The following is a 278,025-nucleotide window of genomic DNA, read 5'->3' on the forward strand; positions in this document are numbered from 1 at the left end:
CCAGAATTACTCAGCATCCGTGTACTTTGGGAAGATTATTGGCCCTTGTTTTTTGTCAGGATAGTGGCTGAAAGAGTTGCAAGATGAAGTGGCTTATTAATTAATTGGAAGTAGGGATTAAATTCAGAATTAGGAGAATTTAGGAGCTTCACAATAAGGAGGAAGCTTAACTATCAAAAGAGTGCAGTTATGAAACAGACCTTCGAACAAAATAGGATTTTTATACGTTTTTGTAGAACAGACTGTGTGACAGCATAGGAGTGATTTTGTTTGGTTTTGGATTGGGAAATGAGCCTTTCTGTATGTTTCAGTATGGGATCCTCAAATGGCTCTGAGGAGGAGCAAGGACTCGTTCTGAGTTGGGAAGATAACAAAAAGAGAGTGAAATACAATCCAAGAAGGACAAGTGATGCACAATGCAATTGCTCATCACTCGCTGACCGATGCTCAGCTAGTCCCTTATCAGGGATCTGCCCCTCCTGGCCAACTCCCCCCAGTTTATATACTGGACATGATGTCACATGGTATGGAATACCCCTTTGGCCAGTTTGGGTCAGCTGTCCTGGCTGTGTCCCCTCCCAGCTTCTTGTGCTCCTCCAGCCTTCTTGCTGGCTGGGCATGAGAAGCTGAAAAATCCTTGATTTAGTATAAACACAACTCAGCAACAACTGAAAACATCAGTGTGTTATCAACATTCTTCTCATACTGAACCCAAAACACAGCACTATACCAGCTACTAGAAAGAAAATTAACTCTATGCCAGCCCGAACTGGGACACTTACTTATAGTTTATTTTCCAACATTCCAGCAGCTAGGAAGGATTGCTTTTATTTCTGCTTCTTTTTTGATCCGTGGTGAGGTTTCTAGGGTTCTGTTCATTCCACTACCTTCCAGCCACTGTCTCTCTGGAGCATTAGGGATTTGTCATGTCTGAAACCTGGGTGGTGGATACCTTGTGTTGGTCCTCAGTAGTGTTGGGACATTCTGTTACCAGCCTAAGTTGGATACATGTTGAAAAAGAAAAAAAAACTTTTTTTTTTTTTTTCCTTAAATGTAGTCCTTAACTTCCACATGTGTAAGCAGTAAGTGGTAATATTCAGAAGACCTGGCTGAGCCTCAGAGATCTTCTTGCAGTGGCATGTGCTCAGGATACTTTGAGTTGCATCAAGATTCATGGTTCCTAGTGTTTATCTTCTGACAGTGATTGGGCTGAGAATTTAGTTATGGATGCAAGAGTTGGTTGTTTTTATTGTTTAAAAGCCCCTCAGTTGTTAAGGAGGCTTTAGTTCCTGTTTTACTGTACTGTCGCATTTTAATGTTTCAGTTAAAACTATAGCTGCAGGAGGATATTAATGAACTAATTCCCTCTTTGGAATAAAGAGGAATCTGATGAGAACAAGGAGAGGAATCTGATGAGAACAAGGAGGGATATGAGATCTTCTTGTACGTGAGAATTTGAGATAAACTCCACCCACGTTTTGTCTTACATTGTTATTAGGAAGATGCAAAAGGTGTAGGAGCTAGTGTTGAGGGTTTCTAGTCCTGTCCTAAATTGTGCAGTTAGACTGATTAAACAAAGTATTAGCTCTCTTTTGGGGAGGTTGCTAGTGCCGTGTCCATTACAGTTGCTGTACCTTACAGGATGCTGTGGGGGACAGAGGTGGTTGCGTTTGTTCCCCATGCTCATGGAAGTGTTTGGCTGTGGGTGTGGTCGTGATGTTAGCTAGGCCAAATAATACTGAAGAAATGAGGTGCTGGGAAATAGCAGAGTTACTGTGCCAGTGAACAGTCTCAGATTTAGAGCTGGAGCATGCGGCTGAGTGAGGAGTAAAACTCTAGTGACTTCTGGTCATTTTTTTGCAAGCTTTTGGAACTAGTTATGATGGTATGGCAGAGTGCCATGATTATGGATGGGTAGTTTGCTAGGAATTTAGTGGTTGTGGTTTAACTGTAGCCAGCAGCTAAGCACCATGCAGCTGCTCTATCACTCCCCACCTCAGCTAGACAGGGGAGAGAAAATATAACAAAAGGCTTGTCGTTCGAGATAAGAACAGGGAGAGATCACTCAGCCAATTACTGTCCTGGGCAAAACAGACTCGACTTCGGGAAAATTAACTTAATTTATTGCCAATCAAACCAGAGTAGGGTAATGACAAATAAAACCAAATCTTAAAACACCTTCCCTCCACCCTTCCCTTCTTCCTGGGCACAGCTTCACTCCCAGATTCTCCACCTACCCCCACAGCAGCGCTGGGGAATAGGGGTTATGGTCAGTTCATCACATGTTGTCTCTGCTGCTCCTTCCTCTTCAGGGGCGGGACTCTTCACACTTCCCCTGCTCCAGTGTGGGGTCCCTCCCACAGGAGACAGTTCTCCATGAACTGCTCCAATGTGGGTCTTTTCCCATGGGCTGCAGTTCTTCACGAACTGCTCCAGAGTGGGTCCCTTCCACGGGTTGCAGTCCTTCAGGCACAGATTGCTCCAGCATGGGTCCCTTGTGGGGTCACAAGTCCTGCCAGAAAACCTGCTTCAACATGGGCTCCTTCTCCCCATGGGTCTGCAGGTCCTGCCTGGAGCCTGCTCCAGCACGGGCTTCCCATGGGTCACAGCCACCTTCGGGCACCCACCTGCTCTGGTGCGGGGTCTTCCATGGGCTGCAGGTGGAGATCTGCTCCAGTGTGTCCTGCTTCCAGGGCTGCAGGGGGACAGCTTGCTGTCTCACCATGGGCCACAGGGACATCACCTCCTCCGGCATGCTTCCTCCTTCACTGACCTTGGGGGTCTGCAGAGTTGTTTCTCTTACGTGTTCTCGCTCCTCTCTCTGGCTGCAGTTTCTGTGCCCCAGCAACTTTTTTCCACTTAAATATGTTATCCCAGAGATGCTACCACTGTCACTGATGGGCTTGGCCTTGGCCAGTGGCAGGTGTGTCTTGGAGCTGGCTGGCCTTGGCTCTGTCAGATATAGGGGAAGCTTCTAGCAGCTTCTCACAGAAGCCACCCCTGTAACCCCCCAGCTACCAAAACCTTGCCACGCAAACCCAATACAGTTGTGTGTGACTGTATAGACTGTGACTCTATTCTTCAGGCCATCGGTGGTTTTGCAGTGAAGGTTAGGCATATTCCATTGTATCTGGGCATAAATGAATGGGAGAAAGGTGGGTAATTTAAAGAATCCCTTTTCAATTTTGCATGCAGAAAAAGGGTGATGGTTAAAGAGAGGGAGCTGTTGGAGAGAAGCAGAAATTGATTCCAGCATTTAAATGGTTTGCTTGTTTTCTCTATTGATAACCACCAAAGTTGGGATTGAGGTTGTTGCTAACCAGGCAATTTCTATAGCTGAAAATGCTCTACTTGGGGAAAAGGGAAGGAAAAAAAAAAAGGAAAGGAACCAGGTAGCTATAAATGTTTTGGTTTTGTGCTGGGAGCTCCCTTAGTATGTGGTTTTGGTGGGCTAACAGTACCAAGGGATGATGTGAGCAGGGTAGGGCTCAGGGGGCTGTTGGAATATGATTAGCTCTTAAATAGTGGTCTCATAAGAAGAGGTCATAGAATCATAGCATGGTTTGGGTTGGAAGGGACTTTAAAGATCATCTAGTTCCAACCGCCCCCCCCCCCCCCCCCCCCCCAGGAAGGGACACCTTCCACTAGACCGGGTTGCTCAAAGCCCCATCCAGCCTGGCCTTGGAACACTTCCAGGGATGGGGCAGCCACAACTTCTCTGGGCAACCTGGTCCTGTATCTCACCATCCTCACAGGAAAGAACATCTTCCTAATAGCTAATCTAAATCTACTCTCTTTCAGTTTAAAACTGTTAACCCTTGTCCTAGCACTACACTCCCTGATAAAGGGTCCCCATTTTTCCTGTAGGCCCCATTTAGGTACTGGAAGGCTGCTATAATATCTCTCTGGAGCCTTCTATTCTCAGGCTGAACAACCAATCACCACAAGCTAACAGGGCAAAGGTGGCATGTTAGGAGTGAGCAGGAGAGTTAATTGGGCTTGGTAGAACTATGGGGGTTGGAGTTGGTGGTGTTGGGAAGTTTAAGTTATGTAAATGGCAGAAGCTGTGTGGTCATGGTGAGCCTGCTGTGTGGGCTGGATCTTTGCTGGCTCTGCCACCTGAGACTGCAAATCTGTGTACAGCTATCAGTGGATGAAAGGGGTTCAGCTTCAGGTGTTAGCCTGTGTGCTCTGTCATGGTGGAGGTGAAACCAGGTTAGTTTGATGGAAAAATGTAATGCAGTACTGCTGTGAACGAATGCTGAATAGAAGCTGAGGCGTAGTAGAACTACTACTACAAATTTGGTTTTAATTTATGTGGTCTTGATGGTAAAGCCTGTGAAAAGGGAGAAAGCGGTATGTGAATTGTCTCATAACAGTAAAGAGAAGACCTGTGGCTAGGATCTCTTGCCAGTGGGCTATAAGGTAGTGTGGGTATCTTTATATATATATATATATATATATCTATATCTATCTGTGCGTGTATCCTTCTGAACACTCTGTGTCTGTGTCCATGGTTTGTTGAGTCTACAAATAGAGGCATATTTATGCAGAGGTGTGAATCTTTATTGGCTAGGTTATAGTCCTTTCTAGAGGTTTAATTTTGCCTCTTATCAGCTTTATAATGAAATTCATACTGAGTTGCACAAGTCATATATTGAAACTGTGCTGAAGGTTTCTTATTTAGATAAGGAGAGGTATTTGAATGTAGTATTTAGATTTCAATCTTACTAGTGTTGCCTTAGCTTAAAGCATTTGACTTACACTGAAAAACTGTTCTGTTGGTTTTAACAGAAATGGTAAGATTTTTTTAAACTCTTGTTTAAAGCTGAGGGCGTCACACATTTTCTGTTATGATGCCAAATACAGTTTTTATTTCCTGTGCTTGGTTAATAAATGTTTTTTAGCTGAAGAAAAAAAAATATTTAAGATTTGATAAGTTGGGCTAGGAATAGTCTCAAAGGGTCTGATTTATAGACATTTTTCAGGTGTCAGATGAACACTTTAGCTAAGCCACATTTTGATATTTTAGATGTACTTTGAAGTACCTTGTTACAGTTTCTCTTGTCAGTATTTGTATGTGGTATGTACTTAATGAAAAGGATGGCTTGGCAGTCTATGTACACCCCATGGCCAGCATAAGTTAAGACTGTTATATTTTACTGCTAAATGTCTTCTGGGAGAAGTTTCATAATTTTTTTTGTTGGTTCATCAAGACAGGATGGGAGAAATGGGTTACTTTTTGTGTCTCCTGCACCTTGAGTATTCCCTCAAAACTGTGTCTTGGGCTGTTGCATGTGTCATGGAAGGCGACGTAACTGACTAGACTAGCTGGTGGGAATGCCTGATGCTTGCTTTAAGAAGTTGATATTAAATAAAATAGCATACTGTCAGCTAGGAATAATGTGGAAGCTCTTCCCTCACCACATATAACAGCCACAAGGTCCTTTTGGTTGCCCCCCATTTTCCTCATTCACACAAAGTGGGAAGCGTTGGCTGTTTCCATATACCTTCTGAATGTTTGGAGCAGCCTGAGGATAACTGCCTGGAGGACAGCAATGAACATACAGCTGTACTGTTTTAATATCAGGTATTAATCTTTAATTCCACATCACAGCAGTCGAGTGAATGGGTAAGGGAAAGAAACCCAAAACAAACGGCAGATATTTACATCTAAAATTCACACCACTTATTTGTTGGTTCTGGAAACATGCTATCACAATATATACAATGAAGTACCTTTAGGACACTTGTACAAATTATTTTTTTCCTTTTAAATTTGATTTCCATTATAGATAAGATAGCTGTTTTCATTTTATTTTAAACATGAATACACAAAAGAGAAGTGGTTAGAGGTTTTTGCCTTTTTTAAATAAGCACAGAATGCCAGAGGTTAAAAACACATTTACAGGGCAGAATACCAGTCAGACATCACAATCTATACATTTTTTGCTCAATTTCCTGTACAAATACACAGCATTCAAATGGGGATATTTACAAAGAAGCATGATCAGAGGAAATTTTAAATATCACATAATTTGTTTCCCAAAGGCTCTTGCTCTCTGCAGCCTCCCCAGTTTTGGCTGATTCTCCCACAGAAGGGATATGCAATATCCCTTACCTAAAAAAGGGTAAGTAAGCTAAAAACCAAACAGAGAAAAAGACAGAAAAGAATCTTAGTCTTGCACACAGTAATAAACCCAACCCAACCATTGGAAAAAAATTGTAGGATTCAGAGAAATTGTTTTAATTGCTTTTCTTCTACTACTGTAGTTCCTTCTCAATTTTGTTTCAGATGGGGCCAGCAGGTACACTGACGATGGAGAGATTTGTAGCAGAATTCCACCAATTTTCTCAGGAATGCACATGCTATTTTGTTACACAAAGAAAACCCAGTGAAGGCAAGTACATACTAAGTTTGAATTCGAGTCAAGTATAGAATGACAAGGTCCTGTTCAAAACATCCTGTTGCTGTGGTTTATACAAGGAATCTTCAAATCCTGCTGGGCAAGTGCAACAACTGCTGTTGCTTCCACCTACTCCAGGACTGAACTTGATGTTGGAGTTATACTTAGCTATAAGACACCTCACCCTACAGAAAAGTATTAGTTCCGAGAAGTATTAGTTCCAACATTCACAAAATCTTAGTCTTAATAATAGTCTTTCAATCTTCTGCCCCCTTTAAGGCAAGCACTGGAAAGGGAGACAGAATATTTGGTAGATATCAGAACAGTAACAGAAATTTAACTCCAGAGAGGCTTAAATTTGGTAAATACAGCAATTTATTCTGTCCTTCTCTGTGTGGACCTGCTGTGAACTAGGTATTTGTATAGATCATCTGATTGATATTCAAACCCTTACAAATACATAGTAATGTCAGACTTCCCAAATGGGCTCACTGCTGTTGTACAATGTCTCTAATCAGAGCAGGATGATACATTTTGAAAGACTGATTAGAGTTCCAGTGGGCAGGTTTTCCAGCTGACTGGGAGTCCCATGTTAGTTGCATTCTTGGTTTTCCAAAGTTTTATTTGCAAGACCTGCTGTCTTTTTGCAATAAGGAAGCTCAGTAAGTCCTTCATTTACTACTTTTAATCTTCCTGCCAAAAAAAACCCCCAAGAACGGGGCAGGGGAGATGGAATTGACTACTTAGTTCTCTTAAAAAACTCACTTGAAGAGTCTTAGTGAGATTAGAGAATAGCATATGTGAAAATATTTCATTCATTTCTAAGGAATTACCTTGACTTACCTTTACCGAAAACGTAATTTTGAGTTGAGTTTTCATACGTGTGTTCTGTACCAGAGATCTGGCTTGGTTCATTAACGTTTAGGACTGTCCTAGCATTGGAAGACTCTCCTTCCCGCTAAAGATGAAACATCCACTATAGGCCAGGTTTTATTATCATTGTCTTAAGTGTGAAGGATATAATGATTACAAGCAGCCTGCATTAGTAACAAAATAGAGGAAGCAAGAGAGACTTTGTTCCAGCCAAACAGGCCATTTAAGAAACAAATCTGTAACTCAGTGGTTTTGCATGGGCTAGAGCTTGAGAAAGAAAATAAACAAATCCTCTTAAAATCCCCTTCATGTGACTGCTGAGCCCAGACCATCTTTAGGAGAGTTCAGAAGCAACGTACTCTGCCCAGTCACTGTATTTAGAGGTAGTGCTAAAGGTGACCTGTAAAAGACTTAAAATATCCTTTTTTTGCTTCTTTATGCTGTTAGTAGCATGAAAAACTGAGTGATTAGGGCAAGAATTCAATATGAAAGTTGAGTGCTATTCCTGTTTCTGACACTAATTTATTTGGTGGAGGTAAGTCTTATTTGAATGTGCTTCAGATTTTTCAGTGGTAAGAAAGAGGGTGGTCTGTTACCATCCTCTGGAGTGTGCTTTGCAATCTGCAGGTGGAAAAGGTTATAAGGAAGGCTAAAATGTGTGTGGGGCATGGTAGGAGGAAGGAACATTGCTTGTTCATCTAAAAACATTAAATACTTAATACTCTTTTGATTGAAAGTTTCTTGAAAAATATGAAAATAGGAATAGAAGATTTCTTACTGTTCTTTTCAAAGAACAGATCTTGGCTCTGCTACCCACAGACTTTTCTCCTGGTTTGTCATGTACTGAACTAAGCAAATACTGATTAAAAGGCTTATGTTCATAGACTTGTACTGTCTTCACCTGTGCATAGTTCTGTTTCTTGGTTTTGGGTTGGTTCTTTAGCCCTTTCCGGAGCCTCTCAATAAAAAAAGGTGTGTGTGGGAGGAAAGGCTGTATTGCTGCTTGAGGAGAAAAGAAAAAAAATAAATAAATCAACCTTCCAGAAGAGAGAGAAGAAGCTCTTAAAGCTTCTTTATAGATTCTAAAGAAGCAAAAGAGGAAACCAATATTTCTTCTTTACAGGTTGCCTTTAAGATCCCTGACTCTAGGGTGTATACTATATACTGGGCGTTTCTTGAGTCTTGTTTTTTTTCTGTCTGCTGTGAGAAATGGAGATTCTTTCTGCACACCAGCTGTAGTGAGTTTTTGGGAGGGACTGAGGACATTATGTTAACAGGGAATGAATCTCAGCTCCTGGGTGATGGAAGTTGGTGAGGATTGTGATGTTCAGCCCTGAGGCAAGGATTGTTGAATATGATGCATTTGAGCCACCTTTTCTTTACTGGCTGGGTCATTAACCAGCTGTGGCATGAGAAACTCAATTTGGTTGTTTTTGTTTTATTTTTTAAACTGGAATAGAAATGCTGGTGTCAACAGCCTGCCCAAAGCTGGGCATGGGAAAGGCCTACAATTAGGTTGTAGCTCCAGTGGCTACTAAACCCCTTTCATTCTGTAGCGCAGATGAATAGCATATGACTCCAATGAGAAAGCAGGTTGGTTTAGCCAGGGAAAGCAAAATTTAAGAAATCAAACAGTACATAAAAAACAGAGGAGGCAGAGTTTGTTGGAAATGATATCTTGGAAATCAGTGCATCAGCACTGGTTAGATTGCCTCAGCACCTATGAACCAATGCAGGGAGATCACTGCACAGATATGTACAATCCTGCTCTCAAAAGAGCCAATTTCTTCTTAGAATTGCCATCTTTCCACTGCCTGCAGCTCATGCACCTTCAAGCCTGACAGTTCATAGAATCCCTGATTTCAGCAATGAGCTTTCACTTCTGTACAGCAAAGAAATATGTCCCTAGTGCAACTGCTTCTACTCATGTGCGTCTCAGAACTGGGAGGAAAGCAGTTTCAAAATGAACTTGCCACATTCCCCCCTTTCCCTCCCCCCTGCTTAAAATTGTATTTTTCAGCTTCTGCAAGTCTCTATGGCTTGTGTGCCATACGATGTGGTTAAGAAACTGCAGAAGGAACAAACTGTCCACTGCACAGAAAGTTAAAAAACGTAACGGAAAGGTGTAAAAAGAAATTAAAAAGGAAAGCAGCAACATCCCATGCTGGCCCAGTTGCTTTTGTGGGCTCCAGACATAAACTTGCGGCAGTAGAAAATCGGTTTGCTGTTCTCCGAGTCCTTTATCTCTCCTTTGTAGAAGGAATGACTATGTGAGCTGCTTGCCAGGAGTTGTCCCTACTGCTCACTGATGCCATGCTCCCATGCTACCCTGGCCTGCTCTTCCTTTCCACCACTCACTGGTTGGGACACTTTACGATGCAATGGGCGGTGTTTGTCATCATCTTCAATTATCATTCCCTCCTCATTCTCCATGTTTGGCAGCCGGGAGTGGTAAGGTTTGGGGGGTAGAGCAGGAGGGTCCATGGTGTCCTGAGGAATGACTCCAGATGGAGCAGAGTGGCTTCGGCATGGCTGGGATTTGAGCGACTCTAGGACATCAGGCTCAGAGAGACTGTACCTGACAGGGAGGTAGGGTGTCTCCAGATCTTCATCAGTGTTCCAGGCCTGGCTGGGGACAGAATCCATGGTGTCTGTACGAGGAGGTGGTTCAGAAGAATGTCCAAAATTGCTCTCGCTCAAGGAAGAGACACCACTGCTGGCACTGCCGGATAAAGTGGAGTTACTTCCATCTAGACCAGACTGCGGACTGGTGGGTGATGCAGGGATAGGATGAAGAGGGGACTGTTTGGAGAAAAACAAAACCAAGTTAAAATTGACAACAGAGGCAACGCTGCATCTTATGTGTTGTTCCGCATCTCAACTTTTGACAGTCACGTTAACAATGGTGCAGTTCCATTTGTGTTCAAAATGTCAGTGATTATTTGTTTATATGTGCACTTCACTGAGTACCTCTTGTGGGCAGACAAGTGCACTTAATATCAGAGCTGTTAAAGAAACAGTAGTTGAGGTGATAATCAGGGTGCCTGAAATCACAGCATATCATGCAAAGAAGGAAAATGGAAGGGCCTACAACATGCGGAAATTATTTCTATAGAATTCGACTCTGGAATAGGCTATGAGCTTTCAGTGGATTTTCTCACGTGTAAGTTACTAGCATGTTAAAAATAGTGTTTCCGTATTCAAAAGCTGCTTGGTGGGAGTGGAGGAAGGGGATTCCTTCAGGAGCTTATTATTTTCCTTCTACATGCCTCTGCTCTCCTGCCACTTCCTTTTTACCTTGCGCAATGTTCGTGCAGGCAGTGCCGGAGGAGCATCACTGAGCTGGTGATGGAAGGCATCAAAGTGCAGTGAGTAGTGTCCTGGAATGAGACAAGGATCAGAAACACAGATTTGTGCTGCCTCACTGCAGCAAAAGAGCTGGGATTTTAGACTCTAATGCCAGGTAGCAGCTCCAAATGCTGATAACTCCACTCCAACTTAGGGCTTCCTTTCTGATAGATACTGTGGAGTGCATCTGTCACACACACAAAATGCTAACGAGAAGTGCAGTGATAGATTTCCACCCACCCTGTTGTCAAGGATCTCATGGCAAGGCAACAGGCTCATAAACAATGAACATTTGAAGTTTCATTTAATAGCTTTGTAACCTTAAATTACTGCTGAAGGTGGTCATTGGCAAGAAGCCAGGCCAAGCTTCAACACTCACACACCTAATTCTAGTCCCAAAATAGATGCAAGTCCATATTACTATAAGGACTGCAAAAAATTTGAAGATTTAAGAAAAAAAATAAATTGGAAATCTTTGTCCAGTGCTAACCTAGCAGACCAGGAAAGACTTTGGGGTTTTGTTTCTGATTGTTTTTATAGGGGGGGAAAAAAAGGCTAAGGTCAGCTTTCAGGTGGTCTAGATTTATCTGTGCATGACTGCAGGCATTATGCAGCAAGCCTACTGGGCATTTCCTTACCATGGGGCAGGCTTCGGGGAGGCACTGGTGGGGCCAAGATGCTCCCAACGTGGGCAGACAGGAATGGAAGGGCCTCTCTGGTTCCGCTGTCTAGGCTCCAGCTACTGGGCGCTGCTGGCACAGCTGAAGGATTGAAACAGATTTAACTTGGGTAACATAACGGGGAGTTTGTGGGGCCAGAAGGACTGGCTTTCCGGTGTGCTCTTTAGCAGTAAAGAGACAGATTATAGGGACTTGGTGGATGGTAGGATCGAAGGCATACAAAGACATTGTCTAGTCTACAATGTGTTAAGTTTATAGGCTGCTTTGTTACAGAAGTGAGAGTTAGTTAGGTGATCGTAGTGTTAGTTTGCCCATTTCCCCTCCATGACTCCCTTAGCTCGTTTCTAGCAGATTTGAAGAGCAGCAGAACTCTGCTAGTGTTTTTTTTTCTTTTCTGCAAACCAGTGAGGAAGTAAAAATGAAATCTCACTGATGGAACAGCAGCTAGATCTCAGTTGTGAGCTGTTCTGCTTGGCAGTAAATGATGACAGAGCAGAAGGGAATGCGTGGCAGAACCCTCATGAAACACATGAAAGCCTGTTGCTGCACTACAGTGGCTAAGTGAAGACTGAATAAAGGGTATGAAGGAAATCACACCTAAATCTGTTACAAAAGAAATCATGATTTTAAAGCTCCAATTACTAGATTACAGAGTTGATCAAGAATTTTGAGCACAAAATATTTAAAGACAGCAGTTTGGACTCCTTGTATTACAAAATCACCTGAAGAGATCAAGTCTTTGTTAATCAGGAAGCATAGAGAGAGGAAGGCTTTCCTCATACAGAAGATACTGAGTATGACCTTCATGAATTTGTTTTTTCATAGAACTGAAAGCTTCTTCTTTCTAACATGAACATTTTTCAAGATCTTGAGAATTCGGTCATTATTAAACATTATTTAAAATGCACCTTCCTTTCTTCCAAACACACTGTAAGACTTGATTTATTCTGAGAAGATAGACATGCAATAATTGTATGTTTCTTTAAAAACAAATAAGCAATTTCTTCAGATTAGCAAAGAAAAGAAAAAAAAGGAAAACAAAGTAATTCAATGAGCCTACCAAAGAAAACTGAGATACAAACACCTGGTTCCATCTTCAGTTTGGAAAATGGAAGCCTGGAGAAATGAACATGGAGTTTGACATCTGAAGAGGATTTCTCCTTAATTAAAATGCCAGCAGCCACTTTTGGTGCATTACTTTTCTAAAATGACTTTGAAAGGTTTCTTTGGTTTTTTGGTTTTTTTTTCCTCCTTAGTTCATGAGTTAGCATGAACACAGGCTACTCAAGACCTAAATTCCCTAAAGTAAAAAAGATCACAAAGTAACAGCCTCTTAAGACAGAACAAAATTTACAAAAATATAGAAGTAAATGTTTTTAAAGAGAGACTGAGTAAGGCATACAAAGAAGACAAAGTATCTTGACAGAGAAAACAGGTTCAAACTAAGGGCTACATCTCTCAACACAAGTAATGTGGCTTCAGATGAATTTTCTGAGCACCCCTATACATGTGCCAGAGTGCTCTAATTTGCACTACTGCAATTGGTGTCAAAAGGCTAAAACAGAGGGACAAGATGCATAATGATGCCAGCCTCACTAGTCCTTCCTGCAATATACCAGCATCAACTGAAAAAGGACATAACAAAACCTGATTTGCTTGGCCTGTAAAATGATTGTTGTGCTTGTGGTTTTTTTTTGTTTTTTTTTTTTTAAAACACTAAGATGCAGTAGAAGAATGTGAAGAAGAGAATATGGTACCCCAGGGCATAATCTATTTATACTTCCTCAGTGTTCCCTCATTCATGGCCTTTTACCTATTTAGGAGCACTGGAAATCATCCTAAGGTCAGAGGATTTTGGAGACTCTAAAACACTTCAGGGAGGAACCTAACCAGGGAGCTCCTGGTGCTCTGTCCTAGCACGTCTCTCTCTCCATAACAGTGTTCAGTGGCTTGGTGGCCAAGTTTAATTAGCAGGAAAGCTGCATTTGAAACGTTCTGCTCTGGGCAACTGACGTCACCCTGCTGTCAATGAGAATTACTGAGCAGAGCTTCTGACACAGCAAGGAAGGGGGTGGGTAAATTCATGGGGCATGACTGTTAACAAAAACCAAGGCAGATGGCATCCTGACTTAAATTAAAAGAATGATGAGGGTTCAAGGGCTGCAAAAAATGCCTGTAACTGCATTTATGCTAGCAACCTGGCTGAAGAACTGGGATTTCCATCACACCATCCCCTAAAAACAATTGTTGCACATCATCTGTGTCTTTATGGCTTCTTTGGGACTCTGGAAGGGATTCTGTCTTTGATTCCTTCTCTTCGCACTGTATACTATACTCTTGCATAATATCACCTACAAACACAAATTAGAGCACTGTTCCTAGACAGGTAATAAATATTTATCTACCTTCCTTTTCCAGATCTTCCTCCTTTCCAGTATAAAGATCTCACTACCTCTGTCTTATGTTCAGTTCAAACTAACACAGCTAAGATGGATGTCTTGATCCCTCACCCCCTAGCCTTAACTTTCTGTTGTCATCATTCGTTACTGTCATCATTCTGCCATTTGTTCAGAACTGTACATTGGCTTTTGGTTTCAATCTGGACTGCTCTGTAAGGCTGGCACATTGTTAAAATAGTGGATTCTGATTTATTAGAAATTCTAAAATAAAATCTGGATTTTTTCAAAAAGATACAATTTATTTCGGGCACAGTTACTGAAACAAAAATACTAATAAAAGTCTAATGGAATGCATTATGTAGGTCAGACTAGAGAGTTGCGATGGTCTTTCCTGGCCGTAAAAATCTTTTAAGATACCATTTTTCCCAGCCATACACGTGATTGTTGCTTGTTTAGGCAGCCTCCTTGTCTCAGATTTTGATTCATGAATTTTGCCCTCTTCTGCTTTTTCAGAATGCTGCCTTTCAGATAATTTTTTGAGCCCATCGCTTTGTCCATGGCACCCCTTTCACAAATTCCTCCTTTTCTTTACACCAAACTCTTTCTCTTCTTTCACGTTCTTTTTTTCTGCAGGGGCTCTGCCTATTTTTTTCAAAGCAATGTGTTAAAAAAGCATACATTCCTAATGATAAACTTAAATAAATATAAAACTACCTCAGAGAGGGATTACGAGAAATGTTAATATTTTGAGCAACAAATGCGTATTAAAAAAAGCAGTATATCTCATTATTTAAAAATATGGTCGAAAGCTTGCACTCTTCTTTCATGTAACTTCTCATTTGCTGCTTTGGATGTTCTTCTTGGTAAAGGCTGCAGGATTTGTTTCAATAACAAAATGCTAAACTCGGAAAGCTTTCTGAAATAAAGAGGTTTGTGCAACTCCACCCTTCTGTGAATGATCCCAAATGACTATAGGTTGGCAGAAAGCCCAGTTAATTAAACTGTTAATTAAAAAAAATGTAAGAGAATGCACTCTGCCAGGAAATAGAAGCCCATTCGTTACTTGCTGTAGCATGACCAGAGTAATAATATTTTAGAAAGCATGCATGCTAACAAGGAAAAAGAGTACCTTTCTCAGCTACAGACAAGTTGGGATCACTGCAAGGTTTGCAAGGCCCAATCATTTGCTGGATCAAGGCGCGCTGGAAATTTGGAGGCTAAGGGAGAAGAAAGTTAGCAAAGTAAAGTTAAAAAAAAATAATACAGACCAGCTGGTGCAGAACCTTAGGGCTTTCTATTCACTTTTTTTTAAGCAAAGAAAGTTTTTTAACTAAAAAAATTAATGGGAACCTTAGGCTGCATCTACATTAGCAAGTACTGCAGTGCAATACTAGTGGATCTCTAGAGTGTAACAGTGCTGAGGACCTACAATTCATGCCGCTTGTGTTCTCTGGAGGAGTTATTTCAAACTAGCTTTAGCCTGGTCTTTTGCCCATTATTAGCTCGACTGCATCATGTGCCCTTCTGGAGTTTACCTTTTGCTTTGGTTTCATTTGAAAGAAGTGAGTTTGCATGCTCTGAGACAGTTACCTTATGTGAACTGATGTGCGATAAGTGGGCATGATCCGGAGATTCCCTTCAAAAGGATGCCAGGGCCAGATTAAAATGCTTACATGTAGGCACACCCTGAATTTTTCAATTTGTCCAGAGAAAGTGGTAGATATGGGCACAGATTTGTTTAGAGACCCTGTATCAGTATATTATTACTTCAGCCTCTCGTGGTTTTTGATTCCTCTGGAAATCACCATAAAGCTATTTAGAATCAACTTTGAGGCTAGAATGCAGGATAGCTATGGTTCTAGAAAAATGAATAAATAAAATGGTATGACTACTTGCAGTAGACCAGGGCTCACACGATAAAGTTGGGAAGTAAGAGTCCATTTTCACAGGGCATATCTGCAATTTTAACAGTCATTACAATTTGTATCACTTGACTATCAAAGTGGGTTGCTCTCGGGTGCGATTAATATGAAAAGTTCTGTGTTGCCTCTGAAAATGATCCTAAGTAAGTTGCTGTGCTTTCCAAAAATAAAAAGTGAAGCTTTAAGGTGGTCAAAAATAGTAAAAATAAAGTTACCATTTCAGGTGGTTGAACTGACATAAACGAAATTAGATCTGCTACCTGTCCATTTTCCATGATAGCTGTGGGATACATGGCACTGCTAGGTCGGTCCCGATGGGTTGGCAGCAACATCATCATCTCCCGAGAGTGGCGGTACTTATCTGGTAGAGAGGGAGAGCCTGTAAACAAGTGAGAATAATCACGTACACATGACAAACAACAGCCATGTCTCCGCATGCCCAGTGATCTAGTCCTCCTTTGCAATTTGTTCAGATGGATGATCTTACAGGACTCAAGAAAACATGGTGCTGAGCCCACTAAGCAGCTAACTGTTGGTGGGGTGCATAGCACGAGGATGAAATAAGAACTGGCTTGTTATATACAATTAAGGACATAACTATATAAGGTGTATAAGATGTATGCATCCCTAGTTGTATGTTGCAAAGTGCTTCCTCTTCAAACAAAAAAAAAAGTGGGCATCTGTGTGGAATTGGCTGCGGCTGTGCTGTATGGTGCCTAACACTCCCTTGCCCCATAAAGTATTGTAAAGTTATAGAAATGCCATAAAATTGTGCATTTTAGGACTGAATGTGGAAGAAAGGGATAAAAGCTTAAGATACACCATTCAGTTAAAGCAGGAAGCTATGGGAAGCTACTTCATTCCTCAGTTCTGGTAGAGATAGTCTGAGGTGTTGCCATTTAGTTGGTGATATCTTGGTTAGCTTCATCTTTGTTAAAGCAAACCAAAACCCAATAATAAACAGAATTTTCTATAAATGTGGGTGGCACTTTGCTTATAATCCCGCTGGACAATGTATGATTACTACTGAGTGTGTTGGTATACTGAGCCATTTTATGACAACAGAAAATTTACCAATGCTTAGAGTTATATAGTAGGAATATGCTTCACTTAACTATTAGTTATCTGTATAGTTGTCATTTCAGATATTGGGGTATTTCATGTACACAGCTTCCTGGTGCATGGAATTATTTGGGACTCATGTCCTTCAAGATGAGTGCCACATAACAATATGCCTTCTGATATGCAACAGCTGACAATGGATTTGCCAGAAGAATGATTCTCATTAATGACTTCCTAAAGTCTGATACTACTGATATACGCATCCCTTGGGATGCACAATATTAGGCAGGAATTGATGTTCTGAAGCTGCTGGAGTGAGCTTTAATTTGCACTGATTATTTCATTGCGTCACAAACACGCACTTAACAGATGGCAGCACACAGCGCATTACAGAGCCATGCCGGCTTTTGGGGAATACATGCCCCCTTTTGCAGACTTTCCACAACCACACACATTACCTGAACAGCACTCCAACATAAGAGCAAAGGCACTGGTGCTGGTTAATGCAGCTTTTACCCCAGCAAAAGCAAACATGCAGTTTTTGGGACTGATATTCAGCACACAGTGGAAGGAACAATGTGTCCAGCAGAATGCAGGAGGATAAGGTCCTACAATTGCAACAATTCCATCGGTGTGGCAGATCCCAGATTAATCTACACCCCAAACCCGACATGAACAGCCGCAGAGTATCTGCATTCTAGTTCCGAACTCATTTTCTCCCCAGACATAAAACAGAAACATAATTAGACAACATTATTTGCTCTTATATACAACATCAGATTGGAAAACACAGTGTTAACGCTTTATGCTGAGTCTCTTTTACTCACACATCACAGATAGTCCTGTTTCTGCATGACAAATGTAAAGATGCTGAACTTTTAGGCGTGCCTAGAACTGCATCACAGCACAACCTAGACTGTAAACTTTTCCCTTTTATTTATCTTGTCATCCTTGTTCTTTTATATCCAAGATGCAAACCACCTCTGTGTGCCATCAGTTTATATGGGATTATAGTTTCCACAGACCTTGCACTGCATGACCTGAAAAATCCCACATGCGCTAGATATGGTGGCAGAGTCTAGTTTACAGAACAGTTATTCTGTTTGGTACCCTAAATTTGTAAATAACTATGGCTATAAAGATTGTAACAGATTATGCCAACTGTCCAGTCTGCAAACAAAATTAAGTACTGATACTTCTGAGTTGTGGGCCACTAGAGGAGTGGCTATAACTGCAGATTTTATTAATAATCAGACCTGCTTCTTTGGACAGATAGAGAGCACAATCACCATGGCTCCTTTCAGGGACTGGCAAGGTGAAAAAGAGCTTTAAAAAGCTTCCAGAGCAGCCAGTGGCCCTAAAAAATGCTGCAGCATGTATCAGGGCTTATTCCTTTTAGCTTGTAGCTTGGTACACTTCATGTGTGAAGCACTGTGTGTACTATTAATGAGAAAGGAAAACCTACGCTGAAGCCAGAGGTAGTTTTTCTTTTTTAATTATGAGAATGTTAATCCACTTGTCATAAGTACTAATTTTAAGGAATGAAACTGAAAATTAATGTAGTTAAATTCCAAACAATGAATCTTCTCTCCTGATTCATGATTTTCATTACTGTTATGAAAACAGTTTGCTCCTGAACCAAATCATAACTTTTTTTGCTTTAAGAAGGAAGTTTTTAATGTAAGTATATAGGTTCTTGCGAAGTGCTGAATAAGACACCAGGACTCATTTTCTACACCTTAAAAAGGGGGCTGTGTTGAGGAAGCAGTAGGGATGCCTTAAGAGGTAAGTCATCAAGTGTCAAGTGGGAGTTACTTTTAGAGTGCATGGAGTCCCAACCATATTTTATATGAAATCACTGAAAAAAACCTAAGCCGCTCCTAGCTCTTTCCAGGCCTTTTTGTGTTACAGTTTCTGTGTAACGAACATCAGCGTACATAATCTTTTAACTCAAGTAAGGTTAGAGCAGTGCCTCATGAGTCACCTCAAATGAAGCCAAAACAAACTCTGAATTTCTTACTGATCCTCCATACAACAACAGTGTTGCTTTCTTGATAGGGAAGAAGCTACACAAGGGTCAAGCCAGGTGAAAACTGAAAGATGCATGCTTGTTAACCTGAAAAATAGAGTAACCAGTAATGTCTTTATCGCTAGCACAGAGTTAGAAAATTCTTACTGTATTCTGATTACAATTCTATTTAAGGCTTTTGCTCTAACTTGTGTATATTATAACTAGTGTTAGGTTTGCTGCTTTAATGTGCTGTTCAGTGATAGAATCAAAAGATTAATTTACTGTCTTTTTTACTGACTATCCTTTAAAATTTTTTTGGGATTAAAGGCGTTATTGTTTTCTTTGGACAGGCCAAATAATTTGCTTGTGTTGCTGTTTTAAACATCAATGAAAGGGTAATTTTTTGGAAGTGGAGAACTGCAAGCATGATTTAAAATTCCTGCTGGATTCTTAATACAAATGGCCATGGCTTCCTTTGGTCACTAATGGAACTAATCTATGTTATAAAGATACCTGCCTCTTCAGAACAGTGCTAGTAGCTGAGCTCCAGAAAGGACTCTGCAGTTAAACAGAGAAGGTAGTATAAGTAACTGGATAATGGGATAGTAGTTTTTCACCTCTACATTAATGTTTGAATCCATAAGAGAAGCATTTAAACATCTGACAAAAACCTAGAAATCCTAGATAACCACACTCAGGTTAAAGCCACAGGTGACAAAGATGCTAGGTTGATAAATTTAGGTGGCATGTACGAAATGAATTGTTGGCCTTCATATACTTCCCATCTGAAAAGTGGTTAACTGCAGCATCGTGACTATCGTAGCTTTGTTGGCAGTCTCAGCAGAAAGGCCAAGGATTGGATGGGTCATGGTGACTGAACTATCCTCTCACCTCTAGAGGTGGTCCCTCCAGGACAGAGATGAGGCACATTGGTGGGGGCAGCGTGGGGAAGCTTGCATGGCTGCCGCCCATGCTGTATCTGTTCTGTGGATAAATAGAGGGCTTCAGCCTCCAGTGTTGTCAATCCAGCACCTTTCACCAGCACTAAATTAAAAAGAATATAAATAAATACCAAAAAAAAAAAGAAAAAAAAAAGGATAGAGGTGCATTGGCAGAGCTGCACATGTAATGTTTGTGAAGTACCTTGCTCCAGCCAGTGATACTGGTCTCTCATTTTCACAAGCATCAAATTCACCCAATTAAAAAACAAAACAAAAAGAAAAATCACCAAAGAGAAAAACAAAGCTGTATTACCACAGAGGAACTTAAATGTAAGGGGTTTTCTCATTATAAACAACTCCATTCCAGACAGTGGTGTTGTAATAACCAGAACTGTGACTTGCACACTGTGAAACACAGAGAGCATCTGGGACTTTACTAGAAGTGAAATCCCATAATCAGCGGGTAATGTCTGAATGTTGTGCTCACCTAACTTAAAAGTGAACAAAACTAGCAGAGAAGAAATGTTGTATTATAGGCTGTCAAAATGTGTTACTGAGAGTGAAGAATGCAATATATATAGAGAGAGAAGTATTTTTCAAAATCATTACTTCTCTTATTGTTTCCTCATTTGTGGTCATTTACACTGTCTAGTTCTCATCTCTGGGAGGTGCTGTTGGCTCATCCATCAGCACTATATCCTTTGTGGCATTCATCACTTTGGTTTCTAAGCAACAGCAAAGAATACAGTAAAGAAGGAAGTTGGTGATGCTGTGAAGTCATCGAGCTCAGAAAGACTGTCACAGCCTGTCACTGCGAGCACTGGACTTTTAAAGTGGAAAATAGCCTGAAAGACTATGAGCACCAAAACCCCCTCAGATCCCCCAAAAGATTCAGACCTCACATGCCAGCTGAGGCACATCCATTTAAGGATGTCTTCCTGACATGACAGCCCTGTATTTAGTTCCATCTTCCCTTTCCCATTATGCTAGTTTCATCTGGTTACTTTACTATTTGAATTGTCATTATCTTCCTTCCAGCCCTTGGTGTAATAAGTGAAGCTATTTGCCTTTATTTGAAGACATCCTCTTCTCACCTTCCTACTCCATCTGATCCTTCCCGTAAATCACTTTGATGCATCTGTGTCTTAACAACAGCCAGTCAATTAAGATTTTAGTGCAAGATTGAGCAAAAAAAACCCCAAGCTGGCCCAAGACAAAGGGCCCTTCTCTGTATTCTCTGTCCATAAGGAGACATAGACTTCCTCTGTATGGGAAAACAGGCTAAGAATTAAATTATCAGCTTCTATCTCTGACTATATCCTGGACACCTCCTTCAGATGCCTGTGAAAAGCAGTGTAGAAATTTGTGAACCTGCAATGGAGAATCCAAAATGAGAGGGAAAAAACCAACTTTAATAAAGTCACCAAAGTCAGGAGATTGCATGGAGCGGTTTTGCTTCAGCTCTGAGGCTTGGGAAGAAAATGATTAGCAGTATCAAGACCAGCTACTGTAACAGCAAAGGCAATATAAGTACCCTTAGAGTCTGTTTTTACATTTTTCCTTTCTTCAAGAATTTCCCATCAGGGAAGCCCTTCTTTAGCTCCAGGACTTAAAATTCATACCTTTCAACTTTCATTGTATACATCTGCTTTTGTATACATACATTTCTGCTAAATTGCCTCAAGTTCTTTTTTGTGCCATAATTTCAATAAATGTCTAAAATTATTTTTTTGCCTTTGTCTTCATGATCTCTCTCTTAAGTACTGTACCAAAGACTATTCTTGTCTCCCTCTAGATTGCCTGCCACAATTTTGTGGCAGAACAATGGAAATCATTATGAAATTCAACTGCCTGAAACCAAGCATGTGTTAGAGATACATTCCAAATACTGCTGGAAAAAATGATTAAATCCATTTCTGGAGAATGAAAAACATTTTTTAATAAATAATTTTTGAAGAGGCATTTATAGCTCCAAAAGAGAAACAGTGGTATATTTCAGTGTAGGTGGTCTTTCACCAATAAGTCAACAGGGTTGCCAGTTTAGGGGATGCCTGCAGGTCCAGTTAACCCTTCATTTGGGCCCATCCATTCTTACCTCGAGCACTGGAAGGGGCAGAGTTAATCATCTGGGATGGTGCCGAGTGAGTAGAGCTCAGGCTTGAGGTGGAAGGGCTAGCCTGGGACGAGGATAAAACAGAGACGTTGGTGACTGAGCCTTGGTACCTGGAGTTAGGGTAAACAAGCTGCAGGAGGCAGAGAAATCATCAAGAGAGAACTGAGCGGATCAGTGCATTAGATATTTACCTGTCTCAGATCACCCAGTGTAGCCTCTGTCTAGGAAACAGCTTCAGTGCAGGCCACTATTAATGTCCACTCAGGACTGTGGGAGTGATTTCACCCTCCCACAAACCAAGAGCCACACTAACTGCATATGTTGAACAGGTCAGATAAGTAACGTGCCAACTAAAATCTCACTTTCTGAAAGCAACAGTATGTTGCTTTCAGAAACAGTATGATCTTGGACCACAGTGTCAACCTTCACTGTACAAATACAGAAGATTCTTCCCAAAGTAAACTTAGCTGAATTACTCTGTCATCTTTCTTGAACGATGTTAGATTCTACCTATTCGGTTCTTTGAGAAAAATACCACAGGACAGATCCAAGCACGTACATAGGTACGTAAAGTGTACTCCTCCTAAGCATAACCCTCCAGAACACGTTCAGTGCTGTTTCTAACAACTGCTCCTGGCTGTGCTAGAGCTGTACCTGCATGTGGTACATATCCTCAGCAGTCTCCCCCACAGAACTGTCTGTTAGGATAACCAGGTTTCCTGTTTCACTGGAGGTGTGGGACGACAGAGAGGATGATGAGTGTCGGACTGAACCAAGCAAGTTCAGTGGGCTGGAAAAAAAAACCAGAGACAGAACAGGGGCATCATTATTTTTTGAACCTGTGTTTTAATTTGTGAAGCCTGATTTTTGCCACACTACTAAGTACCTACAGTTACCTACTGCTTTAGGTCACCTCTAGATGTCAAACACTTTTGAAAAATCAGGCCAAATAAGCTTAAACAAATCCATAACTGTGAGTAAATATGAAAGAAGTGACAATAAGGTTACATGTAAGACGACTTAGTATGTAGGATGTAGAATTTCAGAATCCAAAGCCGGGTTAACATCACATCATGACACTGGGTGCCTATTTGTTTTGTTTATAACAGAACATTCTGAACCCATTCTCATTTTTAACGCTGAAGTATGGTGAGTGGGAGCAGCTTAAAAAAAAACATTCCAAAGGAAGCCAAGCATGAGACACGCAGGTCAAAATAGGTTTTTCCTTATTGCATCTGTTGGGCCTCAGCCTTACAGTTCAAGGCAACTTTGTAGCTGACAGTAAATTGATACAGCCCAGCTGGTGTGCAGGCTGCATGCTGATCTCACTCATAAAATTAATTTTTTCTTTGTCACTCTGAATCACATACACAAATAGATATTTTGTACACTATAGAATCTCCCTAGTTTGCCCTAAGAACTAAAAAAGGCTTTACAAAGTGAGGAATTTTGAGCAAAAGATGTTATCACCCAGACACCAATTGTCAACTGCGAAGCCACTGAAGTAGTATAAGAGCTACTCAGTTTTAACAGTAAAGAGAATGTCACCATCCTGGATTCACATACTCAAGACCAAGCTTCCACAGCTTTTCATGCCGGGCTTTAAAAACAGCTGAGCTATGTAGACCCACCAAGAGAAATAAACACAGAAGAACAGTTAAAATTTCTTAACTTCAGTGACATTTCTGTCACTGTTTTTCATACTGGCATGGATATGTACATTTTCAATAAGCAATTCTGGCTGGATACAAAAACACTGTTTAGCCCTGAAAACCACAATTTTTATCCTCAATCATGACCTCAGTTTTTATAGATGGGTATTCAGTTTGAATAAGCATCCACATTTTCAGATGTTACTGTGAAGGCTCAGCCATGTTTTGGTATTCTGATCAAAACACCTTGGCAGCCTTTCTTATATCTGGGATCTGATTTGATCAGAATTATAAAAAACAATGATGTGAACATTTTTTTTTTGATCCTTAAAAATGGGTACATATTGAGTTGGGTTCTACAACAAGCAATAAGACTTTCCTTTTATGGTAGATAAGGACCCATTTATTTGCTGTTTGCGTAAGAGAAGTAGGAGAAGTTGGAACCTCCAAAGTCAGACTGAATACGGAGATGAGTGGCAGATGTGTGTTTCTGCCTCTACAGCAAGTAAAGTGATGGAGTAACACCTGGAGGTGTTCAGCATTTGCTGCAAATTGGATTTCTCAACTTTTTGATTCCAATCCTCAAACTTTAATAATTAGCACTGAATGAAGACGAAAGGCTCTCTGCCAGAACTCATCCTGCTCCTCTTGCAGTACTGTTAACCACTTCTTAGATCCTTGAATCTTAATGCAACAGTGTGCAGACATCCTAGATATTTCAGTAGAAAAAAATAGGGTACCTGTGTCGATGCATCAGCTTTATGCTCTCTGGGCTCATAGGTCCATGTGAAACCAGAACATTGCTGCGTGGTGTACTAGTGCCAGAACAGGCTGGACTCAGCTTATCCAAACCAGGTAACTCCTGCAAAGGCAACATACTTTAGCTAAGATGGTCACAGAAAATTACAAGCTTTCTTCTCAGGAAAATCCTGATCTGATTCAATGTTCTCTACAGTTATCCTCAGTTATCCTGCATTTCTACAAGATAAAGAGCTTCAGTGCTTTACAACCCCATTCCCTGCTCATTTCCAATGACATTTTCTAGCCACTATTTCAGGAATTTGGGAGGAAAATAGAGGCATAGTGTGGCCCAAATTACAGCCACCTACATTTTTCAAAAAAGAAATGTAGACTCAAAAATACAGATCTTGTCCAAACTTTCAAGAAAGGTAGTGAACTCAAACTGGCAACTGCACCTGTATGGATCTCATCTGCTTTAAAAAAGGAAGGCCATATTTTAAAATTCTGGTGCTGTTACTTCTGGCCATCCTTGCATAGTGTTCACTCCTAAATATGGAGGAAAAAGCCTTCAAGTTAGAAGTGCTAACACACATATTTCAAATAATTCTTTTACATTATAGAAAGATATCCTTTAGTTTGGTTGTGGTAATGTTCAAGATGGTGTCTAGGTATCCATAAAGACTTCACTATACCAGGAATAGAATGCACTGCAAATTTCTGAGACCCACCTGGCAAAGATGTCTCAAGTATAATTGTCTCAGAATACCAATGTACAGCAGTGCACATATAGAAGGAAAGACATCATTCCTAGAGGATGATATTTGTACCTCTGGTATATAACGGGTGGTGTGAACCATGCTCTGGAGGCAGTTCTGTTGACTGTGTAGGAACTATAGACCCATAATAGTGCGTGTCCTCATCACCAGAGTTGGATGCCTAATGTAACTAACAGGAATTTCTGTCACTGTTTATATAAAAACACTTCTGGAGGACCTAATCCACGTCATGCTACTTCCAATTATGGCAGTTCTTTCGAAGAGCTCAATACCTAACAATTTCTGTTCATCTTTCTTCCTCTGTTTTACATAATTTTCTGCTAAGACAGTAACTGAAAATTAAGTTTTACAATTGTTTTGCGATACAACAAAGAACATACAAATATTAATTCTGGTTTAAATTGAAGGCTAAGTTAACATATTTACTAGGACTTCCTTCTTGCACAAAAATCAAGAATTCTTTTGGTAATTTGGCAATCCAGTAGATTCAATCAATGTTGTATCAGCCCAGATCTTTTGTGAACCTTACTGCAACTGATAGAAGTTTAATCATAACTCTAAATAATTCAAAATGGAAAAATGACTGTCAGCTTACATGGTACAGACTGGATCGCATCATCTGGAACTGGTCTATCAGTTTCTTATGCAGGGGACGCATTTCCGGGTGTACAAATTTCTCATGGACTGCCAGACCCACTCCTAAGACATGTACCTGTTAAAAAGAAAACATAACATCACAAACCTAACTAAAATCATGTCTAAGAGATAGAATAGAAGCCTGTCCTGCAGTTCTGTCAGTGTGCAAGAAAGTACTGTAAAATATGCCACAGTTCATTTACAAGGCTGCTGATAATTAAACAAGCCTAGGAGACCTGGCAAATTCATAGTACTTTAACAAGTACTTTTAAGTGTGAGACAAGTACATTTATGTCACGTTGGATTACTTTTGTTAAGAGATAACTGTAAAAAATTACCAGATTGATTCTTTTCTCCAGAGTAAACAGCATTACGTCCTCACACAGATAATGCGTTTTGACAAAATTCCTTCCACCCAGTGTCAAAGAAGGGGTCAAAGTTGCCAACAGACATTACTAGAAGGAGTTTCTGATAATGCAGCCAAACAGTGGCAGTGTGCATGCATAGTCACTCTTTCTTTGCTCATTATTTATTTTTAAAGGTCACTTTTTCAAATGTCAAACATATAGTATTAGTGATTGAATGAGATTATATAAACTCTCAGATGAAAGAAAATAGTAATGATAGTAGGCTTAAGATGTATATAATTCCCTACACGATCCAAAGTCTGTACAAACAATGACTAATTAATCTTCAAACATTCTCTTGAGGATTGAAGGGAGATAACCACTATCTTTATTTTACAGATGGGAAATCTGAAATGCAGTTAAGTGATTTGTTGAAGAAATAGGCCTAGTAGCTCTACTCAGACTTGGACACATTGTTTAATGGAGTATATCTTGCCAAACTTTCAGTTAAGAGGGATGTGATTTGCTGATTTCACTCCCATCAAAGCATCCAGCTAGCTTTATCTATCAAGATGTTTCATGGAAAAATAAAACTGCAGATAATATAAACAGGCATTAAGTTTTCCTATGTAGCTCTGCCAGTTTCGTCTCAAGCCTGACCTGTCCTGTCTCTGATTATCTTGAAGTTTTCTGGGAAGACGTAATTCAAAATGTCAAAAATGAATGGCAGACTTGAAATGTGGCAAGATGTCTACTGGATAATAAACAGACAACAAAATTAATCTACTTTCAGCTGAGTTTCACCTCATGTCCCATAAGGTGAATGGCCTGTTCATAAACTCATTGGCTGTCTCCCCCCTGTTTTTTGGTTAAAGGTACTTTAGGTCTTCTGTACCAAAATTCTTTGCTTCTGAATGGATCAACTGGACCTGATATGTTTAGACTGACTGCTGATGAATCCAGACACTGTAGCAATGTCCTTTTGCATCTGAAAAAAGTACCTGTTCCTGCATGAGTTCCTTGAGCTGTGTGATCTTCTCTGCATCTCCAGGGTGCTTTGTGATATAATCTTTATCAAAAAAGGCCTGTAGGAAAAGAAAAAAAAAAAAAGCCTTCTGCTTACTAGAAGATATTTCATTGTAACTTGGTGTCAAAGGATGAGAGGAAAAGGTCCAAAAATCTTTGGAAAACTAAATATATTAAGCTAAAGGCAGCAGCTCAATTTTATTACATTTAGCACTCTAGGATCCAGGTAAAGCTACAATACAGTTTTAGTAACCTATGATTCTGTTGAATCATGAATCTGACCAAGTTTCCCCATATGATAGCGATGAGCAATACCACTAAGCCTTGTATCATCCAGTTATTTGAAATTTATATAGTTTCATCCATGTAAGTGCTTAAAGTTAATTGAGTAAATTGATAACTAATGTAAAGCATGAAGAGCATTCTCTTCACAGCTCTGTAGGGAAGATGCGTCCCACACCCCTAGACTGCTGATGCCATTCTTCAGTATTTCAACCTGGACTTACCTTTTGCAATGTGGAGTTTAAGTAACAGCTTGCCAAAGATTATGACAGATAACATACCGCCTATAAGATGATTTTAGGGTTACAATGAGTCTGAAATTAGGCTAGCAAAGATAATGGTTGAGTAGCATGAATTAGTGCCTTTCCCTGATTACAGGCCCAGTCAGTCTCAATTACCATGAGTCCCACTGCCTCTATTACAAAATGGATTTATAATGTAAGCAGTATAAAAAAAATCCGTTTCACTCTTTTACCTGCCAATTGAGCATTTCCAGGTAAGCCAAGTTTCATTCTTGAGAAACCCCACTGTCAACTGTACCTACTTCAATGCGATATCCCAACTCCAGCTTTCGATCCTCCTGTTGACATGTGGCTAGGCAAGCACTGATGCAGCATAACCAAGTAGGGGTTTTAACCTCACATCTAGATAACGCGCATGAAAATTTCTTATCTTATTAAGTCATACTCTCTTTGAAATAGAAATGGATATAAAATTGAAAAAAGGTGATACTAAATTCAAAAGCAGAGCCTGTCTTACCTCCTGGTATCGTGCAATTCCCCCATTAACAGCTGCATCAATCACTCCATTCAGACACATGCTGAGAAGATTAATGTTACCATGCATTTGTTTATGCTGGTACTGGCTTATCAGTGTTCTCAGCTCCTGGTTTTTGTTCTCAACCACTTGAATGGCATTTTCCAAAGGACTTACTTCAACCTCAAAGGCAATAAAATATACTTTAATTCCATGGACACTTCACTGAGATTTATTATCTTCCTTGTAAGGAAATGATACTCTAGGATTGTTCAGTGATCTCTCTCAGTTTTTACTGCTTTGTAGAAAATTAGCTACATTAACAAACTTTACTGTTGGCAACGTTGTACTTCAGGTCACTGAGTTGCGATAACTTCTTTCTGTATACTGAAGACATGGCAACAATGCAATTATTCCATCTTTTTGGCACTGTCTCCATTATACTGTCATGTTCCCTCACATAATTCCCCTGGTTACATTCAGCAATTATTTAGACTCAGTGGTGGAAAAAGGACATACTTAATCATTGGTAAACTTCACCATTTTACACTGCAAGATTTAAGTTGCCTATTCTATGTCCTCAGTAACTCATGATTTCAAACCCCAGTTACAAGAACTATGAATGTTACCAGTTCTCTTCTCTCCACTTCAAACCAACGAGAGATCCCAGGTAAACTGTGAGTCAGGGTCAGAGTGGTACGTTCAATCCACAAGCTCTGCAAAGAGTAATTGAGGATGTGAGGTACGCAGTGAATCACAGTCACATCATCTGTACTCTTACTACAGGTGCTAAGGGGCTGAAGTTCAGAAAAGAATACATTAACGTCCCAAGCATTAACTAACTTTGCAGAATGTCATGCTGAAAGTCACTTGAACAACAAAACCAGAATTCAGTATGCTCTAAAGCAGCACATTCGACATTTCTATTAATTCTTAAAGGTTGACCACCAGTTCTGTCATGGGAACCAAGACGACATTGTGGACGTACATGGCAGTAAGAAAAAAACTGCAGCCAAACAAAAAACCCCATCCTTGCTTCAAAATGCATTTCTCCTGGCACTAAAATAACTCATCTTTAACTGGACAATGCTTTAATTAGGTCAGGTAACTATTGCACTCAGTAGCTACTTGTTATTTGAGTTACTATAGTATCTTTGGCCATCAAATCAGGATTACTTGAAAGGCTGTATCAGCATAAAATACCAAGGCAGTATTCACCTTGAAGAGCTTAACACTTAAACATGGCTTATTCACTACTTCTACCTTAAATTCATTCTCCTTGTCCTTTGGGCCTTTGTGGAAGGGCCTGTCGTAGCGGAATTTCCGGATGTTGTTGACTCGGTAAAAGCTCTTTATGCGATCAGGGACACGGTCCATTTGTAGCACATCTATATTGTCTGGGATGGGAGTCACTGCATAGATCTGTAAATCTGTAAATTATGTAGTCAAAGAAAGCCACAGGACATCAAACAGGAAAGTTGTCTCTGCTGTGGGAAGAAACAGGATGGTGAATTCAGAAAGTCACGCTTCTCTCTGTTTTCTAACATTCTTTTGCAAGTGAAACAACAGAACGCTAGACTAGCACTACTAGGAGAGTCTACAGAGTTACATTACCTCACAACCAGATTAACCAAAGAGCAAGATACCTGAGTATACCGAGACTATGTACTAAGACATCCAAAATACCTACAGCAGGCAAAATATCCAGTTCCTATTAATTACAGCTAGGTGCCTCATTTGCACAGGAACTTTCGTAGATCTTGATTATTTAGGTACCTAAATATCTAGCATTTCCGTTTGAAAAATCTCACCGTAGCTACTTCAGCTTTGTCTACAAACCAAAGTTATCCTAATTTCATCAATTTACAGTCCAGTTTAGTTACACTAGTTTAACCTCAGTGTTACAGACAAGATCTCTGCAAGCATAAACAAACCGACCAAAATACAGATACAAACAATTTCACTTGCTGCCTATATCCTTACAGTTAAAGTCCTGTGCGATATCCTTGCTGTTATCACACAAGCCAAACAGCGATGTTCTCATGACCAAAATCTCCAAAAGTCTCTACAGACCCATTAAACGTTACGTGGTTCAGTCCTTAAATGTATATAGCATTGTATTGGCTGCATCAAATCACAGTACAGATTACCAGTGAGAAAAATGAGATTCAAAGCCTTAGGTATAAAAGGGTTCAGCAGTTTAAAAGAAAGGGAGACTGCAAAAAACCACACCCAACAACAAAAAACCACCCCAAAAACCTGATGCAAAAAATAAACACAATGGAAAAAACCACTTTGGAATTAATATCAGTTCCTAACAAAATATTCTCCAAGACAAGGTATTGGGAATACTAATGACACCAAATGTGCACCATAGCAACGCTGTTGGTAAAGGTGACCAAGCACAGCTATTTCCCTTACACATCAAATATGACCTGCATTACTCCCTGAATAAAAAGCGACAGTTTTCTCCAACACCACATAGCACAATGAACCAATGAATGTCTAGTGTAGACAGGTGTACAGTTTTGTCCATATCCAGCTCTACCCAAGACACTTAGGAACTGAGGTATCCAAGTTGATGACCTTTTCAATACCTTCCTCCTCTGTGCTTTACCACAGTTCCTCTAATCATAGTTTGCCCATTCACTGAAGGATACATTGGGCATCACACTGCAATATAGAGTCATCTGGGTGGTTTGGATGCTGCATTGCAATGGCTTGTGGGAACTCACTTAGCATCCTCTGCTGGAAGGCTTCCAGCCTCTCATAGTCATGGCCTCGACATACATATTCTTTGTTCTGCAAGAAGGACAAGCATAAATTAGTCTTCTTAAAAGTAAGTTAACTTCCGGCTTTTATCTTACTTTAAATTTTACTGCTTCAGAACCAAATATAAATGACAATGTCAATATGCTAATGTGAGAGGAAAATGTGCATTTAACACAGCTGATATATTTTATTCCTTCCTTTTTCTTTACAGTGTATTTCATCAAGAATTGATGAATAAGTAGACTATTCCACTGATCTCTCAACAGAAAGATGCCTCTGATCCATACACATGTAGCGCTCAGTCCTACTGTCTTGTCTTATTTACTTTTCAGACAACTGAAAAGGGACTATTTTTTAATTGGACTATAGTGAAACATATCAACAAAAACTTAAGACTATGTCACCAGCTCAGCTGTTCTACAGTGGGAAGGCTGCTGTCAGATACAATTTATACCAGATGGATAAAAGTCCTGAGGATTTCATAGAACAGAAGGAGATATATGTTTATCAATTTATCAGTTATCCTTAGAGACAAGTTGTAACAAAGTGTTCACACAAATCATTGTTTAATCATTGCTGTATTGTCATAGCCATACAGTCCACCTCTTATCATGTTGAACAGTACATCCTCAGGAACTCCCCTGTCTATAGTGGAGTAATATGGAAAAGCCTTACCAAGAATTCTCAGTGGCCATTTAGCAAATTCCCTTTTAGCCCTAAAAGCACTTTCCTCTTGATGAACAAATTTTTTTTGCAACTAGTAATGGAAAGCTTGCATTTAGATATGCCTCTTGGAGCATTAAACCACTTGTGCAGAGTTCTTAGGTGCTTTTTGAGCCATCTCAAACTTTGAATAGTGAGATACAGGATTTCTGAAGTCCTCAGTGTCATAAAGACTGTATTCCAGTGTCTTAACCCTATTACCACAAAACACAATTTTGATTGGTGTTAATGTCTCCTGATGCAAGACCAATCAAAGCAGGCAAATTCTGTAATTCTGGTGGTTTTAATTCCCGTACACTTAACAATAACTAGAAGTACAGGGAGATTTTTCACCTTCATAGAACAAAGAATCCCAGCAAACAAGAACAGTCCCCCCCCTTCTATTTCTTGCATTTAGAAGCTGCAGTATATGCAATAATGTTTTGTTAATTGCACTGGAAAAGGGTTCTGGCTGAGCAGTTCTTGATCTTGTAGCAAAATCGAAGAGAAAGAAGCAAAACCCAATCATAAAACACAGCCATGGAGTGCAGTTATCTTTGGCTTTGCATTTCAACTTTATGGAACAGATCTCATGTTCCAGCTGTGACATATGTCACTTTGTATGCATCAGTCACAGCAACCAATGAACTGGGAGAAAAATTGCATGATGAATCTTGACAGTTCAGTCTGTAATGCCCAAACTTTGCAGCTATTATTAAATTTGGAGTGAGTCCATGTTTGAAGGTGAATCTCTTCGTGACACTTCTGCATTCTCTATTTTAGCCTTTGATCGCAGCAATCCACAAAACTGTAAGCCCATAAAGAAAGTTATTGTGATTCTAAAAATAATGCCCTGAAAACACCTCAAAGCTAAATTTATTAGACTTTTCAGACAGATGCCAACACAAGATCTCAGAATGTGGGTTGCCAGGCCTTACTTGAACTTCTCGTAGGTGGAAGACATGGACAGTTTTAATTTACTTATGCAGGAAGGCTAGAAATAGATGCAGCATTCATAGAAACATGAACAATGACTTCTAGACAAAGGGTCTTCAAAATCAAAGATTGTAGAAAGAAGTGGTTATTTTCTGTCTTAAGCTATACAGCAATAGACAAAACTGAGAAAAGGCTGTAGAGTTATTTGATCACTTTAAATCCCTCTCATATCCATTTGAAAATTTTAAATCCATGTAAATCTTTTTCTTCTCTAGAATAGCTGCTTCCAATCTCTTTACTGTGTGATCCATGCTGATGTGATTGCTAATGGGCTTAGTCTGTGCTTCGCAATATGTATGCTGTATGGATCATTAGAGAGAGAAAGGAGGAGGATGACTTTTAATGAGATTGCTACATCAGTAATCTGCTATCAGAAGTACTGCTACCAAATATAATTGCAGAATTAATAAGGATTATAATTATGTACGCTCATGTTTGCTTTTAATGTCTCCAGCCAAGTATCCACATTGTTACACCGTTTTGCAAAAAGAGTAAGTGCTGTGCACTGAAAACTCGTGCAGTGTTAAACACACAGGCCATGCAGGATCCAAGATGAAACTGTAGGATTCATAATATAATAAAATAAGCTAGATTCACTGATACTACTTCAAATGTAGGAATGCTTATGTGTCATAATGACTTCGTTGTCATTCATTTTCTGAAACATCTGTTGTTAGATATAAAAAAAGAAATTGGCAGTTTTCTCTGGAGATCTTCATGAAAGGGTAGCTACTGCTTCATGCTGCAACAGTTGTCATTTCCTCAGATTCCTCTGCAGGTGTGTTCTGCACACTGACTGAGGCTGTTACATTATGGCACTGTTCAACTTCACCTTTAAATAACATGAAGCCACCCTTTATCCACTGGTATTTTCACCTTGATTAATTCCAACTTGCCTTTACTTCCCCTGCTTCTGTTTCCATTAAAAGACTGTAATTAAACACCAATGTTTAAATCTTAGTTAAAGAAAAAATATTTAGTAATCAGAGGGAAACTTAAGAGTGCAATTTTTGAAATGGTACACAATTTGGCTTTTTATAGCTTCTTACTGTATAACTCAAGAGTGGTGCCATCTCTTGTCAAACCATTTCTTTAAAGAGAACACAGAACATGCACCTCCAGTTCTTGAAAGCATGTTTTAAGTTAGTTTGTCCTGTCAAACTAGATGGCATATACCATCAATTTTCAGACACCTCTTAGAGCAGTTGTCAGATTATATTCCTTCCTTGCACTGAACTAGCAACAAGACATTGTATGAACAAATATCTGGTTTAGGTTTGGTTCCTCATTAGGAAAATAAGATCAATTCACTTTTTAAATGGGTTGCAGACCCAGCTGATCCTGTATACACCAGCAGACAACAAGCTCAAAGTGAGGACGTGTCCAGAGAAGCTGCTAGGCTTTTTGTTGAAGAGAGGAAATTTTCACTTGTAGATAGCATAAGAGAGTCATCAGTCTGGTATTAGAATCATTCTGTCATGTGAGACTTTTTAAAGTGTGATAATTTGAGATGATGAAAATTAGTTGAGTAATGACCGAAACATTGCTGCAATACAGCATTTTGCTTAATATAGCGGCAATTTGTGATGCATCTGCAGATTGTCAAAAATACACATCGGCATGAGTCAAATTTCTGATATCTGGTCTTAAGAAAATTACCAATGGACCACATCCTTCAGTTCAGCCAGAAAGCTGTTTCTACTTGTGCTGGAGTAAAAAAATAAGCTGAATGGCAGACATCATATCTCCATGACAAAAATACAAAGCCTTAACTGCTACTCTGAGTCTGGTCACTTTGTCATATTTTGTACAAGTCTGGCTTACCCGCAGGAAAAATGGGAATTTCCGACCATAAAAACCAACTCTGAAAAACTCAGGTTCTAAGCGCTGCTGTTCCATGATGTTATCGTAATAGGTAGCTTCCATTTTCTATGGAGGAAAAAGATAGCTGCTATCAGACCCTTAAAGCTGCACTTAAAACATCAGAATCTCAAGACACATTAAAATAGCACATTATTCTTTTGCCCCCACAATTTTTTATGAAAAGACTGAAATTATTTTAAAGATAAAAATTATTAATTAAACAGTCTACATGGTGGAACAGACTGTAGTATCATCATATTAATTTTGCATTTTTGGAGATGACATATGAACATTTTTCTGTTGTAACTCATTTTAAATTAAACAGGTCTTGCACGTAATTTTCTTTGCATTGCAGAATTAATGGCAAAGCTGAGATGAAGATCTATGTTGCCTGGCTCACAGTGTCCTATTCTCTCCTATAGCTCAAATCTGTATCACTGTCTGGAAAATTGTATCAATTCAATTGGTTTTGCCTTAATTGAGGGGTATGAAAAAGGATGAAACAAAATTCATCTACAGCTCTGTGCACCAGTAGCTTTGACATGGAAGAAAAAAGGTTTGGAAAAAGTAAAAGGACTTCTCTCTAGGTCCAATTACTAGTATTGTGGCACTGTGCTAGCATTTATATCAAGAATGGGATTTCAAGACCCCTTGCCAAACTGAATCTCAGTTGAAAGGCTCACAGGAATTTCACTATAGCAAAAAGATAGCTTTTTAAAGAGAAGAATCAGTTTGACATCATTGCTGCCACTGCAGGGAACCCTAACAGCAGCTTTGACTTAGAATATTGCATCAAGGTTTTGTTCTCGGTTCCCACACGTATTAACTCCTTTTCTAAAATGGAGAAGGTCCCCAGAATTATTGCAGGAAGAATTAAGGAATGCGTTGAATGATGTGAATAACATAGACAAAAACTCTTTTGGAGTGGGGAGAAATTCAAGTCAGTTCAGATCAACACAGAGTTGGGAAACTTGAACAGAAAACAGATTGCACACAGGTGAGCAAAAGGATGACGTGAATTGGTTATACTGATCAGCTGAGATGCTCTTCACCTGGCTAGCTAATTAAATCCAAATAATAAAGAGGCAGCAAGAACAGCTAATTTACTGATGTTTCAGGAAAGAAAGTCTTGATGCATGAGACTTGACTACGTCTTTAATAAGTTTGTTTGCTCATCAATCATGATCACTTTACTGATACAGTATTTCCTGTATACCACGATAAATTTTCACACTGATCTATTTTAGATGTCTACAATAAACAAGTGCACAACCAAGATGGTCACCAGTACTCTCTCTAGGGCCACTTGGAAGAAAAGAAGTTCTGAAAAAGTGCAGTTCACGAGACCTAGTTAGACAGCTACCTTCAGATGAGAATAAATTTGAATTTTTAAGGGAATTTAAACCACTGTGTATAAGAATACATCAACATAGCGTAAATCTTAAATTTGGGTATATGCATGCTACCCCAGGGGACAAAAGCAGATGAACTATTTTCACATTTAAAAAGCTTTTAAGTAACAGCCAGAATTTTTACTTTTTCTGATTAAAGCACAATGCTGCAAATGTGCCGTGATTTCATAATGTTTTTGGTTTTAATGGAGGACCAGATTATTGTAAATTGATTAGAAAGCCAGAAATGTTTGCCTTCTCCATTCTTTCTCTCCTGTTCCTCTTATGTCAACTGAGGCACAAGCTGTCCTTGATATTTTTGGAATAAAAATGAAATATCAATATATCATTTCTTTAAAAAGAAAAAAAAAGATATTTAATGCAAAAACATATATATAAATATGTGATTGCAATAGCAAGCCCAGCTCCTGTGTGTGTGCTGTCTCTATATACTCATGGGAATTTACTGCTAGCAGACTTAGGAATCGCTTCAGTGGACCTATGAAGTCATCGAAAGGAGTTAATGGCAAAGGAGTCACTGTAAATGCATGGAGCTGTACAGGGAATATGATGATTTTTTTAAATTCAGAATGTTCTGACAGGAGACCAAAATTCCCTGGGGAATGACATGAGAATCTGCAAGGACAGGAGCTGCTGCTACTTACCCGAATCCAGCTGAGGCTCTGATAATCATAGAGACTTTCATACTGTATGGCCAGTTCTCTGCACAGTGGGATTCCAAACTCCCAGCTCTGTGAAACCAAAGCAAATCACACTCACAGCAAACAGAATGTTAATGTCAACTCAGCTGAGAGGAATATGGAAATTCAATTTTGGGAATTCGTTTGGTATGAAATGCCAGGGATTAGATGTGAAAATCCAATGTATTGAAACAGTTTCCATTAAATATCAGATTAATTCCTTCTTCAAGATGGTAACAGAGGCATATGTTCCATTGAAATTAGACACACATACTGCTCATTACTGACAGTTCACTCATGAGACTGGTAACTTATTTAGAGAAAGATAATACAAATAACAATTTTTCTTCTTGTTAGACACCCCTTCAGCCCACCCCCAACATCTCCTTTGCTTTCTGCCCTAAAACTCGTGGAGTAAAGAGTTAGGGAATAGCTCCCAGCAAAGTGCTCTCCTTCCCAGTGCTGCTACTTCCTGCTGAAAGCATGAAACTGTCAAGCAATGGGAAACACTCAAATGCAGAGACAAAGCATCTTCAGAACTGACCTGCATTATTGCACTGAGTGAATATCCATATTCAGCACTGAAAACAAAACTCATTTCTTCAACTTACAGTCTGCATACAATAAATCTTTTCTAGTACACCATACTCATCACCCTCAGAGGTAAGGAAGAAAGAGACTGAATTTGGGCAAACCCACATTGAGAGAAAGACTCCCATTACCTCACTTAGTTTTTTAGAGTGCTCATTTTACACCCTTGAACTGAAATCTCCTTTCCCATCATCTTTTACCTGCATAGATTGGAAGCCTTTTGGGGGAACAACTGTTTCTTACCACACTTATGTAAAGGATCTAGAACACCAAGGTCTCAGTTGAACCTTTATTGGATTAACTCTTATGCATTACCGGTTATTGGTAACAGTAATTAAGAGTAATTATGTAAAATACTAACACTTAATATGGAAGGAGTTTTTCTGGTTACATGTACCTTCACTTAAAAAAAGTGAATCTCTACACTGATTTAGTGTGCTTCCCTTTATGCACACACATTTGTAGTGTCTGTTCTCTCACCCTTAATATCAGCAAAGCTTTTTTTATCTGAATAGCAAAACCAGTAAGTGTAAGAACTTTTTTATTAAAAGAAGGGATAGTTGTAAGAACTAAGAAGGCAAAAATAATGATCGTACATCTCTTTAGCTTCAGTTAATTACAAATAATTATATGAGAAATTGCTAAATAAAAGATTCTTTCAGAATCAATTTGGATATTCTGATAGTATTAGTAGTTTGGGATGATGGGAAGCCTGAGATTTATTTAGATAAATACAATACATACAACAGGAAATGAACTGAAAGACCATTTACTTGACTACTCAGAATTTTACTCAGGTTTTTGTAGTCTCGAATTAACAGGATTTTTGCTGTGGATTGTCAAAAGTCCATGACATACAAACTGACACACTGAATTGGGATCAACAACATTAGCAAGGTGAGTGTTTGTATTTGCAAACACAAATACCATTGCGCTTTTAAATAAGTTTCGGCATTCTTTACAGAGATATTATACATAGATTTTCAGTCCTTAGTTGATCTATATTTACTTGAAAGGATGGAAAAGTCTCTTCTAAAACGTCTGGCCAGAAATAAATGGTTTTTGTCACACAGAGTGTGAGCAGAGTCTCACTTCCAGATGGGATGCTGTGGCTAAAGCCTACGTAAGTCTCTAATCTGTCTTCCGGATAGAAGCAGAAAGCTAGCTGTCTTTCTTCCCTTGAGGTGATCCTAAAGATGTAACCTTTTCATGCTCCTTTTCTGATGTGAATTAAATTAACAACATGTAACCACATCTTATTTCTCTTTATACCAGCTCTTCTACGTGTACCCTGATACTATTCCTGTCATCTTAACTCAGGCTTTCTCTTTGTTTCATTTAGACTTCCACACAGAGAAATTCCGCTGTGCTAGCTGAATATTCTGTAGATATGAGATGAGATAAAGAAGCAAAGAAACACAATATATAGGTCTTCTTAGAGAGAAAAGAGCCTGCAGATATTTGAAAGGAAAAGAGAATGAATGGATATCTGAGTCACTGGGATCGTCAGTTTTAAAAACAGTGATGTTAATTGGAACCATCTTCATACTGTAGAAATTTAATATTGAATTCTGTGTGCTATGCAAGTGTCACTTTCCTCTAAAGCATCATTCTTCCCCCCTTTAAATAATTTCCTAATGTCTCCACTGTTAATTTCCCTCATTATTGCTTTCTGTTTTGCTGACGTCTGATCTGTTTGCATGTTCTGTATTATGTCCTTCACTTGAAAAGCACATTCATATGACATTTAATGCAGCTTTCTCCTACGGCACCAGCAACTCTCTGTTGAGTGCTACTGACTGCACACAAGCAGGCACAGATACAGACAATCAAAGTTTATGAACAGCAACCTTTATTTACTCACATCCCAGTGCGCAGATCTCTTTTGCAAATATGATTCACATGAGGGTGCAGAAGAGAAATTAGTTCAAATGTTGGGTATAGAGCACATGATCTAAAAATAAACTGCTTTGGAAATACAGCTTTGGGTGTCTCACAGCACATGGCTGGCACCAAGGAGAATACACACTGTGAGTATGAGATGCTGTGATGGGAGCTAGTCAGAGTTTTTAGTTAATAAAATCTAGCAGTGAACTGGACAAAAAAGGGTTGTGTAGTTTTCAAGCTATTGCTGTCCAGAAGCATGATCAATCAGGTTCAAACTGTTCCTTTCACAGTCATCTTCAACTAGAAAACCTTGAGTTTTAACAGACAAAATCGTAACCTTGAGTTAAAAAAAAAATAATCTTCATTTAAAATTATGCACATGCTGCCGACTGAGCCATAAACCAATTCAAAGCATAGCAGAAATCAGTAGGAAGGAGCACACGACCAGAGTGAAGGCTAAAAGGGCTTTGGAACACCTTGTTTCTTCCCAACACAGGGTTGCTACTGACAATATTGAGAATGGGAGTTACTCAATTCTGCACCCCACTGCAGTGCTCTAGGCCTGCCGTAAGCCATGCCACCACTCCTTGTCCTCCACTGGCACGCCCTTTATGTCAAACTCACAAGACAGTCTTGTGGCCATAGTTTTCCCCCACTCCTGTGCTAAGAAAATTTTTCCATTAACAAATGCAGAATTTTTACACCATCTTCATGCTGCTTTGACCCCCTTACTTAGTGGAAGATGCCAGGAGCAGCATGAGAAACTTAAACTCTACAAGTGCAACTGAAGGACACAGAACAACAAATTCCACTCTTCAGGACCTGAGAAGGGACCATCTTAGGGTAGTGCAGAAAGAACCTATCAGACACAAGTTGAGGGAAGCAAGTTTCTTCCATTCCCTGAGCTGTTCCCTGTTACACAGCAACAGAAAGAGTGCTGAAAAGCAGCAGGAGGATTTGGCTTCTCAGCATCTTTCACTTCCACAGTTTGAGTGACATACACACTGCTTAAGTGGATTATTTAGTCATTCAGCTACCATTTATAATAAAGGAGGATTAAAATACAAAGTCAAGTAACTCCAAAAAACATCCAGTGGGGAAAAAAACCTCAAGAGGTTAACAGTCTATAATATGTTAGGAGTTTTATAGGAAAATTATATCCGTCAAGTTTTTACTCCCCTTCAGTGCATATATGGATTGCCTGGTCTTGTCAAAAATACAGGTTCACTTGTTTTACATAGTCTGTATATCATCTTTTTCTAGTCAGACAGTATGGTACTACAATATTTGCACAAGTCAGTAATTATTTTTTTTAAAGTGCAGTCTGAAAAACTGAAAATTTCTGAAACTAAAAAAGAGAACCATATTCATTATTATTACACAAGAACAATTCTGGCCAAAAAGAAAAAAATTCTCCTTAATTAATCACTTCCTCATAAATAGGCCATTTCTTCCTACACACAGGAATCTGACTTCCTTTTGCTGGTTCTGTAGAGAATGTCTTTGCCATGTGCAACTTTCAGTTATCAGGGCTAGGAAAGGATTATCAGGAAGGGCAACCCCATATGAACCAAATCACATTTGTATTTAATGCCACTGTCATTACCATCACAGGCAAAACCAACCCCGAGGCGCACATACAGACGTTATCTTCCAATAATATAAGCTGTAGGAGTTTTTCTAGAGAAGGGAAAAAATTGAAAATATTCTGATATATGATATCACTTTTAAGGTTCACCTCTGAAATGTTCCCAAAACACCATGTCACAAGGGACTATAACACCTATGTCTGCAGTAATTAAAAAAAAAAAATTATTCTAGGAAAAACATACTGAATACGTGAAATTGGAATGTATTGATTTTCTTCTTGGGCAATGGATGGGACTGCACTTTAATTGAAAGCCACTTTAAAATAACAGTGACACTGGAAAGACTTAAACCTTTTTTAATAAAGGGACTCCTACAGTCTATTGCCTGCCATTTACTTCTATAGGTTAGAAACAAAACAAGCCCTAAAGTGAGTCATAACACAGCAATTTGCATAGACAACTACAAAATGCAATCCCACCCCCCAAAAGCTAAGGAGCTGGCATTCATAGAGCTTTTTGCCATATCAGGTGATCCAAAGTTTGGTTTAAAGGTATAAAAATGGTTTGGTGTTTCTCCTGTTGGCCTACCTAAACTAGTTCCAAATGTTATGCATAATGAAATACCCATACCCATTTTCTCATCTGTTTTTTCATCCAGAAAGCCAAGAAGCAATCTCTCAAGTAATAAAACCTTTTGATACAAATTTACTTCCAGACTACTGAACTGAGATGATAGGCCTGCAAGCCCTAAGTAAGTCAGGAAAAGGGAAGGAAGCTGCTGGAAGAGAGAAGAAGTTGGCATACCTTCCCTTTGTTGAAGTAATGGATAATCTTACGGCACAGACCTTCCTTACGTTGCCACTCTGACTGAGATGGATAATGCAGGAACTCTCTCAGAGGTCTGTCCTCCCACTGAAGCAACTCACAGTACAAAAGCAAAGTAAATGCAGCCTCTGTTGGAAATGCAATTATTGAACACTGAATCAATGACAACAAATAAATACAGCCATTAGGTTGAAAGGTCACTAGACCCGCTTCTTAGAGTCTGGAATTTCTGATTTACAATTTGAGAAAAAATTCTGAACTCTCATTAAATCGTTAACTTATTAAATTACTTAAAATAGCAGGACAAAGCTGACTTTTAGGTACAAATCTGTCAAGTTTCTTTTTACTAACTACTTGATTTAAATGCACAGTCAGATATTCAGATATATCACTACATGCAGGGCCTGTAGCTGTAAACAGAGCTTGGACAACAGAGAATTAGAGTCTATACACTTTCTAAGAGCCCCCTAAATTCTACAATGCAAGGAAATATGGCAAATGACAATATAACAGTGGTTTTGTGATTTTTTAATCTTCCTCTAATTTTGATTCCATTGTTGTGATTTTTTTGATCAATGTTCCTTGTACAACACTTTAATGTAAAATTCAGGGTGTAACGGAATAGTTGTATGGTTGTGTGGGCATAGATATATATTATTTTACTTGAGGAAATGAGCTGGACCTCAGCTTCTTATCTTCCCAACTGCCCTAACTGATTTATACCATTTTCTTCCAAAAGAATGAATCAGATGTTACGAGCATAACGTTGGGCGAGTCAAACACTTTCACCAGGATTTCTAGCAGACCCCATATGATGTCTTACTAACCTGTGTAGTTCTCAGCCTGTAAGTGCATGTCACACAGCTTGTGGATATAGCGGATGTACATCTCTTCCTTGTTAATTTCAGATTTATAGAAATTCTGTTAAAGAAAAAAAGAGAGTTGTTACCCTTATTAAGACTTCCTTCATTTAAGACAATCAGCAGCATCTGTGTATGTATAAAGGTATTGAAAAGAGAATACATTATTAGTGCAAAACAAAAGTAATAATTATTTTCATATTCGTACTGATTTAACCCACTGATTTTATCATGCCATGATTTTTTTTCATAATGAAGGTAGGGAAAAGCTGAAAGAAAAGGCAAGGGAGGTTGTAGAACACACTGTCACAGGGATACGCAGAACTCAGCTGGAAAAGGCCCTGAAGAACCTGACCTATTTGGCCCTTCTCTAAGCACAAAGTTGGACCAGAGACCTCCATAGGATCCTCACAATCCCTGTCATTCTGTTCTATCACCCCAGTGCTCAGATTCTGAAGCTGCACTTGCCTGACACAGATTTCTATCCCAACCTTTCCTGTCCCAGTTTCAACAGCGTTGCACAGTATCACAAAGAGATAAAGGAAAGATCTTTACCATAAGGTTAACAGTGCAGCCGATTTTCTTGTTTTCTGTTTCATCTCCTTTCATACAGTCCCTAAGAAAGCAGAGCAATGTTAAAACATACATCTGCAAAAAAAGTCCTTTTAAAATGAATTTGAACCTATCTTATCCTCCAGAGTCTCCTTGGATCACAAACAACAGTTAATCGCACACTCTATTTTATAAAGTTCCTCTAAGAAAAATTTCTGTATTATGGCTTAAATGATGAGAGAACTGAGTGTCCTCTGACATGTCTGCATCTGAGAACCTGAAATGACTGCTACTTCATTTCTTACAAGGATCTGAACAAAATCACGATAGGCACTAAAAATCATCTGAACGAACGAGCTAGTATAAAAGTGAAAAACTATTGTTTATTTAAATGTTTAGTGGTTTCCTAGTCAAAAGATTAGCTTTCACAAATTCAGTTATCCAATGTAGTGTTGGCATGCTGAAAGGTGGAACCTGAGTAATTTAGACTAGATTACTAACTTTTTCATAGATACATTATATCACAGAATTTATCTTTAGTTTCTGGAATATTTTAGAAATTATTTCCATTCAAGCAGTACAAAAAGTTAAAGCTTCAGAAATCACTAATCTTGACTCGAGAGTATCGCATTCATTTGTGAAGAAGAGACAAAATTTTTAAAGCAGTGACACAGCAAAATGTCTTGAGAACTACTGTGTCAACTAACTGGCAGCTGGACTGCAAGAGATGCCTGTGTATTTCCAAATTTCAATGCGGTTCCCTGCTCTGGGAATGAAAAAACCTGCTATGTATTAAAAATCAATTAAAAACTGGTATCTGTTCCACAGTTAGGCACGAAAATGTATATCTGTGTATCAACATTGCATTGATAGCAAATTTCATTTAAAAAAAAAAAAAAGGCTCCCTTGCTGGACTTGCATAGTAGTTGTACAGCAGCTGTTGTCAGGAAACAAACAGGAGATTGGATCAAACTGGTAAGGATAACAAAAAGAGCAAACTAAAAAGCACAGAAAAGGATTTGGGATTGCAGAATACCCAGCCTAGTCACAGGTTTTCACCTATAATGAGCAGCAGCTATAATGAGCAGCAGCAGAAGAAAAAATTATTTGAACTCTTGTCAGTAGGCTAAAGACAGAAATATTTGGGGCAGTTCTATATAGTTTCAAATTGTCTATTGTTCCATAAAAACAACTCTGAGTGTGTGTGTAAATGCATGTGTGTGTATGTATCTATGAAGTTAAAATATTTTCTTGTAACTGAATCAAAGCTCAGCTGCATTGACACAATAGTCTTGCAACCTTCAGTCTAAAACTAAACAAAGGATGCCTAATTTATAGTTAAGTCTTGCACATGACTCATCAGCTGACATGTCAGACTTTCCTCAGATGAAAAGTTTTCCAACCCTGTGTATCTAGATGAGACATTCAGCACATCTCGATTCAGCGAGGCATTTGAGATCATTCTTGCATTTAGCATCTCTTTTGCCAAATTAGGTGACATCATTTCAATGATAGAAGGAATTAAGCATTTAGCAACCTCAGTAAACCTTAGTACAAAACGACGAATTAAAAAATTTCTTTATCTGTGCTATTATCAGGAATGAGAATTAGGGCTCTAGACATGAGGACTTAGGATTTTTGCTCAGAGCCCAGCAGCAATGAGTTAGGCTTGCTTACACAACACTTGCCATCAGAGAAGCATGCAGCTTGATAAACAATAATAACATTCCCTGTAGAAAAGAAACTTAGTACTACCTCTTTACAAAATTCTTATACTTGGAATATATTACTGTTGTTGCCAGATACCTGTAGTCAAGCAGACGCTCCATGAGACGAGTAACTGATGTAACAAAAGAGATTCCAGTCTCCCGCCATGTTTCCTGCTCAATCTTCTCCAGCAAACTGTTTGGAGGTAGAAAGACAGCAGATGAGGCTTCCGGGGAAATGGTATACTGCATGCAGACAGCTGTGGACAACTTGGTTTCTTCCTCATAAACAAATTGATAGAATTACTATCTTACCTGGGATAAGGCCCAAAGAGCTGGGTTCTACTCCAGGCAGCATGAAGCAGAGACAAGGAAATTACAGAATTGACAGGAGAAGGAAAAATATCTTCACATTGCCATTTAAAACACATGAAAAAGAGCAATGCTCATGGCAACAGTTGATTCCCACATTATTACCTGTAGCTTAAATACTGCCAGCAGCAGTAAGAAGTTGGAGGGGAGTCTAAACCTACTGCAAATACCTCTTCTTTGCCCATCCTTACATAAATTTTCATCCCTAATCAGCAACCAACCAACCAACCTTGAGTCACAATTTAAGCTGTAAATACATAAAGTCAATCTGTTCCTGCTCAGCAAACTAGACAATAGAGCAAGCATCTCACTGAGACAATTGTGAAGGATGAGAGAAGGGTAGAGTGAGAACACCAAAATTTAAAAAGTGAAAAAAGAAAGCAAATTGACATGGTGGTTTCCTGAAACTGGATCTCTGGTCAAAGAACTTGTCACTTCTATACTGTCAAGAGGAAAGAAATTCTGTTGGGTGTCATACATGTCCTGAGAAGAGGCAAGCTCTTCTGTACTGGAATGATTTCTAGCTGAGGGAGCCAATTCATATTTCAGCATATAGTTGAGACAGTATAATTCAGGATCAACTGTTCATTTCACACAGCATTTATTGACTTTGTGGAAATGTTTCCTCAAAGTTCATGTTGTTCTCAGAAAAGTCAGTAGCAAATACAAACTAAAAGGTTACTGGACTTCCAGGATGTGTTTCTTGGTAATACATGCAGTCACTATCATCTAAAAATAAGTAACAACCTACATACAGTCCCCGAATTCTTAACATTTTGGCTAACAAATGTCTTCAACTGGAGCAAAGGAAATGCACAATATTCCTCTTGCCAGGTTGTCCTGGTTTTGATGGGGTTAGAGGGAATTTTCTTTCTAGTAGCTGCTAGAGTGCTGGGGTTTGGGTTCAGAATGAGAAGAATGTTGATAACACACTGATGTTTTCAGTTGTTGCTAAGCAGTGTTTATACTAAATCAAGGATTTTTCAGCTTCTCATGCCCAGCCAGCAAGAAGGCTGGAGGGGCACAAGAAGATGGGAGGGGACACAGCCAGGGCAGCTGACCCGAACTGGCCAAAGGGGTATTCCATACCACGTGATGTCATGCCCAGTATATGAACTGGGGAGAGCTGGCCAGGAGGGGTTAGTCACTGCTTGGGAACTAACTCGGCATCAGTCAGCAAGTGATGAGCAACTGCATTGTGCATCGCTTGTCTTTCTTGGGTTATATTTCACGCCCTTTGTTATCTTCCTTTTCATTACAATTATTATTATTTATTTATTTTAATTTTTATTTCAATTATTAAACTGTTCTTATCTCAACCCACAAGTTTTACTTGTTTTTGATTCTCCACCCCATCCCACTGAGGCAGGGCAAGGAGTGAGCAGCTGCGTGGTGCTTAGTTGCTGGCTGGGGTTAAACCACAACACAGGTGAATTTTAAAAAAAAAAAAAAAAAAAGAAAAAAAAGATATTTTCTTTCCTTTATTTCTGAAACAGACTTATGTTGTTAACATGCCAGACTCCCCAAGGCTGAATATACACAAATAAAAAATACATTTACATGCTTCCTAAGGATAAGCATACAAGATGGGCAGGCTTACCTATCTTGACAATGAATGAATGCGCCATTGTAAATTCAGAAATACAAGTATTGGTTCTAGCAAAACAAAGGTTTATGCCTCAAACTGCCAGCATGCTATTGGGTGTCACATAAAATTGTCCTGAATATATGGCTAAAGTTCTGCTAATGATCCCTATGGCTAACTGGAATATTAAAAGATTTAGGGTTAAGTGCTCTGGACTTTTAGAGTTCAAAATAAATCCTTTTGGAATAAACTAGGATCACTGGAAATGAAATCTGAAGAGAGATCGGTAATCAAAGATAATTAAGCGGAAAGTCAGATGGAAGAAGTCTTTTAAGTTTATCCTTACGAGTATGGGTTTTTGTTTTGAAAGGGAGTGGAAATACAGTGTCACGATGGACTCTGGATGAAGCAACTTGCAACTGTTGAGCCAACCAAAACACAGCCTTCAAAAATTGGAAGAAGCAAAGGAAAACGCTGAGGAAAATCTCTTTTGCTCTAACAAGGCCTGACTTGCTAGATAGTACACCGTTTCTCTAAACAATCCTAAGGCCATGCTTTCACTTACTGCTATGTAAAAAGAAAGGCACTGGCTCCTCTCGCAAATCAATTTTCGATAGCAGGAGGATAACTACTTACCTGTGCAGCCTTGTATTAGATGTCACAGAAAGAAAACAAAGAAGAATTTAGTTTTTTATATTCTTTTCAGAATTAGAGTGACATATTTCTGTTTCACTGAGCCATGTCATGAAAACCTGCCAGAAAGCCCTTTACTGCTTTCTCTGAAGATCAGCACTGCAGCAGCGGCTGCACAGATCACTGCTTTGACTCTTTCAATGACCCTGCACAACACAGAGCGAGCAGAAACTGGCATAGCTTACAGCAAGCTGAAGAGTTCCCTGTAGTTCTCATCACCTTTTCCTTCGGATACCAGGCTGTCCAGCTTATCAATCAACTCAGCTTCCACCTGGATGAAGAAGGGACTGGTTACAAATTAGCTGTTCATGTAGAAGAAAGAGTTCCAAATGCTACGAAGACTGGAAGAATATTTTGTTTCTCATGCTACCCACTTCTATGTGCAAGTGATTTATTTCCCTGTGACTCAATTAAATAGACACACTTTTCTCATTTTTCAGTGAAATAGGAAGACTAAAACTAAATTATCCTTTTGCTTATCGGGGTCTAAATGAACATCCTAGGGGAGGTACCACTGCTTCTTCACAGGAATTTCTGAAGTTTATTCTCTTATCAATTAAATCTCTCACACCTTTCTGTGAACCAGTGTATCAGATAAACTATATCCTGTACTGTAACAGAATATCCACACAGAGAAACTAATTCATGGTGTGAATTAATAGTCTGCTGTAATGGTTCTACTGGAAATTGATTTCTCATCATCCAGGCATCATTACATTGGAAGATTATTTGTTCATTAAACCCAGTTTTGTCAAGCCTTTCTATTATTATATGACGCGTTTTCTTTTTACACTTACATATAAAGGGCCACAACAGTATCATTATGTTTTTCTTCCCTTACAAAGGTTTTGAATATGTATTCATTTCCACCCTAGTCTAATATATCCTATTATCAAGTTTGGTATCAGCTGTTGCCATAAAATTGATTCAAGTACAGAAATCAATGTATCTAACATTAAATAAAAAAATTTCATGTAGTCTTGGAAATCTTGTAGAAAACATACTTTCAGTACTAATGAAGACAGAGGTTCCTAAATATTGAAACTGTTTGTAGAAATATAGCCTGTTTTTATTTGAAGACAAGCATAGTGTGAGTTTCTCTGTGTTTTTCAGCTGCCAAATTGCCAAGGAAGTAAAGATGAGAAGGAAAAGCAAATCACCCAGTGGCACACTAATGGAGCTGGTGCTCTTGTTGCTGAAATCATTAAAGGCGGGCCTGATTTAGCCCATCAATCAGACTGCATTGTTATCCAGTATCACTGCAAAAATAACCTTGTTAAACATGAGCTACTGAAGAAAATAAAAAAAGGGCTTGAAAATGTATTTCCAGGATTTTTATATTTTCTGACAACCAATTCAGTATTCAAAAAGAGAAGCTCTAAATAAAAAACCCCTACCTTCTCTTTGCTTGTCATCTACAATGACTTGACAGAAACCAGTATTGCATCTGTCCAGCTATCTAGCATTGTACTGGACAAAAAATAACTTCCTGGTTCCAGCAGCTAATGTCAATAAGGTTTAATACATCTTGTGCTATTTAACTATTTATTTCAGTCTCACTAATACAGATGATTATTCTGTCTTTAATATTAAAAAGTTACAACATATGCTTCATAAAACAGTGTGGAAATTTGCTCCACAGGTAATTCAAGAAATATTCTTGGAGATCTAGTTTAGAATACATTGGTGAGTATAAAAATTAAATGAAGATTATGAAGAGTTCATCCTGATACAGCAAGTTTAAACAGGTCCAGAAACTTGAAGATGACTGTAGGTACTTATAACCGGAAATGCCAGAAACAGGGACGGTTCTACTGTTACACTAAAGCAAGCAAAAAGAGGACCATGATCAAATGCTACTGTAATAATAATAGTAGTAAATAATAATAATACTAGTGATAATCAAGGGAGCTGAAGAAGAAAACATAAACTCCTGGTAATACTTTTCTGCACAGCCTTTAATAGGTCAGGTTATGGAAAAGGTCTGTTATTCTCCTGAAACAACTAATGACATCTTGCATTTTAATGAGTGCGTGAATAATAAATAATCACATGAATTATGATAATTTAAATAAAAGGATTTACTCCTTCAGAGCATTTATCTGCAGATACTTGCCCCCAGTATTATCCCAAACACAATGACAATGAAGCACTGTAATCTGAGGAGCCAGTCCAAATCAATCCTTCATTATTAATACTTTGCACTTCAGAGATCTGTTTTGCAGTGGAAAATTTAAGCAATTCTCTGACCGTGAGTGGGCAACAAAGTGATGAAGACTCCTTTCCTTGTTTTGCAATCCGAGCTCACAGCAGGTGGAAACTATAGAACTGTTGTTGGGCATAACCATTCCAGGAGAGCTACCAGAATTTCTCAAAAAATAAACAGTCACAAAGTCTGTTTCAAAGCATGGTATAATTATTTAATTATACAATGCCACTTTCTAGATGGAAATTGAAGACAGAGAAGCAAAGACCACTGTTTTCACAAACACGGGCTAAATCTTTACACCTCCATTTCTGGTTCTCAGTCTGACCCATTTAATGGTTGACTAATAATCTAAGTGAAACCGATGAGAGCAGTGAGAGCCCAGCACTTATAAAATTCTTTTCTCTTCCTCATCTCCGATGTGATGAACACATCGCTCCTCTTCTCTATGTTCATGCGAAGTGTAGCTTGCTGTGAAGTGAACTGTTTAAATAATCTTGGGAGTCTTGTAATAGTTTTGTGAATTATGCTTCAAATTTTCTATTTTTATCTATTTACATGACAACGGCATCTTCACAATCAGAAATGGATCAACAGATACAAACTCCTTGCTTCCAGCTGGACATTGTAAATAGACAGAGCAAGAAAAAGACTACTGCAAATGCTTGGGAAGTGACTTCACCTGTTTGAAGTTGCCATTCTTTCTCTGTTCCCAGTCCATCATGTCATGGAAGATGGGGATCATGATATTCCGGACTTCTGGTTGTGGAACAAGTGTAACACCAAGAAAGGGGCCAATCATTCCCGGAATAAAGTGAATCTTATGCTCACCTGTACAACACAAAGCAACTGTAATTAAATAAAAGCCTTCATTATCTGTCACTGAGAAAACAGGGAACCCCTGCAGTAATGACATATACAGAGTAGTGGCATGAGCATTAGAAAAGCAAACACATTCTTTTCATGAAAGGACTGGAGAAACAGTATTTGCTTTACACCATTCCTTGCAAAGTCTCTAAAAGCATTTTTAATTTCACTGTGAAAGCCTCCAGCAAATACTGTCAGTGCATTTTACTTGCAAAGGAATTCAAACTGTCAAAAATAACCAAACTAAAACATACTAACTAGGGGCAAAAGAGGCCACAGACACCTCTAATTGATGAAGACAAAGATTTTGAAAGGGCTGGTGAGAACAATGGTATTTAATAGAACATATATAGATTTCAAAGAACTACAGAGCTCTTCATCCTCAGTGCTATGGAAGTCTCAATTTCATAACTGACCTTGACTTAGGACCAAATTGCATTGCTTCCCAGCAACGCAAACCCAAGGCATTTTGCTAACAATCTCTTCTGTGGCATGCTAACTGTGCAGTCACAGAGAATAAATCAAAATAGCCATATTTGGAACAACATTCAGTGATAAATATCTGTATCTACAGATCTAAAACGGGCTTCTCGCTTCTCATTTCAATTTGTCTAGCATAATTTTCTGGTTATTTCATCTCTGTTACATTGGAGAGCCTTCTATTCTTCACACACATGCTTAGAAACTGATCAAGCGTGGCTGTATCATCTTAGTTGTGCAAGATGGGTCAGGCTTATTCAGTATTTTATAACAGGGCATTTTTTCACTTCTATGGTCATCTTCCTGACTGTTCTCTGAACTCTGTCCAATTTGTCTTTTTTTTGGGGTTTGGTTTTTTTTTTTGAGCTGTAGAAAGAAGGACCGGGCAAACTATTCTAGAATCAAGCTGCACTTATGAAAAAACTGTGGCAGTAATATTGTCCCTCTTTTCTTACTCAAGATTCTTATATATTTTGTCAAAGATTATGGTATCTTTTTTACTCATGGCATTTTACAGGTAGCTCCCATTCAGCTGATTATCAGCATAATACATTTGTCTCTGTTCTCTTGAATAGCACTCCTAGATATATTCCTACAAATAAAATGTTCATATTTGGCTTTTTGAATATATTGCTTGCAGCCACATTATCAAGTTATCCAATCTGATTTGTATCATTCCTTTGCTCTCTTAATGATTTACCTGTTCTCAGAACCTTGTAGTATTTGTGATCTCTATCAGCAAACATTTTTTTTAATTTTCCTTTAGAATACTATACACTTCCTTTGTCCTCAAACATTTCCATAGGTATTCATCACAAATCTCAGATGGAGACAGGATACTGGCCTAGCTGGACTTGCTCTTGTGCAGTACAGATGTTATTTGGCTCTTATTAACAAAATCCTGAATTACCTAAACCGAAGACTGCTGCAGCACACTTCTAAAAGCGCAAGTCCTAGATGAAAGATCTCTATTTACCTTTTGAGACCTGTGTAAAAATATGTATTTTTCCCCATTTTGTAACATGCTTTATTTCTTAAAATATATAGGAAAAGATAAAATTAATTGCAAAATTTGAAATTTTATCACAAATGTTGCATTATTGTGGACAGGGCCTTTATGGGTTTTAGTTTGGGTTTTCCATTTTGTTTTTTTAGGGGGGAGGGTTGTTTTTTTTAAAGTAGTAACGTAAAATTTTTTATGCATACTAGATACCTGAAGACACCAAAAAAGCAGCTTTACTGTATGCCACTTCTGGGCTTCATTATCAAATGCACATAGCTATGGTTTAGCGGTGGACTTGGCAGTGTTAGGTTTACTGTTGGACTCGATGACCTTAAGTGTCTTTTCCAACCTAAATGATTCTATGATTCTAAAATTTTGAGTCATGACACCTTTGGCTTTTAAATCATCTAGAAAATTATGAAGTTGGTTACAGCTGTGAAAATTTTTACTTTACAGGCACGGATCAGACAGAAGTCAGAGAGTAACAGTATATCTCTATATGAACCTGACTGCAGCAGAGTTGAAGGAATTAGAGAAAGCTGATTTTATATTTGCAAATACATTAAAAACTGTCACTGATGTGTCAAAATAACCAAAATCTTCTGCTGTCCCATTTAAGAAGAAAATGTTCTAATTCATAGGAGTGTATTATTTCAAATCAAAAAATATGATGAGACAGTGCAGAAGAGAGTTTTTGGTGGGAGAAGAGAAGTGCCTCCTGGTTTTACAACTCTTAAGAGTCACTAAGTATTCTATGATGCTACAAAAAGTTAAAAAAAAAAAATTCCAACAGAAATCCGGGTTTACTTTGGCTTTGGTTGTTAGGATAGAGAAGGAAGAGACATACCCAGGTTCTGCCACATGCTGAAGAGCTCGTATGCCATCATCACTCTCATATCGCCATATCTGAAAGAGATGAGATAGACAACTGCCTAATGAGCAAATGCTGGCAAGGCAGTGATGTTAAAAAAAAAATAAATCAAATTTACATTTAAGTCAACATGCGAATATTAAACAACTCAACTAATCACTGAATACTGTATTAGGAGATCTACTTATTTATTTCCCAAGCATTTACACATCCCAAGTTCCATAATAAATCACAGGGACTTGTGGTAAAAAAGAAGTCTCATTTTTGAGGTGGCAGAAAAGGCTGGGAACCCAACAAAACATGTTCTTACTTATCCAGAATCTTCTTCCTCTTTGCTGGTGTGGCATTTTCTAGTTGGAGACTTGGCTGGTTTATAAACAAAACTGCCAGGCTGAAGTAAGAGTTCCACACCTGTGACACAGGAAGGAAGTTTTATAACATTACAGTCCAGGGACTAAGTTTTAAGCAAGTGTAGGAAGACATATGGTCCTTTATATATGTAGACTCAGACTGTTCCTTTTTGTAATCAAGATGTAACTTAATCAATGTGTATCTTAACTATTGAGATACTAAACTCTTAAGGATACCAATGGATTATTTAAAACCTGGTAGGAACTAAAATTAAAAACCCCAAGAAGTTAATTCCACTGGGCTTTCCTCTTAGCACCAGAGTTCAAAAATGAATAAACTGGGTGACTTCAGTGAAGTTTTAAGTTATTTTTTCTGTAGGCTGAACAGATATACCCCTCAAAAATCCCCAGAGATTACACTGTATCACGAATGAGATCCCTAGAATTTGGTCTGTTTTCCCAAAGAAATGAGGCTTTTGCCATCATTGCTGTGTGTATGTGTGCTTAGGTACCTAAGGCAGCCTTCCCTTAGTAGCATGAACTTGTTGCCCATTTTCAACTCCATCAGACAGAGGGAAAACACCCTCTAAGATACTGTGTTCCTCCAGGTTTTAAGTCAACAGCCAGAAAGAGAGACCTCTGGGAGAGGAAGATCATTAATGCCCCCACTTCAGGAAAAGCATTGCCTGAGCTCACATTTTATTAACCACGAATCTGTAAGACAGCATGCTTCATTAGCTCCATTGCTTATGAAGATACTCATTTCCTTTATGAGGGCCTCAATTTTCTTGGTTTGATCTCACAGTGTCTGTCCTACTTCCCCTCAATTCCACAGCAGATTCAAATTCCTGTCTTTTATCAGTTAGGTCATCTTCCTCACAGATACTCAAATAAATGCTGCAAATATAATCAGCTAATGTAGAGAACAGCTTTTGTTCCTTTGTTACTGCTAGTTTAAAAAGATGTCATAACATTTTCTGAGCATCAGTTCTTACTTTAAAATCAAAGTCCGTTTCCGTGAAATTCTTATGCAGTGCAGAAGACAGGTACTGAACTGTTGTAACTATGATACTGCAGTCAAAAACAAAAAAAGAAAAGAAAAAAAGAACATTTGAATCTGGAGTATAACATATTACAGTGTTTGGTGGTGCTGATTTTACTATACGGACAGAAATGGGTATTTTTCATGTAGTCACTGCTAGATTTGCATAGAAGTCACCTAATCTATGTTTTAGTAAACAATTTGTACTAAGTGATATAAGATTAAGAATTTTCATCATTATTGTAACTTTTGGAATTTACATAGGAGCATTTAAAATGCTGTCTATTTTGCATAGCTAGGCCATATTACCTCCAGTGAAATGAAAGAATACACCCATCTTCCTCCTATTTTAAGCAGAAAGATTATTTTTTTTTTTTTCCACAGAAGAGCAACTCAAAAAGTTTGAGCTATTTTCATTCTTGGCTATACAATGGTCCTTTATCTGGCTCACACTTCAACTCAATTTGTGAGTGTTTTGCCAATTCTGAATTCCCTGGTATCTTTTTGTAGATGGCTAAATACACCTTAGCAAAAGGCAATCAAGCCATATGATAAATTCAGGAATTAATAAATAGCATGTTGTTAAGGCAACAATAGAATCAAAAAACCAGCACATTTCTGATTCACGTGCAAGCAATACTTCCAGTAACATTGCTAAATATACCTATCAGTCTAAAGGTTTATGGCAAAATTATGCCAAAAGGGAACTAGGTAGCCTACAGCATCTGAGGTAACTAGTCTTTCATGTAGATTTTTCTTTTCTTATAGAACTTCATTTAATCTTTGTGCTCGAAATACTGAAATCCACTTCTTTCACTTTTCATTAGCATGGTGAATTCACAGAGCGTACAGCTCAGCTGAGCCTTCAGCCTTTAGGAAAACTTGTAACGGGAACCCCTCCAGTGTCAGTTACTCAGTGGTAATTCTACAGCTAGTTTATCTAAAGAAACTAGTAAATAATTCCAGCCACCCTGTGTTCATCACACTATTGCCATTCTGAACAGCATAGTACTTAACCCATCAGAAGCAAGAAAATTAGATAAAAAAGCATTAGAATGGTAGATGACAACTTAATTGAGAAATAACTCTGTATGTAACGCACTTGGTGCCATCGCTAGGGTCTGCTCCTCCTTTTCTAAAATAACCGAGTCCTCCTCCTAGGTAGGTTAAGGAGTGATGTTTATGGGAAGAGACAGATGTTTAATGTAGTAATTTACTGAGAAAGGGAGCTGAGAGGCCTGCTGGTTAATACCGCTTGGTGTGGCTAGCTGTTCTTGCCATGTGTTATGATAGCTGCTGTGCCACTTTTACCCTCAATGTAGCTACTTCAACTTTGGGTTTAAACTTTTAACTCTTTTGATACCTGTGCATACTGGTAGAATTTAAGAAACAGAACAAATACAGAAGTCCCAGTTTGGTCCAGAGTGTTAAAATAACTGCAGAATGAGGATGAGCACTCCAGAATTCCTGTCTCGATCAGTCTGATGAAACACACTGCATGACAGGTTTTAACTGCCCAGCTGAGGAGAAAAAATTCCGATAAGGAATGTCAACAGTTTATACCTGTTTCTCTACTTACTTGCTGGTGAGCAACCTCATCACCATCCAGTCTCGAGGAAAGACACTCATTTTCATCAGGTTCCGAAATACACAGAAAATCTTCAGGAGGAACTCCTATCACATAGGGAAAAAAATTTACAAAATCACCAGCAGCTGCAGATTAATCTGTTTTCTTGATTATAAGAAAGACAATCAAGCTAAGCGTGCTCCACTTGAGCTTTGTGTTACTAGGCTGTTCACCTGAAAACACGGAAACAATGTATATTGGGATAAGGCTCTATTCATTTTGTATGCATCTAATATGTACTAAGCAAGTTGCAGCTGTCTTTTAAATCTTAACTTCTACCGTGAAAGGAAAAACTTCCCTATGTGCATAACTGTGTATGACTTCTCATATTATCATCCACAGTTCCAGTGTCGATTTGCAGCTCTTTTCAAATATACTGGAATCATAATAATTTATTTATGCACTCCTTTAATTAATATATATGTCCAAATTTCTTTGCACTTATGTCACAAATTTGACAAAAAACCCACACACCCAAGCCCAATAAAACTCCTACATGTGCTTTTTAAAATAGTAACAGAAAATCCCATTTCTGACAGCATGCAGCAGAAAAGATCTCTTTAAACACATTCTGCTGAATATTTGCCTTCCAAAAAAATCCCCAAACCTGAAGACATTTCTGGTTTTTGACTACCTGCACCTCTATGTCTATAAAGCAGAACAGTGAGGCTAGAACATGCCAAATTGTTGGCCTTGCAAACCATGATTTTGCTGTTTTGTTTTTCTTCTACACAAAATCAAGATAGCACAGAAAGTGGCAGTGCAAGGTTTCTTCAGAACTGTCCTACCATTATGCCTTAAGTGGGGAGAGGATGGAAGGAGATTCATATCTTGGTGTAACTACTTGTAAATACTCTTGGAGCTAAGAGTAAGCATCAGAAGCTCCTTGACTTTTGGCCTCATTTTGGCCCAGATGTAACAGTGGTGAGTGAGCATAATGCCTTTCCATCCAAGTAGTAGTATTGGAAATATTATTACAGCAAGATTTGAAGGAAAAAAAAAAAAAAGTAATGTATTTTATTAGATCAACTGATAGTTGGAAAAAAGTTGGGTATAAAATCTTCAGCCTCTGTAACACTCGTGGAACATATCCTTAGATTATCAGAGATACAACAGTGTTTGTTCTTATGGGTGTAAAGACAAATTTCAGTTCAACAACAAACCTTTTCACTGCTCTGACCTAAGAACTATAGTTTAGATAGCTTTTTAAAATATCTATTAAAAGTTAATAGGAATTAATTTACCAAATCATTTTCCTATGAGCAATTTGGAAGTTACCTGAAAAGTAGGTAGTAATCTCAGATAACTATCAACCTGAGACACATCGAACCCTAAAGCCTAAAGGTAAGAATTATATCATCCCAAATTGATCTCCCTGATATGCCTCTCTAAATGCACATGAAATATTTAGAAGCTGAAAGCCTATTCAGAGAGGACGTCTCACTGTTTCTCCATGTCATTTGTAAGGCAACATAAGTTCCTGCCACATTACATTCTTCTTATTGTCTGTATTTATTGAGTGCCATGCTAATCAAAAGCATTTTATATAAAATCTTGTCTTTACTTATGAAATTATTCTGCCTTTTAAACAGACTGTTATCAGAGATACTCCTTTTTCCTGTGGAAGTTGAGATTAAAAGTTAGTTTCTGCTGTTTTGAGATGTGCCATTTCAAAATGTCAGTGGCAAAAAAGCCACCAGGGGTCTGTAGCCCTCACGAACCCCTTCTGTTCAAGGAGAGCCATAATTTAAGTTAATGTGCACAAATTTGGGAAGCATGCAGCAAGCGGAGTAGTAAGGTTTCTGCTTTCCCAAAAAAGATTTCGTCTGCTAGAGACATTTGTATCCCTGAAAAGGCTTGAAATTCTCTTTTGGCATAAAATCAACACCGTTTGTAAGTAAGCTCTAGTGCATATTGAACTTCTAGTAAAATGATGTAGAACAACTGACTTTACTTTTGCAGGATTAAAAAACCCCATTCCTCTATGTTCCATCTATATGGTGCAATAGTGATATCCTTTCATGTCTAATAACATCTGCCTTGGGAATTTATCTGCTGTTACGAAGATAATTCAGTGCCCTGTGGTCTTAAATGTTTTTGTAGCACAACACCTATTATTGTTAAAGTAAAAGGAAGGTCTGTGAATGGGTGCCAGAGTGCCAGTGAATGGGAATGATTAGCAGAGCAAGGAATGCTGGAGGGATTTCCCCCTGCTCTCCCATTCCGAGTGAATCGCCCTACAAACATGATGTTCTGTTGTACCTTTAGCTCATCCTTGCTTTGGAAGTTGTCCAGTAAGTGCTGGAAATGAGTGTCTGACATCTGACGAAGCAAAGATAAAAGGCAGGAGACATATTCTCCCTGTTGACCAAATGAGAAACTATTTAATTCAGACAATCTGAAATCTCATAAATATAAAACTCAACCTGGGGTAGGGTATAAAGGGAGGGGTCTGAAATGGCCCCAATGCCTATGAGAGGAAAGCTGACATGCACAGAGATTAAAAATACTGCACATTAACAGTTTTTGAATTACTGTTAATACATAGGAATACACCTCTTAGAGGCTCCTCCACGGATGCCAGTTTTAAGGGTCTTTTAACCAATGTTGTAGTGTAAACAAAAATAATTTGAAATTATTAATACAGACATTAATGAATTGCCCTCCAAGCATGCAGTTTTTGACAATCACCTTTTTCAGTTACTTAATGTACTATGTCTGTCAAAGGTGTGACTGCAGCTCATGCAGACATACCAGGAATTATTTAAACTAATTGGCTCATATACTCAAAATAGTATAGCGATGACAGCATTAGATCAGTATGGGCTACAAAAGGTGTCTGGAATCCTGTAAATGTTTGGCTTATTAGTGTTCACCAAGTTATGTGCTGTCATAGCTACAGTACTAACAGTATTCCAGTAAGATATTCTGAATATAGTTTGGGTAAGCCTACATGAGCTACAATTACATTTCTGGCCTGCAAAGCAGATGCACCCTAACCAGTTACCACAGTATCCCAAAGTGTTTTCCAAAGATGAGCTCCCCCATTTTACATATCTGAAAGCAAAGCACAGAGAAGTTAAGCAATCTGTCCAAGATAACAAGCAAGGCAGTGCCAAGAATGTTAAGGACTATGTCTTTGGACTGCCAGTCCCTCGCACAACACTGTTTTTTTCTGTGACAATGAGCAATTAATTTGGGAAACATACAAAATACTTTCTAAGTGGTATGTAATAAGGTTCACACATATCACTGTGCTGTGAAATAGAAATTCAAAATGCAAGGGGATTTTATACTTGGGACTGTCCATTCCATTTTAATTCTTTTTCTAATTGGCCCAAGCATGTACCCAGAAGCTTTGGCATACATTCTTCCAATAAACTTTACAGGGCTGAACTTCATCAGGAAAAAAAGGTGTGCTCTAATGTGTGAGGTGGTGTGTGATAAATAGTGGTAAGTCAAATGGTAGGAATAAAAGGAAATTAAGGTGTTACTGGACATTTGCAAGCTAGCACCTTTCTTGTTTTGTATCAAAGAACATGTCTGAAATCTACTAAATTTTCTTGTTCTTTAATTAGGATTCTACCATTTGTTACTCTGTCTGAGCTAACATGGGAAAATACAACCTTTCTCTTCTGTAAGAAGTGTACTTTAGTGTACATCTGCCCCCAACAATACCTCTGAGGTTTCAACTATTTGATAAAAAAGGAAGTCTAAAAAAAGAGATGTTCTGAACAACAGCTTAACATCATACATTGTGCAAAAGCTGCATTAGAGACTCTGGCAAGCAGAAATAGACTAAAATAGGCTAGAACAGAAAAGGGCAACAAATCCAGGAAAGAAGCAGCTGAACAGCAAAATTTTACTCTTTTTCTCCTCTTCCATCCCATGTCAAAGAAAAAATTTATTCCCCTGGGTCTACGCTGTCAGTCTGGACAAAGTGGTGGCTTTTCCCTCTTCTCCCACCAAGCTCAACAGCTCACTTGCCTTCGGATCTGTTAACTTCTTTTTCAAAAGTATGTTGTCTTTCCTTTGCATGAAATAATCAGTGAACCTGGACAGGAGCTCTCCAGGGTATTAAGCAAAGAGACTTGTCCACTGAGCATTATGGTATTCTCAGTCTTAGGAATCACAGCCTGATACTCATACAGCCCTTGATGATACCTTTTTAGGGGTGAAGCCTTAGGCAGCTACCCAGCTAGCATATGCCTCAAGTTCTAAACAATAACTCTCATTCACAGCTGCAAAGACAAACGAGAAAATAACCTGGAAATCCACAAAAGGTTCGTGAGCTCCACTGCTTCCTGCAGACGTCACTACTGCACACAGGAAGGAATGGATTTGTGGCTTATTAAGGGAAAGAGACAAAGCCCTGGGCATTCATGCAGCAGAGATGATAATGAGGTGCCGGTGGTGGTGAGGGACTGAACCAAAGGTTAGAGAAGCAGGAAATAGAAACTGATTGTTAGTTACTAACAGTGATTTCTGCTGTGCACTGCGGGCAACGCTGCCCTCTTACCGCCTCCTGAGATTGCGATTTACTCATGATTGTAAGCAGAGTTTGTAAAAGCACATCCAGGAGGCTCTCCACCATCATCTCAACCTCCTCCACGACATCTCCCTCCTACAGTAAGTGGTGAGCAAACAGACAGTTAGAATTGGAGAGAATAGAATTGGCAAAGACAATTCTGCAGAGTCAGCCATACCACAAACTCATTTTGATAGAGAGCTCCATAACAGGTTCAAAGAAATACAATCAAATTCCTCATTGGTACCAGATACTGTTGTGATGCCAGTGTGTGTGTGTTACCTCGTCAGTCTCTGTTGGAAACATTCAGGGTCACAGCCATAAAGGTAAATCTATAATCAAAGGTCTGCATACACTCTAGAACACAATGGGATTAAGTTATGTTCAGGAACTTTTATTCTATGGCAGTATTATTTTACCTTATTACCATGATACATTTCATCTCATTCCTTTCACACAAAACCATAACTTGTAATTGGAAATGCACGTTGGTATGAATTATATTTAGCACCATGAGCTTCCTCCTTTAGAGTCAGGTGGGGAAACTTCACCACTCTCTGTTTGTGAGCATTGCTTTAAATGATCAAGTTACCATGTGAGATCAGAGTATTATGATGATCAAAGCTGGGTGTTTGAACTCAGCAGCAATTTCCAGAAGTGTGATTTCACTGATTGGATAATTTTAGAGTATTCTCTTAAGACGAATCACAAAGTGCTAGTTACTGTCTCTTGCAGAACTACAAGTCCTAGAGCTGTGTAGAGCTTTTAAACTCCACTGACACCTAAGTTCTGGGCTTGGATGAAGAAAATTAAACACTGTCAAACCTGCATATGCTTTTTCCCCTCCTAACAGCAAGAACACTATGTTATCAGAATGCTCTGAGTCACACACACAAAAGCAGACCCTCAATTCAGATGTTCTCCTGCTGACAGAAAGTTAGCAGAATTTCGTTTTTAAAAGGATCTTTGAAAAACCCATATTAACCTATAAAAATCCCTCAGTCTTCATTTTACTACATCAGTGGTGCAATAAAAGAAAAAGTTAAAAAAAAAATAATCAAGCAGCAGATTACCAAAGAGCTGGTCTTGATTATGGAGAAGATACTACTGAGGATCCCAGAGCAGATAAGCAGCTCCTTCTGCTGTCGTAGGTGAAGGTGAATGTGGTGAAGAACTACAGGCAGCAGGATGCGCCGGGACTCTGAGAGAAGGAAAATCAGATCACAGTTCTTCCAAAAGAAAATTAAATTTCAACCATCCCAGCTAGCAGCTTTTTGGTATCCAAACTAGCCTACTGATATACAGCATGTCTGATTAATTGGTGCAATTTCTATTGTACAGATTGTAGTACACTATGCTTCTAAGAACTGTATCTAATGAATGAATAGTGCATCTAGCTTCAAAAGTTCAGAAATGCAGTATACATGATGTTCTCAATAGTGATTCAGCTTCGAAACAACAGTTGTGAACTGATACTTCCTAATGTTGATTTTCTTCTGTGCAAACCATTCCTCACTTCATGTTGCTTTCCAGCTCTATTGTCACAGCTAATAGAGCTTCTCCAATGTATGCCTCTTGGAAACTGGCTAATTCTCCTCCTTTAGGTGGCTTACAAACCTTAATCTTATTAAAGAAGGGAAAGCAGGTAGCAACTACAGAAAACAGCAGGCAAAACAGGAAAAAAATTAATAAAAGACAGAGGAAAAAAGTGGCAAGATGTCAGCAAATGGACTGATAGGTGAGACAGAAGGAAAACAAGTCATCATTATCTGGGAGGCAAGAAAAAGAGAAATTATCTTCCTTTAATTACAAGACCTAAAGAGTCGGTAGAGTGGGCAGGCAAAAGATAACTTTGGAAACTAGATTCATCTTCCCAGGGGCAGATGGGACATGGGAGGGAGTGCTGACCTGGGAGTATCGGGTCGTGCTTGCACGGGAAGGAATAGGAGAGGGGGTCTATCATTATGTTGGGTGGAAAACGCAGCATCTATGCAGTCATAGCTGCCTTGCAATGCTGAAGCTTTCTTTCTGGTTTTTGATGCTGTAGTGAGATGTCATGGTGCTATGCAGTAGGCAGAAGCATCATCAGTTGCCAGTGTCATTGTAAAGAAGAAATGAAGGTTAATGGGAAGGACTAAAGCCCTGGACCCTGTGGGCAAAGTTACACCTGGCTTTACTGAGAAGACAGAAGGGGAGGTTTTTGCCTATGAACTGCCTGTTCCACAGCCACCTTTGGACTAATCTGCTCATTCTCTACGTGCTCTCATATTTTTTGAGATGAATTTCAAATTTAAGAAAAAGAAGTGTATAAACAATTACAATAGATGGTTTAAACATAATTCTGTGTTATCATTCTCGCCTTGCACTGAGTAGAATAATTTGAGTGCACTAACTTGAGATCCTCACTACAGGGAAGAGAAGTCCAATGGTGCTTTTTATCTCTACTATTACCTTCATAACTTCTTTCATTCAGACCTTTATGTATGAAATAAACTCACAATCTTCAACCCTTCTTCATTCAATTGAAGAATTACTTAAAGAATACTTAAAGACTTACTTTAAAGAATACTTAAAGATTTACTTGTATGTTAGGCTAAAGAAATATTGAAGTTATAATGTAAAGATTAAACATACTTTAAAAGAATGTGGTGGATTTCTCACATAACTTTATCTCCCTGTTGCTCTTTCTCAGACAATAAGCTTGCTGGAAAGGAGGTTATCTTCCTATCCATGACAACAATAGAAGAGTAATACAAAGTATCATGTGAGATTTGGCGGTTTTAATAATTTACTTCATTTGTTAACGTACATATTTTTATAACTACAATTTATCCATGATGGATTTATAAACATTTTCTACCATAGGGAAACTTAAAAGCACCCGCAGTGAATATATGTAACAACGATGCCACCAAGATAAATAATTACTGAGATTATTGGCATTCAGCAATGAACTGTTTGCAACAAAGCAACTGCAAAGTAAGTGTAACGTGTTCCTACTCCCAGCAGCAAGACTCAGCCTCAGATACCTGTGTCTTACCTGAGAAAGAGAACAGGCGGCTGTCAACGGTGCGCGCAATAGACTGTAGCTTAACAACATCCATTGACTGCCCAATGTGTACTGTACTGGGCATGCTGCCCAGAGTACCCCTCACGAACTCTGCTACTTCCTGCACAGTGAACATCTGCAACAGCTCATCAAAGATAGCGGGGAAGGAGTTCAGCAAAGCAGCCTGAAAAAAGTAAATGAAGAAGCTGAGTATTTTGAATTCTGTAACTGCAGCTAAATGCAGTGAAATAGAAACAACAATAAAACTGAATTAAGGGTCTGCATAAAGCTACTAAATAGTGCACTATGGCTCGTGTCAACGTTCTGCAATATCTAAAGTTCATAGTGAACAAATCACAAATCACACATAGTATATAAAAATCAAGCACTGCTGCAATGCTAAGTCTTACGATAAGCTGAGCACATACATGCTGTAAAGCTTCAAAAGGCTGTATTTTAGGACACAGCTTTTAAAACAGAAAAAAATTGAGGTACCTGAAGAACAGAAAACAGCCCATTTTTGTTGATTTACTTTTTTCAATAAATATAAAACTTGCTTCTGATTAGAGAGTGCCGTACCAATTTTTTGTACTTAGCAACTATCTAAGACAGTTAAAAATCTTCAGAAAATATTCTGAAGAATGTGTTGACAGACCCTTAACCATAGTAGCACTGTCAAGTGACATTATGGTATTTGTGCAACAGGGGTGGGGTGCAATTTCATGTGAAAGAGGCATCACATCATGCAAGTAAGTGTGCATGTGATTCTTGCAGTAATGGATATTTCCAGTAAGCTGCAGCTATCCTTGAAGGTGATTCTTAAAGTGCAGAAACAACATCAGCACAACAACAAAACCATCAAACTCTTCATCTCTTGTTTCACAGTCTTTCAATTAATTTCTTCATACCAGTAGAAAATTCCATGCATCGCCCTGTCCTCAAGTTCCACAGTCTTGGTGTCATACCTAACAACTGCCACACACCTCTACAGTTTTAAAATTCTTCTCTTTCTTCCTCTACATCCTAGCCAAGGTCCACATCTGTTTCCTCACTGTAACTACTTAAAACCCTAGATGGTTGCTTTCTTGACGTGCTGCACAGTCTGGTTTTGATTCAGCTGCCTTACTCCCCCCGCCAGGGCACACAGTGCCCTTCTTGCTGTTCCCACCTCCCTTGTCTGAAGCTCTCCACACAAACCGCACTGATTTCAAGCAGAAGTTCAGAACTACCAAACTTCATTGCAGATTTCTGTTCAGCTTCACCCTGCCAGAGTCTCACCACCTATTGGTATTTTCTTCTAATCTGCAAGTTCTCCTTTCCTCACAAATTTTTTTTGTTTTCTCATTGCATAAACATTTCCGTACCTCTCCCATGCTGGCTCTAACACTCGGCATGCCTCTCCAAATCCCATGTAATACACAGCTTCCTTCTTTGCCAAGTCCTTCCTCAAAGTATCTTTTCCTTCAAACAACAGTGATATCTATTCAATAGTCTTTGAGCAAAGCCTAAGTTATTTTTACAACTAACACTGTAGAGCCCATTAAATTATTCTGAATATAAATTTACCTCTTTCTTCTTCGTGCTTGTTATCTCTCTCAACATCTTGTCTTGTTACAATCAATTCAGATTACACAAAAACCCACATAGCCTCCTGGGTGTTGTCACCTATTTGTTGCTACATACATACAACGTACTAACAAAGTAAACAAATAGGAATCATTTAAATAGCTCATGGTATTCTTGAAAAGCTGTAACAGCCACAAATCCAGTCACCATCTTTATCTTTGGCATAATACAAGTGAAATTACAATATTGGCCCAACAAATCCTTACAGTTTTCCTAAACTTATTTCAATTACTATAAAGCAGAAGGATTTCTGTGGTGATTTAGGATATCCAGTAGCAATCTAAGGATCCTCATGGGAACTCTTCAGGAAGCTCTGGAGCCATCTTTAGGAACAGCTACGTTATTTCATCAGTTCCTTGGAGGGCCCTTTTTTGTACAACACCCTAAAATATGCTGGAACATTACTCATGTCAAACTAATTGCCTGGAGGGAAGAACATAATCAGTTTTAATCTCATTGCTGGAAAGAACTATATTGAGATCTCTCTAATATCCTGGATAAGAGGACAAGTGTGAAGAAAATTATGTTTGCTACAGCTTCAAGGATTTCTGTAGATATTTAACAGTTGTCCAGATTTCCAGAACTAGTACCTAATCTCCTTGGCTCTCCTTAACAATTTGACATATATAATCTTGCATACACCCTCAGTACTGTCTTTTCAGTGTGTGGATGCCATAAGCTGTTCCATTAATTACTGAAAGATTGCACATTTCCTAGTTTTAAAGTACCAGCCACTTAAATTCCAGTTTATACACAGGAAAAGAGGGTTTGGGGTAGGGAAAAGGAATTAATTGAGAACATCCATGATGAAATACTGGTGTAGTTCTGGGGATCATTACTTACAGAATTAAATGACGGCCTTGAAGTACCACCACATTTTTGTGGGGCACATGTCCCAGCTCCGCTCGCCTGCCCTCCAGGCTGAGAGGCCTATGGGGCAATTGGGATCAAGGGGCAACATAGTGGCAAGGGGGAAACAAAAAGTAAACTTTTCAAAGATTAAACAAGGACAGGCTTTACAAATTACAAACGTCCAAAGTAAGAAATACCATAGTGAGAGAAAGGGGGGGGGGGGGGGGGGGGGGGTAGAGAGACAAAGAGAAAAAGGGAAAATAACCCCGTCCTCAAATCTTGTCTCCCTCTGCATTTGTGATCAACACAACTGAAAAACAAACGAAGAACCCTAGACAGCCTGCATTCATAAGATGTTGTTTCCACTCACGGTCACTTTGCCTGCAAAATTTTGTGCACTGATTTCTCATGTTCTGGCTCATCTTACTATACCCTCTAATGGGTGATTAAAAAAAGATTAGAGCAGCTGTTCTCAAAATCTTTCAGAGCAGCTTCTTAAGAAAGAGCTCACACTGCTGGCAGCTTCCCTAACCAGTGGAGTCACTCCATTTTGTTGCAACGTTCACAGCAACTGCTTCTTTGGAAGCAACTACAGTAGATGTTCAAAACATCTGTAAATGGTAAATTAGTGATTATAAATCACCTTCATATTACCAGGAAGTTCTAGGTGGTCCATTTTGACGTGCTGTGAGCTGAGGCACACACAATACATTTGACATTAGTATTTAAAACTTTTAAATACAGAAGTCTGTAATTTAGTACAGTGGTCTTTAAAACATAAAACAAAACTTAGCAGCATGCTTACTCACTTTGAGTAGTATCTTAAGCCCACATGAATTCTCCGTGCAGCCATCTGGGCCATATTCAAAATAATGTATCAAATGTGAGTGTGGGTATCACGGTATGCTTGCGGTCAGGCTGTGTATGATTCTGACCACAATTTTAGAGCATGCTGGAATTAAGTTTATCTGACTGCAAGTACATCAACTGAGCAACATCACAGTAGAGAAGTTATGACCCTAAGTATTGACTTGAGCTACCACAATTAAAGATTTAAAATTTCTTTTTAAGACATATGAGAGACTTGAAAATGCAGTTTACTTTTGCAAAGAGCAAAAATTGTATTCTTATGTGACAAGTCACTTTCCCCTTGAGAGTCCACAGCTCAGCTCCCCTGTATCTGTGAAGTGCTGCAAAGCTACTAATAACATTAATTGGCTATGTTGTTTTCCAGTATCATCAGCTTGTTAGAGGGTGAAAACTCTACTAACCTGCTCTTAATTGTCATGTGCCCATATATACTACCTGTGCAGAAAATAGCTGCCTTTTGGTTTGCCAGTTAAAGTGTAGAAAATAGCAAACCTGTGTGAAGATGAGAGTCTCAGAGCTCCTGCTGTCCAAGCTGAGCACAAATCTGATGGACTGGAAAAGCTCCTGGATGCTGGAGCGGAACTGTTCCTCCTCCATTCCACAAGTAGCTCTGGAGTAAAGGATCCGAGATTGGACAATGAACTTGAAAAGATATTCCAAGGCCTTAAGGAGCAGGAGAGGAAGGAGATTAAGACAGAGAAAAAGAGAGAAAGAAAAATAAAGGAGCTTTAAGGAGAACCAGGAAAGATTCTAAGTGCATAACAACTAAATTCTTCAGCTTTAGAAAGAGAAAGAAAAACAGGTTTTGTAAGTTAGGTAATTCAGTTAAGGAAGAGTTACTCATAGGCAAGTACCCATTCTCAATTTATAATCTTTGTTACTAGCATGTCTCACTAACAAAAAAAGTACGCATTTAAATCAAATAGACAAATCTGAGTTACATAATTTGAGGAAAATCTTGGTGAAGATAAGAAACCTCTAGTCTTCTCATGACTTGGCACCGTGACTGTGTCTGAAGAAACTATTCTCCTGTTTTCATTCAAAATTTATCTTTAATTGCTTGAGTTAGCTAAGCCAGATTAAGATAAGTGGACTGTCAGTGGGACAGAAGAAGGGTTACCTGGAAAAAGGAGAAACTTTTCAATATGAACAAACCAGCAAGGTTCACCTTTATTTCTGGCAGCTACATGTACAAAGAGAGATAAATGCAGATGCAGAAACAGAAGACAAGAGCAGCATATGAAGCCCCCTGGCAGCCCCTAACAGTAGCAAGCAGCGGTACTGTAGTGAGTATCTTTTTACTTCGAGCTGTGATAAGTTAAAGTGTCTTTCTTGTATCATCACACATGAAATCTGGAGAGCACCCAGCAGAGGGAGAATAACCTGCCCAGAAGATGGCATTTAACACCGTTATACAATGTGTAGTAGATGCTGCAGTCCTGAAGGACTGGCAAATTGGATCTTTTTGTAGTGGAATGATAATTTGCTCTATGACATGGATTAAGTCTGAATTTTCAACCTAAACGCCTTTAAAATTTTGTAAATGGCATTATTCAGAACTCCATTTCTTTGGCAGCAGTGTCAATGAAGAAAAATACATTGTTCTATGCAGCCTTTAACAAGCTTACCAATCTGTCAAAGATTCTCACAGACACTAATATAGCAATGTAACATCCCACATAGCAACAAGGGCTTTTTGATCATTTGGTGTACACAACTGTCAACACTGAAATGTACTAAATATCGTTGACTTTCAGACTTCACTTCTTCCCTTAATGCTTAACATGATACACCATTAAAGCAGGATTAAGGGAAGACGTGATGCGTAGTTTGATGATATCCTCAAAATTCAGCACAGGAAACAAACAGGCTGGAGCTTCAGTAATCATAGTCTATACAGAAACATTAGTAATATTCCACTGTATTTGCTGGAAAGTATTCTTGTCTTGCTTCGCCGTTTGCAAACTGAAAGTTAATTCAAATATAAATTTTGGTCTCATCAGATATTCTTGCATCCATAAGATACCCCTCATTGAACCACCACACTATATGCACGAATATGCAATGTTATGTTGTAAGCTTTAGAATGCTACAGCTTTAAGGATAGAGAATGGGAATGTGAAATTCCTCATAAAGCTATCACAGATTTCAATAAGCCACTGATAGTTACAGCCTTTTTTTTTCCAGGAATGCTGGCAACTTGTTAATTTGGCAGTACATTATTTATACTTCTGTACTAAAACACCTCCCAGTGAACCTTCCTTACACCAGAGAACTTCATCAGGAAAGAACACTTTATTTCTGGATAGTTTCCAGACAAAGGGCAATTGGTTCACTACAGTCAGCTCTTTAAGGTTAGCATCTCTGCTGCCAACACCAAATACAGCAAGTCAGGTGCTCCTACAAGCTGTTTTATAGGTTTGGTATAGACAACCATAATTCAAACCTGAAAGCTCGTAACTTTAATGGGAAGATTATGTTTTGCAATGAATCAGAGGATTTATGTATGAAATTCTGTAATTCTCTGTTGAAAGTGAAATGGCAGGCTTTCAGAGACACTTCACATCCTTAGCAGACAACCTAAACTGTTGCCTAGAATGAACCCACAAAGGCAGTTAACGGAAGAGTTCAGAGTGCTTGCAGACACATGGCTGAGATGGTAAAAACACAAACCAAGTCTTGTTAGCACAAATCAGCACTTGGACTAACTTTGACTCTTACTACTTACAAAATCATAGATATGATGCATATATGTGCCTAAAGACATAGAAGTGCACTGAAATAAAATTCAAGCCTACTATTATGTTTGGCATGATATAGAAAATCAGTATCAAATTACAGGAATTTTCTTAAAAATGTAGTCTCTATTCATGTTCACACCGTAGGTGAGCACACACCACTCACCTGTGACCAGCAACCTAAAGACTCATGGTACATCACACGCAAAACTTAAATGGACAAAAAGCATCATAACCTTATTTCCTCACAATCAAACAATCCCTAAATTCTACCAGTGGTACTCCAGGAGAGGTGAGAAAAGGGAGCAAGAAATGTGCACATAGGTAACACATCTCAAAGAACTTCCACTTACTAATGAGTAACCTTCCTTTCTTCTCTGAGTGACTGTCCATATGCGCGTTCACTCTGTGAATACAGGAATAGCACATCTCAACTTGCACAGATTACCTGGTGGTTGGTTGCAATGTCCCAGGAGAATTAAAACCAGGAAGACCACTATGACAAAAGCAGCATCAGTTAGAAGCTTCTGTGGTAACACATGTAAAAAAGTGGATACATTTCTGTGGTTATTCTGCACGTCTAATGAATAAAGATATTCTTCAGAGACACTAGTGTCATTTGAGCCTTCAGGGATTATGCTCAGACAACATCTGATGGTTTTACTGTAGCACATTCATAAATCCCGTGGACAGTTGGGGACAGTACGGCTGCACATCTGCTCAGACTCATCTGCTGTAGAGATGAAGAGCCTGTTCAATTTAAACAAAAGGCAAACCATACCTGACGTTCAGGGTATGAACAGATGAATCAACCTTGTATAGAGCTGCTTTAAGGAGAAGCACAGATTAATTTCCTAACTCAAGAAACCCGATGATTACCTTAGGGAGGAATCTGGAGTATGTAGAATGGGTAACCTTATCATAAGCACAGTGTAAAGAGGATTAGCTCCAAAGCTCTGAATCTCTTTCACTGTCCTAACCAAAGCAAAAAAAAAAGCCATTTTCAGTAGTCTCTGAGTATCCACTTCACCACTCAAGAGCAGCTAGCAAACTTCTTCCTGCTACCGTCAATGTGTTTTTTCCAGAGAACAGCATACTTGCTTCAAGTACAAGAAGCATCTACTATGCAGTTTTAAGAAAAAAAGTGCAAACGTTCTAAGTGAAGGTACAATTTGAATCTTGTGAGAGCAGATGAAAAGACCTACGGCAAAGTTCAAGGCATCAGCAATAAAAGAAGGAGCAAGACCCACAAACAGGCTGACGAGGGCAGAACAATCATAATTACATCAGCAGTTTTCTGGTATTCTTAGAAAAAGTGAGACTGTAGAAAATGTAAATCGCCAAATAAGGTAATGATTTCTGAATGAGGTAATCAATAAGTCCAGAGACAGACTGGTCTCAAAAGCAACAGACTGACATTTCTTTTTTAAATTCAGGGTGAGGGCAACAATTTGGAGGAGTCCCCAGTCTCAAAAGGCAGGCTGAGGATGTAATTCCAAATCTGTCTCATTCACTAGCTCCCTGGCTGGCATGGCTCAGAAAGTATGTTCACGGTTTTGAAGAAACCGTGCTGCCCCATAGTAATAGTATGCAGTACCTCAAAGTCTCTAAAAAAAGTCTGATGCATGTTCTGTGTGCTTCAGCTCCAGAACACTGATATGAAGATGTGGCTTCCTGAGGAAGAAAAGGTCTTGCTTTTTCAGTGGGTTACTCAATGCAGGCAAAACCCACCTGTGGTTCTACTACTGGAAGATAACTGAAGCTGAAAGGGCATCTCCTAGAGACACTGCGTAAGTTTTGCCATGACTAGTAGGGAAAGTAAAACTGTCTGTGGAGCCACGCTACAGCATTCTCCAGGGAGGCACAGGCAGCCATATCTGGATGCAACTTATGTGGAGCTTGTTATAGGGCATAATAAAGGAACATGATGCCATGTGTTCTAGCACAGGTAGAGACATCCTTTCAGTTATAGTTCGTCCCGGTTTCATAGAAGTTTGTTGAGAACTGAAAGCAGACTTGAGGGAGGTAAGTGATTTTAGAAATAGTCTAGATCACCACTTGCTAATGCCAAGGTGGAAAATCAGAATCCTACGAGACATCTGCATATCCATGAAAGTACACAGGCAGTCAAAGGCCAAAAAAGAGTGCAGAGATACTTCAACACCTGCTTTAGGGTACTATGTTTAACAGCTAATTCAGGGAAAAAGGGACAGAGAGCTACCCTGTTTTCTCAGTTGAAGAACTATTAATGCAAGGAATGTAGTGAAGACATCCAAGAATACAGAAATTCCCAAGAGTAGAATATAGTACTAGTAATGACGCGTTACCAGTGATAATAGTTTTGGTACAAACTTGCTCCAAATGCCTGATATAAAATCTGGAAACAAAGAAGGAAATCAATCACTCTCCTGTAATGGAAGAAGATAAAGACCTTAATTTGGGCCTCCAAGATACACCTGCAAAGGCAACTGTCTGAATAAGATGTGACAGCAGTGTCAGTCATAGAGGATGCACTGTTTCTGCAGAAACTCTGGTGGTAACTGTAATTCCTGTGCTTGGAAAGGCTTGGGCTGTCAGGTCTTCGAATTGACCTCACTCATGGAGGGAACAGCTGCTTTCTAGGCCAACACTTGAGATTCCCAGCAGGCAAAGAGCTGCACTGGAATCCTTGAAAGAACGTACCTTATTCACAAACAGTATGTCGAATAACCAAGCTTCTGAAAGAAATTTCAGCATTCATATTTTTAATATTTCTGAAGAGGACTACTATGAGGTTCAAAAAATGCAGATCACATAGGGACAATATTATACATCTCTGTTTGTTGCACTGCATATAGCACTAATGAGTGGTTTGAGAGGGAAGAAAACCTTCTAGAAGTCATTCCAGCTGGAGATCTTCCTCTCATCTCATGATATTAATAGGTTCCTTTGTAATTAAAAAAAAAGGAAGGATAAGGATTGGAAAAAAGAATGACAAGTTCATAACTTCTTGAGAGACATCTTTGCCCCATTTTTACCATTCTCTATGAATCTCTGGTTGAAAAGTATTACAAAGAAGTTTTAAGTATGTAAATGTCTACAAAAGACAAAGTAAACACTGCTATAATGCCCTTGTAAGTATCAGGATGTGATTCTAACAGGAGATCCTGAAAGCTACTTGACAGTGGTGATGCCAGACCATTCAAATGGAACAAGGATTCTCAAAAAATAAAAATTACTTCCTCAAAAATACTGACTGAATTAGACTAAAGGATGCAAAAGAAAGAACAAAAATATCACAAGAAAAAAAAAGCCATAATAAATTCTGAAACATATGCCAAGCCACAAGCATAAATACATTTACAAGGAGCAACCTTTAACTTTCCCAAATGGTTGCCAGAAATAAAAGAGTAGTGTATGTACGTGTGTGTGCTTCACCTGTGAGATGCTTCACCCGTTTGTACTGCCGTGAAAAAGAAAGGGAAAGTGCTAATCTCTGCCATTGCTACGAGTTCTGAAAGTGCCCAGACTCAAACGTTTGGACATAAGCCTACTCAGAGTAAGAAGGTACAGACAGACATTCACTCAAAGAAAAATATCTTCCTGCCAATTTTGGAATCTTGTATTTATGTACTTGACACACTATCTTTCTGTTTTATAGCTACACATAGTAAAACTAATACTTTATTTATTCTCTGATTTCTCTGTAACAGCATCAAAAAGATTCCCTTTTTTTCACACACCATTAGAAATCTGCACCTTCCTGTGAGATCGTACTCTCATCACAGAACTCTGATTCAGATCCTGGGCAATGATAGTTGTTAGAATTTCCATCCAGTTAAAGGCTCATTTATCTGCTGCTTAAAATACTCCAGAACTTCAACCAGTAAAATAATGAAACATATCACAGCCAGAAACGAAAAGCAGATCTTTGATCCACAGCACCTGTGCCTAATACATTTAGAATAACTGCTGCTTGAAGTGCAAGGTGTAGACCACATATATAAACGGCCAGTGCATATACTCCACGTAAGTCCCACTTAAGCTCTCCATAGTGCTTCAAAAGGACTTAAGGAGACATAATTCTTCCTTTTTTTCTGCACAAGCGTGAATCTCCCCCTAAAATTAAAATTTTGGCAAAATATTTTAAAAAAATTAAATAATTCTGGTTAAACAAGTAAGAAGTCAGTGCCAGACTACCCTTCATTTTATTTACGGCCTCCCTGGCCCTTTTGTAGTCACAGATGGAACAGACACAGCAACACTTCCATTGACTACATACTCTCATCGCTTCCTGGATGTGGTCTTGGCGTACAAGCTCAGCTGAACGGTCCATGTACCACTTCAAACACCGGATCAGTTCTCTGAATATAACAAACAGTGAAAAGAAAAGGAACCTTCAGCACTATTTTAAAATTAGTCAGGCAACAAACATTTAGGGTTTAGGGAGAAATCTATAAAATAGTCTCATTTAACTTCATTTCAGTGGTCAGTTAGCTGTCCTAGCTACTGAATTTACATAATATATACATTTATTTTAAGTTTCAAAACCAGAAAATAATTTCTTCTCTGTAATTGACTTAGACCATAAGGAACACTAAGAGAATATCAAAAAGATGTTATTAAAAAGATAACTTTGATAAAGGCATACAATATAGTTCTAAGACCAAAACATACTCCTTTTTTTTTTTTAATAATAAGAAATTCCAGACCTAAGTTCTAAGTGAGAAGTTTTTAGAAACTAAGATTGCAAAAAAATACATGCATCCATTTTCCTAAGTACACTATACCATTTGGACTAACTTAGAGAGTTGTATTAAAAACATGTTTTATTTCAGACATCAGACTACCAAAAATCATTTGTTTTGTCTGAAAGAGGTGATAATTAACACAAAGTAGACACTTTTTACCCTCTGAACATGACTATGCTTTCTAGTGTTGTACAGTATCTAGGGCTTTTTACCTGCCATTGACAGAATATTTTTAATATTTTAATTACACTAAAATGTGAATGGCTTAAAACAATCAAAATCAATTTTAAGCTGTTTTTAATAGTTTATTGTGGCCAAAGACAGAATATGCCAAGTATACAGAAGAAATGGTCTAAAAGAAAGGAAGAACAACACCCTGAATGATAACTGTTACTGCTTTCAAAAATCTGTCTTACTCTCTGATGAAAAATTCAAAAAGGAGTACTAGAAAATAAGGCAGAATCTTCAAAGTGACAGTGAAAATTAAGTTTCTGATCTCCTGAAATTATACATTTACTGTAAATCAAATAGAACATCTTCTTATGTGAATACCTGTCTACTTTGGAAGAGGAAATAACAATTAGGTCTCTAAGCTTTCACACAAGCCTTATATCCCAACATCCTTAAGACAAGAAATGTATATGCTCTTGGTAGCTCATTAGTACAGACTGATAATGAGTTGCTGAGTGACAGTGTCTCTTCAGTTAATAAAAAAAGAAAGTAAGATTTGCCAGTTCAGAAAGGCAAGATAAATTCCAAAGTCTGCTCACTCTTAGCCACAGGTGACATTCAGCAGCTTTTCTCTGTAACTGTGCTGGAAAACTTTCATGGGAGTAGTTCTACTTTTGAAAACCACTGCTAACATGAAGGTTATGATTCTGATGGTGACATCATTCAAAAGCTTGCTAATACCGTCTCTTGAAGTGATGGCTAAACAAAACCTACTTGTAAGCCAGCGCTCCTGCAAAGTGCTTCTGAATGTAAGTGTCCATCACAGGTCGAAAATGAAAATACTTGCTATCACGCAGCAGATTTATGATGAATACCTGTGGGAGATGAAAAAGTGAACCCATACTAAAGGAAATTGCATGTTGTTGCTAGGTTTCTATCAACAAGTTACACAAGCTAGGGAACAATGAAATACATGAGTTTCTTTAAACAGTCAGTAGTTCTGGTATTAGATGTTATTGTTTGCTTCTCCCATGTGATAGCAAATATTGCTGTCCTCCGATCTGTTGAGGCTATCCTGCCCTCCTCATCCAAGATTATTACAGAAAACATTAAGGCTGGATCCAGCTGAATATTTCATATTTCATGTAAGTAAAATACTAGCAACATGATCACAAGAAACTTAAAACTCACTGACCATGAGATAAAGTAACAATTCAGAAGCTTACCAAAGACTGAAAGACCAACAGACCATACTTTTCTGTGTTGTCATCCAAAACTACAAACAATGTGTCGAGAATATCTTGTAGGAACTAAAATGACATGAATAAACAAAGAATTTCAAATTCAACTGTATTCAAAAGAAGGTTATTTTCCCCCCCTGCTTTAATTATTTCATACATGTTGATATCTTTGTGAAACACTTGCCAAGGACAAACCACTTCAGATTCATCCATATGATGCGACAGATTTTCATTTGTTTTTACTAAGAAGAATTTTTCTCTTTACAAGGAATATTTCTAAACAAAAATGACAGAAAAACAAAAAATAAGAACATGTACTGCATGCCGGATTTGTAAATATAACAGTGCTCCTTTCACTGTAAGCTAAAAGTGCTGCCTAACAACAGTGGCAAACCAACTTACTTTCATTCCCATATCATTAGAGTGTATCAGTGTTTGTCATCAAATTTAAGACTTGGAAGCACATTAACTGGTGCTCCAAATTATGCTTAATATTGAAAATTTTTGTTATATGACAGTAAGTAAAGCTTTTATAACAAGCATTAATTGGGTCATATTGCCAATTTTCTTTCATCCATAACACTGCAGCTTACAGAATGCTGACAATTCAGTGATTTTCTTTCCTGAAAGCACAGTCCTCAGAAAGGATGACTATGAAGAAGAATGCTCAAGATCAAGTCAACTGCACATTCTCTCATAATTTTTTAGTCTATTCTACTTAAATTTCTAATGTGGAAATCAAGAAATAAAATAAAACAATTTATGAAGTCTCTGAAAGGATAAAATTTCTTTTTTTTTCCTGAGTTATTGCATTCTGGTTTTCATATCCCAATACCAAATGGCAGCTGATTTAGGGAGGGAATCAATTACTTCTCCCTTTGGAATAATTTAATCCATATCTTTTTATGCTTTTCTCCATACGAAAAAAGATACTTTTACTGCCCTACAAACAAAGCATACAAAACGTGACACTCTTGAAGAATTCCAGTATAAATGGGGTATTGTCCTCTTCTGTTACTGTTAGAAAGTTATCATGAAGATTAACATTCAAGATATGGCAACATTCAAATGAGTTACAGTGAAATGGCTTTAATCATAAACTACTAATTAAGTGATGGGATTTCTCTTTGGTTGCTTGCGATTACAAATTACCTCCTTTTACTTCTAGATTTATAGAAATAAATTCTAGGGAGAGTTCTCAGCACACCTAGAATTATCAGAGGAATGCACTTTTCTTTTGCAGAGACCACAAGTATACAAATGCATTTTGAAGTTCCTTTGAGCTAAGAAAGTTCAGGTCACACACCAGATTGGCATGTAGAGCAACAGTGGTTACAAAACATGATGAAAATATCAGATAGGAGATAGATTACTGATAGGTGAGACACACTAGAGAGCAACTGGTGCTCTAGGCAACAGCTCCACTTGACAGTGCTGGGACAGGAAAACAGGTTTGCTGGATTGTTCTTTGGCCATTGAGCAACCCTTCACTTTCAAGGTTTCACATTTCTTTCTCCTCTACGCAGACATTTGGAACATATTTGCAAAACAGAAATACAGATCAACTCTACTAGCTGTTGAAGAAGGCCAAGTTTTGTGAGTCAGCTCTGTTTTCTTCACTCTAGAAATGACCAACTACACTTATGCAATTTCAGAGAACGTGCTTTAGAAAATACCACTGGAATGGGTAAGTCTGCACAAAACTCCACTACCAGTGGCTGGGTCTGCATCAGCAAGCAGTGCGGCTCAACAGGAGTGGGCCTGCAGAGTGGAACAACTGGTGCTGAGGACCTGATGCTCCCAGCAGATGTGGGTGAGGGAATTTTACTAAGGATTAGCTCTATTTTGATCACAAGGACTAACCATCCATTAATTTTAGGAGTGTGTCTTCCTGTTCAGTTTCACGTCAAAATAAAATCCCAATTCATACGCTCTGAGAAAAGTCCAGTAAGAGGGGACACTCAGAAGTGCACTGCAGGTCTGAATTCACTTGCTATCACAGATCTATCCAAAGACTGTTATTTCATGTAGTACCTTAACAATTTCCTCGCCACTGACATGTCTCAGTCTTCCTAGAATGTCCATCACACGATCTGGGTAAGCTTTCCATTTCAGCAGGGCAAGCAAATCCACTGCAGAACAGTGAGAGAAAGAGCTAGAATCCATACGCAGAGGGAAGAAGGGCAACCCCAGACCCACCAGAGATTCACTACATGTTACACTTCTGCTCTTGTTGCAGTTCACACTTCTTGGAAAAAAAAAATAATAAGGGAAAACAAGAAGGAAAACACGGAGTAAGTCCAATGCTACTAACGAAGAAATGAATGGAGGAATGGTAAAGTACTTTAAAAAGAGTAAAGACTGCATTTTTCCCTACATGACTTGACACTGCACTGTGGACAATCCACTTTTGTCTTTCCATACTTCAGGGACACTGCTGTAACAAAATTTTTATTTACTTAGTAGCCCTGTAAAAGCTGATCGAAGCAAACTTTGGGTTGTGTAGGACTGCTAAGACTGAACTTTTTGTTCTTCAATCATTTAATGAAAATTAACTTTGCTTTAACATATTGCCCTTCTCTTGCACTTACAGTAACGTCTGTAATTTCTTTGCTACCTGTCAATATTCTTATTTCCTCAAAAAACCACTTTCTGCTCGTTTCAATAGTGTTAGTAAAAAAAAAAAGCATACATGTAATGAAATTATAACAAGGAGTATTTTAGTAAAATAAACAGAGTACAAGCATGCCCATCTTATCTCTCTTTTTCATAATCTCTGTTGCATTGGGCAATTTTGAAGGATCAGCTACTTACCATTCTGGGTCAGTTTGGTAGAAGAAAGCTGTGTGGAGACCGAAAAGGTCTCTTTGGTGCTGCGCTGGAAAATGAGGCTGGACGGGATGTTGGGGCAGCCATTGTAGTCCTCTTTGCAGCAAGGCAGCCCCAGGTACAGTGCATGATTGTTAAATGTGCTGTTCTCATCACACTGCAGGTACAGGACAAGAAATGGAATTGTACCTAGTCTTCTCTCGTTCCACATACTAACACCATGACAGCAATTGCCTAACGGTACTTTTATTGATCTTTTAGGTGCACAAAAACACTTCTAAGAAAAAGCTGTGCTTACCACCTTTGGGGCTGGTACATACACAAAACAGACCCAGGTCTAGAAAGTGTGGTCTCCTAACCACTGACCCTTTAGAACTTATCACAATCTTCCATCTGTACAACTTAGTACTGCTGTCTAAAAATCATCCTGAAGAAATAAACCCAGATACATCAACAGGAAGACGACCCTCCACCCCCCCCTCCCCCCCAGAAAAAAACCCCTTGCTTCAGGGTTGCCAAGCTGTAGCGTTGTAACACGATGCATTTGAAGTACAGCGTAATTTCATAATAGAAAGGTATAGAGTAATGACATAGGCTGGTAAAATTGCTGAGTGCTCATAAACACTAGCATGATTGAATTCAAAATGGATAAGATTAACAACGACAAATCATCATTATCTGAAGGAAAAAGGTAGGCTGTACCTACAATGGAAGGCTGTATCCACACCTAGTCATGTGATTTTGAATTTATAAAATTTTGAAACTACTATTAATCTGTTCCTCACATACTTCTGGGGGGGGGGGGGGGGGGGGAAGATAATGTAATGACGATTAATTATTTAAACTGAAGTAGAGACAAATAGGGGAAAAGTCTGCAGAGAAGAATTGGTACCTTATAAACATAAAGCTCATGGATATCATCCGACAAGGTAGTGCCATCATCTCTCATCAACGGAGTGAATGCAAAACCAAAGAGCTTCTTTTCTCCCTTGTCTTTTGCTGTAGCAAGAGATAGAAATAAGGAATCATATTTGTACATATTCTTCTGGCCATATATACCACAAGGTTATTCACTAACTTCTCTGCATGCCTAACAAAAAGCATGCAGGTTACATAACATTTAATATACTATATCTAATTCTAGGCAAATGACCAACAAGCCTCAAAACATACACAAACATACTGAACATAGTAAAATATAAAATACACATGCTGTAAAGAAAACATTCTACAGGAAAACAGAGCAAAAGAACAGCAGGGGAGAACATCTACCAAATGTTTTGCCCTGCACTGATTGTTCACAATGTTTTTAATGTGCTGTTTAATAAATGTAGCAACCAGCTAACTAGCAGTGCACCTTCACTGTATTTTAGGTCAGCACCCCTTTCTTGCTTTCCACCCAGTAACAGCCTCATCCAAATATCAATTGACAATGGAAAGACCTCAGCTGTTTTAGATTCCTCTGGGTTATATTTTGCACTCACTGGAGCAATGCCTGAACTCAAAACGGAGGTGAGACCCACGGAACCGGTCTATAGGGATGGGCAGCTTGATGATTTCCCCCCATCGAGGGCTGTTATTGTGGTAAAGGACAAACGAGTGGTATGCACTCCTGCTTGGCTCTCCTGAGCCCAGGCTGATGCAATCCTGCAACAAAAGAAAACAATTTAAGATTAAAAGACATCACATCACTACAGATGAGTCATTTTATTACATGGTGATAACCTTTATATAATTCATATCTTTCAGTAGACATAAAGGAAGAGTCAGAAGCAGAAACTCAGACACAATGAAATCTGAAATTTTTGAAGAGATCTTTAAACTGTGTTTTGGGTCAAAGGATGAGCTAGGAAACCTATGATACTGGATGAATTCTGGTATCTTAAGTAATTATTTAAGTTACGTTATTATTTAAGCTAAGTTTTCTATCAAGCAGAGAATAGATACAATAAACACATAAGCCCAAATATATAAAGATGACTAAAAAAAAAGGACCTAATAGGGCCATCACTTGTAATATTAGACTTTTCTGAAAAATATCATTTAATCACGTTTTTGCTTCAGCACCGCAGTTCAGAAGTGATATCTGAACTTTTCAAGCTCTTAAAAACATTGGTCTTTTGAAACTACAACCATCCAGCCTCACCCAGTATCCCAGAAAATTCTAATTGAGTTACTTCATTAATGCTAAGCAAAGAATTTCTGTTGAATAGTCATCACCTAAAAATATAACAGGATCTAAGTTTCTCTTTTAGATATAAAAAGCTCCGAGATCTTGACCAATCTATGTATTCTCAAAATACAGATTAAGAAAAACATAAACCAATATTATTTAGGAAATACAGAAATCCTTAGTCAGAACACGAGCGAAGGAAGTTAGGAGAAATACTGAAGTCCTGAAAAAAGGACAGTAAAAGGTCCTTTGTAATGAAGACACAGAACAGGAAGCACTTTTTTTAATATAAGCACTAAGCCATGTTCTAGACCTAGCACTTACAAAGTGATCCAAAAGATATGACATCTTACAAAACCATGCAGAACAAACACAGCTTAGAGATTCTTCACTTTTAGCAGCTCTAAGGATAATGAATCCAGGAAGAAACAGAAGTTAAGCAGACCCAGAACAACACACGCAATGTAAATTCTGATGCAAAAACACCCTACATAGAATAGTATCATGACAAGAACAACTACCGGTCATTACCCCAAGGCATCTCTAAATTCTTTCCCAAGAAAATACCAATAATTTTAATTTGATTTTTTCATCTGTAATCAAGGGACTATCAAGTCAAGTATATCCCACTAACCAGACCCGATCAGTTTGGCCTGTGGTAACGTTCTTCTGGCTTCGAGAAAGTTAAGAGTTTGTGAAGGAGCCCAAAAAGAAAGACAAGTTCTCTGGAATTTTGGGATTCAATGCAAGAACAGCCTCCCTGGACAGCGATCCGTTGCAAAGGCTGTAATCCATACACTCACATACACTCACAACTCAGTCCTCTCAAGTAAGTCTTAGTAACCATAGGGTATGTGCCACAATCCTGGCATAAAGGTGATTTTTTTAATACAGCAACAAGAATTAACTGTTGCGGTTACTAACATGTTGGAATGAGCGTAATAGTGGCAGTACTAAGAAACAAAATGCCTGCAATATCCCAGTTGTATTTTTTTGATAAGAGTAACTTGTTGGGCTTCAACACAGCAATTCCAAAACCTCATTCCTCATTAGGTTCTTAGGAGAAAGTAAAATAGTACTGGTATTTCTTCTGTAAGGTAGCGTAAAAATTCAAATTTTCACATGAGCTTTTTTCTGTTGCCTCAAAAAATCACCTGCCTTGGCAGGCAAATGGTCAGTCTTGGAATGCTCTTTCATGCTACCCACTTTAAATAAATGAATAGGTGAAGAGTCTTTTCTTCTGGTTTTTAACTTAGTTTCCATAAATTTATACTACAATCTATACTCTGAGGAGGGAGGATTGTTTAATCTTTAATTCTGAATTGTGATCTGCAAAATATAAACACGAAACTAGTCTCCTTACACCTCGTTACCACGAGACCCAAATACGCAGGTGAATTAGAGGGCAGAAGCAAGCAAGGGAAGCTAAACTAGAAAAAGTATCAGGTAATTATCTTATCATTTAAGGTATGCTTTGCAATTAGTAAGATATTCCTGCTACTGGAGCATAAAGAAGAATAAGTGAGGCATGTGTTAAGGTTTATTTTTCAGACTATATTGAAAGAGACCAACAATTGAGCAAGACCATTTTGAAAAGGAAATACTCATTTTCATTTTGAACAGCACTGTATTCTGGGAATAATTTCACTGCTTTCAGTAAGACTATTTCTGGACCAATATATACTCAACAGCAATAAGAATTTGAAACAGAATATTCTCATTAACGCTGCGTACTGTTCTGCTAAAGTCTTCATAAAGGCATATAATTCAGATTTGGATTGTGCTGCTGGTCAGAAAAAAATTAGAGATTTTATTCTAATATTAGATGAAAATTTTGTGGCAATTTCCCCCACTGTACTGCGTAAGGTAGCACTCGCCTCTCATTTGGCAGTCTTTGCTTTGGAAAGGCCATAGGCCAGGAACAGTAAAGGATATTTCAACCAAGAACAGTAGTACTTTGGGGTCAATGATCGAACTTTCAGTGTTCTGTCCATACTACCGTGAGCTTGGAGTTTTTTATTTGCTTCTCTACTGTATTGCCTACTGAAGGTTACTAAATTAGTGTCATCATTGACAAATGAAATAGAAGAAAGAAAATAGCTACACTTGACTGTGAGAGCAACCTCGGGTCATGCAAGCGATCATCCAGGGGACAGGGAACCCAGGCAAAGCAATTCCCTTCATCAGTACTGCACCAAAGCCTATCCAACACACACTGTATTCTTAACATTTTATTAAAAAGTTATTAGACTCCTCTTGCTGCAGTCTTCAGTATTTTCTTATAGGTTATGCTGAATGACTGAAATGAAAGCCCTGATCTAGCAGTCTCTTTACAGCTGCTTGATCCAGGAACGACATTACATTCTGTCCTTGGGTGAAACCAGCTCCCTCCTAACAGAAAATGGCAGGTCATCACACACTGCTCTAGGTGTCCATACCAAAGACTACCTAAACCAGATGGCTGCAGTGAAAAGTAAACCATCTAGGGTTTAAAAATAAATTCTTAACGTAAAAGGTAAACCAGCACCCATTTATAGTGGCATACAAAACTAACCCAGACTAACAGACCTGCGTTACCTTTTAGATAAATGGATACCTAGACTTCCCAAAACCCGTTGCACAGGTAGGATGGTTAGAACTGATGGAGCTCTTCGTTCTCAGGGCTTTTCACCTGAAGCATGGGAAGATTTTGAGCACAAACTTTGCCTGTATTTTACAAAAAAATCTGCGTCCTGAAAGTTGAGACAAACTGGAAATCTACAGTGTAAGGAGCTGAATCCTTCTAATTTTCAGGGCATTTCTACAGACTTAGAGCAGCCATATACAATTAATAGCAGATACAGTGGATCTTAGGCACCATTAGATGTCATGAACCAAAGATCTCCTTAACGTAAACAAAGTATCTTTGTTGCTTTGCAACAATACAGAGGAGCAATAGCATAAAAACTGGTATAAAGATTTTCTTTTAAATTTGTGGCTTAAATTTAAAAACTACAAAAGATCCTTTCCATGTAAAGTCTCTCCTTCATGACAAATATTCACCTGAATTTTTTTTCTAATTGGATTGACCACCTGTTACTATTCTTCTTTTGTATCATGTCTGTTCCATCCCATGTAAAGACCTGAAGTACTGTTTCAGTAGTAAAAACAGGCAAGGCTAAGAAAAAGATAACTTCCTATCTGTGAATGACCGTTGCAACCAAAACCACAGAAGTTAAGACTGATAACGTCTAGAAATTATATGGCTTTTATACTTAATCATTAGCCACTTACAGCATAATTTGCTACTATTATGTACGTTAAAAATGCTGATATTGCAGTTGGGAGGGTAAAGACCTATATTGGTCTTTGGCAGACTGCTGCGAAATAAAGCGATGATTAAAAATTTGTGACTCAATTTGAAAGGTATACCTAATGCAATTAAACAGAAAAGGATTGTGATCTTCCTGCAACAGCTATGAGCACAATCCAGTTCCTTACAAGAGATATACTTTACTGTTAATGAAATCACAAGCAATTGTAGTAATAAAGGAAAAGTTCTCCTTTCAATTGAAAAAACAGACTGTGGCAATGAGTTTGGTATGCAAGCACTTTGGTGTTTAGACTCTTCTACGATAGTGGCTACAAAGGCCATTTTACTGCAGCGGAGGTAAAAAAAAGGTAGGGGGAAGTTATGATTAATACATTTTAATGCAGCTATTTCTCCATTTCTGATAGATGTTTATGTCAAAATACTTTCCATTTACTTCTCTATCCTCACACCTTCCCACCCCACACAAAGCTGACTTATCTACTTTCTTCTCTTCAATAATACTAAAAGCAGGAATAGAGGAAAAAAGAAAAAGATTAAACATCACTACCCACAGCTGGAAGGGAGCCATCCCAGGGTGAAAGCCAGGATCTTGGAAATAAGGCTACTCAAATTTATTTTTCAAAACTACATTCAGTACCATAACTCCAGCAACTCTGGTTTGAAAGTCTTTCTTACACTCACATTTCATCATGCTATATGACATGCATTATTTAATTTTAGATATTTGTCACATACTCTTCAGTTCTTTCTGACTACAGTTACTCTAAATTTTCTTTTTACTACAGCCACTGACATCACATTTTGAAATTACATAAGCTTTTCAGTTTATGAATATTTTCTCCAAGTCCCCTATTCCCATATAGAGGAAGTCCTCCAAATTCATTCAAATTTATAACTGACCACTTCTTCATTGTAATATACAGTTTAAAAACTTATGGGAAAAAAAAAAAGTAAGAGCTAGTTTAGCACTTCCCTTGCATCAGAGGCAAACAAAAGGAGAGAACATGTCTATGGAGCAAGCAGATGGTCCCTGAAGCTCAGAGGAAATAAGCACTTACCTTCAAGATTTCTCCATCCGCATAAAGCACATACATGGTCACTTCAATGTTCTTCTGCACGCTTTTCCCACCTCTTTCAAAGTCTCCCTTTTCTAATGTCAGGTATAAGTCATTGCGTATATCACCTACAGTGAAAGAGTGGAGTCACATGCTTAAATTCAGCGTGGAAGACTCAGTGCCTGTGTGCAACATATTTTGATTCTGCAAATCATTTTCTGTGTTCTGCAAGACTATGGCTGATGCCCAAATCATTCCAAGCAGCAAGTTAATTGTTAATAAAGATGAACATTTTAATATCAGTGCATAAAATCAGACTGTTGTTAGTAATGCCTTTATTAAATGTGAACTCAGAATCAATACTTGCTTTTATTGTGTAAGCGGGGAAGGGGAAAAAAACCTCCTACTACTTTGTCTAGTTAGCCGATTTGGAAGTATCAAGCTAAGCCTGACAAAACATCATTAACATCAGACTTCCTACGTCCAATATATTCTAAGAAAAATAAGTATTTTTGTGATGATCAGCAGAAAATTACATTCAGTTAGCTCTTCAAGTATTTTCTCTATTGAGAAAAATTTTCTTTTAATTTTCTTTTAATCATAACAACAAAATAAAAGCAGCCCTGGAAACCTGGTTGTAATTCAGTTCAGATGGATTAAGAATGAATTATAAATCTTTTTTATGCTAGACTTCTGGCTAGCCTCTGGTATCCATATGCATGGATATAAGAAAGCGGGCAGTATGGATACTTGCCAATTTCTCACCACCTCATTTTCAAGAGCTTTCAGAGCAAGTGACTATATTCAGAAATAGAAATGCTTGCATGTATCTTAGGGTCGTCTTATCCTGAATTTCACAGATTCTAGCTCACTATTTTTTTATTTTTTTTTTTAGACTGTGATTTGGGAAACTCTTGCTTTCAAAACTAATGCAGTCAATTCTAAAGCATGCACCAAAATGATAGCAGGTAGCACCTATTTTTCTGTAAGATTTAGTTACCATCACCATTTCATGATTGTTCACACTTACCACTTCTTTTTATTTACTTGCCAGGAAGGCAAACATACTAAAGGGCAATATATAAAAATACAAAAAATTAAAATAAAAAATTAAACCCTTTCAAGGCAAGTACTTTGTTAAGCAGCCTCAAGAGACTAAATAATGAAGTAATGGAATGGTTATCCAGCAAAGCAGAGACTCCTTGAATGTCTGATTTCTTCCACTTGGAGAAGCTGATGCAGTTAAATCTGTTTATTAATCAGAAGCACAATGAAATAGGCAGCATTTGCTTTCAGGCAGTGAGGGATATCCTTTTGTGTCTGTCAAAGAAGCACTTCAAATTCTTGAAGTCTATAACCCCACAGAATTTGTTCCTTAATCTACTGTAGGGACAAACAATAGAAGCTTTCAGTCCTGTCTTTACTTTCATTTTTATTTCTAGAGATAAGTACCACTTTTTAAGCATGGAAAATACAGCTCTGTAGCTGACATTCAGTGCTTTCTGTTAGGAACGCTCTATGAATGGGAATCTGCATGCAAAATGTCCTCCTTTTTCCATCAACCTCACTCTCACTGTGGATTCACACAGAGCTGACTGCTTGAAACACCTCACACTTAGAAGTCTGAAAATGCTGTGGTTCATTAATGGGAAAAAGATGACAGCAAGAGACTGGTGAAAGACCTCAAATATTTGATCTGCTTTTTCTCATCAAAGAATAGTCATCAAATGCAACACTCCACAGTCCACAACAACAGAGAAAATTACCTGTGCATTTCTCTTACTGTTCAAAATCAACCTAAGCTACCTATATGTTGACTATAGGAATATCATGGAAATACAAAACTCTTCACTAAAGAATTTAAGTAGGGACTTTTGCTTTGAAAATTTTCCTGCTTAACACACTCCCATCCTTTTTTCTTCAGAGTTTGCACAATTAAGAAAAAAGTTTCAATTTGTATGCTGTAATTCTTAATAGAAATTAATTCTACTCACTGTAATTAGCATTTTGGAGCTTCCTATTTATGACCTCTTTTCTGGAAGACAGTCTGGCTACACAAAGTCCAATGTCAGATTGCAAATCATTTTCCAGCCTAAATTAAAGGCATCATTTGGTTATATATAGCATCTTATCTTCCATTAGGCTTAACAGGAGGGATATTACTGCACTAATTAAAAAAAATGCCTTTGGGGTGGGGTGTAGAGAAATCTAAAAAGCAGTGGATTTGCATCAAAATGAAGAAAAAAGAAGGGAAAAATTATTTTATTGGAGTATAATGGTGCACCTTCTTTCATAAAAATATTGTCTATTGAATCTTAAAAAAATAGAAAAGGTCATTACATATAGTAAAAATAGTAAAGTAAACGTATCTAGCAAAGACAAAAAAGCATTAAACTGTTAGGTACGGAACCCATCAGTTTCCTCAAAATCTGGAGTTAAAACTACAAACTCAAACACTTCTGTTTATTTCAGTGAAAATAACGTGACTACAAAGAAGAATCTCCTTTCCCCAACATACTAGTTAACAACATTGCTTGCTGAGTCCTCATAAGCCATTTTTTTTCTCCAGTTGCTACTTTTTTTGAGGGGTTTGAGCTCAGATGCACTGATGGGCTGCACAGAAACTAGAGCAAATGCTTGAACACAGGGCAGTTTATTAAAAATTTTGAGTATGCAAATTGCAAGGCTAGAGAAAACATTCTGCACAACACCATGCAAGTGCACGAACAGATAGCGCAGTGCAGCTTGCATGTGACTAAACAAAAAGCGTGATCAGTATGATCAAGAAGTGATCCTTGTCAGCTCCAACACAGAATGGCAGCTGCATATCAGGTCAAAAATCTTGGCAGAAAGAGATTTTCCCATATTTAATTCCATTGGAAAAAGATAAAGAACTTGTCTAACAAACCAGACAATTCATGCCCTCTGTGCGCAAACTACTGTACAAACAGTGCTGGCTCTGACGTGACAGTAACTCTTGCATTTTGAGAGCAAAACAGTGTGGTACACCACCTTGGATCCCTTAGGCATCACATCTTCACATATAGAGCAGAGCAGATTATAAAACTGGGTTAGCTGTGGCCTCCTATCATTAGTAGAGGAATAAAAAAGTGCTAGAAGGCTAGTGGGCCAAAAGTATTTATAGACTAAAACCTGCGGATGACATTTTAAGCTGAGGTCTGTTTGCATTAGATGGCTGTCAAGGATGAACTGAAAACCTAATGAGTTTTCAGAATGGCATTTCTTTTAAAGCCCATCTCTCCACAACTGTTTTCAATTTAAAGCCAAATGTAAACTGCTTTTTAGCATAAAATACATGCAGTTCTAACATACGCAATTGCTAATTCTTTATGAAATGTTTTGAAATATAGTATTTTTCACAATGATGAAAAAAGAATTGTTTTCCGATGTGTAATGCAGCTCTTCCTTTGCCCTCCCTTCAACTTTATGGGGGTTTGGTTTTGTTTGTTTGTTTTAACCTATTTACAAAGCCTTATGCCAAATGTACAATTGTTTAAATTATAAATCATAAATTATAGCTTTGGGGGGTCCGCTTATATTGAAATGAAATCCTTTCTCCTATCATCTGAAACTATTTTCATAGTAAAGGGGAAAAAGAGGAATAGTGGAAAAGGCTACGTGAGCCATTTATTGATTTTTGTGTTTACAATATAAAGAAATGTACTGGAAGATTTCCAAATAAATATTTATCATTTTCAAGACTTAGTAACATTAAGAAGTCCAATGGACAATAATTGTCTGGTATCTATTAGAGTAAGTAGGAGATTTATCCTGGTAAGATTTGTAGGTTTTCCACTAGAAGACTAACCAGTTACTTGAACTGGAATGTAGCAACAGTTTACAGAAACCATCTGCATTTAATCTAAGACTTTTTTTTAAGGGATCCTAAAAGATTGTGTACACTGAGGACAGGAATGGTCCCTGTTTTATACAGGTGAATACTGCGTCAAAAAAAGTTATATAATTCACAGAAGTTCCTACAGCAGAAAGAGGCAAACAAATCTCTGACATCTTGATTCTAGCAAATTTGTTTTCTAAGAGTTCAATGTTCTGTGACTTTGTGAACCTGTAAAGGACACGTAATATATCCCTGTAAGTTGGGGGAAAGTGGCAACTCACAACATTCAGAACGTGCAGGTCTAGTTTCAAGTAACTTAGTAAAATAACTGTATTTATCCAGAGAATCTTCATTGGATTTTTTTAAACTGAAAGTTTAGTCTCTTACAATTTAAGCAGCCAAGGATATAAAAAACAATCCAGCTATAAAAATTAGTATTTCTGTCTATATTTCTTAAACTGTTGAGATGGTCCTATTTACTTAGGGTATATACTGTCTACTTGACTCTCTAACATCACTGGGTTTAGCATCTTTTTCAAAATACTGGCATTTTACAGAAGAGTGCCGATAATCTCCGGAGCATGAATAGGCAAGAAGGACACTCAAGAGTATCTTCCACAATGGCTTATGAAGAAAAAAAGAAAACCATATATTTATGTCCTATATATAAATGAACATCCCCACAACTAGAGTAAATGAGCATCAGCCCACTGACTTAAATGAAGTTATAGCAGTTTAAACCACTAAGGGTTTGACTCTGAGACTCAGTCCAGCAAGTAAGATCTTTGAAACTAACTATAAAATGTAGAATACTTATATTCATGGATAGTGTTATAATGTGCTTTGGCGATATTTGCTCTAGCTCTTTACTCTTCCTTCTGGCCAAGAGTATGATATGAAAGCAGACATTCCCTTGATGGACAGCTCTCCTCTGCCGTAGCTTGGAGGCCACTGCACAAAGAGCAGGGTGCCAGTCATTGGATTCTGATCTCAGACAGCATACTCCACCCTCACTTTAAGTTGCAACTTTCTCCAAATGAAACACACGCAACTACTTCTGAAGTACAGTAATTTCAACACAGACGAGGTGAAGAGTACGATGGCCACAATCAGCTTTGTGATCATCACGTTGTTTTTACAAAGCAAACGGACTAAAGGAAAAGACTGACAAAGTGCACTGTATGGGAAGGGTCTCAAACGCTCGCTGCCCACCTTCCTGCCTGGCCATTATGGACTTGTTCTCAATCACGTCTCAAAAGATTAAGAGTGCCAGGCCTCACGCTGCATGATCTTCCCTTGCTTTAACAGTGAAATCACCTTTGACACCGTGTAAAACTCAGCGGGATTGCCCCCTGTACTGCTACTTGCCTGTTAGAATTAAGAAGCCTTGTATGGTCAGACAGTCTCTGGGAATCACATTAGATCCATTTCAGCAGCTTAATTCCCTGCCCCTTCGCCAGTCAGTCGCTAATTTTTTTAAGGCCTATATTATTGAAATAGTTGTAGTACGCAATTATTAACATTATTGCGAGTAATATTACAGCAGCAAGGGGAAACAGAGCTTTTATCTACTGCCTGTATGGCAAATTAAATTATCTTTTTTTTTTTTTTTCTATAAAGAGATTAGTATGCAAGTTTAACTCTGTGTATTCCTCTAGCTTTCAGTGAGAAGAATGCTCAATTGTTTCAAGGAAAACGAACAAACAATACTTACTAGATTACTTGCTATCCATTGTTCCGACTTCTATGAATAGAAAAGAATTTATACAATGCTCTTTTTAAATTCAATGATTTCCCTGAAACAGTTTCCTTTCAGTAGTAGGAAGTTGATTTTTAATATATTTTTTCCTGATCTCCTCCAACTTCCCATTTCCACAAGTTTATTTATCACAAAAATATTTTTTATTCTCCTTGTAAATGCTTTTTGGGGATAAGTATTACACAATTATGTCTTTTAGTCTTGTTGACTCTCTCACCATGAACATTCTGAGAATAGCTGATGGATTTTGTCATGTCCGTTTCTTAATGTATTTTTGCCATGACTTTGTGCTCCCTGACAGAACAGATGCTGAGATGTTTCTCACCTTTACTACTGACTGATCTGTCTTAACTACTAAATTTGTCTGAAATACCGTGGTATGAAGAGAGACTGATAAGACAAAGTCTATGCCTCTCTGTTACCCAAGTTTCCCTATGATGTCATGATTTGCCATCTTTACCTATCCCCAACATTCCATGAAAGATATGAAAATGGGAAAAAGCAAGCAATAAGCAGACATTACACAGAAAAGCAGAAACTTACACCCAACTATCTTCATCTCTGCATCAGAAAGAAAGAGGAGAGAATAAAGGGAAAGGAAAGGGAGAGAAGCCAGGAAATTAAGACAAGGAGAGAGAAAAAAGAGAAAGAAACATCACTCACAAGTAGAAGATGAAGCATGCACTTTTCATCAGAGGATCAAAGTAAAAGACAGAATACTTATCAGCACATGGGGAAGGGAAGGGATGTCCTTTGGGGAACTGACAAACGCCATGCCTATGCAATAGATTTCTGATCAGCAAGTTCTGTATACAAATAAAGTTGCAATCCAAAAGGCAAGCAGCACATGCCTCATTGCTTTTATCTCTGGGGAAAGGTAAAATTGTCAAGATCAGATGGACGGTCCTGAAACCAGTAGCAATTTAGAAAAGAAAAAGTTTAGAAAAGAAAAAAAAAAACCACCCACAAATGAACAAAAACCCACCACACCTCTTCATGAGGCTGGTTTGACTGAATCCCTTCTGATTTGGACAAAAAAGATAATTAAAGTCTTTATAATGCTCTTCTCGGACCACAACACAGCAGGAAACAAAGAACATTTTACCTTTAGAAATGAAGACAGGCATGGTTATTTTGTAGGATATTAATCTTGTTCTGCATAACCATGCAAGATATAAGAACATAAAGACCGGCTGCACTTTCTTTCTTAATGATGACCAGCTACCACTTATGTTGCTCCTATGTGAGTGAGGGAAAAAGAGGGCTTGGCACAGGAGCTAATGCTACTGTTTAGAAAACAAAATGGGATAGGAAAACTGCGTGATAAGACACAGCTAAAGAACTTTAATGGTTAAGGTGTTTACATGTGAAACGTTTTCCTATTAAAAGAGAAAATGAAAATGTTAAAACCTATGACCAAGAGGATTCATTTGAAATGCTAGAGCTATTTACATTTTTAAAAACAGATTTCTTGGTTCAGCAGAATGATCACTGCATATTTTAACAATACTAGGTGACATAGCCTTTATTAATTTATTCACAAAAAAATTGTTAAATCACACTGCTTTGAAAAATCTGCATCCACTTGCAAAATACAAGTCATGAACTTTCTGTGCTCTTCTCTGAAAGAAGAAACCCTGTCTTTAATGAGAAGGAAACAGTTCTGAAGCAAAGCAAGGAAAAGGTAGTTTGACAAAGACAATTAAAGCAGCAGACATGGTTGAGAACTGCTAACGTGCATGACAGGGTTGGATTTTTGTTTGGTTGTGGATTTTTTTGTTTGATTTTTTTGGTTGTTTTTTCCCCCAAAAAAACGCTGAAATATTTTCTAACTTTACACAACACTAGTAAAGCTAAGAAAAAAAGGTTGATTCTGGCTGTAACAACATAAGCACAAAATAAATTGATAGGCACTCCTTGGTCATGTAGCTTGGCTAATGCACCTAGAAGCTCACTTATGCTACCCAAACATTCTATCCTGGACATCAAGTAAACTCAACCCCCAGTTTGATCTACTGTTTTAAAAGCAAACAACAGGCAAATATCTGCTGTCACTTCAATAATGCCAAACATATTTTTATTTTAAAAAAATCTGATAGGTAATTAGAATGAACACTGTTCACTGCATCAGTGAAGTTACATTATATTTTAATCTCCTAATTTTTCCAGAGATGTCATTATCCTGGAGAATCCCCAGGATGATAACATGGTTTTTTTTGTTTAGAGCACCACTCATGGCTACCTCTCTCTTCACATCCCGTCTCTACTCTGGCAACATCCTAATTTATCATTACAGTGAAAGTCTATTCACACTTCCCTGGCTGCCTTTCTTTTCTTACCTGGTGTTTAAAGACATTTACAAACTGCTTTCTCCACAAATGTAAGCCTTTTTTTCCCAAATACAAATGCCTAAAGCTTTGCATCTAAACTCTATATATGCAGACCTCTTGTAACCCCCTTTGAATCAAGGAGTTCTGGGTGTCCAACACCTCTGGAGAGGCAGTAAGCATTTAATAGCAGAATGGTGGTCCTTTCACACGTGTGTTTGTATCAATCAGTATCTTGAGCAGATCTCTCTCTCTCTCTGAGCCCAATTCCAAACAGATTATCATCTTAAAATCCCTGCATTTTCTCCAACAAGAATTGTGGTTCTCATAAACATGATATTAGCATGCAACTGTGGTCTTTCGAAGACCACCACCTGAAAAACTGATGGGCTGACCAGGGCTGGGAAGATCACTACTGTACCTGTAGAGTGAGCCCTACAATGGGAGCATCACGAACATACGCTGTGGAATCTGGTTTTAATTTACCTAAATGTCCAAGGTCTTTAGGCTGAATATCACAAAGATCATAACAATATACTTAAGATTTGGTGGACATCTTTTTGCACTGAGGCAGTATTTTCACTAGAGTTCTTAATTAGAAAGTTTGTTAATTTGAATTAGCTGCAATGAATAGAGAATTTTTAAAAGTGTAGGGTAGGAGCACTTTCTGCATGAAAACTGCTAACCTGCTTGTTCAAGCCCTGGAGAAAAGCATTGCCCAAAACAGCAGAGGTACAGGGAAGCCAGCCCACTATGCCAGCTTGCAGAAAGAGGCTAGGGCCCAGAAAATGAAAAAACAATTAAAGGGAACACTGAGGCCATAAAGCTTTTCCTTAAGCTTGCTAAATTCAGTGGTCTGAAGCACCTGAGGGACAGCTCTATACATAGAAATGGAGGATAAAGCAATTCTTGCAGGAGAATCAATTAATTTAGACAGGTATGTAAATGTTATTTTTGATGTTGACTTTTCTAGGTGTGATCTAGCTGTTCTAGCTGACACATCCAGCTGTGATCTCAATTACTGCAGATCACCTTGCAGCAGCTGTCTCTGCATATCAATGTGCAATATTTAACCTTTTCTCTATTTGATTGCTTTGGGTTAGGACTGGAACTGCTATAAGGTCACTAAAAACTAAAATTTGTAACTGGCTTTATAGCCCCCATCTTCTGCTGCTCTATTACTACTATTTTAAATTTTGTTACTAAATGAAACACATGCTGTTCTAAATCCTTTAAGTTTCTAGAAATTCTTCCCACCCACTCCCTATTTTTATTGTGCTTTCTGAAGAGCCTCCACAATGAAGCTACAACAACTACTTTTGATACTGATGTGTTGCTGCAGACTTTCAAGTAATAAAATCTGATACTTTCCCCATTATGCTTTCATAAAATTTCCCATGTCTGCAAAGTCATCCTTGGTCTTGGTTATAATGCATAGCAATGAGGTAGTATTTCAAATGCTATACATGCAATATAATTAGTAAGCCCATTTCTTACTACACTGTAAAAATCAAAGACACTATAATGTCAGGTTTTATATCTATTGATTGCATGACTGGCTAGATTCCGGTTTCCTCCTAAATGAACTCTTGGCTATGCTGGGGCTGCCTCAACTTGTGCCAAAACAAGAAGCATCTCAAGCTGCTGCTCCAGAAGTAAGGAGCAAAGGAAGTACAGCAATGCTTCAGCCACACACCAGTTGCACGGACTAGGTACTCTGTAAGGCCAGCTGGAAAATCAGACCAGATTTGCAGCCTCATGCATTGTCAACCATTACAAGAGGATCATACTAACTGCAAGAATTGAGGTGGCAAAGTGGAAACTCTTTTTCTGGGCTTTGGATTATTGGGAAGAAGAACCTTTATGCATTTGAAAAGAAACATCTCTATGCTTAGCATACATGAGAGATATCTAATTGGTGGGGGAGGCGGGGGAAATATCAAAGCAATCTTTCCAGACCACCTTCTGTACATGTGAATTTAACACCTGCTACTATAATATTCATTGATTAAAATGTTTTAGCATGCCTCCCTGAATCTGGAACTGGCATTTACTGATAAATAAGGCAACTCGTCTATTATTCATCTTCTTCAAGTAAGGCACCCATCCCTGTGGCGCTTGTCTAGGAGAGTATGAGAAAAAAATGACCAATATTTTAAGATTAGAGTTATGTTTACCTGGCATTATAACATCAGGAAAACCCAGCTTCCTGGTAACAGAAACGCCTCTGTTAAAGATCATGGGGTTTTCTCGTCGAATCTGCTCCATGTCACCACGAAGAAGCTGAAGAGATATTATAAGTCCTAGGAAAAAAACCAAAGATGCTCATTTTTTCAAACCTAAGAATTACATGTCTGTATATACAAGGGATGTAGGTAAAATAATGCTCTCCTCCACAGTCAAATTAATACAAATATATAAGTAGAGTTCTTTTCTCCCTTGGAGTAATTTAAAATTGAAATGGAAGAAACAAAACTGCTTTAAGGTATCAGTTAAGAGTGTAACATCACATTAAAATACAATTTTTTAAAATCAAAATACTTAATTCCACAGAGATGTCACAAGTTACAGTGAAGTATTTGGCATTATTTCTATTCCTCACATACAGCAGGTTACAGTGCATGTATGAGCAATGCCACCTCTGTCTGAACTACCAGATCACACAATGCCGTAGAACATCTCTAAAGTGCCTTTAATCCCACCTAATACCACAAAAAAATAATAATCTCAAAGTGTATCTGTTCCACTTGTTTCTTTAACTACTTCATACAGGAATGTTGCTTTTAACGAAATTCCCTTCAACGCCTCAACATGTTTCAAGAGTACCAACTGGTCAAACTGACTTCAGCAATGAGCTCTTCCAGTGCGACCCTTTGGTCAGTCTATCAACAGAATAGCTTGACTAGGAATAATTACACTGTTAATCTCAGTCCAACTGCTTTCTCTAGTTACTTTTAATTTATATCGCACTACACCCTAAAATGAGGATAATGTATTGGGGTAAAGTTACAAAGTCAAGCATTACGATACCAGAAAATGCTAGGATTAAGCTCAACCGTGCAAGCTCAGTCTCATCTGCTGAGCATACATTACCAGCTTCACATAGCCACGTGAATTACGTTCACACAGTAATTTTTCACAATCTTTACCTCATTCAATGAACGATAGTTAGTCAATAGTTCTTTCTATCCTTTCTGTTCACTCTTTGGAAAAACACATACAAACCCAAACATTGCCTTGTATACATACTCTTGCCCAAGCCATTTAAAGTTCTGCTATTTCCTAAGCTTAATATATAGGCTTTGCAAATAATATTTAGTCCCCATTTTGTTAAACAAGTTACTAGGGGAATGAAACCAGTTATATCATGTACCTCCCACCCACTTTCTGCTCTCTTGCCTTGAAATAATTTTCAAGCCTGTTGTTTGGCTTCAGCCAAATCTGGCAACTAAGTAGATACCCAGATAACATGAATACTGGGAGGAGGGATGGAAAAAGAGCATAAAACCTTAAAATGAAGGAAAAGGGAGGCCAACCAGCCAGCTGGACAATCAGCATGTATGTCCTCAAAAGCTGCCAAAACATGGACTTGCAACTGTCCAGCTAAGTAGGCAGAAGAGCGCTGCAAAGCACTGCAGGGAGAACAGCGGCTTTATAACCATGGAAAAAATTCAAACCCTTTCAATACCATGTGTGAGTGTGTATCTGGGTGTACGTGTGTTACAGAAGCTTTAACAGAACACAGGAGACAAATTCATTAGAAATCAGTCTTGACTGTTTTTGCCACTTAAGAGAAAAACTTGTTCATTTTTGTCCTGGTCTCAGCTGGGATAGAGTTAATTGTCTAGCTAATAGCTGGTACAGTGCTGTGTTCTGAGTTCAGTAGGAGAAGAATGTTGATAACACTGATGTTTTCAGTTGTTGCTCAGTAGTGTTTATACTAAATCAAGGTTTTTTTCAGCTTCTCATGCCCAGCCAGCGAGAAAGCTGGAGGGGCACAAGACGTTGGCACAGGACACAGCCAGGGCACCTGACCCGAAGTGGCCAACAGGGTATTCCATACCATGGGACGTCATGCCCAGTATATAAACTGGGGGGAGTGGGGGCGGGGCATCGCCACCCAGGAACTAACTGGGTGTCATTTGGCAAGTGGTGAGCAATTGCACTGCGCATCATTTGTACATTCCAATCCTTTTATCATTACTGCTGTCACTTTATTAGTGTTATCGTTATTAGTTTCTTCTTTTTATATTCTATTAAACCGTTCTTATCTCAACTCAGGAGTTTTACTTCTTTTCCTGATTTTCTCCCCCATCCCACTGGGTGAGGGGGGGGAGTGAGTAAGCAGCTGCGTGGTGCTTAGCTGCTGGCTGGGGTTAAACCACAACAATTTTATATGCTCTTTTGCTATTAAAACCAAACAAATGAAAATAAATTTAAAAAATTCCAGCATAAGGGACTGGAGCAATTTTGTAAGTTCAGACCTTCCCACACCCAACCCCCCCAGTACTTAACAAATAGCACCAGAATTAATCTATTATCTATAAAAATCAATCACTAGAGGTAATAGAGCATGTAATTTTCCAGCATGGTATTACATATATTACTTGCGATACCCTCCCACATATTCTACCCCAAAAAACATCTGCCTAGCTTCTTGCTCTCCCCAAGTGGTTTTGTAAATCTGCTCTCCAGTCCTCTTTTCTGCCCAGCCTATCGTTCCAGTTTTTTTTCTATTCCTTGCAGCAGACCTGAAGGACTAATTTTACACAAGGCTTGGGAAGGTGGGAAGAGAAAGAACCAGAGAGCTTTTCTACATAGAAAAATAACACATGTAATTTGAGCATTTTCTCACTGTAAGAGCAGGTTCTGAGAGGCCCAAATTCTATTACTGGTGTTTATCTCCTGTCAGGCTGCAATACTGCCCTTCCCAGCAGGACAATACCTCTGCCAAGTTTCAATCTCTATTCCAGAGATGCACTAGGTCTTAATGAAATGTTTGAAATAATTATTTTGAAAAGCCAAAGGCAAGGGTAAAAAGCTATCTATTTTCCTTTCTTTCTGCTCTTCAAAAAGGCTCATGCTTGGGGAAAAAAAAAGTTTCAGGCAGACACCTGGCATTGGAAATAAACGCAAACAGTCCAAGTTTTCAAAGCTATAAACAATTCAGGAAAATGCTTTAATGATAAGTGGTGGATGACCTTAACCATAACAGGAGAACAGCTGGGAAGGAGACCAGCTTTGCATATAATAAAATTGCATATCTGAAAACTGTTTTATTTGCTTATTGTTGTGCTTAATATCTTCCACGAGAGTGTGAACTGCATATTCCACTACAATATCTCAATATGCAAACAAGTGAAATTAAGACAATATCAGTATGCGGACATCAGTATGCCAATGAATCAGGCACTCCGTAATGAATGCAGAACTACCTGTAACAAAGCAGAACTGTATTGTATCGGCTGGTTCATTTAGAATAGAAGAGTTATGATATCTCTGAATTAGCAAACTACAGAAATCATTAAATGAGGTAACAAGATAGCACAAGATTTAGTTTCCATCTTTATCTGTCATTAGCTAGGAAAATAAAAATGGATTTGAAAGGTGGCAAAAACTCTGCCAAGACAGTTATTCTCCTCAACTATGTAATGAAACATCTAGTACTGACACTATCACGGAGAGTTTTCTTGATAATCAATTTGTACATACAAACGCACTGCTTATTTTCTGGATAGTCAGAATTTTCTGAACAGTTAAATAGACAAATATGTTAGAAAATTTAACCTCTGGCTTTGCTTCTGTCGACAAGGATGCATGGCATCCTTAGGAGAGCAAGCCTTAGATATGTGTTGTACCTGGAATTTTCAAGGGAATACAGGATGAAAAGGAAGCCAGTTTAACACAGGGCAATTCTGATGACTAAAATTTAAATTCTTCATTCCCTGTGCAGCCAAGTCTGGTCACAGTAACGTAAGTCCGTGTCACAACAAAAACTTTTAAAGGAGTTCTGCCAATGCCGATTGCCGCTTATGTTTTACCCTGCCATAGGCTAGCAGTTTGCACAAGCATAGACACACTCAGTAACTGTCACAGCCAATACATGAAGACTCACAGACTAAGTTGATACTGTGGCAGGCCACTAGCTCTCTCCACTGCTGACCTCTCTTGATATAAAATAACACTACAGACATAACAATGAATGAAATTTAGCCTGCTGGATTAATATTACTGTCAGCCATATCTTAGAAGGAAAGATAGCAGGTGGTGAGTTTTTTTAAATTCCTGCTTAAGTTTGCAGATGCAATACAGATTTTGACCTGTAAACTGAACGTGAATGAGTTTTAGCTAAATTTTTAAATCACTCCAAGTAGAGAAATTCAGCTATGCATAATCTCACATCTCACTGAATTTCTCTGCTATAAATAATCAGCAGTTTCCCAAGGGAAATATTCAGCTGTTATTATGACAAAAATGTACAAGTAGATATTTACCATAGTTTGAGCTGGGTGCTGTGTATTTAGTGCTGGACTTGCGAATAATATTTTCATGGATCTGGCACCATTCATTTTCGTTGTTACACCTAAAATAAAAGAACACTAATTCAAGTTAAAAGCTTTCTGCTGAACCATCTTAGGTCAGAGGAATCAACTTTGCTGCAGAGATAACATGAAAGGTTGTGGGGTTTTGATGAATGAGAGAAATCCCACATAACTCTTGTTTTTAGAAGTGAAAGAAAACAAAACATTCCCTAATAGTTATCTCCTTTTTATGGACACTTTGGAGCCTGTGGTGACTTTTCTGTCATAAAAGCCATTGTTTCACTCTTCACATTATGGCAGAAGGAAGCAAGCTCTGGACATCATATTTGAATTCTGTGCACACAGAAAATTAATTTTAAGCTGAAGTTAACTCTTGCCATATATTACCTTTTTGGGTTTAATAATAAAAAAATTAAAATCAAGAAATAGAAGTGAAATTTGAAAGACTAAATAACCCCCTGATTATTTTAGTATCTCAGGCATTTACAAGACTTCTGCTTACCTACATATTTTACAGAATGCCTTGAAACATGATGCAACTGCCCCCCAAACTGTAGGACAAAAATATATAACACAAAACATGTTTTTGTATGTGTATCACCTTCTGGAGGAGCATTTCACAACTGTTTATTCATCTGTACGTAGTATTAATAAGCATTTGTAAATACCGTTATACTTAATTTTCAGTTATGTTACCATCTGTAAATCTTCAATAATTTTCTAGGATAGAAATTACAATATAATTATTTGTCAACAGATCTCTCATATTTCCACTCAGTATTTTTTCACCAGGAAAAATTCAGTTGTTGATATCAGTTCCAATAACGCACAACAATTTGGTGTGTGGATTATGACCTTGTTCAAACAAGATTCAGGCAGGATAGCTGGCTGCACTGCCCTTGATCAAACAATCAGATTCAAACTTGCTGGATGTACCTCTTACCAAGAGCACCACTTAATGGCAGCACCTATAAGCAAAATTGTTCTAAATATTTCCTACTAACTCTCTCTTTCCTGTTAGGTTTTGCAGTTAAAGGCTCATCTTAAACACACAGGAGAAGAGGAACAACAGCAGGTGGGGGAACGATGGCTGCTGCAGGAAGATGTTCAGCACATTGCGAAACCCAGCAAGATGAGTCAGCCCTCTGGATCGCTTTAAAGACTGAAATGGGTTGCTGCTTTCGGTGATACAGGACTTATTATGGGATGTTGGGGAAGAGCATTGTGGGATTGTTCAAGACTTAATATGAACCGTAGGGAAATAGAGCGATAATAGTATAAAATGGCCCGTTCACACCTAAATAGGTTGCTGCCAGTATCCTTGTCTGGCCATGCCCTCTGCCTGAACTGAATGTCTAAAACCAGGGACCGGAGGGATTTGTCATGTGTATATGTATGCATGGATGTTTTACACTGACAAGTTTTTACCCTGATAAACCAGACAGGAAAATAGGATGAGACCTTTGGCGCTGTACGTTTTCATATGAGCGTGTACTTTCTGCCTGTGTCGATCTGCGTGGCCAGCTATAAGCACGTGTATTGTGTGTATGTACACGTGTGGGATATGGGCTCAGCCTTCTGCCTGCCTGGACCCAGGGGCATGGAGCTCTGGCAGCCTCACCTCTGTCGGGCTACTGGATTCAGCAGCTCCTAACATCTCCCATCACCATTCCAATGCCCTTAGCAATTTTGGAGACTTTAGACGAATCATGTGACATTGCATGCACTTATATGAGAGTTTCCTTCTGTTTGTTTTTCTATGGGTAACTTCCAATTCTCTCTTCCATTCTTAACCTTTGTCAGCATTGTTTCATCAAATTGGAATGTATTACCTTCAAAATACAAGTTAACAAGAATTACAAAGACAACAAGAAGAAATGAATATAACAAAGGAATGGGTTACGCTCTCTACCACAGCATGATGCTGTGCCATCGCAATAAAGTCAGACTGTGCAACTGTGTAGTGGAAAGTCAAAACCAGTATCTTTTACTGCTCTATTCCATGCCTTACATATATATACTTTGAAGTGGAGCAACGTTAAAAAAAAAAAAAAATCCTCTGTAAATCACTATCTATAGCTCTATAGATATTCTCATTACTCTGATGGCAAGATTCCGGAGAGAGAAATTAGGGACTCCGAAGCATTTGGAAATTACATTGTGATAGAGATGGCTGAGAGCAGCAGCAGGAGATGTTTCAGTTTCCTTTCCAGTCATGGAGGAATACAGATTTCTTTTAATGATAACCCATAAAGAAATCATCAGGTGAGCAGAGAGCCAGCACAGCAGGAAACAGAAGAAGAGCACACCTGGATGCTGGCTCCTGTCTGGATCTTGGGCCCCTGAGTCAGAAGTGCCACACTTCTGTTTAGAGTCCAAAGCCAAAAATGCAAGAATTGGCAGTGCCGATTAGAAAGTAATCAAGGAAACAAGCCCCACGTTCGGAGTCCATAGGCTACTGTCCCATTATATGAGAGAGACAGACATTAGATTGGGGCAGGGGAGAAAGCCAAAGAATTGAAGTGTCCCTCTTTATTAAGCTAATATATGAAAGATGAGCCACATAATCTTCTCTCTCATGAGCTGTGTTTTTAATGAAAGTGACTTCAGCTGTTTTGTTTAGCACTGGATTCAGTGTCACCAGCACCTTTAGAGGTCTCCTGGGTCTATCTATACAATCAGGCCCTCAGCAGATATAGGCAGATATTCAGTTTCATTAAGTTTCCCTGTTTCTAGACAGTAAATAATGCCTAAGCTCTTTCATAGAGTTTAGGTATTAACTTATATTCAAAGACAACAAACCTCAGGTATTAGGACAATGTCAGGGACCAAAATGTAGGTTTTGCAACTGCTGAAGCATTTTTCTAGCCATTTTGGAAAAGAAAAAAATCCCTATGGGTATATATTTTAATACTTACTGAGCTAATTATTATATCATATTTTATATGTAACTGTCTACTTCAGGTCTTTTTTCATCCTGCAACTTTTATTCAACCCAAAGTCTTAGTCCCACAAAAAATAATCCACGCTGTACGTTTAGTGAATTTCCCAAAACTTTTCACAACGCAAAGACAGCCTTTCTCCAGTGATAAGATCTGTTCAAAACTACGTTCTGTAAATTACTGTTTACACAACATACCAATATTTAAGTAGTACTTGTTTATATGTTTCTACTGTCAGTTGGCAAAAGACATTACTTGGCAGTTGTTAGTCTGGACCTAGAATACTGTGCTCAGCTTGGGGACCTCCAATACAATACAAACCAGACAGTTGGAGAGAGTCCTGTGGATGGGCAGGTAGCTGGAGCACATACTGTAGGAGAAGAGGCTGAGGGACCCGGGCTTTGTCAGCCTGGAGAAGACAAGGCAAGAGGGGGAACATTAACAGCAGCTTTCCAAGACCTACAAGTAGTTATTAAGACAAAAGAGCCAGCCAGATTCTTCAGTGGTGCATAGTGAGATGATGTAAAGCACCAGGCATAAACACAAACAAGAAAGGTTCAGACTGGATACCAGAAAAAGCTCTTCCATGAGGACAGTCAAGTATGATTGGAACAGGTTGTCCAGAGAGGCTGTGCAATCTCCATCCTTGGAGGTTATCGGGACACGACTGGATAAAGCCCTGAGCAGCCTGGTCTTATGGCTGGCCTTGGTCTGAGAAGGAGCCTGGACTACAGAGGTCCCCATCAACCTGAATTAGGATTCTTTTTTATCTTAACATCAAAGTCGCACAACTTTATTTGCACTAGCATATGTAAAGCTGTATAACCAACCTGCTAAACTCACTAAGCTTGAACGGAATCATACCAGGAAAGAAGTGCCATCAGCGCTATAGCTTGTTACCACATAAGGAAGAAACACACTATAAATGTTATGAAGTACTTCACACTAGTGTAAGCACAGCTGAAATGACAACTTTACTAGTATAATAATCTGATTGAAAAACAAAAATGGAACCTTTACCACAAACAGTGCTATTGGTTAAAAAAGAAAAAAGAAAAAGAAGAAAAGAAAACACAGTATGTTGATCGAGTCTAATTGCCTTTTAAATTCAATTCTGCTTTATTTAAATCACAACTGCAAGATTTAAAGATTCCCCATGAAGTCAGCAATTTTTAACTTAGCAGCGATAGTGAATCTTATTTGTCCTGAAGTGCAACTGAATTAAACAATTAAATTACCAGTACCTAATGTCAGCAAAATCATGGTAAGGTATGAACAAGCTACTGTGAAGACAGTAGGGATTTTTCTGTCTGCTGAATTATGTAACTGAAGAATAGTACAGCAAAAGGAATTAAGGCTATCTAGAACAGGTAGTAGATGGTAATTTTCTACAGCTTCAGTATTACAAACCCATATACTGCCAGGAATAATAAGATAACCCACAAAGCCTGTTATGGCACACTGTGCTGGTTTTGGCTGGGATAGAGTTAATTTTCTTCACAGTAGCTAGTATGGGGCTATGTTTTGAATTTGTGCTGGAAACAGTGTTGGTAATACAGGGATGTTTTCGTCATTGCTGAGCAGTGCTCACCCAGAGCCAAGGTCTTTTCTGCTTCTCACCCCACCCCACCAGCGAGGAGGCTGGGGGGCACAAGAAGTTGGGAGGGGACACAGCTGGGACAGCTGACCCCAATGGACCAAAAGGATATTCCAGACCATATGACATGATGCTTAGCATTTAAAGCTGGGGGAAGAAGGAAGGGGGGGACATTCAGCGTGGTTCCGTTTGTCTTCCCAAGTAATCATTACACATGATGGAGCCCTGCTTTCCTGGAGATGGCTGAACACCTGCCTGCCGATGGGAAGTGGTGAATTAATTCCTTGTTTTGCTTTGTCTGTGTGTATGGCTTTTGCTTTACCTCTTAAACTGTCTTTATCTCAACCCATGAGATTTTTCACCTTTACTCTTCCAATTCTCTCCCCCATCCCACTGCAGGGGGGGTAGCGAGTGAGTGCCTGTGTGGGGCTGAGTTGCCGGCTGCAGTTAAACCAAGACACACACTTACTGGCACCCCCTGCAAATGTTGATTATTATAAAAGCAAAAGGAACATAGACAACTTGGAATAAATTAAACACCAAGTACAGACAGTAAAAAAGAAAAAATGGAGAAAAAACATTAAGAGTTACTTCCTCCCAGTGTGCTATCCAAAAGTATTCATTTCATTAAAACGTTAAATCTCTCTCAAGATTATCTGGTACAGTTAGATTGGGATTATCCCACTTGAAATTTTAGCTCCACCTATCTCAACATTCCTCCTTTCACTGTAGTGGGTTAGGTATCAGACATCTCAGCTGATTAAGAACATATGGACATAAAAAAACAAAAGCTTCACACACTGGCAATAGGAGATACTACTTGGGCAGGGTATGTGAGCAGCCAGGCTCCCGTACCCTGCCCTGAGGTTGTTGGATTAGGGATGTTACGAGTGTACATTCCTGTCTGTTCCCATTCCTCTGTTTATGGACCTGGTGTTCATAAACTTGTCTAATCCCCTTTGGACCTGCTAATCTCGCCTGTCTTCACAACATCCAGAAGATCATCACCTGCTTTCTGAAGAAGTACTGTCTTCCATCTTTTTTCATGTCATCTCCTACCAATTTCATTGAGTATCCCTAATTCTTGCACTGTTGTATTCTGTGAACAACAGTTTACCCTCCACCATGACTTTGTAAGTCTTGGTCATGTCCCTTCCCACCACTTTTCTCCTCTTCAAGCTGAAGCTCCTCATGTCCTCAATCTCTCTCCTAAAGAAACGACTCTATGCTGTTAAACATTTTAGTTGCTCTATGCCATCATACCTTCTGTAATTACTACACCCTTTGGGGGAGATCAGATATCCACACAGTAACTCAAGATAGGTCAGCACTGAAGTGACCTGCCAGAACTTAAAGAGTATGGCAAATTGAGTACATTTGCATTCCCCAAAACAACCTCTCAAAACTAAAACACAACAGAGCTAAGACATTAATGGGCAGTACAAAACGCCTTTCAGTAATTGTGGTGTTCTGTGCTAGCTCAGAACTTTAACCAATACTCAGGTTATTTGTCAGGAAAAAGTAACAATTGACTTCATATTGTTTACTTCTCTTCTCTTGCCAAGACATTAAAAGTCATTTATCCTACTGCAAATAATATTCTTCTTAAAGTAGAGAGATAACCTGTAGGACAAATTCTATACCATCCTCCATCCTCACAGCTGAGACTACAGAAAATTTCTAACCTCTGATAATTTTTCAGTTGCTGTACCAGCCTCTGGAGTGCAAGTTAAAATAGATTTCAGCCTCCAATGACTTATGCCTGCAAATTAACCTGGAACAAAGTTACCCCAAAATCAATGGACTGTAAAGATAGCTTAAAGCTAGTTTTGTACCAACTATGAATGAAGGCTGCACTTTACATTTCCTGAACACAAAGAAGAAGAATACTCTCCCAAGTTTCAAATGCTGGCCTGAAAACACTTCCTTGTAATGCATTTTATTGCGTTAACATTTTACTTGTCTAAATACCAAATATATTACAAAATATATTTCTCCTTTAAATAAGAATTTTCTCCTGAGCCATCCATCACCTTTTCAGGTTGGCTGGTTCTACAGTAAATTTACCATTTGGAATGTTTGCCATACTACATCAGACCCTGATGTCAAACAGATGGGGACAGAAATGCAATGTACGCTCTTGTCCAGCTGGGCAAATAGCAACAACTGAGTATCAAAAGGGAAAGGCATTCAGGCAATACACCACATTAATAGGAAGGACTTTAAAGAGCTAGTGCTGGAGAAGGAGAAAAATAAAGGAGTGAGAGAAAATAGGACTAAAAATAAAACTGAAAAAGAGAATATGAAAGAGAAATACCAGAGGTTTTTAGGGTAGTGGGAAGACTGACACAAAGAGTAACATTCAATGCACAAAAAATTCCATTAAAGACAAAAATTCATATAAAAATATGAGAACAAGTAATCACAGAAAATAAAGGATCAAGAATTTAGTTTCCATCTCACTTTTTGACAATATACATGTAAAATATTTTAAAAGAATTATAAAAGTAAACCTTCATGCTTTTTCATAATAAGCTTATAACTAGAGCTGTGGTATTATATCCTCTTAGCAAGATTATAACATGACTGCTGGATTAACAAACAGGAAAATCTGGATTGTAAGAAAGAAGTATTTTTCAGACATAAATCTTTTATAATAATAAGGCAAGCTGAGAAAGACTGGTGAAGTAAATTGATTTCCCCCCCTCCCCCCCCAAGCATTCTTCTCTTGTGGATTCAGCAAAAATCTCCATTGAAACACCATATATTTGTTTCAGCCTTTGTTAGGTTTTCAGTCTCTCAAATTTTTTCCAGCCTCTCCCTGTGAAAAGGCTTTTCTGGCTGTTGCTGACTGCCTCATTTGTGGCAGCTGTAAGCTTTAGCCAGATATCATACAAAAAGAGTGCTTTTTACTGCTCCTTTAAAAATACAAATACACCTCCCTCCTTATTTCACCTTTATGATGTTTTTGGGTTGGCCCGAGGCATTTTAACAGTAATCAAAATGAGAGCAGCAGGTAAGAAAATCAGTTCAGCGTTGTTTAAGCATTCATACACAATTTTAAACTTACAAAGGACAAAACCCCATCATCTCAATTTTACTCTACAAAGCAAGAAAGGGTAGGTTAGCTAAAAGAATGTGCAAAGAGAACATGCAAGCAGATAAACCTGTGAAAACTTTCTGTCATGGAAGACCAACAGCTATTAAAGCTGCAAAAGGGATAAGATGATGCCCTTTACATATATCCATTTTCCCTTCTGAAGATTTTTGTTGGAGGTTTACAGAGAACACTCCAAACAGCAGTAACATAAAAGAATAATGTACAAGACTTATAACAACTCAAGTGAATGATAATAGTGTAAAAAATTACAAGCACCTGATTATGCAGTTGAATTCTGTTATGGGTTCTACTTCTTCCCTGGGAAAGCTACAATGGCTATGCGTGGATGTTGAAAACATAGGGTGTGGGGAAGCAGGCGTGAAGAACAGCTGCTAGAAACCTACTTAAACATTTAGGCAGATACAGCTGGTACTTTGGGTGGCAAGAAGGGAATCCATATTAACAAAACACTTCAGATTAAGAGGAAGAAAAGGGCTCTATCTTGTGATTTTTTTGATAATAGCACTAGGACTTTGGATTGCTCTCACTGGCTGCATGACTTCAAGTTGTCACTGACAAATGGAGAAATCCAGTATTCTACAAGTTTTTTCTCTCCTATTCTTCCGTGAATAAGAAGCTAAAGATGCATTAAAAGGGCATCAAAACAGAACTCTGAAATTCAGAATGCTCCATTACTGTAAACATTCAAAATGTTGCGGTTGCAATATATTAACGCCATATCTACAAGGCCAATATTAACATAACTACATAACCAAAACCACTGGTCTGAGATAAGCTGAAACTGAATGGTGACAAAATGCCAAGATTATCCAGATTCTATTGACATAGCGAAGAAAGAGGACCATTTTCTTCCCTATAACTTGACATTTCTGCTACAGTTTTCGTAACTGTTGGCAAAAGAAGAATGGAAGAGCTGACTCTGACTTTTCTTTGGACTTACAGATTTCTAATGTATGAAGAGATGTCCAAGAATCTTTCAGTGAACAGTGAAAGCCATTTTTTCATTTATAGTTTCCCTTGAATGTCAGATTTTCTGCTGCTAAATGCACTTCTCAAAGCATAACAAAGTTCTGTAATCCCCCCAAATTATCTTATTACTTGGAATAGCGGCCACAGACCGCAAAGTAACGTCAGCTGTATCTCAGCCCATCTGCAAAGCAGATCTTGCCAGTATTTATCCTCAGTGACAAGAGATTTAAATATTCCCTGCAGTCTCCAGACAGTTTGTCTGTGGCCTCTTTATTCGACTGTGAGACCACATTTCATAAGAATTTCTTAGTTCAAAGTTCAAAATCACAAATAACTGAAGATAGATTCTTGCTCAAAAAATGTTGACTTGTTTTGAATTTTTCAGTCACACACTGTTGACTCCTGTTTTTTTCTGCTTCTTTTGTGGTCACCATGACTGGTAAGGAAAAGGAGATGGGGCATCAATAACTATTCCCTTCATCAGATGGAATACAGTATATTTCTTTGGTTTGAGCTTAGCAGGTTTTAAGTAAATCATATCAATAAAAGTGCAGCTTTGCATGTCACAGATTTTGGGCAATATTCAATAATTTCTGAAGCATTTCACATACCTGAAAAACATCTGTGATAATATTCACTAGTTTCTATGAGCTTCTGGAAGAATAAAGGAGCAAAAACCTGTGCCAACAGCACTAGTTTACCTTGTGAGGAGGATAAAGCAGCAAATGCAGTTTATGACACCTTGATTTTCAATATCTCTTTAGTATCTCATCACCCAACATATACAAAGTATTTTTCCTAATTCTCTTCCTTCTAGAGTTACTCACGTGTAAACTTTGAGAACAAAATCCTTCTCTTCTTTTATTTCAGAGATTGACTGAAGTACATCCATGATGCTCAATACTGCACAGCCATAGGGGCGGCGATAGTGTAAATGAGGGGGGCCTTTTTTTGAATCATTTAGCAACATGCGACCTAAAATTAAGAGAAATTTAAAACATTAGAGATTCACATGCAGCCATTCTGTCAATTCTGTCCTATTATCCCTCTGAGTATGCATACCTACAGTAAGTTTCAACCACAGCTTGCAGACTTTCCTATACTTCTGTATTGCGTCTGGCTGAGATGGAGTTCGTTTTCCCTACAGTGGCCGTCATAGTGCTGTGCTCTGTATTGGTAGCTAGAAAAGTGTTGGTAACACACCAGCTTTGGCTACTGCTGAGCAGCGCTGGTGCAGCATCGAGGCTGTCTCTCCAACATTCCCCCTGCCACTCACCAGTAGGCTGGGGGTGGGCAAGATCTTGGGAGGGGACATAGCCAGGAGAGCTGACCCAAACTGACCAAAGGGGCTTTCCATACCAGATGGTGTCTGCTCAGCAATAAAAGCTAAGAGAAAGGAGGAGGAGAGGGGGCATTTGTTATTACAACATTTGTCTTCTGGAGCAACCGCTATGCGTTCTGAAGGCCTACTTCCCGGGAAGTGGCCAGACATTGCCTGCTGATGGGAATTAGAGAATAAATCTTTTGTTTTCCTTTGCTTCCACACGCAGCCTCTGCTTTTGCTTTACTAAACTGCCTTTATCTTGACCCATGAGGTTGTTTCCATCTTGTTTTCTCCCTCACCCTGTCCTGCTGAGGAGGGGAGTGATCGAGCAGCTTGGTGAGCACATGGCGTCCAGCCAGGGTCAACCCACCACAACTTCTCACTCTTTTTTCTTCTTACACTGTTTCAAATCCAGAGGTCTATTTGAACCCACCTGACCCACTGGGCTACTCTGATTAAGGCATATTCACCTCATTTAACTAACAGAATGCCCAAGGGCAAAGTGAACAGCATCATGTCTGGCCATCTTTGATTTGCAGCTCCACTACGTGTATTTGCACCCAGCTGGGCTGACTACAAATCATCTGTTGAATGAGCCGAGAATACGGCTTGTACTTGCCTCTCTGCATCCACACAGACATTCACCGTGGTCCTTCCATTGTAGTCCAATATTTACACAAATTTTCACTTTATACAATTGTTTTAAGAGAATGTATTTTATGTTGTGTCATTTATTATGTTTGTCTTGGAGCCCATAAAGGAGAATTCTGAGGTACAAAGCTGCTCAATGATTAAGTTCCTATTGTTCAAGCAGTTTTTTAATAGCGTAAAAAACGCCCAAACCAGAAAAATCACTATGATAATCTAAGCCAACTTGTAACATTACACATAATAATTTGTCCAGCATTTCTTGCATCAAGGTTAAAAATCTGAGTTTGAACTACAGCATCTCTTTCTATAAGCTTCATTTGTCACCTCAAGCAACATAGAGTAATTCTAACTTTTAGACACTTTATGACACAGTGAAGTCAGATAATGAAAAACTGATCCTTGTAACACATTTGTGAGTTAGATGGCATATTGTCATTCACAGGACAACACAACACAGCTATGGTTTCACTAAGCTGTTTAGACCTTCTGTACTTCAGAAAAGGTACGTGTGGCTGGTAATGGATGCTAGTAGTGAACGGGCTGGAAACAGGGTTAAATACCCTTTCACTGTAAACACTCCCTAGCCATTTTTTAATTAACTGAAAACCTGAAAAACACAAAAGACAGTGCACTACTCAGTTGTTTAGAATAATACAACTGAAGAGACTGTTATTCCTACTATATGTTGTTAACTTTTTTGGCCTAAATATTTGAAATAAGTTATACTTAACATAGGTAAAATATTCACTTGCTAAATTCTCAGTGAAAGTACACACATTCATAATTTAGAAGCATTTAACTCCCTGTTACTAACTAATTATATCCTTTTTAACTGGAACTTTTTTCTAACCAACACCTTCCATCTAAAAGAGATTCCAGCTATTTAATGCACGTACCAGAATTCACATAGTGTATTGGTTTTGTGTGGCAAGGTTTTGGTAGCTGGGGGGGGGGGGGGGGGGGGGGGGTAGGGGGTTATAGGGGTGGCTTCTGTAAGAAGCTGCTGGAAGCTTCCCCTGTGTTCGAGAGAGAGCGAGCCCATACCAGTCGGCTCTAAGACGGACCCGCCGCTGGCCAATGCCAAGCCAATCAGTGATAGTGTAACGCCTCTGTCATAACGTTTTTAAGAAGGAAAAAAAAGTTGGGACAGGGAGAAACAGCCGCCGGAGAGAGGAGTGAGAACATGTAAGAGAAACAAGCCTGTGGACACCAAGGTCAGTGAAGAAGGAGGGGGAGGAGATGCTCCAGGCGCCGGAGCGAAGATTCCCCTGCAGCCCGTGGGGAAGACCCTGGTGAGGCAGGCTGTCCCCCTGCAGCCCAGGGAGGTCCATGGGGGAGCAGATCTCCACCTGCAGCCCGGGGAGGTCCACAGTGGAGCAGATCTCCACCTGCAGCCCGTGGAGGACCCCACGCCGGAGCAGGTGGGTTCCCGAAGGAGGCTATGACCCCGTGGGAAGCCCGCGCTGGAGCAGGTTCCTGGCAGGACCTGCAGATCTGTGGAGAGAGGAGCCCACGGAGCAGGTTTTCTGGCAGGATTTGTGACCCTGTGGGGGACCCACGCTGGAGCAGTGTGCTCCTGAAGGACTGCACACCGTGGAAAGGACCCATGCTGGAGCAGTTCGTGAAGAACTGCAGCCCGTGGGAATGGCCCACGTTGGAGGAGTTCGTGGAGGACTGTCTCCCGTGGGAGGGACCTCACGCTAGAGCAGGGGAAGAGCGTGATGAGCCCTCGCCCTGAGGAGGTGAAGCGGCAGAAAATAACGTGTGATGACCATAAACCCCATCCCTGTCCCCCTGTGCCGCTGGGGGGGCTTGGTGGTGAAATCCGGGAGTGAAGTTGTGCCCGGGAAGAAGGGAGGGGTGGAGGGAAGGTGCTCTGAGATTTCGTTTTATTTCTCATTACCTTGCTCTGGTTGATCGGTAGTAAATTGAGTTAATTTTCCCAAATTGAGTCTGTTTTGCCCGTGACGGTAATTAGTGAATGATCTCTCCTGTCCTTATCTCAACCCGCAAGCTTTTTTGTTATAATTTTCTCTCTCCCCTGTTCAGCTGAGGATGGGGGAGTGATAGAACGGCTTTGGTGGGCACCTGGCATTCAGCCAGGGTCAACCCATCACAGATAGTCACTTCACTTAAACACACCGCTGGACTAAAAAATTCATCTAGCTCTCCATGAACTACTTTGAACACTGCGCTATACTGTATAAGATACATTCTAGATTCAACTTCGATCATAAACACTTTCCATTCTCACTACTGCAAATCTAAAAAAGACTAAATGAAGCCTACCCTGGCCTACAAGGAGTCAGGGAAACCCACTCTATAAAAGGTGACTAGTCAACTGAATTAGCGTGGAAGGGCCTTCTCCCTTGGGTAGGGTCAGGTCTAGGCACTACGCATCCAGATCTCTCCCTTGGATAGCTCTATGCGAGCAGCCCAGAGAACCTGGAAAGAAGCAAGTGTGTGCTGCTAAATGTTGGGCTGCAAGCTTGATAGGCGGCCAGCAGGCAGGTACTGCTGTTGATGCTCCTTTTTGGTGTCAGCAGGTAGAACAAACACCTGACTGGTCTGACAGCTTCCCTGCTCTTATGCTTTATAGGCATCTCCCTAAACTTAAGTGTGGCTTCCGGGAAGCACTGCAGACTCCTACAGCAGAAAACAAATCTTTACATATATTTGTTTAACAGTCTCTGATTTACTAGATGTGAATGGCCAGGTATACCTATGTCCTGCCCTGTAAACTAGCTATATATCATCAGTAAAAAGATTTGAAATTTTAGAACATTAAACAAAAAGCCTTTTTAGTTCCTCCCTCCTACCCTAAATGTGGTGTTTAATCAAGTTTTCAGGCTGAGAAAAAAAATAATTTAAAAAAAAAAATCACTGTTAAACAGTCATCAGTAACCTTATAATACTTAGCTACCTATGGTCTGAATATTAATCTCAGCAGATAACAATGGTCTATGACTGAGTTTTCTAACAGGTTAAATCATGATGTAAGTTAGTTAAAACATATATTTAAAAATACTGTAAAAACATTGTTAATTATATATATTTTAAGCATTAAATCATACTGTACCTATTCGAATTACATGGGCAACTATGTACAAATCTCTCTTCATGTCCTTGCTGCTGAGATCCTAAAAGATTGGAAAAAATATAGACATTAAAAAAAGAACACACTGCACTTCCAAAATTAAGTGCCTAGAAAACTCCCACGAACAAGGACCACTCAGTATTACTCTCCATACATTTACCTCCTCCACCTTTCGATAAGAGAAAGTATTATTATTTCTAATTTACAGACAAGAAAAATAAAGTATAGAAGGATTATATTTGGTTGGAATGTTCTTTAAAATGAAATTAAAGATTCTGACTCCACTGACTAGTGGTGCTGTATCAAAATTCTGGCAAACGTTTAAAATGTTCATTTAATCTTAATTCAAACATATTATTTGACTGTATTAAATTTACATAGTAAATTTAAACCCCTGAGTTCCTTAACTGCAACCTATTCTGGCTTCCTTCACCCCAGCCCCTGACTGCAGGACCCAGACCTGTCCCTAACCCCGTTCTTTTGCTTCTGTTTTCCTTTTTTGGTTTCTGACTTCTCATTGTGTAGTCTTAGTCTCAAATGATGGCTTTAGAAAAAAACCATGCAGCATGACTGTCAGAATTTAGATAAAATTTCAAGTGCGTTTTGAACTAATCTCCGTTTTATGGGTGGATAGGTGCAGTTCCTCAAAACAAGAAAAAGTCTGAAAAGGAAAAAAAGAAGAAGACTGAGAAACATGGTTTATTTTAATGTTTTTAAATGTGCAGCGTTAACCCCGTTTCATATGATATATGTTGATTACATTATGAAAGCAGCAAGGCAGTGTCTCAACCATGCATAGAACCTACAGGTGCTACCTGTATGAGTTGATGGGAGCCAAGGGCAGCTAGTTCATAGCTGACCTTCTTAAAAGTCCAAAAGCAGGGTAGGCTGCATGCAGACTGCTGACTGGAAATGCTCTCTACCCCATTCTAACTGCTGAAACATGCCAAGGCGTTATTTGCGGATCATGGTAGCTGGAAAGAGCCACATTTGGCTAAAAACATTCTAATGGTTTAGTGACACAGATGGTCAATCTCATATTTAGTACATTCCAAACAGTGATACGGTATTGGAAAAACTAAGAAATAAACTCAGTTTTAAGATGAGGTAATCGCTTAGCAAAACACAGGACCTTAAGATCTCCCAAAAGTTATTGTTATGGCAAGCAACTACATACATGGATGAAAACTCTGAAATTCCATGTCACCGAACAGCAGGTCAAAACTTTTAAAAACGAGCTTGAAGAAAAGCCAAAAAATGGGAAAGGGAGAACCTACAGAAGCATAAAAGGAAAGCTGAAGCTAATGAAGACAAAAAAGTATTCTTGACCCTAACAAAACTTTAATAATAAAGAAAATAAATTAAGAAAATATGCATAGACTGCTTTTCAATATTCATTGCTGCAGGATTTTGCATTCACATGTTAGAAGCTGTCTTAATTGCAATTTCTTTGGCATGTTGTATTTTTTTTTCTGATAACATTATAAACAAAGCAAATTCTAAGATGTGTGTCCCCCCCCCTTTTTTTTAACTTAGAGGAAAGATCTAAGAAACATTTCCTCCTAAAAATATTAGCATTGTTCAACAAGTTCTCCCTTATGTTACTAACCTCCAAGACAAGATTTTAAACAGGTAATATGTACTGTGAGAACATTCATTTGTGTTTTAGACTCTGATGCAAAAAGGCTCCTTGTGCTCTACAGCAACAGCTGTTGCCTCTCTTTCTCCACTCTGCGAAGTGCTACCATCTTATTGTTATGCACTGATTTATGCCATACGGCCTCAAAATTCTCCCCAAACGTAAAGGGCATCGCTCCAGCCATTTCTCAGGAGAAGAGCAACTGCAAATGCCACATGATTCATGTATTGTTCGTACGAACGTGGGAGAACGAGTGAAGTGTGTATGTAGGTGAAAAGAGAAACATCCAAAAAGAAAGTTTTAAGCTCAGTTACTCTTGTTCACTTCACTCCGCCCCTTACATTGAAGCACTTGACACCACCTCACGTCATTCTAAAACTATTTTTTGTTTGTTTGTTTGCACAAAATGTTTTCAACATAAGGCTTTTTAAAAACAGCTCTAGGGCTCTATATATGACTTCACAAGCAATTTGAGATGATAGCTATGTGTTCATGTTTCTTCACTAGTTTTTCTTCTTTTTCAATTGAATAAAGAAATCCAACCCAGCAGTAACAGTCACTTCTAGAATGTACAGTTCTATGGGTAGAACACTGGTGGGTTTGTCTATGCACAAACGTACCTTGGCCTTCTAATACTACATTTTTTTTGAAAATACGATGCAAAAATTAACTGGAAAAATATCAGATAAAATCTTGTATTTTTCTTTTTTTTTAAAAACACAACTAAGTGATATTAAAAACACTGTGAAAGGAAATAATGCAATTTTTATATAAAGGGGAGAGAAAATTTTAAACTGTGGACATCTAAGTTCTGTCATTCCTAGTCTGAAACAATTTAGTGAATTAAAAATTGTATTTTGCTGGAAGCTAAAACATGAACTTTAAGTCATACAGCAAATTTCTTTCCCGTGTGACTTCAGAAACCAAATCTCAACACCTGAGATTATGATGACAATGTGCATAAACACGGAGCTTCAGATTATAGTGACATATAGCACAATAAAATCTGTGCACAGTGACTGAGAACTAGGCATAAAGGGAATTTATTCTAAGGAGAAGTTTCAGTCCCTTTCAAACAGCGTTATATTGCTAAATTACAGCAGGCAAGCAATAAATTCATGGCTGTATCCTCTTACGCCATTTAAAAGGAGCACTGTATTTCCCTAGGCAGCATAGGCAGAGAGTTGCAAGTACGCTGTTTGGTATGCTTACCAGCTAGCAGATCACGTCTCTCTGAAGCCAAAGAATTAAGCTATATAAATCTTCCTTAGTGTTTTCTCTTCAAGTCTTATTTTGCTGCTGCATAAATAAGGGAACATACTTTCTAGGCTTTCTTCATCACCTAACATACCAGTGTAGCATATGGTAGGCTTTATCTTGCATCTCTTGGAGAAATTGAAGTTCCATGATAAGAAGGGATTTGACATAGTTTTAATCTCAGTAGTGCCTGACAATACATTTCAAAAGCAAAAAAACTTGGAGGTAGTACTTAATAGTCTAGAGAGTAATAGATTTTTGAAAATATCCATGATTTGATTGGGGAATTTTATTATACTATCAGATTACCAGTTCTAATTAACAGCAATTTAGAGAACTGATTTTCAAAGGGCAGCTGTCAAAATATCAGAAAATGGTAGGGCATGCACATATTGCTGGGTTCACACTTTAGTAGTTTTTCAATTTCACAAAAATATACTGTGTCACAGTCAAAAGACAAAAAATGTGGGCCCAGATGGCCTTGTATTTCATTTTGCACAGCAGAGGCTTTTTACAAGGCGAGAAATTCTTACTATGACATGGACCAAACAATCAAAAACCCCAACCCCTGCGAGGAAGTCTTTAGAGAATTTCTTTGCAGAAAATCCATGCACATGACTTTGGACCCAGAAGAGGACAAACCACTTTTATTATTTGCTTGCATGCAATATAAAGAAATCAATTTCCAGAAAGGTGTTCTTAGCACTGCATCCACAGGGGGTTTATTTCACACATCCTTCTGAGCTTCTTTTAAACAATAAACAAAACAATTTCATGATAATTCTAATTGCATGGCTTCTTAGAAAATCACCCCTAATTTTTTTTCCTCCATATTGGTTATGGAAAAGAGTTACACTATAATAATGGTTAGGTCTTTCCAATGCTGGTTTCAATAAAGGTTTAACTGTATGTTGAAAAAAACAAACACCAACACCACCACCCTCAAAACAGTGGAATCAAGGATTCCTGACTGCCAGTAATTAGCTATTTAAACAGCTTTAACAAATTCAGTTGCCGATCTCATAGGCCACAGAGAGTAAGATATCTAACAAAAATAGCAAGCTTACACTGTGTAATTACGTTTGAATTCAGACACAGGAATGTTTCTAAAGCGCGCATAGGCTGAGGTGTGCTTGAGTGAGCATTAATCTTCAGAGGAAGCAATTTCTCACCTTTGCTATGATATGACAGCAGATCTAAATAGAAAACCTACATAATTTTGATATCTTACACAAGGAGACAGCTGAACCCCTAGAAGCAACAGAGATAGCAGGAAGTGACAGGGATACCTTGAATTATCTAAGATATGGGGGCTTCTCGCCTCTGGGAAAGGTTAGAGTTTTAGAAAGATACTGCAGGGTGGTGGGGAGGGTGAGGAAATAAAGTCAAGACTATCACAAACTTGGGAACAAACCTGAAAATCATAGAACTATCTTATTTTGGAAGCATTTCAAAATTAAGAAATTATGATAAGATAGAACCATTGCAGATAAAATGGTTATTCAAAAAGCTATTATTTGTTGCCCCTTTGCTACATACTTTGGGGAGTTCTTTGAATATATTGATGAAAAATATTGTATCAGAACTGTGTAATTTTTTTTGCACAGATAATTTTCCCAATTATCATAATTCATGTTACACAGAGTATACATTCTTCCAGAGAGAGTGACAGACAACAAGTCTAAGCACCTTGGAGAGCTGATACTGCAGCAGCTTTGGTATTTTTGTATAGTTAAATAGAAAGGTAACTTGGGAGCGATCTCTGGTCAGAAGGATAGGTGCTATAGAGTGGCACACATCTGCAATACTCAGGGCTGGCCTCTTTTAGACTAGGCTGGCCCCATTCATAATATGCAGCAGGTCTCTTCAGGAACTGTTATGTCCCTGGCCATAGCATATCATTATTCTTTTTGTATTTTTGAAACCGTGTAAAGACTGGTTTGCAGGTCACCAGAGCAAAACTGTTTCACACTGTTTGTAACACAGTGTGAAACAGGACAGTTGTTACATGACCCTAAGCAGTGCGGCATCAGTGTAGATGGGGAAGTTTGATGGTGAAAATCTTTTTAAGAATGATGAACCTCAGAGGCCAGAAAGTGCCAAACCTGATATGAACTAGTCTGTGCTGCCTTTGGGGAATAATCCTTAGAGCAATTCTTAATCCTACGCTCAACCTTTTTGCATGATCCAAATGCCAGTGCTGAAGTTTGCTCCCTGGCCACCTTTATCTTGGAAGAGAAAGATCTTGGGTTTGAGTTACTAACAGTGGAGGCATCAGTGCCAATAGCAATACTAAGACACTGTTACCTCTGCTGACACTTAATCAGCTGGTAGCACTTTGCTGATGGTCTCAAAAGCAGAACTGCTACTGATGTCAGCATCAATGTCAGTGCTATTTTTGGATTGACCTGCATCTCTTATAGCCAGATGGAGGCAGAACTGAGCATCCTTACCTCTGGGTTTATAAGCTCTGTTCCTTAAGAGGAGAAATTCAGCTATCTTCTTAGAGGATAAAAGGGAAAGGCTGGCAACCATGCCTATTTCAGTGTCCAGCCCTGCTTGACCTTAGAGGATTTCACTGCCAGAACTAAAGCTTATACCAAAGCTGTCCACCATCTTTTTTCTTCTCTGGAGGTAAAAATACTTCTGCCAAAGAGATTCTAGCATGTGCACTAGCTAAAGGTGTGTCACGATGGAAAGTGTTTATCACACTTGGGATCCGAAATTCCTTACAGTTATTCTGTGATGAGCTGTTAAGTTTCAGTGTCTCTAGATTTCCATATTCTTTCTGCGAAGTGACAGATAAAATCATGGTCTGACACATGATTCTGAAGCAATTTTTAACAGAACTTAAGACCAGTGCAGAATGAATATTAAAACCTGAGTGTTTTGAGACTAGTATTTTGGCATAACCAAAACCATAAAACAAGAAGGCCGTTAGGTGGGAGGTGAGTCTGAAGAATTAAAAAGAAGTAACTCTTAGCTGGCTATTTCACTCCCAACTGAGGTATCATGTGGTAGGAGCCACAGATGGATATTACTTATCCTGTCTTTCTGGCACAGATGGTTTAAGACTGCTGGTACAGTTGGTCATATCTGCTTTGCGTCAGGACAGCGTAGCTATTTGCACAGACCTACTGTAGCAACATAGGAAGTCACAGTGTTTCCTTTATTACAGCTCACCCTCTGTAGCTCCACTGGGCTGCTGCTTCTGCAGCACATCCCGGTCTCTCTGTTCCGTCACACACACCATGCTGCCGACCTGGGAGGCTACTGCTGCACCACCTACTTGGGGATGCTACACGGACTCTGGAATGGGCCATGACAAAAGTCTGTTTGGAGAATTTTCTGTTCTTCTGTGTCCGCGTGTCGTTGTATTTGTTTTTCTAACTTTGATTCTGAAAAAAAGTGCCTTGCTTTATATTCAGGCCAATGCAGCTTTTTCCTGTGCCCTGTTACCTAAGAGCATAGTACATGCAATGAAAATACTCAAAATTTCAAACTATAAGCAGGAACAAGTGCACTTAGAAGGAGTACTTCAGAATATTTACTTAGCCATAAAAACAGTTTAGAAGTACATCCATTTTCTTATGTTAACATTTAGTTATAACCATAACAAAACTTAGAAACAGCTTCCATTCTACTCAATATATTGGAAAGGAAGAATTGGGGGTTTTTTTTCCCCTCAGGGTGACTACATCTACCATCATACTATGTAAAGGAAGAAGAAAGGGAACAAACACGTACTGTGAAAAGCGCACACATTCGATCTATCTTCTCTGGATTCCTGGGGCCTCCGTTCTTGTTTAACCTCACCATAAACCTCTCACTAAAAAGCAAACAATATTAGAAAAAATAAACAAGAGTTTCATGTACACACTTCAACATAAAAATACAGGTAGGTATTTTTGGTTTGTTTTTTTTTTAAAGATGCACTAGGTATTAGAATTTTTTTAATTTGCCAAAGCATATGAAGCAGTATTCACTGATCTAGATAAAATTACATGGAACAGGATAGAAGACTTAATAGCAAGTACTCTGCATGCGAAAACATCATGTCGATGCATATTCATGATGCAATAACATTAAAATAATGTGAATATATGAAGCACAGGATTTGAACACATTACAAGTACTTCAGGCAAAGGCTAAGGCACGCTTGCTGAAGCGTATACTGCCTTTGGTAAAACTCAGTTCATTAAAATTGACTCAAAACTAAAAGTAACAAGAATACAAATTAAGCAAGCTCCTTCGACGTATGCTATTTATAGAAGAAATTTACTAATTCAAACACATTAAGATTAAATTGATAGAACTTCTTATCAATCAAATTAAACAGTCCTTTTACCAGCAAAACCAGTGTGTATAGCCAGGCTGCAAAATAAATAATCCTTACTATGGATGGTAAACCATGGACATTGATATTATTTCTTAAGACAGACAGAGAATTTATGTATACAAATAAATTAGCCGAGTAAGAGTAATTTATTCACTAGATGTGCAACAACACACTAAGTATCGACCAGAATTTTCTTCCTACAGATTCACAGAAATAAAGCAAGAGCACACCATTAAATCTGCTAGTTACATTTCCATTATATCACAGATCCGTTCAATTTTATCCAGTATGACTGTATCAACTTCGGTAACCTTTATTTGACTAAAACACATTTTCCAGCATATTATCCACTGTTGGCCTGAAAAAAATGAAAACGTAGACTACACACTACTTCCTTTGCCAGCTTGCTCCAAAAGGCTATTCAACCCTAGCGTTAAAAGGCATGGGTTAACATCAGCTTGGGAATGTCTGGTTTCAGTGTTTAGGCACTGCTTTTTGTTACACTTTGTTCTGTACATTAAAGAGCCCTTTAGAAAAGCTGATTTCTTACAAGGTAGTGATATCAGTCATTAATTGTATTATGTAATCAAATATATCTCCAAACAAGAAAGGAATTTAATGCTGTTAAGAAATTCAAGAAAAAGTGCTGGAATTGTTTTATAGAACTTATCCATAGTGCAATTTTTCAACACCATTTCATGAACAGTTCTAAAAATGTAAGTTTGTAACAGTCCAGTACTGGTACCACCTACACCATAAATACAAACACACACGTAAGTGTATTTCACCCATATGAAATCAAGGCCATAATAATCCTAACTGTAATTTATCAAACATCATATATTAGCCTTTTTACCACAGCATTATGCTCTGAGTTCGTTTGAAGCAACCTGTCCATTATAAATACTGATATATTTTCAGAATGGCTACTGTGTTCAGAATGGTCCCTAATTCTGTAAGCATGACTCATACAACTTGTTACACACCTTTGCATGTTTATTTGCCTAAGTTTATCTTGCTAAGCAATCCAGATCATGCTCTCTGGCTGTTTCACTCTCCCTGTTACTCACTATTATTCCAATCTCCACGTATCCCACAACCTCATTCAGTAATAATTGTAATTAATTTGCAGCAGATGCTTATAAGCTCAGAGATAGCTAACATGCCCCAAAGAAACCCACAAGAAACAGATATTTGATGATTCTTTACCTAGAACTACTTTCCGAGATGTCAATTAGTAAGTTAAGAATGTTTTAGCAAACGCTTTAATGGCATGGTATAATCTAATCTTTTAGTAAGAATTTTATGATGTATTAAGTGGAGTGCAGCACAATATTACAACTTCAGCACATTACAGGAACAGTTACATTACAATATTACATCTTCATATTTACCTCTATCTACCTAACAGAGAAATAAAAAAAAAGTCAGAATTTTCAAAATAAGACCTATTTTCAATAAAAACACATTAATTACATTCTTAACCTTTATCATTAACTCAGTCTAGTGCCCATTACTTTGCTGGTAACTAATTAAGGTTGTGAAAACACAGAGTAGCAAGCAATTCAAGCAGGATGGCCAAAGTGGTTGCTTCTGCCAGCTGTTTGCCTCAGTCCTGCGCTGCTCCTGCGAAAGGGCCACACAAACAAGACCTCCAGCACTACCTGAGCAATTACACTGTAGAACTCTAAATACTAACACAAACTGAAATAGATGTTATTTTAGCGGCAGTTACAGTTGTTGGCATTCAGCTGTCCCTACTCAATGAATTTCCGAAGAGGAGCAGGCAGGACAGTTACAGTGATGCCCCCAGGTAAGCCCTGGTTAATACAGGGAATAAACCAGAAGATAAATTTTATACCATCAATTTCCAAACAGGACTCATGCTTTATATCATTAAAAATATGTAGTAATTTAAAGAGACATCAACTCATAGTCATGTTCTTTCCAAGCCGCAGCAATAAAAGTCAATATTTCCAATACCTTCAAAAACACTGCTTAGGGAGACTTTAATCTTAATAAATCCATTTAATTTTAACCCTTGAATCAGTTTAACTGTAAAATCTTTCATTTTGAAAGATTAGGAGGTAACATACATTTCACTTCAGTTACAAGTACAATTTGTAAAGCATGTCTCCTTCCACAGAGAAGTAAAATTCCTTAAAAAAAAAACAAATAAGAAACTGTCATGAACTACAGAGCTACAAAAGTTACTTGCATAAAATAGACATTGGTCCTCTTTAAAACTGAACTTGAATACAATGATAATTAAATGATTGTAATTTATTTGTTAAATGTAAATTTGCCAACACCCTCTATTAGTACACTGAAAAATACTTACTATGGCTTATGCCTATTAACCCTGTCCCATTTTTAAGGGTAAGAGCATAAAATGGATCAATACTACACAAACAAGATCTCTGGCAAACTATTCTTTCACTTCTGCTGCTGGGAATGGAATCCGCCCACTAAAAAGGGGTGCAACAGATGAACACAAAGCTAATACACGCAGCCTAGGATCAGGAGCAACCAAGACAACAAGCAGCCTGCCAGTTGAAGATTAGGAGCAATATAAATCACATCTGCAGAGGAAAAAGTATTCACTGGTGAAGATGCCCATCCGAAATCAAAGCGTAAATCAAAGCTGGCTCAGTCCTATTTGATTCCAAAAATCCCTGGAAGTTATTGTACCCTATATAACAAACACCTGGAATACCTTCACTTCCATTGCAGTGCAGTGGTCAGATCAAGGCTGGTTCTCTTAATTCAGAGGATGACTGATGTTCTGAAGGGAAAACAAACCACTAGCAGAGCACCAAGCTCTTCTGCGAGATGAAGAATGATTTACAGAAAGAGAAAAGAGAAATTTGAAAATGTACTTCTGACTATTTTCAAATTCTGGGATAAAAATACAGAAAATATATACTACTATCCAATATTATAGAAGCAGAAGGTGCTGGTCCACAGATAAACTGAGTTGAGGGCAAAAATAAGGCAAATCATAACAACAGCCCTCCATATGAAAGGTCCATCTTACCCTACTCTCCTGCCTCCAACAATGTCCAGTAGTGGATAATTAGGGAAAAAATAGAAGAATAAAGAAAGCATACGGTAATACCCTGCTGATATCTACTATCAGCTTACACCAAAGTGAAGCTCGAGAATAGCAGCAGTAGTTTTTAGTTTAATAGTCCTGGATATACTGAACCCAGGGAAGTATTCAGGCTGCCAAGCTTAAAAAATTCTGACTAGTCATTTACAGACTTTATAGAGAATGAGCTTTATCGTAATTTATAATATATGCATGTACAATACAAATGCATACTATAAGATAACTTAAGAATCTAAGAATTAAAATTCATTAAATTGAAATTCTTCAAGAAATAATGTTATAACTGCTCTTTTACCTCCACTGATCTCAAAAATAACATTACATATTATATTTTAAATCTCCAGTAAGTTTTATATATTTGAACTCAACACAGGTTTTCTTTGAAAAATTATTTCAGCACTAATGAGCATTTCATTTTCGTAACTGAAGTTGAATACAATACTGTATGCCACAGAATCCTGTGCAGGCTGTCCCTTTGACAATGGCAGAGAAGGGACTGTCAAGTCTTTGAGCTGTCTATTTATACTTGATTCATTACCAAAAGTTGTATTGCTTAGTCTGCCTTCAAAACATCCAAAGAGAGATATTCCGGAGGCTCATTTGATAGTCTCTTGCAAGGTTTTACTCCGTTAACAAGTGGTAATCTTTTAAAATTTGCAATTCACCCTTTTTCTTGTTACAGCCACAGAGAAAATCTGGTTCCTGTCCCCATATTCCAGCGCTTTTCAAGAAATGAAGCAGACCACCGTCTTTTTCACCCGCCTATTCATCAACTGTTCCCTTATTTCCGCGCTACCTCCGTAACAACCTTTCAATTCCTTCCTTTAATTCCCAACCCTCCCTTGAGTCCTCTTGAGCTTGTGTCACTAACTAATTAAGGGGATTTGGAGGCTACTGCAGCATTTGGAAACTGTGGAACATGAAGAGACATTCTGTCAAAGGAGAGATCCACCGACAGGACAAGGAGAATGAAAAGACAGCAGTGCTAATAGGCGATCTTAAAAGACTAAAGCCACCTTGAGTTCTTCCACCCTTCCTTGCAGGTCATTTCTCCTAAACTTACAGTTTTGTTTCTCATCTCCAGAATTTCCCTAATCTTTGGTATTACTGTTCACGAACAGTTTATAGAAACGAGTCTAAATATTCCCTAAGATCTTACTAGTGCTGATAATGTTACCATATCCTGGAATGGGACTTGAACCTTTTTACACCGTTGACCCATATTATGAAGTAGTGAGTCAGATGCTCCCCATTTTACAACTGTGAATTTATTTCTATGTCAAAGGAAACCAGGAAGAATAACCCCATTTTCAGTGATCTGAAGATCCACTGCCTTCAGCTATCATTATAGCTCCTTTTTTTAGACAAAGACATTTAGGGTCAAGAAACTTCATGGGAATTCAGTCAATTTCTTATTTTGGGAGCTACTTCTTCTAAAAGAGTTCAACCTTCACTGTGTCTATTCCTCAAGCTTATCTTCTGCACAAAGACAAAAGCACGCATAGAATCTAGACAGCATTAAAGTCCAGTTTAGTAAGATCAAAATATCAAATCTGAGTAAATTTCATATGGACATAATTGCTCATGTTTTTATGCATTAAGCATTATTCTTATTACAACTGAATATACTCTAATTGCTTAAGAAAACAGACACATGCTACTCTGTTTAAAAAAAACCTCAAATAAATCATAGGGAAAATTTAAAACCCCAGTAGTTGTAATTGCCACATGAGTGGCAGAAATAAAGTATGGGGAGATACTGAGTATTTGGCGCAATCTGACTGCTTGATCAAACTACTGTCAAAAAACCAAACCAAAACAAAAATTCATTTTCAGCTATTCTGAAAATACACTGAAACCAGTTCTCTCTTGCATAAAATAAGAGATAAGTGCACCAAAACAGAGAAAAAAATTAACATTTTACCTTGTTGAGTTCAAACCTAAGATGTGCCACACCAGTAACAGTATCTTAAACAAAAGCTTATTTATTCCTTTTGCTCCTACATGCTATAAGCAATCTTCAATTTCTCTAACTGCAACACCTCCTCCTGCGCTAACTCACATCACAGTGAAACCACCTCTTGTGCAGCCATAAGTCAGGTTTTACAATCACTCGCATCATTAGTAATTGCTAAAGCTACTCAAATATAAGAAACATTGCTCTGATAAGAAAAGTCAAACAGCTTCTTGTTCTTTTACTTGAAAGGAACAAAAATGAAAGAAGCATAGTGTCTCAACTTCTTGGCTTCCTTTAACTGTCTGAAAAGCAGGACCATACTGAACTGGCATCTCTTTCTGCAAAAAGGAAGGAAGCAATCAATGGCTTGGGACATCACATTTTCAGCATGAAGGAAGGGGAAATCGGGAACAAAATTTACTGTTGCGTGAGCAAGAGTGGCATTATGCCTGTGGGGAGTTTTTGTTGTTGAGGTTGTTTGTGGGGCTTTTTTTGCATAACACGCAAAGATGACAACAAAAGGCCTGGCAAAGAGCTTGGAATGGATTAGTGAGCTCCCTCATCTTAACTCATTGGTGGGTTTAATTAGTGTGGAGTTGTGAGGCAAAAATCCTGACTGTATATCAATTTATGGATGTAGGTACAGCATTAATAGACACATAACACCAAAGCAACGGTAGTCTGTAGAGAGACTGCAGACCAATTTTCTGTCTGAATTTGAAACCGGTGATAAAGAACACAAGAGTTTTTTAAAAAATTCTTTACCAATATATAGGAGATTGGTTTTCTGAAGCAGAGACAGTGACACATCAGGGTGTCAATCCCCTTAAGAAGAAACTTCACATCTTGTACCTTTCCCTTGCCTTAAATAATGGTCTGGTAGCCATTCCTCCAAGAAACAAATGCCTCCTTCACCTTCTCCATTCCACTATGCCACTAAAAGGGAAAAGGTACAAATCTGTTCCCTCATTTTTGTTATTTTCCTCAGTGCTTCTTATTTCCAGAGAAAACTGGGCGAACACTGAAAACCCCCAACATTTTTACAAACACCTCAGTCTTTTCTCAGAAGCTATGTTTAACTGCGGTTTCAGAATCTAGCACTCAACCTTCCCCTTCTAAGAATAAAGGTTATTTTAAAAATATATATTGATCCCATGACATATGTACCAGTCCATAGTGAAAAGGGTCATGTGGTAGCAGAGAAGGTCATATAATAACTTATGTTTTAGTCCTTGATCTTTTTTCAGTTTCTCCCTACATTTCTTTCTCACTCTTCTAGTATCATGTAAATCCCTACCTGCATACAAAATAAAAATTCAGGAACAAAAAATCTGAAAATACTGTCACAGCAGCTAGCAGGAATAAGCTACATACAAAGACATGCCTAACCAGCACCATTCACCTCCTTTCATCATACTGTCCTACCATTTAAGCAACAGTGATAAGCATGATATTAATTAATTTCTCACAAAAAGCCCAAAACAAACTCTTCTAGTCTCTTAATGAATGCTAATATGCCTGACAATAATTGTAGAATAAAAACTGAGTTGGCATATGAATGTCATAGGCTTTTTAAGATGTTACTGTAAAACATACAGGTTTTGTCCCAGATAAATCTCAAGAATGAACGCTATGCACTGCAAGCCCAGGTCAACCAGGGTAGACCTCAGGATGAGCTGGTCACTCTCTATGGCAACAGAAACCTTGCCAACACTAGCCTTCAAAATATTGCAGTCTTGCTGTGCATGCCACGTTTTGGGCAGTTTACTTCATCAATGCCACGAAATACTGCTTTCTTTCTACCACTGTGTGTCCAAACTCTTCAAAGACAATATGTTGACCAAGAAATTATGATAGGAATGACTTGTGTATGACCAACATATTTTCTTAAAGCTGCAAAAAAAGGGGCTTGTTTCAAAACATTCGTAAGTTAGCAGAGAAACACCATGAAAGAGATTCCTGGGGTTGGGGGGGGGGGGGGGGGGGGCAGATGGGACGGGGGGAGAGGAGGAGAGAATCGAACGACAGTTTCTAAACCTTACAGTTTCCACAAGCTACTATTTTTCAGGAAAGCAATTAATTCTCTCCAATTGCCTGTGTGGTAGCAGAGGAAAAAACCCTGGCTGTACCACCCTGGCTTTTTATTTGTGCTGCATCCTGCAATATAGGTAACGGTTACAATATGAGGCCTCTTATATACGCTTGAACAACTTTATGTAAGATTAGGGAAAACACAGAATTTTATTTTCATTCCATTTGCCAAATTCATCAAAATCTATCCCGTGTTTGTCAACTGCAAAAACATTACTATGCTCAATGATCAAAATTGGTCACTACGGGACAGCACCGTATCCTGATGCTTTTGAGAACACCCTGTAGAAACTTTCTAAAAAGGAAACAAGTTTCACATCAGGACTTCCGAACTTTTGTTTCAACCAGACGGTCTCATATTTGTGAAGAAAGCATGCATGTACATCAATTTCAGTCATTTCCCACTATCATAAATACTGGGTTGATTCCTCTCTTGAAAGATGATTTAAGCAATAAAAGAAAAGGTTTCTAATGAAGTACAACTGTTCATGACACCTATGTAAGTATGTGAAGAAATGGAAAAGTAAAGTTATGATCAAACAGTAAATAATTTTGGCTCCTCCTAAGAGCTGAAGTCCCTTGTAAATACTACTTTGTGGAAAGATCACAAATACTTTTAGCAAAGCTTCCTTTTCGTTAAAATATTTCAGGATGCATCTATATATTGCCATTGTACTTTAAAAGGCAGAACTCCTGAGATGATTAAGCAATTTGTTTGCAGTCCATTTAGGAGTATCCTCTGTAAAAAGCTTTTCAAGTTTATTTTCTGTTAATCATGTTGACCTTTTAGAGTTGCTAATTTTTGTTCATTCTCTTAGAAAAAAACCTAAGCTGTCGTAAGACTGATCTAGTAATAAAATCTCCCAGCGCTCCGCAGAAAGAGTCTTCAGTTCTCAGCTGAAGTGTGAGAGTAAGTCAAAGCATATGTACAGAATGATACCGTGTCTGTGAAGAACTGAATTGCCATTTATAATGTAAATGAACAACATATACTAGATCCCATGGCACAGCAGTATTTGAGCAATCCATCATCAATAGTGATCACTCCCAAACCCCTGAGACAGAAAGATCACCTCTGCTGAACCTTCAGTTTGCATATTGTTTGAACAATGATTCATGCACTATTTAAAGTCTTCCTTTTCAGGCAAGTGCTCATGGTACATGTTTGGTTTCTTTCTCCCTTTCTTTTTCTTTTTTTTTTTTTTTTTTAAGGCAGCGAGGGAGGCGGAGAGGGCAGGCAGGGGTCTTTCATGAGCTGTCTTCTCCAGCAGATCTGCAATAACCCCAGTTTCAAAAAACAAGTGAAGAAAAGTACACTGCTTTGGTTTATGGAGTGTATTTTATAAAGACATCTTAGAGAAAAGAACACCAAATCTGTGAGGGAAATTAATCTGGCTCTGAGAAAATGACTCTAAGCAACACAGTTTGCTTCCCAGCAAATTCAGGCTTAATTCTCATGAATTATTAAGTTACCACATTGGCTAGAAGCCCCATGGGAGGATTACAGAGCTTACAGTAAGACTGTTACTGCAAACACTGGGTTTCCATAGAAACAGAAAATAGTGAAAATAACTACCTGTCATTTCTCTCTACCACATTCAAGGAAAAACCACCACAATGTTAAAAACGTTATTAAAGCTTGCAGGAGAAATGTAGCTAAACATCAATTACATTCTCCTTGGGTTCTCATGAGTCTGCCACACTTGAACTTTTGACACTGTCATTAGTATTTTTTTGTTATTTACATCATGAAAGGTACATATTTGTGTTCCTGAAAGGAATCCTCTCCATTAGCTAGAAAAAGTTTCTATTTCCAAAAAAAGAGACTTTAGTCATACAGTGTGATTCCTTAGTCCCTGCCACTGATTGTGACTTTAACTAATGAAAAGAAAGCCAGACCAACCCTGCCACGTGGTACATGTGAAATGCTTTGACCGTAACTGTAGGGAAGACGTCTAATTTTGGATTCCACATATTTTATAGAGTAAGTATTTTATCACCATCTCTAACCCAGGAGAAGCAAATGGTTATGAGGTCTAACACAGCAGTTGTCTCATTTAATTCTTGCTCTACAAACCACACATATCCCTGTTACTTGGCTTTGCACATGACAATTTCAGACACAGAACTGGGTTTTGACAGTGAATTTTGCAACAGAAAGAGCTCAGGTATGAAGAGTGGTATTCATTACACTGAGCCTTCCTGCAGACAGAAAATTACTTGTAGTGGCTTTCTGTGAGCTATGTAGTTCACCTAAACATTTTAACATGTATTTGCACCCTGCCAGTCGAGACAGCAAAATCTCTTCTAGCTATATGTGTTCATGATACCTTTTTGTTCTTTCTGAGCAGGAAAAGGGAAGAAGTAGTTCGAATACCTGCAACTAATTGATTTCTTCCTGTTAACAACTAAGAAAATCAAAATATCCCTGTAGAAAAATCTGTATACCTGCCTATTAATATGTCGTATCTCTTCCCCAACCTGAAAAAAATTTGGTGGGAAGGAGGGTGGTGGTGGTGAGAAATTTAAGATTGATTTTTGTAAAAGCTCCTGTTTCATAATAGCTTTGTATTTGTAATTTTATTGGGAAGAATTAACATCTATAACACCACCACTTACCTCTCTACAGCAACTTTCATATAAAAATCCAGATAGTAATAGTTTCTTTAAAATAGATAATATTAACAGGAAATAAGTAAGAAACCAAGCAAATGCAGATTTGGGAGAGAGATCTAGGGAATGAAAGTCAGCTGAAGCAACTGGTAGAGAAATTGAAGAGGCATTACTCCTCCTATGTCCTTTTTTAAAAATAGACACACACATGCAAATCCCATATAAAATACTCTGTAGAGTATATCTGTCTCCATTGATGATCAAACTTGTATTTTCTAAAAGTTATATATTTTATCAGAAAGGCTCTTTGTCCCCTGCCATACGTGTGCAATAGACTTCAGAGACCCACATATTTTCCATGTTAATTTTGAGTGACCAAAACCAGGGGCCATTGCTGTGGATAGCAATATTCCTTAATGTTTGCTTACGGGCTGATGTTTTTAAGGAAGTTCATCTTGACCAGGATCAAGAACTGATATCCTCCTTGTTACTATTGTTATGGATTTATCTATTGCCCAAAAGTCAGAAAATGCTTCCCTTGAAATACTAAGAACACATTAAACTTAAGTATAGGAGGAACTGATGGAGAATTAGCTATCCCAACAAATCAGATTGCTAGAAAAGAGGTAAACATTAGAAAGATGGATTTTTTTTCATGACTAAGCAGAAAAACCTCATTAGTTGGTAAACCTAATCCCTAAGAAAATTCTCTGAATATTAAAGAAATAATTCTGAATGATACAAAGTTATTTTTTCCCAGTAGACAAATCATTATGCTGACAGTGAATGAGATAACTTTTCTATTTTAAAATAACTCTGAGAAAGCTGCTATTAAAAACATAACAAATGGAAAGTTTAGCATGTAATTGCACAATAAAAGTAAAATATAATTTTCTTCTTCCTAACATAGCAGCTGGCAATACTGGAACATGATAATATTTTAAAGCAATTAACAGGGGTGAAGACACATATATTGTCATAGCGCTCCCAGAGCTATTACCTAAAGAGAGAAGCAATGTAGAAAAAGGGATCTTAAGGTCAGTTCTGCACTCTGGGAGAGAACGCAGCCAGACTTTTTTTGCCATAGCTTTTAATGTGAATCTTTCCATATTAACTAACTTCATTTCTTTTCTGCTATTCAACTTCAACCATATGCATCTACCAGTGATAACTGTCTTCCCTTCTTCTGACCTTATTAATGCCTATCTTCCTGTTTATTCTTTACCTGTCCATACCTCTCCAACCCCTCTACCATTCTCTACCCAAGCAGCATCTGATTTCTAGAATGCATACAGTCTCTCCAACTCTGGCTTGGAGAACGTAGAGCTGTTCTGCACAGGTGTTCTGCCATTAAGCACGCTGATCCTGCATATCAGAGCTTTGAGGGGACTCAAACCCCTACTCAGATAGAACTTGTGGAATATTTGCTATCGCTTTTCCAGAAGTTTGCTTAGGGTTTAAAATGAAAGTTTCAGATGATGATAATTGTCTATATTAGGAAGTGTTACAAGAAAATTATTCAGGACATGTGTAAACATGATGTAATTTTAGCTACACTGTTCTTGCTAACATTATTGAGCTGCTGATATACATTCCTACTGACAGTTTAAAAGTCAAGAAAATATAACTAAATGATGATGAGAACCATGGAACTAACTGTCATCAATAAATACACAAAGAGATGAAGGATTCCTGTCAAATTTGTCAAGGTTACCTCCACCAACTTGGCATACAGATTAGTATTCTGACATCCGAATTCGGAATACTGTGTCAGAGAAAACTCCTACTATAGAAAAAGTGAAAATCAACTCCCCTACAAATTCATCATTTCTAAATTCAGTGTTTCAAAGTGGTGGATTTTATTCTACTCTATCTAGATGCTGTCACAAACGTCTTATTTTTACTGCCCCCTCCCCCCTCCCAAAGGCAGTATCATGACCTCTATCAATTCAATAACACTTAGAAGTAGTAATAGAAGTTTAGAGATACTACTGTACAAGTGAATAGTAGCTTGAGAAAACTCTTCGTTTTTAACACACTCACACACTGGTCAAACCAAAAAGAGTCTGATCATGCAGTGGAAATCAACCTGTTCATGAGGCCAAGGAGACAATACATTTAAAATAATGATCATGTTGTTCTCTAATATTTTTACACCTTTAATATCTTAAACTTTTATATATTTGTCTGCTAATTTTTATCAGGTAAAATAATTTGGTTGGAAAGTATCTCAAGATCATGAGATGAGTTACAAATGGGAAATCGCCATCTACATTACTTCTGTAGCTACCCAACCACAAGTGTAGAACAGTATTAACAACAAAACATTGCCACTTAAAATTTTTTGATTCAGCCTTGAAAAAAGGGACAGGTGATTTTATGTTCAATGACTTCAGAATAGCTAAATCCAACTATCATGATATAAATTAACAGCATTTTTTTAGTCCATATTTCCAAATCATATTTCTCTCCTGAGAGCTGCTTTGTCAATGGCGCTAAATTCTTAAAACCGAAGATGTGAGACAGACTGTACTACTCACATTCTCTCCAACATTCACCCACAAGTTCAGTACATTCTCATGAAAACCATCTTTCCGTATCACCTATTAGCAACAGCATTAAGGGCAAGGTTGTGTTTTCTCTCATTCTGCCTATTGCTTTTCAGTTGTAACAGAAATAGATGTTTCAAAATTACCAAATTCCTAGCACTGTACTGAAAATTGGCAGCTGGGTAGAAGATATGCTTCTACATTTCTACTATTTTAAAAATCACTATGGGTCTCTGTTTTCTCACATTTTTGCATGTGTTTTACCTAGCCATCTGCTGAGAAAGAATGGATTACAATTCTATCCTTCAGTGAGAAGGAAAAGAATATGAAAAGGCATCTCAACAAAACATGAGATGCTTTGTAAAGGCCTAGCTGTTAACCTTGTTAATACGTCCACATACTCAGGTAAGTTTCAAAGAAGCAAGAGAAAAGAATGAGGCAATGAAGCTGCTTCATGAAATTCAGATGATTTTTTCTAAAGGAATAAGGACTTTCTCTGTAATGCACCTAACCAGTAAATGCTGATTTGCCTTAGAAAAGCTACAAGCAGTTATAAATTAACCACTGAGGGAAAAGTCTTGCTTCAGAGCAGACACGTGCTCCTCCACCCTGTGTCTTACTGTCCTAGACAAAGAGGAACAGTGTGAAATTTGGAATTCTAAGTGGAATCTTTGGGGGGGAAATATTCTGCCAACATATATTTTCCTAATTGCAATCTCTACTCAAGATCAGCTTCCATCATGATGCTGCTATCAACTACCAGCTGATATAACACAGTAGAAAAGACTTATATCTAACAGATTAATTTTAAGAGCAGATGGGATCATTATAATAATTCAATCTTGTCTACTATGTAACACGGACCACAGACCATTTATTTTAATATATACCTTTGGGATTATTTGTTTTAAGGAGGGAGAGGGCGAGGCAGATGTTTGGCTTATAAAAAATACATATTTTGTTACTCTTTTTTTTTATTCTGTACTTCTGATTGTTTTTTGTATGAGCATTTGCTGTCTCTTTCTTTACATTAGCGTGCAAATGATTTATGCTTATGATGGATATCAGGATATCAACCTATAGTATAAAAGAATGAAGTATACTCTGGTAGTATGCAGTATTTCAATACAAAATTTTGGACAGGCATCTTACGTTACAGCAAACATCTCTTGGTAGCAAATCATACCCTGCCCCCATATCTGAAAGTCTGAGCACACTATCTCCAGTCATGTCTACATTTATCACTTAAGTAATAAGAAAAAAAGTATCATGATAACATGGTATGTGCTCATTGTGTAAGGTTACAGTTAAACAGCATAATGTCATTTACATAAAGCCCAAAGGCACAATTTATTATAGAGTAAAAAAACAAAGGTGTGAAAAGCTGACCAGTCCAAGTTAATAACCACCCAAATTATTACTACACTCTTACTGTGCCTTTCCTGCATTCCTCTCTCATTGCAGTGCTTCATGCTCCCACAGATTGGTTCTCGTGAATGATATTAATTCCATTACTCTTTTTTTCTTTCTCTTCCCCCTTAAAAAATGAGTATTTTATTGTCCAAATCAGATTATTTTAAATGGTAATCAGAGGATGAAATTCTACCAATTCCATCTGGATGTTGCTCTCATACTGACAACAAAGAGAAAGAACAAAGATCTGAAGAGAAAAAAATAAATTTAACTTAACAATAAATTATTGAAGGATGGAGGCCTGCAAAAGGAAATGAAAGAAACAGTTTGAGAGAAACAACATAAAAAAATGTTGAAAGGTGAAAAGCTTAGATAACTATTTGATTAGGTCCTGGAGAAACAGAATTAAAAAAAAAAAGATATGAAAAAACTCAGTGGGTAGAATATTGTGCTCTGTACTAGTACACTCAGAGAGGCACTATGGAAATGAGAGCCCTCCAGAAAAAGTGCAGGAATTTGCATACATAAGAACTAGTCATAGCTTTCAAGGTCAGTAACTATGGAGCATCTTTCCTCTCACTTCATTGTACTGTATGAGAAATGGGTCATTAGTATATATGTCCTGTAAACCTGATTGTCATCTATGATCCCCAGAAATTTTCCATGCAATAAGAGTCTTAAGAGTCCAGCTGGGAAGTACTTAAGCAGAAGGAATATGTGGTTCTGCATTTGCAGGTGCATTTATTTCTCTGCTTAACTCTTTCCTCGACCTCTAACTGACAGCATTCATAAATTACCTTAAAGCTGCCTAGACGCTACAAAACTGTCGAAGAAATCATATTGAACCACAGAGAACACAAGATCTATGTGATGCATCTATGTGTACCCTCACATGAGGAATAGACAGTAGTCCTTACCAACACTGAACAACCACCTTTTTTTCCCCCCCAGTTTTATATCCTTTCATCCTTTTTCTTATCTTCCTGTTATTTGGACAGGCCCCATATAAGATATGTCAATTACACGATTTAAAAAAACAAACAAACAAACAAAACAAAAACCAGGATGAAACCAACTATTATTTGATAAGCTTCATTCCAATTGCATTTCAGTAGAAGACACACCCATCTCGTTTTCCCTTCTCTATAGCATTGAAAATAATCAAAGGCATAGTGAGCAGCTAGAAAATAATTAAATGGATTAGTGAAAATTGGTGCCTTTTGTAATGTTATTTGATCCTTCTTATTTAATGGAGTATCACACTTACTAGAACAAACTCAGTTTTGTTGGAGAGTGATACAGATAGGCTTCCAGTTCAGCCATAGACATCTGAATCCAAACTCTTAATCTTCAGAAGAATTCTCGTATACCAAGTCAGATGACAATAGGGGCTTTGAAGACTTCTTGATGATTATTTCTGATTGATTCAGAGCATCCTACGGATTCATAACAGGAAAAAAAAAAACGTGCAGGAAAAACTGACAAACCTATACTTGACTTTTTATGTGACAAAATATGGAGTTGGATATAATGCAAATTCCCTAGTGACCTTCTGAGTACAGACTTACTCACCACTACCATACTGCGTATGCCATAAAACTTTCCTCTGCCAGTGGAAGACATTTCTTTTCCTCCCAATTCTTCTGTTTGCATAGCTTCTCTGGTTGAACGCTCTATTTCCCCTGCATACCCTACTAACAAAGTGCTGAGGAACCAGACAGCTACTAAATATGCTCCAGTACTCTAAGTTTTAAATATCTGCCACACTTCTGGGTGAGACAAGTTTGGATTCTGATCACTAACAACCATTTTTACCTAGAAAGTATTTACAGATAAAATAAGATGCTTACTTAAAAACCATCTGCAGTACTGAGAAAAGTGACAATAATATGGATCCACAGAATGCACCATGAAGATCATACTAAGTATCCGCCATGGCTTTGTCAGCATCTCAGTTGGCTTCCACTTTCCTTGGGTAAACTGGAATATTAATTTCTAATAGGAACATCTTTGGTTAGGATAGTTGCTGCCTCTTCTTTCTTCTTCTCTGCTATCTCCCCAAGGGAAAACCACAGAATTTAAAAGTAACTTTTTTTTTTTTTTTTTTTTTTTTTTGGCTAACTTTCAGCTTAAGTAAGCTTTCTCACATGTTTCCTGAGGCACTACAAGATAACATGGGGAAGAGTGTATTACTGTACTTCCAATCCTTCACAGTTCCTCAAGTAACATTTCCAGAGTACATTTTCATTAACTTTAAACTTTTCTAGCTTTAGGTTGCATGTCTATAATATAGGCTTTTTAGACACACTGTACATTTAATATTTCTCAGAATATAATCGTATCAATCTCTTAACAATACGTGTTGGGAGTATCACACAGAGAAACACTACAATAGCACAGAGTGGAAGAGAAAGCAGTTCCTACTGAGTTTAAGATGAGTCACATCTACCTATCCATAATTTGTTCTCTGGGATCACTTCTGGGTAACCTTGTTACACATAAATTGAAGAAAAAGAATGCAATATTCTGAAAAATTCCTAAGGAATTCCTCTGTTTCTTTGTTTCCAAAACCAAAATAAAGATAATACTATGAAGACATTGCAAAAATAGTTACTTTTTTTTTTTTACTTAGAATGGAATAATAAATGTTAATAATTAAAAGAGAGTCATATAAGCAGGAAGGAGAAAATACAATGTGCAGTATGTGCTCACTGAAGAGGATGTAATCTTGTAAGTGAAAAGCTGATTATAAGGCAGATGGCACAAGAACAGCGAACTAGGAGCAACTAAACTTTTGAGTATTGCACAATGTAAACCAAAGAATGTACTTCCAATGTTTGTCTTTGTGCCTGTATTACAAAAACCCAACATCGACACAAAATCTTAAGAGTTTCATTACCATGTCATTATAAATGCACTTAGCTGCCAACCTCCACTGTAAATTTATACCTAAAAATATGTACAGCCACCTGTTGCTACTACTACAATTGTTTAAGCTGAAAATATTCATTACTTAAAACAGCCACTGTACTTGGTTACCTTTTCCTCATGCCACATCATACACTGCCCTGCTGTGTATTTGGGCTGTGTTTTCCTCAGTCTTCCATTTGCTGCCAATGTACCTACAGAAACTACGTGTGCATGTGTATCTTTCTCTCCCTCTCTACATTCAACTCCAGCTGAGCTTTTTGCTTTTCGAATTCTGTCTCTGCATGCCCAGCCAATCTCTTATTTCTCCAAGGTAGCCAATCTGATGCATCTGCTTGACTGTCTGCATGTCAGAATGGACCATCCTTGTACTCCATAGAATGCAATACCAAGATAACATGACAACAAGAAAAGACGCTATGAAGAAAGAAACAAATAAAAAAACCCCAGGTAGTGGTGCATTCTGACAGAATAGACCAGCTGAAAGATAGAAAGGCCTTCTCATAATACTATGTATTAAAGAGAGGACATCAGCAGCAAACATATGCCTTCTCCAGACACCGTAGAGAAAATCTGGTCTCACAACAAAAAGGTCTTGAGTATATTCTGTATGAGAAATGAACACATGGACTTCCTCTGTCAAAGCTATCAAGAACACCATGGATACTTACCACATCTTCCAAAATCTCCAGTCGTGAGGTGATCGTTATTGTAACGGGCATGGCACAGACACAGTAAGTAGATAGATGGAGGAGTTACAAGCAGAAATCTGCATGACGCTATTTTCCATGCATAATTATTGACTAGGCCCCAGTTTTTCAACTTCAATCCCATCAGAATTTCTTTTTTGTTCTATTCACTCTCCATAATTATGGATATTTCTAGACGACAAGAAACTTTTAAATCCCCGTGAAGTAAAATAGAATAACTGGTAAAATAGTGCTAGAAACATCTATTCTGGTTTTAAGATGCAGGCAGAATACAAAACCTTTACATGTGTAAACATAAACTTTCTAGAAAAAAAAAAATCATGCTGAAATTTATTTATCCTTTTTCATACTTTGTGAATTCTTCAAGCTTATTTTCAGAAAAAAAATATATCATGCCTTTGAAAGTGTAATTTTTGAAGTTATGCATAATTTTATGCATTATTAGTAAAAAGAGCTATTGCAAAGGTAGCTAAACCTCACTGCTTTACTGAATTCAGTTTATTTCTGCCCATCAAAATAATGCTGCAAAAATGTTTAAAAAAAAAAAATAAATCCTACTCATTGCATCCTTCTAGCAGAGATAATACCTGTATCAGTTTTTCCGCCAGTTTTCCTGCCTCTCTACAGTAGTTTCATCTAGTCTGTATCGGCCCGCTTTACCGTATCAAGTTTAATGCTTCTCTTCTGTTAAGGCATGAGGCACATTCCCATATAATAGAACAAATTTAGTTGCCTCTGATGTGACTTGTGCTTGACAAATCTATGTTGACTTTTACTTATTGTCTTGTTAGCTTCTAAGTGCTAACAAATAGTTTATTTGTTCTAGAACTTTTTGCATTTGTCATCTGATTGCAGCTGACCTTCTTAGGGAGATTGAGGCAAAAGAGCTATTAAATACTCCAGCTATCTTGGTAACACCTGCTGATAGCTTAATGTTCCCTTTAATCTGTTCAGTTATTTCTTGATTTTGTAAAAAAATTTTTTGCTGGCAAAGCATTATAGAATTATTCTTTTTTTGTCCCTGATGTCTTTTGCTAATTGCATTTTTTTCTACAAGTTTCTCTCTTCCCATCCCTGTTTGTGCAATTTCATTAGTTTCTCCTTTTTTATATTTCCTTACAGATTCCATTTCATCAAAGAATAAGTGATACAGACTTGCTGCTGTTGCCACATATTTACTATTTTCTTCATATTCAAACAATTTGCTTTTGTGCTCTTCAATAGTATTAAGAAACTGACAACTCTCAATTTTTTTTCCTCCATACCAGTTTACCTATTTTTTTTGGTGTTTATTGACCCTGTCTTATTGAAATTCACCATCTCTACGTTAACATTTTCTTTCTTTCCTTTTCTAGTTACTATCAACTCTATTATTTCATGATCATTCATCCCTAGGTACTTCTCATAATGGGGCTGTATTTCCCCATTGACTGTCATCAAAACTAGATCAATTTTCTCATTGTTTTCCACTAACTTCCACATGGCAAACAAATGAAGGTATTAAAAGTTTAGTAAAAAAGATTTTGTTGCTTCTGTTGTATGCAGAAGTATGGGACAATTTTTGCCACAGAAAACCCCAAACACTTTAAAACATACAAACAGACTTTCATCCCTTTTGATCTGGGCCATTACATAATACTCAGATTGACAAGTTGTTTCTCCTGTGGGCTAAAACAAGTTATTGAGGCAGACATTCACTGATCCAGTTCTGTTTACTTACAAGTATGTCTTTTTATAATTCTGTCAAGAGTAAAAATTGTCACTTTTTCCCTTTTTTTTTTTTTTTTTTTTTTCCCTCTAGGTCTTACTCCTCTGATAGCATTGTTATTCTTGCTATACATATCTCTCCACTGTCACCTTTTGTCTGCTTCTCATTTTTAGACAGCACAAATCATTAAACATGGTACAGTACCGTATTTGTATTCAGAACCTGGGAATACATCTCAAACTGTAATTCAGCTGCTGCTCCAACTTTCTGATTGTTAATCCATAATTGGTACACGCTATTACTTCAGCTCTTGAAAAACACTGGAATTTTGACCGATTCTTCACTTAACCTAACCGAGAAGCAACTATTGCAACCAACAGGTTCAATGAGGTTTGTAATCTACTTTATGTCCAAAGCACTAACACTGAAAGCCAGTCAACCTCCAGCATGAACTGTTTGGATAAGAAATTTATCAACCTCAAAACCATTTCAGAAAAGTGAATTTGTCCTTTCCATTTAGAATGCAGCGTGCAGAAGCTTTGCTTGCTTTTTTTACCTTAATGTACTATTTCCTGGGGCATAAAGAAGAAGAAAGAAACTTAATCTTTTAAAGTAGATATAAAAATATCATTCTAAATTTGTAGCAGTATGTTTGTCTGTTTTCTAAGTTTCTTCTCTAAAAGGGAGCTCAGCCTCATTACACACTTCTTCCCCACCACTCTTTGGGGTGTAAGATAATGTAAAAATTATGCTGTTTTCACTGCAGCAGATCACTGATGTGTAACATGAAGAGCTAAGTAATAACAACTGTTTGCACATCAAAGCATTATTATATATATTTCAATGTGCCTGAACCACTGTCTGTACTTTTTCTCATTATAAGTATTATTTTCTTTTTTTCATCACTGGCAAAACCCCTTCTGAAGGCTTTCCCATTCAATGTTTACATACTATGCAAACTGCAGCCCAAGACAATTCATCTCCTTTTGGAGCAATTTCTGAGGCATTCCACAGTCGTGGCAGCAGCTTGTCCCTCCTCCTCCTGCAGCTTTCCTCATCTAAATAATTTGATATTTTACTGCTCTGTGATATGAACTAATTAATTGTGCACTTTTTATGTTTTGATTTGCCATTTGCACCTCTTCCTCTTAACAGCTATTGTCTGTTAATTCTCTCAATAAAGGAATTATAAGCAAGTCCTCCTAACTACATCAAAACATGTGTTTCTCACTTGGGGGAGGGGGGAACACAACGTAGTATCAGATTAGGCATTCTTGCCATATTCTGCAAAAAGATCTTTAAGTTGCCTAACTAAACGGTGGCAGACATATTTATAAGACACAATTAAGTCATTAGAGCTTTCTAATACAGACCTCTTTTTTAGTGGGATGTATTCTGAAGAGCTACAAAACCATTATCACTCTACTCTGGACTTTCTTGGGTGAACATTATTCATATAATAATAATGTTCTTCCAAAGAGAAAGAAAACATTTTGGGGCTCCTTCCTCAGTTTGGAACAAATCGACATCTAACGTGCTGAAAACTAGGACAGTTTTGACCACAGTAGCAAATGCAGTCTGTGCCAACTGTCAGGACATGCCTTAATCAAAACTCAAAAAAACCCCACAAACATGCTTCACTTTAGATCAGACCAAGCTACACTTACTTAATTTCCGAGACACAACACATATGCCGCAATACTCTTCTACATATTCTGATGTTTTCAAAACACATGCTTGTAGAGGAAAAATACAGTACATTTCACATTTGCTAACATTAGTACCAATTACCTGAATGAACTGAGCAGCGCAGTTGTCCAGCCTAGACATAGGGATGAATACGAACAGCAACAGAGCAATAAAAACAAGCTGTATTGTAACACGCCTGTAAGGCAAGGTGTGGATGGGAGTTCAAGAGGCTCAACTCAGTACTCAAACACACAGCAGTCCTCTTTTCAAAACAGTCGCACAGTGTGGCCCTGCCATTATTAGTACTTCTTAAACAACAGCCCTAAGAAGGCAGCTACTAAACACTAAGACCTGCAGTAATCTGTGGAGGCAGTCAGAAACCTAAACAAAATTCAAGTATTCTGTGCCTTTAATGCTTTGCTTATATGTAAGCACCAAATTCCATATGCAATGATTAGTACTACTGATATTCTCAGGTATGCATTGCAGGGCTGTCAACTTATGATTTATCAGCTTTGTCCTTTCAGTTGGGTCACAAGAATAGCTCACATGTTTTTCTCCGATGTATTTGCTTTGTTCATATTTTTTTTCCTAGGAAGCTTTATAGTTACTTGATACAGTCCTACCTGATCTGCTTGCCTTCTCTAACATCGTACAAAGAAAAAAAGACGTCCGTGTCTTCTCCAATTGTATTGTAGGTGAAGCTCTTCAGACTGAGGAAGAAGTGATGAGGCACTGGCATACGGCAAGCTTCCCCATGACGCTGACGAATTGTATCCACCTGATGAAAAACAATGAAAATTATTTTTAGATCTTCACAAATAAAGGACACGTGACTGACTTCATAATTTTAACTGCGATTCTGCTCTCCTTTCTCTATCAAGTAAAAGCTTAATCTCAAATATATTCTACCTTAGAGATACATGCTAGATTAAGTTTTCTTCCTCCGGTTTTTCCACTTTTAATTGGAATAGTTTGAGAAACCACAATAACCAAGCAAATATGAGATAAATGGCTTATGCATCTGAAATCTATTTTTATCACGTAAACCAATTCTATTTCTCAAATATTGTCTTGATACTAGTACTGAAAATGAACTATAAAGGTGGTTCTCGATGATTTCCATTTAAAGCAGATGGACTTCATTTTAAGAACAACATCTGTTACTTTATTTCTTTTCAGCAGCTGCAGTTCATTAATGGAGTTCATTTAGAACCAGGCTTTACAGGCTAATAAGCCCTGCAGGTATAACAAAAAGAAATCTTAACAACAGTTGATAACATGAGCAACCAATAAAGTCAAATAGCAGAAAGGTTTACATTTTGACTCAGTATAACAAGACCTATTTACAACCGTGAAAAACTGGGTGGGGAAAAAAAAAAAAAGGAGTATAGATAGAAATAAATTTTTTCTTTAATTTTTATAGCCCTTTTTATCTATTGTATGCTGATCTCAATAAACAGGTTGCATGAATATCCTAAGATCACCAGGCTAGTCTCTTCTGAAAGCATAGACAGGTACATACTAACAAAGAAAATCTTAAAATTTTCAGACTTCCAACTGAGATTTGTACTAGATTAAAATACACAGAGCTTAAAATGAATTTTGTTCTGGATTTTAAATTAAATCCAAGTAAATCCTCATCCTTTAAAGACTGGTACCTGTGGAAGCACAATTCTCCTGGAAAGATTAGACCCAAATTCCATGACCAGGAATGGATTACATTACTAGAGGAAGGATATGTGAAACAGAAGCCTACTAAGCCATGTATTAGCAAGTGGAAAGAAGACTCACATGGGCAGTGAGGCTTTTCATTTCACTACAGAAGTTGAACTTTTAAGAACAACAGTTAGAGCTAAGGAAGAGAGACCTAAATGCAAGCTGAAGAAGGACCTTAGCCAGTTAATTACTTGGGGATCTTCTGAGGAAGTGTTCTATGTGTAGGGACTTACCCAACAATCTCCATCATACCTTTACATATATTACCAAACACTTAAAGATAACAAGAATTCATATGCAGATGATGTTTACCTGCGATGTGCTCTGCTGGACACTGTGTCGACTTGACAAATGCTGTGGACATACAAAATAGTAAAATTTAAACCTTTTTGCAAGTAAGAAATATTTACATCGTATTTGTGTAGCATTAGAACAGTAATTTTCAAGTATGACTGCTCAAGATTATTACCAGCTTTTCACAGCCTTTTTTCACAGTATATCATCACTCACAAGACCACTAGCTTTCCTAAAGGCTTTTATCAGTTAAGCCATTCCTTAGCCTAACTACTTGAATTTATACGTTGTGTTTACCTTAGCTTTTACAGTAAATGGCTGTCACAAGCTAGATAGAATTTCCAACACTTAAATAGCACCTTCTTTTCAAAAAGTCCATCACCCTATACTGTATAATCTATGTGTTCTCTTGCTAAATGGGAAGATACCTCACCACTAATCCTATTCTAGTAGTATGTTGTCTGTGAAAAGGTGTATCTGTTAAAGAACACAGACATCTAGAAAGAAGGATGGATTTTAGACATTGTTTAAACTTTTTGCTCTGATCAGAAAGTGAAATCCTGATAAATGGTTAAAGAATGTCTTACAATTTCAGCTGGCCAACACCTGTACAGAAGCATCAGTATAGAGAGCTACATCTCTGAAACAGAACTTGGAGGGTGATCCTGTATTTAAAGCCTTTTATGCTAGAAGGAGATGTTATAATCAGAAAATGATTTCTGGGGACTGCAATACTCACTGAACCCATTTAATCTCCAAAGCGAGATTTAAATACTAATCTAAATTGAAAACATTTAAGGGACCTTTAAAAACCATGTCATTAATGATTCTGCCACGCCTGTTCCACACACATTCATGTTAACATTAGCATTTTAAACTGGAATATTAACACTACCACATGCTAATAAATATTGTCTTCATTTGCCCCCATCTCCATCCTTCTATCACATACCCAACATCTTATTCTGACTAAAAAAATAAACTCTGTACCAGGACCAGCACAATCTGTTGATAACCTTGTAGCTTCAAAAGAGGTGAAAGCAAAAGATAGTCCACAAAATTTATTTGGCAATACTTTTTCCAAACTATGTCACTGTCTTTCACACAGAACAAAAATAAGACTTTTTACCACAAAAGGAGAGATAATCTTCATAATGAGACTAAATCAAGATGATATTAAGTTAAATGGCATATTTTGACATCTGTTTACATTCAGTTATAAAAACGTCCTCTTTCACATTGTCAGCAGAAGAAATAATGATCTCCAGCTCCATTGTTTGTCTAACTACTGCACTGTCTTCTGAATGTTAAAACTCTCTAAGTTTAGGTGGCTGAGTTGCCTATTTAATCTTTTTGTCACCTGCAACCACTCAGAATCAGCTGGCATAGAAAAGACCAGTTATTTAAACTGCTCACGGTATCCTGACTTCTTTTGAATAAAATTCATCTCTAAACCCAAGGAAAAAGTGGAGATAAAATAGCCAACGTGGATTTACCACGGGTAAATCATGCTCGATCAAGCTAACCCTCCAGGGTAAAATGACTAGATCTGTAGATGAGGGAAGACTAGTGGCTGTTGTCTACCCTGAGTTCAGCAAGGCCTTCACCACAGTCTTCCACATCATCCTTGTACCCAAGCTGTGAAGTTACACCTGGACTAACTATATCGGTAACAAAACTCCAACAAACAGTTGGATTGTCAGGCTCAAAAGGCAGTGGGTGATGGAGTGTATTCTTCAGAGGTCTATCCTGAGACCTATGCGGTCTAATAAATTCACAGATGATCCTAAATTGGGGGCAGCAGTCAATGTATTCAAAGAGGAGGCCTTCATTCAGAGGGATCTAGGCAATCCAGACAAATTGGTTAAAAGTAAATGAAGTACAGCAAGGACAAATACAACAAGTCTTGCAGCTGGGACAGGCTAATCTTTCCATGCTATAGGCTGGGAATTGACTGGAAGGGTCCTGCTAAACAACAAGCCAAACATAAGTCAGGAGAGCGCTCTGGCATCAAGGACATTTAACAATTTCCTGTTTCTATTAACAGGAATGTAGCTAGTAGATTGAGAATAACATTTATTCCTTTTTACTTAGCATTCAGTAAATGACATCTGAAATACTGCCCCCCATTCAGCAAAGGACCACCAAAGCAGCTGGGAGCTGGAACACATGTGGTATGAGAAGAGCTGGAGGGAATGCAGCTTTTCTAGTCTGGAAAAGAGAAGGTTTGGAGGTGACCTGATGGCAGCCTTCCAAAAACTATCAAGTTATCATCAAGAAGGCACAGCCAGGCTCTTTACAGAGCTGCACAGCAGGAGGACAAAATAACTGTGGTCATAAACTACAACATGGGATAGCCCAACTTTCCAACAAGGAAGAAAATAACCCCATCAAGGCAGTGAAGCATTAGAGCAGGAACCCAATCTTTTTCCTTGAAGAATTTCAAGATCCAACTGGACAAAGCTCTGAGCAGCCTGGTCCGAATTCAGGATTGACCTTGCATTGAGCAGGAAGTTTGACTAGACCTCCCCTGAGGCCTCTTCCAACCTGAAAAGCCTTGCAAGGTGATATAAAAATAGGACTGTTAAGAAATTATCCAGCTTTACCTTTATTTTTCCCAAAAGACAGTCACCTGTTAAGGTTGTGCAAACTTTAACAGATAAGATGATCCATTTCAGTATATCTTTCTTCAAAGTGCTTTCTGATGCTTAAACTGAATCCTTGTCATTGTAACCTAGGCCCACTGATCTTGTCTTATCCCTGAAAAGATTAATTAATTCAGCTGGAGATGCCATTATAATACTCAAATCATCTTCTACAAAACTACCTAAGCTTGTAGCGTCCCAACATGTACTTCAGAAGTAACAACTGACTGCAGAAGTTAAAACCTTGCATTTATGATTCTCACTTGTATCCTACACTTTTCAGATAATTTCTTTGATTTCTCTACATTATCTGGAATTCTGATCCTTTGCTCCTATGTACCACCACTTCCAATTTTGTGGCATTTGCACATTTAGTAAGCATACTCCCTATTTCACCATCCAGTCATTAAGGAAACATGAAGCACTACAAAATGGAGGATAACCACAAGAAATTAAGCTGATTCATCCCTCCTTCTATTCAATCAAATTATTGACAACCATCTTTGCCTTTTTTTTTTTTTTTTTTGAGTATAGGTTTTCTAATTAGCTTTGTGTTACAGAACTAATGACCTTATGAGATTTTCAATTAAAAGAACATTTAAAATCTCTATGAAAATCTAAATATGGCATCAGCTGCTTTTCCTCTATCCACTAGACTCTTTTATGTTCTACAATTAAATTGGAACTTTTAAAAATTGCTTATTCTGAACAAGTTCACAATCACTATTACTTACCTCCTTGTTGCAAATAATTGGATTATTTTTTCTGTTCCAGCATTTTTTGCTGGGAAAGAATTATTAATAGCTCCTCCTCCTCCATCACTTCTTTTTAAAGGTGTAAAGTATGCTTGCCCTTTGCCAGTATTCTGGAACCTTACCCATCTTTCCAATGATTATCACCAACATGTCTGATATGGCTTCTCTAGACATCCCAAATGAAATGTATATAGTTCTAAACCCCCTGGAACTGATACCTACTTTATAAACTCCCCCCCCCCCCGTTCAGGTGCGACTACTTTCACTTTTTCACAGGTATTGTTACCAATTTGACACAGTTTACCACCTTACCAGAGCTTGAGAGGGATGCAAAGGACCTTAAATGCCACATTATTTCCTTGCATCACATGCCAATTGGTTTGCCCCTAGTAGAAAAACTTTTCTTCAGTTTCCCAATTACTACCAGTTTATTTATATAAAACCATTTCTTGATACAATTGACAATAGTTGCTTGTTATATCTTAATTTGTGCATTGCCTTTCTAATTTTTCTATCTACCCATTTGTACTACTCTTCTCTATTTCTGTTCTATACTTGCTCTTGGTAATCTTAATTTCCCTTTCACTCTAGTGACTGAAGGCAATGAAGAATTCTTAATTTATCCAACTTGGTCTCTTAGTGAGTATCTTGTGGGGTTTTTTATTTTCATTTACTGAAAGAGCTATCAATTCTCCTTACCTCTTTTTTCCCCATCAAACTTGCTTCTCATGATATCTTATCTACCAATATTAGTTTTTATTGTCCTTCCTCCTTCCTTTCCTAATGATGCTTGATAAGTGAATGCTATCATTACCAAGTCAGTCTCAAACAAACTGCGTTCTATCTTCATGTTCTCAACTGACTTCTTACTAGGGTTTAGAACCAAATGTACACAAATCTGTCCTCTGACAATCTGCTTCATTAAACAAACAAACAAACTAATCACAGAGATTTAATGAGCTTCCTGCACAGTTTGTGTCCAGTTGGTTTCCTTTTCTAGCAGAGTTCTGGGCAATTAAAGTCTCTATTTTCAAGTTTTGTAACTTGAAAACATCTCATTTTCCATCTCAATAAAGAATAAGCAATTATGAGGTGATAGCAGCGTTAATTTGAAACTTGTCTATTTATTAGGAACTCTGGTAAACTCGTGGTATTTTTTTCAGATGGTTAAAAGAGATGGCTAAGATCTAGCAGTAATATAGCCAATAGTTGTGCCTTTCATGCACATCTTAAATTCATCCTGAAGACACATACACAATTCAATAAATTTATAGAAAAGCTAAACATATTTAATCACTAGGTTTGAACATTTCTGATTTTTGCAAATGCCTCCAGACATTTGTGTCTTGTAACCCCTTTCACTAAAAAGTGCTATCCAAGTGCTTCTGACATTCTGCTGGACTTGTGTTGCTAAATGACAGCTTCAACCTAGTGCCAGCTCCAGAACTGAGCTCTGTGGCAGAATTCTGATGACATATATTCCCACAATTTCAGAAGTAATGTAAATTTTCAAAAAGTGTTCCATCATATTAGTTAAAATTCATAAACATTGTCATAAGGAAAAGGCAATTTGGTTTCCTTCGGGAGTAAAGCAACAATTTCTGACAAATGCTGCGCATCCTGAGGCCACTAGTATTTAGCTTCATAACGAGTAACATGGAGAAACAGGATGTACAAGGCCTCAAAGCGCAACAGTTCTGACAAAGAGAGGGTTACAGTAGTCATACAGTACTCACAAACATACTTAAGAGCTAAAAAAGATGCTAAAATTTTGAAATTTAAAATTTATCAAGAAAAGTAATGCTAAGTCTAATGACTGTATAAAATGCCTGAATTGTTGTCACAGATAGGAAAGTCTAATGTGTTACCTCATCTGTTGTTCTACTAATACCACACTGTTTTCTATGTTACATTTAACATTCTACAATCCTGCAAATATGAGAAAGTAACTGGGCTCTCACAATTACTCCTGCAAGATTATTTTACAATGTAAAACCTTACTGCTCATTTGAGAGCCCATTAAGTATTTTGCCAGGAGTAAGGAAGATTGTCTCCCTGGGTTTTTGTTAAATAATAAGAACAAACCCAAAACCACATTAAAAAAACCCTAAACCAACAAAAGACACGCACACAGCCCCAATAGCCCACTCCTTCAATTTCTGCGAAATTTAAGTTAAAAAAAAATAACAGGTTTTCAGCTGTTTTGGTTCCTGAAATTGCCTTCTGACTATGAATTAGATATGATTAGAGAGCACTGTCTTCTTGAATCTGCAAACTAAAGCAAGAGTGAAGTGTGAACTGACTAATGGTCATGTCCTGATACCAGCACAGAACTCAGCAGCAAACTGTGCTGTGGACATTTTCTTCAGGACTAAGATGGGTGACATAACCAGACTACCCTGACAATTAAATATTAGCTATTTGCTGTCCTACAAGTATTCAGAGTAAAAAAACCTGCAGAATGAAACACAGAGTAATAAAGCAAGCACGTTAGCATTCTCTGAGTCATTACGGATTTCATTTTGTACTGACTTATTTCTATACTGTATTTGAAGGGAAATTCTGCTGTAATGGCACCGAACTCCGCTTCCGACTATGGCAAATCAGGAACAAACATTAAAAATTAGTACTATAGAGTGCTGTGCTTCAATATTTCTTATGTAACAATTTTTCTTTCCACAAAATCCACTGTTATATGGTGCAAATAATCCAAACCAGCAACAGCATATAGCTCTGCTTACAAAATGTGCCTTTGTTTTAGGGAGAAGTACATCTTGTGTATCAAAAAACCCCACCTAGACACTGACCTATCTCCCTAGTCTTAGATAGCTGAAAGTAAAAAAGATTTTAAAATAGGGAACTAAAAGTTTACTAGAAGTGAGTAAAACTGTAATATTTATGTAAAACCCCACTGTTTTCTTTGGAAGATGTTAAGCTAAGAAGTTGTACTAAAGCAACTGCTGGGGATTTTCTGGTTTTTTGTTTGGGGCTTTTATTTGGGTTTTTTTTTGGTTTGTTTTTATATTTTTTTATTAAAGTAGCATCTCAGAAAAGGTCTTCATTCACTTTTCGCTGAACATTACATGCTGTTTCTCCCTTCACAGTTACATCATGATCCAATACAAAGCTAACTGTATTACATAGTCCTACTAACAAAGAATCCAAATGCAGTTAAATTGTGAAATGCATTAGTGGCTTTACAGTCCATTAATAGCACAACTCACATTTCTAAAACAACTTTAACTTTGCTATGTACTAATATGACTGTACTAGTGACTAATAATGATAGAATTTGGAACTCTGCAATGAAGGAATCGTACTACTTTTCCTGAAAACCCTAACATTCTTACTCAAACGCACCACATACATTTTCTAAGGGACACTGCCACATAACAGAGATGGCCTTAACGTGCAAGGATCAGTTTTGCTTAAACTAACTTATTCACTGGTCTCCCTACTTCCTCCCCTTTTCTGTGAGCTCAAAAATCTTTGAAACGAGGCAAAGATGTTTATTACCTATGCAACTCCTAGAAGCAGACTTTTCACTTAAGTATTATTCATCTGCATCTGCAGACTCTACTGAAAGAATCAAACAGTGGCTCTCATGGACTTTCTGGACTCACACAAACTGTTGATGAACTCCAGGCTTTAGAAGCTCTAATTAATGGAAGAAATAGGCTGATCAACACTAGATCCTATGACAGGAGGCATTTCTGTTTCTCCCAGCAAGTTAATAATTGCCACTCAAAGTAATGATCAAGTAACCCAAAAGCATTTCAATCTGTTAGCTTTCTTCATTATACATCAGTAACATTTGCCAGGACATCTGCCTGGCTCATGGTGCTTTCAAATGAATAGACCTCTGCAAGATATCACCACAGTTAATCTCTGGAGCTTCTAAGATTTTGTATTATTTCCCATCTGACAGAATTCAACAGTATATTTGCAAAAGGCAGTGGCAAACTGCAGATTAGGTAATAGAATATCTGCAGAATACATGCAGGAACCAGAGGTCTAGAAAACCTGACCTATAAAGAAAAACTGAAAGAAATGGGGTTCTTTAGCCTAAGGAAGACTGAACGGGACTTAACAAGTCTTCAAGTAGGATAGTGCAAACAGGCAGGAGTAATCTGTTTCTCTGTGGACACGACAGGAAGATGTGAAGCTTAACATACAGCAAGAAATCTCTATGTGTAATTAATACAACTTCCAAACTGTAAGAACAGTGAACTGAGCAAAAGGTTTGCCTGGGGAGGCTGTGGAGTCTTAACCACTGGAGGTTTTTAGAAGCAGAAGAAGTTGACATAAATGACAGAGACACTTGATCCTGACATGAAGCAGGAAAATGGACTGGATGACCTCTTAAGATTTTCCAGTCCTATTTTTCTCTAATTCTACAAATACATAAAAAAAAGATTATTGCTACTTCATTTACTGCTAGTATATTGATTTCAGCAACGAAGACCAAAGTTTAAAAGGATTCCCATTGCCTGTATATGATGGATCTGTTTTTTTAGAAATTCTTTTGCTGCTTCTGAAACAGTAGATTTTAAAACCAAGAAAACTGTAGGAAGAAACAACATTCAAACTCACCTTCTCCAGTTTTCATACCATGTTACTTTGTAAACTGAAACTGAAATGTATATAAGTATGCCACTTCCAAAACAAAGTGGGTTCATTCTTACTAAACTCAGGGTACTAAAGACACTGACTATTCTGGTGGTTAGGGTGCAAATGGAAAAGACATTCAGCTTATGAGACTATGCTAATCAAGAAAATATGTAAGACGAAAGAATAAAAACTTTTTCCCTTCTTTCTCTCCCCAAGTGAGATTTCTTACCATTTTATAAAGATCTGAAACACTGATCTGATCTGAATCCACAACCTCAAAGTCCTTCCGAGGAACTAAATCCAGGCCCAAATGTCTGCAAAAGAGAAGGAAGGAACAATGGTAAGTATAATACATTCAAGTGTTCACTATTATCTACTACATGTGCTTACTCAAGGGCAAGTACACAAGAAATTCTAAACTACTTTGAGTCTTTTTGCAATTGTTAATCATTAAACAGATAATCCTACTAAATAAAATTAAAGGCAAATGTCAAACAAAAAAACCCACTGTGAACCTGTTATTTTTTGTTCACTGACTTCAGTGGAGCTATAGCAATTAATACTAGTTGAAGCTTTTGGCCATTATGTTGGTGCAGTATCCAGAACAAGTTAATTTCATACATGGAAATGTAGTAGGCAAATGAAGTTAGTACTCTGGTTTCTGCTGCAGTATTTGAGTAGGTTTCTTCACTATATATTGAAAAAGTTCTGTTAGTAACCCTGTTTAAATGTGCAAATAGATACTGTGCCTTGGGAAGCTGCTTTGAAATTCCTGGTGTTCATGCAGCTAAACCCCCAACTTTATGACTATATAAACATAGTATTTTTTTAATAATTAACAATAACTGCAATATCAACAAGAATTTTAATCTGTAACACAAATGCAAAAAACCCTTTTAATTTCTTTGCACGGAAATAAAATTTTGGCTCAAATCAAATATGTAAACTATTTTAAAAAAATTAAGAATTTCTGTAGTAAGGGAGGCAATTCAGGTCACAGCTGCATGTGAATAGTAGACAGAATAAGGTTATTTTGCAACCAAATAAATGAACAACTATTATCAATTAATTAATAATTGTAGACTGCAGAACAAGACAACCTAAAAGGCGTCAAACCCCAACTTTTGCTCTATAGATCTTCAGGTTCTGAGGCATAAAGAATTCCAAGCATTACAATAAAAAGCTGTTCTAAATACACACATTAGGATTAAAATTAAAGAAACACAGGAATGAACAATTTTCCTGCTTTCATCTTATGTAACATTGATACTTCATTTACAGAGATTTTATATTTAAATTCTTAGTCTTAAAGCAAATTCAGAAGAGGTGCCCTCACAGACTACCATTGTACTCTTTCTGTCACTAACTATAAAAAGAAAAGGAAAAGCCAATTTAATTTTGTAATGAGAGAGGGAAACATTCCGCACAGACTTGTTCCTGATGGCAAATGAAAAATTTTATGTGAAAAAACTTCTCAGGTACCACAGAATATTTGTATGGTGCAATAAACAGAAGCCTCCAGGCAATACGGTCTCTTCCTCACCAATTAACTGAAAACAGCAGCAAGGAAGAACCCGTGGTTTGTATGAAGCCCAGTTACCTTTGCTGACCGTTGTACTTTTAATCACTTCCCGTAAGTTTCCCCATTCCATAATTCTGTTTGAAACTTTGCTCAATCAGGTTTTCCTTCTTTAATTATATCCCTAAACTATCACATCTCAAAAATACAGCTCAGTCCTGCTCCACTTGCTGGCAAACAATTGTTAGGTAGAACTATAATTGCCATTAAAATATTGTACTGACAAACTGGAATTTCCAGCTCCTTGCTAAAATCAGTTATACTTTCAATGGAAAAAAGAACAATGTTCCTTCTTCAATACAGTTTTCATGCCAAACACCAGCTTCTAAACTCTAAGGCTAAACTGTGAAAGTGATGGTTATACACCTTTAGCACACTTTGTTTTGACTAAACCTATCAAACACAAGTTATCCATGGCCCAAAACCAGTATGTGAAAACTGCAGCTGCAAAGATGAAAATTACTGTATCTATTTACCAAATGAAAAAAATTAAAATAAGAATGTACTAGGTAATCCTTAGCTGCAGCTGCCATTTGAGCCTATTTATAATAGAAAGTCCAAAAAAGTAATAGAAAAAAAAAAAGGTAACAGGTAAAACCAGTAATATGCGAAGAGTCCACTTCAAAGGTTTTTTTTTTTTAAATTAATGCTCATCCTATTCATTCACAGAAGTTTGCCTGAATTTGAATACTCAAACCACCTCCAAAATACCGTCATTCATGGGTACACACACCCACGCCTAAAGTATATTCATAAAGGAATCTCTCCTCAACATACAGATATTAACAAATGATTTCCTAAGACCTTTATCAGTATCACTTGTAAGTGCATTACAGTTTCAATGCAGTTACAAAGCACTATTAAAGTTTTACAGAAAAAACTGCCAAAGCTAATCATAGGCTGATATTGTTCTATTCTCATAATTTCAACTCTCTAGAGAACTGAGGTCAAACAGTGGTTGGACTCATTACTCAATACGTGACAAAGGTATTATCTTCTACTTAATAATGCTCAACACAACTGCAGTAGCATCCCTGTGAAATTTATCTGATATCCTATTTTTAGTTAAATCCCTTAACACCATGGATTTCCAGCCCAGAAGATTCTCATTCTCTAATATTATGTTAATCCTGCACAATACTTGCTCCCAGAAAATAAAGGTGTTTTTTGCTTTTGTACTAACATGCTGTCATTTATTGTGCAGGTGGAAGTTCAAGTTTATGCATTTAATTTGTATCAATTATTTTTTGTCTACGAAGGACTGACAACATAATGCTTGAAATGGCAATGGTAGTCAGTGGCCCACTTTCACTCTCTATTATCAAATACTGTGGGAATGTAAGAGCACCAGCTGCCAAGCAGTATTTCTCCAAAACGTATCATGCATAAAAATTAGATAATGTGCTGTTTTGCTTATTTGACAGTTCCTCTCTCCACAATACTTTTTCTTAAAGGCAAATCCATACTTTTTTTTATTCAGCCTTAACACTGAACTACCTTCCAAAAATATTTCCCAAGTATACCTACAAAATATCCCCAAGCCTATCAATTACCTCTTGATAGCATATGCCTGCGATAACTCCAGCTGACATTTAGATATTCCTCCTCTTCTACACAGAAGTCTTTAGAACTTTCCTTTGTTTGGGGAAAAAATAAAAATCCACCATGCAATATCTCTAGATACTTTTCCCTCAAGTAACATGAAGACAAGCTAATACACAAAGATACTAGCATTTTTAATACTGAAAGGGATGAACATGCAACTCTACTTCAAGTTAACTGGGCTTCTAAGAGAATATCAACTTGGTTTTAATGGTAATTTCAAAGCGTGATCCTAATTTATAATACTTTCATTTATTTACAATACAAATGCTAAACCATTTAAAATTCATAAAACCGCAAGTCATAACAACTTTTCCTAGAAGAACCTTGTAGAAATAGGTAATTTGACTAAAAAAAGTCTTTTAAGATGCACATCCAATCTGGAAGAACAGATTGGGAGAACTCATCACACCTCTAGAGTATGCAAGACCTCATCCCCTTTGCTCCAAAGATGTGCACTTTACCTTGACTCTTTTCAGCTTTAATTTTGCAGCTACCAATTTTCCTTGTATTCCTTCTCTCACTATATCAAAGCCTCATTTAGTATCATTCATAGTTCTCTTATACAGATACATTTATAAGGGTGGTGAGGGGAAAGGAAATTATCCTGGCAGTTATTCACAAACTATGTGAAGACTTTAAAAAAAGACTTTGAACGAAATACAATACAGAAATCTATGGAAAATGAAATATATGAAAAACATGTTTGTGAAAATGAGACCGTGCTAATACAACTCAATACTTTTCTTTGACAGAATTATTTTGTATACAAAGAAACTGCAGAGACTGTAATCTATAAAGAAATTAGTAAAGCACTGATGTAATGCTACACAGCAAATTATTGCTTAAAATGAACATGATGAGATGACGTAATCCTAGTAAGGAACTGATTAAAGGGAATGGCAGCAAATACTTCTGAGCATGGAAGTATCAGACTACAGAGAGAGGTTATTAAGGTTTTCCTCAAAGACTGACATCCAAGAGGGTTCCCTACAGTTTTAATCCCTATTCAATCATTACTACAAGTATATTCAGGAGAGGGAAAAAATATTATATATTTAGACAGAAATGGCAACTATTCTTTCCTCAACCTTCTTAAAGGCATTTTATTATGGCTGTTTAAATTGTTCACTCCTATTTTGATCACCTTTGATGCAACAATGACAACTACTGTGATAAGAGTTTCTTTAATTCTCAAACTGATTTACAGATATTATGACCTCGTATGTACATTTAATACATATATCCAAATGCATTTTACAAATTTTAAGCTAATAGTTGGACCACTACCAGGAAGTCATTATTATTCCTTTTATGTCAAGAAAAATATGACAAGAGGGTAAGTCACTCAAAGTCCAAAAATAATCTTCTAAGGATGTGAGCACTGAAATTCAGGACTTTTTGAGTTTTAAGACGATGCTTACTTTATTGGATCACAGTGTTACGCATGTTAGTAGGTACTAACATTGCAACTGCCACTGGCTTTCCGACTGCAATTTTGAGGTAAGAGAAGGACCATGACTTCAAAACAATGTTTAATTTTATTTGCATGACAGTATGAAAGTTTTATTTTTAACATTTTCTTTCCCCTGTTTTTTCTTTTTAAACATGCATTTGTAACTTCTGGCTATCTCTGGATGTTTCTGTGCAGAATTTATGGCAACTATTTGGAAGATTCTTTTAATGCAATGATTTTAATAACATTTTATGTGAAAAAGAATAACCTTTGACTAAAAAGTAACACAAGCCTACAAACTCATCTTGTTTATGTATTTTATCTGTCCAATATCTCAAAGTATTGGTGGGTGCCCCTCGCCTACTCGGTTTCTGAGCCTAAACAGACAAGAAAATATCTTCCCTCAGTATAAAAGGGAAAGCGATTGTGCTCAGAAACTTGGATGCTTTCTGTTAATGTCCTGACAGGTGTTATATTCTGAAAGAATCAAACCTGAAGATCATTTAAGATGACCTCTGATTTTTAAGTTAAATTACTTTGAAGAAATCTTCATCTGCCTTTTTGGTAAATCAGGTATGCACATGCTGCTGCAATTAATTTTTTGCTCTGGAGCGGCAGCAGAGGATTCACATTTCAAATAGAAGCTCTGTAAGGCAGGTTCCTTCATCTGTTTTTGACGCAAAAGACTCTAGAACAACAGTTTTTGTTAGTAAAAAAGGGTAATTCTGGTTTCCCACATTCTAAGCACTAGCAAAAGTTGAAAAACTTATTCATTTAAAAAAATCTAAACAAATATTTCAAAATCAAGTTTGTATTTTACTTGCAACGTGATTTAAAATGAGATGAAGAACTGCAGATTTCACTTTATAACTTGATTTAAAATAAGACCATAAATTGCAGACTTCAGCTTTATGTTTGTTTCCTACTCTACAACTTTTTCCTTGTTATTTACAGTCCATTGGACACTTCCAATAGCATTTCAGACTTCAATAGGTCAATATTCTAATAAATGGTATCAGAGTTAAACATTTTTTAAAAACACAACTGTTTTTAATATTCTGTATAAAACCTACCAAGATATGCAGGAAAAAAGGACAGTATATGAGATTGCAGCTGTGCAAAAATAGGCAGGAGGATGTTTAAAACTTAAAGTCTAACACCAAAAAGATGCTTATCTGAAGGTAGCAAATTCTGCTCTTTTGAGCAATTGGGAAATACAGAAACCTATACAAGCAGAAATACCAGTCACTGCATGCATGCAAAAACCAGCTAACTGTGGGTAACTGGAAGAAGTAACAGAGCATGATAAAAAGATTGCATCCAGGACCATGTTTTTGTATTGGGGAGAAAGAATTTGTAAGCAACAGAAAATTAAATCGCTACAATAAGTGGAAATCAGCATTGCATTATAAGAATGACTAGCAACAATACAAAAGGTTAGCAGCAATAATTGTAAAAAAAATGTATCCCTACATTTTTAATAGACCAAACTACAGAGCAAAACTTCTTAATATTTAGACTAAGCATACAAAAATATGCAGAAAAAGTTTACTGTAGTAGTTCTGAAAACAGTCAAAATTACTTCTTTCACACACAAAAAAATCTGTAACTACTAATCCAAGGAGTGTGTCTGTCCCTTGATTTCCACCAACTCCTACAAAACACAAGGGATGACTACCAGAACCACTGCCAGTGTATTTAAGGGAAAATAGTACCAGTTCAACAAACAAAAAAAAAAAAAACCCTGCAAAAACTAACTGGTGGTGACTGGAAGTGTGGATTTGACGTTTGCATCACTCCTTCCCAAATAATACAATGCAATAATGATCGAAGTCAGGAAAAAAAAGTAGCTTTACACTAAATAAACATACATGCTACTTAATAGATGTGTAAGACTGTTTCCTGAAAGCTACTTGGTCATGAAATGACTCCTATTAGATTGTACTGTCTTGAATAATTACAGATCTGCTCAAATTGCATGTATTTAAGCTTCTCAGTTAACATTAATGCATGTTATTAACAACATTTTTCATTTATTTTATTTGCAAATCTCAAGTATGACAGAATAAGCAAAGAACATCATTACATTATTTGAGAAAGGGCGGTACTATGTGAGTATGTATATGAAAATCATTAGGGTTTTTTAACAGAATAAGACAGGTGGTCATGAGTTTCATGATAAAACTCTCAGAGGCAAGATAGAAGAAAGTGACAGAACTCTCCCAGAAATTCTACGGAAAGAGTGATGTTGCAGAAAGACCTTCCAAACTCCCAGACATTTATATTTAAATACTACATAGTGTACAGATTTAATTAAACACCTTTTCAATCATATGCCTTTTTATGCAATTTCTTTATTGATACCCTCTGTTTAAGCATGTGTCTCTAATATCATGTACCTTTTTCTCTAGGGAGGTCAGTACTTGTTTTCATGTAGTCAGAAACACAGAAAAAAATTTCCTAAACAAGCATCCTGAGCAGATTAATTTAATCATGAACATATTTATTTTTACTGATTTCACTGCTGCTTCTCCATAATTGCCATGCATTAGATTTACCTTTATAATTTTAATGTACTTCATATTTAATGATTTTACATTAAAAAAAAAAGTTGTCTATAGCCACCTTATTGAACAACCTATTCTCTACATTGCTTCATTGCTGTCTACTCTCCTCATCTTTTTTATTACAACATTTTTGCAGCTTCCTGTTGCTAATTTCATCCATACACTCTTTGAGTAAAAATGTCTAGGCATAATGTTCAAAAATGGTCTCTTGGTTCCCATTTACTCTGCTGGGAATGACAATGGAAAATATCTGTAACTGCACTGCAGAACAATGACTTGATGCAATCTATTATTCTATGTCCTTCAGAGCTTTCTTTCAACAAGAGAGAAATTAAATGTAGCATGGGGGCTAGCAAAATCTTCATGAATGTATTCAAGTACCTCTCTCAGAGGGAGTCCTGAAGTAGGTGACCAAGAAATAGAATCATAACAAAGATATGTTATTGAAAAACATTTTACTTTCTTCCTTAGCTGTCAACTTACAGAACTCCCCCCTCCCATATGTTAATTAGCACTAATCCTATTCCTAGTTGTAAAGGAGTTGCTATATGCCTGAGGAGGGTGATATTTCCTTTGAAAAGATCATACACGTGTCATGCAAAACTTACCTGTCTGATACAGTATTATCTCAGAATAAAACCAATTCTGGTGAAGGGCTAGTTTTTGTCTAACGGCAATTTATTACTATTTCAGCTTCTATCCGAATTGCAGTCATCTTTGGCTCCAAAAAAACCCTCTCCACAAATTCATTGTGGAGCTGACCAAGGAGAGTCTAATCCTCTGAGAAATGTCATCAACAGCTAAATACATGGATTATGTATTATAATTGCATAAAACATCTAAATATCACAGCCTCAGCTCCAATGTCACTGTTGACAGTGAGACTCTAGTTATTGCACCAACCATTAAAACACTTCAATCAACAAATGGGGTTTTAGTATCTATGAACACATCCTGCCAGGCCTAATATTCACTATATTGATAATGAAGTAAATTGACCTAAACTTTTTAAAAGTGCAGACAGCCTTAGAAAAGGCCTACTAATAAGCAAACAGCTCACTTTATAGTCATAGTAGACAAACTGTGCAATAAACTCACTGTAAAAAGTTATATTTGATTTCCAAACAATGAAATGTTCTACCTATGTACGAATACTATTGAAAGGAAACAGTTGGGTTTGGTTTGGGGATTTTTATTTAATAAAAGCTAATTAAAAAGTATTAGAACAAACAGTACCCAGCCGGTACCTGTACTTACTCATTGCCCCAGTCCAGCCTCACTGTGAGGTGCCTCTTCACCTCTCGCACCTGATCCTGTGTCAAGTGCCCTGACAGCAGCTGTCTGCGTAGGTCTATGAGTTCATTCATCACATGCCGCAGTTTGTAGAAAAGATCTACCTTATGTTTCTGTAAAGGCATATTTTTGGGAAGAGAGGGGAAAAGAGTGAGAAAGAAAGAGAACGGGGAGGGGAGGTGGAGAGAAGGGAGGGAGAGAAAGAGGGGGGAAGAGAGAGAATAATAAGTTTGGAAAGAGGAAGAGTGTGAGAAAGAAGAAAGAGAAAGAAAGAGAGAAAGAAAGAGATATTAATAAGTTACCAAATTTTCATTTAATTACCCTAGAGGAACATTAATCCAGTTTGTACAAGCTTTAAAATATTTATATCAAAAAGTAGCGTTAACTGTTGCTATTTAAATTGAATAACTTTTTATTTCTAAAGTTTAGGCTCACTCTGCTAAGGGGTCCATTTTCTGATGGAACCCAGTGCTATAGATAAGAGGATTCATTATGTGCAGCAGGGATCATTTATTCCAATCATATAATAAACTTGAAGTTTTAGATTTAAAGTAACAGAGAGGGTGAAAAAGTTAATTTTCTACCAGCAGCTAACGTAATGGTTCTAAAGAGTTAGCAACAATGATTCACCACAACAGAAAAGCACTTTTAAAATTTTTGATATTCCAATCACTAAAATTTACCCAGGTATCTATATTAGGTGGGGGGATATAAATATTCATTATCTGCACTCCAAAAAGGACTGAAGCAATTAATGATAAAATCCACCTGCAAAATTACTTTAAAAGAGGAAAATTACCATAGACAGTAAAACCCCCCAGAAAAAACAGGGAAAAAACAGGGAAAAAAACCAACAACAACAAAAAACAAACAAACAAAAAAACCACCCCAAAAAACCCACCTAACAAAAAAAAAAACCAACCCACCCTAAGCAACTAACACCACAATCCTTTCCGAAAGAACTAGTATTCTTCAAATATGAAAAAACCCAACCCCCAAAACACAGACAGAAGTGGAAATACTTTCTTCCCCTGCAGGAAATAACTATAGCAGAAGCCCTGAAAAAGGAAAGTCTGGTGCTAACAACGAAAGCCATCTATAAGCAGCCATAAGGTAAGGAAGCGTGTCCAAACTACTCCAATACCTGCTAGATGAGAATTGCGCGTCAAGGTGGCTCATGTGCACGCACCCGTGTCTCGCACTGCGTAAAATGGCCAATGTGCAATGCATGAGGATACCAAAAGAAAAAAAAAGTCTCCTGTTGCAGTTGAATGCTGTTTTTTTAAGCAACTAAGCTCCATTCCTAACCGTGTGCAAAACTTGAAACATTAGAATCTCACTTGGGGAAAACACTGACTAGATGGACTGAAAGTAAGACTTTGCAAGCTAGCATTGTCTTGATCACATTGCTGCTTGTAAATAAGCGTTTTATAAAAGCACTCTCAATAAAGATACCTGCATTTTTCAAGACTAGATCTGATAGAGGAACATCCACAAAAAAACCCAGAATTGTTTTCTACTGCAATGTATTATCAGAAAAAATGTTTTTCACTTGTTTTACCAAAAGTAGGTTAGATGGGATGAAAACAGAATTTCCATCTACTTGAGTTTGTTTATCTACAAGACCACTAAATTTGCATGACTTAGGAAAACAGATTTCCATGTACTCCATTTTGATCAGCAATTTGTTAATTTCTCTGAACCTGATTACACATCTGTTTTGCTGAAGCAGGTTAAGCACAGATGGAATCATCTGCTGTTCTTATCAAACAATTTTGAGATTAAAAGATGCACCATCTTTCAACTATGCATTAACATTGGTTCTGATCCTGCCTGGAAAAATGAAATACAGACACCAGATCCAACAGAAAGACATGTATTTCCACAGCTGAAAATACTTATTCTAGGAAGATAATCATGCACAACTGATAAGCATAAAATGACTAGATTCGTGTTTAGTTTTTTTCACTAAATGTGATCCAAAGTAAGCTGAAGACAGTAGGTATAGCAAATACCCATTTTTACATGCTATTTATATGAACAAGAAAAGGTTGTAACTTCTTCTAACACAAGATGAAGACAATGGGAGTTTGGGACTATCAATAAGCAAATTAGGCATATCTATCAATAAAACAGTTGGCAATGAAATGATCATGAGAATCAGCTCCAAAATCATCATATTCAGAATTCCCAAATAAACCTGCTGAAAGAGCCACTCCCTTATTCTTGGAATGATGGTTCAAGGCTATCAATGCATTCAAGTCCGGAACACTATGCTGGTTAAATTACTGTGTGTTCTGGAGTTATTTTTACACAGTTGTTTTTCACATAAGTATCGTAAGTACTTACTTCAAATACAAATAAATGAGAAATGAGATTGTAGAATACAATTTTGTAAAAGCTAGTCACATTAGGTCCTACACAATCATCTGAAAAAAAAGAAAAACCCTCAAACTCAAACCTCTCGCACCTCTCGTGTTCCATGAGCATGACAATATGCCCTTTTCAGCTTTAGTTCTTAGACTTACTCTTCAAGAAATATTTCTTCTGCTTCAAACAGAATGAGCAAGTATTGATAGACAAAGAGCTGAACATATGGTATCCTTTTCAGAAAATACAAAGTCCCCTATGAGGAAGTGAGAGGAGGTATCAGAAAGTGGAAAGCTAGAGGAGCTGTAGCTGTGATCTCAGTCAAACAGTTATGAAGTGACCCATAGATGCAAGATCCATGAAAATGACCGAAAATACTTGTGAGAGAGAAAGGAGAGCTAGAACAGAGTTGAAGGTAGCTTAATTCCAGGCTTGTGGGCTGTAAAGAGTTTGAAGCAGTCAAAAAAATGTTTATAATGCCCCTCCTCACACTACAAGAGTCTAGTGACTACTAAGCTCAATTTGGGATAGAGGGAGGCAGGGAGATGCACGTATTTTAATGCCTTTCCCCTGCCTTCTCTCTTTCAAGAAAAAGACAGACCTTCAAAATTCAACACTAACCTAAGCTGATCAGGATTCCTACCCCCATAAAGAAAACTGCTCACCCTTAAACCTTACCCCTAAAGAAAACTGCTTGAAGTGAAACAGGTGATCCTGAACACCATGTTTCCAGAAAAAATAATTTTAAGCATTATAACCATTCAAGCAATTTTATTCAGAATAGCATCATAAACAAACCTGAAACTTTATCATCTTGTTAGTAGCTAAATAAAAAAAATGCAAGTCAATCTGACATCTAAGTGTTCATTCTGTTTTACAGTAAACTTTCACACAGCCTTTAACCTCTCATTTTTCATCTAGCTTTGTCACAAACTACCAAGCAACGAGCAGTTTATCAGTCCATCCGGAATGAGCTGCTGTGCACATTTATGAACATATTTGGCAAATGTTTTGCATCCAGAATATAAAAGTAAGTATTTATGCAAAAAAATTTATGGCAATAATTAAGGTGTGTCAGGGACAAAGAATCTGGATAGCCTTAATTAATTGAGGACTCTTCTTACAAGCAGCACAAGTCTGTCCTCTAGCACATCTTGCTGCCTTATTTTACTATCCCCAGATACACAAACAGTTGCTGAATGTCTTTGAACTTTTACCACTAACAAGTCACGCTTACCAATGCTTGGATAATCTTCATGCATACAGCTACACATCAAAAAGTGGAATTCTGGCAATATTTTTTTTTCTTTTAATGACTCCACATTAACTGTATAGAGATCAAAAGTCAAAAGATGGTTTTGGTGTTGAGGTGGGTTGACCTTTACCGGCTGCCAGACCCCCTCCCAGCCACTCTCTCACTCCAACTCCTCAATGGGGGCAGGAAGAGGAGAATAAAATGAAAATACTTATGGTTGCGATAAAGGCAGGGAGATCACTTACCAATTACCATCCCAGCAAAACAGACTTCTCTTGGGGGAAACTAATTTAATTTGTTGCCAATTAAAATAGAGTTGGGTGGTGAGAAAAATACAAAACCCCTTGTCCTCACCCACCCTCCTCCCAGGCCCAACTTCACTCCTTCATTCCTGGCCCCCACCCAGCAGAGGAATGGTGGGGGTGGCCGGTCCCAGCAGCTCTTCTCCCCTGCTCCAGCGTGGGTCCTGCCCACGGGCTGCAGTCCTTCAGGATAAACCTGCTCTGGCACGGTCCTCCCCACGGACTGCAGTGTGGATACCTGCTCCGTCACCTGTTCACCTCCCGCTCTGGTTCGGGTGTTTGTGGGGTTCTTTCTCCCTCTTTTTTTCCCCATCCTCGCTGTCTGTGTGGCCGTTTGCCCCTTCTCAAACATGCTTTTCCGGAGGCATCACCAGCTTTGCCAACAGCCTCGGCTGTGCCCTGTAGCAGGTCTCTTGCAGAACCAGCTGGAACTGGCCTCTGCCTACAGAGACATCCCCACTGCCAACACCTGGGCACAGCACCCGACACAGGTGTTTGGGGTTTTTTAAACAGGTAATCACAGAAAATAAACCTGCACTCACATGAACACAAAGCTGTGTTGTGCTTCAGTGCAGTAATACAAACTCCCTGTTTCATGCCTATGGTGGCTTCGAAATACTATGGCTGCCTCTATCATTCTTCTCAAAATAAATACCACGTAATATGAAACTATATTAAAAACTGGTATATTATGGAAAATGACCTATTTATAGTCATTTTGTTACCATGACTTCATTTAACAGTACTGTAAAGAAGTCAGGATTTTGCCTCTCTCTCGAGCCATCCCTTAAGATGTTTTCTACAGAATTGCCTTAGGCTATAATGCGGTAGATGGGCACAAAAAATTATTTTCCTTATAAAAGCAAGTGAGTAGCTTTTCCCGGGTTCCTTGTACTGGATTTCGGTATCTAAATTCGATATTAAAGCTCGCAAGCTTCATCAGCACGTGAAAGGAAATAGTAAAGCTGGAAACAACATAAAACTCATGCCTTTCTTTTCAGTTTTGTCTAGATTTTTTTAATTAAGCAAATTATTTTACAGTAAAAACTCTGTTAGAATTTATAGATTTGTGCAATATTTATAGTTTAATCTTACCCAAAATCTCTAATATTATTACTATGCAAACCCTAAACACTACCTATCAAATTAGATAGTATTCATCAAGTGCCTGTTGATGAATAAAGGTCAGACTTTACAGGTCAATACAAGGATGTCTCAGGAATAGGGAAAGGAATTGAAGTAAAACTTGTGTGGGAGACATGGATAGTACTAGGTATCAAGACTGGCACCCACAGCAAAGCAAAGCAATTTGAGAACACAGTTAATAATTGCACATATTCTTCTGTTCTACATGTGTGCCTGGGCATCTAGTCCTCTTTTTTTTTTTTTTAATAGAACTAAAATGGACTTTAATAACAGCTAAAAAAATACAGAAAACAAAACAGGGAAAGGTAACATCAAGCAAGAATAAAGTTAAGTGAATTACAACTTCTCCCTATTAAAACTACAAAATACATTTACAAAGGACTGTGGTACTATCCTGGAGTTTTCACAAGAGTCTGGGGTTGAGCTCACACTTCGCTGACAGCACACCATTGAACACTCAACAAGCAACATTAGTCTTTCAAACAAGTAACAGACCGAGAAAGGAGGGCACCTCAGTTTTGGTTTATTTCCCTTCTTCTATCCTGAAGTTCTCTATTTATTAGTAAGGATGCATTAACATGAATAGCATTTATTCTCTCCTATGAATATTCATAGCTTTTAGCTTCAAACAGGAATTATTTACTCTAATATAAATCTGTTTTAAATTCTCTACTCACAGAGGGCACTTCAATTTACATTCTAAAGTGTATATTAAAGCAAAGTAAATTAGAGTGACAGAAAAATAAATTTTTCAGACTCTTTTGCCAATGAAAATGTGTAAAATAGCTTAAAATACTGACACGTGACAAAGGGAAAACTTAAGCAGTAAAAAGAGTGATGGAATACCAATAAAGCAAGCAAAAGCAGAGCAAAACAACAAAATAAAGCCTTTACAAGATAAGCAGAAATATTGCTACAAGCTTTTCCTTTATATTATATTAAATGACATAACTGAAACACCATATATTATACTTAATAGTACAGTAACCTTTTTCTGGATGTCCTAGGTCCATATGCTTCTTCCAGTTACTGAAATCCTTGAGCTAAGAGCTAAAAGATATGTTGAATTTACATCGGTAACTTCATGAAAAGGTTCCTTGCACTTTTGGCAACAATCCAAGTAGAAACTATAAGAATTCTGGCTTTCCCTGAGTTGCAAAAAAAAAACCCCAACAAAACAAACAAAACAAAACCCTCAAAAGAATTAAATCTGTGATGTGAAGTCTTAAATCAGAAACAGAAGCTGATTTTATATGCACACTCTTTTCCCCACTCATTATTCCCACTATTTCTCTGAAATGTACTAGAAATTTCATTTGTGCAGAACTTGTGCTAACCTCCTCCTTCACTTAAGAGCATTTAATGTGCTTTACCAGAAACTTTGTGCAGTGAAGCAACTATTGGATTGCCTCTGAAATAACTTCAGAACTTCCTTGGATTGCACATTTCTACCAAAAAAGATTTTTTTAAAATGCGGTTTCATTAAAAACCTTTATGGCAAACAGAAAACAATAATTATTTGAGCTGCTTCAAAAACCACGTGGTATATTTAAAGCTACCTACCAACAAGTCCAAAAACCTGGGGATTTGTTGTGTCTGTTGCAAACCAAATGAATACCCTACAGCTTTTCAAAGCTATAAACATCATGCCAAGAGGAACCCAGGTAACTTTACAGCAATAGCAACACTTAAGGTAATAACACAGAGGAGGACAAGTTCTCATAATGTTATAAAAGCTATTTGCTCTTGAAAAGAGCTGTTTTCTTTCTTAAGATTTCCATTACTGTCTATGAAGGGCAGTGCATAATATTTAAACCTGTTATCACAATGTTCTCTATTTAACAAATCAACCCACCTCAAGTTCAGAGCTCTCCATAGAATACTATGAAGAAAAATATATTTATGAAGGGGTAGCACCATGCTACTGTACTTCTTGAAGAAGAGAAGTTTTTTCTCATTTGTTTGTATCACCTCACAGACCTTAAATGTCTAACTTAAAGAGGCAATTCAGAACCTATTTTTATTGGTAGTAATGCAGTATGGTACAAAAAAAAATAATCACACTTTTCAATTTCCTTTATAAACAACTTGTCCAATTTACAAATCGCTTGTACCACATATGTAAATAACTCCAAGTACAAATTATTACACTCACTAGAAGTCAAGACTTGCACCTTGACTCTTGTATCTTTTCCTTATTTACAACTTCAGACAACCCAAGTTGTCCAATACAGCAACTTGAGACAAGTAACAGATGACAACATTTACAGTTACTGAAACAATTTTAAACAAATCTGACACAGCTTTGGTATCTAACTTCATGCTATTAGTATTCATATGTTTTTGTTACTTTTAGGCTCTGTATCATCACCACCAAGAAATGCAACTTGGCCAGAACAAGACAGATATTCTGGGTGTAAACTAGTGTTGGTTAGCTTTTTTTTCATTAACAAAAAAATAGGATGCAAAGAAGGGAGATTGGTCTTCTCCATGAAAAACAAGGAGGGACTCTGTGGGATAATGAGCTTGAGAAAAGGAAAAATTTGGTTGAAGAAATACCGTAAAGTGACCCTCTGTCTCCAGCCCACCCCTATCCTGGCTGCCACTGATGGTAGCTGAGGGCTGGAAAAACCTACATGAGATTGTGCAACAGACTGCAGCTTGCTATTATTTTGTTGCAATTCAATTGAAGTTCCTAATTCCTTAGGAGTAACAACATTAACCTAGTCTCATAACATCATAATAAACTTTAAACAAAGCTTAAGGAAATGGAATCGAAGGGGATAACTATTCTGATAAACTTAGAGGTTTAATTCTTCGTTTCTAATACTGTAAAACAAGTGACATTAACACTCCCACCCTTTTTCAATCCATATTACATTTACTGAAGCCAGTTCCAAATCCTTTGTATGTTAAATTTACTTAATTTGTTTTTATTCTGAAATGTAAGAGAACACAATTCAAGATAAGTTTATTTTCCCTTCTGAGGAAAACCAAATACAAATAGCAAAAACCTTGCATGCAATCAAGGATGATTTCTTTGTTATTCGTTTCCTGGTGTCTCCCCCCCATTTCTGAATGGCTTCATCATGTCATCTAACTGTTAAAAGGACACAACAAGAAGACAATATATTTTGCTTTATCATATTTCTTCAGAAGTATTACTAACTAAACTAGTTAAGTAAATCAACCTTCTGAAAGATAATACAGTAAGAACCCAAGAACATGAAAGAGGCTTCCTTTTTCCCAGCATGTGGCCCCAAATATCTCTCTGAATAAGACAAGCACAACTAAAACAGAAATATGAGTGAAGGAGAAAGGTCTGTAAACCAACTAAAGGGGGGAAAAATAAATCTGACATGCATATAGCTGGCTTCTGCAGCTGAAATTCTGCTATGCCTCTGGGAGATGTATAAAGACCTTCTGTGTCGAGTACTCACAGGTTACATTTTCAAGACCCTCTCTGAGCTTGAAAAGCATAATTTACCTTTTTCTTTTTTACATGAAGAATAAATTATCCTGATTGCAAGACTGTAGAGTTTGGGGGTTTAAGAACAACTAGAAATAGCATGAGACTTGCAATAACATCTCCAAAACAGACAACACTGAAAATACCCGTTCAAGCATGTTGCTAGTCATGTTCAACACCATTCCCTCCACAAAAGACAGAACCATCACAAGTGATGAAGTACTGCTTTTGACAAAGACTACTACCCTCTCACTGCACCATCTACACGGACCTTTGGTTATTCTGTAGCCAGCAGAAACCATCACAGAATGACTGATGCCGGCAGGGACCTCAGGAGGTATCTGGTCCAACCCTCCTGCTCAAGCAGGGTCACCCAGAGCAGGTTGCTCAGGTCGATGCCCAGAGGGCTTCTGAAGATCTCCCAAAAATGGAGCCTCCATGACCTCTCTGGGCAACACATTCCAGTACTTGGTCACCCTCGCAGTAAAAGTGCTTCCTTATGGTCAGACAGAACCTTACTGTATTTCAGTTTGTACCTGTTGCCTCTTGCCTTGCCACTAGGCACCACTAATAAGAGCCTGGCTCCGTCTTCTTCACACCCTCCCTTCGGGTATGTACACACTTTGCTGATAGCCCCCAGGCCTTCTCTTCTCCAGGCTGAGCAGTCCCAGCTCTCAGCCTGTCTTGTATATAAGATGCTCCAGTCCCTCAAACATCTTAGTGGCCCTTTTCTGGACTCTCTCCAATAGTTCCATCTTTCTCTTGTATTGGAGATCCCAGAACTGGACACAGTACTCCAGGTGTGGCCTTACCAGTGCTGAATGGAAGGATCGCATAGCTTGACCTGCTGGCATTCTTCCTAATGCAGCCCAGGGCACAGTTAACCTTCTTTGCTGCAAGGGTGCATTGCTGCCTCATGGTCAACATGGTGTCCACCAGGACTCCCAGGAGCTTTTCTGCAAAGCTGCTTTCTAGCGGGCTGGCTCCCAACATATTCTGCTGCCTGGGGGTATTCTTTCCCAGGGGCAGGACTTTGCACTTTCCTTTGTTGAACTTCATGAGGTTCCTATCAGCCCATTTCTCCAGCTTGTCCCGGTCCCTCTGGATGGAGGCACAACCCTCTGGTGTATGAGCCACTCCTCCCAGTTTCGTATCATCAGTGAACACAGCTGAGGGTACAGTCTGTCCTATCACTTAGATCATTAATAAAGATGTTGAACAGGATTAGACCCAGTACTGACCCCCAGGGTGCTCCACTAGTTAGTGGCCACCAACTGGACTTTGTTCTACCAATCACCATCCTCCAGACCAGGCCATCCAGCCAGTTTTCTATCTACTTCACTGTGTACTCATCTAGTCCAAATTTCATCAGCTTCTCTATGAGGATCTTATGGGAGACAGTGTTGAAAAGCCTTCCTCGAGTCAAGGTACACAATATCCACTGCTCTTCCTCATGTACAAAGCCAGCCATTTCCTCACAGAAGGTTATCAGGGTGGTGTGGCTTCCCCTTTGAGAATCCATGCTGACTACTATCAATCACCCTCTTGTCCTTCATGTGCCTGGAAATGTTCTGCAGGATTAGTTATTCCAATACATTCCCAGGGACCGAGGCAAGGCTGACCAGCCTGTAGTCTGCTGGGTTCTCCTTGCCCTTTGTGAAGACAGGAGTGATATTTGCTTTCCTCCTGTCCTCAGGTCCCTGTCCCAATTGCTATGATCTTTCAAAGATGATTGACAGTGGCCTTCCAATGACATTTGCCAGCTCCCTCAGCACTTGCAGGAATACCCCATCAGGGCCCACGGACTTATGTACATCTAGTTTGCTTAAGTATTCCCAAGCACAATGCTCTTCCATGAAGGGTAAGACCTCCTTGCTTGAGACTTTCACCTGGCCTCTGGGACATGGGATTTCTGAGGGCTGGTTAAGACTAAGGTGAAGACGACATTCAGCACCTTACCCTTTCCATATCCTGTGTCTCCAGGGGCCCTGCCTCACTCCGCAGCTGGCTTACATTTCTGCTGTTTTTTCTTTTACTGTTTATGTACTTATAGAAGCCCCTCTTGTTGCCTTTGACATCCCTTGCCAGATGTAGCTCCTGGTGGGTTTTCGGCTCTCCTAACCCTGGTCTGTGCATGCTTGGACAGTATCTTTATATTCCTCCCAGATTCCTTGTCCCTCCTTCCACCTTTGTGTATACTTCCTTTTTACGTTTGAGTTTTGCTAGGAGCTCCTTGTTCATCCATGCAAGCCTCCTGGCACCTCTGCTTGACTTCCTGCTCACTGGGATGGACTATCCTTGCTTGAGCTTGGACAAGGTGATTCTTGAAACAGCCAAGCATCTCAGAACCTTCTTCCTTGCAGGGCCCTGTCCCACGGGATCTCTGAAGAGGTCAGAGTCTACTCTCTTGAAGTCCAGGGTTGTGATCCTTCTTTCTGCCCTGCTCCGTCCTCTCAGGATCTTGAGCTTTAACATCTCAAGGTTACTGCAGCTAAGGATGCCTTTGACCTTCACATCTCCTTGTAAATATGAGGTCCCAGCAGTGAACGAGCTTTAATAAGCAGAACTAAAATTGGTATCAAATGTTCCTTGCTCACATCATCACCTTCCGTTTTCCTTGTAGACTTGTGTCCCCTATTTACACAAAAATCACAGTCATAATGGTACTTTACATCCCAAAATATATTTGCTGAATTATGTGGTCTTCCAGAGGAAGAACGGATTATCTTGATCCACAGCAAGTGTGTTTCTTTTTTCCCCAGAAGTTCTGGTCCCACAAAGCTTAGAATATTGGTAAATCTGGCTGAAAGAAGAGGACGTTCAACCTCCTGCTGCCATTTCTGTTACAGTCATTCAAAATGCCTCCTGCTGGAACCATTGTCTTTGAGTGCCAGCAGAAGCCACTTATCCTCTGATGTATTGTAAAGGGGAAGCTGTACAGCCTCCATCTGAAAAAGATATAAATCTGGAGGATGTGAGGAAGACAATGCATTCAATACTAACTGGCAGTATTTACCTGTCAGAGAGGTAATAAATGAAAACATTTTGCTCTGAAAGAAACTGAAGCAGTATTGAATTAAGTGTGGAAACCTCTATATTTTATACTTTTAGTAGGCTTTTTACCATTATTTAAATGCAAAAGAACTTAAAACATTCAGAAGAAAGCTTCCTACTCATGACTAAATGGCTATATTCTTTTGCAAATACAGTAAATCGCTCCCCCCCCCCCAATCAGTATTTTAAGGTCGTTTTCTGCATGACAGAGAAATTATATTACCTTTCACATCAGTTTTAAAGTAGAGTTAAATGCTTTTGTTTCCAGTTTGAATAAACATGATGGTATCTGTATTAGAAAGTATATTAATAAATAATTAACATTCAGACTAATTAATAATAGTCAAGCTGTCCAAATTAGAATTTACATGATAAATATCTATCAAGAAATTCAAACTGATTACAGTATATAACAAGTGCTGTCAGATAAATATTTTCCCCTTAGCAGTGCCTTATATTGGTGTGCCAAATTCTGAAGTTGAAAAACACTTTCTCCCCAAAGCATTTCCATTGCATTTTAAGTTAAATATCTGCTCTTTCAGTGCTATTTACATACTTAACAAGAAACTTCACATCCAGCAAGTTCAAGTGTATAACCTGATACTTTCATCCTTTTCCAGCTTCTCTCATACAGTGTCACGCAGCACACAAAATTAATATTGTCATTCACACCAGAAGAGTGGTCTAGAAGTAGGACTACTACTTCGGACCTGACAAACAGCAGTGAGAAAAATTTCAAAAGTCCCAGTGTCTGTAGAACTGGGTCAATATATGTAATCTTAAATGTCTCTAACAAATCTTTGTCTCTGTTACGATGTTCATGCAGGTCATGCAATACAATTTCATTATATTAGAGAAGATTTTGCCAAAAGCCAGATTTTAAAGTTGTATTAGGGGCACCTAAAATGTTAAGGAAAAAACCCACAAGCAAAACACACACTATTATTCCAATAAAATATAGAACATAGACCATTATTTGCAGACCAGTTTGATTAGTACATTTTGTAATTAATGATCCTGGGCACGATGCCACCATTTGTCCTGCAACATTTCTGTGAATCCCTAAAGAAAACAGCTGAATGTATTCCAATAGTTTTCCAACTACACACTTCTCATGTAAATTAAAAAAAGTAAAGACATCTCAATATTGTTCAACTGCAAAAACATTTCAGCTATGCTTCTCATAAACAGGTTCCAATAAATTTCATTCCTCCCAAAGAGAAAATTTCGACTTCAGAGGAACAGTTCCAACTAAAAAAGCATATTGGTTTCTTATGCCTTAACCTGTGATAGCATCTGTCATTTTGTTTATGATTTTGGTCACAAAAATCTGTTTCAGAATCAGCAAACAACATGAAAATTCTCTTTTTATTGTATAATATTTATTCTGCAAGCAACTACTTAGTAATATCATTAACAACATTTACTGTAATTCCCACAGTATTCAGTGGAGCTTCCTTAAATTACAGTAAGAAATAAAAAATTACACAGCTGTAATTCCAAAACCCCATTTGTTGTTCTTAAAATCTTGACTTTAGATAAGAAGTATTGTGCTGTTTGGAGATTAATAAGAAGTAGAAGTTTACATTCACAATTTAAATAGAGAATCGATCCATTTCTATTACTTCACACAGATGTTTAGCACAACTCCAATCCATCCTGGAAGTCTTAATTTTTTCTATATAAAATAATGACTTGGCAGAGTTCAGAAAATAATACGACTTTTTGTAAAATGAAGACCAAGAGGAAGTGAAATGATGCACATTTTACTTTTAAGTTCAGGATATCTTTTTTTGGAAGGTAAACCGATCACCCAAATTGATCTTCTAACTTAAAAATCTTCAGGTTTTCAGATTTTCTGTTTCTGTTCTGCATTATAATGCAATTATTTTTATTCAAACACTAGATATGAAATATCAAGTTGTGAGAAAATGAAAATCAGAACTCCTTTATACTTGAATATTTTCTCCTCACTGAGAGTAATGATTCTTTATGGTTCTTTGAGCTATTTCTGTCTATGCAAACTAATACTGATGTATCAGCATTTTTAACAGTAATGCTCATTTGTGTCTCAGACATATTATATGACTGATCCTACTATTACGAAAAACGAAAATGAATGCAGGAGCCACAGCTCTTATTTATGCAAACCATTTCTGATACTCCTACTTTGGAGCACGACAGAAGGAGAAATAAAGGGCGGGTCATGGGATCCACACACTTAAAACAACAACTGTTACTACTGACTAAATAACTGTCCTTTTTTATGTCTTCAAGTTCAGATTTTAATGTTTATACATGATGAACAAAATCATTCCTAAGGAGAAGGATCCAGAGAATATCACTTGTGTCAATGATTAGTACATTTTGATGGGAGCTTCTGTCTTGGCCAGGTCAAGAACACAAAGCTAGTAAAAGCAGAAGTTGTTTTATTTGGTAACCCTGCTGATATCGACATCTCTGAACCATGCAGGTAGCGTTGGCTATGTTTATGTGCAAAGTATCTCTATATTTTAGGGAAGATGCTTCTAGACAGCTAATAGCAAATGGAAGTGCACTATATGATCAACTTGGATACTCTGTGACAAGATGGTTTGGGTTTCAGAACAGCCAGAAATATTGTTAAGAAGAGTCTGATCCGTCAAAGTAAGACTTATATAAACAAGTAATTTCTTCTGCCTTGACAGTAAATGCAGCGCCACATATGGCCTCAGAAAGAATACTGGTAAAATAGTAACTGATTCAAATGGAAGTTGAAGATAAGCTCCTTCACCCTATGAAAGAATGTGTGAAGCAGACGTCTATCTGTAAACTCTGGCACTGAGCTGATAGCCACCTCATAATACAGGAGGACTGAAAACATAAATTACAATTTAGTAGTTAAAACAAAAAGTGCAAAAAAATTAGAATGAAGCAAGTAGGATGTAAATTATAAATAAAGCCTGTTTTCAAATACCTGGTTTTACTTGTTCTGTAAAATATTCAAGTTTTTGATAAATAAAAAATTAAAATAGTTAAAGGATGAGAGGCAGAGCTGCAAATAAAAAGCTAAGAGAAAACAGGTACAACTCCCAGGACAGAGAATTAATTCAAACCTCTTCAATTTAAAAATGTTTGTTCCATGTATGTGACAATAAATCCGCAAATATTTATAATGGACCTGTGGCTGTCAGCTGCCAAAACTGCAGATTTTAAACAAAGATCCCAATAACATTAGAACAAAACCATGTTTTTCCACTTAGGGCATCTCATTATTATAAAAAACAAATATCAAAGCATTTCTGTTAGTGTGGAATATTGAGGGTTTTTTCATCTATTTTAAATAGGGTCACCTTCTGAGATAGAACTTAGGTGTTTTCACTAGTGCTTAAAATGTACTATCATACTCCATAGACAAAAGCCAAAAGGAAAGGAAGAAAAATGTCATTACAGAGGCTAACACTCAGCTTAGGTATAATGGTTAAAAGCTCCAGTTAATAAGTAACAGTCAAGCATTATGTCAGCATTATTTCTTGACTGATGCAGCACATCTGGCAATGCAGCACCCTCAAGTACACTACTGATTCTCAACTGTCAGATCAGTACACTCTCAAAAGCAAAAGAACTAGCTATTGACTCACCCTTACACCTTTACACAGCATCTGAACGATTTCTGGTGATCTCCCACACAAAGATATCCAAAATATCTACTGTGTTTGAAACGTAACCAAGCCAAAAAAAGTACTGAATGTCAATCTTTTCCACAGTTAATATATAAATAGCTGAAAAGCGTGTCCTTGCCAAGTAGATAAGTCATCAAAAACCACAAAGAATATGTTTAAAGGGCTACATGAATTAGCATATCATCTCTGAAAGACATCACTAGAGAAAGACTCCTAAAAACCTATTAGACTTTTGCATACAATTCTCTTGCCTGAAAGAATATAAAACACATAAGAGCAGTATATCCACTTCTTATCTTTTTTTTTTTTTTTCTTTTTGTATTTTAGTAATGCTGTTTTTCAACACAGCTGGTCCTGACTAAACAGATTTAAAGATTCATCAATTCCAAGACTATAAAGGATTATTGTGATTATCTAGTTTGACTTCCTGCAGGGCACATGCCATAGAAACTCGCTCACAGATTGCTGCAATATACTTTCTCCAAGATAATGTGGCAACAGATCATTTAAAATACAATCCAGTCTTGTTTTAAAGATATCAGTAATAAAGAATCAACTGCTTTCCATGATTAATTTATTGTTAATTACCCTAATTATTAAAAAGTGGCTTCATTTCTATTCTTAATTTGCATGGCTTTGATTTGTAAATACTGGGCTTTGTTACATCTTTTTTGATAGAACTGACAGATTGAGACAGACTTTTGACATATTATCTCAATTAGTAATCATCTACCTAAAACCTTTCTCCATGTACACATTTATAAGTCATAAATAGGCTGACTCCTCACTGAACTTCTGCAGTTTGTCTGAATAAACATATGACTAAACATATGAATTAATTTCTTCACTCTGTATTCGTCAAGCTCCTGGTGGAATATTATGCTCATTTTTATATATTTACTTCTCTAGACACATGTTTTTACCTATTCTACATTGAGAAGGTGAGGATAAACAGGTAATTCTTTAAAGCAATAATGAGAATATCTGGAAGACCTGATATATTCTAAAGATTGGGTTTGACTGTTTGGCTGCGTGGTCTAGAAATGACAAGAGTTAGGAAAATAATTTAAAACAGTAACTTGAAGGAAAGACGAATGGAATAATCTCTTTCCCTTGTCCATGGCAAGTAGAATCAGAAATAACAAGCTGTAAGGAAGATTCAGGATAGGCTTCAGAAAAAAGTCTTTAACAGTATGGGCTAAAAAGTACCGAACTTTTTGAGAGGTTGCGAAATATCCATCTTTACAGACTTTTTTAATATCAGGCAAGACAAGCACATGTTGAAAATGTCATAGTTAAAAATCAACTTGCCTTAAAGGAGTTAGATGGACTGCGTAACCTGAAGATCCATTCTACATCCTCCCTCCCGTTCTAGGTCCCCCCTCCTACCACTCCTTGCCTTGCAAGGATCAAGTATTGCTGATCATCTCTGAATCTTTCTAGCTTTTCCACATCTAAAGAGGACACTGCAGAATCAGTAACAATTGCCCAACAATCACGTCATTTAGTCTATACAGAGAAATTTTCAATTGCTCTCCTCCTCTGCCCCCCAAGATGCCCCCCTGCCTATAAAGGCAAGACTTCTTATCCCCTTAGCTATCAAAATCAAGAAAGAGGATGATGTTCAATTGGTTAGCCATAATAATGTTTCATCATGTTAAGTGTCATTGCACCTCAGGACACAAAACACCATCTGTAGGTCCTTTCTATATTTGGATGTATTAGAAGAGATGCTGTTTAAATGAGCCAAGTATCTGACAGAAACAGTACAATTTCTGAACTAATCATTATTTAACTTTCTATTTCTGCATCATCAGCAAATTTTACAAGACTGCACCAATTTTTTCCAATTCCTATTATGAGAATAGTGAATAACAAAGAGACAAGAACAGATCCTTGCAGGTCCTATTACAAGCAGCAGCACTGAAAAACAAGTTTCCATTTTCAACTGCTTTGTTATCAATTCATCTGTTTTTAAATTGTTTAGTAAATGCTATATTTAATTCTGCACTGTTAATTTCTTTAATCATAGTGTCAACGGAGTGTTAGTTAATGCCTGCAGAAGTCCTACACTTATTGTTAATTTTACCAATGCAACTTTTGATCAGATTCAAGGATGTGCATGGTTTCTATCTCTGACATGGTTGACAATTTCTGAAGAGAAGGCTAGCACTAGAAAACAGGGAAACTCAACTACAAAGTTTTAAGATTTGAGGTCAGAGAAGATAATTGACCTGGGACAGCCAGGGCACATCTCTTAGAGAACATGTACTATAGGCTATGTTGGTGAGATATAGACTGGATGAATAGATTGTAAGTTGGGTGGAAAGTTGGCTGGACTGCCAGGCTCAAAGGGTGGTCATCAACAGTACGTAGACCAGCTTGTGGCTGGTTCCTAGTGGCATTCCTTGGGGTGCCAATATCTTTATTAACAATTTGGATACTGCACAGTCTCAGTCACTTTGCAGATGATATGAAGCTTGGAGCAGCAGCCACCACACTGAAGGCTGCTATTCAGAGGAGTTTCCTTGACAGGCTGGAAAAGCAGACCAACAAGAACCTCGCAAAGTTCTTCCAAGGCAAATACAAAGTTCCTCCTCATCTGGCATAGAATAACCTTATGCAACAAGGGCAGGCACCAGCTTTACAGAAGACAACCTGGTGATCCTCATGAGGAAGCTGAACAGGAGCCAGCGATGCTGTCCTTGCAGCAAAGACCAGCCATATACTAGGCTGTATTAGCAAGAGGGTAGCCTGCAGTTCAGTGGAGGCAATTCTTCCCGTCTGTTCGGTAATCATGAGACATCTGGAGTAATTACTTACCATGTACAACTGCCAGACAGGGATATTTAGAAAAGATGGATCCAGGTTCTTCTCAGAGGTGCACCAGAATAGGTAATAAAGGCAACAGATACTGGAAATTCCAGCTAGGTCAAAGGAAAAGATTTTTCCCTTGTGGGTACTCAAAATTTAGAACAGATTTTTGCCTGGAGAGGTTGTGGGATCTTCGCAAATTTTCAGAACTCAACTGGACAAGATCCTCAACAACCTGTTCTAATAGGCTCAGCCTAGAGGAGGAGGTTGTACTAGAGACCCCCAGAAGTTCCTTCCAATCTACTGGATTCTATGATTCTGTGCTTGTAAAACAAGACACAGCAGTAAAACTCCCTGTGAGCCATGAGAATATCCTTTGCCTGGTTCTGTCTGATTTTTAAGCCAAAACTCTATGCTGGAGCTAACAAGCACAGCAATAATCAACTTCCACAATACAAGAGTTTGCAATAACCAATGTAATTACCTCTGCCATCAGAATATTAGCAACAGTATAAAAACTCTTTTCATTGGTAACTACTCTTTTATTATATTAAAGTGTAACACTGTGACAGCACAGCCAGTTTAATCCACCAGAAATACATGTTGCTAAAAAAACCCAAGTAGTCTCAAAACCCCTCATTGTCTGAACCTATTGTCCCCATTCCATGCACTATGACTGGCACTTGTACAGTGAGCCCCATCAAGAATCTAATCTGCCAGAAAAACAGCAACAGACTTAAAGATGGTTAGCATTCAGCCAGATAATTCCCTAATTCCCACTGCACAGCCACACAGACACTAGTGTATGCATAAGTGCAATAAGCAGTGTACATTATGAAGCCTGGCTTCTCAAAGCTCATTCCTGTCTGAACTACCTTCTGCTTCACAATATGGATGAAATCAGACTGCAGTCCCTCCTATGGCAGAAGCAATAAAATCCATTTCTTCCCTCTACACAGTCACTTATTTCCAAGAAAATTAATTTTTTGACTGGACTGAGTTAGAACTGCTAAAGAGATTCAACATAATGGGGGGGGGGGGGGGGGGGGCGGGGCGTAGAAGAAAGAAGGAAAGGAAAATGGATTGTGTAGAGTATTCAAAGGGACACCCATCAGAAGACCCTGGCCAGGCCAACTTGAGGAACTCTAATGAAATATGATTAATGAGGTATAGCTTTTTGACTTCCTCTAATAAAATGAGAACTCCATCAGAAATATGCTGGTTTTCACTGGACAATAATGTTCTCTGGGGGGGGGGGAAAGGGGGGGGGGTACTGAGATAGTACCATTATTTGCATCAAAGTCACACAATGTATGAATGTTTCAGCTTATTGTCCATGTGTAAGAAAATTCTGGCTTTTTTAGGCAATGCCTGTGTGCTACCTAGTTATGCATTTCCCAGATCTACCTACAAAAAAACCCCTGAAAGATGGTAGTGGAATGAAGAACTAAGGTATCTTCTTGGCTTCAGCTGGGATAGAGTTAATTGTCTTCCTAGTAGCTGGCATAGTGCTGTGCTTTTGAGTTAGGCGAGAAGAATGTTGGTAACACTGATGTTTTCAGTTGTTGCTAAGTAATGTTTACTCTGAAGTCAAGGATTTTTCAGCTTCTCATGCCCAGCCAGCAAGAAGGCTGGAGGGGCACAAGAACTTTGGAGGGGACACAGCCAGGGCAGCTGACCCAAACTGGCCAAAGGGGTATTCCATACCACGTGACATCACATCCAGTATATAAACTGGAGGGAGTGGGGGTCAGGGATTGCCACTTGGAGACTAACTGGGCATCGGTCGGCAGGTGGTGAGCAACTGCATTGCGCATCACTTGTACATATTCCAATCCTTTTATTATTACTATTGTCATTTTATTAGTGTTATCATTAACATTATTTGTTTCTTCTTTTCTGTTCTATTAAACTGTTCTTAACCCACAAGTTTTACTTTTTTCCCCCTGATTCTCTTCCCCATCCCACTGGGGGGGGGGGGAGTGAGTGAGTGGCTGCATGCTGCTTAGCTGCTGTCTGGGGTTAAACCACAACAGGTATTAAAAAAACTGTTTCTTAAAACAGTGTATGGCTTGTCAAGGTTAAATAAAACTGTCAACTAGAAAAGATTTATTTTAGATTGCTTCACTCAAAATAATTTTTTTTAAATAATGTACCTAACATTTGTCTGTCCTCTTTCTGCAACTATTTAAATACCACCATTCTGTGCTTTATCTAACATAGCAATGCCAGTGGTTTCAATAGAAATATCAAATCACAATTATGTTATTTCTAGAATACTATGCTGGTAACGGAGTAACTGTTAAATAGAATACTTGCATTTAGATGTGTTTCTAACATGGATTTACATGATGACAGCCAACAGTATTACTGTGAGAGCTGACATGCCTGCAATTATTGTCAGATCTGAGACAGCAAACTCAGCAGCTACTTCAGAGTATGACACCAAAATCCAACAAGCCTAACTGGCTCATTAAAATCATCCTCCTGATTCTAAACTTGTCAGCAATGCTGCTAGTTCTCCTAAAACAAACTGCCGTTCTGTTTACATTCTGTGACACAAGGGCCAGACAAAACTTGACAATAAACTTATCTTTGGTTTGTATTTTCTTAGCACTGGACTGGTTGCAATATTTTCCTCTTCTGAAAGGCAACTGGATATCCCCATTTCACTATCTTTAGTGCCTCTTCAAGTAGTAACTAAAACATCTCTGTATATCACTTTTTGTCAGCTAAATGAATCGTCTGGAGAATTTTTTAATTGCAGGAAAAATGAAGTCAACACTTATTCTGCCTGGTCCCCTTCCTAACAGTTAGAGTAACAACTAAACAGAACAACAACAAAGTAATTTAGGAAAGCAGGAAGTACCCAATAAAACTCAGGAAACAGAAGAAAACATACTAAGGTTTCATCAAAATAAAGACTACTACATGCATCACTGGGACTGACTGGTAAGTAATGGACAAGGAACCAGGGAAAAGGAGATGGAGAATTAACGAGAAGCTCAGATTGGGATCCTGAAAAAGAATGAGACAAAAGGGGACAAATGATAGGAGAAGAGTTAGATGGAAGAAATGGGGTAGCTGAGCTCCCTGTATAAAAGTACAAATCAAAGTTTCCCAATGTTTAGGATGGGGGTTTTGTTTGTTTGTTTTAACATCTGAGGTCCACTGAATAATTGACATGAGTTCTAAGAAACTTAGGGCTGGTCTTCAGAGCACAGTGCTGTGGCAATTCAGAACTGATCTGCCACATTGTACAGATCTTTTTGACTGAGCAGGAGAAAGACAACAGGGTTTGATGTCTTCTAAAAAAAGCACACAATGTTTAAGTAATATGTACCTCCCTCTTTAAGTGACAAAACAGCTTTTTTTTTAAAATTATATTTTTAAAATATTAAAATATACCGTATCTATCTAAGGAACCAGCACATGGACCAATAACTTCCAAGATCAAAAGTTTCTGTCACCACACACATTTAAATGAAATGAAGATACTAGTAATATCTACATACAATACTCTTAAAGTTATTTGGTTGTTACAAAAACCCCAACACAGTGGTTAAGATCTTATTTTCTTCTTCCCTCTCTTCCATTCTACCAAATATTCCATAATTAATGTTTTTATTGACAGTAATTTCATTAACTTTATCATCACATTCATTAAAACCTGCCATACACCTGTTTCTTTACAGCTTCCTCTTCCTTTTCATTAGTAAACGCACAAAAAAGAAACCTTTGCTACAGTTCTTTCCCAGCAAGTTAACTTTCTTCTAGTACTATGAGCCACTATTCTGTGCTACATTTTAGAAATTCATTAAATTCTATCTGAGCAGGTTTCCAAGCATATCCCTCTAATAAGAAAATAACAAGTCCATTTGATAGTATCAGTAAAACCACTTATAATCACTAGGTACTCACTAGGCAGAAATCTCACCTGCAGAGAAACTGCAGAAGTTTATCTCACTGTGGCAGGTAACTGGCCCTGTGCACTTCAAATTAAACTTGAGCTATTCAGGTCAAAACAAAAATTCTGAGACCAAAGATGTTACTACCTTACTCCTTAAAAATGGTAACTCAGTGCTGCTTCAGTATGCACTCTGCAAGATGGCTAAGATTACCAGGTCATATAAAGAACAAAAAGACTTTATTAATTACCTCAAGTTCTGAGGCTATCAGGAAAAATGACAGAGGAAGATACGGATGGATTCTCAAAATAAAATGACTGCCTTCAACCCTTTACTGGCCTACCCTGACTCAAAAGAAAATATTAAATGCTGTCAGTAATAGAAGATGTGGAAAAGTAATAGCACCAGGATCACTACGAGTACTTTAACTGCTGTATCAGAAAACACTGACAATATATGCACCTGTACACAATAAACTGAGCTTAAGCTAATTCATAAAAGAAAATTGTAAGTATTATTCTTAAACCAAAGAAAGACTTACAGTACTATAATAATTATAAACCTGCATCTCTGATAAATATCACTGTAACAGTTCTATCAAAAGGTATTAGCTACTGGATTAAACAAAACAGAAGCTCGAACTCCCCCTAATCGTGGGCCAAGTGACAGCACAGGAACGCGCAGCTCCGCAGCCCACTCCCCGGCTGCCCACCCAACTGCCCACTGCCAGAAAGGACAGGCTGGGAAGGGGTCACAGCGCGGGAGGGGACAGGAGGGACACAAACGGCCAGCTTACATCAGCGTGAAAAGTCCAGAGAGGTATTAAGTAACAGTCTCCACTTCCTTCTGAAAGGACACAATCTCAGCTTCATTTCTGAATGCCTGCTCTTGGATAGACTACAGAGCAAGCATTCACAAATTCCCCATCACCTCTAAGGACATCTCTGAAAGAATAAGCTGAAACTTGCTCCTTCAACTGCAATTTAATTTAGATCAAACTGCTAATGCTCAAACGCCAAAGAACAGAAAAGACACCGCTATTTTCCCTGCTATGTAAAGGTCTTCGAATCGAAACTACTGTCATTTTACTGAAAAAAACCCAACTTCAGATAAAGAACTTGGGACTCAGGATCTTCCAAATTTATGAAAAGTCCTTTCAGCTCAGGGACATTCCGAAGTTCGCACAAAATCCTTTCAGCTCAGCAAAACACAGTGAAAAGAAAGAATTAATATAGTTATATTAGCTCTAGAAAGCCTTGTGACAAGTCACACCTGCATGCAATCTTAACTGCTGAGGATAAGACTTGAAGCAGAAGAGTGGACTTTAAATATCGTTTTTAAAAAGCAATTAAATTTCTTTGGATCCAAAGCTATTACTTACCCCCTTGCCCCTAGAATAGGGGTTTCTAAATTTCCCGTGCTTCTGTACTTGCTTGTGCAACACCCACAGAAGCCACTCTCAGCCACACACACATGCGAGATGCAATATTTGGCGGAGTAGTGCTCATGCGCCCTTTGCACACGCATTTGTGTTGAAGGAAAACAAACTAGAGACCACATCAACAGGAAGCCACTGATACAAAAAGGTATATATATATCAGTGGCTATTATCAGAAAATAATATAATCCTACACATGATTTATATTTTCCATTATTTCAGCAACATTTTTTTCTGTAACACATATTGGATCTCATCTAAACAGATTAGATCTTGAGCTACTAGTGGCAGCGAGTACAGACACTAAAAAGAAATGGGTATTTGTTTTACAAGGCATCGGGGTGCCCTGAATTCATTTATCTTTTGGAGTTAACTTTTCATATCATCTGATTTTTTTTTTTTTCCTCAAAGGCAGTATGTTATTTTTAGGGGTAAATGTACAATCATCACGTATCTTCACTACCTGAAGGAGCTCTTACTATACACCACAGTGATTGCAGTGATAGCAGCTAAAGACGTTGAAATCAAACTTGGCAATCAGTATTTTTTTTATATTTAATCAACATTTATGACTAAAACCAAAGCTGTATCTGTGAACAATCAGCTAGCACAAGGCTCTGCTTCTAAGTTAAAAATGAAACAAAACAAAACCACCATGAAGTTTACAGGAAGATGAATACAAAAAATGTGAGAAGCTAAGTTACAGTTCTCTCACAGAAACCTCTCCCAATTTCTTTATTTTTCTTTCTTTGTATTCCTTCTATTTTAAGCAATCTTTATGTGTAAAACATAGTATGATAACTTCTATTAAACAATAAAAGTTTAGGAAACAGACTGAAGAGTTTCTGAAAGGAGAACACATTTCTCCAAAGGCCATGAATCACCATTAGCTCAAAACTAAGATGCAATCAATTTCAAGAATTATGTGAGTGGTTTCCAAAGATAAAATTTATATTTATTTCCCCCTTTTTCACTCCAACATTCACAAAAAACATGTTATGAGAAAGTGACTCAAAGAGAAAGTCAATTACTCAAGAAAACGAGGATAAACAATAACTGAAATTAGCCCTGGCTCCTGGACATCTACTTTACAATGGTTTTTAATTGCATGACCACATGCAGAACCTCTCTTTTTTTTGGCCAATTAATGCACAGCCACTCAGATTTTTGTTATTATTTGTGTCTCAATGTATGGTTCTTAGGGCTTAGTTTACTAACAATTATTCAAACCTTACCATGAAGGCAGATATTCCCCATTCCTAATGATTTCTACATAACATTCAGCATCGAAGTGCTTCAAACCTACAACATTTTTGTGAAAATACATGCAAGACTAGAGATACTATTATCTTGGTTTTACAGAGACATCTAAGTATGAAAGTGTGACTAGCTTGTGGTATCTCCTATAATATTGACATGGATGATTGGAAGGTCAGAACCCTCTAAGGGAGCATTGCATTTTCTTCACTTTAAGAGTGGCTCTCCCTCTTTCTGGAAGTCATGCTCAATATTCATTGGAGAATGGCTGAAACATATGAGGAAGGAAGGGTGTTTACAGCGTCATTGCCATATACCATACCGTAAGTGACCACACAATTAGAAGTCTTATCATAGCTCTTACATAAAAAGTAGACTAAACCGAGAACACCGACATTTCCCTGGTTCTTGAATGCTTGCCTTTGCAACCCTACTTACACTTTTAGTAGAGTTTTTATTTACCAATTATCTCTACAGTATATCCAGAATCATGGGGCTAGAAGTTGAAATAATAAAGAAGAAACAGGTTTTTAATAATCGCGTTACATGTTTTAATTTTTCACCTTAATACTTTATGTAAAATTAAGTTTCTATCCATTTGCCAGACTTACCACTGAGTCTTTAAATTAAGATGCATTTTTATTCCTGTTTGTTTAGGAGGACACAATAATCAACCATTACCTCCTCTCCAGCCAAATGCAACAATGCAGAGAATAATCAAATTTGGCAGGCCACTGCTGCAGCTAGTGTTCTCTGTCGCTCCAGCCACAAGGTTTTTAGTACGCCTGTGCATACACTAATTCTCATAAGCCTGATTTTCCACCCTTCCCACCCATGAAACTTTGTTACCCAATTCCCTTAGAAAATGTATATAATTGTGTTATATATATACATATTAAAATTACAATTATCATTAATAATTATAATTATGTGTTAGTTACCTTTTCCTCTGCATGTCTTAAGGATAGAAAAAACAGAAAGTAACATAAATCAGGGTAAGACTGAAGGACACTTCCTGATACCACATGGGCAGCAGTACCACACACACTGCCAAAAGGACAGATGTTCTTTGCTTTTCTATTAAAAAAAAAAATCTGTCTTCTATAAAATGAAATCCAACAAACCGCCTTTTTAGTTCCAATAAATACCCACCTACAGATGATCAGTCTTTTTCCTTCTAAGCTCTATACATGCACACAAGCTTGCTCACTCATTCACTCCAAAAAGCCAGATTGCCAGTTTCCTCTACCCCTTTCCCCCCCTCCTCTAATTTTCCATTCTTAATAACCAAACCAAACCATCATGTTTCCTCAAAATACATCTTTGGAAGACTAAAATCAAACCACACTACCATTTGCCTCTATTTCAAATGCAATTCTGTCATAACATCATACTTGGAACAACCCAGGTGAGTCTCTCCAGTTACAGATGAATAAACTCTCAAATTCCTATTTGGATTTTCTGATTAAAACCTTCTTTTCCTGGTCTGATGTAATTAAGTGTTCAGTATGTTTACAGTGCAAAAGAAATAGTTTGAAATCATCTGCAGGTCAGCCACTGGTTTCCCCTGAGTAAATTCTATTCTGTTTCCTTGCTGGTTGTCTGTTCGCAGCTAGTCTTAAACCAGCATTCAAGAAAATCAAATTCTCACGTTTTAATACTGCACATGTACTTTACATCTATACTGCAGCACTGTTTTTTCAGCATGTGGTAGACTGCATACTGTTCTAAAAGGAAAGAGCTCTTTGTTAATTACAAACTAGCTAATACTTAAAAAAATTAAAATTAATCTCAAAAAAACCCCCTTCAACTCCCCCCCCATAATTTGCTGTGAATTTAATTATCAGGAAGGCAGCTATTCTCTTCTCTTTACCAAAATAAAAGAGCATATTCTGACCTCCCATATCAATGACTAAATAACATTCTCCTATAAAGCAAGAAATTATAAAAAAAAACCCTGCACATAGTTTGCCACAGTAGGACTTGCCAAGGACACCAGAAGGTGACTTGCATTTAATTCTGTCTTTATTTTTAAAATCCATTAATAATCTATCCATCTCCATGGTAACTCAAAACATATATTCCACCCACACAGTCTCACTAATACTTAGTAAGTTTTGTTTTATAGTCAACCTTTTGTTTGTTTGAAAATATATAAGAACTGTCTAGTTGATCTTAATAATCTGAAATGATATCATAAATCTGTATGTGGAAGTAAATGAAAGGTGAAACGTACTGCATATATTGGTCCTTGTTTTTCTGTTCTTTAAATCCAATAAACTAGCCATAAGTTTTGCCATCTTCAAAGGAAAGCAATTTTCAAACCAATTATCATAATTTTTCAAATTTTAATGATATAAGAATTGCTTACAAACTAATCTTAAAAACTGATGCCTACTTCCAATTCCTTAAAACTCACAGACTTCCACAAGTCACTACAAGAGATCGACTGCATCGACAAATAGGGAAGGGAAACAGTAATTGTGTGAATCCTTTATAATCTTAAAAGTATGAAGCACTTAAACTGAACTTCAGCAAGTTAGTGCTAAACGTGGAGATGAAGTGAAATGGATTGCATTGTATAGCAGTGTCCTAATAAATATTAACTGTAGATTCTGCATGAGGACTGTTCCACCAAAGAACGGTAGAAGTCATGACATCCACTAAAGACCTCCAGGAAACCATAGCTAATGAATTTATGTAAACACAAGTCTCAAGTTAACAAAGCATGAGAAGGAATATTCTCAATTTTCCAAAGACAACATACATAAGCAGCGTAAAAGCCTACGATTTGGGGTACAAAAACTTCTAACTGGCTAAGGTAATGAGTAGACACAAATTACACTGCAACAATTCTATATTGTGGTCTTTATTCTGGTCCCCACAACTCAAGAAAGATGCAAACAGACTGCAACGGGTCCAAAGGGGGGCCACGAAGATCAAAGGGCTGGAGAACCTGCCCTATGAGGACAGACAAAAGCAGTTTGGTCTTTTCTCCCGGGAGAAGGCAGCTCAGGGGGACCTCATCACAGTACTCTAGTACACAAAGGGCAGCTACAAAGAGGATGGAGGCTCTCTCTTCACAAGGAGACACACGGAGAAGACCAGGAACAATAGGTCTAAGTTGTACCAGGAGAGGTTTCGTCTCAATATAAGAAAAAAATTTTTCACAGTAAGAACAATCATTCACTGGAACAAGCTCCCTAGGGTCATGGTAGATAGAATCCCCATTGCTGGAAGTTTTCAAGATACGATTGGGCAGGGTGCTAGACAGTCTCATCTAGGTTCCCTTTCCCATAAAAGGTTGAACCTTATGATCTTTTGAGATCCCTTCCAACCTGGGCTATTCTATGATTTATCTCCAGCTTCCCCTTCCATGACTGAACATACCAAATTATAAAAATATCCACCTTATGCATACAACACCGGAGTATTCATCATTCTGTATTCTCCAAATCATTCTGCACATACCCTTTACAACCCAATCAAGAAAAATGTTCAAGTATTTTCTAGTAATCAAATGACAAATCTGCTAAAAGCCTCTGATTAGGTTGCTAGGCAATCAGATGTTTTCCCAGAGCACTGTTCCCTTTGAGAAACTGAAGAACTAGATGCTACTGAAAGTCAAAATATTTACTCTTACTTTCCTTTATATTCTGTGCAGCACTTAAACAAGACTATCACCTGCCGCAAACTTGTATCTGAGTTCCTGGCCACTCCATGAAGATCCATCCTTCACTCGAAGCATAGAAAGATACAAAATTATCCATAATACTGCTGAATATTAGAACATAGGACTATGGATAATAAAGTGATAACTTTGATTCTCTCTGTTACTGTCAACTGGGGCCAGACAAGCTCTTAAGAGTCGTCTTAGATGTCTCTCTCACAATGCCTGAAAAACCACCCTAAAGGAATTTCCTATTTGCAAGTAACCGTGAAAATTACTCAGAAAAAGGAAAGAGGACCACATATATGTGCAATACCATTTCAATACATGTCTCAGTACAAATACCTCATCTTTCCAGGAGTTTGCTTGCACAGAACTCCAAGTGTCTATGAAACATGCTCAGCCTTGACTTGAAAGAATTCTGTTCCTTCAAAGGAGACCTTCTGAAGTAGACCTCAGATGCAGCACATCCATTTTAGATCATACCAGACTTTTTGTCTGACAACTTATTTTAGAAAATGCATCAGCAGTTCCATGTTTGATCAGGTATGAAGCAAAAGGCATCTTACTAAATAAAAATATCTCATAAAATACTCCACTACAAGAGTAGACTACATTAGTGATTTAGTGAATGGCCTTTTTTTTTTTTTTAAAGACAAGTTTTGAACTAATGCTTCAAGTTTTTGTGGACACCCTAAAAAGACCCGAACCAGATAGCTTCAATTGCACCAAGTCCTTTAATCCACTCTCTTTTCCTTGATAGGATCCTCAGAAAATTTAAAAGGAGCCAATAGGAAATTTGTTTCAGACAAAGCTGGAAAAAATTCCATCTACTCCCAACACCATTAGGTCTTATTCCTAAAACTAAAAGAGAAGTCACTCCACACCTCCCCCCCCCCCCCCCCGCCTTCCTGCATAAAAGTAGCAAATTACCTTTACTGAGCTGACCAAATTCTAAATTGGGCAATTATGTTTGGTGTCTCTACAGTCATCTGCTGTTTCAACAGAAATAGTCCTCACATTACATCTTAAACTCTGAGGAATTTTTTTTTACTGTTAAAATAGCTACTATGCTCCAACTGTGAGTTTCAGTGATCTCTTTAGCTGACTTAACAACTCACAGGAGTCTTGTTTGACCTAATTAACGAAAGCTCTCAGAGAACTTGCAGATCCTTTATTTAGAAGTAGTATAAAAATAACAAATCTTATCAACACATACAGAGTAAGAAAGAAAGTTATGTACCTTATCGGTATTATTTGCTGTCTCAATGGAAGTCATACGCTGGTCTGGCCAACTACACAAAAGCCACAAACATTTCACCATAACAAATGCAATTTTGCATCTCTATCCACCTCTTTGCCTACAGAAGTCTCTCCAAGGTTTGTTCTTGCTTTTCTGCTCTCTCTTCCACGTCCCTTTGGAGCAGTCACAAGAACAAGCTCAGCTTCCCATAGTGGCACCAATAATAATCTTACTTTTCTTTCCTCTTCCACTCCATATATTAAGTACAGTATTGGGGAAGGGAATCACTGGCATCTTTTGTTTATGAGCCTTTGTAATGCTAAGAAAGGATAAGCAGAACCTTCTTTTAAATTTCTTCAGCTTCCAACAAAACAAAATAGGTATCTTGTTGTATTGGGTCTGGCTGAGATGGAGTTAATACTCCCCATAGCAGCCCTCATAGCGCTGTGCTCTGCATCAGTAGCTAGAAAGGTGTTGACAGCACACCAGTGTTTTGGCTACTGCTGAGCAGTGCTGGCACAGCATCAAGGCTGGCTCTCCAACATTTTTGCCCTCTCCTCAATGGCAGGCTGGGGCAGGGCAAGATCTTGGGAGGGGACATAACCAGGACAGCTGACCTAAACTAACCAAACAGATATTCCATACCATATGACATCAGCTCAGATATAAAAGCTAAGTGAAGGGAGATGGAAGGGGGGGGCGCGTTCTGTCTTCCGGAGCAACCACTACGCGTACTGAAGCCCTGCTTCCCAAGAAGCGGCTAGACATCGCCTGCTGATGGGAAATCGAGAATAACATCATTTGTTTTTTCTTTGCTTTCACACGCAACCTTTGCTATCACTTTATTAAAGTGTCCTTATCTTGAGCCATGAGCCTTTTGTTGTATTTTCTCTCCCCTGTCCAGCTGAGGAGGGCGAGTGACAGAGCAGCTTTGGTGGGCACCTGGCATCCAAACAGGGTCAACCCACCACACTTGTCCAAATTAATCTAAAGAACAATACGGAGTATTTGAGCCAGGCAAAACAATAACACAAGATACAGGGTCCGTAAGCTTAGTGACAATATACATACATATGTGTTTGTATGTGTATACATACACTCACATATACACACACACATCTGGTCACAGCTGTAGTTATCAGAAAGTACGCATATTATTGAGCAACTCAGTATACAGTGTTTACATAGTACAGATTTTAAACACTCAGTCCCTATGAACTCCCTCCCAAAGATTTTATACAACGGCTGTGAATATAGGAAAATCCAAACCAACTAGGTTAAATGGAAAAGTGACCTTTTTTGACAGAAAGTAGTTACTAAATCTTCCTGTTTCTGTGCTCATCTTAGAAGCCTGCATACAGGCAGATCAGAAAGCAAAGAACTGCTTTTTTATTTTTCAGTGTCATGACACTGTATCTGTCTGCACATAGCCTACATATTCTAATAGGGAAAAAAATGTGCTCTTTTCATAGAATCATACAATATTGTGGGTTGGAAGGGACCTTCAAAGGTCATCTAGTCCAATTCCCCTGCCACGAGCAGGGACATCTTCAACTAGATCAGGTTGCTCAAAGCCCAGTCCAACCTGACCTTGAAAGTTTCCAGGGATGGGGCGTCTACCACCTCTCTGGGCAACCTGTGCCAGCGTTTCACCAGGCTCATCATAAAAAATTTCTTCCTCACATCTAGACTGAATCTAACCTCTTTTAGTTTAAAACCATTACTCTTTGTCCTATTGCAACAGGCCCTACTAAAAAGTCCGTCCACAGAACCATCAAAGTCGTACCATCTTTACCCCTTTAAAAATATTAAATATTTAAATTCTATTACTGATTACTCAGTAACAAAAATAAGGTGATTTTTAGGTAGGCATAGAATTAACTAGGTTATCATTACTGCTACAAAACCCACCCAATATAAATAACAAATTCTGATAGCTTCCATACCAGTATTATTTGCATCCCTTTCCCTTCCCAATTTGAAACCTCCTGCATTTTCAAAAAACGTATTGTTCTGTTAGCATCTAAAGCGTTATGATATCAGAATCCAACTACTCAGAGCATAACATATTACAGTAAAGCAAAGAACACACCATACAACTTTCTATTTCAAATTCAGCCCTTCCTTTATTTTTCTCCACAGTCTCAGCTTCTAGTTCTACTAAGACTATCACTTTGCTTTCACCCTGATAACAAAAGTTACAAGAATATCACAGCCCTGTGTGGCATAGCGAACTCAGACTAAACTTTCCAATATATATTTCACAGACATACAAACTAAAATTACTGCACAACTGTTGTAACTCAAACCTATTCAAGCTTCCCCACACACAGCTTCTTCCTAGTAATAGCACAGACTCTCTGTGGTCAGAAGGAACCGAGGAAGATTGCCAACATTTTACATGAACTGATTTTCTACAACTCTCTCAAAGTTGTGCTTCACTTTGCCCTTCCATTTCTCACTATTCTCCTCCCTCCAATTTTTTTACAGCTGAGCTATTTTATCTTGGAGCTACATAGCATCCCTCTTCAGGCAGTGTTTTAATCACTCCAGGATTCCTGGGAATTACATTCCAGTTCCTATTGTTTAACTGAAAGGCAAAGACAAACCTTGTATTGTTTCTCAATGGTATTAGTAAAGCAATTTCTTGGAATTTTTAATTGAAACAAACTTGGTCTTTCAAAGTATAATCCAAGTAAGAAGTTTGACAAAAAGCAGGAGATGAACATTTCAGCCTATTCAGAGATATTAAGAGATGCTGTACAACTTTGGCAGTTGTCTTGCCCTGCAATACTACTAAATAATGAAATGCCTACTGTTACCATTTATAGATGCTGACCTACTGAAAGCACCTGCAGTAACAACTAGCATTTGAACCTTCACTACAGTAAGAAACTTTTCTACAAAGCTGACTAGGCACAGTAGCATGATAAATAACATTAATTAGATTTCTTAGATGACTCTTACTACAGTTTGGGAATAATAAAAATTTCTGCTGGTGCTGATCCAACAACAAGCAAGTATTTCCATTTAGTCTCTTAATATATTTTAAGATACGACCTTACAACATAGCTTCTAGCATGAATACCAATTATAAAATCCTAATACCAGCTCTGCCACATGCATTTGTGCACTTCTGTACACTTTCTCAGGCTTGAAATTTACAGTTTGTAAATGGGACAAATTTCTCTTATCCACCTAACAATAGTTGAGACTGTTCTTTCATGTCAGAAAGGCTATGGTACTGCATCAGTAGTCTTGAACATAAAAAACCACTGAAGGTTGTCAAACACTGACAGCTTTGCCCAGGGAATTTGTGGAGTCTCCATTCATAAGAAACTCAAAACCTGCCTGGATGCAGTCCTGGACAACCTGGTCTAGCTGAACCTACTTGAGAAGGCAGTTGAACTAGATGATCTCAAGAGGTCCCTTCCAACCTAAACAATTCTATGACTACTTCTACATTAGAATTTTTTTTTTCTAATTTCTGGAAAAAACATACCACAAAACTATTTATTTCCGACTCTGAAGCTCTGCCCATTTCTTCTTGTCATGGAACAGATGCCTCCTTCCAAAGTTCTATGAAAATAGTAAATTCTTTCCCCTGTTATTTAAGAATACAACAATGTTGTGTGCTATAATAAGTATAATGAGCTAGAATAGAAAGCAGTCCCAGAAAGAAAATCACTAATTGAAAGTTTATAGCTAGAGCTTGCTCTCTCCCTCCGCTCAGGGAATTCACTTTAACAATAAAAAAGAAATAGATTCGTAGAAAGGAAGTATAACTCATTTGTAGGTAAAATGAGTCCCCTTTCTCCAATTCAATACCATTGTCAGTATTACTGTTGTCTTCCTCATCTGACACTGGGGAGAGAGAAAATCTTACAGGAAGAAAACAGAAAAGATTGCTTTATTCACATACACCAGAGAAGTAGGTATTTGAAATGGAAAAAGGAAGAGTACTAGGTGTAACAGTGGTATAAAAAGAGCATATATACCATGTGCCATGCGTGCCCTCCACCCCCCCACCCCACACACCCCCACCCCCGCAATTCGATTGGATGCTCCTTTCCAAGAAAATTTCTTCAGAGGCATATGATCCCCATAGAAGAAGTGGGAGCAACAAAAGTAAAACTAATTTCATAATAGACTTGATTGCTTTTTGAAGGGAGTACGGAACATGGCTGGTTATGATAGAGATACACTATACTCATTTAGCTGGATCTTTTCCGGGTTTATTCCTTAGATATCTAACCACTGTCACTTCAGGTTTAAATACGGAAACAAAGCTGCTGCAGCTCTATGTAGAGCTATTTCTCTAAAGTAAGGAAATCTTGCCTGTACCACCTACAGTTCTTGATCCTAATCCTACAGTTATGGCTAGTAATTACTAAGCTAAAAAGAGGAAACAAACAAACAAAAAAAACCAGGAAAAAAATACTTTCAAATGTGCAAGTTTTTTTATTTCCTGTTCCATGGGACTTGGCCATTAAAAAAGTCAGAGAAGAACAAAGATGAAAGCAGTAGGTGACATTATGTGGCAGCAACTGAAAATAATATAAAATAGATGAGTATAAACTCAATACGCTTGAGTGTTTATTTTTAAAAGATGAAGGAACAATCATACAAAAAGACCTCTGAATTCTTCCTCTTTCAAACTCTAGATGCTAAAAACAAATACTCACAGACTACGCTGAATAATTCTTTGAAGTCTTTGATGGGACTTACAGAAGTCTTCCATTTTGTGTTACTAAACACATATTATTTCTTACATATTTAAGAACACTTTAAAATTTGGGGGGGGGGGGGGTGTTAAAGAATGAAGCTTTCAGATTCGAAGGTATAATTTCAAAACTGCTGAAATTTCCAACATAGTTCATGTGAAACTTGCATGATCAGTGATTCTGCAGTTCGCAACCCCCTCACTAGATAAATCCAACAATTCTTATATTGATTATGATTTTTTCCTAATGGACTGAAATGCAAACGACCTATCCCAAGATATTTGAGAAGCAAAGTAGAATGAAAAGGGTACTGTTCTTACCACATACAGCTGTTTCCAGAGCACAGCCCATTCCTGCAGTGTTGCTGTGACTTCAGTCACAACAGAATCTTCAAGTGGAACAACTGTTTCATATTGCCTATAGAAGAAAAGGAGGAAAAATTAGGAAAAGTACCCTGGAGAAGGTAGAAAAAGAAATAAATAGCATAGTAATTTGTAAAATGCTAGAACTTGAATTTGTTTGACTTTGTTCAACATAAAGGAAAACATCTTTAAGAGGACCATCTTGTCTGTTGTAACACTGAAGCAACTCCAGAGTCATATCAACTGTTCCTCCATTACATTCCACAAGAGTTAGCTTATGTGAAAGCATCTCCTAGTTACCTGTTCAAAAGACAGAATTTCATTCTAACCAAGGTCAATGAAAACACTTTGCATGATTGTAGCATGTTAAATTAACTTGCCTGTAAAGTGGGGTCCTTCACAGTTTGTGTCCCTTCTCTCTGAGCCAGTCCAGTACTTTTTTCCCTCCAATGAATATGTTGGCCAATATCATTAACAATCCAAAAGATCTACCATCTATTAACCCTTCCCATTCAGAAGACTTTTTCAATATTGCATATGAAACCCGAGTGAGCTATCCTCTAATCAAAAGAATAGGACTTGTCCCTTTGTAGTCAAGATCCTCCATATCCATTAAAGGAGAATCACAGAATGGTTTGCGTTGGAAGGGACCTTCAAAGGTCATCTAGTCCAATTCCCCTGCCACGAGCAGGGACATCTTCAACTAGATCAGGTTGCTCAAAGCCCAGTCCAACCTGACCTTGAAAGTTTCCAGGGATGGGGCATCTACCACCTCTCTGGGCAACCTGTGCCAGCGTTTCACCAGGCTCATCATAAAAAATTTCTTCCTCACATCTAGACTGAATCTAACCTCTTTTAGTTTAAAACCATTACTCTTTGTCCTATTGCAACAGGCCCTACTAAAAAGTCCGTCCACAGAACCATCAAAGTCGTACCATCTTTACCCCTTTAAAAATATTAAATATTTAAATTCTATTACTGATTACTCAGTAACAAAAATAAGGTGATTTTTAGGTAGGCATAGAATTAACTAGGTTATCATTACTGCTACAAAACCCACCCAATATAAATAACAAATTCTGATAGCTTCCATACCAGTATTATTTGCATCCCTTTCCCTTCCCAATTTGAAACCTCCTGCATTTTCAAAAAACGTATTGTTCTGTTAGCATCTAAAGCGTTATGATATCAGAATCCAACTACTCAGAGCATAACATATTACAGTAAAGCAAAGAACACACCATACAACTTTCTATTTCAAATTCAGCCCTTCCTTTATTTTTCTCCACAGTCTCAGCTTCTAGTTCTACTAAGACTATCACTTTGCTTTCACCCTGATAACAAAAGTTACAAGAATATCACAGCCCTGTGTGGTATAGCGAACTCAGACTAAACTTTCCAATATATAGTTGGAATATATATATGCAATATACAGTCTGTCCACATCTTTGTTATAGCCCCCTTTAAGTACTGAAAGGCCACAATAAGGTCTCCCCAGAACCTGCTCTTCTCCAGCTGAATCACCCAACTCTCTTAGTCTTTCCTCATAGGAGAGGCGTTCCATCCCTCTGATCATTTTTGTGGCCCTCTGCTGGACCCACTTCAGCAGGTCCATGCCAGCCAAGCATAGCTCTCCCTTTCATCACACTGAAGTGCAAGAATGTGATAACTAATGTATGTACTGTAATACCATTATATTATCTGAGCCATTAGTGCCTTCACTTGCCCTTTATGTTGAATGCCATTACTGAAACAAGTATCAGACACTACAAAATTAAGGTCTGTTTCAAGCTTCTGCTCCTTTAGCAATTTTTTTAAAAGACGGAGAATTAAAAAAAAACAAAACCCAACACGTTTCTGAAACACACCATGTTGGAACAATTTTCCATAGGTCCTAAAGTAGCAGTACTGAAAAACGCTGGCTCAAAAGGTGGTTTGGGACAAGGAGCGTCAAGGATGTGCTGCAGAGGCTGTCTGTCACAACAACTATGAAGGACACTCACCCCTTCCTCTTCAGCAGTGCAATTGTGTGTACAGCTATTTTGAAATTCTCCTGAAGGGAAGCTATAAACTCCCCATTCCATAATCCGTTTAGGCTACTACTTCTGTCCTTTGTGCAGAGTTAAATGGCTAAGAAGTAAATACACAAACAATGAGATGTAATTAATTCTGAAAGGTGTTGGGTTTTTGTTGTTTGGGCATTTTTTTGTTTGTTTGTTTTTAAAAGAGAACACAGTCATTAAAAAAAAGCCACTAACTTTCATGGCAATATTTCCCTTTTGAAAATTCTTTCTAGAAATAATTGTGACGCATTAGCTGGAGCCAAAAGCAGCAAGTGATGGGGGAGAAGATGATGAAGTTAAGTCACTGTATGTCTCTATGTATTCTTGAAGCAGAAAACTTATCAAACAAAAGTTTAAATTCTTCGTTTCCAAGCTACCAAAAACTCAGATTCACATCAATGACATAAGTAAATCTTATATTAAGATCCAAAATATACATATGTTAGAAGCATCACTATCTTAAAAACCTGGCATAGTCCTATCAGGTATGCATTCAACCCACTGAAGATGAGACTGGAAAGCACTGATTCATATACATACATACCAGGAGACTAGGACAGATCACAATTTTTTTCTATTATTATGCCAGTGACCTTGTCATTCCACCATTTTGTTGTGAGAGACTGAAATACTGACAGATACTTGGCATCTGAGATTGGGCTCTATTCTACTCCTGCAATGTTTTTGTTTGGTTGGTTTTGGGGATTGGTTGGTTTGTTTTTTCAAACTGGGCCACAGTAAGACTCGGAAATCTCAATTTATGCTTTAACAAAACTCCACAGAGTATGCTTGTGATCTGAATTACAACACTAAGAATATGATGAAAATCACAACAGCTTTTCTTTAGGTCATATTCCAAGATCATTTCAATGGTTAAACAAAAATTCTGCATTTAGTATGTATCATCAAAAGTTTGCTTTATGCTAACAACATTAAAAATGATGCCACAACCACTTCTAGCTGAAAATTCAGTTCTTTTCAGATGTCTGTAAAATGCCATTACAGGGAAGGGATTCAAAATAGTTCAACATCCCTTTAAGAAACCACAGAAAACTAAAGTATGAAAGGAATTGCACAATATACTTTAGCTAATTATGGGAAGAAAAAAAAATCAAAACCAAAGAAGGATGTTCTTCTAAAGATCATTTTTAGAAATGGATTTACAAACTTTTAGCATCATTAGTGAAAAATAAAGCATTTTGGAAGATCAGCCTTCAATAGTATGCCTGGATTTAAAGAGAATGCACATCAGAACTACATTTAACCATGTAAATGTAATGCTTTGCATTCCTATAACCCTGCACTTCCTCCATTATACCCACACATTAATGGCATTACATTGGGTCTATGACTCAAATATAAGAACTTTATATACAATGGTCTGTTATGTCACAAGCGTTTATATTGGCACTTTGGATATATTCTTAAATAAAGGGGCAGAATTTCTTATACCAAAACATGAACTAACCCTGATCTCTGGTTCAGAACTGTATTACATTCTGTTTTATCAATTGGTATACCAGTCTTTGATAGTTATTTTAAAAATGTACATTGACTTCCCTAGTAGTATCTAAATATCCTGAACTAGTTGCCCTTTAAAAATTCTGAACTAACTTCAAGTGCTAATTAACTAGATTGCAGGAAACTGGTCTTCCTCCTCAGGAGAGTACATGTTAGGAGTAGTCATTCTATGCAATATATATAATTTTATTACACCCCAAAGTTATGAAGCATCAGTAGTACAGTTGCCCTTAAAATCTTTACTCAGTCTCTTCACAGATAAACATACAATTCAAGACTATCAGAAGTCTCATCTTTTTCTACAGGTACTACACTAAATGCCATTTAATAAGTTTTATCTTCCTTATTTAACTTGTTGCCTTGGGTCACTGTCTGAAATGCTGCACTTAAAAATCTCCCAACAGTGGTCTTAATGTAGAATATGCAGGTCAGAGCAGCAGTGAAGATGTAAGATATTGATTTCAGGAGACTCAGTCAATCTCAGAGGGAACTTTGCAGTTTACAGAGCCTACGCACAGTAAAATCTCCAACATTACGTTGCCATCAGTATTGCTATTCACATTAACTAAATTAAACCTACCTCTAGCAACATATGAGCTACATACAAAGACCGTGAAGGTAAAATATTTTCAGCAACGTACTCCAGTCATTCTTTGGCTTGATGTGTGGAGGGTTGGATCCTTTTGAAAGGTTTCAAAGTAGCATAGCTACCTTGTCAGCTATGTCTCAGTGAAAATCTGCTGATAAACAAGATGGGCTGTCTACACGCCAGTGCCTCCGTAACAAACAGGAACGTATAGAATTTTGCCAGCGATGAAACAAGCAGAAATGAAAAATATAGAGTTCTTTAAAATACGTGTTTCAGATGATACCTCTGAAGTCCCAGTTTTATGAGCAGAAGTGAACAGGAGTAACGAACAGAATTGATTCTTGCTGTATTAAAAAACAAAAAAAAACCCCAAAGCTCTGCAGAATTACATTTCATTTTCAAACCCTAATACACAACAAGAGATAAAATTAACTAAAATCACTCTATAAATTTTAATAACTATTTCTTAGATTCTCTTCTAGATGAGAAGCACTGCAGCTTCTGAGAAAGAAGGAAAAACACTCACCCTCTGTTACTGACGATTGCCTTTTTCAAGTGAATATAGTTTGCAGGAAAAATCCCCTGCAGGAGAAAGAAGTCTGTAAGTTAGAAAAACACATTTGCACTTTTTAGCCTTTATATCCTAAGCCACAATAAATAATTGCCAATATACCTATTAAAAACCCCTAACACTGTGTCAGAGAAGCTGCCAGAGTTAAGAGTCAACACTCAGATTAGTCACAATTGATCATTTTAATCCACTTTAGAATAGGACAGCACAATGAATCAAACCTCCTTCTTGAAAGATCAATTTCTTAATAAAGAAGTTTTGCAAGTCTATCCAATAAAAAATATCATACAAAGATTCAAGCTGAGTACTCTTCATTCCCAAAAGCTCCTGAAATGTTCAGAAACACTGTTGTATGGGAAATATGCTCTGGTATAAAAATCACAGCTAAGTCAACTAGGACCAAATGAAAAGGTGTCATTCTAATACTACACAGCTACCTTGGAATGGACAAGATTGATTTAAAAGAAAACATTTAAGTTTAGACAATTGTCTACCTACTGCAAAGACTGTGCAAACCCAATAATCCACTAACAGGTGATGAGCAAGCAGGAAAAATGGGCAACAAGTAGGAAGAGTTCAGGGAAGGGCTTGCAGTTAGCAGAAAGGAATGAGTAATGGATGTAACCACCAGGAACGTTTACTGGAGAGATGTAAGCTAGCTGGGACAGCCAGAAAAGTGGCTATTGTGAAGTTTGCAGCATAGCATCAGTATGCTTCCAGACCGGGCCTCTCTACCAGTATGCTACATTACATTAGATGACAAGAACATAGGTTTTAAAAAAAAAAAAGGCAAAAAGCCCACCATCAAATTTGTGTCTACCCCCCACACCAGTCTTTCACTAGGGTAAGTATTGTTGTATTACTTGCATACCCTGAAGCTATCCATTTTCCTCCCTCTTTCCAACAAAAAGCTGTTTAAACACACTTGGGATAGCTCCGGTTATTTGTCTTTTGCTGTTCTCATGACGGTTGTATTCTAACCTTGCCTGTGCTGTTGTGTTCTTGTGTGACGAGACATGGGGAAAAGAGGTAATTTAAACCAGACTTGCCATAGCATTCCATTATCTCCGTAAAACACATGGCCCTGAATCCTCAGAGCAAACTCTGTGTAAGAATGGTAAGCCTGCACTTCAGTGGCGAACACAGGATCAGCAATGGTAATCTTCAGGTTAAAAACCAGCTGACAGCCTCTGACAAAAATGTCAGTAATCAAACGTGGGCTTTAAATTTTTAGAGCTTTGTAACAGTATAATTTAAGAAGAAAAATTTTCATAGGGGCTTGAAAGGAATACTAAATAAGATGATTCAAAATGCTAAGAAAAATTCCTTCTTTTTCATAGGCAAGACTGAAATTGCAGAAAGAGAAAAGATGACTAACAGGAATGGCTTAATCAGGAAAAAAAGTAAATATGTGTGCTTTCAGCCACATGCAAATCTGGAAAAGGAAGAAATGCTACTTCAGTTCCTTGTTTGGTTCACTTCCAGTTAATGCTGTTTATTTCTGTGATCCTGTGCTCGTTACCTAAGAAACCAAGGAAGGTTTGAAGGGCTCTCCCATCAAAACTGAACATATACGCAAGCAGAAAATGTACCAACACACATAAAATGAGTGTAGGCTTTTCCATTAAAAGAGTATTATAGTCATGAAAACATAATACAGGTAATATTACATCCTATAATAGAGGTAAACATGAGGAATTTGGTACTCTCTGCTTTTTAAATAACAAGCTGTATTTAAACCAAAAGACAATGAAGTGATGCTTACATAGAAGCAACTATTTACATGTTTGGATATACACATTTACAAAAATATACATGCACTCGCAAAAAATTCTTATCAGAACAGTCTCCAAGTTCTCCAAGAGCAAAACAGGAATATGACTGGAAAGTAACCAAATGCAGTGGTTAAACTGTAAAAATCTGAAAAAAAGAACAAACTTACAATATCCTTTTTCATCAGACTTTTTTGAAAATTGTCTCAGATTAATAATGCAAATTCTTAAGTGTGTTCTTTAAAAATCCTGAATTAAGCTGTGCGACATCACCCAGCTATGCTTTTCTTAGGGGAGTAGGATAGAGAGAACCAAACTGGATGAGATATAAGTGTTGGAAAGATTACATGTTACATGTCAGGAAGGTTTCTGATCCTTTGGGTGACTAGTGAGTATTGGTCTTTCAATTTGGAAAATAAATCCAATCTTCCCACAGTAAAAAAGTTAGAGATATACAATACTAAGGCTAAGGAAAACAAAAAGTTCACTGGGTTCCAATAGCGAAATAGATATAATCTCCCACTAGATTAAAAAAAATGTATTCACACTTACCTTTACATTGGGCTTCTTAATGGAAACACCTCTGTACCAGCCTAAAACCAGATAAAACACACTATATTAATTTGTGGCATTTCTTACTTTACACAGAAGCAAACTGACTGAAAACTATGCAGTTACTGAGATCATCTCAAAAGCCAGTTGTGCCTCACATAGGTCACATTTTTTAAAGTGTTTTGTTTGTTGGGGTTTTTTTTGATTGTGGGGGTTTGTTTTTAGTATTAGTATTAATTTGCTCTGCAATGATGTTAAGCAATTAAGAACCTGGAATGCTCCTGTTTATTCCCACCAAGAATAAAAGCAGGTTAGTATACTTATTCACTGTACTCACAATCATTACCCACTGTGGCAAATATGCATTCAGTGCTCATGCAAGAATCTGTACTGACCACTTTTCTTATATGAGTCTCTTTGCAGTGTTTATCTTAACAAAATCTCCAGACTTCAAAAACCTGTCCTTTCAAGGACAGGAAAAGCCATTATCATCCATTTCTAATATTGTTTAAACAAATATAAATCTTTTGCACGTGTCTGGTCTTATGTATGTCTGTGAGACTAGAGAACAGACTTTAGGATCTAACTTCACAAACCCAATTATTATTATTTTTGTATCCCCCATCAGTTAACAGTCCCAGACAGGACAATAAATCAGGAGTAAAAGCCAAAGCTGCAAAAGCTACAAGTTAAACAGAAGAACCCAATTACTCCCGTATTACACAGGTGAAAGTACTGTCACTCCAGGCAAGATTCATCAGGAAAAAAGTGCTGAAAACACCATTCAGTTTAACAACGGAAAAGGAGCACACTTTAGCCATCACGGTAGACGAGCTGTTCTTCCACTCCATAAGACACATAAAACTACCTCGAATTCTTCTTAAAAACACGCTGCTCTCTTCATGTCTGGGTCTAATGCTTCAGCCCCAGAACATAAAGCTAACCATTAACACCTGAGCCTGGAATGTCCCACAGGAGCCTGGGCAATGAAGAGTGCCAGGATGCAAGTTCCATGGAGGGGGCCTGGCCATCCAAAATTTGTGGGCACAGTTGGCCAGGCCCAGCTACTACGCAAGCAGTCAGTTCAACTGCCTGCATGTCACTCTTCTATCTACTGCAGCCCAGTATTCAGGCAGGCAACAACCCAAACTTGCCAAAACCGTAAAATTTCACATAATCTAAATCCACTTTCCATAAAAATTCCTCTAATTTTTCCAGCAACTTCATCCTTTTAAATTTATTTTTTTTTTCCCTACAGAGGACAGATATAATTTAGCATCTGCAGCATTTAAAAGAGCACTAGGAAAACTTGTCAGTAATTTGCTATGAAGAATAGAGAAGACTAGAACAAAGTAACTGTGTATTTTGTCTCAGAAAAAGGACTTAATATTTGGCTGAATTAGGACATGTGTCTCATTTAGAGGCTCAGAAGTGGGGAAGAAGGTCTTGATTTTGTTTTAAAGACCGCCTGCTAATCTTGAATTTTTTTATTTTTTTTTTTTAAGGAAATATGAGTCAATATAAAAGAAAATAACTGATGAATTCAAGACATTTGCAAATCTTAGTATGGAAAAAATTAAAATCTATCTTCTTTATTACACAAATTTCTTATGAAGATAGGACATAACACAAAGATTTATTTTCCCATTAAATCATTGCTTAAATTAAAAAATAAAATTTTTCTTTCAATTTATTTCTTAGTTGATCAAACTTCATGTCAATCATGTGAATACAAACATATATGCACAAACAACACATACAAATCCTTAAAATGAGTAATTTCTAAAACTCCACACAACTGTGCCCGCAACACCTGCTTTTGAGTAACAGATGCTACATATTTTTAAGGTCACAGAAAAAAAAAAAGAGCATTTATTCTCTGACTCATTGCTACCAATATTAAATGCAGCATGCTGCTAACTTTTATATTCATAGACTGTGTACCTTAGAAATAAACATACATTTTAAGCTTTAAGACAGAGTGGCAAACTTGGTAAATATGGAAAAAAAGTGGTTTTATCTAAGTTTGTGAACAGAACTGTAAAGGTAGAACAAAACTTGATAAAGCAGGTGTCTATTAATGATTTAGATGTGCAGGGTAGGGGATGAAACACATTTTCAAAAAACTACCTTATTTCCGAGTTTCCTGTTCTTAATCCCAAACCAGATCATCAAAGATTAAAAGGTATGTGTTTACAGACTTGTATAAAACAGGAATGGAAGGACCCCTGAGAAATCATCTAGCTCATCCAAGCGATGTCTTTAAACCTCTCCTCACAGATGTTTAGCCTTTTTTTAACAGTGTCCAATAATTTATTACCAGAACTGAATAACAGCACTCCTTGCCTGGAGAAAATGATCCATACAACTTCCACAAAATGTGGAATTTCTGCTACTCCACACAGACCAGTTTGAAAGTGGTAGTGTTGCACAGGCATCTTTATAGAAGTTTCTTCCATGGATCAACATCAGTCAAGAAAACTGCATGTAACAGTAATGTTTTGGTATAGTACTTGAAAATCTAGAATATTTATGTCAAGTGGAGATGGCAAATCCTCACTGGACAACCTATTTCAGTGGCTCAGACAAGATACGTGTGCTTTATAACCTGAACTTTCTTTGCGGCTATTTGAATCCAGGATTTTTTTTCTTTTGGAGAATATGGAAAACATTTTGTTGACTTCTCTTTTGTAGGTACTTTTATAAATTTGAAAAGTGGTATATTTCCCTTTCATCTTGCAGATCGTGCTCTCCAGATCTTAGTTTTTCTTTCTTTTTTCTTTTTCAATGTGGTATAGTATTTTTAGAATCACCCTTCTGTTTTAAGTTTCCTCCAACTCCATGCAAGCAACATACAGTAGAAAGAAGAGCTCACCAGAACCTGGAAGTGCTAACTTGCAAAATGTAACTCCTTATTTGCTTACAACGGACACCACCAAAAACTCACTCTGTATCTCAAAGTAAAAGCTATGAGAAAAGGGACAATGCTTTTTTAAAAACCACATTTAGAAAATTGCATCTGCATTACATTATTCACTAAAATGAATTAAACCTTCATTCTGGAATTAGTCTTAAATAGATTAATATTGATCTAATCATCTATTTTAAAGAACATTTATTTTAGAGGATTTAATCATGATAGTCATCAAATCCAGGCAGGTGCTTCAGCTAACTGTGATCACATCATGCACTACACAGACCTCAATATTGACTAATGTTTTTAGATGTTACTGTACTACAAATAATTAATTTTTAATACTTTAGAATTATGGCAATCATTTTCTAGTGATACATGGCCTTTAAAGGGTACTGACTTCAAGGCAATGGTGAAAAAGATGGGAGAAGCAGAAAAACATGGCTATGAAGTGACAAGAATTTTGTGGTTAATGTGAAACAATCCGGAGCATCCACAATTTGAAAAGAATAACTGTCTAGTGATTATCAGTAACTAATAAGAATCTGCAAACAGATTAAGTTAAGGCATAAGACTAGAGCTGGAACACCCACAGTCCCTACGCATTTCCTTTCTGACAGCTACAAATACTCTCAAACTGCTTGACCTAGTGGATGACCTAGGGAAAGGAAGACAGATAATTCTGTTTTTCACGAAATGAATCACCATACGGGGTCTGGCTGGGATGGAGCTAGCTTTCTCCACAGCAGCCTGTCCGGTGCTGTGTTTTGGATTTGTGGCTAAAACACTGCTGATAGGAGACCAACATTTTGGCTATTGCTGAACAGTGCTTGGACAACATTAAGGCTTTGCGTTTTCTCAATGTGCCACCCCCAGCAAGCAGGCTAGGGGTACGCAAGAAGTTGGGAGCAGCCATAGCTGGGACAGCTGACCTGAATCAGCCAAAGGGTTACTCCATACCATATAACATCATTTACCGTAACACCAAAAATTAGTCTTTTAGAAGCACCATTCTAACCAAAATCCTATTTAGGATAAGAAGCAGAACACTAAATATATCCTAAACAAGCCTGATGAAATTTCAAGTATTAGATCATAGTCAAAATACGAAGACATCCTAGAACAGGCAAAAATACTTTGATGATACAGATGACATTGCAAACTTTTTTTCTTTGATCACACAGGAAAATAGGCACAGGATGAGCCTACTGCTTACGCCATAGCACAATAACAACTGAATAAAGCACTGTTAATGTCTGAACATTTATGAGAAGCTGAGGATGAATGCAGCCATTTGGACTGCATTTTAATACTACACTGATGTGTATTTCTGGATAAGTGTCATGACAAAGCCATGTACTTGATAAATTTTGATGAATGGAGGTGCAAAGCTTTTTATTTGTTTGTTTTAAAGAAACTGGTAGTATGATAAGACATGATGTCTCAGTAAAACAGAAACTGTCAGTGCAGGAATCACAATTTCCTAATCTAACTGATTTTGAACACCTCATGGTTTACATTCTCAGTATACACAAGACAAAGGTTTAATTCACATGCTGTAGAAAAAAAATTAATGAATCATATCCATTCCAGCGTGTTCTGGACAAGTCACTATCTTAAAGCCCTATTCCAACTTCACCTTTACACGGACTCTACTGCACAGTGCAGGAGATAAACCAAGCAGACTACCTGAAGCAATACAGCCACACTGCACAGTGATCCATTCCAGCTAAGCCTACCATAGAGTCGAAACATTATATTTCTGAAGTGAAACACAGAACCCAGGAAAAACCACAATCTTTTACAGCTGCTTTTTTTCAATACCATCTAATGGTATTTGATACAAGCTAAGAAAAGTGAAGAGTAGGCTGATCGACAGCTCTGCCCTCTGTATACCCTACACAGCACATAATCCCCCAAAGAGCTGCAAGAATTAGTTCCATGGTAATAAAACTTCAGAAAAACAAAAGGAAAGGTACCCCATTATGCCTGTTTCCCCTGCACATTAAGAGCACCACTTGCTCATAACTTTTTCTTCAAAATGTATTGTCTATACATATATTCACACTGTAGGTTATTTGCAGGCCAGTAATAGAAGCTAAATTACTTAGCAGTATATGCAAGAAATGTGTCCCTGTCATTCCCTTTGTTTCTAGGGCTTTTCCAGCTATCCTAAGAAATAGTAGGCTTCCTGCTTATCTCCTCCGAACCCTAGAATTCAACAAGGCTTCTGAAGATGCAAGACAGGAAAACGGATTGTGAATGTATATACCAACATCACATATAAAAAATGCTTAGGTAAATAACATATATCTTTCACCTACAACTACCTGTACACAAAGAAATTCAGTGTAGGAAACTCGAAGCCATATTAGGACCTGCATACTCTTAGACATAGACAGAAAAACAGTCTTTCCAAAGATGTATCACACTCAGAGGTCTCAGCAATAGTACAATTCTAGTTAAATTGCAAAGGGAGCTCTGAGGCAGGCCTGCACATCTCAATCTCTTAATCTGAGTGATTAGAAGAGCTTCCAATGTTTTTTGCTCTTTACTTGAAAGTGCCTTGAACAAAACAGGATATTCTTTCTAAAAGCCACCTCGCAACCCTTTCTAGATTTCCACTTCAACAAGAGTTCTGTCACATGGAAAAAGTTCGTCCCTTTTGAACATTCATTTGCAGAAAAACAAAAGGGTCCTAATTGAAAGGTATGGATCTCTTTTTCAGAAAAATTAAGCCCAAATATCCAGGTTAAATAAAGTAGCATCAGCTGCAGGTTATAGGAAAAAACAAATTCCATGTACAATTTCTTGACAAAGAAAATTCTGAAAATAAATTACGGAAGTATTTATGGTAAGTCCTAAAGCTAAACTTGGTTTTTAAAGAAAGCAATGTTAGTAGAATCTGCTACAAGAACTTGAACCTTCTTTGTCCTACAAGAATGAGTATACTTTGCAGTAATGTAACTCTCAAACCTGGAGGAAAGCTCTCTTTTGCATATACTAGCCAATAAACAATTGCTTTTACCTTTTAATCTGCATATAAGCTGCTGTGCAGAGCTAAAGGTACTCTAAGTGACCCAGAAGAGGGATAGTAACAGTGCTTAGCAAAGCTTCTTGATGCCAAAGCCACTCAATGCCAAGACCACTCTGTTCTGAGCTTGATGCTCTAAGCAGTGCCAGGACAGGATGAGCAGCAGATGAATACCCAACCTATCCTGCCAACACTACGTCAGGGAGCAGCCTCATGCCAGCAGAACCACGGGAATATGCTTACAACACAGTCAGAGATGCCACAACAAAAGCAGAAGAGATAGAATTCGTTTCATCTTGGTGTTAGCCAAATAGAAGGCCATCAAGAAGTCATTCCTACGCTCCAAAAGACTAGTCTGAATAGCCAGGCAAGATCTTCCGCAGCAGCTGTGTGGGTCCAAGAGATTTCAATTCCATTGACACACTCCACAAAAGGCAAAAAGGAAAAGGGGTGAAAAGGGAAGAAAGGCAAAGAGGAAAAGGGATCTCTCACTGGAAACATCTTTCTCAGGGTAAACCCAAATTACTGGGAGTGAGTCAGTTTGGCCCAGCCAGCCACAGGACAGCTCCCGACTCCAGGTGGAAGGAACCTTGCACTGCTCCCACAGCAGTGTGACAGTCTGCATTGTGTTTTCTCACTCATCTGTATGGTACAACTTGGAAACACAGCAAAGATATTGCTTCTCAAGCACACCGAATTCTTCAAGAATTTAAGAAAAAACTCTAATTGCAATCTATATCTGCCGCTTAAGTGTCCCAAATACTGGAAAGCCTTCATTCGACTATGCTGTCGCTGCTGGAATAACAGAGGGAAACTTTAAATATATTACATGCATGGCTTAAGAACACTATTATTAACATACACACAAATTAAAACCATGCAAATACTTGTGTGGATACCAGAATTTGCATGGGTAATATTATATTCTTTTAACTGGCACTTCAGGCATCAGCTAGTGTTTCTTTCCTTCAGTGAACATATAAAAGTCTCAAGGTAAAAAAGTCACTGAAGTTGTAGCATTTTTAATCTAAAGAAAACTACTCCCTGGCAATAAAAATAAATGGACAAAACAGACATTTTAAGTCTACTCTGAATGCCAGTGGCAGGGCAATAGCTGTATGACTTGAAAAATAGGGTGTTCTTTAGAACGCGTAGACCACGTGTGTTTCAAACAATGCGTATGCTCATACTTTGTCACTTAACAAAAGAAAACTCTTTCAGCATTTATAGGTAGCATACTATTGCCATACCCTTTCACCTCCTCGATGCATGGCACGTAAAGCAGAGAACACCACTTACTGTTTCAATTCTCTCTCAGTAGCAAGATCATAAGTGGAAGGACTCAGAGAGGGGAGCAGAGAGAGGGGAAAGCTGTGAAAGATAAGCGTACATACAACTAGTATCTTGAAGAATATTTGTTACCTTTGAGTGACACTGCTGGAGGACCTCAGAGTCCTTCATGCAAACAGTTAACTATAAAACCACCTTAGTAATATCATATGCTTTATAGATAGCATAACATTTGATGAAAACATGGATGGAGCTTTTGGTGGCTTCAGAGGAAAGGTAGACACTAAGTCCATGGGTTTGAACCCTGTCATACTGAATTATTGGGGGGGAGGCGGCGGGAAGCAGTGGGAGGCATTTGTCAGATTTAGACAGGGTTCGAAAACAGCAATTTAGATGTTTGTGGTCTGGCATGAAAGCACACAGTGTGGCAGGCACACAAATTGATAGAAATTCAAAAGTTCCAATTTCAAGCACATGAACAAGATCCATAGTAACAAAGACAACTGTATTTCATTGCATTTTATTTAATATATGCATAGACAACCACAGTAAAAAAAGATTCTTTTGAAATGTGTTATCAACTGGTATTCATATTTATTAGCCTTAAAGAGACAAATACATGTTTGTATGTGTATGCATATGTTCCTTTACCCTGCAAATACATACAAAACTTAGCTGCAGAGGTACCTGAGAACTTGATACAGAAAATTACCCACTCTTTCATTCAATTGCTCTAAATACAGCAACTGCTTTTTACACCAGTCACTACAAAAGAGCACTTGCTCTTTTGTAATAATACAGTTATTCAGTAAGTCATTATGATTAAAAATAAGCACACTCATAAGTATAGCTAATATCTGAATCTTTGTCAGCCTTGAATCCTTCAGTGAGTCTCTGAAATCATTCTTCATGTCACTAGAAGGTTTGCGTGTATGGGAATCCTTCTAATCCTGACAGCAAAGTCCCCACTGTAGAGAATTATGCACAAACTATTCTAAGAAGTGAAGCTGAAACAGCAATGGATCTTCTGTTGACTGCCACAGTAGTGACCCTTATTTGCATGGATTAACATTAATTTATCCAGTTTGTCTGGACAAAAGAATCCCCAGCAAATAATGCAAAGGGGAAGATGAGGTATGTTTCATTCTAAATTTGCAAAGCAAACCAAGGACCATGTTAAACAACCACTTAGATAAGAATGATTAACCAATGACTACTTTTTTTTAAGAACCTACTTTGCACATTAGTGTGCTTTTTTGCATAATTCACACATGCAAGAGCTGCAGCACAGACCATCTGAATATTCAGAAGAGTTTCATATTGTGGAGTTCCAGATGTTATTATCAAAATTAATGTATGTTTTTATATATGTAAAGTCCATGGCAAAGACACCTCAACCAAAATGACACGATAAAGGGCTTAAAAAAACAAAACAAAAAAACCATCTGTACACACCTCCTTCCACCCAGGAAAACACTTTGTCTGAGGGCCTCCTTTCTCAGCAATTTGAAGACTGGCATGAATTGCCTTTGAGGAATCATCCTCAAAACTACTGGTAAAGGAAATATACAGAGCCTAATTATTATAACACTGTAAAGAGACATTGGATTATGCTCCTTTAAGATCATGCTTATATTTCCCAGAGTTTTGAAAGTTTCCTTGATTACCAGAAATAATTTGAAAATATCATGACTGCTTTCACCAATATACACTGTTTTATCTTAGAGTTACACCATCCCATGCAAAGTAATAAATTTTTCCTGAGCTTACACCATATTCTAATTCACGAGACCTGATAGAATGACTACAATCAACACTCAGTGCTCGAGTAAAGCTTAGCCCATTTCACCACATGTTTGGGTGTTTTTTTTAAATTATCACTTGCAGGTATAATACTACAGTTATTGTTTACAACGTCCTGCTTCATGGATGAAACATCACTATTGCACTGCAAAACTCTCATTCAACAGAATATTTTTTACAAGTGTAGGTGAAGCAGCTACTACTTTCCTAGAAAAAATAGTATGTAAGAGGTCACTTCTTCATAAAGAGTTAAGTCAGTAGGTAAACAAACAAAACACCTGACTACAAGAAAAAGCATCAAGAGCAAAAGACTGTTCTAGGCATGAGAGAAGAAAAGCAGTCTTCTGACAAGCATGCAGAAGGTTTGTGTAGCAACGTTAACACTGGAGATGAAAAATGGCTGTAAACTGAACAAACACAAAAATAAACCTACAACTTTGTGGAATGCTAATTTGGAATTCAAATTTGTGGATCTGGTTTTGAATTTCTTTTAACACTTCAGGATTAAGGTTACACTTTTCCACCTCAGACTACAGCAAAACATGTTCTCATACTGCATCTTGTCAACCTGTTTCTCAATAGACATGTTTTACACCACCTGCTTACTCTGAATATTAGGATAAAAATCATTCTCCTTTTAAACACAACAACTTCAAACACACTATTCACACGAATAAAGCAGAGCATTAGGACATTCAATTTTTTCACACAAAAACATCTCCAGCCACATAAGAAAGAACTATAGTTATAACATTTACAATGTCATTTTCCTCTAGGTACAAAAAACCACATTAATATAAATGCAAGGCAGTCCCCCCTAAACCCATACTCTTTACATTTTTTCCAGTATTGCTCCAAAATGATTTGCTAATCGATCTCATAACTAATATCTTTCATGTGTTCAGATGTTTCTAAATAATAAACACTGATATACTTAATTGAAATGCATAACGGTAACACTAAGAAAATATAGTAAAAACAAAGATAGTGATTATGTACTTTACATGATGAAAATTCACTGTAAGACCCAATTACAATACAACAATCAGGTCAGGGTTCAAGATTTTCTGGACAGATGGTTAACTTAAAACACACTGACCCCCTATCAGACTGGATTAGTGCCAACAGCACTCAGCCTTCCCTACGGAAAGTGGGTCAGGTTAGGTTTTATTCAAGTGCTTTGATTTGATGCAACATGATTTCCAAACAACTTATTAAAATCTGGTAGAATAAGATATTTGTATATACTTATATAGAAAATGGGATTCCTTCCTGGACATCACACTTACCTTCACATTTCTCTAGGATCTGGACAGTTTCACCTAGTTCCAGGACCAAGCCTTGCGGTACAGCTCCTCGGAAGCTGCATATCACTAGAGGGTGGGGAAAAAGAGAGAGAGACACACATATGAGAGTTGAATCTTTGTGTGAATTTTTCTTCTAAGCATAGCACTTTAGCTCACTCCTTACATAAAAATAGCTATTACATAGCTGCCCAGAAAAACTGTCGCCAACTTTTCCTCATCAGATACTTTATTTCGGCCCTTATCAGAAATTAAGCTTAGCAGTAACATAAAAGCTGTGCTTTTTAAAAGATTTTTAAATTAAGTAAGGCTTGTAATCACTTTAATCACCAGCCCCTGATTCATATTGCATACAAACATTTCCTTGTCTCACAATTCTTACTCTACTACACAATCCATCAATGGTACAGGCAGTCCTAACTGCAAAGACTATAATAGGAAGTCAGCTGCAGAAATTACTTTCAAGTTGAAACTATTTCAGGTACCATCTGTGCAACTAATACACTGCAAAAATCCTGTATTACCATACATTATTATATTTAAGTAGATATATAAAAGAATACATAAGAATCTGTACTTTTCATAAGCATTAACTAACATGACATACATCTTAAATATTTTTCTAGGTATCTTTAGTTTTCATTAACCATGGAAAATAAGAACCCATCATAATGCTTCCGAAAATACAAATACAATAAAAAAATTACTAAATAAACCTCAATTTAAAAAAAAATAAAATTAAAAATCACCATAGTGTATAATGATATATTCTTTAACCATATTTATCAAAATACAATAGGGACATGGGTAGTTATCTGAAACATGACATGTCAAAACAAAGGATGAACTGTAAATAAAGTCTGCTCCCCTCACCCCCACTCCCCAGTCCCATTAATGCCTGTTCATCAGCATTTAAAAACTCCCTCAGGCACAGATTTAATTTAATCATTCAAGTACCTTGTTCTAAGTAAATACATGCTCAGCCACAGAGTACGCCCTATATATCACCTTCGCACACACTGGAGCACTACAAGTGGAATTCCATGAGTTGAAATAGTGACCTCCAGTGGGCATCATCCTGTTTTCCAATTTAAGAGAACACTCCCCTTTAAATGCAAACACTCAAGCTATGGTTGAGATGTCCCATGTGATGGAGCTGCTGCATTTCATCTCCTCCCTGAACATCTTTTTATGTCAAAGCCACTGAATCCCTTATGACTAAAGCCTCTCTGTGCAGAGATTAAAGCAGTTAACCAGAAAGTCTGAAGTCCAGGGAAGAACACCATGGAAACTATCATCTGCACCATCTACCGCAACATATGTCTCTTGAACCCTGAATTTCCAAGGAATAATGAGAAAAGCATAGACAAAGCTTCTACCAAAACAAAATACGGTTTCAACGGTATACGCAGATTTCATAAAGGGAATGGGCAATAAAGAACTACATACACCAGGTAAACAGCCACACAGATGAGACCAATATGAGAAAGAATTTGAATCAAAATCTGAAAAGAACCACACAGCATCAAGTATTTGCTCTTCCACAGTGAGAATCAATGCAGTGATTAATTAAAGAGGAAAAAACTAGGGATTCCATCAACAAACCTAAACTATTCTCTCAGCTTGTCCAGCCCAGCAGAAGTCACCACCAGTTAAAAGAGGTTTTAAATTCTTGTTTACATCAGAGACAGGAGGAACGTAACAATTGGCTCCAGACTGGAGTAATGCACACAACATAATGCAAGAAAAACACTAAGCTTGTCAGCACTCTGGATTCATTCTTCACCCAGGAAGAAATCATAAATATGCATTTTAACCAAAGAAAAACTACTTAACGCTTCTCCCAAAGCACAGGAACACTGACAATTACCAAACATTTAACTGGCAGGCCACAATCAAACCTCTAATGCCTTCTCCTTGCCCCTCCAGTATTTTAGATAGCAGTACTCTTTAAATACAGAAAATTTTTTTTCTAATAGGCAATTTTACCAAAACAAGAAGGTACAAACATCTTTTATTTTTAAGTTGTTTTGCAAAACACAGTCCTAGATTAAAATAACACTACTTTTCTGTTCAGATCAACAAAATACTAAAAAATTCAAATATGTCTCAAAACCACAGTATTCCGAAAATCCTGGGTGAAAAGCTACTATTGAAAACACCAGAAAAATGCAGAAATGGTAACACAGTAACAAGATACATTCATTTGTGAGAGTAATTCTAGATACACAGTTATTTAAAAAAATTAATATACACATGATAATATTAAATCCAATTTCCAAGCCACTTTCAACTTCTCTGAATGTGCCAAGATTATCATGACACAGAGACACCAGTCACAGGACACACGGGTATTAGTGGTTGTAGACAAAAGAGTAATTTGAATTGTAGAGAGATTAATGACTGACTGGTCTTACTCAGCTGAGTCCAACAAGTAATAGTCTGAAAAATATTATTGCATGTTAACATTGCATTAGAAGTTTTGAATTAGCAAACAACAGCTGGCTTCCAGTGACAATTATTTAGTATATGAAAACTACTGAATAAAGGATGCAACCAGGAAAGAAACTGGATTTGATGCAACTACTAGTTCTTTGGTCATCAGATACTTGCCTATTATGCAACGACAAAAGTGAGCTTGGAATGAAAGGTAAAGGAAAAGTAGCAGGAAAAGAAAGTGCTGGTTTTTTCAACTGCTGATATAATAAATTTTAAAAATATGCCCAAGAATAATGACTTTAATATATTTAGGCTTACAAGAAGTAATTCTAATAGATCTGTTAGTTCATAGATGCAAAATGTCCATTTATAAAGGATTCTACTGGTCACACAAAGAAAATCTGATATAAGGACTCTATGGCATCAATATGTAATCAGCCCTTTAGAATTCAAAGTAGTCTATTAATAAGATAGCCAACGCTCTTTTCTTAGGTCTACTTGAATCAAAAAAGAATAAATAAACAAAATCACAGAACAGAAATTAATTGATCCCATCAGCTGTAGATACAATCGGTATGATCATTCTCAATTAGAAAATAAGTTCTCATACAAAAATAACATCCATCTATCATTCCTTGTTCTTAATACAGCAGCATGAAATCTAATTCCTTCATCGATAAATCTGTAGTCATCAATAAATTATGTAAGTCTCTTCTGTTTGACAATGTTAATAATCAATAGGGTACGTGAATAGCAATATGGCTATTTCTGAAATAAGAGAGCCAAATCTCAAGAGTTGTTGACTTTCCAGCCACACTAAATGAAAGTTAGGAAAAAATTAAAGAACCCAGATAAACTGACCCAAGACATCAAACCGTATCTTATTAAAACTGTTTAACAAGAACACAATTTAACATCTCTGAGAAAAAAAAAAAAGAATGGTAAAAATAGCTACTGATTATAACAGAATTCCTGAAATTTGAGGCTATTTTATAGTCTGATATATGATTCTAAAGGTTACTTCCAAAGTTATGGATGTTACTCATTTGTTAAGCTAAAAATGCACTATGCAACACAATCTTATTTATGAAGTCACTTTTAGGTACGCAATTCTTCTTGGCAGTATTATTTGAAAAAATATGAACACAAATGTATATGGGAAATACGGAATAATTTAACCATTCTAGAGAACATAATTTACAGAGAGGACTCCAATAACTGACTTCTGCCCTTCCCACAGAGAAATTCTTTACAGCATATGATCATCTACAAACTGTCCGTCAATCAACAACTCTCCATCATTTCTTACAAGAGGCGTCCCCTCAGTCACCAGAATAACACGGTTACCAGAAGTAACGCATCATCAAAATAAGCATACAGCAAAGCTTTTTACCCACCAGTTAACAGACCTGAATGATCCCTCTTGGATTCCAGGACAGACTGCTGAAATATTTAACATGTATTTTCAGATAGTAAACCCCTTGACATCATTCAGGTTTGTAAGAAGGTCATAGCTCCCCCTCACGAAACAGAATTTCAGCCAGCAGTTAAACCCAACATTCTGCCAAAGAGGAATGTTCTGAAAAAGCACCATGCACCACTTTCAGGCATTATCTCCAAGTCAAAGGTTCCTTAACTGTGGTACTTGACTGGTGTACCAAAGTGGGCCACAGCAAAAGAAACCTTTCCCTCTGCACCTCTGTAATTAATGAGAAAGGCACAAATTAGTTCACATAGGCACTTCCTCTCCTACTGTTTGCTGCAGTTTGAGAGTAACTGGGGGGTATAAGATTTAAGAACAGATGGAATTGGAAAGCCAAAGACCCAGGAGAGGACAGATTCAGAAGTGTTTTCCTTGCCTATGGACACGCCCTGACACAACATAAGCAGCTGCATGGTAAGCCACCAGCAGTTTGAGAAACTGCTTCAAAAGAATAAGGGTACACAGGTAAACACAAACATCTTAAGAAAGGGTAAACGCATCTTTGCATAGCTTACTGATTCCTCACGTGTTAGATATCTAACGGAGCTGCTTGTTATATGGACAAAGAAGATCCAGTTGATACAATGCAGTAGGTTTTGCAAAATCTATTCTGAAACAGCTCCTGTCAAAAGCTCTTGCAGAAACTGAGCTTGGCTGTCATAGAGAGGGAAGGCATTTGCACAGATAAACAGCTAGCTAAGAGAAATGAAATAGAAGTAGCCAGTTTTCTTAGTGAAGACAGATTGACCAGCAAGCTCTAAAGGGATGTCCATTGGAGCCTCTTCTGTTTAAAGTGTTTCTAAATGACCCAGAAAAGCTGATCATTTAGAAAAGTGACAAAGTTCGTGAAGCCACTCAAGCTATTCAGGGTAATAAACAGTTGCAGATGGACCTAAGTACCACAAGTAGAACTGGCAGACGTACACCATTTAGTTCATCTACATGGTGTTTCATGAGGGATGAACAACCCTCATCTCACATCCAAAACGATTGTCTCTCCCCTTGCTATTACCACACTGAGCGAAACCCTGGAATGTTACTCAGAGTTTTGTCATAAGCTCAATGGTCAGTCACTGTCAAGAACCACCCCTCTCACCACCACATCACAGCAGAATACTATCTTTGGGAAAAAAGGGAAGACACCATTACCTGCAGTACTGTATAAAATTCACAACCACCCCTCCCCGTGCAAGTTTTCCCCTTTGTCAAAAACATATCCTTTGTCGTAAAGGACGGAACAGCATAAGGAAAGGTAGAAAGAAGTGAGACAAGAGATACAAAGGACTGCGTAAGGGCTTTTATATGATTAATTATGAACCAAGATAGGACTCTTCTACCAGTAAGACTGACAGATGAAAGGGTTGGAGAGAGTATAATTGATAAGTCGCATGGAGAAGGTGAACAGGGAACAACTGCTAATCATCCCTTCCAGTACAAAAAGCAGAGCAGTGTCAAAAGAAACAGCAGAAAAGAGTTCAGGACTTTATTTAATAAAGTACTTTTCCACATAGGGCATAAATTGTGAAATTCCTCGTAAGACACTGTGGGTGATTAAAAAAAAAAATAATGAAAAAAAAAATCATTCAAGTTCAAAACCAAATAGGGCAAATTAATGGATGCATACCACCTTAGGCTCATCAAGTCCCTGACCCAAAAAGCACTTAAGTCTTGGGAAAGCATCACATATTATTATCTTGCTGTGCTACTATACTGTAAACACCTGCTACTGGCCACTGTCAAGGGCAGGACACTGAAGGAGATGAGTATGTGGCTGGACTGTTATGATCTCTCATACTGTTATTATGGAATCACAGGCTCAGCTTCTGTTGTCCCTTGCTATCTGTCAATTTGTGACCTCATCTGAACACCATTATGGCAAAAAGAGAGAATACAATTCACAGTTAGAGAAATGCTAAATTAGATTTCATGTGTGTCATTATTACTTTCTGCTGCCCACCTAAATAACAGAGCTGTTTTCATTTTTGCTGTGGTATAATTTAAAATATATCTTCCTTTTGCAATTCCTTCTAATTCAATTGCTTATGTCCCAACTTCCCCACCCAGTCTCACCTGGGTCACAATGCTTCCACAGATCATTTTTCTTCTCAAATGAATTATGTCAATTACACGATAAACATAGTAATAAAATGTGTCACATTTTTTACACAAACAGTGGAAAAACCCAAAACAAGAACAGGAAAATGCCAGAGTGCTGTCCAGCACAATACATCCACATAAAGATCATGCAGCATCTAGCTGCTAATTCCACTCAAACATCATTTTTTCATACCGTATACATAAAAATACTTTGCAGCACAATGAACTGACATAGCTATATGCCTTCTCACATACTTTCTAATTTTTCAACCTATTTCAAGGCATTGTAGGAAAGCCCACAAAAATATTTTGACATTGCATAGTGTTCTATTTACAATATAAAATATCAGTTCAGCCCATAATAATTTATTTTCATAATGAAACAAAGCCCTTTTCCTGCCCTTTGCCTCCCCACCTTCCAAGATGTATCAAAGAAAATTGGAAGTATTTATTTAAATGAAGGCTGAGAAACAAAATCAGTTCAAGACGTTTCCATGTTCATATTGTCCCCTTTTTCTTCTCCAAATCTAAACTATGTTTCTCTAATCATAAAGTCAGGCTTTTTCAAATTATTATTTCTCATCTTTTCTCTTCCACAAAAGAAATTATTGCTGCTAGAACAGATCTAATATGCTAAAACACCTTTTTTTTTTTTTTTTCTTTAACCTAAGATGTTGGTGAGGCCAAAATTTAATGAACTCTATGGGTTAACTTTGGGGAAAAAAACCCCACAATATTTCTTATTATCAGCTGTGAGCATGCCTTTTTTTTTTTTCTTTAAGTTTCACTGGGTCTTTTTTAGTTGCATAACAAGACAAACAAAAATTCCTTAACTCCTTCCACTGTTAACACTCATAATTTTGCAAACTTTTACATATCTCTGTTTACTCATGACTTTAAAAGACAAACCTTCTTGTCCTTTGTGACTTTTTTTTCCAGTTCTCAACTCAATATTATTATTATCTGTCTTACTAAAATTCTGGTAACTTGCAATATTTTTAAATTACACCAGCAGAACAAGTGTTTCAGGTTAAAGTATGCCATTTAATTTTTATAAATGCTTTGTACTAGACTCAACTTGCAGTTACTCAGGTTGTGCATTGATCACGCCCTAAGTATATCTTCGACCAAATTAATTTCAGAAGGAATGGCAAGGATAATGTATAGGAGAAGCATAGCAGCAGTTGTGTTGCTCTATACTCAAATTACTTAGCTCCATACCATACCATTTTTTAATCACACTGAGCAGACACTGAATTGTGTTCTGTGCTACAAATGTCAAAGTTCTGAATTTTTCTGATGGTGTAATTTATGCTTTATAACACGTAACCATATTTTAAACTCACACCTCTATCACACCAGCTACGAATCTGGTGTTCATGTTTACTTAGGGCAAACACATATAACAAACTCTTAAATTTCACAGTCCTTGTAAAGAACTTGGTATTCAACTACTACTAGTTATTGCTATTACTAGTTAACATGGAATATAAGTCAAACCCTGAGCCTAAGATTGACTGATACTGATTAATCTTTAAGAAAATAATGTAATTACTTCAGACTGATAAATTAATGTTATGATGAGGATGTATCTTTCCTTAAAATGTTTTGGGTTTTTTTTAATTGATCCATTAAAAGTGTCTAGTATAAAACAGTATAAACTAGTTTTAACAGCTGAATGAGATGAACTTTAATTTCTTCCCTGTAATACCCAGATGATAATAACGGCTCCATGTAACGTAACTTGAGGCACTGTAGTAGGCAAGACCAAAGATGGCTCTAAATCCAATACCTTTTCTCTAAGAGGCTAAAACAAGGAGGTGAAGGAAGGGTATTAGAATATGGCAAGTATGTATCTTTCCCCAACTTGAGCCACCTGTAGATTGGGACTTCCTAAAGTAGAAGCTTTTGTTAGTATTAATTTTATATATGTATTTAATAGCACTTTCTATACTTTTTCTTCTACAGAGCCACCCAAATGTTTTTGAACCACATCAACTTTTAACATCCACATGACCCCAGAACTCCATGCTTCACTTGTGCATCATATTGAAGGCGTTTTTTAGTTGTTCAGATCCTGCGTCACCAAAGCCCTCTGTGAACTGTATTAAAATAAAAAGTGTGAACAGTGAATTTCTATTCTTCCATTCCACAGTATTTATTGTTTAAGAATCTGGCAACCTACCTTTTCTTAATAATTTATTTTCCAAGAAGGGTGACAGGTGTTAATTCTTTGTATTTGCATATGGCAGACAGGGAAAAGTCTCCAAGCCACAGCAATATGACTGCATAAGAAAATATACCACCATGGATACAAGTTACCATACAGAGGAAAAGACAGCCAGGAGTCAAGATTTAGCTTTACCTTTTTGTGGCGCAGCTGTGTTGCACAATCACGCCTACAGGCAGCAAAGAATTAATGCTTTCCAAACCACCACGTACCTTCCAGCCTGACCCTCTCTCAGAACTACAAATCTTTTTCCAGCAAAAAGGAGTAGTTATTGACAACAGAAAATTGTGTGTTTAATAATTTAGAAGACCAAAAAATAGTTGATGAAGGAAAAAAACCCTCACATTTTTAATAGCAAAATTAAAGGCCAATATGATTAAATTTTTGTCGAACTGCTTGATTAAACCTGGCAGCTTCATAGATTGCACAGTTAGACTCTGATGATATTTGACAAGGGAGGAGAACCACAAGGAAATTAAAATGAAAACATTTTCATTTTATTCTACAAATACCTAGAAGAATGTTTTCACCTTCACAGTATACCTTCTAAGTATTTAAAAGATTAATTACGGGTGAGGGTTTCAATTCTCTGCCAGAAATTAATGTGTGACATGCAAATTTATTTGCAAGTTCAGGCCACATTCAGCAAGTGTGTTTACAAAGAAAACAGGGAACGAAAACCAGGTCTAGTACTTCCAAAACATTCTGCTGTTTAAGCAAGATGGACTATATGAAGAATTTAGGTATGAAGGAGAGGACATATCCAATTACACCCTAAAAAAACCAACCACCCAAATAAAACACAAGGCTTTCACAGAAAGGGGCATTTCTTGCGGAGTATACTGGTACACATGACACAGAACAGGGCTCTAATCTGATTGGAATTGCCAGGCACTAATGTAATACACACACACACAAAAAAAAAAAAGATTATCGAAAGCTGATTAAAAGCCATCCAAACATTACAATCGAAGAGTAGGGATTAAACAAAAGACATGATTTAAAGAGGGCTAAAGAATTTTTTGACCTTATTAATGGTCTTTATGAACTTTTATGCAAAACCTTGAGGAAGAAAAATATACTTCAGAATTGAAAGCCATCTGTTACACTTAAGGTTCTGTATATTACCAAAATTACACTACAATTAAGTGAAGGTATTTCAGGCTGGTCGGGGAGCAGTGGCAGTTGCTAGGCAGCATCTGCTCCTGTCAGGGATGCTTCTTTCTTTGTGCAATACAGAACCTCAGCCAGGAATACTGCCACCAATGGATTATTACAAGGCAGCTTACTGCCATCACATGGCATCTGCAAAGCGCTCAAACTGCTGCCTAGCAACACCGCCTCTTTCTACTGAGTCATACCATCACTATGAAAATATTCATGTAAAAAAAGAAACGGATGCCTGAGAAGAAAGGTGATCATTCACTAGCAAAGTGAATTATTGCTAGCATCCTTCCCCTACCCTCCAAGATAAAAATAGAGATTAGGCTCAAAAATCATGAGCTGTTTAAAATAGTTTTGCACATCCTGGTGGCACTGAGGCAGAATTGAAGAAACAGACCAAAAGCCCACAGCACTGTCCACTGCCTTAGCTGTATTAAGAAACTGATTTTGAGCTGCTACCTTTGCAGGCATCTATCCTACTCATCCCCTTCCTGTAAATCTATTCCATCAGCTATCAGTTCATTCAACTTCCACTCTAGCAGTAGAGAAGTCCCTCACCCATACATCATTCCCTCTATGTGGGAAGTAAATGCAGCAGTTTGTTTCTCTCCCCTCTTAAGCAGAGACAAAGGCTGTTTCAGTTTCTGAAACCCTTTTCCCTCTTTCCAATACCTAACCTGCAAAGAGGAGAAACACACTGACCATGCCACAGTCTGCACAGAGAAGCGTGGAGCCGTTTTGCACTGCTGCATTCCACAGACCGCAAATGTGAGCCAGAAACAGCTATGCTTTACTGTTGAACACCAGAAAATGAAATAAGAAACCAGTCAAGTTTTTAATGTCCTGGAGGATGGAGATTGCACCACCTCTCCAGGCAACCTGCTCCAGTGCTTTACCGTATGCATTAAGGAAATCAACGTCCCATACTGTAATTTGCCACCACTGTTCCTCTTTTCACTGTGCAACTCTGAGAAGTGTCTGGCTCTACCTTCTCCCTAACTCCCTAAAAGTAGCTAATCACAAACTAGACCCCTTCTTATCCTCCCCTTCTATAGGTTGTACCATCCTAGATCTCGTAAGACCCTCCTCTCTCGTTGTGTCCCCCAGCTTCCCAACCATCTCAGCCCTCGTACTGTGAGATACAGTGCTCCAGATGCAGCCCCAGGAGTGATTCCCCAAAGGAGGAAATGGTAACTTCCATCAACATCCCAGTTACACAGGAACACAGCCTGGTATGCGGCTAGCTATAGGAGAGCAACACTGATTCATGTTCACACATGCAAAAACATAGGTATCATCCCACAGCATTTTACATCCTATCCCATTTTACACTGACTACATCGTAAGACTTGTAGTCCTCCTGTCTAACTGCTAAATAAGTTCATAACATGCTGAAGTTACCTTGGCATTTACGGTCAGTTTGTGCATTTCCTGTGAGGAGGAGGAAGGGAAGAGAAGGGCAGATTTGTAGAAGCGTATTTATCAGTACACCAGCTCCTGCATCTTAGTTGAAAACTCTGTATTTTAGCCTATACTCTCTGCCACACACAAACTTTTTGTGGACATCTCAAGACAGCTTACAAGACTGCTAAGAAACCTTTCAAGCCCCACACAAGAACTTTGACCTTTTGGTAAACTATTTGCTACTAAAATACAAAAAAAAAAAAAAGAAATATTTGCCTGACATAATTGAAATTTTTTTTTTTTTCCATGAGACCTAAAGAATTTTTACCTCATCTAATCTTGACTTAAGCAAACATACATTGTTTAATGCTATCAACATCATCTGGAACTACTGGGAAAATCCTCTTTTTCTCTTATTGCATCTTCCGCTCTGGCTGAAATAATTTTATTTTTTTTCATTATTAAAAGAAGAATACTGTCTTGTGACAGCAACCTGAAATATAGTCACTCCAGAGTTGAAAAAATCGGTAAGATCAGAAGTTGCAGTTTAGGGCCTTACAGTGATGAAGGAAGTTAGAGAGAAAAGCCTATTTTCAACCTCCACTTCCCCAGAGACAAAAGAGAAGCTGTTTCTGCAAGACCAATGCTTCAAAAGCAACTTTCCTTGGGCTAAAACGCATGGACCACAAAGGTAACCAAATACTTATCAGAAAAACAAAACCAAAAATAAACAACAAACCACCAACACAGCAGAGCAACTTTGTTCGTAATTCCAATCAGATCAACCTACTTAGAAAGGCTGAAACAGAACAGCAAGCAGGCAGGACGGATAGCTGCAAATTACTGTGCGCGTGACAGAGCGATGAGGGAGTACAAGTACAACTGACAGCAGCAGCACAAGCTGTTCCAAGCGGATGCTTAGCTGCGTGGTCAGCAGACAGCAGGCCCAAGCACATCAGCTCACAGAGCCGGTCTTTCTGTGCCCTGGACCAGCTCTTCCCATCCTAACAAGTCATCGCCAGAGGAACGGCCAGTCAATATAACCTTTAAACAGAAACACAGACCTGTAGATGATTCACCTACTCACCCTCTTCAGGCAAGGCCAGGTGCACAAGTAGCATGCAGCACCATTTTGTACAGTATGTAATAGCAGATGTCAGGGCAAAATTATCTCACAAAAATGTTGATCCTGCTTCACTAAATGCACTGAAGCTAGACTGTTGCCTCTTTGGTTTATGAAAATTGAGTTGCCCAGCATTCAGCTTATGAGCATTTAGAGAGAGAGAACAAACACAAAGACACATCAAAGTTCGAACCACAGTTTTCAATAACCTTCTTTTACAATAATCCATGTATTTTTTGGTTATTTACTCCACACTGGCTGACACTTTCTCATTTGTGCCTACACTCTCTGTCCCTGTATATAATACAGCCACATATACATAAACGTACATAAATGAGAACATTTGCCTAGGTGAAGCGGGCAACTTTATGCAGACACTTCCATAGGCATTTTTCTCTACAAAGGAAGAGATGGGTGAAATAAAAACATCTGCTCCTGTCCTCCCAGATCCAGACCCAGTTACTGGAAACATACATACTGCTCCCTACAGGGACTATTTAACACTGGCTGCCATATTCTCCTATGAAAGGTTTTCTGCTACCTTTACAACTTGTTCCAGTAGACCACACACTCCAGCAAGACAAAGGACTGTATGCAACCCAATACCCAAACAGGCCTGTAAGAAATTATGTATTGCTTTCAATTGGCTTCTGTTTAACAGTTCTTCTGGGTTTCTCCGACATGTATGCAAGGCTTCATTTATCAAGATCAGAAGACTGAAAGGGCAGGTATACTAAATTAACAGTTGGCATAAACATCTCATCCATAAACACATTTAGAGGGAAGAGAGAGGCCCCTACTGTTCAAATACACAGAAACAAGAGATTTCTGGAACAGTAAGCCACCTGCCAAAGCACACTGAACTACATTCTAGCATGCTGGGTAGCTCACAGACTTATATTCAGAAGAAACAAAATAAAATAATTCACCACTCCAACTACCTACTCCCAACGCTAAAAGTGTTTAATGCATAAGCTTCCTTACCTTGTAACGTCTAGACAAACCTCTGTTTTTGTTTCAGAGAGTAAAGAAAAGCCTTTATTTTTGTTTCAGAGAGTAACTGGTATCAGCTTACTTCTGAAAGCAGAATGACCTGCTTTTAATCACCAAGAGTTAGCTGGCACCACTTGTCATAAGCTTTTCTTAAGGCTTAATACCCAGAAAGACTCAAGAAAAGAAAATGTAGTCAAGAGCTGAAGTGGGACAAGAGGGAAGTCTTATCCTTGTAATAAGTAATCACCTCACAACTATACTGGAAAGCACTTAGTCTGCTCAATCCCACAGCTACCAGTCTTCCTAATACCTTCAGTAAGGTTTGACTAAAGACTCGTTGCTTAAACAAACACTAAAATATGTCTAGGAGGAAGGAATTACAGCTAAAAAAACCTTAAGAGATGCTTTCAGGATCTCAGAAGAAATCATAAAGTTCACTTTGACATGCAAAAACCTGAATCAAGGTTGGATTTTAACATCAGTCACTTGAGCGAGATATTTCCCCTCTTTGCCTTGAGGTTCAGTGAGCGCACAGATTTTGAAACAGAACAAAGAAAAGAGTGAAATGTAGTGATACTAAGGGTGATTCATAACTTAAAAACAATCAGTGGAAAGACTGCTGACAAATGCAACTGGTTTTGAACCAAGATCCTACTGTATGCTTCCTTTAGCCTCTTCCTCGGTGAATATCACAGCTGAGAAAAGAACACAATAAACTTAATTCACTATATAAATTAACAAAAATTTCTCTGAAGCAGGAGAAAAAGTTGCATCAGGTTCTTTAACAGCTAAATAATCTTCCAGAGACTTTCCATTCTTTGGCCAGTGTTTTCACATCCATATCTGAAAAGACCTCCTATTTCTCAAAAGAACAGATCTACGAAATGTGCATGGCCACCAATAACACTAGTTGTTGGAGGTCATCAGGTATTTACAGCTGTTCCATATAAGAGCTACGTTCCAAATAATTGACATATTAATCAGAAAAGCTTGTGTACCTACACGTTATGGTGCATATGAAGACAAAGAACCCTTCCTCATTCCCAATTACCCCCTTTTTGTGGTCTCTTAAATGCTACCAAATATGTGGTAGAGAATTTTCTAGATCGCAAGTTCTGGTAACAGTTTCTACACGTTTCCCTGATGTTTATATTGGAGTCTGACTTTTTAAGTACAGAATTGCTGAAACGAAAGGCTTTGCAAGACAGCGAGACTCAAGTCCAGCTGAGCTATGCCATTGACCATAAACTAAGAAAGCTACCTTCAGAAGGATTAATAAAAAATACCAACTTTCCTCTCTTCTTCCTACATACAACAGCAAACCACAACCTGCACCATCATCCCATACTCATATGCTAACTTTCTATGCCTTAAATTGTTCAAAAGAGAAACAACTTTATATTTTCCTCACTAATTTCACTCTGAAGAATCTCCCTTCCTGACCTACAGCCTTGACAATGAATTTAAACCCAAAGAATCACCTAGATTTTCCAAGAAGGAGGAGCATTCATGTCATGTTATCATATACCCTGTTTTTAATGGTAATTGATATCTGCTGCATTAGAAAAGAAAGCAAAATAACTTGTTCCTTGAATAAACATGAAACGCCTAGGTTCCTACCAATGGATATTCACATTCTCTCCATTTCACCAATGGTCCCACGACAAACCGAATGCAGTACCATCAGACTTTTAATCTTTTCTTATCACCAGTCCTGTTCCTGAGCACTCCTGTCTACAAAACAACCTCAAGTTCACTCCTATGCTCACAATAACAGCTTCCCCTTCACATTCTCCAGCAAGCAAACAAAAAAGTTGTATTAGTAAGAGTCCTGATAGAACCTTATTATCCATTCTTTTCAGCAAGTCAGTAGCTGCTTATCTGCACTACTATCCACAGGAACTCTAGTAAGTTTGTTCTTCCCCACCCAGCCACTAATTTTCATTAAATCTGTAGGAAATGTATTCCTGAGACTGCCAACTCTCATCACAAAATGTTGCTCATTACTGGATGAGAGGTATTGTTAGGTGAGGACAAAAAGAACACTTAAAGATTTCCACCCTTAGTTCTGCACTGTGGATAAGGTCAGAGAGGAACCACTTTTGCCCCCACCCTACTGGCAAGCAGCTGAAGTCCTGAAGGTCTCAACTTTATACATAATATGGCATAACTACACATAAATGAAGAAAATTGCTCTCAAACCCATCAAAGCATTGGAAATTAAAACCCATATTGCAATACTATCACTTGTTACTCTAAGATCACACCTACATACCCATACAAACCACGCGATAAACTGCTAAACATACACATCTGATTCCTTGCCTTTGCAAGCAATTTGAAAACCTGTTTCTCAACATCATTCCTCCTGTATTTAGAAAGTTTTGGCTAATTTCTACTGTAAAGTAATTGTGGACAACTGGTATTTAGGTGATCTCAAACTAGTAATATCTTATAGATTAACTGTCATCTAGCTCTGCAGACCAGGTATTCATAGGAGCAACCACAATGTCTTTTGGTTAGTCTTTTCTAGGATAAATGAGCCAAAATGTATTAATCTCTTCCCACAAAACAGTATATTTAATCTCCAAGTTATATCAGCAACAGCAGAAATGCAGATTTACACTAGACTGAAACTAAAATTGCCCACTACATTAAATGACATCTCACTAAACTTTCCTATCTATACTGAAAGTCTCCCATCAGGTGCATCTTGGGAGCTGCTCTTTTCCAGAGACATTTCAAGTTGTGATTCATTTCTCCCACAGTCAAGCAACAGATACACATTTCCTCTATGACCCCTGACTGACAAATTCCTTCATTCATTCTGAAGTCTTAAGGGTAAAAAGAGGCCCTCAGGGGCAAAATATTGAATGGAACTAAAAATTACCCCAATCCACAGATCATCTAGTTTTCCTGACTAACGAGCAAGTCCACAGGTATTATTACCACCACCTCCCAAAACAGCATTGCACAGAAGGTTTAGAAGTACATCCCTCCTTATAGCTTCGGTTCCAAGACAGATCACTGAGGAATATCCTTAGTCACCTCCCTCTTGCTGCCAGACAATTATAGTTTTTGGCAATAGGGTACAAAAGAGAAGATGAAATATAACATACGTCCCATAACGCAGAACCCAGTTGCAATGATTGATATTGCTCCCCAGTTTACCAAAGATGGACTTTTTTCCTAATTTGGGGGAGGGATTTTCTTTTCTGAAACTTTTCATTTTAAACCTGTAACAAACTGCTTCAGTGATACAGACAAACTGCAATATCAGTCAACTCAGAGCACTCCTTCGTTTAGCAGCTGCCTTCTATGTAAACAGGTAAGAACAGAGTAGTATGCCAAGAGACTTGGTGAGGGAAGGCAGACTTTTTCTAAGTTTTGCAGTCCTGTTTTTCCAAATGCAAATACGGATTGGGAGATGTGCAACCCGAGGTTTAGTAATGGTGGGCTGGGGGTGGGGATCAAAAAATCAAGATACTTATCAAAAAACAGAAGCTGCAGTACAGAACTGTAACTAGGACATTATGATGTTCCATCCTTTCTTAGTAGAGCAAGGGAAATTAGTTTATATGTATTTGTGCTTATGGATTTATTTTTCATTGTTACTAATTAAGTAATAAAGATAAGAATTCATTTTAAATGAAACAATTAACAGATTTTAACACTAATGCTTTGAATAAACTAATAACAGGTGCTGTTTACGCAGGCAGGTTTTCCTTCTTCTCCATCATATAATACATACTTATTTAATATGGTCAGTCATACAAAGTACAGGATTAACAATATTAAAAAGAAAAAAAACAAAAAACCCTTTCTTGAGAATCACCTAAACATGCTCCTTGCGCAAAAATAAAGCAGCAGTAACTGACAGCCTAATGAAATACATAATCAGCTCTCACACATTTGCCAAATTTTAATTAACAGTTATTTACTGAAGAGTTCTCTCAGCTTAGCTTTTTCTTTTAATTCATTATTATTTAATACATGCTTTAGAAGACTAATGTTAACTAATCAGATCACTTTAACAAATATTTTCTTAGAGCCAGAGACTGCTTTAAAAATATTAAAACACTAGAGGGCCAGAGAGCTAGTTATCTTCAATAATCAGTTTAGAAATCTCACTAATTGTTTTCAGAACTGGTCATCTTCAGCATCTGTGGAAGAATTGTTTGCCTTTCAACAGTGAGTCTAAAGTTTTGAAAGTGTAGTTAGGAGTAAAGGCACTGAACATAAGTATTTCTAAATAGAACAGAAGGGAATTATTCACAACAGCTCCCAGGTAGTTGCTATAGTAGCTGAGAAATACAATCAAGAAAGAAATTCAGTGTTGTTAGGGGAGTGTTTAATGTAATTATTTATTTAGAAATATCCTGAGCAATCTTTTAATATCTTTGTTGCAGCAGTATACAATGACTTGCATGAGAATTGGGCGATACAATACCATTCTACAACTGTAAGCCCTGAAAACTTCTTTTAATTGCAGCTAGACAGGCAAAGAGAACTTCAGAAACACCAAAAAGCCACTGACGTTCATATCAGTAAATTTAACATGTTCTCTTGCAGTAAAGAGTCTGTGTAGCTGTAAAGGGGTATCTGTAAAGGGGCTTCAGCAAGCATGTAGGAAATGTCTTTGTCTCAAACTCTTTGAAAGCCAACGCAGAATACAAAGCCCTTCTATGCCCACATGTTGAGAGAGGGAACGTGGTGTCTTTCTGAAGGAACGGTTTCTATAAATTATCTCTGAGCCAAATACCTAGATAAGAAGATGACACAGATCACAATTCCCTTTCAACAAAGAGAACAGCATCAGAATTAACTACTTTACGATACTTTCACTTCCCTTGATACACACAAGCAGGTATGTGTGGGCCTGGATGCCCAGACATACCTTTCTATTTTACCAGAAAGCTCTTTGTGGTATTCCAGTTGTACAAATAACCAAATTTTTTCCCCACCCAACTTACATCACAGGGACATAAAGTCTACTGCCTCAATCCACAGGCAGATCAAAAACTTTTCATGGTTTAACAAGAGCACGGAGAAACACTGGGTTTTTTTGGATAGACAGTGGTCAAAATAAAAACAAACTACTAAAGCCCAAGACATAACCTCATACCAGTAACACATGTCAAGAAAATTATTTTTGCCCATATTATTTTGTGAAATCAGGATAATTTACATCAGGAAAAAAAAAAAAAAAAACCAACAACCAACCACCACACCATCTTCCCCCCCCACGCACTTTTTTTTTTGCTAGTGCACCTCCTAACAGTAAAACCTTAGGTCTACATCTTCTATAGGCTAGTTTCTCCAAAAAGCACAAAAATGACCACTCCAGCAAGCAATGACAGATCTACTTTCAAAAAACTAGTACTCTCCTCCCCACTTACAGTAACTGAACTCCAGACACAAGCAGCATTTTTCACCTATTCTCCCTCTCTGGAGGATTATCAACTAATTTCAGTTACAGGAAAAGTAATTAAAGCTAGCCAAGAATAAAAAAATACTTGCTTAAAGATCACCAAAATTCTTGTGACTTAGCCATTACCTCAGACCTACCTACATGTGTGTTGTCTGAAAAAGAAAAATCAACATCACAGGAATATTCTTAAGACTACAGAATATTCATTGAAATAACACTTGTCTTCATTCACTACTCTCTCTTCCGGATGCCTCTTCTAGACTTGTTTACAACCTGAATGCAGATTTCCTATCTTTTCCTCCCATAAGTTTGCATTAAAAAAAATTAGTTCACCTACTTTTCGATTAAGGTAGCATACACATTTTCTTATTTGAGAACACGGGACAAACATAAACAAACAAAGCTCTGAATATCAAACCCTGCAACACAGCAAAGAAAAACAACTACATAAACAGAACACAGGAAAACCAACAAGACTTGAAAAATTAGGTATTTTTTTCTGAAGCACCTATTACAATTATACCAGTAAGTTTAGTACAACAGAGGTGGTCTTTCACCAACAGTTAAGGTATGAGCAAGTCTGGATACTTCATGTTCTCTGAACAACCACCTGAGACGTAACAAAGCTTGTTAACTTTATATGCTTGCAGTGATTGACAAACATTGCAACGGTATTTTAAGTAAAGGCTTTCTTCTGTTATTTTATGCCACTTGTGTGTACTTCCCTGCACTTACAAGTTCTCATCTAACACACTGTATTTGATTTTTTTTTTTTAAACAAAAGTGAATTCCTTACTACTTCTATTCTTTATGAAGATATGTGGAACGTACTAAGCAAAGCATTTGTTGCAGAAGGTACCAATACATTTTGTTGTTTGTTGACTACATGCTCAAAATGCGTTGTACACATTAGTGGCATTGAGGCTTTTAATTGCTGTCAAGTCAACTGTCAAAATCCCACTTAAACAGTTCAGGTTAACAGATCTTTTCAGCAAGTTTGTTTATATTTTTTAAATATTTGCAGAAATTCATCATCGCTACACACTGTGGAACTTCAAAATCAACATGAACAATTGATAACTATAAATTTAATGAAGCATTTAGGTAACTAATCAGGGCAGACACTACTTACTTTTGCTACTATACAAGTCAACAGTTTTTTAAAAAGATTAAAATAAGCAAAAATGAAGTTAAAGGAAGTCTGTGTCTTCCTTCCATTTCATTAGGCGTAACACTTCTGCTCTTATCAGAAAATACCGTACGCTAAAATAACACAAAACACAGAGCCACCGATGACGACCTCTCGAGTTAGAGCACGCACGGTTCGAGATGACAGCAAAATCCACTTTACCACAAACAACGAAAAATAACAATACTACGCCTTTACAGAAACGCGCGCGTCGTTTTTAACAAACGCAATGCACCACGAGCGCTGGAGCCCTAGATTATCAACAGCCGAAGCCCTTGTAGTCCCCAAAGCCGTCCATTTTCAGCCCAGAAAGCACGGCCCAGTCCAGGGCCGGGTTTTAGCCTTTCTCTCCCTCGCACGGAGATGCCCGTTCCTGGGGGGGGGCCCATCGCTCCGAACAGGTGCATCACCGACGCCCCCTAATGACATCGCACCGTAACCGTTCCCTTTCCCTAAACTCCATATAAACAAGATCACCACAAACCACAGATTAAAACGGAGAGAAAAAGGAATCGCACGCTTAAGTAGATTAAGGGCTAAGCGACTCGTTTTCTGATTATGTGTGCCATCAGGAAGCGAGCGCGGGCCCCGAAACTCTACTTTTTTCCTTGCCGCCCGCTGCTCCGCGGCGGAAAAAAAAAAGAAACTCACGGCAATAAGCCCCCACCAAAACACACGCAGGCACCTTCGCGGCGTGCCGGGCTATGCGGGCAGGGGAAGGCAGCGGGCGGGCAAGAGGCACAGCCGCTGCCCGCTCTGCCCCCCCTCCAGCAGCCACCCACGGCCCCGCGGAGGGGGGGGGGGGGGGGGGGGGCGGGAGCGCCTGCCCTCCTTGCCATCCCCCCCACCCCCCACCCCGCTCTCTACCTGCCGGGCAGCGGCGGCCGGGGGAGAGGGAAGTAGCCGCCCCCCCCCCCCCCAACCCCCGGGGTCCGGCCGCTGCGGAAAGTCGCGGGGGGGGGGGGGGAAGGAAGGGGCGCGGGGGAGGGGATGTGGCAGCACCTACCCACGCCGTATTTCTCCTCCTCGGTCGGACTCCACATGCTGCTGCGGCGGCAGCCGGCCGCGGATCCCCTGGGCAGAGCGAGGCGGGCGAGCGCCGCTCATGGAGCGGGGGCGGCTTCTCCTCCTTCCCCCCCAACCCCCGCCTCAGCGGGGCCGCCGCGCCGGCAGCCCCCGCCTCACGCTCCGGCCGGGGCTGCGCTGAGGGTCCCTTCGCCGCTGCCGGGTGAGGGGGGTGGGCGGGGGGGAGGTCGCCCCCCGCCCAGGCAGCAACAGCCGCCGCTCTCCTCAGCGCCCGGCGGGCGCTCGCCGCCGGCCCAGCGCCTCTCGTTGCGCGGCCCCGCCGCCCCAGCGGGCTATCCGCCCTGCCGACGCGGCGGCCCCGCGGACCTCGGCGGTCCCCAGCCTCCTCCTCCTCCTCCTCCTCCTCCTCCTCGCCGCCGCTGCCGCCACCACCGCCGCCGCTCCCCTCAGCACCGTCGTCGCCACAGCCGAAGGACTCGGGCTGCCGCGCCCCCCACCCCCCGCTGGAGCCCGGCGCGCATGCGCGGCTCGCACCGCCCCCCCGCCCCGCACGAGGCGCGCGCGGGCGCGAGGCGCGGGGGCGGCGGCGCGTGGCCCGGGGGTGGGGGGGGGGGGGGGTGGGGAGCGCGCGGGCGCGGCCGGGGCCCGCAGCGCTCCGCGGTCGCGGTGTCCGTGTCCGCGTCCGCGTCCGTGTCCGCGTCCGTCCTCCCTCCCTCCGCCACCCCGGCGGGGCAAACCCGCAGGCTGTGAGCGGATCGGTGCGGCGCCGAGGAGATCGGCCGGCCCTGCAGCCACGGCCCCGCAGCGCAGTGCGGTGCGGCACGGAGCGGGCCCGCCCCGGGGAGCCGGCGGGGTTTGTAAGAAACACGGGGGCAGCCCGACCCCCCCACACCACCACCACCACCACCACCACCGCCGCCAGTCGAACGCGGCTGCTGGTTAAAGTCGGCCCTGGGGCGTTTTCAGGCGAGTCGTCAGCCGCTGAAGTGTCCTCAGAGCATGGACTCGAACTTCGTGCTGCCGGGGGGGCAGACTTCTTTTAAAAAAAAAATAAAATAAAATAAAAATAACGCTCAGATTCTTTAAAGAAAACGGGAAAAGCGCATCCGTACCGAGGGGGCGGGTGGGAGGTGAGTGGAGGGGGACACGCACCCCAAAAATCCCAGCCCGCAGCAGAGGACACCAGCGGCTCAGTACTGCACACGTGGGAACCGCCGGAACGCAGGATTGAGGCAGGAGCGTGTTTTAAAAACTAGAAACCCCCAGATTCAGTCCAGGTGAAGGGAAGAAAACTCTCTTATTTGTTCCCCTGTTACACCCCTTGTCACCGGTGGATGCCCTCCTGCACATACCTGCTGCTGCACGCGGAGGTGATGCTCCTGCTTTGAGCCCTGTTGTCTGAACAGAGCGTTAACATTTGTAGCTCGCCTACTGCTTTTATGGAAACCATATCAAATTATTTCATACAGTGGAAATTGAAGTAAGCATACTTAAACTGTTTAATGAGTTATTAGCTTTTAAAAAAATTGGAGAAAGAACGTATTTTACTAAGTGTAGAGTGGCAGCATTTCAGGTTGACATTTGAATAGAATGAGAATCAGGAAATGCTGTCAGCATTCTTAACTGGTGACACCACCAGCCCTTAGATGAAAACTTGTCTAAATCTGTGATTTTATTTAATTTTTTTTAATTAATTATCAAAGCTTCTAAGGTGCTGGCAAAATTTGTACAGGTTGCAGAATGAACAGTTATCCAAAATTTGGAACGGTTTTTAGATTTCATCTTTGCGTTCATCTTTCATTTCTACTCTTTCCATAAAACCTAAATTTGAATTCCTCACAGCAAATTAAAAGCTGAGACGTGTAATTCAAAACCTTTCCTGTCACTGAAATTTTGATCACTGCAAAGATTCTGCCAGACTAGCAACTTTTCTCCAGTCAGAGCCTTCCCCAAAGCTAAAGGCAGAAAACAACACTTTTTATACAGCATTTTCAGAAACTTTTGTAAATTAATTGCTTGATGTGAAGTTTTAGGATTACACTAAACTTTTTAATAATATAACTTCAGATGTACCCAACACTTTTTATAGAATATCTGTTCTATCATTATATAATAAAACAGAATGAAAGTCATCAATTTGCACTACAGAACTTAGGTTGCTGTGGAAACCTTCATTATTTATTTTTTTAACATGTGCAACTTATGTTTCAACACTGAACACGGACAGCTTTCTGTTTGCTTTTTTTGTTTGTTTTTGGGCTGTTGGTTTTTGCTTTCCTGCGTAGAGTGCAAACAGAAAGTGGCCAATAGGCAAGCATGTTTCTACATTATTGATTTAGAAAAAACCAACTTATTCAATCACACCTTAATTCATATTCACATTTAGGCATTTATATTTACAATAGCTTCATTACTTTCCTTCCTGAAGCACTCCCACAGCATGCAGAAATAGCTTTTTGAAGGGACAAAACCCGACAAAGTCAGTGAGTTGCATCTGTTGGAAATAGGCTGCTGCTGGGTTTGAGAATTTGTTTTTTCTATATCTGTGTATTTCAATAATAAATACCTCTTCATCTCTTACTAGTACTCTGGGAGCAGAAAACCTCTGTAGTGACAGGAACGGGTTAATTCTTCCAGCTCTCCGCCTCTTCATCCTACAGCCTCAGCACTTCATGGATTCTTCTGGCTGCCAAGTTGACCAGTAGTGAAATAGATACTTTTCCTGCCTAAGAAAAACCACAGCAGAATTCTCTTCAAAATACAACCATGTCCGAGTTGACTCTTACCGTTAAGGTAAATACGGAATGAAGGTGAACTTGGGAAGACAAGGTGAGAGCCTTGCAAGTTTATCTAAACTCTGAGGAGGACACCAAAACAGTTGACAGAATGGGACCTGCAAGAAACTAATAGTATACAAGAAACAGTTTATTTAAAGGGAACTATGCCAGTTGTATATCCTGCATCATGGACATAAAAATGATAGCATTAACAGGTACAGCAGTATTGATAATAGACTACTTTTATTTGAAAGATAGTACATATTATTACATATTTATTCCAAACATTTTTCTGCACTGCTGCTGGTGATACCTATTTTCAGAGAGAGTCACTAGAGGGGCATATGACCCACTTCAGGGGAAAGAAAAAAAAAAAAAAAAAAAAGAGCATATTTTACTGTAGAGTCAATGGAATGCAAGTTTGCATAACTTAAAGCTACCAGATATATTTACACCTGTTCCTCTGATATATGCATTCACCAGTTTAATGAGTCTCCTATCACCTCTACATAAATACTGATTGCGTTAGTAAACATTCTTAGCTTAAGTGTAGCATAGAACAAACATCTCATCCTGTAAAGGAGGCAGAGGCACTAATCTCCCAGGCAGCAAGTAGGTATTTGGGATCACCCACGTGCAAGAGAGACAGACCAAAGCAAACAGCAGCTACTGCACAGGGCTTCAAAACAGCTATTTCTTCTGCCTTTTTTCGCTCTTAACAGAGCTCACTCCTGCCAACCTCAGTATTCATACTACTCTGTAAAGCATGGGAAAAGCATGGTAGTATTGCACAAGCGCAAACAAGAAATTCTGAGGGCTATATGCTCCTGACCTTTTTTTTTTTTTTTCTGGAGATGTTTTTATTTTTCCTTATCATAAAGACTGCACATTTAAAAACCACCACCACAAAATTGGAATCCAATGCCTACTTCGTTAGATTATATTTAAATGGTTTTAAGGTTTTGTTAAGAAAATTTAAAAATTAACTTCAGCAATCAAACTAAACCTTAAAATCTGCTGCAAATGTCAGCGCTCCTACAAGAAGAACTTCTGTTGGTGGACATCATGGGTCTCAAACACTAATGCTTTTCAGAGAAAAGTGGCGTCCCTTTGCAGAAGTTTTCTGAGCTGCCATTCTGAGTCTTTGTCATTAAACTTCTGTGTTGCACCATATGGAAATAACGGCAAATACACACTTCAAGGCCTTATTTAATCAAACAAGACAAGTCAGAAGGAAAGCACTAATCACTTTGAATAACACTCTTAAAAGTTACTTAACAACAGCTCCTGTACGCAGTGGACAAGTCAGAAGTATTGTGAGTTGCTTACGGTGAAGTTACTGCAAACACAATTGTCCTTATCCAAACAAAATATGCATTAATGTTTAACAAGGTATTAATCAAAATACATTAGTTCATCTTATACTATCTTGCCATAATATAGATGTGATCTGAAAGACAGCTGGCTAGGGAATGGAGAGATTTGACACAGTTTCTTTCTCTTAAATAGATCAAGGGAACTGCACAATCCTTTCAAATGCTCTGCAAGGGACAATGGAAGGTCAGAGTGCAGAAAGCAGAGAGACTCTTACACCTCCCTGCAAGCAAATGTTTCTCAGTTATCTCGGCCTTAAGGTATCATGGAACATATCACCCTCTTGCCCTCTCTTTCAGGCAAGAGCATCCCCATACTTTACCCTTTCTCCCCACTCTCAGGGCTATAGATACTGGTACTTCTACTTCCGTTATTACTTCAAACCTCTGTTTTAGAAACATGGCCCAGAACCCCTGCGATCAGAAAAAAAAAATAATAAAAAAAAATCAGGGATGCATTTCAATTCCCTCTGACAGTCAATTTATTTAAATTGCCTCCTTTTCTACACTTGAGGTTCCAACTTTGCATGTTTGTGTCTTTAAAGTTGTTCATATTCTTTCCCTGTCGATAAGATGTTTTAAGCAATTAAGCAACTTGAATTTCCCATTAAATTATAAATTCCTCACCTTTCAGGGAGAAACAAAAGGATCCAAAGCAAATACGCTCTATCACTATCTCCCAAGACCTCGCAGGTCCTTTTGAAGCACCAAGCGTTTCTCCTCAAAATAGTGATTCACATGTCTCAAGAACTGAACTATTCTTCCTTTGATGAAGTAATCTGAAACTTCTAAGCAGGAGGTCTCAGCTTTTGATGTACAGATCCAAATTATATTCTTCGTCCTATTGCACAGGGCCATCTCATGGATTTTTTCCTTACAAAGAAAGGAGGAAACCATCACATTAGGAATCTAAATGCAGCAAATGACAGCAGTTTTCCCCTTTAAGACATTGCAGTGTTTGTGCCCCACAACTTCATTCACCTAATTATTTTTTCATCAGGATGATTTCTGATTAGTGCTCAGGATTGGGGGAGGATTTTAAAGGCCATTATTTTAAGACTCCTTTTTAAAATTTTTAGTTCAGAATGAGGTCCTTATAAGCAAGTCTGCCCCCAAGCCTCAACTTTTCTCAGAATGGCAGTAAAGGAAAGCAGACCTCTATACACTAGGCAGCTTTTCCAGCTTGCAGTTAAGTAGTCACTCTATCATCTATTCCTTATCGAGTGCCTGAAGTAGGAGCTCATGATCGAAAGCAACCAACACACGTATAACTTTATCTTGTGAGATGTAGCAAACAACTTCCTGGTAATCCTAGGAACATCTCAATTATGATAGTTCTGTTGTTCCATTCCTTTAGTACCAAGATTTTTCTTTCAAGCAAAATGGAAGTCAGCATAAAACATTCCAGTACATCCCCTATTTTTGGTGTTATCTTCTTCAGAGCAAAGGTAATCTAAAGCCATTGGGGACAGAGAAAGATGTACTTTCAAATCCCTCCAGAACATGAGACATTTGGAGTTAAGTCTCACCTTAAAAAAAACCCACCCCACAAAAACATCAACTATGAACAAATAACACAACTTGCAGTTACAAATATAATGTTAAAAGTTACTTCTACTCTATTTGTAACATTGCATGAAAACAAATTATAAAACCAGAAAAGACCAGGGCTTGCATAAGGACAAGTATGGATCAATGTTGTTATGCCAACATATCACAGTGTGTAAGTTTAAGTTGCTTGCCTAGAAGGTATCTGGATTAAGTCAGGAGAATAATTTTGATTTTATTTTTTTTTAGCACAAAAGTAGAGAATAGACTGACTAATGCTTTAATTCCAATACATCAAATACAATTACCAAAAATTCACAGTGCAGGTGGTAATTATTTAGTCAGCTGGACCTTTATTTAAAATAGATCACAGATTATGCTGAACAAATGTTTTCCTGATACTGAAGAAGCAGAGTATTTTGTTCTTCAATTAGTAAAAAAGGAAAAGATTAACTTGAATCTTCACGTTTCATAAATAATTAAGAAATTTGAGAAAAATACTATTGCGGCCTCATTCTCACTTAGCCCTAATGTTCTCACTACAGCAAATTACCTATTAAAAGAGTGAGAAATCATAGAATGTTAATTAGCAGTGTTGTGACAAATTGATAGCTTTTCCTATTAATTTCTTTTAATGTTCAGGATGTAAGAAACCCTACCAAAGTAATAATTAGCTCCTGTCTTATTTTTTGAAATGAGAGATCAGAAACATTTGTGAACTCTTCTCGTGAGCGTGCTTTTTTTGGTCTTTTTTCATTTCTGACCTTACCTATTTGTTATCATATATTTATTTATTTAGTGCCTTGCAAGAGATCTCTTTCACGGTAAGAAATTTATACTGTTGAGAGAAAACATCAGAGAACTGGTTTCATCACTCATGGAAATGCAACAGAGTTGCCATTCCAGAGGCTGCCTTAACTGATTTTAGCTATCACTTAATCAATCCCTAGCCAAATCTCTACAAGTGAATGCAGAGTTTTGTTGGTTTGGGGGTTTGGTTTTGGTGGGGGTTTTTTGTTTTGTTTTTTGTTTTTTTTTTTAAGTGCTCTCTCTCTAATGTTATTGCTTTGTTTCAGGGACAATTGAACACTGGTTTGTAGAGAACAATCTAACACACCTCCAGGGAATAGCGGCTGAGTACTAAACAGTTCTATATCCTTATTTACATGTGTCACGTTGATTTGTAAAAAGAAGAAGCAAGCAGATGTATTTCATTTTGACCTGGCTGAAAGGTCAAAGCAGGAATACCTTCTTATTCACGTGCTTTCGCTTACCACACAGCCTCTCTGTTCCACGCGTTAGTCACAGCAGCCTTGCTACCAAATTAAATATCCCATGGTTGCTATTTTTAGCAGAATCTCTCCTTATCGTGTCTGGTGCAGTACCTGTATAGGCACCATCCATTCTGCAAGGCACACAGTAGACCAGAACAAGGCTGCGCTCCCTTGCCGGAGCCCCCCCCCCCCGAGGACGGCAGCCGTTCCCCCAGCCCGGGCGGCGGCGGCGGCGGCGGGGCGGGCACGGCCGGGCGCTGTCCGTGGTGCTACCGCCGCCGCTACGGCCAGCCCGCGCGAACCGAGTGACGGCATCTCCCTCCTCCTGCTGCTGCTGCTGCTGTCGTCATGGCTGCACGTTGTGTCACCGCTCCTGACCTACTGGAGGCGAGAGTTCAAAGTCCGCCTCTCTCATGCACCACCTCAAGTCAACCTCCCTTCGCTGTTCTGGCAAAGGACACGAAACCCTGCCCTTCCCAGATCTCGGCGTTTTTACGAAGAGAGAGCTCGCCGCCCGTGTTGGTCAACCCATGACCGTAAGGACCAGCTTTCTGTCCGGCCACTACCTTTTGACCTGTACAGAGAATATGTTGTTGCCTGGAGATAAAACTAGCACTAACTTCAACAGTTGGAAAAACTGGAATTTAAAAGTACTGGGATGGACAATTTGAAATCATGCCGGACCTGTCTACATTCATCCCATTGTTTCTTACAGGAATGCTAGTGCACGCAGTTTAGCTGTGGGCATACCATTCCAGTTCAGCTACTGAGAAGAATGACTGCGGAAATACACAGCCATAGCAAGGTGCTCAATACCCAAGAAACACTGTTTAACCATTCATGCTGTTGTGCTGTCCATATTAATTACATATTTACATTAAAAAAGATAAACATCCTATATGTTTAACTGTAATATTGATTATTTTTATCTAGGTAAATTCAGTATTTTATATATATGTATATTCAAAATAAACGATGTATTTTGATAGTATATAAGGATCAGAAAGCTTAAAAATTTTGATTTTGTTAAGATTGGAACAATTAAAATGCGATTAGTTCAACAGCTAGCCAAATCAAGTCTCTGACTGCTAGTGTCATGTGCCCAGAGTGAGAGTCTCCACTTAACAAGCAGACAATAGTTAAGTCTTCATACAAGCTTCAGATTCTGTCATGGTTTAACTGCAGCCAGCAACTAAGCACCCACCACACAGCTGCTCACTCACTCCCCCCTGGTGGGATGGGGGAGAGAATCAGAAGGTTAAAGGTGAGAAAACTTTTGGGTTGAGATAAAGACAATTTAATAGGTAAAGCAAAAGCTGCACAGGCAAGCAAAGCAAAACAAGGAATTCATTCACCACTTCCATTGGCAGGCTGATGTTCAGCCATCTCCAAGAACACAGGGCTCCATCACGTGTAACGGTGACTTGGGAAGACAAATGCCATCACACCGAATGTCCCCTCCTTCTTTCTTGCTCCCCCAGCTTTATATGCTGAGCAAGACACCATATGGTCTGGAATATTCCTTTGGTCAGCTGGGGTCAGCTGCCCCAGCTGTGTCCCCTCCCAACTTCTTCTGCACCCCCAGCCTCCTCGCTGGTAGAGTGGGGGGAGAAGCAGAAAAGGCTTCGACTGCATGTAAGCACCACTCAGCAATGACAAAAACATCCCTATATTACCAACACTGTTTCCAGCACAAATCCAAAACATAGCCCCATACTAGCTACTGTGAAGAAAATTAACTCTATCCCAGCCAAAATCAGCACAGACTCCAAAATGAATTTGAAATACAATCCTTGTGAAAGACATTACAATATTCTTATATTTAAGAGAAAGAGGTACCTTCTACTTGTGTTCCCAGCATGCCAAAACCACTTCAGTCTTCTATAGAGCAAACTTTTGAAACTTTGTCTCATGCATTCCTAAATCACAACTACATCCAAAGACACTCACATGTGTCACTTAGGTTAACTGGAAAAAAAAAAAAAAAACCTGACAGAAATTTATTTTAAGAGCTTTGACCTATGTAATGAACCAAGATCTTCTCGAGCAGAATAAAAGAAAGTAGAATATTTTGTTACCTGACACAGCAGAACAATTAGTCAGGTATAACAATTACGCAGACTGGCACATCTCTGAGTAAAAAGGATGAAGTTACTGTAAATCCATCCAAACACTTATATCCAGCTCTAGGAGTGAATCAGCACGAAGTGACCAGCAGCTGATTCATCTAAATAATGAAAGCATGAACACCTCATCAGCTACCACCACAAGGAAGTAATCAATAATTGCAGAAAAACACTCTCCTGCCGTAATGTAGTACAGTCAAACTGGCAAAGAGCTCTTAATATATCCAGCTTATCTTCTACTCAGAAACAGAGAAATAGTTAGATGGCATCCACATGTCTTCTCAAGGGTGTTGAATATTCACTTTTCTTTATTGGTGTTCTTGACACTTTAGCAATAGAATAAGTACATTTCTGATAGCTGCTCACCAAACAGAAAGGATATGGATTTAAGTCATTCCCCCCACCCCAGCTCAGTGAACAACTCTCATGGAAACTCAAGCAGTAAAGACTTAGCCTAGAGCTCCTCAAGATGCTGTCTAGCTGTTACAGACATGCAAACAGCTCAAGTTTGTATAAGAGGCACTTTCCTGAAACCCAGAAAGAAATGTCCCCATATCGTGAAGTGACTGAATCAAGTGTCTGAATCAGTCAGCAAGAGAAAAAGCCTAGATTAAGCAGGCTGTCTTCCACGTGGAGAAAAATTACCATCTAAGATTGTGCAGGTGCTATGTAAAGGCAAAGAATATGCTGTTTACCCCCTGTAAATCTATGCAATGAAATTTTAATTCTTTATGTTGCCATTAACATACTAAATAAATAGCAGCATAAATCAACATAACTGTCTGTCAGAAGCAGAAGTGCAGAATTCTCCACAAAAGCCCTCACAGAAACAATCCATCTGAAGGCAGGCCACTGAAAGAGGAAAGTATGTCCATATTATAAAGTGGTCAACAACAGGCCTAAAATCTCACACGCAGGAAAAATAACAAGGAAAGACGTTTAAAATGATCACTCAGAAAGCAGCTATGACCCAGGCAGTGTTTCAGCCACAAAAGTGTAAGTCTGGAGACCTTATTAAACCATTCATTCCTTCAATGGGAAGGGAAGACCTGGAGAGGAGTTTGCAAAAGCTATTTTTTACAGGCATGCTTTTATCTACAACACATCACACACAGTAAAGGACAGACTCAGTTAGAAGATTTCTTTTTCATTTATGATTCAGAAATTATCCACCATCAGGTGGACTACCATCAGGTTTTGGACTGGCTATAGCCACTGCAACCTTCCTACACAGGATAAACAAACTTAAGTATTTGTTTAGCAATACTAAACCCAGCGACCAATATAAAAATGTAACGCTCCTGTCAAGCAAAGTGCAAATATACACTGCAATCAGATTGCTCGACTAATTGCACCTGTTAGGATTATGAAGATAAAATACAGCTGATTTTTAATGATTTCTTTTTTCTCCCTATTCATAATAGAGAAGGATCTCCAGGAATTCAGACTCGGCACACACTGCTACAAATGTCTTTCTGTTTAGAAGAGTACAAATTTTGATGCAATTATTACATTTTCCTATTAATATGAAATCTTTTCTTTTGGTGTCTGATACATCTCTCGTTCCCTACTACAGTTCAAAATATTTTGTTCTCAAAATGCTTCACTGCATTAGCTTGAGTTGAACCGTGACAGCTGTTCCTTGTCACCCTCTAGACAAGATGCATTCAGCAGAGATTTAAGATTTCAAGCCGCTGCCTGGAGGAGCTAATGGCAGGATTTCTGGAGGACAGGTAATCTTCCACTAATACTAATTCTACTGCAACCTGGTAAAATCTGTTGTTCACCCACTAAAATAAATCTACTATTCCTTACTAGTTAGTCTGGTATTTATATAATTGTTGCAGTTTCCAAACTGCTCATTCTATCACAAATAATCAAGTCAGTGTAAGTATCTTTTATTAGACCGACTGACATAACTTTGAGGGAAGAAACTGACACGTTTTGGGTGCACAAGCCACTGAAGAAATATTGTTATTAAAATTACTACCATTGTGTATAAAGAGGCAAGGACTGGAATTTATTACACAAATATAACATTTTATAGTTGGAATTATGAAATACAGCTTATCCCTAAAGAATAAAATACAAAAAATGTAACAAAGAAAAAAAAAAAAAGGAATATATAGCAATATGATGCAAGTGAAATATTTTACTGTTGTATGTGAGATTGCTGTCAGAATAACTAATAATTAACCTGCATGTCTAATGCATTGTCTAAAAGAACCTGATGAAAATATCTAAGGAAAATGATAATGAAAAGTGATAAAAAATAAATTACAGAAATAAAGTGCAGAAATACAGATATACTAGTGTTATGAAACAGGGAGACAATAGGTTAAAAAAATGTAAGTAGCATGGACAAAACACAAGTTGTCTGAGCCAAAATAATTTTGGGGAATGATGAGCAAACAAATGACTTTGCTCAAGATTTTCAAGAGCATTCTAGGACTGGATTTGATTAGAAAACTTGTTTAATTTCATTGCTTCCAGAAACTGCATCAATATAGGAACTAACTTTCCAGACAGAGACAGGAAAATAGATGTTCCTGTTAGTGGTAGCATTCATATACTCATTAGCGTGAGAACTGACAGATTTCTTTCCCAAATGTTTAGCAAATTCACATGAACTGATACTATTGTGAAAGTGATTTTGATTTGAAACAAGGACATTACAAGAATTGATCAAACAACCTTGGAGTGAATGCACATAAGATGATTCAATTTAAATTAAATAGAATGGTAAACAAACATTGGGCTCCATCTTGATTTTAGAAGAAGAAACTTAGAGTAACTATGGTAACTATTTACTGAAGACAATTGGGCTGAGAAACTTATGAACTTGAACATGAAGGTCTAGAATGTATTTAATTTGTAAATAGGTTACTAATTCTAAAACTTGAACACCAAGCAAAGAGACTTCAGTAAAAACGGGCTCCAAAGGAATAACGACCCCAAAGAAAGTTAATAGTGCAAATGAAAAACTTAAAAGGGTTTTTTAAAGGTATGAAGTCAGAAGAGATAGGTACAACTTACAAGTGTAAAATGTGAAGGGAGAAAGTCAGAACTTCCAGAAATCAGTTCGAACTAAATCATAGAAAGGACAATAACATTTTTTTCAGACCTGATTTTTTTAAAAAGGGAAAAAGAGGGACTACATTGCAGTGAAAAAGAGACAGGGATTAAAGGTAGTCTAGAAAAAAAATCCCTTTCAGTAAGGGTGTGTGGCAGGTTCATGGGCTGAATGGCAAATTAACACCAGCCATTTGGTGTAGACATGAAAAGAATCATGTGTAGGAGGCAAAGGTCAAAGAGTTCATCACAACCTAATTGGGAACCTCGCAGTATACAGCTCCAAATTCTAAAATATCTTGATACCTTAGTGTCCTGTTCTGAAATCAGAAATTTGTAATATATTTCATCTTTTGATTCCAGTCTTAAAAGGAGATAGATTCATTATTTGCATTTAGAAGGCAGAACAGGTGATCCAAGCAACTATTTCCCTATTAGTCAAACATCTGCAGCATGCAAAGTTCTCCAATGTTTTGAACGAAATGCTAAAGGGAAAACAGAAAAATGTGACAAAACATAAGCTTTATTTAAATATAAAATAACTACTTATCTAGATAAGACTATGCATATATGATCATCTACTGGAAATTACCTAGGATTCAATGAGACTAAGCGGTACACAAGGTAGAGAAGAAAAATTTTAGTAAGGGAGCTGATTACTTTAGAGATGCCAGTGGGTGTGGAGTCCCTCAAGGGTTCTTGCTGAGATCATATTTTCACATAGTATTTACATTAACGGCATTTCCACAAACCCCAGAAACTATATTAATATAAACTGACTGCAATACAATGTGGAAAATCAGTAGAAGATCAGAGTATCTTGGGAAGAAATGGATAATTTTAATGACAGAGCAATCAGTATGGGATAAATGCTAACAGTACAAAGTGGAAAATCATGCTCTCAGAAATTACATCTGCTATAAGATTAAGATTCATTGGTTGAAAATGACTGAGGAGAGAAAAAGCCTGTGTGTGGCTGATCATAGGATAGCCAACAGCCCCATTTGTGGCGCAACTAAGTGGAAAAAAAAAAAAAAAAAAAAAAAGAAAAAAGAAGCAAGCATGATACTAGGATGAAACAGGACAAATCTTTTCATTGAAAACAGACCACTCAACTAAGCCTTGGTAAAAACTCTTAAGTAAAAACTTGGGAGTACTTTATGTGTTAATATCACCCATCTTCCAGCAAGATTAATGTGAGTACAAAGAAAGACTATTTAAACAATTAGGGAAGTGGAAGATCTATTACATTAGAAGAGATGAAGGAAGAGAAGAAACTTCGCCTGTCTAGCCAAGAAAAGCAGAGATAAGACACAGTTGCTCTTAGGAGATCATTGCCAGTCCAATGTTCATTAGAAAGACCTTGTTATACAGTAAAAAGGTTTATCTTGTATTAGCTTGCTATTGTAATAAACCAAATATTTTATTCAGAGCATTTAGCCCCATTTTTTGATTAAATACATTTATCACCATTTTCTTTTGCAGGGAGGAAAAGTTACATATCATGTCACCATGATAAAAACAGACAAGAAGTAGTATCAACCTGCCTGGCTTTTTGCTGCTGTAACTGGATATAGATTAGGTCCAGGAGCCAAAACATTCACCCAGAACATACATTAAGCAGTCTGTATGGGAGCCAGCTTGTTCTTCCCAAACACAGAACATGACTGATGCAAAGAATACCCTCTTACAGACACTTCAGGAGAAATTAAGCACAATATTAGAAAATAATTCTGAAGCCAATATACCATCTACTGATCATAGCCAAGAGCAGTTGTGAATTTTTCATAATATTACAAATAATGTACTAGAAGTGATCCTATAAAAATACAGTGAACTACAAGACATATGTACATAGTAAGTTAGCTTGCTTACAACAGAGAGACAGGTTGAGCTACCTGAAGTTAAGAAGTCATATTTTTACGTTTTATTCTAAATACATGTTTATGGGAATGGCAGCCTAGGAAATATTTGATTCAGAGGCCAACCAAGGTCGTATGAGTTACTCAAGCAAGCTATAAACCAGTGATGAATCCTACACAGGGAACTTTGCATTCTGAAGCTGTAAGACATCTGATATACTTTCAGAAATTACTTTCACTAATTCAGATCTTTACAATCCACAGATGCCGAATTTCTCTAGGATTATTTGCTGAAATATTTAAAAAGTTTTCTATTTACAATGAATATGAATCATAGGAGGCTTCCCACTTAATGTCATATACATGTGTTAGCTAAAATGCTTTGGGGACAGACGTATTATAATATTGAAAGATATAATGATAATTGTCATTCCTAAAATACCATTGATGTGCATCCTGGGCATTACAGATCTATTCAACATTAATACAACACTCGGAAGATTTTACTACTGTTACTAGCAGTAGCTGAGTCCAGACAACTTGAATGAAGCAATCAGACCATAACCAGCTATATAACTAATCATAACAAACCTCATACTGTTACAAGTGTCAGTGAGAGCAACCTGGAGCTTGGATGGATTCAGATGAAAAGGGTAACAATTATTTCTAATTTGCATGCATAGTCTTGCCACAAAGTTTTGCATCCTTTCATATTGTAATATATTGTGCCAACTTCTGATATCCACCCTTCCCCAAAAAGAAAACATAAAAAGTTCAGAAAAAATAGCCAAAAGAATAATTTGAGGTCTAAAAAAAAAAAAAGTCTTCCTAATATGGCGATTTAAAGAGATCAATCACTTTACCTCTGTCAAAGAGAAGCGTAAGATATGATCTGATCGGTGTCTATAAGCATGTACACGAGATTTCGGATAGCTCTTTAAATCTAGCAGATAAAGGCATTACAAGATGAAAGGGCTCTATGCTGATGACCTATTCAGGCTGGAATAGATGTAGATTTTTATTCATGGGAGTAAATTGGTACAACTTACCAGAAGACGTAAAAGATTCTTTGTTGCTTCAGCTTTTTACTCTAGGTTGGCTGTCACTGGAAGAAACATTCATTAGCTCAACCAGAAAGGACAGTCCTGAGGTAATTCTTAGGTGAAATTCTTGGACTCGTGTTTTTCAAGGTAGGTTATTGTTACCATTTTCTATAGAACAAATTATTAAGTAGGTGATCCTAACTCAAAATTTATTTTCATTTTTGAAAATTAGAATATATTTATATGACTATACTAGCACATATAGGTCTTATTTTACAATTACATCACTAGATGCTACATGTGGGTTTTTATGATGTCTATTTTATGGAAACAAACCTTTCTAAAAATTAAAAAAAAAAAATAATTTATCCTTTTCCATAGAGAATTTCATTTGTGCACGAGTCCAAAGAGAGAAGCCTTGTTATATAGCACCTGAAACAGTCTAAACAGAAAAAAGATCACAAAACATGGCTTCTTTGGAATTTTCACAGCCAGGAAAAAAGTGTTTTAGCTGGTAGGATCCTGTGAATTTTCTTATTTTTGTAGTTCAAAACTTCCTTCCAGGCTTAATAAACCAAAAGATGCTACAGACATGACAACTCTTGCTGCTATATTGACAGACTATGCTTAGTCTCAGTGGGCAATACCATCTACATTTGGTGTTAAAGAGAGAACTACAGGTTTATCTGTTCATTTAAGAAATGCAGCTGGCTGAATCTGCTCAGCTTTGAAATGGTTGAATAAATCCTGGAAATGATGTCTTAGCGAGCAGGGTGTCAGTAAGATGGTCAATACCGACTAGTGAAATTCACAGATATTAGCAGGTTTTAAAATACGCAACTCTAATGATATCTACTTAACCATCACTTGTGTTTATTTTGTTATCTGGCTGTCCGTACACTTGTTCTTTCCTCTCTATCACCAGTGCTCAGGCTTGACTCCTGTGCCAAGGCACGCGAGGCTGACACGGCCTCACACCCCTTGGCACACGGTTTGTGGTCACGTTCCTGTCTCCCTGGCAGAACAGAGCGCTGGGCAGGGGTAGCACCCAAGGACTCTCAGCCCAAGACTCACTCCCAAGCAAATGAATTAAACTGCAAAACAATCCACTAGCTTCTGCTCCAGCCTTAACGCTCACCTGCTCTTTACCAGGACGACCAGCTTTCCATAGTCTCCTCAAGCTTCTCTTTGCTTGGAGAAAAGGAAAAGGAATTCTTAATACTGTATAATCTCTAACAGCTTTCCTAACCATGTACTGCTTTTGAATTGTACAACCCTTGAATCAATTATCGAGTGGCTAAGACTCAGATGTTCAGAAGGTAGACAAAGAATTTCCAACAAAATCATGACTTCGTGCACACTTTCCAATAAAAAAATTACTCTGCGATGCTAAAAGCAGTCACAGTATTTTCACACCTGCACAGTGGTTCTTGTTGCCAAAGGGATCTTCACAAGCAGACTGAGGGGGTCTCTGTGTGACAGCTCCCACGGAACAGCACGGAAAATGCTCCACTTTGAGCAGCCTTTTTTGTTTCTTCTCAGTGTTGCCCTTCTGGAGTATTTCAGGCATATTTCTACTTGCTGTGTGCAACATTCGGATTATGCTTTGCTTTTTTGATGATTCATTGGGTCAGCTAATGCAGTAAATGTTTTAAGGGATTTCTTTCAGATTAGGATGAACCTACCACAGTATTATCAGGTCAGCAGTGTTTACCAATTACTTAACAGTGCTAAACATTTACTGTAGCAAAGGCCTTGATTAAAGTGCTAGCAGAAAAGGCATCATCTCAGTGATTTGGAGCACAGAGTTCACTTTTCTGTGAGACTTTCCAATACATGACTCCATGAACTCAGCTGCCTGTGGAAGAGAATTGCTTGCTTGAATGACCGCACTGGAGTTACATGAAAAGCTCAGATGCAGATGATTATATCTGGATAGATGAATCTTGCATTTTCTTTCAGTAGTTATACGGAGCAAGGTAGCTAACATTTGTAGGGGAGCAGCAGACTTGGGAGTACTTGTGATTGCCAATGTACTCCGTCCTTCCTCAGGGGTCTTCCCAGTTGAGTGCGAGACTAATAATTCCTTTTAGCTGTAGCTAGACAGATACTGTTACTTAGGCACACACTAAAAAGTCATACTGCAAACTGCTCTTCTGCTTATTCCGTCAGAGGCCTGTACACTGTATTCTTGGGATCCAGGTAATTTATCTAAGACACAGCAAGAGGAGCATGCCTGCTCAGTAGCCTTAACTGAAACAGTTGGCAAGATCTTCAGTTCTCCAAGCACGGAGCAGGAACAAAATGGAGAAGAGGAAAGATGGTAACGAGCGGAGCTATTTACTTCTCTGATCCTACTTCTCGGTCTCCAATGAACTTCCCAAACTGGGGCAAACAAGAGCCTTCTCAGACCACAGCACTACTTTCTGTTCAAGATTCGCATGCACACTGTCACCTCAATGTTCCAGCACTGTGAAGTGAGACAGGAGAACACCTGCACAGCAAAACAGTTGGTGCTGAGAACCCAGCATCTACAGTATCTGTCAGCTTGGATAAGCTCTGGTGTGGAGCCAGGAACTAATGTTCTCCAACTGCTTAATGGACATTCAAGGGTGGTCCTGGAGTGCATATTCTAGTTTAGTTTTAACCAGAAGGAATCCGATTCATGTGCTCTGTCACCACTCAGTGATGTGAGGCAAAGTGCAGTACATGGGAACGACTGAGAGATTTACTTCAAAATTGCATCAGAGTTATATGTACTCTGTGGTAAAAACTGCATCTCAAGCTTTAAAATAAATCTTATCTCATGGTGGACCCTGAGATTTAAACAAACAAAACCAAATAAAAAGCAGAGAACACTGAACTGGAGTAAAATGTGAACTGGCTCCAACTTTCTTAATTTAGTGTAGAGTATTAGGCTTTGCTTTGAAGGCAACTTGACAGACACTAAACAACTGACATGAACCTTCATACAGAAAGGTACTTTTACCAGAGTGAAGGGTGTGCTAGAAAACCCTGCATTGTCTCGACAAGTGAACACATTCCCTAGTTCTCTGGTCCAAGATCAAGAATCAGTGAAGTAGGGTGAGGGGTTGCTTCTGTACCCTCCTTAGACTGCAGAGCCACAAACATATGGCATAAAGAGATTTAGCTGTCCTAGGAGCAGATCTAATAATAATTGAGTAGGGCATTTATTAAAGAAAACAGAATGGTAAAATAGTAATTTACAATTAGTTCCAAATCAGGTTAGAGATAAAAATATCAAGCTAATTGGCTTGCCAGGCAATATTGAGTGGGAGGACCCTACAGGATTTCTGGAGCCTTGGTTTCCTGTGGCTCTGTTGCTTGACAGAATAAAGCTGGTTTATATGAAAAATGGCATTCAAGAACCTCATAGGAAGGAACAGATACAAAGGGATTCCTCAAGGAAAAAAACTGCAGCTTTACTACTAAAGGGACAATCATTCACATGGCTAAAAAGAAGTGCAGTTTATTTAAGGATGACTATTTGTGTTTCGAGACTAGCTAATAACAGGAGAAATTTCAGTATGAAGTTCCTATGAAAAGGCAATTTTCAGAGGTTGTGGATCTGCTTTCTCAATTTTACTCCTGCTGTGAAAACTAATGTTAAAAATATATATATCCATCTCACATACTGAACTTGCGTAATTGCCTTTCAGAATACATGCACAAGTATGTAGCTGACTAGCAAAATGACCTGATATTTAACCTCAAAAGCTTTAAAAAAGCCTAATTTTTGTAATTTAATCTCAAAATTTGTTTCAAAAGCAATTTCTATTTTTCTCATTATTCCCATTCAAGCTAGAATGCCATTGCTTGCAATCCACATTGGCAAGACACCCCTCAAGAGAGATTTTCAGAAATATTCCTCTCAATTCTGAGCTATCTAGAGCCTAGCTGCATATTTCAAAGGGATTCCTCATCCCCAACTTTGAGAGGACTTGGGAAAATAAAACCTTAGAATTTTCCGAGACAGACTGTATGGCTCGGCACCAGCAACTACAGCCAAGTTTTCCAAAATGCTTAGCTACTCTGCTGAATATCCACTACACTAAATGCTTAGAGAAATGAGCATTTATAGTGCTTGCACAGCAAACAAGCTTTTCAGAAAACCTGGTTTGTGACTACATAAAACTGACTGAATCAGTGAAGACTGTTCAGAATAGAGGCATATCTGTTCTGTTACCTGAGGCTGTTGTAAGAATTAATTTAATTAAATGGCAATAGTAGTGTATAAATGAGATGTGAATCACATTTGGGGGAGTATCTAAATGGGAACCTAAATAATGATGGTTTATATGGAGATGGGTAGAAGAAAATGTAAATTATACTAATTTAGATACAATACTAAGTTCAGCCTGATTAAAAAAGTTTTAGAGATAAAAAGACTTTTAAGGTACAGCTTTAAGTAATGCCTAAATCTCATTTAAAGTCAAGGGAATTGTATGAACACGTATCTGTTTAAATATTTTGTCATTAATTCAGATCAGGCTATCTGAAATATTTAAAAAATATACTAAGTATATGGTATATACTTCAGCTCCCTTTGGCTCTGAACAGACAAAAGAGGAGCTGCCATTGTTATAGGCACAATGCATGCACACGCACATGCGCAGAAACAGTTGCTACCCCAAGGCAATTACAATCTAAACAAATATTCAGACATGAGCTAGACATAGTTCTGTGATATGTAAACAAAATATGGTGGTGGAAAATATCACATCAATTCCATTGTATTTAAGGGTTCATTTAAGTAAGAAATGACTGAACAGAAAGAAAAATGAAAGGGACTTGGGATACTGATGGAAGTGGATGAAGGGTACCATAAGGAATAAATACACTTGAGCCACAGTAGTTGCTACTGCCGCCCAGGAGAAAAAAATACCAGTCCAGAGCTATAACTAGAAGCAGTGTGATGACAGAGGGACACCAGGAAAGGACAGGATGCAAGATATGGAGAGTCGCTCTGAGGCGCCAAAAAGCCTCACTATAGCTCAGGAAACAGAGAGGGTGAGAAGGGAGCCAAAAGAGCTTTTACGATATAAGCTTTAGCTGAAGAGAATTTAAGGGATAAAAGCAGATGAGATTCCACTGAAAGCTCATGACAGGAGTCCCCATACTGTCCCAGTGAGCCAGAGCAATCCATCTCCTGTGTGCATGTGTATTGGTATATGGGGGAAATAAAAAAGTCACCTATGGTTTCATCGATGGGTACTAACAATTCAATTTGCACAAGGCCAGAGCCCGGTGACACACACACAGAATGAGTTTGAAACTTTCAACGTAAATAGAGCAATTTTTTTGGAAAAGGTGCTTCAGCGCTACACCTAGAGAACACCATTAAAATTCCACATAACTATTTATGAAAAATGACTGAAAAAAAGCAGTCTTATTCCATCACTATAAATGCAGGATTTCAGGAATTCCCTCCTTTGTTTTCTCTTTTAATAGCTGTGGTCAGAAGCTTCACTGTATTGCATATGTCTAGACCCTGACCAATTGCTCTTTTGAACAGCCAGCTACCACATGATTCAAATTCCAAACATGAGATTAACATGCTGCTGCAATAAAAAGAAAACCAAAACATGTCATTAGTGGCCTTTCAATGATCTAATTTAATCAATTTGCAGCTTCAGAAGAAATTAATGTAATCCTAAGTACATTGCCAGAAAGCCTGAGCTATGTACAGCATTTGGAAACAAAAGGTTCATCGTCTTCCCCTAGTGATGTACTAATGCTTTGATTTCCATGCTGAGGAATTTCCCCAGGTAACCACACTCTGCATGCATCATGATTATTTGTTAACACTTAGTAAAATTTACTGATAGCTTTTTCTCTACATTTAGAAACTCCCCTAAAACTAGAATCACTTCAGCCACTTTGCACTAGAATTGCACTGTTCCCTAAGTGAATCGAAGTCATAGGAGATGGGCTCTTCTCACTTGCCTGAGCTCCTGCATATGTGGAAATATGATGAACTCCAGTGCTGAAACAGCAACATGGCTCACAGATCTGTTTCTGAAAGCGTTCACCTGTGGGCCCTGGAGCGGTAGCTGTACTGTGAAAAGGTGCAGAAAAAGGAGTTCAATGTCTCTTGGAGCATGAAGTTAGAGAGATTTAAGAGAGTTAGAGATCCCAAAGTCAGTCTTTGAAGACTGGCTCAAACTGTCAGATGTTCTAGTTTACAACAGGGGCTACACAAACTTCAAAAGAGCACCATTTTCAAGAGGCAGCCCAGAACTGAATTGGATGTGCATACAACAAGGGTTTTGATCCAAGAAGTTTCACAAAACTCTAGGTTTGAAAAGAGCCATAGTACATAAACAAGGACGCAAGGTCTTCAGCCCTAGAAAATTTCAAAGGTATAAGCATGTTGGTTCTTTCTGTTCTTTCTTCACCCCATTGTTTTGTTGAGAAAGAACAGAAAAGTTTCACAATCAGCATCCTTTTGCATGCATTTGCCTGGTGTACACATTTCTGATGAATATATTTTTTAAAGTTTCATTCCATGCACATTGGGAATGAAACAAAAAAACATTCAAAGAGGCATATAGGAAATGGAAAAAAAAAAATCTATAGATTGTCCTCTTTTTAGGAAAAAAAAAAAAAAAAAAAAGGCCACTTTGCTACTAATTGCAATTATTCCCAATGGGATTTTTTAACTATATATACAGCATGACAGGTCCATTCTGTGGGACACTTTCTTTTACTCACTGGAGTTGTTATTCTCCTGTCCTGAGATATCCTTCTCGTATAGAAATATGTAAAAACAATATAATTGCATATCTGAACAAGACTTCTCCAGCATATCCAATTCTGGTTCTGTCAAGGTCTTGGTCACCACATTTCCTGCTCATCAGTTCCCTTCAGACAGCAGCAACACATACATTTTTGGTGTAAATTAGTTTAGCTCCACCCAAATAATTACCACCAGAGGATCTGGCCTAATACATTCAGTAGATAAATTGCCTTCTATCGGACTACAGTATCTTCAAAGCTATAATTTATTGGCATATTCTACAGTACAAGATAAAAGTCTCGTTACATTGAGTCCGAAATGAAATTAAGCTTACTTATGTCTAAGATAGTTTTTATCAAAGAATCCCATCTCCAACCAAAAAAAAAAGAAAAAAGATATAAACATCCAAATTTCCCTTGCTGTACAGAATATTAAAGACTTACTGAAGACTGAATGTGGCATATGTGGGATAATGTTCTGTTTCATTGCAGAACTGAAGTGATTGAAAGAGAACAAAAATGGAAGATCAGAATTTTAGAACTGTTAGAAAAGTACATTATTTATTTACTCAAGAGAGTAAATTGGACAAAACTTCTGGAAATCACACATGGAAAATAATTAATCCATATTGAACCAACAGATGAAACTTATGTCTCTCACCAGATATTACTGAATTTTTCTCAGAGTAATATTTGTTCTCCTGCCATTTTTGTGTAATGTGAAAACAGTTTTGAATACAAACCAGTCTGTTCATTAAGGCAATTTAAATATAGATAAAAAGCTTATAGCTGGCACTATCATCTGTCAAGTACAGCCACCTGCCTGTACTAAAATTTTCCTATATGCCATATCTACCATCATTCCCAACAATTTGTCCAGCTTCTGTTTCTTATACAAAAATAAAAATAAAACAAAAATACAACCAGCATCAGCCCCCAGCACTCCTGGCCTCAAATCCAAGTGTGATGCTTTCTCATATTCTTAGAAGTAGCCCACTTTGAGTCAAGCAGCCAGTGGGTTTATGTGGCTGCACATGTTCTCAAGAGACATGATGAAACACAGATCATGCTGCAACAGTATTCACACCAAAGACTTGTCATGTTACCTTATAATGATGGATTGGAAAGTTAAAAACAGGATTATTCAACTAAAAGGAGAATTTGCGATGACAGAAACATAACATGAGCTTTCCTGTTAAGGAAAAATCTGGGACTTAGATCAGCACAAGAACAGAAGGAGAAGAGGCAGTCTTCCAGCACAGATAAAACAAAATGGTGCCAGCAGCATGTCCTCAGACACAAACACGACTGAAGTAGATGACGACAGCTTGGTAGCCAGAACTGTGAAAGATATTACACACAATCTTACCCTAGTAATAGAGGAAAAAAAAAAGTTTCAGGTTTTCTAATCCTCTCTAACAGAAAACTCTTACATGCAAAATTCAAGAAGAAACATGAAAATTATAATTAAGGAAACGCTATGCAGTTTAGAGTATCACATAAATACAGCACGTATGTGAAGATAAATTTCTGCCACTGCTAAAAGAGCTACAAGAGCTTAAAGATTCACCAGAACGTGGCAAAAGGGCTACAGAGAAAATACTTGCATTTGTGCATTCCTTTCAGCATTGAACTGCCTTTTCAGTTTCTATGTTGTCTCAGCTTCCAACTTCATAATAAATGGTAGAACGAGCAGGTTCAAAACTGCAAAGACACATATCCAATCAGCCATAAAGCTATCATGATCTGGATTCATAATCAGAGAGGCAGACAAAGCTATTCTGGCTGCTGAAATAAATGAGACTCCACTGCAAACAGTTGCAAGAAACGCTGATACTTCTGCAAAACAAAACCAAGACACTTGGGCCTCTGCCCTAGAAAAGGTCTTAAAGAGTATGGTGCACAGACAGAGCTCCAGTTCTGCAGCTGTTTTCAGAATTTTTTTGACACAGAACATAAGATCTTTATGACACCAGTCAAAGGCTTACTCTGAAACTGCTTAAAGCACTGGCACAGATAGACATTTTCTAAACATACACTACTAGAGAGAAATGCTTGCATATCACCATATGGATTTGTAGGATATATGTATATTTTGCTGTTGGCTTGTAAACTCTAATAAATTAGACCATGCTTAATCACCTTCAGCTACAGCTTCTGTATTGGAAGCTTTATGTTTGTCTTTAGCTGAAGAGAGGGATTAATTTTGCTTGTAAACTTCTGCCCAAAGCTTGTAAATGAAATCTGAGAATAAAATTTAGGGATGTGTGTGTTTCGTTTAGATTAATTCAATACTCAGTAATTAATTGTTCATAGATTATATATTTTCCCCTAGTAGACAAGAATCTTCATATATAGCTACCCTTAAGGTTTCATCACTTTCTGATACAGTCAATATGGTTACACTGAGTCTAAGCTTCTTTCTTGGTGTATGAGAGTGAAAATGCTCTCGTTACTAAAGAAAAAAAGGGAAAGCAAAAATTTCAGGGAGAGGGAGGGACAGGGTCCTACATATCTTTCAGAAGAATTACTTTTTAGAGAAGAATCGCGCACTCTAAGTAGCAAAAACCTCTTTTATGTCCTAGCCTCCATGAATAACTTTTTACTCAAAGCAAAAAAATCCCAAACTTCTCTTAGTAAATAAAACAGCTAGAAACCCAGGAAGGTCTCCTTTTGCACCTCCTTCTAACCAGAAAAAGGGAGAGGAACTGGTAGGGGAAACACAAAGCAATACCCCTGCCTCTAAAAGGCTGCTGAATCATGTGATAGGCAGCCAGCTCCTAATTTTTATGTTTTGTCCTGTCACATTTGAATTCAGCAAGAACATCGTATGGTATTAAGATCAATATGGCTGGTATATTTTCATCTCCCCAAAAGCAACATATTTTCCACAGGTTTTTATTTCAAATTTGACTGAATTATAGTTATTCCTCTAAGTTATCATCTTTCTAATAGCAGCAGACCTGGCAATGGTGCTGCAGGAGCTGTGGAATATTATATACTATTTTACTCTGTTAGCTGAGGAAATCCATTTAGACTTTTATGCTGAGTAGTGCAATACTAAGACAAGGAGACATTTAAACAGTACAAGAAAAAACCCTTCAGTTTCCACTTTCACAGACATTAAACAGACTCTATTTCCTTCTAGGACTCACTGAGGATTATGCTATAAACATGCAAAAGCAGAACTAATACTATTCACTAAAGCTGTCCTGACACTTGACATCAGGAGACACAGTTTTCAGTTAGTTATAATTTTTCCAAACTATCCATTTAGCCCAAACATTTTGATGCTGAACATCACCTGCAGGGTAATTTGTTTTCTTCCCTTACAGACAGACGGTTTAGCTGGTTGTAACAACAAAGCTAGAGTAAGGAAAATACATTATTTTGCTAACATAAAAAAAATAAGTTCTGGCAACTTCTGAAAAACAACTGACACAATTTTCATCAAACTTTCAGTGCTAGGCAATGATCACACTGCTACTGAAATTCACATTCTAAGTTCATCCACTTTCTAACTTAATCTTATCTGGGAAGCTTTCAGAAGACAGTCCCCACAGGCTTCTCTGCTTAAAAGAAAACAATGACTGCCTTGGCATACATTTAGAGAGCAGTCTCAGGAGAAATGGTGAAAAAAAAAACCAAGAAATCTGGCCTTCACTGGGCTCCAAAGGAAAAAGCTAAAATCCCCTCCTAGTTTTAGAAGAGTGTAGAGGCTCCAGAGAGAACGTAAAGGAATTGCCTCATAGTCATAATGGCGCTAAACTGGATTTGCAATATTTTTTGATGCATAAAAAACTTCACGTAAAACAGAAGTCAACAGACTGGTCACTCAAGTTATTCCAGTGATCTTTATACATAAAAATTTACCTCTCTATTGCACTTTTATGCAGGAATATTTTCATTTCTTTTTTGCTAGAATAAATGGATTTCTCATCAAAAGACGCCTTCTCTGTTTTCTCCATATCTTAAGCAAAATAAACCGAAATAATCCTGCAGGTATTTTTTAGTCTTTCTTTATATTATTATTGTACTTCCTTCACACTGTATTTCAAGTCTAATCAAGTTCAAGCCAGGAAAGAGAGCAGAAAGCAAGAGATCCTCTGGAGTTTTGTCAAAGGAAGGGAAGTCCCAACCACCTGCTGTGAGAGAGGGCTGGCAGGTGCCAGTTTGAGCCAGGTGGAAGGTGGTACTTCACTGGGGCATCACAAGATGGACAAGAAAGTTTGACCTGCCCAGTTACTGACTGTACAGAGACAGTGCCAGTGGGCTGGGGAAAGCCCCAGTCGAGAACAACCACCACACCGAGGCAGAGCTAGGGTAAACTGGGGTGAATGGGGGGGGGAGCTGAAGTGAAATCTCTGTAGGAAGATGGAACTTTCGGGTAAAGCAGTCTGTTTCCTAATACATCAACACAGGCTGTTTCCCCAGGCTAGGAAGATTCTCAGACATGCTTACAAAAAGGGAAGGACTACTACTAAAAAGGCCTTTACGTATCCGTATTTTAAACTCCTAGAGTCAGACTAAGGAGAGATCAATTGTGCAGCTAGAAGCCAACGTTTCGTTAATACGCAAAAGGACCTTTGATGTCGTAAGACACACACATAATGCCTTTGCATATGGCAGAAGGGTTAAATATACCTCTGTGAAACAAAGGGGGAAATGTCGCTATTGTCACCTCTTCCCTGGTGCTGGATACACTTTATTCTGAAAATAGCATGCAGCTAACTGGCAGTACTTGCCAGCACAGCTGAATTAGTCAGAAAAACTGCTAGAGAGGTGGGAAATCTCCAAGTCTCTTTGCTTGCTCCAGGGCTTGTTCTGCTGTGGCACAATTACAAATAAACAACTGTAGAATCGGCCGTGCTGCTGGTTCTGAAAACAATAGTTCAGGGTCTATTTTCTTTATGAATTTCACTCGGTGCTCCAATTAATGCTGACAGGAACCATACACGTACTGAGAGAAGCACAGACTCGTTTTTCTCCCAGGTAAAGGAAATTTCATTCAGACAGCCCATGCTTAAAGATAGAATAAGCTCTTCAAGCACGCAAGTTTCAGACTTACTACAGCTGCCCGGTTCTTTGAAGTCCCTGTTCTTCACTATTTAGTGATAGTAATCAGTTTATTATTGCATTATAGATAATTAATCTATAGATTAATAGGTAGGCAAAATGTAAATCTATCAGAATATTCACAGAAAGGATGGGTAATTATAGCCGAGAAGCCTATTATCTTGCCTGCGGTCCTGTAAGTTCTCACAAAGGTGGCAACGTCAGGCCAATCACTAATTCATAGCAAGAAATTCAAAGATCAGGAATCAAGCAATGGAAAAAAGGATTCAGCAGATGAATCCAAACAGGTTTTGATATAAGCTGGTCCTCTGAAACCATTAGTCACATATGCATAATATCTTTTTACATAAATTATTTTCCATACTCTTTATGTGATTTTTGCATAAAATGTAAAAAGAGTTTGTACATTAAGATATGGTAGCTCCCAGATATTTATTTAGCAAGGGGTCCTGGGGAACCACTTAAAAAAGAGAAAGGGAGAGGACACAGAAATAACTGCAATGATAAGAACATGGAAAGAATATGCTGATTAGATTATTGGACAATTCTAAGAAATTATGGTTACTGATCATGGGTATTCTTCTCACTACCTCTGTCAAAAGTCTGGTATTGTAACACTACCAGCAGAAACCACTCACATATCCTGTTCTTCACAGTTCTGGAATTAAATCTTTTCTGATACACCCTTAGGAATTTGCTCTCTGAGAAGTAGACCAGATGGGCTCTAGTAGATCTCGAAGTCATGAGCATAGCTCCTGAAGCCAATTGCACTTATAAAATGCAAAGGTTGTATGAAGGCAAAATGCATCTAGAATGACCCAACGACTTTGGAGCCTACATATATTCCTTTCTTCTCTTCATAGGCCATCCAGAAGAAAAAGGTGAAATACCCGAGTTACTACTATGGCCAGACTGACTAGTCTAATTGGACATGAGATCACACATGCTTTCCCACACCTAACTAAGCCTCCACTGCCTGAGTCCAAACACCAAAAGCAATGCTACAAAAATTAAAATCCCATGTTGCCATGAGGCAATCCAAATCAGCCTTTACCACTGGGGTTAACAGTTTCTCTTTGAGAGGATTTAATACCAGAACAAATACATATGTTGAGGGACTTATACTTTATGCCTATCAATAGCTAAATCATTAGACTTCATTGACTAGAGCAGTGGGTGGGGTATCTGACTAAAAAGAATCTAGGTTCTTACGTTCCCTCCAGATTAGGCAATGTCTTATTAAATGAGACTAGAAAAATCTAATATCAGCTTTACACTTTGCCTTCATTACTGGTGTATTAATTTGTAGATACACTCACTCCAATTATTTCATTGTTTCAGTCAGCTGAATCAGCTTAGTTACTGCATTTTTAATCTTTGAGTAACTTAATTTATTCTTATTTTGTTTTCAATAAAAACTATTAAAAGCATGGAAAACATTACATTTCCTAGATTTTATAATGGGCTATGAACACATTGGCAGAGGCAACCTTAGATAAGAAATCTCTAAGGCACTTGGCTTTGCTTGCAATTAAAACTGTAAGCGGGTTTAAAAAAAAATAAAAAGGCTAAAAACCTGACAGTAGGCTGTTCTGAATGGGAAAATGCTGTGCATGAAGATGATCACTACTGGTGTTCCTCAGCTTTGCATTTGGGACCATTTTTATTTAGTATTTTAATTAATAGTGTTGGTACAAAAAGTAGGAGAGCACTTGCGGGAGTTCCTGAAGATATAAGGGAGGCATAGTCAGCATATGCAGAGGCTAGGTTTTACACAGGAATTTTATTCATGAATGATCTTGTTTAAGAGAATAATCAGAGTGGATAAAAATTTAATAATACACAGCTACTAGTAATAAAATAAAAAGATTACTATAAGCCTTAGCCTTACCTACAGCCAGTAACAGGGGAAAAACCCCTTCCCTTTATTAATAAATCTAAAGCTGATCCCAAGTCACCTGTGTAACATGGTCATGAACATGGCAGTGCAATGCTAGAACTTAGAGAGAAAGGTCAAGAGGAAGTAGAGAAGTATCAATACCATTGGGTAAGTTAGCTCCTTTAGAACTCTGGGAATGAGTTTTTGTAAGTAATAATTTCCTGCACCAATACTGCTTTGAGGGACTACTGTAAAAATGAGGGGAATTGAAATCCTGTCTTTTGTAAGGAGAGTAGAAAGGTTGGCTTGTCTAAACAAAGGCTAAGAAAAGAATTATTATTTGCTCTAAGTACTTTAGGAGAACAAGTACTCAGACAAGTGAGGAGGAAAGGAGAAAGCAATGATCCAGGCTAAATAACATCCGCATCACAAATCAAGGGACAGAAACTGGTTGTAGTAAAATGAAAGCTGGAATAAGATTCTGTTAGAGTCTTCCAAGCGGAGTTTCAGGGACAACAGATAGTATGTGGAGTGATGCAATACTTAAGCCAACCAATAGTAAAAGTAAAAACTGAAGAGTTTTTCTTAAATCAAATCCATCCGTGGTTTAACACACCCACTTACAAACATGCATTTCAAACCTGAGACATCTGGATTAGGGACGTATCTGCACTGCACAGTGGCCCACAGTATTAACAACTGAGCTAGTGCTGGAACTGGGAACAGTTAGTTATGGAAGTCAAGGGTTGCACAAACACTAATTAGCTTTGATGGTAGAAAAGTGGTTATGTATTTCAACCAATAAAGAAGGCACCAAGTATCAAGAGCCCTGGGAACTGAAACCTTGCATGAATGGCCTCCCTATTACTCCACAAAACTTTTTTCTCCCTCTTATTAATTCTCTCCAGCCCCCTAGATCTTCCCCACCACCACCCCCCACCCCAGCCACTGGCAAATTTCTAATCTCATGGCAAGCGTACTTTCCTGGCAAATGAGTGATGACGTTTGGAAGTCCATGGAGCCCATAAGAGACAAAGAACCTAGATCTACTACTGCCATATGGGGCACTCGTCACCATTGCTCTCTCTTTCTGCTTTGATACTTCTTCCTGCTGATCTTAATGGTGTCTGTGCGTGCATCCCATTAAGGCCAAATACCTCAGAGGCCACAAAGACACCTGGGTTTATTAATCCCAAAGGGAGATGAATATGTGCCAGGGCACTAGGCAATTATTTCAGATTTCATGGAGTTCTCTCAGGAAATGAGAGGTCAACATATAATTACGATACCCTTCCCCTACTCCTACTCTTCTTTTTTAAGCAGTGGTTTCTCAGGAACACTGGTAAGTGACTGGTTTTTATATGCATTTACGTTCTGAACATGCCATGCAGGGAATCAGTAAAAACTATATTCTAGAAGAAGTTATACAGCTTTCTTTTCCCAACTTCCAAAAAGGAAGCAGTAGTTTATAGTAGCACTCTCTTGTGTTCCTATTAACTTTCTGAAGTTGTACTATATAATATTCTTGGATTAGAGCTCAAAGAATACTCAAAGAAATCTTCTAAACAATGGTGGAATTTGGGTAGATTTCTTTCTCCAGATAATGTATGGGAGATTCAGGTTTGCTTTAAAAATAAATAGAAGTACAAATTTACACATGCGAAGTGTAAAAACACATAAACATATGCTACAAGAAGTGTCCAAAGAATCCAACTTAACAATTAAATGGGAGTTCTGGAGGAAGGACAAAAGGTTTCTTTCCTTCTACCTGCCCCCAAGAAGCCCCTGAAGCCAATTCTGCCCTCATGCATGTGCAACCTCACATTCCTCAGTGCAGCAAAATAGAGTCCCAGGTTCAAGTTAAATCAGCTGAGACAAAGGAAAGGGAAAAGCTGTTCTTTCTAGCGGTCAGAAATCTAGTGCCCTTTGAGCACATCTTAGCTATTTGACCGATAGAGCTCCCATTTCTCCCTGAGCATGCGCATACTTTCAACACACTTTCCCACTAAGATATTTTACAATGGAAATACAATTCTTAGTTGAATTTAGGCCTACAATAGCAAAGTAACTTTTCTTTTGGTAAGGTCCTTAAAAGCAGTCCTTAGACTCTCCGGAAATCTCCAGATCACAAACTGATAACCACTCTGAGTCAGAAAATGTGGTCTCTATCTCTAGAACCCGCAGGCTAGAGACCTGGGGATTGAAAATGACGCCAAATTATTTCCTTCCTCCTCATAGAGCCTTTCCATTTACCCATTAATTTTACCTGTAAATACTTGCTCTGTTGCTGGACTAAATTCCACAGAACACTTAAACTGGCCACTATATTAATCCTTCACAGTGTGCTCTGAACAGAATGTTGAGTGCAAATAATATCTAAAAATTTACTACCAAATAAAGGATTTTCTTACTTAAAATGTTCTGTAAAAACCAGAACAAACACAAACAAGATGGGTTCTTGTTCCACTCAGCCATTTTTCTGATGTCTGTTCTTATGCAGCTCTTCCAGTGGTTTTCACTGGAGGATGCCCTATGTCAGACTGCACTTCAAAAGAACTGGATTTAGTTCTAGCACTCTTTCAAGTTAGGGGACCCCAGACTTCCAGTTCCCACACTTCTTGTCTCAATTGCATTTCCTTTTTTAAATCATTCATCCCACTGTCCTCTCTCGGTTGACTAAGAGTTGAGACCTACCAGTTCTAGCTGTAGACTTGGCTCTACATTCATACACCATTTTTCATGGTTTTTGCCTTACAGTAGGAGAGACAGGATATGTGGTACTTAATAGTTTTTCTTCTTGCCATCTGGACTTTAGATAATAACACAGAATTTGGACCATAAAATGTATTTAAAAGTTTTCCATCACATCTCTGATTTACAGGAATGAAACTGTCTGCCTGTATGTGGAAGAAACATAGATAAACAAAGTCCAACCATACTTGAAATTTTTTTGTCTTCTTATGCTACTTAACTGGAAGACAGCTTATACTATTTTCCAGGAACTACTTGGCAGAAGTCAGAATCAGAAACCTCTATTTTAGATTTGTGAAAGTGCAATGAAACCAACATGAATAAAGGAATTTGGAATACCCCAAGCCCTTACTTTCCCTGGCATAAGTCAAAAAACCTTTTAAGGTTTCAAGAGAAAAATTACACCAGAGGAGACCTCTTTAGCCATAATCTTAATTTCTTATGGGGAAGAAAGAATGAGCAGATACTAACATCACAAGCTGATTTCAATAGGTAGTAGAATCATTAACTTCCAAGTAAAAATGTTACCTGCTGAAGTTTAAAAAAAAAATCCAAAACCTGATGGTAAAAACTCCACGTAGTGCACAGTGGGCAGAATAAGGGCTGAAGATTTGTCACTGGACACATGACTGAACTCTAAGTTACAAAGTGCAGTCTAACTGGGCTTTTAGTCCTTAGGATTCTGTTTTTGAGAGCCCTTCTCAGCAGGGACAGGAGAACTAGCAGTTCTGCAGGATCCGAGTTCATCATAACCACGCAACAGCAGCTGCAGGAAACGTCCCCGTCTAAGGGTAATGTCCTCATTAAGCAAAGCTTCTGGGTAGGCTCATCAGCTAGTTAAGAATTGCAGCTACGTCCAGCTCTAGCATATTTTCCAACAGTTTTCACTGAATATTGTCACTGCCACAAAGCTATCTCTTTCTGTGCTGAATCAGCACTTCCAGAACAGACTTGTGTTTCGTATATAAAGCCATCTGGCAAAGGTCCTGGTCAGAGGTGCTGCTTTTTGAATGAAGGCAAAAGGAATTTATGCAGGGAGGAAAGAGAAAAGAATACAGGTCAGAAAAATAAAGATGAGGGGGCAGGAAAGAAAGATGAAAGTGCCACCTGAGTCACAAAATGGAATGTCAGGAACAGATTTCTAATCCTGGCCTGCACACCAAACCTTCCCCAAGGCAAATCACTTAATTCTTCTAATTTCATTTCCTCATTGGTGTACAACTTGCCTAATAGAAACTCTATAAACAACTTTGTGTTCCTCCAAGTATTCTGAAGCTACAAAATGCTTATTAATAAAGATGAGACTGAGATATACTGAAGGGGGACAGAAAAGAGCAAGAGAAGAGAAACTTAGAAGATTAATTAGAATAATGTGGAAGAGATTTTCAGATGATTGCGGCTATGGTGCAGCAATAACAGAAAGCCATATAAAATAGATTGAGAAAAACATAACAGCAAAATCCTTCCAGCCAAAACTGACTACAAGAAATGACCACAAAGAAGTTTGCAGGTGACCTACTTGTGAGCTTTTGGTCTTTATTATTCATGATAAGAGGCTACTTTCCTAATCCTAATTCATTTTCAAGAACAGCAGATTAACAAGAAGGGATCGCTATCAAGCTGAATCTTCCAGATAATAATCTCTTAGCTCTAAATAATCCCTGAAAGAGGAGTCGAAGAACCATAATAATTTCCTTCTAATGCTGTTGACGGGGAATATGCAGAAAGCTAACACAGAAAGGTGCTAGAATGCTGTATTTTCATAATAATTGGTTGTTTTATCCTAAAATAAAAAAAAAAATCTTATTTATTTCATCCTACAGTGTTATCCACATGTAGAATTATTCAAGATAAGGGGAAATTATTGGTTGTCTATCTAGCAAGTTAAATCAGATTAAAATACTGTATGAATTTTAAGCAGAACTGTTCCTACACACACGTACTTCAGGGCAATTTAATTCACTTAGAGAGAACTAAGCTAAAAGAACAAGGCTTACTGAACTCTCAGTAATGGGGTCCCTGAATAAGCTATGCTGTGTTTTATGACTACTTTTCAAATTTGCTTAGGCCCTAGAAGTCACCTTCTTTTGCTGAACATTGAACACACAATGCTCACCTGCTGTGGCTGCTTACATGGCTGTTAACTCAGCTCCTGCCAACTCCCATAGAGGTACAGCAAGTATTCAAACCTCCGAATTTAAGTATGTGTATATACGTATGTATACATACATACAAACATACATACAGTTTCCCGTATTTTACTGAGAAAAATACAACACAATCTAAAATCCACACTCCTAGATTCTTAGAGAATTAAAATTTGAACCATAAAACAAAAAGTAAAACTTAGCAAATATTTTACCTTACAATATCAGAGGAAGTTAAAAAGTAAGAGATATTAAGAGGAACAGTACTGCCCATGTTACATAAAGAAACACCTGAAATCTGTGAAAAACAACACAAAAATATACTGGCCATTATCCAAATCTATGCACCTGTTGGCAACAGACGTTCTGTATCTCAGTCCACCATCAAGATCTCCTGCATCATGTTTGCACAAATCTCATTAGCTACCCCTCATGACTGCCTGGCTTTTTTTTAATTTAATTTTTTTTAAAAAGGAATAGTGCTAGTTCTAGAGAATTTAGAGGACTTGGGATGTCATCCTTCTATTACTCACAACATAATTCTCATTCATCAATGCAAGTTTTCTTTCCTGCAAGCAGGAACACAATCTACCAGGCGGTAATGCGACTCTCCAGTTGATTCACTGGTGAAACAAGCTTGAGAAAGAGGAACTGGCAATATCTTCCGTTTCTAGGTGATGCTGTAAGATCACTGCTTGGTGTTCGTAAGTACACAGATAAATCTTCTCTCTCTGACACAGATGGAAAAGAGTGAACCAAGCAGTGAGGAGCCTTCCAACTTCACACGTCTACAAAACTCAGCAAATCTTGTTTGCTCCCTCAGATTTATTAGATATTATTTACAAGATTTGTGTGCTACTAGTGCCTGTCCTATGATGTTTTATACTCAGCTGGTCATCACTGCATTGCCTGTAACACAGAACTCCAGTCTATTAGCAGACCAAGGAAGAAAAGCCATTCTAATCAGATAAAGGGATGGAGGCAAGACAGACTCATATATTTTCAAGTGAGGCATAAGAACTAACTTTAAAATATTACTTCCATCAGTAATTTTACCCCCAAATCAAATGAAACCTAAAACCAAAATAAAATTAAAAACACAATAAATAAATTCACAAAAAAGTAAGTTTGAGCTTGAATACAACACCTACTTGAAAAATATCAATGTATTATGTATGAATCAAAAGGAAATGACTGACATAGGAGTTTGTCCTTGTAAAGAACAATGAATTGCTATCACAATCACCACCACTGACAACGTGCCTGGTGCTTCCCCTCAATGCTTACTGTCAGTGTCATCTCCCCATCTCCCCCCACCTCTTACAAGCATGGTTCTAATCCATCAGCTGAGGAATACATATATATATATATATATACACACACACACACACCCCCTTCCTGGTAATGACAGTCTGCTGCTACACATGCCACACACAACAACAGGATTTGCTGTGTTAGAAATGGTGCATGCCTCCCTGCCAGAAACTGTTCTCCACAACTTTCCACAGATGATCCCTGAAATGTTTGCTGTGTTGTCATGCTCCCAAGGTCAATGTTCGTAATGGAATGCTGACTTTTTTTTTCCCTGATGCACACCATGGAAATGCATTACATATAAATATTATTCCCTGAATAAAAATCATTGTGGTACTTTGTTCAAACACCAAGCTAGCCAGTCAGTTTAGGATTAATTCAAATCCCCCCTCTTTTTTTTTTCCCCCCTTTTAACATCTGAATATGGTACCTTGTCCTACTTTTGCAATCTCTTTCTTTTAGGATTGATTTATGGTAGCAATTTTCCTCCATCTGCATATCCATGAAACTTTGGGACCCTGCAGCAGAGCATAAGCTTATTCTAAAAATAAGAAGGCTTTACAAAAAAATGAAGCCATGTAAGAACACCCATGGTGAGCTATGAGTACATCACACAAAGCACAATAGGGACCCTATGGAACACAGCAGCCCTAAAGTATTCTAGGCACATTTATATCCTTAGCAAGCAGATAAAAGATGACTCTTAGTTTTGAAATCTCTAAAGGATTAACAGAAATTCACCTTGGATTAGGGTAAATACCATGTATGAAAAGAGATAGACAACAGATTTCTCTATGGGAGTAATTTTTCTCATGAACTTATTCTGATTTTTCTGTGCGTTCCTGTTAACTCAAATTAATGATTCATGACTGCTTTAAATGTTTGCACTACTAACTTATTGGATCAGTAACAAGGAATTTATAACTTCCTTTTGGGAAAGTAGAAAATAAGTTCACCCACCAGCACCTATACGGAGACTTTATGGGGTTTAGATTTTGTTTTGGGGGCTTTGGCATGTCCTATGGGTAAAGCATAAATAATTATCCAGACAAATTTTTAAACAACGTACCAAATACCCAGGTACTGATAATAAAGTGAACATAAAAGTGCTAATCTAAAAGCTATTAATACCACTTTTTAAATGGAACTGGACTGCAAACTCCATATATAGATTTGCCTATGAATAAGGGAGAAAGTTATTTAGAATATAAGCGCGTTCCCTGTGGTGCAAAATGAAAGTGACCCAAACCTAATACTCCTACATCTGTCACCCCACTGCAAGGTAGTTTTAAATGCCATTGTAGAGAGCTGATGATACAGGTTCTCTATCACTGATGCCACGACTACAGATGCCAAGGCTGTATGCGGAGTTCAGACACATTTTACACCAGGACTGAGTTTTTAAGGGTATTATGAAAATCTCATGCAGGGCTGATGCAGACAGAAGGAAGCTGTTTACAACAGCTCTGTTTTATAGCTAAGCAAAGGACTTCCCACCAAAGCTGTCAAGCCTGCTTCTTTCACAAATATTAAATTTATATGAATTTAATTAATTTATTTATTTTTAATGCAGGAGAAATGTTCCTGGACTTTCACTGATTAAACCCTTCAGAGGGATGTGTATCTGTTAGCACAGCATGCACAGGCCAATTATTTAAAAAACTCCAGGAATAAACACCATTTAAAAGTTCCCTAATCTCAGAAAGTTCATCAGCATAGTTTTAAGTTCATGGTTAGATATGGCAGAGGTTAAGTAAGCATCTACCATGAAAGGAATGCAAAGCCTGGAAGAAGGTTTTTTTGTTTGTTTTTAATGTATTGTGCATGGTTACTAGCTAATAAAGAGTAAAAAATTCAACTATTTGCAGAGAATCTTCAAAGAGTTCAAGAACAGCGATGACCTTGGAAAAACTGAGTTGGACAGTCTATTTTAATGCTGAGAAATTATGATTTTACCTTTTGCTATCTCCATGCAGAACTCTCACTGAACTTCCGAGGAAGGCAAACTGCTGCAAATATCACAGTTGTGGTCCCACTGCACCTCTTTGCTTTTTTTTTTTTTTTTTTTTTTTTTTTTCTTTTGAACCTGGAGATAAACATGCATCTTGGTTAAAATCACAGGGACAGAGGAAAGATTGAAGACAGTCTGCCTTGCCAAGCTTGCATACAGAATAATTTCGTCAGCTTTCAGTCCAGACCAGTCTCTGCTAATATTTCTTCTAAAAAAACCCCTCAAGCCCCCCAAAACCAAACCAAAAAACCAACAAGCAAACCAAAACAAACCCAGAATGTTAAAAAAAATACTCCTTAAAAAAAAGAAAGAAAATAAAAAAAGGCTGAGAATTGCTGCAACAGCTCTGGTAGTTTGCTTCCTCTGCAGCTAAAACAGAAAAGTTCTGTTAACTTTCTTTCCTACATACCTAGAACACAGTCTTTGGTTTCTCATGCAGAAAGCTAGCTTATGATTATTGGAAAACTCTGATGAACTAATAAGTCCAATACTTTTACAAATAAAAATTCTATGCAAGAAGGGAGACACATAGAGGACCACCTTAGACCCCTGCCATCATCTTTGTGGCAACAGTAAATCACACTATTCGATTGCAATTACTTGGCACTGACATTCACTTGGCTCAAAATATATTTTTTTGTAATTTAGTGTCAGCTTAAACTTTATAGTGAAGGCATAACTTCACTCAAATGAAAGGGAGAGATGATCTGAGTCAGTACTCTGAAGTCACTTACCTTTACCCCACCGTCCCAAGAGGGCCCAATCCATCTGTCTCTGTTCCTACTTACTCGAATGCTCTGGGTAGACTCAGATGATATTTCAGACAGTTATTACTAAAGAACCTTACTCCTTTGTCAACAACTGATTTCTTCAGCTGTGCTGTTGTACATCATTACAGTTAGTGTTTCCTAGACAATTTGGTCAGAAGGACCAGCTGCAAGAAAACAAGTGGGCATTCACATTAGTCATGGCAGTCTAACCACAGATAATCAGCTCAGGTGTGTTATCCTCCAAGACGATCCAATTTGCAAATCTGTAGGACTATGGTCTTTGGATCCCTCAAGTTTCCTTCCTTCCTGTTTCTTTTCATTCACTCCAAATTACTCCTCCAAATTTTTCCTTTTGATCACCTAAGAAAGCCACCCCTTTTGATCTGCTCTGCAAACCTGTGTGTGCTCATCCCTTCCCAGTCTTCCAGCTTCCAGGGAACAACAAAACGGCACAGTGAGGAAAACGCTTCAGTACTGCCCCGAGGAGAGAAAAAGTGCAGATAGGACCAGAAAAGCCTTAATGCAGCAACAGGCTCTTCAGCAGCAATGTGTAGGAACTGCAAAGTAAACACAGAATCAAATAGCATTTCCCTTCTATCTCAAATCAGTAAGCTACACCAGCTGCTTCTCGTTGCAAAAGCAGTGAATGAATTTCCATTTCTGATGGTCTTTGGGGTTGTCAGCCACACTTTTGCTCCCTGGAGAAGTAGGTGACACTACTTTGTTGCACAGAGAAATGGGAGGATTGACCTTAGACTGTTTGCTCGGATATGAACCTTAACTGCTCAGTTTGACTTCAGTTTATAAACTGTATTTTTTGCATCCTGTACCAACCTAAATACTGCAATGTTTGGTTTACAAACATGTCAAGGGAAAACTGGTTTTGCCCTTGCCCTACATTCCCCTTTCTCTTCCCAGTTTAGCATCTCTAATATATTTCCTTTACCCAAATTATAGAAACTACATTTTCACATAAAATATTTTATTCATTTGCTGGAATTCATAGGCTTGTGAGTGGGCTTCATATCCCACTGTTTAAATGGTCAGCATTGAATCAATTTATTTATATTAAATAAACAATTTGCAATTAAAAAAAACATTTAAAATGCTACTGCTTTGATTAATGTTTGTAAGGCTACTTCTTAAAAAATAAAAATTCAGGCTGACAAGGAAAACTTTTGTTGCTACAGTTTATAATTTATAAAGTATAAAAAACCTCACCTCTTCTGACAATCGTTTTCATTTGACTGCCTTTTGTTCCATCAGACTATTCCCTCTGCACACCTGCTCTCTATCTCCATTTCTCTGATTAATTATACTCACTTCTTCTCTACAGGCTTTGACAAGTTCTTCCTTCTCCAACTTCATCCCCATTTTTTGCCTTGTGTGGCTTAAATCTCTACCCTAGATATGCAGGCTCCTCTCAAAATGAAACAACACAGAAACTACCAATAAACAGTTTTAAGTAAAGGAACAATAAATAGGTGAACATCTTGGTATACAGCAATTTTTTGAGAATGTATGAATTAAGCAGTTTTCAGAGTATGAGCTGGCTGAGGGGGTTAGGTTTCCCTGTGATATATACTCCCATGGAAAAAAGCCATATTCAAAGAGGTCTTTATGACAGCATTATACATATTATTTCCCTTAGATAACACAGAAATTATCAATTCAGAATCTAATACAAATGCTGAGCAGTATTTTCTGTACGTGAAAGTATCACATAGGTGCATCTCAGTTTATTTTTTTCAACATCAGTGTTGCCTGGTAGTATATGCTATAATTAATTCTTCTCAGGATTTCTGCAATTATTATTCCTTTCTTGTCCTGCTTTCAGTTTGTTGAACCTTGGCGAAAAATCCTGCTGTTAAGCTAAAACATACCCATGCTTCATCACTCACGTAGCTTTTAATATGGAAACTTTGTAGATTTTTATTAGTGAAGAATTCAAAAGCTGATACATAATCTTCACAAAGATGGGTCTGAGTGTTCCTTGAGAGGTTATAGTAGAGAGGACCGAGATGGTCTGGTGTTGAAAGTGCATCTGTGATATCTAGTTTTGTGTTCAGTTTCCTTCTCTGCCCAAAATTCATGTAACCTTTCCAAGTCTTTCAGTTCCAGATTCTCAAAGGCCAGTAAGTCCTTGAGTATCTTTGCAATCAGAGTAGTCTCCCTATTCTACTTTCGCCATTTCATAAGACTGTAAGGGCTTGAGCATGACTATGGGATAAGCAGTTTAGAAAAAGCACAGAGTATGTTTGGCAGCACACAGAGGCAGAGATACAAGAGGTATTACACACCTATGTGAGGCACACCATTCGTCCTCCTTGTCAACGAGGCAGAGAAGATAGGAAAATACTTAAAAGTGATTTTGCACAGAAACATTTACAAGCAATTGCATAGTCTTACATTCTCACCAGCAATCCTTTTCTTTCACACATACCTACACTAACCTCCACTTATTAGATGCCCATTTGATTCTTTTGCCCTAGGGGTTTTGGCTATCTTAAAACTGATCCATTCTTTACATTTAACAAAGAGAATCAAATCACATATGTAGGTAAGGTGAGATGTGGGTGTCCTGGCAGAAAGATTTAGCCTCACACGTCCTACCTCCAGTTATTCCCCCCCACCCCCCCAAGCATGTTATTACTGTCTATGAGTCATTTCATTAATCCAGAGGGAAAGCTAGAAAACAAGTGAATAAACACTCTGCTTCACAACCTTCTGTCTGCACTGTTTACTTCTCTGCTAATGAATGAACAGCTAAAAAAGCAGAATTATCCTAATTGGGGACATTCAAAGGGACATTATCTCCTCTTTGTCAATAGCTGCTGCCCGGATCTGCCAGTGATTACACTACATGATCAGAGGATGATCTCCGAATGTTCACTCCCAATGACAGTGCACATATGATAAAAAGTCCAGGAAAACACTGGAAAGGAACATACATGCAAGTCAGAAAGAAGAGCACAGCAGTCTTTTACATGACCACACCTTTCCTATTAAAAATTATTTTAAAAAGGTGTGAGAAACACAAACCAGCTGTGATGCCAAACACAAGACCCTGTCTCCAGCAGCACAAGGTCAGATCTCTTCTATGCATGGCGCTTGAACTCAGCACATGCTCCGAGTTCTGCAGTTCACTCTGTGAGCAAGGATAGGGCTCTTCATTTATCACAAATATGGCAGGCAACTGTCTGAAATGTCCTACTCCCCCCTTTATAGCTGTCAGAGTGATCCTATCTCTTAGTGACATGAATAAAGATAGAAGATGAAGGACTAAATGAGAAACAAATTACTGTAGCCTCAGTTTTGCCCTCCAATGCAGGAATTACAGGAATTCAAGGTCTAACTTCTGCCATCACTGAAGCCTGGGTTTTGCTCTCCCTTGCAGTCCTACAGCTGCAGAGACAGAGACAGATGAACTGATGGTCCGTGCAGCCCACATTTCATCCCAACTCCTTTCAGATTCACACAGTCAACTTGTTCTTGCCTCCCTTGAAAGCATATACAGTGTTAAATGTTAGGACTATTATTTGAAACACCATAAGCTGTTCAGGAAGTCCCTTTCAACTTTCAAGGATAGAAATACTGCACAGTTTCTTCATAAAACAAGTATTTAATGCCCACAGATTGCATTCTAAATAACATTCAGATTACTCTGAATTATTTTCAAAATAAGGCATGATGCTAAGTCTGCTTGTGCACTTTATATACTCTTTCCTGTTCATATGCTCAGATTTTGGAATTTAGTCTAACATTTATATTTCTGCACTTCGCTGCATAGTTGAACACACTCTTCTCTGATCTACTTTCAAAGAGAATCTATTAATTTCTATATCAAGGAGGGCTGATGTTCAACCCCTGAGCTAAACACACAGTCATGAAATTCAACATTTGGCCATTCCCTGACAATTTCTTTTCCTGTTCCCATTGTATAATGCGACAGCAGCTGGTACAGGTCTCCATCATGTAAACCATGTATTCCCACTTCTGTGACAACTGGTCGCGTATGAGGTGGTCTCCCTGCCAATCATCACACAGAGATGCCTGCCTAAAATATGTTCAAACAGTTGTGTAGAAATCGCCGTCAACCTCCATGTGTCCTTCTAAATGGGAGTATGTTGTCCATGCTGCCCGGGCTGGACAAGACTGGACATCACTGGTCTACGACATTGCCACAACACATTGACTTCTGTCACCCGGACTTCTCAGGACTCTCACAAAGATGGGCAGAAAGCCTCCAAACCTGGTCTGGGCCCTGACAACAAATATGCTGACGTCTCTATGGCTAGCAGCATTTCAGATCAAGAGTTAGTATTTTACCAGGCTCCTTGATAGCTTGTGACACACAAATCAACACAAAGCTAGTGTTCAGCAAATACAATAGCCTTTCCCTGACTCTCTGTAAGACTATTTCAATGGAACATAGTTTTCTTCTTATAATCCAATTGTTTCAGGAAAAACAGAAAAAAACTCGAGCATGACTTAAGAGCGGTCAGCCAAGTGCTAACCACCACTCCATCACAGAGAGTCTATTTTCCCCCTCATTTGCCACATAGTGCAGTGGGCCATAAGATGGGGAGGGCTGCCAGTAACCCTGGCTGGAGGACCATGTTCTTGCATCCAGACGCCGTGATTACGAGAGGTCCAGCACTCAGAGGAAACATACTGCTCATGCCTGCTCACCATTCGTATTACAGGGCAGGTTCTCATTCTGTCCTAATACGTTCCCTTCTCTGACATATGCCTACCGGGACTGGGCCCACTCTCAGGGACAGGATGATATAGGATGTGATCGGCCAGGCAGCTTCCCACAAAACTGAAGTTTCCTATAGAGCGGAGGTGCAGATACTGAGCAATACACAGAGACAGACAACTAACTCTATGTCCTTTTAGCTGATCTGCCATGCTTCATCTGCATGTGTAGAGTAACACAGGCAATTCCAGCAAGAGCTCTTCCCCACTGCTCTTCTCCTCTTCTTTGGACTAAGCAATGTCCAGGAGCAGATGGGAAAGAGATGAGAGAGTCATGAAACCACACAGCATTTACCAGCAGCAAGAACCTTACTTTAATGATGCTGTGGGAAGAAAAAAAGTGAACCTGACAACAAAAGCTCAGACAATTTTTTGAGGCTTTGTGTCAGAGTATATATCTCTACGTATGTAAATATATATTTGATTCGTACTTCGGAATTGAAAGCATTTGGACCACAACACTTGAAATACTTTCACATGTACTTAACTCTAGCATATATAACTTCAAAGATGTAAGCACACAAAACCACTCTTGACATGGAACTCCTCATCAAACAAACAGAAAACTAGCATGTCTTTTTTTTTTTTTTTTAAATCATTTTGGCAGAATGGTATTTCTGATTAATAGAAATCTGAATTAAATTTCTCCTTTCATATATGAGGTATTTAATTCTAATCAAGCAAGCTCAAGGTTTTCAGTTGCCTAGATAGTACTAATTAGATTTTTCCCCATTATTACTTCAACATATGCAATCATACATGTCACACAAATATCAACTTTCTTTTTAACAAATATGAACTTTTCAAATTTTCACTGGAAATGATTTTCTGAAGTTGGCAAAAAAATCTGCTCCAAAGGGAAATATACATGTCAGGAATCCTACAAAGAAAAGTTTCAGGCTTAAAAGAAATGCTTTAAAATTAATTTGCTTACTAAAGTATACCACCGCCATTTAGGTTTCATATAGAATCCAATCTTTATATTGGACTATAGTTACGGCAAGAAGGTTTGATGCATGTGTGTTAGTGTGCACTTGTATGACTGTAGATATGCTATGAAAGCAAACAATATTAACAAACTAATCACTTATTATTACTGAGTCCCTGTTAGCCAGACATATAAATGTTGTAACTTGAGATGACGGAAGATTCAAGTGATAGCACCAGATGCCTTATGACACAGAGTCATGTACTTTTGGAGCTAATGATTTCTTACTAGATAGTTGTTCCAGGATCCTCAAGGAACAGCTTAAAAACTGATCTTGTGCAGGAATGACAAATTAATTGAGAAAACATCTGATAGCTCTACCGAGTGCCAGCAAAGGTTTGAGCTGGATGCAGAGAATCTATTACGAAACAAGGAGGCAGACCTAGCTGAGTCACTTTAAATCAGGAAATTAAATTCCTTCCTATTCCTCAGATTTAAAATATCCTATAGCAAAAAGCTTCTACAGGATTTGTGTGTGTGTGTGTGTGTTCAGGGAAGAAACTGAAATACCGCAGACAAGTCTATCTAAAGGAAGTACTCATGGCTTCCAAGCAGTGTAAAATACAGTAAACTAACAAAATTAAGAAGAAGAAAATTAAAGGATTTAAAAGGAAGATAACTAGACCACCTCATTTTACTCTTTGTAGTTAAATGAAGTATTCCACACAAGGACTTAAAAGCCAGGAGGACGGAATAAAAGTACTTCTGCTCTAAGTGGCTACTTCTCAGTGAGATAATGTACAACCAACACCAAGAGGTTTTGGAATAACAGTTCTATGACCCAGGACACTAGCATGTCCTTTACAGAGCTGATTGAAAAAAAGCTTAAACCCCATGGGAAACAGGATTTTAAAGTAACAGTATTTCCTAGGGAATTTAAACATGTTTATTCTGTATAAAGCTGAGAAAAAGCAAAGGTTAGAACATCCTGTGCAGGAGCTGAAAAGGCCAATGGCTCTACTTACACCCCTCTGTTCACCACAGCACCTTGGGTATGAGAAATGATGATGGAGGAAGCCCATCAGCCTCCGGGAGAAGTCTCAGTGAGGCAAGCACGGCAGAGCTGCTCACCACACCATCAAGCAGGGGACTTCTATGGCCCTGAAGGAAGACCAGCATCCTTTTGGGTTACCTCTAAAGAAGGCACCCATAAATATTGGAGAGTATATCCACAGCCCATTCTCAAACAGGAAGAAAAAGTATTAAGTTCTAGTTGGGTTCATTTCTTTGCAGAGGTCTTCTATTACCCTCAGAGGGATGTTTTTCCTACTATTACCCATTGCTTGGAACTTTCCTCCTTACCATTTTACATACAATGTAGTTTCTTGTTTCCTGCCAGGTAGTGGGATTTCTTGAAAATCTTCCAATAATTTGCACCACAAGAAGTTCAGAAATAAAAGAAGAGGTGCTACAACTGTAATTGAGCCAAAAAAGAAAAAAAATTTGCATCATGGAACGTTAGCCTTGAGACAACTAATTAGAATTTTTACTCAAGACAAAAGTCAAACACACAGTGATAAAGTGCAAGGTAGAAACATGCCTGAAAGCAAAAAAGAAAGTTAACGTCACCTTGACAAGGTTTCTGCAAGCAGAAAGGGAGCTCACTCAGGCAACTTTGGGAGAGCAGAACTTAATTGCAAAGCGTATTTGGTTCACTTATTAGTTGCTCTAAAAAAGGGCCATTGGTATACTAACAGCATTTACTCAAAAGTCTCATTTATAAACATCAAGCTGAGCCTTGCTTTAGACTACCTCAGAAAAAAAAAATGGAGTCTGTACTGTATATCTATCTTTAAGGAAACATAATTATTTCTGAATTCAGGAACTGCTCTGGGTTGGAGCAGCAGCTAATATCCTAACCAGAATTTCCTTGATCATTACTCAAGCAGTAACATTTTTATTTTAAAAAAACTTAGTCCTCCTCCCCCACCAGTATTTCTCTTCTAACACATTCCATTCTAATTTTAGTCTTTTGAGAAGTTTCTTTTCCAGATCAACCCACTCATTTTCACATTTAAATAATTTTCAGTTTTTTTAAAGAGCTCAGCTTTAGCAGGTGTTTCAGTAGCTAAGCAATAAGAAATCTCTTGAGAACATCTTCCATGTTTCCCAAATGGATTAGCCTGGAAGTTTTGGGAGAACAATATTAGGCAAAATAACCACCCCATTTAATTTCCAAATTGGAATAAAACTCTTAAGACAAAAAAGACAAAAAGACACACTCCCAAAAAGAAGCATTTATGCTCACTGTTAACAAATAAAGAAGGTGCAATAAGAAACAGTTTTTACATTAGCAATACCAGTAATTAACTTGAATGCAGTAAAATTCAAGAGAAATATATTTAGAAGCTTAACATGGAAGAAAATTATGCAACTCCTCCTTTTTTGAATTATTCAGCTTCACTGCAGCCCCACGACCAAGAATGCTAAATGGTT

General features: G+C 38.1%; 1 protein-coding gene across 14 annotated transcripts; it reads right to left on the reverse strand.

Annotated features, from left to right (window-relative positions):
- Window positions 1-5,593: 5,593 nt before the first annotated feature.
- Window positions 5,594-232,416, reverse strand: DOCK3 (dedicator of cytokinesis 3). Of its 14 annotated transcripts, none has more exons than XM_049826977.1 (56): window positions 232,039-232,416; window positions 211,465-211,548; window positions 201,135-201,175; window positions 198,766-198,821; window positions 194,025-194,121; window positions 159,357-159,505; window positions 151,125-151,209; window positions 142,903-142,944; window positions 141,498-141,652; window positions 119,510-119,591; window positions 112,849-112,909; window positions 108,622-108,769; window positions 99,118-99,206; window positions 94,801-94,926; window positions 84,682-84,806; window positions 79,622-79,784; window positions 79,030-79,136; window positions 78,123-78,294; window positions 77,343-77,440; window positions 75,294-75,377; window positions 74,842-74,942; window positions 73,428-73,509; window positions 66,921-67,091; window positions 65,550-65,636; window positions 63,072-63,264; window positions 61,105-61,232; window positions 60,023-60,127; window positions 57,766-57,864; window positions 55,456-55,550; window positions 53,830-53,905; window positions 52,795-52,895; window positions 52,461-52,519; window positions 49,946-50,094; window positions 47,243-47,328; window positions 44,723-44,749; window positions 44,508-44,603; window positions 42,705-42,765; window positions 42,117-42,210; window positions 41,269-41,417; window positions 36,362-36,448; window positions 34,267-34,371; window positions 30,633-30,774; window positions 29,236-29,402; window positions 28,602-28,688; window positions 27,976-28,155; window positions 26,910-26,993; window positions 25,521-25,637; window positions 24,149-24,270; window positions 22,411-22,546; window positions 21,739-21,820; window positions 19,594-19,746; window positions 15,890-16,008; window positions 14,837-14,924; window positions 11,267-11,389; window positions 10,578-10,660; window positions 5,594-10,082 (listed from the first exon to the last, which is right to left on the reverse strand). In XM_049826977.1, the coding sequence occupies exons 1-56, from the start codon at window positions 232,073-232,075 to the stop codon at window positions 9,576-9,578; spliced, it is 6,342 nt and encodes a 2,113-aa protein (XP_049682934.1). In that variant the 5' UTR covers window positions 232,076-232,416; the 3' UTR covers window positions 5,594-9,575. The 14 variants fall into 14 exon arrangements, with proteins under 14 accessions (XP_049682934.1, XP_049682935.1, XP_049682932.1 ...); XM_049826978.1 differs by having other exon boundaries at window positions 19,594-19,686; window positions 59,981-60,127; XM_049826975.1 differs by having other exon boundaries at window positions 15,890-15,990; window positions 59,981-60,127.
- Between the last annotated feature and the right edge of the window lie 45,609 nt (window positions 232,417-278,025).

Source organism: Accipiter gentilis, chromosome 23, assembly GCF_929443795.1.
Source record: "Accipiter gentilis chromosome 23, bAccGen1.1, whole genome shotgun sequence".
Classification (NCBI taxonomy): Eukaryota; Metazoa; Chordata; class Aves; order Accipitriformes; family Accipitridae; genus Astur; species Astur gentilis.

Bases quoted from the DNA above. Each gene is read 5' to 3' on its own strand.
- DOCK3 (XM_049826974.1), bottom strand. From the start codon at position 232,075: ATGTGGAGTCCGACCGAGGAGGAGAAATACGGCGTGG. The intron at 119,592-141,497 runs GTAGGACTGTAT...TTTGCTTTTTAG, and splicing joins AGAGAAGGCAAGCAGATCAG to TGAGAGGTTTATGGTGAGGT. The intron at 78,295-79,029 runs GTACCAATTCTT...CTGTACCTGCAG, and splicing joins ATGAGCTTTATGTTTATAAG to TGTGATGAGAACAGCACATT.